Genomic DNA, 254773 nt, shown 5'->3' on the forward strand with positions numbered 1-254773 from the left:
CCCTGAGCACTGTTCTTAGGTCCTCCTCCCACAGGGACTGGCCAACTTTATGGCCTTCAGTGTTTGGCACTTTCCCCGCCTTTCTCTGGCTCCTCCCTCCCACACCCAGCTGAACCACTCGCCAGTTAGAATCACTCATTGTTTCTCCAGGATGGCTGTTCTGTTTCTACACATGAGGGCATACCCTTTTCTTCCAGGAACACTTTCCCTGCCCACCTACCTGTCTTTCAAGGTCCCACTCAGTCAAAGGCCACCGGCTTCAGGAAGCCAGGGGGTGGGGGGAGTGATGGTTTGTGTCCAGGAGGGCACAGCACCATGATTTCCTCTTTGCAGTCCCTACGTTTCCTAGCCCAATGCCTGGCACACCGGAGTGGCTGTTCATACAGAGTCTGCTTGTTGAACAGAAGGTGACTCTCAGGCCTCTTTCCTGTCTGAGACCCTTCCAGGACCCTCCCATCTCTGTGCATCCCTCCACATCCATCTTGCCCCACCTCCTTTGTGGCAGCTTCATCTGGTTGGGGTACCTGATACTCCCTCTGATTTTATGCTCTGAGGCTCCTGGCTTCCCCTCCCTTTGTCCTCTTGCCTTTCAGGAAATTGTCAGATTCCCTGTGTCACAGAGTGACCAGGGAAAGCAGTTATTGGGATGGACCAGGGAAACCGATACTCACCTGCCATGACAGCCGTGTGCTTATGGGTGGGGTCGAAGGGGCTTTGGCCTTTCCCCTCCACAACCCTGTCCTCCGAGATGGGCAACAGTCTGGAATCTTGGAGTTCCTAGAGGGGGGGAAGTGGCTGGGGGGGCCAGAACGCCAGAGTCTCACGTCTGGGAAAGGAGGGACACGAGGGAGGAAGGGGTAGGGGGTGCAGAGGAAAATTGACCTGGAGCTCGGAAGCTCACAAGGACCCTGGGCCGCAACATCAGAGTTTTTCAGAGCTGCAGAGGATGAGCTGGGGTGGAGGTGAGGCGGGGCCTGAGAGCCGGCGCCAGATAACTCACAATGAAGGTACAAGCAGGGCTGAAGGCAAACGTGCCGCAGGCGTAGAGGTGGGTGGAGTTGAAGGATACCAGGACACGAATAAAGTTGAAACACTGTGTCTGGGGGAGAGAGACAGTTCAGGCCTCCAGAACACTTGCCCCAGACTCCCGGCCCCTGGAGGACTGCTCCCTCACTTGCCAGGAGGGAGAAGGGCTGGACAGTGCTGAGGCAGTCCCCATAGGTCTTTATAGAACAGCAGGCCACGTGATCATGATCCTCTAGAACACGATCACTCAAACAAGCATCCTCTGCTGCCTGCCTCACCTAAGGTCATCCAGTGATGGCCTGGGGACACCAGGGCTCTCTTGCAGAGCCCCAGTATCGCCACCCCTACTTACCTCATTGCTCTTCCTCTTAAAGGCACATTCACTCTTTTTTCTGTCACTGGCTGGCCAGGGTATCTGAAGTAGGGCATTGGGAAAGGGGAGATGAAGGGAATGAGATCTTGAGCTCTCTGACCTACTACCCGCTCCTTGGCTCTGGTGTGAAATCACCAGCAGGCATAATGGTTAGTTACATGCTGGTAGGCTGTAAGAACCTCGCTTTGTGACCCTGGCTATTACTCTAATGATACTCATATTCATGAGGACACAGCTCCATGTGAGAACATGGTCAATGGAATCAGACCTGAGCTTGAACCTAGACTCAACCACTTACTGGTTGAGTGATCTTGGTCAATGGCACAGATTTCTGTATGTAAAGCACCTAATGCCATGCATGGTATACAAAGCAGCAGCTGGAAACAAAACAAAACACATTTCCTGGGGAAATTGTTAAAAATTTTCGGTTCCTCACACCTCAGAGAAACTGTATTTTTAATCCGCATCCCATATGTGCAGGTGGCCCACAGACCACATGCTGAGCAACACAGACTGTGTTGAGATGCTCAGTAATTGCTCCCTCCCTCCCTTTTTTCCTTCCCTCTCCCTTTCTCCCTTACATTATTCCTGTGAGTAGGGTGACTATAACACAGAAGCCTCAGTGATTTCTTCCAGTGGGTGGATATCACATTATTGATAAATTTGAGTCAATGTTTCTCTCATAGGTCAATTTCCATATCAGTCATTTTAGCAACTAGTATTGGGGCTTTCCTGGTAGCTCAGCTGGTAAAGAATCCGCCTGCTAATGCAGGAGATCCTGGTTCAATTCCTAGGTTGGGAAGGAGGCCCTTGAAAAGGGATAGGCTACCCACTCCAGTATTCTTGGGCTTCCCTGGTGGCTCAGCTGGTAAAGAATCTGCCTGCAATGCAAGAGACTTGGGTTCAATCCCTGGGTTGGGAAGATCCCCTGGAGAAGGGAATGGCTACCCACTCCAGTATTCTTGCCTGGAGAATTCCAGGGACTATCCACGGGGTTGCAAAGAGTCGGACACGACTGAGCAACTTTCACTTTCACTTTGTCAATTTCCGTATCAGCCATTTTATCAATTAGTATTATTCAACCAGTATTCATCGTGCCCATGAAGTGTAAGGCCACTGCTGTGTTTCTTTCTTTCTTTTTTTTTATTTTTTTATTTTTTTTGTGTTTCTTGTCTGTCATAAAAATCATACGTGTATATGTCCACACCAAGACCTGCCAATCGTTGCTGATTATAGGCAACAGCAAATTGGGTAGTTATTCATGCATAGGCAGTCCAGGCACAGGGCAGCTGCCAGCCCCCTCCTCACTTCCAGCCCGCACCCTTTCCCTGGCCTCTCACCATATTCTTCAGCCTTGGCACCCCAGGATCCTCGATATTCAAGGCCAGAATGGCCTCTCGAGCCCCCACATAGAGAGTGCCTCCGTCATCACTCAGGAGTAGAGTGTCAAAGTCCTGGAGGCCCTTTTGGTGGAAGAAGCTAAGAGCTCTGCGTCCATCCCCTGTTGAGAGGTGGTGAGAAGGGGTGAGTGATGAGAAGGCAGTGGGTAAGCAGCTGATTTATGAGAGAAAAGCAGGAGAAGGAAAGGGTTGGCAGAGTGTGCTCCCCCCAGCCTTCGCAGCCGGACCCACTCTTCAGCAGCAGATCCCTGCTTTGCCCCATCCTGCTGACAGCCTAGGAGCATTGGGTGCTGAGCTCATAGTGGAGAGGAAAGACAACCAGATTCAGGGTAATAACAGACTGGGACAGACAGAGGGTGCCCCACACTCAAGAGACAGACAAAGGGACAGGAAATAAAGTGAGGCATAAGGGATGTTCTTTCAGGCCTAGGGGGCTGCGGCTGGGCAGGACACATCAGTCCTCACAGGCAGGGAGGGCAGAGAGCAGATAGACAGACAGGAAGGTGTTGGCACCCACAGACAAGAAGGCTAGAGGTAGATAGGACTATGTGTCAGAGTAACTGTGGGTTTCAGGGGTCCCACTCACCAACCCCACTTTCCTTCCCTCCTCTACAGGAAATTTCTACCATGAGAACCACTGCCATAGGTGGAACAGAAAGAAAATGTTTTTCTCCTGAGTTTCCTGCAGGCGCCTGTATATCACCCAGACTGGGGATTTCGGCTGGCTGTGGGAGATTCCCTGAGGTCTCCCCATCACTGTGATGTGGCGGAGGTGGGCGTGTGTGCCCGTTCCCCTGGCACATAGGGCCCCTGGCACATCAGCGAGGAGAGATGAGCTTCTCAAACTCTCTCTCTCATGAGCACGTTTGCACTTTCGCATTAGAGGACTGATGAGCTAACTGTTAGCTCTGGAGGCTCAGAGAATCTTAGTACCAACCACGAAGAGGAGTTGGGGAAACATGTGGCAAGGTGCCAGAGAGGCTGGCCTCCCCAGAGCTGTATAAACCCCTCTGTCACTGAACTGATCACCCTCAAGTATGGTTGTGTGACAGCCCACCTGCCTGCCCCTGGGGACCATCAGCACCTTGGGGGCAGGGTTTATGCTTGTAATCCCAGCACCTAACACAAGGGAGGCCCTTCCATCAATGGGCAACATGCATTTCCTTTACCATGTTGCCCCAGAAAGATGCAAAAGACTCAGCCATGCCCAGGAGACCCTGCCCCTGCAACTCCGACAGGGCCCATGTCCTTTCCTGAGTCTTTTCCCTGCAGGTGGAAGGCCAGCAGCCCCCACAGCCTCAGTAAGAAACCAGTCAAGCTGTGCCTACAGGGTCCCAGGGCCCAGATACCAGCCAGGCTACTCTGGGTTCTTGTATTCCTGGTGTCCACAGTATTGGACACAGCGTGGTCCAGCATCATCTGTGCACTTGCGTGTCCTGGGTCACCAGGTCCACGGATTCCCTTAAGCCTCAAATGTCCTAGGGGCATGAAAGCAGTTATGGGTTTGAAGTGCCCAGTTTGATAACAGTGACACTGAAGGAGGGAAAGAGAAATCACCAGCTCTGGAGAACCAGAAGGCACAACGCCCCTGGCCCCCTGCTCTCCTCACCTCCCTTTCCTCAGTCTCTCCCCCAAGTGAGTTTCATCATTCACTCCTTTCTCAGCCTGAATTTCTATTTCTGGCTGTCTCTCTCTCCCTGACGCCCTCTGCCTCTCCATGACTTATCTAGTGTGGTTTCTCCAAGTCCAATTTCCTACCCCTTTCCTTCCATTCTCTCTTTCCTTCCTCCACCCCCTCCAGCCCGGGGCTGCCATCCCCTACTTCCTGACTGTCAGATCCTTACCTGCATGGTATTTGACCCTGGGTGTGGGTCCCTGCCCTTCACGCCCTGCAGTTGTCGCCGGTGGCAGGAACAGCAGGAGCAGCTGGAAGAGGAAAAGGCCCAGGAAGCTCCAGGAGTCCAGGCCCAGGGCTGGAAGGGCCATGCTCAGCCAGGGGCTGTCACTGGACGTCTCTGGGGAAACAGGCACCGGGTACTCTCTGGGTGAGCAGTCCTTACCACATCCCCCCTGGGAACCAATCAGAGAGCCCCAGGCAGCAGAAGTGTGTATGGCAGGGGGCGGGGGGGGGGATGCAGGGGAACGGGCCAGTTTCCTCTCCAGTGTGCCCTCAGAGAGTCTCACTTCCATCATTCTCACAGGCCTCACTCTGCCCCACTCTCCCCTCCGAATTGAAGTCCAGTTGTTCCCCATCCCTTATGATCTCTTTGCACCAATAGCCTGGCTCTGCCTTCCCTCACCTTACGCTCAAGGAAGTCCTTCTTGTTATCTACTCTGCCTTTCCTCCTCCCATAGCCCAGATCCCAAACCACTGCCTGGTCCTGGCTCCAGGACTTTCTGGGGAGCAGATTCCTGCACTCGCAGTATAGATTCTTCAGACTTGATTCTCCTGGCTCTTTCAGATCTCTTGATACCCAGGGCCTTGTACTCAGCCCTACCCTCTGATGACCCAAACAAGAAGACCAGGTCTGAACCGGCCTGCTCTGTTCTCTGACTCTGAGGCCTACAGGCCTCTTCTTGCAGAGAGGAGATGGGAGACCAGCCCTCCAGGCTGACTAGTAGCATCACACGGAAAGTGGCCCAGGGCAGGGAGAGGCTGGTCGTCTCCCAGCCTCTGCAGCTGCCCCCTGTCTCTCTGGTCTTAGTGCTGCTGCTATCTGTCCCCCTGGTCTCTGCATAATCCTCCCCTTGGTCTGCCACCCCTCCAGTCAGCCATCACATCTCACGTACCGTTGAGCCAGTCACAGCATAGAACCCAGGTATCCAGACTCTTGGGCGGGGGGTGCCATCCAAGAGAAAGAAGGGAGGGCTCCCAGGCCCCAGAGGTGGGGGACAGGAGACTCAGCCCGGCTGGGCCAGGAGTGCGGCCCTCCAGGTACCCATAGTGGCAAAGCCCGCACTGGGAGCTCTGGGCAAGGGAAACCAGAATTTCCACCTCTCGAGTTGTGACAGATCCCTGGCTTGGGCGGAAGTTGGTTGACTGGGAGGGGAATAAAAGGAGACACACCTCTCTCTTTGGCCCTCCTCTCACCTGTCTATCAAGAAAGTTTAAAAGGCCAGAAAGTTTCTAGGTCATTTCAGCCATCCCCCTGTCCCTCTATCGTCACAGCCAGTCTAACAAGCCTAGTCGGGATTTTACCTCTTGCTCAAGATTTCCCAGATAGGAGACATGACACCGTCTTTCATATTCCTCTTTTCACTTACCTCTCCACTCCTACCAACAGGGAAGTCCCTGAAGTGGAATAACCTTTCAGACCTCCCACGGCCAACCGAGCCATAGTCTTTAAAAAACAATACGATCCTGAACAACAAGGACCTAGAGCACAGTACGTGCTGCTGCTGCTGCTAAGTCGCTTCAGTCGTGTCCGACTCTGTGCGACCCCATAGACGGCAGCCCACCAGGCTCCCCCGTCCCTGGGACTCTCCAGGCAAGAACACTGGAATGGGTTGCCATTTCCTTCTCCAATGTGTGAAAGTGAAAAGTGAAAGTGAAGTCGCTCAGTTGTGTCCAACTCTTAGCGACCTCATGGACTGCAGCCCACGAGGCTCCTCCGTCCATGGGATTTTCCAGGCAAGAGTACTGGAGTGGGCTGCCACTGCCTTCTCCAGTATGGTACAGGGACCTATATTTAATATTTGTAATAACCTATAATGGAAAACAATCTGAAAAAGAATATGTTTATATATAATCTGCCTGCAATGCAGATTGACCTGGGCTCAATCTCTGGGTCGGAAAGATCCCTTGGAGAAGGAAATAGCAACCCACTCCAATATTCTTGCCTGGGAAATACCATGGATAGAGGAGTCTGGTGGGCTGCAAGTCCATGGGGTCGCAAAGAGTCGGACACAACTTAGCAATTAAACAACAGCAACCCACTCCAGTATTCTTGCCTGGAGAATTCCATGGACAGAAGAGCATGGTGGGCTGCAGTCCATGGAGTCACAAAGAGTCAGACACCACTGAGCGACTAACACTTTGACTTTTCTTATCTATATATACATATGTGTATGTAAAACTGAATTACTTTGTTGCACAATCTTCTCTTCTTTCTCTCTCTTTTTTTTTTGGTCACACTACCCAGCAATGTGGGACCTTCCCCAGCCAGGAATCAAACCCCCACATCCTGCATTGGAAGCATGGAGTCTTAACCACTAGACCACCACGGAAGTCCACATTTTGCTGTACTTTTGAAACTAACACAACATTGTCAATTAAATATACTTCCATTTTAAAAAATGATTTAGGGGCTTGCCCCTTGGTCTAGTATCTAAGAATCCACCTCGCAATGCAAGGGACACAGTTTCGACCCCCTGGTCAGGGAATTTAGGTCTCACATGCCTTGGGGTAACTGAGCCTGCATGACAGCTAAGACCCAAATAAATAAATATTTTTTAAATGGTTTAAAAAATTTTTTGTAATAAATAAAACAATTGCATTAGGCTCTCATCCATGGCGGAGAAGGCAATGGCACCTCACTCCAGTACTCTTGCCTGGAAAATCCCATGGACGGAGGAGCCTGGTAAGCTGCAGTCCATGGGGTCGATAGAGTCGGACACGACTGAGCGACTTCGCTTTCACTTTCATGCATTGGAGAAGGAAATGGCAACCCACTCCAGTGTTCTTGCCTGGAGAATCCCAGGGACGGGGGAGCCTGGTGGACTGCCGTCTATGGGGTCGCACAGAGTCGGACATGACTGAAGTGACTTAGCAGCTCATCCATGGCTTTGCTGAGAAAATTCCTTCTGTAGTCTTATCTCCAGCACTCTTAGGGCAGCATCAGGCCAGTGGGAGACCCAGAAAATTTCCCATCTGCTCTCATACTTCTGAGGCACCCAAAGGCCGGATGGTGGCTGCTCACCCCTCCCTTAGGGCTCCAGGGATCTCATAATGCAGGGTTAATGAGGCATCTAGCACCAAAGACTTCATGACCTAGAAAGTGGGTAGTTTCCTGCTCACTCAGCCCCAGCTGACTGCTGGTAACAGAGCACAGACGTCCCAGGGCTAATCGACTCTAATAAATAGACCACCTCCTTAAATGCATATTCCTCACGGTCAGGAAGCCTTTCCTGCTGTGTAACATCCACCCACCCCACGTCCCTGCCACAGCAAAGCGGACAGCCTAGGCTCCTTCTTAGAAGAATTCCTTGTCAGAGTCGGCTCAGCCTTCTTCCCTTTCCCGCTGCCCTCATTTTCCCTCAATTTCTCTGAGGGCTGGTCTCAGCCAAGCCGCTCCTGACAGCTGTTTCTGGCAAGACTAGATCCTGCTGATCTAGTGGCAAGCTCACTCTGCAGTCTCAACTTGGGGACCCAGATTTGATGCCTAGTTAGGGAACTAGATCCCACATGCTGCAACTAAGACCCAGCACAGCCAAATAAATTAAAAAACAACAACAACACTTAGTTTAGACTCCCCCAGACTCTCATGGAGTCTCATTGCCAGGTCCCTGGGAGAAGCCATGGGCCCAGTCACCCGGAGAAAATTTTCTAGACTCTCAGAATCAAGGATAACTCCCACCTGGACCCCACATTTCATGCCCCCTAACCCTCAGTTTAGAGTGGGAACCTACCCCGCTGCAGGCCTCTCTGCTTGAATGGACTGGCTTGTCTGGGAAGAGTTCTGATGGTGGGGAGCCGGGAGGAGGGAGGAGATTCCAGCCCCAGGCTCCGGCCTCTGCCTTGTTCCTCTCTCTCCGGAAGTCTTAGATTCAATGCCCTGAGCCTAGTTCTTCCTTCTGACAAGTCTTCTTTACCTCAACCACAAGTATGAAGTTTGCCTTATCGATAAAGGCTTTGATCTACCCAACAATTTTAGCTTCTAGGTACTACAGTAATCTTTTTTTTTTTTTGGTCTTGCCATGTGGCATGTGGGATCTTAGTTCCCTGACCAAGGATAGAACCCTCACCACCTGCATTGGAAGCATGGAGTCTTAACCACCGAATCACCCAGGGAAGTCCCCACATTTTAAAGATAAGGGAAGTGAGGCAGAGTAGCCAGAAGGAAAGGTAAACTCAGGTCTGCCTCGTTCCAGAGTGAATCCCTTAGCTACAGTGTCTCTTAGGCATCCTCCTCCTGCCCGGGTCCGGCAAACTCAACTCTGAGCAACTTGGATGGAGAAAGCAAGTTCTAGTTCCCCTGGGCTAAGAAACAGTATCTCTGGGGTGAATCTTGACTCAAGAGGAAACAGAAGCCTACAATTCCTGCCTCCACTGCCTCCGCAAGGGCCTCCCAGGCTAGTTCCCTGAGGAGCCTGGTGGGGAGGAGGATCACCTTGCCCCCATCACTGCCCATCTGTACCAGAGTCTCAGAAGTCAGACTTCAGGCCACACTGCCCTCTCTCTTGCTGCCCACACAGGGGCCCACGCTCAGTCTAACGCCCAAGTCCTGCCATCTTGTAAGTCTTGGTTGTTTTTTTTTTTTTTTACTAAAAAAATGTTTACTAATGTCTATTCCCACTTAAACATAGCACTGTCATAAAAAAAACTTTAAGCATTTGCAATTTTTTAATAATTTCACATATGTGTTCATGAAATCATAGTGACGTTGATCTGGTAATCCATAAGATTTTCAGGTTGTAAACTGCAGAAGCTATATATGAGATAGGTGATTTCAGAAATGCAAGGAAGGAGTTTGGGAGGAGGGAAGAAAAGGAGAAAGGAGATAAGGTCTTTGGAAACAGAGTTTTCTGTGGAATCTCCTGAAAACTTTTCTGGCATTCCACCTTGGAAAGATATTTTGGTAAATAGAATGTTTGAAAGTCTAGATTTTGAATGAGGGGCCCCACACTTTCATTTTGCACGGGGCCCGGCAAATAATGTAACAGGACCTCTCACAACATTGGGGATGCTCAGAGCTGACAGGGTCCCACCCTCTCTCTGTACAAATGAGGAAACCAAGGCCAGGGAGAGGAAGTGTCTTGGCTGAGGTTGAAGCAGGGCAGCAGTTCAGGTAGGGTGGCGGTAGGAAGGGGTCAGTGGTTCAGGACCAGGTTGTAGGGGCTATGCCATTTCACAGCTGCACTGTGGGGGCTCCCCAACTCTTTTCTCTCCAAGCCCTGGGGCCCAACCTGGGGACCCCCATGACAGCACTGCTGAGTTCAACCCTGACCTCCCAGTGGGGACTCCTTCCCCATGGCCCCTGCTGCTGCTGCTGCTAAGTCGCTTCAATCGTGTCCAACTCTGTGCGACCCCATAGACGGCAGCCCACCAGGCTCCCCCGTCCCTGGGATTCTCCAGGCAAGAGTACTGGAGTGGGTTGCCATTTCCTTCTCCAATGCATGAAAGTGAAAAGTGAAAGTGAAGTCACTCAGTCGTGTCCGACTCTTAGCAACCCCATGGACCGCAGCCTACCAGGCTCCTCTGCCCATGGGATTTTCCAGGCAAGAGTACTGGAGTGGGCTGCCACTGCCCCTAGACCACATCAAATAATAACCCCTTTCTGGCCAGCTTTCACCCCAGGATGGAAATCTAGATGTGGGGATAGAGGTGGGAGAACTTGCTTCCCATACCCACCCCATGCTCACCCCAGGGTCTCTGTCTCTTCTGCACTCTGATGGAGCCTGGATACCTCACCAAGGGAGAGATCCTGGAGCCAGGAGAGAAGCCCCTCCTGGCTGTGCCAACGACCCAGCTGGTCTAATTCTTCCCACCACCTCTCCCCTCAGCTTCAGGGAAGCCCCAGAAGAGAACAGTCCTAGGGAACATCAGCTTCCCGGGTCCCCTTCTTAGCCCTATCTACCCAGTCCCTCATTATCCTCTTTTTTACAATCACAAGAAGTCAAATCAACTTATAATTAAAGTGCCTAATGTGTGTAAGGCACTAAGGATATATCCCCAAGCCTCTGCTTCCCCAGCACCCCCCCACCTCTTCTCACCCTCACAGTCTCCAGCCTTCTTTCTGTCCACCCAGCCCAATCCCCTTTAACCCCTTACCCAGTGCCTCCTGGGTTTCCTCCTCCTGTCCGACTAGTGCTGGAAGACTGAGCTGAGTATTGAACACAATGGCCTGACCCCCTCTGTCCGCCCCTCCTCGGGGCAGAGCAAGCGCCAGACAATGGACCGCCCCCTCCATTCTGAACTGTCAGCGCTTCGGCTCCCTTACCTGGAGCTTGGATGTGCTGCTGCGTCTCCCTCCCTCTGGAATGCCAGGCTTCCTGTCTCCCAGTGCCTTCGTCCCTGCCACACCCCCGCCCCCCACCCCCAACCCCATCCCGCCTCACTGGTCCTCAGTCACCATGGCAACTGCATCTCTAAGTGGGAGGGACTAGAATCTCCCCATATTCTTCCTCCTCCTACTCGTGTCCCCCTGCGCCCCACCTTCTGCGGCTCCTGAATCCACATGTTTGGAGGACGCAGGGCTCTGGATGTGGGGGGAGGTAGGAGGGGGAGCACACTAGCCTCTGGGGGTCCTTGCTCATCTCCCTTGCCCACTGTCAGGCAGACATCACGATGCAGATGTCCCCCAGCTTGGTTCAGGGGATTAGTTGAGGCCAATTCTCCTTTATGGTCAGTTCCTCTGGGTTTTCCCCCTTCTCTCAGGAACTGTGTATATGTAAGGGGGTCACACCTGGATGCTGGCCAGCCTGACCCCAGGCAAACTGAGTTTGCCAGTGAGGATGCAAATGAACACACAAATACCCATGCAAATAAGCCAAGAGGCAAGGTCTCTGTCAAGAAGCCTAAGAAGCTGTCTCCTGTTACTATTATCCTGGCTTGCATGGCAAGGGCACCACTGCCAGGTTCAAGTTCTGCTGTTTATTCCTAAGCCACTTTACCAAGATGCCAGAAGCCTTTGGCTAACCCCCTGAGACCTATTAGAAGGAGAAAGTTTGTGCTGTAAGAGGAGGGACAGAGGGTAGACTTCAGAAAGGACTTTCCAGAGGATCAGACCAGATAGGAATAAAAAGAGAGAAGCCTAAGCTGGATTCTTTCCTATTGAGAGGCAAGCAGGGGTCTGGGCAGAAGCTTTGGAAGCTGGCTGGGCCTGGGGTCCTCTGCTAGCCCTGATCCTGAGCCACTATGTACCAGAGCTCCCTCCTGTCCCCGCTGGGGCTTACCTTCTTCATTGGTAAAATGAGGAGTTGAAAAAGCCCCTTCTAGGGGACTTCCCTGGCGGCCCAGTGGTTAAGACTCTGCACTTCCACTGCAGGGGACATGGGTGTGACTCCTGGCTGGGGAACTCAGATCCTAGATGTCATACAGCCAAAAAAAGAAAAACAAAAAGCCCCTTCTAGATTGGTTTCTCCTGGTCTGTGGGAAGATTGTGAAAAAAGGTACCATGGGGCTGGAAAGCAGAAGCCCCAGGGATCCTAGGCCTGGATCCCTATAACTTGCTGTGTGATCTTAGGCAGGGCACCTGCCCTCTCTGATTCACATAAGTAAATGATGGCTTTTCAGCTTACCTGGGAGCAGCTTGGCTCATCTCTAGACTTAGTATTTTTTACAAAGAAGGAAGTGAGTGTTCTGGTGCCGGTCCAGGGCAGAGAGTTTCACAGGCCAGATGTGGTTCCCCTTAAGGTCTGGTTTGGGGTAGCGGGTGAGCATTTCCGTCTGGGGCAGGGCAAGAAGGGCATGTGTTGAAAGCAGAAGTGGACTAGGCAGAGATGCTGTCACATCCCCCACCACTTCCTGACACGCCATCCACTGTACCCTCAGCCCTGAGGCCCTGGGGATTCGAAGAAAGCCAAAAGATTCTTCCTGAGGCAGGAGGCAGATGGGCCCCTCAGGGTTAAGTGATAGGAAATCCACTCCATGTGGACTGAAATTCCAAGAAGAAAGTAACAGGACAATTAAGAGAGGAGGCTGGGCCCTGCCCAGACCACATATCACTCATCTTTAGGGGACCTGTCTGACCACACATGCACAGAAAGGCTCCTTGGAGATCATGGGGAGTAATGCTAAGGGATGGCCTACCCATAGGCCTTTGCGGTAGAGTCCGTCTTGACCAAGAGATGCATGCGCAAACATGGAAGGATCCTGAGATATATGAAATATGGACTGTAAACCAGGCAAATCAAAATGATTGGCCAAAGGAAAACCAGAAGAAACACCCCATAAAAATAATTCAAACTACCATGAGGGCGCGACTCAGGGACTCTCCCTCTGAGTCTGCCCATGTGTCTATCCACACATACTGTACTCTTTTCCTCCAACTAAACACTTTACTAGCTTCACTGCTTTCCAGACTTGTGGGAATTCTTTTCTGCAAAGCTGAAGGGCCAAGGCCCTTGTCACTGACCACTGGTCTAGTGGCTAGGATTTGGTGCTCTCACCTCTGTGATCTGACCTCAATCTTTGGCCGGGGAACTGAAGCCCAAATTCAAGCCACTGCAGGCCAAGGCCACTCAAAATCATTCTCCCCCAGGATTGGGACACACAGCAGGAGAGGAAAAAATGATTTGGAATCAAGGTGGCCAGGGCTAAAATAAACTGAAATTGAGCTAGGGCTGTAAGACAAAAACTGGACTGCAGAAAGACTTTACACCTGGGGGTGTCCTTGGGCCCCTGCCCCTAGTGCTTTCCCTTTTAGGGGGATTGTTCCCAGTCCCTGTAGCAGAATTGGAAGAGACTACATTTCCATTTCTGAAGAGGGAGGAAAGTCTACAGTCCTCCTCCGCTTCATTCCAGGTTACCCAGCTGGGCTTCAGGGAACCGTCTCCTGGTTGTGACATGGAACTCAAAACTTCCAGGAAGGAGCTAAGTTGTCCCATGAGGGAACAGAGATGTAGTCTCTGGAGGTAGCTGTGGCTGCAGTTAGAAATTTACCAGGGTGAGCGGGACACCCGAGTCCCCTATGTCTAGCTCCTGGGAGTCGAGAAGGAAGGAGACGCTTTCTGCAGCCTCACTTCCACTTCTCCAGCTGGGGCACAAGATTCCACTTACTCTGGTTTGCTTGGTCTCAGTTTCCCCATCTACGGGAAGACAGGGTGTCAGGGCCCTATGTCCTTAATGGAAGGAGGAGCAGGAAGTGATTGGACAGAGGTTAGCAAATGACAGTCCCAGGAAAATGAGATGAGGAGTGAAGCGTGAGGAAACCCAGGCATCCTGTCCCCTTAGGCTCTGTCCCTCAAGATCCCTGGGGTTACCCTTCCCCCACTTTGAGGCCGGAGGACCACCCAGAGGGCCCCTTAAGTTATCTACTGAAGTTGGCACACCGATATTCCATGTCCACAGGGCTAGGAAACTGACATCCCGCACCCCCCATCCCACCCCAGGGGCCGAGGTCCTCCTTCCCCACCACCTTCAAGCCTTACCCCCAGCCCAGCAGTGGAGACCCTAACCCAGGCGTCCAAGACTTCCAGCAGAGTCTGTACCGGGCAGGGGGCGGAGCAGAGGCAGGCGGGCAGGGGGAGGGGGTGGGGACCCTGCCAGCCCCCTCCGATGTCCCAGTTCCCAGGCAGCTCTTAAAGGGACCAAGGAGAATTAACTAGGGGCAGCTTAAGGGGGTAGGTGTAGAGGAAAGTGGGTAGTGGGGAGAGGATTAGGTCTGCCAGGGACAGGAGGACCAAAGTAGGGGGCCTGACGCATCCCCTCTTCCTCCGGAAACCCCCAGACTCCTCAGTCGAGCCTTTTCCTCATCCCATGTGACCCCCATTTTGGCCACCCAGCTTATGACTAACACTTCCTCAAATCCTGGCCCTATTTTCCCTTGGGTCCTTGCCCACTTCCTCCCCCCTTCCCCATATTCATGCCACCCCAGTCTCCGGTGGGAGCTGCCAGCTGGCACTGACTGGTACTAAGCACGGAGACTCAGCCCAAGGATTGTAAGGGCCCGAGGCCTGGCCCAGAGGGGGCGGGGAGGCCAGCGCCTCAGAGTCCATCCAGGTTGGCGGGGGTGGGTGGAGAGCAAGAGGCACCCTCCCCTCTCAGCTGCCTTCTAAGTCTTGTTTCCTCCACCCCTCTGGCTGGGCAGGGGGCACCGAGGCCCTGGAGAGACTGAGACAAAGGGTCCTGTCCCAGCCCCTCCCTCTCCTGCTCCCTGATAGGCTGTCAGGGTGCTGACACAGAAAAGGAAAATGGCTTAGCCAGTTACTTCTGGGCCTGGAGGGGCAGGGGGCAGCTGAGAGACACACACACATAAGGAGAGGGAAAAAGAAGTGGAAACTGAAAGACAGCAGTGAGCCAGCAGGAAACCTCAGCTCTCATATCCCTGCTCTGCTCAAAAATACCCCCTGGCTCCCCAGTGTCCTTGGCATTAATTTCCGGCTCCCTGATGGTGTTCTCGGCCGCCTCTCATCCCTTCAGCCTGGGAAGGCTCTGCCCAGTCCACCCGGACTCTGCCTTTCCTCAAATATCAGTTTATTATTTTTTCTGTATCCTTTTTTCTTAGTCTTTTGTTTTTCTTCTTTTTTTAAAGAAGAAAAAAAAATAAAAAAATATTTTTTAAAATGAACAAAAATTCATTTTCAGTCTTTGTCAAATTTTAGTTTAAACTGCATCCCCTACCTGGGATGGTGTTTCTTCTCCTTTCTACCTGGTAGAAAACTTCCCACCTTTCCATGCCCTTTTCCCAAAAGATCCCTTCCTCTGTGAAGTCCTCCTTGGTCCTCCCACAGTATTCTGAGTTGCCGCACTGTTTTCTGGGAATCAGGAGTCCTGGGCTCCTCCAGCAGTGAACTGGGTGACTTCAGGGAAACCTCTCGTTTCTCTGGGTCTCTGCTGCCTCGCTTAAAACGGGACTACTAATAGCCTGCCCCCTAGTGGTGAATGTGCAAATTGGTTCTATCGTTTTGGAAGCAATTTGGCTAGAGGTCTCAGGTTCTCCAAAAGTGCTCACACTGAGTCTATTTCTGAGTCTATGAATTTACAAATACTTATAAAGCACCTACTATGTTGTCAGACACTTCACTAGGTACTGGAGATTCAGACAGACAAAAACACCTGCCCTCAGATGTATGTATTCCGGTACGGAAGACAGATGATGAACAAATACATACATGAAATCTGTGCAGTGAAAGTGAAGTTGCTCAGTCATGTCTGACTCTTTGCGACCCCATGGACTATAGCCTACCAGGCTTCTCCGTCCATGGGATTTTCCAGGCAAGTGTACTGGAGTGGGTTGCCATTTCCTTCTCCAGGGGATCTTCCCGTCCCAGGGATCGAACCCAGGTCTCCCGCACTGTAGGCAGACACTTTACCCTCTGAGCCAGCAGGGAGGCCCTGAAATATGTGCAGTGATGTTAAATGCACTAGAGAAAAAGTAAACCAGGGAGGGTGGCTCAGAAATTGTCAGGCTGAGAATGAGAAGGAGTGTGTGCGTGCTCAGTTGCTTCAGTCACGTCCAACTCTTTGTGACCCCACGGGCCCCGCCAGCCTCCCTTGTCCAAGGGATTTTCCTGGCAAGAACACTGGAGTGGGTTACCGTTTCCTCCTCCAGGGAATCTTCCCAACCCAGGGATTGAACCCATGTCTCCTGAATCTCCTGAGCTGCAAGCAGACTCTTTCCCACTGAGCCACCGGGGATATCCACGAGCAGGAGGATGCTATTTCATTAAATTTGGTCAAGGGAGGTTTTACTGGGGGGGTGGTGACATTTGAATAGAGACCTGAAGAAAGTGAGGGAACAAGCAAGCAGATATTTGATCGGGAAAGTGGTCCAGGCAGAGGGAACCACTTGTGCAAATATCCTGAGGCAGGCGTGCGCTTGGTGTGTCCTAGGGAGTGTCTGGGTAGTCACTGAAGTTGAGTGGGGTAACCATGAGGGAGAGCAGGGAGAGATGAGCTGCAGGAGCTATCACGCCTGGCTTTGCATGCCATTTTGGGAACTTTGGCTTCTACACTCAGTGCTTTGGAAAGGCTCTGGAGGGTTTTGAGCAGAGGGGTGACCCAACTATTAAAGGACCACTCTACTACTGTGTGTGGAGAATAAAGTGTATGGAGCACAGGCAGGAGACCGATTAGGAAACTAATCCCATAACCCAGACGGGAGATGGTGGTGGTGGTGGTGGTGGTGAGAATGAACGGGATTCCAGATATATCTTAAAAATGGAGTTGGCAACATTCACTAATGGATTGAACTTGAGGTATGAGAGGACAAGAGGAGTTAAGGACGAGCTCCAGGGTATTTGACCTGAGCTCCTGGAAAGAAGGGTGGTCATTGGCTGAGATGGAGGAAATTATAGGCAGAGCAGGTAAGAGTGGAGCAGAGGGGTAGAAACCAGCATATCAGTTTGGGACATACTAACTTTCAGATGCCATTTGACTTCAAGTGAGTATTCAGGCCCTGGGTCAGAGCACAGGAATGAGCTCAAGATTTAAGAAAGAGAGTCACCAATATACGGAGGGCGTTTAAAGTTGTGAACCTGGAGGAAGACTCCCAGGGCCTAAGCGCAGACAGAGGAGAAAAGGATTGAATGCTCGGTCAGTCCCTGAGTCAGGGATCAGGGAGAAGAGGATGATTCAGCAACACTGGCTGAGCAGTGACAAACAGGGTCAAAGAAACTGAAGACCGAGAAGTGGCGGCTGGGTTAGCAGCACGCAGGTCACAGGGACCTTGACAAAGCAGTCTTTTTGGAATGAAGGAGGAAGCAGGTCAGCAGCTGAGAGTTAGGAGAGGAAGTTTGAAGAGAGAGAAGAGGTGTGAAATAGTCATCTGGAGAAAGGGATGACTGGGTTCAAAACAGCAATAGCAGGGGAGGAAGTCCCTGGGTTGTGGTCATGAATTTAAAGTAAGATTCCGTGCTAAGAAACTACCTGAAATATTTACAGAAAAGGGATTCACAGCTGCATTATTTACAATCATAAAATTGAGAATTAATATAAATGTCCAGAGGGGGTGGTTAAATGAAGTGTTGTATATTCATTCAGCCACTAAAAATGGCTGCAAAATATCTGCAAAGCATATGACTTGATAGCTGTAGATAGATAAAATTGAGAGAAAAATCTTTCTCCCTTATCTTAAGAACTGATATGAGAAAGATAATCCTGCCAATAGAAAGATGGGCAAAAGGGATAGAAATATGTTATTCACACCAGAAGAAAAGTAACCAATGTATGTGGATGGAAAAAAATTTTCAACTTCTCTTCAAAGAAATGCAATCTGAAACATTAATGAACTGCAATTGTTTTCCTAACAGGATGGCAAAGATTAAAACCGACAAAAATCCTGGTGTTGGGAAGAGTTTGGGGGCAAAGTGGGCTCTGCTGCAGGTGAGAATGGTAAAGACCCATTTCTCTGGGTAACACATAGCCTTTATAACATATATACCTTTGATTCAGCTAGTTCCCTTCTTGGAATTTATTTCATCGAAATGCCCAGAGATGTGTGCAAAGATACCTGTTCCAGGACACATTATTTATTAGAACCAGGAGAAAACTGTAAATATATGTATATAAGTTGAAAAAAAAATGCTTGAAGGCCTCCCCCATGGTATTCATAGAGGTTATCTCTGAGTAGTGGCAGTATAGATGGTTATTATTTTTTTTCTTGTTCTACCTTCTCTGTAATGATCAAGTATTACTTTAGTTAATGTCTGTTAATGAAAGTTGCTCAGTCGTGTCCGACTCTTTGTGACCCCATGGACTGTAGCCACTAGGCTCCTCTGTCCATGGAATTCTCCAGGCAAGAATACTGGAGTGGGTAGCCACTCCCTTCTCCAGGGGATCTTCCCAACCCAAGGATCGAGCCAGGTCTCCCATATTGCAGGCAGCTTCTTTACCATCTGAGCCACCAGGGAAGCCCCAAGTATTGCTTACACGATAGGAAAAGAGTCAATGCTGTTTAAAAATAACCCATACGGGGGATTTTGCTGGTGGTCTAGTGGCTAAGACTCTGTGCTCTCAGTGACAGGGGACCCAGGTTCAATCCCTGGTCAGGGAACTAGATTCCACACGCGGCAGCTAAGACCTGGCACAGCTAAATAAGTTAATTAAAATAATGTATAAATTAACTTAGAAAATGAAAATAATCCTTATAAACTTTGAAATAACATTGGAAAGTGCTGATGCATGTCAACTGAGTAAAGGAGAATTAAAGTTTAAACCTCGGTGAGGTCTTAACTATGTAAAGTGTATGTTCAGGAGGAAAAAATAATCTGAAGGAAAATCCATCAGGGGGTTGCCTCTGGGTGACTGAAAAGGGATGATTTCTTTTTTCTTCTTTACATAATTACTTGTGTTTTCCGTTTTACTACAGAGTATGTGTTACATGTTAACTGCTGCTGCTGCTGCTAAGTCGCTTCAGTTGACTCTGTGCAACCCCATGGACGGCAGCCCACCAGGCTCCCCCTTCCCTGGGATTCTCCAGGCAAGAACACTGGAGTGGCTTGCCATTTCCTTCTCCAATGCATGAAAGTGAAAAATGAAAGTGAAGTCGCTCAGTCGTGTCCGACTCTTAGCAACCCCATGGACTGCAGCCCACCAGGTTCCTCCGTCCATGGGATTTTCCAGGCGAGAGTACTGGAGTGGGGTGCCATTGCCTTCTCCGTACATGTTAACGACAAGAACCAAATCGTTAATAGTCATGTGCGGTCCGCTGAGAGTCACATGAGGTAACCACGTGTGACGCACCCGCTGGGCGGAGTTGGAGCTACCGATTCGCCTGCGCGGTCAGCTTGCCCCAGGTTTCGTGGACCTGCCTTACCCTCTGCCTCGCTCAAGAGCAGGGACGCTGCCTGCTAGCCCGGCTCTCAGTGCTTCCTGCGGAGCCCCTCAGTGTTCAACTGCCGGGGAGCCCACGCCGTGAGCGGGGCTCTGGCGCCCCCAGGTGTCACGTCTGGGAAGCCCATTTGGACGGTCCCATTTAGAAAAGACGGGAACTCCATTGATGCCCAAGTCCCATATTCCTTGGGACCCCCAAGTCCTTGCCTGGGACTGAGAGAGAAAGGATTTCCTTCTTCAGAACCACCCTCCCCAGAAAAGGACCGCTTCCTCAAGTCCATGCACTATCCTCTCTGCATCCCTTTCCTGGAGGCACCTGGCTTGAGCCCCTAGGGAAGCAGGACTTTCCAGGTTTTTCTCATCTCATTCATTTTGCTTTCTCCAATTCTTTTTCCCACAGTCCCAGGCATGCTCTTTTTCTCACTAACTTTTGACTGCGGGCTCAACTCATCTGCCCCAGGAAATGTAAACTTACATTTTATCATCACTTTTTTTTTTTTTTTCCAGAAGGGGAGCATAATGTCACAGAAGCAGGGGTCTGCAGCCGGGACCCTGGGTTCTCTCTGCCATCTAGTAGCTGTGTGGTCGTGTCGAGTTAACTCTGAGCCCGCGTTTCCAGGGACAAGACGGCATGAGGGTCAAATGAAATAGCGCAGAGATGCTTTGGAACCTATAAAAGGCCAGAGGAGGGTTGGTCCCTGTAGCTCATTTTCCCTGCTTGGGGTCTTTTCCCTCCATCTGGTTTCCTCATTCCCCTACATTAGAGGCCTCCCCCTGAGGCTCCTACTCCACCTGACCTGTCCCTTTGTCCCCAGCAGTCCACTGGAGTGTAAGATCCCTGAGAACCCTGAGTACACGGTCTTGTCCGTTTCCCTGTCTCTGAGCTGAGCACAGTCTGGCGCAGACGGACATTAACTGCCTGCTTGCAAAGTCAGACCAGCCCCTTTCTGGCCAACTCCCTCCTCCCCATCTGTCCTTGCCCCGGGTCCTGAGACGTCACCCCCCTCAGACTGGGTCTATATCATCATGTGTCTCAGTATTCATGCTGAGCTCAGGGTCCAGCACGAAGAAGGTTCTCGCTAAGTGCTGGCTGGTTGAAGGAAGTCAGGAAGGAAATGCTTGCCCTCAGGCTCTGCCTCTCTGCGACTCGTGGAGAGAGCCCCACCCTGGGTGGGCAATGCTCATGTCAGAGCGTCTCCCCAGCAGCCACCGCTGGGTGCCCAGCTGTGCACCTGAAGCTCTCCAGTCTTTGTCTCCCCAGGGGAGGCTGGGCGGCGTGAGGATGCAGGTGACCGAGTGACATGTGTCAGACCCTCAGAAAACACACAAGGACACCCACCAACAAAGACACCACGGCAGCCAGGGATAGAAACAACTAGTGTATTGATTCAGGGAGGAGAGAAGGGGTGCAGATGGGAAACGGGAGGCAAGGGGCTCCTTAGTGTTTGCTGAAACCCGCTGCCGCAAGCCCTCCACACTTCCTCGCCTTCCTCCCCTTCGGTGGGGCCCCAGCAGGCTCTCCCCTTTCCTAGTAGGCCTCCCTCTCCCTCATCCCCTACACCCACGTGACCTTGACCGACCTCCAGTAGTGACTGGGCAGAACCCACCCCTGGCTCTAAAGCTAGGTGAAGGCAGGCTCAGACTAACCTTTCTTCCCCCTCCTCTACCTCCCGCCTCATTCCCATCTCTTGTCTAAATAACATACAGAAGAAGCAAACGCAGCTGGGACCTGGGAGAATCGAGTCACCCCGGGGTTGGGGAGAGGAGGGGACGGGGCAGGCAGGCGGAGGAGCCTCTGCCAGGGGTCGTGGAACGATGGGGGCCGGCCCAGGGATGAGGCTCAGCCCTCCTCCCTTGGAGGCTGGCGGAGCAGACTCCACACCTGCCTCTCAGGCACCATGTCACGGGGTCCCCGGGATGGGGGTGGCGGGCAGGGCAGAAAAGCAGAAACGAGGCTTTGTAAAAGCAGCCCCTCTCCTCGGCTCCCTCTTTGGTTTTAAGGCAGATACGGAGTTTCTCGGAAGCAGGGAGAAAAGGGGGGGAATTGAGATAGATGCGCGCGTTTTTTTTTGGTTTATGTTTTTCCTTCGGTATAAAACCACTGTAGAAAATAACTTCTCTTAGAAAAACAAAAAACAAAACATAGAAGAAAAAACAAAGGGCTATTTTTCTTTGGCTTCGAACCCCTTCCCGTGAGGTGCAGGGCAGGGGTGGGCATGAGGTGAGGAAGAAGCATGGGCTTCCGCCCCCACTCCTGCCTGGCAGGTCCCAGGTTACATGATGCTGCAGTTCTGGGGGCTCTAAGAGAGAAGAGAGACGGGGAGAGGTGTGAGTGGCAGTGCTGGGCCGAACCCTCCCTTCCCCTCTTAACCCAGCCCCGCCCCTGCCCTCCAATCTGGGGTTCAGACAGGAGGGGCAGGACGCAGGAGCGGCAACCCTCTAGGATCATGGGCTGCGGGGAGGAGGCTCCCACTCCCCCGGGCTGCGGAAGAGAAGGCTCTCCCTCCCACGGGGCAGCCTGGCCCTAACCCTGGAGGACTAGGGTCCTCTGCCCGCCGGGGGTTGGAGACAGAGGGCTGACTCACCTGGGTTCGGGGTCTGGAGTTGCCCAGGAGGTAGGAGCGGGTGACCAGGCTGTCCCCGAAGCTGCCACCCCCACTGCCCCCCACACTTCGGTAGCTGCGAGTGACTGTGACACTGGAGGCGGAGGAGCCAGAGGAGATGGATCCGCCCACCTGGGCTCCCGAGCTGGCAGACGCCTTGTCTGCGGGCTGCCCGCAAGTCCCGCACAGCACGGTGCGCGAGCGCAGGTTGTACTCGGCGGGGTCCCCCGAGCTGCTGCCTGCGTGGGAGCCCTGAGGAGGGAGACAAGGCTCAGGCCGGACGGCGAGTCTGGGACTGACCGCTCAGGCCCAACACCCAGGCTCCGCGCTCCGGCAGGGTCCAGGCAGAAAGGTGGGCTTCTGTGCTTAAGTAACCTAACTGGTGGGTGGTATAGGGCTTGTTGGGTCGGGGCTGGGCTGGGAAGAGGGGAAGGGAAGGACATGACAGGGGGAAGGGTCAAGAAGACTTGGGGACAGGCAGGAAACAGGAGCTGGGTCTTTGACTCTTGTCTTAGCTACTCTAAGCTTCAGAGGGAAAGGACAGTGAGCAAGCTTGTAGAGCGGCAGGCATAAAAAATTAACTGGGGAGGAGGGTAGGTGAGAGAGACCCTTCTCCCAGGAAAAGTGGGGAAAATGAGAGGCCATGCATGTGACTAGGAGGGGGAGGAGACAAGAAAGGAGATGCATGCAACAGAAGTGGCGGGGAGAGAGGCAGGGCTGTGGGCCCCACGTCTGTCCTCCCTTCTCTGCCCTGGGGGATAAATCCAGACTCTTGTCCACCGCTCCCATGGGAAGACTCATTGGCATCAGAAGTTCCCACTCCCTTCCTTACCAGAGTAGGGCACCCAGACACCTGGGTTCCCTGTTCAAGGTATAGGGAGGAGAGAGAAGAAAAGCCAGGGCAGCGAGTGAAGTTCCAAAATGTTCTTTAATGAAAAGACTTTCTGGCAGGGGGAGGCCAGGGCGAGGGTGTCCCCAGGCCTGGCTGCGTGCCCTGGCGTGGGCTGGGCCTCAGCGGCGGCTGCCACTCACGTGGTGGTGATGGAGCAGATCGTCTCCATCCTCATCGTTGTCGTCCTCGACCACGATCACTGAGCGCACCAGCTTGCGCATGGCCACCTCCTGCCGCAGACACAGGACAAGGCCGAGGGTTAGGGGCTGCGGGTCGGAGAAGGGGTGTGCAGCATGCCCACCCCAGCAGCCTCCAGGAGCCTGCTCGCGTTCTGCCCCCTGTCCCGGCTGCCACTAGCTCTGTCCTCCAAGGCGCTGGAGGTAAGAAACTTGTTTCTACTCCAGGGGCATGCGCAAGGTCTCTGGATAGGAGCGTGATCTGCCCTTAACCATGCTCACTGTCTAACCCCCACCCCTCCTGCTGCTAGGGGAGCTATCTCTGGGTGGAGAGTTTGGGGCCTGGGAGAAAGCGGCCCTGAACTGGGGTGGGGGCAGCTGCCTCCAACTCTGGCCACGGGGGAGGCCTTGTCCAGTCAGAGGCCAGCCCGCAGCATACTCACTTCCCCAGTGGAGTTGATGAGAGCTGTACGCAGGCTGTTTCCGCAGCCCCAGGTGTTCTGAGCCTTCCACACCAAGTCAGTAGGGGGGCTGTGGGTGGCCCCAGCTCCTGCAGCCCAGATCTGGGGGAGGGAGAATTCAGTAGAGAAGGGCGCTCACGCGCCAGCACCCCCAGCCTCAGGCCAGCCCATCCCCACCCGAGGCCACCCCAAACACCTGGCCACTCACCGTCACCACCTGCCCGGCCTTCAGAGTGAACTTTGGTGGGAAGCGGTAGGTCAGCAGGGGGTCATCTCCATTCTGGCGCTTGATCTGCCAGTTGCCCATGGACTGGTCCTGCCCAGGAGGTAAGGGGCAGGTGAGAGAGGCTCCTTCAGGCTCTTAGAGGGTTTATCACCTTCTATTCCTCCCCTCACGGCTCTCCCGGCTCAAGGATCAATAACAGCTACGTCTACAGGCACTTAGGCTGTACCAGACCTACTCAGTCCTTTCATCTTCCCAAGAACTCAAAAGTTAGGGACTATTGTTCATGCCTGTTCTGCAGATGACGATGCTAGGAGAGGTTAAATACATTGCCCAAGAAGGTCTCACTGCACTGATGAGTCCTGGGGCCAGGACTGGAGGAGATACCCACACTTGCCCTGGTCTGATGTGAGGAACAGCCCTCCCCGCAAACTCCATCCCTTCACCTTCCAGGTCTTCTCCCTAACCCGACCTGGGAGGCCTACCTCGTTGGACTTGTTGCGCAGGCGCACGAACTTGCCTTCCTCGTCCACCTCCTCCACGGCCACGCGCCCGCTGGTGCGAGCATGCTGGGAGAAGCTGCTCCGGCTCTCGGTGGACTCCAGCTTGCGCTTTTTGGTGACGCTGCTCCCACTCTGTGTCTGGGACGAGTGGGAGGAGGCCCGGCCTCGGCTGCGCTGCGAGGTGGGACTAGGGGACAGGCGGAGCCTGTGGAGGGGGAGCAGGGTGAGGGGGCCTCGTCAAGGCGGGTGGCAGGCAGGCAGGAGGCAGCAGCCGCTCCCTGCCTCCCCCGGAGCCCACCTCTCCTCCTCGCCCTCCAGGAGCTTGCGGTAGGCGTGGATCTCCATGTCCAGGGCCAGCTTGATGTCCAGAAGCTCCTGGTACTCGTCCAGCTGCTGTTGCATCCTTGCCCGCATTTCCGCCATCTCCCGCTCCTTGTCTGCCAGCAGCCGCCGGCTGGTGTCGCGTTCACGGGCCAGCGAGTCCTCCAGGTCCCGCAGCTTCGCTTCCTTAGCTGCCAGCTGGGTGAGGGGGAATGGGGGTCTGGTGAGCTCTGAAGGTCCCCGAGTATGGAGAGGTAAGGGATAGGGGTAGGGGCACCCCCCCGGGCACACACCACCCCCACCACCCCTGTCTTCAGGTTCCCATCAGAGCCTTTCATGGGCTCTAATGTGGCTGTGGCTGGCTGGCAACTGGGGAGTCCTTCTCAACATTCGACTGAAATCTCTTAATCTGAGGCTAGAACCTATCTCCTCTGCCACAAATGGCACAGCCAGCTACAATATTGATGCTGTTAACACCTCACTATGCCTGCAATGCAGGAGACCCCGGTTCAGTCCTTGGGTCGGGAAGATCCCCTGGAGAAGGGAATGGCTACCCATTCTCCAGTATTCTTGCCTGGGAAACCCCATGGACAGAGGAGCCTGGCAGGCTACAATCTGTGGGGTCGCAGAGAGTCAAACATGACTGAGTGACTAACACTTTCACTCTTTTCCTTTCCACTTTTAACACCTCACGCTGAGTCTTGTGGCAGATCTAAGAGTTAGGGAGGACAGGAATGGTCTCTATATTCAAACGGGAAAAACCTAGGCTCTGAGAAGTGAAGGTCAAGCAGGTAGATATCAAGAGATAAGAGGTAGTCCTGGACCAGCAAACAGGTCATGTGACTCCAAATCCCGGGCTTCTTACTCAGTCTACGCTCCGGGGGCATATTCTGCGCCCTCCCCTGTGGGGAGGGGAGGGGCAGTGGGGGAGGGGACAAGGGGGAGGCAGTGGGCAGTGGCAGTGGGGGGGCGGGGCGGGGAGGCAGCACCTGCTTCTGGAGCTGGCTGAGCTGGGCCGAGAGGCTGTCGATGCGGATGCGGGACTGCTGCAGCTCCTCGTGGGCGGCCCCCGCCAGGTTGCTGTTCCTCTCCGCGGACTGCCTGGCGTTATCCAGCTGGCAGAGAGGACACAGGGTTAGAGCTGCAGGGACCGACCAGGAAGGAGGCAGGGACCCAAGAAGGACATCGCTGCTGCAGCCCGAGGTCCAGGGCAATCTGGGCCCCCATCCGCCTGATCTCCCACAGGACATCTCGGGGAGGGCAGCGGGGAGGGCTGCTGGCGACAGAGGCAGCACGGGAACCCGGGAGAAGGAGCACCTTGGCCGAATAGGTCTTCTCCAGATCCTTCTTGTACTGCTCCACCTGGTCCTCGTGCTGGGCCCGCAGCTCCTGCAGGGCATCCGCCAGCCGGCTCTCAAACTCTCGCTGCTTCCCATTGTCAATCTCCACCAGGCGCGTCTCGTGGCGGCGTTTGGTCTCACGGAGCTCCTGGAAGGGGTGGACCCAGAGACCAAAGTCAGAACTAGTCCTTTGAGGATGAGGCCCAAGAGGCTGAGCTCCCAACCCAATCCCAACGTGGAACAAAGTCACTGTGAGCTCCACTTTAACCTGGGGGCTGGCCACCACTCCCCCCAGCCCTCACCCCGACTCCCCATCACTAGTACAAGCCAGCCTGGCAGGGGAGCTCTGCACACAGCTGATACCCCAGCCCAGCTCTGACATCTTTCAGCACCCAGCCCCAGTCCTCCGGTCTGCAGGACACAGTTCCCACCTCGCTGTAGATGTTCTTCTGGAAGTCCAGCTCCTCCTTCAGGGTCTGCAGCCGGTTCTCAGCATCCACTCGTCGCAGCATCTCATCCTGAAGTTGCTTCTTGGCCTCGCCCAGGGCTGCCTCGAGCTGAGAGGAAGGGGACAGAGGTCAGGGAGAGGGGTCATAGGACACCAGAGCTGGAAGGAAGCGGAGAAGGGGGTCATGTCCAGCACCTCCCTTTATATGTGGAGAAATAGGCCTAAGGGAGCAAGAGCCTTGGATGCCCACAGAGGTGATAACGCATCTACTCCTTTGCAGTAATGACCTTGTATCGTTGCTGTGCTAATGAAAATATAGATAGTGCCTCCTCTCTCTATAGCTGTTATTTTGCTATAGCCACGGAAATATGCCCAGAGTACAGAAGGAACACGAGGGAAGGGACCAAAGTGTGCCTGGGGTGGTAGCGGGGGGCTTTAGGAAGCCCTCAGGAGTCTGAGATCTGAAGGACAGGTGAGTGGGCAGACAGGAGCAAGTGCAAGGGCGCAGAGGTACGAAAGCACACACATGCACTTCAGGCTCTTCGGAAGGCTCAGTACTGCTGAAGCCGAAGGATGGAGCCCTGGGGGCAGAGTGATGGCAGAGGTGGCTGGGCTGGAAGGCAGGGGCTGGGCCATGGATCCATGGATCGCACCCTCACTGCCACGAAAAGATCCTCTGAAGCTTGAGTAGGGGTGCACCTTTCTTAGATCTTCATCTTAGAAAGCACAAGCTGGGCAGTGCAGCTGGGAAGGGCTGGGGGCAGGGCCTGGGAGAAGAATGGCCCAGCCTTGATTTTCTGGCCAAACTGCTGGCTTCTGGTCTCTCCAGGGTGTACTATGGTGGCAAGGCCTAGCAGGGAAGAGAGCCCTGGACAGAGGCTTGGTGGCTGACTCTAGTCCTGACCTTGCTCTGAGTAGATGTGGCGGTGAGACTGGGAACAAGTCTGCTTCTTTGATTCTGCTCTCTAGCTTTTAACATGAGACTAGAAGCTGGAATGGAGAGCAAAATGTTTGAAAGTAAAGACCATCGTATACATTAAAAACATATGTCCATATATGATCAACCATCAGCTCCCAACTAGGGCTCTGTGGACAGTCTACACTCTTCTCTGATCTTCCAGAGAGGTCACGGCTGTCTTATAGCAAGGCCACACGGGAGGGATCCAGGGCCAGGCACAATTCATCTCAAAGTGAGATGGAAATGGCTTGTGGATTCTTTTAAATTCATGGTGCTAGACACCGTGGGCAGCAAAGGAGGAAGCACTGTACTCTGGATGGATGCAGCAACGCTAGGGTACAGGAATGGCTCTGATGCTGTGGGACAGGACAGACCAGGCGACTCCTGAGAATGCCTGGAGGGAGCAGTGAGTGTGCGTTTGCCGCAGGGACGAGTGTCAGCTGGGTCTCGGGTGGGCCTCACCTTGGCCACTTGCCCCCGCAGGTCATGCAGCTCGCCCTCCAGCGTGCGCTTCTCGCTGAGAGCAGTGCTCAGCGCGGCCTCCTTGGAGTTGAGCAGAGCCTCCAGGTCCTTGAGCCGGGCCTGGGCGGCCATCAGGTCTCCCTCCTTCTTGGAATTGCTAAAGAAGCCAGAGAAGAGTGGCTTTAAGAGAAGTCTGTATCCCTAGACAGAGTCAGGTCCCTCAGGGAGAGTGAGAAGTCCTGGGAGGTCAGCCACAGTACCTGGTTCTGCTATCCCCCAAGCTGCCAGGAGAGGGCAGCCTTGGGTCTGGTTTGCGGCTGCCCGCCTCTGGGGCTGGATTCCCACTTCTCCCAAGGCCCCCAAAACCCCTTTCCTGCTTCTCCACCCTTCCCATGACTCAGTGCTCAGGAACGTGCCTGGGGCCAAGGGCAAAGCTCGATCCCGTGAGATGAATGCTTTTCCCTCTCTCCCCTCCCATTCCTTCCCAAAGAGACAGAACCACCTTTGTCTCCTGCCCCTTCCCACATAGGGCCTTAACCTTCTCCCCCTGACTCCACCCACCTTCCATTCAGCCCAGCCTCCTCCTCTGCAGGGATCCAGACAGCCAGACTCCTAGCCCTGGGGTCTGAGTGTCCCTGACGCTTATCAGTTTGAGTGCTAGAAGTGTCAGTCACTTCCCCTAGTCCCTTTACACACCAGGGACTGCTGGGAGGGAAAGTTTGGTTAAAGCTCAGGGAGACCTGGAATGAAGACTAGCAGGCATTGTATTGACCATTCCCTTTCTCAGACCCAGTCTGGGTCCCCTGATGGGGCAGAGCACAAGGGTTCCAGCCTTCCCTCTCTCTGGGCCTCATCAGAACCTATCAACCACAAGCCCAGCATCTGGCCCCAGATGTGACCCCAGGCCTCCAGGTCCATTTGGGCTCCAGCCTTGAACCTCCACACTCCTCAAACTGGGTAAAGCTTTAACTAGAACCAGTTCAAACAGGAGGTGGCCTCTGCCACCTTCCTTCCCTTTCCGGGCCCCTGATTATTTCTGCTGGATAGTGACCTGGAGAGATAGAGGGATCCTATTTTCTTAAAGACCTCTGGGGAATGCAAGAACTTCCCAGTTGTAAGGATCCCTTCACCGATGTGTGGGGAGAGAAAGCACTAGACCCAGGGAGTGGAAGGAAAGAGCCCAGGGGCCTAGTCCCAGCTGCCATCTGCGACTCATCAGACTTCAAGCATGAACCCACTTGGGCAGATGGAAAAAAAGAAAAGCAAATGTGGGCAGGGGGAGAAAGAAATCTATCCTGGCAAGGAGAGAAGTGGCCCTGCCAACATTTTTCTCCTGCCACCAAGCCCTCGGCTCCAGGAGCCCCAGCAATTCAGTGTGAAGAAGGATGAAGAAGGCCCAGCAGGAGAAGCTCTGGACCTGGACGGAGGGCCCAAGACTGAGGCAGTGTGTTCCTGCCACTAGCTCATAAGTCTTCAATCAGAAGTCACCTCCCCTCCAACTGGGCTCCACTGTGAGAAGGAGAATGCCACCCAGACAGGCAGGGGAAGGACGTGAAGATCTCGGGGGAGCACCCCCAGCTTTGCTCTGCCCAGGCCTCTGGCCACATTTCAGAACAAGCTGTTTAGAGCAAGTGTGTCTGTCTCCTGTGAAAAGAGGCCCTTCCAGACCTGAAGGAGCTCTCCCCTCCTCCGTCTTAGCCAGAAAAGCTAAAAATAAAGTCAAAACCCAGCTCAGGTTTTGGCTGCCATCCGGCCCAGCCCCTGGCTGGGAGCACAGCCCCAACTTTCCATGACTTCAGAACTTTTCCGAAGCAGAGGCAGCTGCAGGGGGAGGAAAGAAGAAGAAGAAAAACCGCTGGTAAAGTGAAGCGACACGGCAGACAAAGATTCCGAGCTCCTTGGGCCGACTCCAAGGCTGGCAGGGACTTCCCAGAACAGGCCTCCCTGCCCGGCAGGCTAACGGCTGGGAGGCTCTCAGAACTTAGAGAACTGGGAGGAGCTTCGCATAGGTTTGCCTTAACCCCCTCCTTTTACAGATGAGGAAACTGAGGCACAGAGGAGGAAGGTGAGTGACCCCATGTCAAACAAAGCATGCAGCTCCGGGGACCCAGGCAGAGTCACAGTTGATTCTGGCTGCTGATCAGGACTCCTCCCCCTGCTCTTCCTCCTACTTAGCCACAGGTCTAGAGAGAACCGAGCCAGCAGGAGACAGGACTCCTGATCCAGCCAGCCCGAGCTGGGAGCAGCAGGACGGAGCACCATGACGCTTTCAGAAGACATCTCAAGGGTGTCTCTTCCCTAGTCCCGCCTCCACGGCCTCCTCAGACCCAGAGGAGAAACTTCAGAAGTTCTCCTTGGAAATACCTTTGCTGTGAGAGTGCCAGGCAGACGCTGACACAGGAAAATGCAGCTGCGTGGTCCCTGGCCTCGGGGGCTCATAGCCTGACAACTGCAGGATTTTGTCCTTCAATCTAGCCTCTTCAGTTAGGGCTGCTCCCAGAGGTGGGGTGGTACTAATACTAATACTATTAAACTAATATTAATACTAATAGACTAATACTAGTAATCATCTAAGGACAGCAAACAGAACTGACTGTGTACCCGTTATGGTTGTTGTTCAGCCACCAAGCGGTGTCCGATTCTTTGCTCTTAAAGACTGTGTTAACTGAATCGCCACAGCTTCCCCACTGAGACAGGTGCTAGTCCTAGGTGATGGAGGAAACAGGCTCAGAGAACTCTGCCCAGGGTGCCTCCGGGATCCTGCAGCAAGTGGGGAGCAGAGGTGTGAATGGGTGCTGGATGGCTTTCCCCCCACCACCCCCGCCCGCCCTGCAAAGAAATTAAGGGGGCGATTTTCCTTCCCCTCCTGGAGACTCTGATTAGCACTTAAAAGAGCTGCAATGAAAGGACCCAGACACACCCCGCAGATGAGGGAAGCCACTTGAGCAGAGAGGGAAGCAAGGAAGAGCCTTTGTGGTTTTTTCAGTCAGGCTCCGGGAGCTCCCCTTTGTGGGGAAGCAGCCGCTATCACCCATGGGCTTATGACTCAGACCTCAGGAGCCCTGTGGCCAGGGAGCCACACGCACCCCGCAAGAGACGGCTGCAGCGGGGGGAAGGCACAGAAGCCAGCGCCTCCCCAGCCTCCTCCTCGGTCTTGCCTGTCCACTAACTCCAAATGACATTGCTTCCTTAGTCGGGGTCCCCGGCCCTAACAGGGACTCCAAGCAGACACCGGCCAGGCGTCCAACCCAAGGGGCTGTGCTGCCTGTGCCCCAGTCCACTGGGGGCCAGCAATGGGAAAGTGGGGCACATGCTGCCCCACAGTGGGCTGGCAGGAAGAACAGGGTAGGGCAGGCAAGGGGAGCTGGGAAGGGTGGGACCCAGGGGCTCCACAGGTGACTCATCCTCCAGCAGACAATACCCGGGCAGGTGTCAGGAAATCCTCTAGCGCTCACAGGGGAGACCCTGGCTGTACCCACGTCCTGCCCAGGCCTCCGTGCCACGCCACAGGGAGCCCACTCTTTCCCTCCCATCCGCCAGGCTCCTCCAGCACTGGAGTGGGTTCATCCCAGTGGGCTCCTGAGACAAGAAGGGCTGGGCATCCTGTTTCTAAACTCTTCCCAGGTTGGCAAATCCGATCGCACAAGGCGGGAAAAGTTGGGTGGGGCAGGGCAGGAGAGCAGAGAGGAAAAGGCTAAAGCCTACGCACGAGAGCTGGGAGCGGGCTTGCGTGCTCCCAGGCTGGGGCGCTATTAGGCTGGAGTGATAGGGGAGCCGGGCTTCAGGGCCACTGCAGGGCAGGACTCTAGGGGCTTCTTGGACGGGGGTGGGGGTGGGGGGAAGCAAGGCGCCTGGCGCAGTAAAGGGGCTGCGTGGGCACTGTGCCAGGCGCTGACCTGCCGGCTGAGTCAGCCTCCTCAGCCCAGCTCGGATGCCAGATATGGAAGCCAGGGCGGCCACAGGCCTGTTTGGGCCCGGTTGCTGGGAGCAACTTGCTAGGCCCGGAGGGAAAGGCCCCCATTTCCTCCGCTGGGCTGAGGAACACGAGGCGAGCAGAGACAGCAGGCTGGGGCTAAAAATAACCAGTGGGCGGGGCAGATGGCCACAGGGGCAGTGGAAGAGCCGGGCCAGTCCGCCCGGGCTCCCTCAGACCCGCCCCAGTCCCCTCGCTGACCACGCCCCAGGCTCACCAGCCCTCGGAGTTCCCCATCGACGGGCGGAGAAGAGGGGGGAGGGGAGGCAGGAGCACGGAGATCCCGAGCCCCTGGCATTTCCTGCCTCACTAAAAACGGAGCCCCCTGTGGCCGGGCAGGGCAAAGCAGGGCTGGGTGTGCAGCATTGAGTTCCAGCCCTCCCCTCTCCTCCCAGACGTCTAGACCTCTTCCCAGGCTGACTCCCTGCCAGGTGATGGGGTCTCTCCTGTGGCCACCCCACGCCGGGCCCCCTCGTTCCTACCACTCTTTATTTTGTTCCAGCAACTCCTCCCACTGCAACGTATTCTTCCCTCCCTCCACCTGTCCAAATCCACACCTACCTCCTTCGTTTGAGCCCTGCCTCAGCCCTGTGCCTCCAGACCCAGCCACACCTCTCTCTCCTCTTCCAAGTCCGCTCAGCTGTTGTTTTACCTGCTGGTTTATTCTCTTTCCAGTTATAAGTGTGTCTCGGGGCTTTTTCTGTTTGTCCCCAAATGCCCTAAGGCCAGAAGATTCATATGCTCAAGGTTTCTAAGGGGGAACCTCCTTCTAGAACAATTCCTGCCCTTTTACAGGTGGGGAAACTGAGGCCTGCAGAAGAGTAGGCTCAGACCCTAAAACCCTGCCCACCCGGTCACCTGAGGACACTCGGAGCAGATGGAGACCGGCTCAGAAAATTGCATGACGCATGCAGGGCGTGCAGAAAGTAGGCAGAAACACCCAGGAAGAGAGCCCGCGAGACACTTGGGCTTCTGCTCAATGGCCAGGAGTCGCCCTAGGACCCAAGTGATGACACAGAGACCTAGCGAAAGAGCCCTCACAGCTGTGTGTGGGGCCACGAGGTTCCGCAGTTCCCTCTCCCAAAAGGAACCACTGTTGGGTTTCTCGGCTGGTCTGTGGGCCTGCCATTGCTCTCAGGTATGGGCAGGATGTGGAAGGGCTGGGACATTCGGTTCCGCACTCTGGCTTTCAAGGCACCAGCCCTCTCTGGAAAGGAGACCTTAAGGAGAGAAACTGAGAGGGGCTGGTGTTCTAGGGACTGAGAAGCCCCTTGAACCTTCCCCAGATGCCACCCTGTGCAAGGTCTGAATGTCTTACACCTGGAAAGTACATGGGAGGATCCCAGTACGGACCCCCGGACCCCTGACCCTCTCACCCAGGCACATCACCCACAGCAGGCATGGCTCTGCTTCCCCACGCCTCCCTTGGGCGTGACACCCACCACATATGCTCAGGGTCCAAGGGCCCTTGGATCCCCTTCCAGAGCCGCTAGGCTCCCAGCTGTCCTCACCCCAGACAAAGCCAGCTCTTAATTCCAAGCAAAGGGAGGGTTGGGATGGGGGAACTGGCTGGCGCTGAGAAGGGGGACAGGAGGCCTGTTGACATGTTCAGACGCAACTCCAGCAGAGTTGTTGGGCCTGGCACAGGGCCAGCCCTGAGTCACAGCTGCTGGGTGTATCAACGTGGCATTGTGCAGCAGCGGGAGAGGCCTGCAGTCCGAGGTCGGTGCGCTGGGGTCCTGGACAACAGGCGGCAGGCTTCCTGACTAACCGCTCCCTCCTGCCAAACTCCACTTTCCTTCTTCCTGGCCTGTCTCTCCAGAAATCATTCCTGTGTTGTCATAAAAATGCAGGCCAAGGCCTGGAACAGACCAAAAGAAGTCGGGGCCTGGAGGGGAGAAGGATGGCCTAGGAAGAGGTAGGAGGTCCTGGGTGTGGGAGGGAGGGAGGCCACTGGCCAACAGGCGGGACATGCAGGGGATCCCTACAAGAAAGCGATTCAGTTGTCCCTTCTTAGGATGTATTAACCTTCCATCTGGTGGCTCACGGTTATTAACCCTGACAACAGCAGGGAGAAAGTGGGAGCCGCACCCCAAGATGGAGAAAGGAAGTTGGGGAGGACCTAGCAGTTCTGGTCGCGCTGCATTCCAGCTCCAGCCTTGGAAGATGCAACGCTGTCTCCCAGCCAGCAGAGGGTGGCAGTGTCATCAGAGCTTCGGGAGGAGGAAGGGGGGGTGCCTTGGCAATCCCAAACATCCCCCTTTGAACTGCCAGGGACTGTGCTCCTGGAAATCAAGGGTCTCTTACTTCCCTGAGCCAGTCCCGAAAGGGATTCCTGTATTGTTCCCCTCCATCTGTCCCCGATCTGATTCAGATCCTCCTCCTCCTTCCTGCCACTCAGAAAAGTAGTTTTCAAAAAAGGCCGTCCCTCAGTCTTTCTTTCTCTGACTGGACAATTCAGGGTCTCCCGTCCACTCTCTACTCTGCCCTCTACCGTGACTCAGCTCCTCTGCTGGGCCTGGGATTTCGGCCAGAATTATTCCTGGTTTCGACAGGCAGGATTCAGGCTTCCTCACAAAAGGACAGGGGAGCGTGGCCCCCTACTCTGCCCCACCTCCTTCCCAAACTATCCCCTTCCTTGAGTGTTAAGGGACAAGACCTCCTCACAGCCCAGCCTCAGGCTGGGGGAGCCAGAATGGGGCAGGAAGAGTAGAAGGTGGGCAGTTCAAGGTCACCCTGCACCTCCCTCTGATTCCGGGCCATGCTGTCTAATCCCAGCCAGCACTAAGGTAAGAGTCCTGCCTGCCCCAGAGCCTCCACTTCTTCTCCAGCACAGGTCCATGGGACTCTCCTGCATGGTACAGCCTCAAGGGAGGTATGCTCAAAATATAGTGTCCTTTCCTACTAGTAATAAAAACAAAGTCTAAGCCAAGAGTGTAATGTCATAATAATAACCTGTTTTTCACAAACTTTCTTGGAAAAAGAGAGGAGGGTGTTAGTACTTTTAATTCCACAGCTTGTGGGAAATATTTCTATTGAGAATAGCATTGGCTATTAACTATTTTCACATTAATTATACCTGATTTTTATATGCATAGCTTGGTATTTTAGAGAACTGTTTTCGCACTTTGTGGGTCATGGTACTACTTCGGAACTGGAGGCATCTCTGGAGATCTTCCGCCCTAACCCCTTTCTTTTACAGCTAGGGAAATCCAGAGGTGGAGGGTGAATTCTTCAAGGTCACACAGCAGTTCAGAGGCAGGGCTAAGCCTGGAACTAAGGACACCGAAGGCCAGGGCTATTTTCACTGCCTCACACTACCTGTCAGTTTGTTGGTAGATCACCTTGCCTTTTGTTAAATGACAGGAGACCCTGCACCATCCCCCACAGAACCTCTTTCCCCGGCATCTCCAAGAATATTAGAGCTTAGCCTGTGTCATCTTCAGTTCAGGAGCCGGGGTTCGAGGGGCCAGGGAGGTAAGAATGGAATGAACTGCCCTGGACCTCTGGGCCAGACCTGGTCCTGGCTGTTGGAGCTGCTAAAGGTGGTCAGGGGCTGGGGAGGAGGGAGACTGGGGGGTGGGGGGAGGAGGGCACAGGGGAGCAGGGGGCACAGTGGGTAGGTAAAGCCATCTCCTCCCAGTTGTCCCCCCAGCTGTCCCTGCCTTCAGCCCTGACACTGAGCTACTGAATCACTGGGGATGGGCCTGGGAGTGCAGACAATGGGCACATTCCATGCAAGAGTAAGCCTCAGATCCCTGGAGGCCAGGGGATGTGCCAGGGACAGGGCATCAATCTTGGGAAGGCCATCAGCACCTTAGCAGGAATTACAGTCTTTCTTGTTTCTCTTGGTCTCCTCAAGCACTTACAGCTCAGCCCCTGGGGTTAACTGTACTTTCTTCTTTCCATTTGAATAAGAATGTGGACTTCAGGGTGAGGGGTAGCGTGGAGAAATGACAACAGCAGCACACGCAGCATCCTCAAAGGCCAGCATCCCCGCTATCCTTATATATCTGCCAAAGGGCACACTTTCTTACACATCCAGGGAGGCAATTCCCATGACAAGTCCCAAGACAGTCTCAAGACAGGAGTTACCAGCCTCTCACAGCTCATGATTCAGGGCCTGGAAGGGTCCTGGGTCTTTCCAGGTATGGGCTGTGGCAAAGGCTGTTGATCAAGTGATAACAGGCCCTGCAGGACGGCAGAACATTAAGGCAACCCTGGCCTCAGAGCAGAATCTCCAGAGTGCAGGGGTGCACTTCAGTCACCCCAACCCTACTTCCACATCCTCCAACCTGTCCCCGAAGCTAGAGAAGTGAGGTGTAATGATGTGTGTGTGTGCATGCTAAGTCACTTCTGTCATGCAGCCTTATGGACTGTAGCCCCCAGGCTCCTCTGTCCATGGGGATTCTCCAGGCAAGAATACTGGAGTGGGTTGCCATGCCCTCCTCCAGGGGATCTTCCCAACCCAGGAATCGAACTCCCATCTCTTAGGTCTCCCACATTGGCAGGCGAATCCTTTACCACTAGCGCCACTTGGGAAGCCCAAGGTTTAACGGTAGGAGCACTCAAAATGAGAGTCAGAAGACGCGTGCTCAAGTCCGGGCCTGTCACTCATTGGCTGTGTGACACGGGACAAGCCTTCGCACCTCTCTGGTTTTCCCTGTTCTTATCCTGATGAGAGCTTGGAAGAACCTGGGGCTGCAGGTCCCCGCGTGTCCTGACTGAGGCCATCATGTAAGGCGGGCAATTCAGGAAGTTGTCGGGCACCCAAGGCCTTGTTCGGGGGGAAGGGATACTTCTGCTTTGTGGGTCTGGGATCTCCCCACTTCTGACTCAGCCTTCCTCTACCAGTTCCGTTTGGGAAGACACAGACCCTGCCACCAACCCGCAGCCCAAGCCCGTAACTCTGGACTCTGCTCTAGAACTACCTGTGTGCACGGTCTGTCAGGAGCCCTGGTTCCAGACCACCAACTAAGGAAGGAGGCAGAAAAGGCTCCCAGGATGCAGTGGGGAGCGGGGAGCAGGGATGCAGACACTCAGGCCCCCACCCCTCCCTGTAAGACATCTGCTGTCTCCACCCTGTCTCTTGCAAAGCCACTGGGGTGGGAGGGAGGGGGGCAGTATCTGAGTCATCCACCCAGCTGTCCTGACTGGGATGGGGCCTAGCTCCAAGCCTCGACCCCAGGCCGGCCTTCCCTGATGCTTTTAACCTCCTCTTTCTTCCCGCGAGTAGGTGTTCAAAACCCCTGGGCTCCAAAATAAAGGATGTGAGTCTGTGTTTGTGGGCAGGAGCAGTGTTTCTGCTTGGAGCCTGTAACCCAGCCTGATGAGAGGGGGCCCCAAAGCCCTGGGTGTGGTCAAGGTACCCAGGCTGGGCCAGGAGTCACCACAAGATCTTACAGATAGCTCTGCATCCCAACCCAAAGCCTGGCCCTGAACTCTGAGCTCTAATTAAACATTAAACCAGACAACACCTTCTCTCTAGGCTTTAGTGGGAGGAGTTAGGACAATGCCTTTCTTCCTCTCCCAAATTCTTCGTGCCATTCTTCACCTCACCCTGAGCAAAGCAGACACAAAAGGGAGCAAGAAATCCTTGTTCCTCCCACTGGGGACATAGAAGGGGACAGAAACCCCAATCTGAGTCCTCTTGGTCTCCACCCAGCCTCCTATCAGCCTAGGATCCAGGTGTGCAAAACCACCCCACCTCTTCCGGAAGCCCAGCACCCCCAGCCAGGATCAGTGGGGGAGAGGAGAGGCAGGCAGCTAAATATAACAAGTACACACACCACCCCCGGCCCTGTCCCACGTGTGCGCACACCCGCCTGGTGTCCCAGACCGGGACAGCTGCACCAGGGGGCAGAGACGGACTGGCGTGGCTGGGTTAGCGAGAGACCGTAGACTCCACTCTTTCTGTTCCCTGATCAACACCTTCCCCAGAAAAAGACCTGCTAAGAATGCCCTTGGCAGGGACGTGCAAGGTAGTAGTTTGGTAGCTGGGTAAACTAGTTTAGAACACTAATCCTCTGGGACTCCCCTAGCTTGCCTCTTATCTGCCCTGTTAACTAAGTTATTCATATCACCAGTGGACAACGACAGGAATGATCCCTTTCAACAGAAATAGTCACTCTGAGTTCCCTGGTGGCCTAATGGTTAGGATTCCTGGCTTTGGATCCCTGGTCTGATCGGGGAACTGACACCCACCAAGCCTGGGCTTGAGGGTGGCGGGGGCGGGGGAGAGTCACCTGCCTGCCCACACCATTTCCACCTACTCTTCACTAGGGGATGATATATCTGCCACACCCACCGTGCCAGGGCTGGGGGCTAGCGAAGGGGTATAAAGACTGGCCAATACACAGCGCTTCTGAGAAGAGCATGAGCCTGGAGAAGACAACGCAAAGGGGAAGAAGGGGACAAACCATTACAGCCTCAACCAGGGATCTCCAAGCACCTTCAGTGCTCTCTGGCTGAGGTCTTCACAGAAAACAAATCCGTGGGGAGCTGAAGAGGGCCTAAACTTCCCAGCTCCAAAGGCCTTTTTAGAAAAGAGGGAGGAGACTAGTAGGGTGCGGTAGGGTGGGGCAGGGATGGGTAAGGTAGGAGGGGCCTGAGCCTTCCAACGGCTGGATTTCAAAAATGTCACAGTATTCCAGTAGTTTAATAAGGCAAAGAACAATAACCAAAAAAAAAAAAAAGTCCCAGTGGCTGAGAGGACGACCAGGGCAAAAGCTGCTAGGCTTGGCTGGGAAAATGAAAGTGGCTCACCCCAAGAAGGGAGGCAGGGAGGGACAGAGTCCATATCCTCCTCCGAAGACTCCAGGGAGAGGGTGAGGGTGTGGAGGTGGGGAAGGGGAGGCACAGACCTGGGCATACATAACACAACTTCCTGAGCCGGGAGCCTCTGCCCTCGGTCTCCCTCCCTCCCTTGCATTCCTGGGCCAAGCAGGCCAAGGGCTGTGGGAGCTGCGGGGGAGCGGCTCTCCTGGAGCTGATCGGTGGGCCTGTCAGAGGCCAGGGGAAGTCCCAGACATGCAGGGAGTAAAGGAGCACTTCAAAACTCTTAACAGGAACCCGGGAAAGGGTTGGGCAGTGGGGACCATCGCCGTGCCCCTGCAGGGGGAAAAGGCGGGCACCCGGCTTTGGTGACCTCTCTCTGGCACCACTGGACACCTCCCTAAACAGCCTAGGAGCTCTGTTTTAGTGGGAGTCATGTCCTCAGAGCCAGGCTGGGCAAAGTTGGCACGGTGCCAAGGCTGCCAAGAAAGTTCCAACAGGACCCCTTCACCCACTCCTAAGTGTCTTGGGTGCCTAGATGTCTTAGACCTGGCAAGGCCAGTTCAGCTTTGCTCAAGGCCCTCTCCCAGGCCCCAAATAACTGGCAAATCCCACCCTGACAGAATGTGGGCCTGCCACCAGCTCCTACTTGGCCCTGATGAACCCCGCCATTCCTTATATACCCCACCCTCTCCCCGAGACCTCTCCCTTCTCAGTCCTGTCTTGACAATTTCCCTTGGCACTGCCAGGCACTCGCTGGGGGCAGTTCCGGGAGGGAGGAAACTATACGGGCAAAGTTATCAACCGCCTGGAGCCCGGGCAGGGGCGGCAGTCCGTCTGCCCTCGCTGCTCCTCCCGGCCCCACGCCGCCACCTGGGGCACTCACCGTGCCTTGAGCTCCTTGAACTCCTCTCGCACTTTGCTCAGCTCCAGCTGCAGGCGGGCGCGCTCCTTGGCCACCGAGTCAAGGGTCTTGCGGGCATCCCCCAGCTCGGCCTCGTAGGCGGCCTTTATGCCAGACACCTCGCGGCTGACCACCTCCTCAGACTCAGTGATGCGAAGGCGCAGACCTGCATTCTCCGTTTCCAGCGACCGCACACGGTCGATGTAGACAGCCAAGCGGTCATTGAGCTCCTGTAGGTCTTCCTTCTCCTGCAGCCGGGTGATGCGGGTGGGTGACAGCGGGGTGGAGCTGGCCTGCGCCCCGCTGCGGGTGGCGCGCCGCTGGGACGGGGTCTCCATGGCCGGCAGGGTGGCAGCACTGCCCGAGGGGCAGAGGTCCCGGGAAGGACGCGGGGCTCAGGCCGAAGGACAGAGACTGCTGGGGTAGGAGCGCGCCGGCCGGCTGGCTCTCGGCTGGCTCCTGGCAGGCTTGTGGATCTGGGCCGGGCGCTGTCAGACCTCGGGATCTGGGCTGGCCGGTGTGGATGCGGAGCTCCCGCGAACACTCTGAGTCACCGGCTCCTGGGCAAAGGCTCTAATAGGTCTAGGGAATGGGAGGAGGGGCCACTCTCTTAAAGGGGCCGTCGCTTAACCACAGGGGTGGGAGAGGGAGGGCTGAGCAGGGGAGACGACTGCCCTGGGTAGGGCCCCACCCTCCCTCAGGCACCCCCACGTGCCTGGGGCTTCCCTGAAGCTCGTCTCTAGGTCTCTACCTGCTCAGAGATCCAAGCTGAAAGCTTGCTCCCACTGCCTCTGGCCTTAGAAGGGGTAAAGGGCAGAGCCAAGGGGTCAGGCTGGGTGGGTATAGGGCAGAGCCAAGGCGTGATGCTGGCTGGGCAAAGGGCAGGGGGAAGAGGCGCAGTAGGCACAAAGCAAGGGAGGGCACCAGGCAGGCAGATCCAGGAAAGTGGGGGGAGGTTGAGGCTGGTGCCCATGAGGGTGACTCACTCTTCCACCACTGGCCCCCCTTTTCCTCCCCATAGTAATAGTGAGTCACCCCTACCGCCCCCCCTCCATGAGTGGGCAGTCCATTCAAAGCCGCATCTCAGTATGCCAGAGTGGGGTGGGGAAATATGCCTGGGTTCCCTGGGGTGGTTGGAGGGAGGGCTGCCACAAAGTTCTGGATCCTGAGTTCCTTATACACCCTCAAATTCAGGGTGGGGACCAGAGTTTGGGGTCATTCTTTTCCTATCTTCTGCCCCAGGTTAATCTCCTTTTGAAATCAACCATTGGATCTTAGACCCAAAGAACAACCCCCAGGCCCCAGAGGAGGTCAAGAATAGGACCCAAGTACTGCCCACCCCGTCCCCTTCCTTTGGACCCAAGCAGTCGGAAAAAGAGCCTGCCTGAGGTTCCTCCCAGCTTTGGTCCCTTTCTAGTCCTCAGCCCAGCCCAGCCCACCCCACCAACCCCAGGACTGTACTTATTTTTTTTTCCAGGACTGTACTTATTTTAATGGATAATTTAAAACAGATACCAGAACTGTGCATGCATTCATCACATTGCCAGGACACCAGGTCCCAAATTTTTGTGGTTCCCAAAGGGGCCTGAAAGGGGGAGCAGGGCTGGGGGCTGGACAGCCAATGTTGGGTCTCTATCCTGGTTTCAGCCAGAAAAGGGGGGTGATGGGGGTGGAGACAGCAAAGACACCCACAACCTTGCTGACTGCTGGGCCAGCACTGCACTTATCTCCACATTCCTCTCTGGCCAGGTCTGCTTTGCCACTGGCTCTGGGGAGGGGCCAGGCCTTCTCACAAAACAGGATCATCCAAGTCCCTGAGCTTCCCCACCCCAGGCTCTGGAGCTTCATCCTCAGGACTCACGGGAGACCCCTTTAATCAGCCTCCTACTCCCCTCTCCCATCCAGGTCCTGGCCCCACCAACCATCTCATCCTAAGAGGTGGCAGAGGCTGAGGCTCCAGAACCCACGTGCTTTCCTGCCCTGACCCTGGGCCTCCCATAGCTTATTCTCTGGTGAGGAACTGGGGAAATTAAATTATGTTGCTAACTCCTACAGCTCCAGGATATCAGGATACACAAGAGAAACAGGGCTGGACAGGTCTTCTGTTCTGGAGCTGGGGCAGGATTAAGGCAGGGACTCTGAGTGTTCAGGGAGAGAAACACTCCCTGAGGGATGGCAGGTTCCCATCTCCAGGGGTTGACTGGGCAGGGTGGTGAGCATCCAGGATACTCAGAGTTGGGGGACCCGGGATATGGTTCCCCTCCCTGCAGCCCCCTCCCTCAGGGTGGGGCACCCACCTTCAGCTTCCCAGACAAAACAAAGTCTTTCCTTGTTTCTCCCTCTTGTGTTCCCCAAGTCAGAACCAGAGGTGGGGGTGAATGAGCCAGTGAAACGTGAGGGACAGTGGCTGTTCCCACTGCCTCAGCCCCCCTCCACAGGGCTCCCCGGCCTCTGCCCCACCCAGTCCCTGCCTGGCCTGGCCTGACTTCCCCCTCCTGGCTGGGGAGGCAAAATCACACTTAACCCTTCCTCTCTCACACCTCCCCATCTTTGAGAAAAGAGACAGGATAAAGGAGAGGGGATTCTCACCCTAAGTTTCTCTCTTTCCAAAGGGTTCACCACCACCACAATGGCCTCAATCCTAAACCTGAACTTCAAAGTGGGCCTTTACCCTAAATATTCAAGCCTAACTCTGAATCCCAGATGTCATCATCTGCTCTCCCCCTGCCAGGGTGTAGATGGTCAGTCCCAGCAAAAGCAGAAGGCAGGGAAGGCCAGGTCCAGAGGAGCGGAGCCTGCTGGAGGTAAGGGTTGGCAAGAGTTGTGTCTGGGTGGAGACCAGTTTCCAAGCCTGTCTCTCACTTGGCCAGGTGATGACAGGTCTGCTGCTGAATTCTCGGGGCCTCAGCTTCCTCATCTATAACAGGGGCAGAGTGGCTATCAAAGAAATGAGGGTTGAGCTAACATGTTTGCTGTCTAGGGAGTTGTCCACCAGTAGGGAAAACAGGAAGAGGCGATACCAAGCATGAGCAGTTAAAGAGCAGCATAGAACCCTGAACTGGATAATGAATTCCAAATGGGTTCCAGAAGCCTGGAAGTTGGAACATTAGTAAGTGATATTAGAATATAGTTGTTGAGTGCCAAGGTCCAACTATCAGAATACAATTGTTGGGCAGTGGAAGAGACACTTGTCTTGAAGACCAATGACCTTGGGGAGGGGACCCTCCTCTTTCCCATGGCATCCTGGACATCTGTGTCCCTAACACTTGGCCCAGTGCCTGCATTCAGGAGGTGCTCAGTGTTCCTTAAATGAACAAATGCATCTGGCCCTGCCACTTCCCAGTTGACTGACTTTGGGCAAGTTGTATCTTTTCTTTCAGCCTGTTTCCTTGTCTATAACATGGGGATGCTGCCATGTTTAAGTAACATGCATTTAAAAGGAGGCTTCTTGGAGGAGGTAGATTTCAGGCTTTACAGAAGTGCCTTATGCCCACAGTGAATTCCTTCATCCAACAAAGATTTATTGAATATCCACTGTGTGCCAGGCACTGCTCTAGACACTAGGGAGACAGCGGTGAATAAAACAGATCAAAATCCCAACCCTCATGTAGCTGACATCCAAGTGGAAGGAGAGAAGGAGATGGCCCATAAATAAAAGACAAAATTATAGTTTGTTGGGGCTTCCCCAGTGGCTTAGTGTTAAAGAATCTGCCTGCCAATGCGAGAGTCACAAGAGATACAGGTTCAATCCTGGTGAAGATCCCCTAGAGGAGGGCATGGCAACCCACTCCAGTATTCTTGCCTGGAGAATCCTATGGACAGAGGAGCCTTTCTGGCTATAGTCTGGAGGGTCACAAAGAGTCGGACACGACTGAAGCGACCTAGCGTGCACGCATGCACGCACGTAGGATACTGCTCAACAAACTGGGTAACTGACACTTTGACACTCTTTAGTATATTTTCACAAACATTCTCAATCTGGTCCACAAAACCACCTTATGAGCTGGGGATCATTTCCCTGTTTTACTGCTGAGGCTGACTTTCCCCAAACTAGACATTACTAGGCCGAGGCCAGAACATGGAAGAGGTGGCCTGGACCAGGATTCCTTCACTATCTCATGCCACTTTGATGGGACGTGTGGGAGGAGTTGGGGTGGACTGGTGCTGGGAGGAATTCTGTACAGAGGTGCTGAAGTGGGAAAGAGCTGAGGAGGGTACACAGCTCAGCTGAGCAGGGAGACACTAGAGGTGAGGTGGGAAAGTGTGGGAGCAAAGGCAGGACTGGAGAAGAGGGAGATGGAGGCAGCCACCTGGCTCAGGGATGGAGACCTGCGGGAGGGAATCTGACTGCTTGAAAAGGCTGGGCTCAAGGAGAGAAGGGAGGCCTTGAGACCTGCAAGGAAGGAGTCAGAGGCAGCAAGTTAAACAGTGGGCTCAGCAGAAGGGTGAAATGAGGAGGGCTTTGAGGGGCATAGTAATAACGATTCATGTGGGGAGGACTGTGGAGTACCTACTATTATTAGGCACTAGGTATCCGAATTACTATGTTGAACCTATACAGTAGCTTTACATGGTGAGTACTGTTATTAGCCCTATTTTATAGATGAGCAAACTGAAGCCCAGGGAGATTAAATTATTCCTTTAAGGCAGGGATTCTCAAAGTTTGCACTACTGACATTTTGGGCCTGATAATTCTTTATTGGGTGGGGAAGGGTCTGGGCACTGTGGGATATTTTGCTGCCTCTCTGGCCCTCTATCTACCTCTGCCCCCAGTTATGACAATCAAAAATATCTTCAGACAGTGCCAGTGTCCCCTGTGGGGCAAAATCATGTCCAGTTGTGAACCACTTACCTAAGGTCATATGGTGAGTAGCAGGGCTGAGATTTTAATACAGGTGGACTTGACTTTGAACACCAAGCACTTACTACTACTACTACTAAGTCACTTCAGTGGTATCCGACTCTGTGCGACCCCATAGATGGCAGCCCACCAGGCTCCCCCGTCCCTAGGATTCTCCAAGCAAGAACACTGGAGTGGGTTGCCATTTCCTTCTCCAATGCATGAAAGTGAAAAGTGAAAGTGAAGTCACTTAGTCGTGTCTGACTCTTAGCGACCCCATGGACTTCAGCCTATCAGCCTCTTCCATCCATGGGATTTTCCAGGCAAAAGTACTGGAGTGGGGTGCCATTGCCTTCTCCGAAGCACTTACTATCAGGCTGTAATTCTAGACAGGTAGGAGTGGGAGAGACGCATTCAAATGGATCCTAGGCCACTGGGGAGACAACTCCCCCATAGGGATGGGAAGAGGGGAACTCCTGGAGAAGGGTCTAGGGAGTGGAAGCTGATTTGGAAAGTGGGAGCTGGCTCACAGCCATGGTTTGAGGATCCCTTTATAGTAGGTTCCAGAGGGAAGGTCCCTTTCTTATTCATTCTTTGATCACAGGGTCTGGCACAAAACACCTGTTGAACTGCTGAGTCACTCGTGCACAGGTGAATATTATAACCTTGAGAGTGGAAGGACTCTCCTGTTCTGTAAGTGGTTGTCACGTACAAGGCACCCGGCGAGGGGCTGTGTGGGGCTGATCCCACTTAATCTCCACCTAAGCCCTAGGAAGGAGGTATTATCATTGGCATTTTATGCACCAAAACCCCCAGACTCTGAAAGGTTGGCTAACTGACCTCAGGCCGCCCAGCTGATTAGACTGCCTTCTTCCCGCTCAGACTCAGCTAGATGGAATGATGCAGGCTGTGGGCAATTCACTTAGCTTAGTTTAGCCAGGAAGGCCCTTAGAAGGAATGTGTATTTGACAGCCCTTTGGAAAGACAAAGAACTCCTCATTTGAATGAAATCTCACCCCCAGAGCCTCTCTAGCAGGGAAATTTTGGGACCCCTTCTTGGTGATCCCTTGCCCAGAGGGCCCTCAGGCCTCTGGGGAATAAGCCCCTTTCTTTACAAATAGGCTTCTAAGGCCAGAGAAGAAAAATTTTGCCCAAGGTCACACAGGTGGGCCTGCCCAGAACTCCTGAAATAGTGCTCTGACCCCATCATATGCTACCACAGGAGACATAACACCCTGCACAGGGCCCCTCAAGGGAGGGTATTAACATCACCTTGATGTGGGGGTGCTGCCTGCTGAGCCAGAGACCATGTCTATTCCTTCAGGGAACCAGCCTGGTCAGAAAGGGCCGCTGGATAATGGGCAGAGAACCAGCCTTTAACATCTCACACCTGGCTGGGCAGGTCTCCCAGGCGTGACCCTTGGACAATTAAGATTACTACCATAACAGTCTCAAATCTCTTAGAGACGCACAAACACCATTACCCTCATCACACAGATGAGGAGATTGAGGCTTGGGCGGGTTAACTGATTTGCTCAAGGCCACGCAGCAGACAGTGACAAAAGAAGGCCTCAAAGTCCAGGTGTCCGCCTCCAGCCTAACATCCCACCCCGTCAGCTCAAACCCTGCAGGAAATCCAACTGCAAAATCCGAGGATCTGCCTGGGAGCTCCAGCCCAACATTTCAAACCCCCTTCCCCATCCAACTGGGCCAAGAGAGCCGCCCACCTGAGAGCCTCTAGTTTCCAGACCTGTCACAGGACACACCAGAATACACACCAGACTAGGGCCAGAGAGGAATTCCGCAGTGACAGCTCCCTCTCTTGCTCTCCATCCCCCAGATTTGGCCCCTCCCACCAGGTGAGGGTGGGGGAGGGTGGGCGTGGAAAGGGGCGGGGCATCGAAGATGTGGGTGGAGCCATGTGGACCGGCTGGCCCCGGGCTGATCGGCTGGGGCTGGTAGGTTGGCTCGGGCTGTGGCTGGGTGGTTCCTCCCTCCTTCCCGCCCGGAGGCGGGCAGTGCTGACGGCTCGTACTGACGCAGGCCCCTGCGTGTGGGCGGCTGCCTGTAAGTCTGTGTGTCTCTGTATGTGTGTGTGGTTGCTGGGGCCTCCGAGGTCTCCTAAATGGGGGTTTCCTCTCCCTGTTGTCAAGGAAACAAACAGAAGCTCCACAACTCCAGGGCTGGGGCTGGAAGGGCAGGGTCCCCGAGCCCTACACACCCATACATTTCCAGAAGGTGAGGCAGAAAAGGATTCCCTGTCCCCCTCCGCTCTCAGGGTACTGACCAAACGTGACCAAACAGTGGGGCCCTTAAACTGGAGTAGCCGCCTATCCTGTTTGCAGAGCACTGGGGAGTTTCCTAAGACAAGGGAGTAGTGGTGCTCAAACCAGGACAGGTCCTGGCAAACCCGACAGCTGGTCTCCCTACATGTTCATCCAAGTTTTGCGGGGAGTCTCTTTTTAAAATATAAGAATATCTTTTACAGATTTTACACAGATATATGACGATGTGGAAACACGGGCAGACTCCTCTGAGGGTCTTGGAAAGGCCTGTGCAGCTGAGGGTCCCTGAGCTTCCCCTTCATCACCTTCACTAGAAACCCACCTGAGGCCCCAGTCCCCATTGCCCTTGAGCTCCGTGGGTCGCTTTGAAGGCTACCCACCTCTCCCACCAGGCACTCACACTAGGGGGATCCACTGGGAAGGTGAACTCTTGCAAGGAGGATGGTGTTAATCTGCAGATTTCCTGGTGGGTGGACCGAGCAAAGGGTTCTTTCTGGAGAAGTGGTTGGGCTGCCAGGTGGGGCAGGTGGCTCGGCAGCGTCTCTGCCAAGATCAAGAGCTCCTGGAGAGAGGCGTCATGGGTCAGGGAGGGACTGTATTGGGCCAGTGCTTCATCATTCATTGCCTAGAAGCCAGAACTAAGGAGCTGGGAGGAGTTAGGGCACCACACAGACCAGCCCCCTCATTTCTAGACCCGCCTTGGTCAAACTCCCTAGATTGCCCCGTCCCACCATCCCTATGCTGCCCACAGGCCTGCCCCAGAGTAGCACCCCGTTTGCCCTCTTTGTCCAGTAAATCCAAAGCTTACAGGGCACCCTGAGAGCCCACCTCACTTTGGCCCTCGACCCTTGAGGGGGTCTTCATCAGAGTAACAGATAATGGGGAAACCACTGGAGCAGGGTGAGGCAGCAGGGGCTGGTCGGGAGAGACAGGATGCATGGGCTGAGGCTGTGCTCCCAGGCTGCCCAGGGAGGGGCTGAGGGGGCATCTGTTTCCTCTTGGCCAGGATTCCCTCAATCTCATCCCCAGAGGAGGTGAAAATGGTCCTGGCTTCCCAAAGCAGAGCTTTCCGGCCTGGGAATGGAGGATGGTTGAGGTGTCTATCAAAACATCCCGTATCCCCTCTCTTCCCTCTGCCTGGAGCTTCAAGGAGCTCAGCTAGGGTTTAGGGGTGGGGGCACACTTCCTGTTGCAGCAGAGAGTTGAGGTCCTGGGGCTCAGTGAGCACCAATGATGTACCTGAAGCTTTAGCCAGGCTGGACTCTCAGTGGATGTAGTGGGGTAAGGGAAGGGGACTTGTCTGGCTCGGGGTGTGGGGTGGAGGTGGGGGCCTCACCTTAGTGGATCATGGGTGGAGGATGGACCAGAGAGAGGTGAGCACAGAGGGTAAGTGGGGATGAGGGAGACATACGAGTGAGTAAAGGAAGGAGGTTAGGGAAGAAGTCTACCGTGAGAGACGAAGAACTGAGCTTTGAGGCAAGGGGCAGGGGGTCAGATCTGGAGCCCAGGCCAGGGGGGACCAGGAGGAGTGGCAAGCTGGGCAGAGGGGGAGCCCAGGAATTGAGGAGAGGGGCAGCTAGCTGCCCAAGCTGACGCCAGCACTCCAGCCCCAGATCCTGGTGGGGCAAATATTTACCAGGCAACAGTTGCTAAGTAAGGAGGAAGGAGGAGGAAAGCCAGTAGCTAGAGGGCTTTCCAGGCTCCTCCCATCCTCACAAAAGAAGAGGGTGAGCCATTCTGTTCTCCTCAGCCCTCCACCCCCACCACACAGGCGTGGCCACATCCCTTCACGCACACATATCCTGGAATCACCCCTACCAATGCCCCCCCCCCACCGCCCCACCAAACCCCAAGCTGGTAAGAGGACAGAGGGCTGGGCTAGGGGCAACTTCATCCCAGGGCTGCCAGGCCTTCCGCCTACCCTAACAGCTCTGCGGGCTCAAACCTTGTGAAATTCCCCTTCCCAATCTGTTGTTCAGTGGGGGCTGGAGAGGAGGGTGGTCCAAGCAGTCAGGATACAGTGAGGGAGAGGATGCTGAAGGATGGAGTCAAGATGTCCAGGGGGTGCAGGCTGCAAGAGAGGATGCGGAGGCGGAAAGGCGGGGAAGGAGTGACTCCATTAGAGGCTGTTCAAGGGCAGGCAACTGGGGGCTGCTGGACCCAGAGAAGAGGGATTCTCAGGAGTCCCTCCTGCCCTGGCCCCTGGGCAGAGGAGGGGGAGGGCAGAGGAGGGGGAGGGCAGAGGAGGGGAGGGTGTGCTCAAATGGAGCCAGATGTGGCCCATGTGATGTGGGCTGTCGTTGGCATGGGCACAGTAGGGGGCAGGGCATACAACTGCCGCCAGAAAGAATTAGTCAGAAGCTGGGAGGAGACAGGGGAGAAGGACCGCTAGCCCAGGACCCTCGGGGGAGCAGATGGAAGCTCTGGGGAAGGGTGGGAGGGCTCACAGCCTGCAAGAAGGGGTTGAGATGACCTCCCAACCATTGCCCTGGCTGAGCCCCGATTTCCTTATGCAGAAGAGACATCCTGACATCCCTTCCCAGGACAGAAGACGTGCCGAGGGCCCAGCTCTCGGCCTGACACGTGACAGGGGCTCTCTTCTTTTTACCCACCTTCTCAGGGTGAGGTCTCTGCTCTGCAGGGCTTCTCTTTGGGGGTCAGTGTGTTTAGACCCTCTGGAAATTGGGGCGCAGGAAGGGGAGGGAAGGGCACAAAGAGGGCGCTGCTGGGGCAGAGGCGGTTCCGAGCCCAGGCTCCCTGGCGCTGATGGAGGTTCTTGAGGGTCGAAGGGTCGGCCAGAGTGACTGCAGGCCCCATGGGTCCACCCTGAAATGGAGGTAGATGGAGGGCCTTCACTGTGGAATGGCACCAGAAAAGAGACCAAGGCACCTCCCCAGGGGGTACTTCCAGGAGCCCAGAGCTCACACAGCGTGAGCCAGCAAGAGGGAGAAGGGCTTGAGATCCCAGGAACCAAGGCAGACTTGAGGGGTGGGCCAGGGCACAGCCCTGTAGAAACAGAGGGACCCTTGGCTGGCCAGGTCCAAGCTGGCAATGGAAAGAGGGTTGCTTTCCAAACTCCCGTCGGAAAGTTTGAAAAATACACATGGAAACATGACTCACTGCCCCCTCCCCATGGCCCCTCTTTCCTGATTTCTGTGATTTTTTTTTTCTCCCAAGAGTTAATTCAAGTCACATTCTCATAGAAACCATACTTAATGAGGGAGGGCAAAGGGCAGGCTGAAGGAGGCAGAGAGGCACGGCAGGAGCTGTCTAGAGAAGGAGAGGCGTCCAGGGCTGGGCCAGACCAGTGAGCGGCAATCTAGCTGCAGGGGAACACCTCAGACAAGCTTCCAAACACTGAAATGCTCAAGGGAGGGAAGCAGAATCCATTCACACACAGCCAAAGCTGCTGCAGAGTGACTGCTGCGCCCTGTGGCCCCGTGTAGCTCAGGCCCAGAGAGCGGCCTTCTGGCCTCCTCCTCAGAATCCATTCCGGAGGCCACAGCTGAGGCCAGAGGCCCAAGGAGGTGGGAGTGGTGGCGGAGCTCCCTGCACTCATCGCCTCCGCGGCTCCCTCCCCAAAACGTGTCCTGGAGCTGGGCTCTCACCCTCTGGGCTGGGGAGGATCCCGAGGGCCGCCCCCCCCCCCACCCCCACCCCACCCCGTAGGGTATCCCTGGGCCAGGAAGTCTCAACCTATCCAGAAGAGGCCAGGGAAAGGGAAGCCCGGCCCTGGGCCAAAGGTGAGGGGCCCTTCCACTCTAGACAGCTCTCAGGAGAGGCCGTACAAGATTCCCAGGGCAGGGGTGACTGCTGAGCTCCCACACTTGCCATCCCTCCTTGGATGTCCCACATGGAGCTCCTCAGGCCTCCCCACCACCAGCCCAGCCCCACCCTGTGCCTCCTCCTCAGCCTCACCCTTTCTGTTTCCCTCGGGGAGCAACGCCTCCCCCCCTACCACCACCAAAGTCCTCTGGATCCAGAATCTCTCTCCGTTCTGCCCACTGCATCCAGCCCCTGTGGTTCTTTCTGTTTTGTTTTTTTGGCCATGACACGTGGCTTGTGGGATTTTCGTTCCCCCAAGCTGGGCCCTCAACAGTGAGAGCGGGGAGTCCTCACCACTGGACCGCCAGGGAGTTCCCCAGCTCCGACGTTCTGATATCACACCTTCAGCCCTCGCCTGAGGAACTGCAGGAGCCTCCGGCCAGTCTTCCTGCTTCCACCTTTGCCTCTGTTCTGATCCTTTCTCCTCCCTAAACCACAGCCATCTTTCCAAAATATAAACCTCGGCGTGTTTCCACAAGACTTCAGACTCCCTGACTGTATTCGGGATAAAGTCCAAATTCCTTGAGCTGCACTGTAAAGCCCTCCTTGACCCAGGCTCTGCTTGTTATCTTCAGCCTTGCCGCTTGCCTCACTCTCAGTTCAGTTCAGTTCAGTCGCTCAGTCGTGTCGGACTCTTTGCGACCCCAGCGACCCTATGAATCGCAGCACGCCAGACCTCTCTTCCAGCAATCCCGATCTCTCTCGTTTGTTCTGAGCTAACCTTCTGGGACGTGGCACACGCTTTGCCCTCTGACCAACTCCTCCTCATTCTCCAGGCTCAGCCAAGAGTGTCCCTAAGTCAGGGTTAGGTGTCCCACTAAGCCCCAACATCTCTTGTCATGGGAAATTGACCCAGTGTTCACCTCTGTCTTCCCACATCAGGGGAACTGCTTGAGGGTAGAGGGTGGGTGGATCTGGTGCTGGTGGTTTAGTCGCTAAGTCGTTTCCAACTCTAGAGACCCCACAGACAGTAGCCTGCCAGGCTCCTCTGTCCATGGGATTCTCCAGGCAAGAATACTGCAGTGGGTTGCTATTCCCTTCTCCGGGGGATCTTCCCAACCCAGGAATTGAACCCAGGTCTCCTGCATTGCAGGCAGATTCTTTACCAACTGAGCTGGTGGGTTTGTCTCTTCCCTTTATTCTGAGACACCCAGCATGGTACATAGGGACAGAGAAGTTTCTCTTCACATGTGAGCCAAACATCTCAACATATCTCCCTCCTGAATGGGTACTCCCAAAGCTCTATTTCTCCCTCTACTTTTTCCACTCATCCCACTCTTCACCACCTAATTCTAGCCCCGCCTGCCTCCCACGTGCCTCTTGCTGCCTCCCTGCATTGGAGCTCTTCCTGTGCCCTGCAGCCAGGCCTCTCTCCACACCCAGCCCACAGTTCAGTCAGTCGCTCAGTCGAGTCTGACTCTTTGTGACCCCATGAATGGCAGCACGCCAGGCCTCCCTGTCCATCACCAACTCCCAGAGTTCACTCACACTCACGTCCATCGAGTCAGTGATGCCATCCAGCCATCTCATCCTCTGTCGTCCCCTATCTCCTCTTGCCCCCGATCCCTCCCAGCATCAGAGTCTTTTCCAATGAGTCAACTCTTTGCATGAGGTAGCCAAAGTACTGGAGTTTCAGCTTCAGCATCATTCCCTCCAAAGAAATCCCAGGGCTGATCTCCTTCAGAATGGACTGGTTGGATCTCCTTGCAGTCCAAGGGACTCTCAAGAGTCTTCTCCAACACCACAGTTCAAAACCGTCAATTCTTTGGCGCTCAGCCTTCTTCACAGTCCAACTCTCACATCCATACATGACCACAGGAAAAACCATAGCCTTGACTAGATGAACCTTTGTTGGCAAAGTAATGTTTCTGCTTTTCAATATACTATCTAGGTTGGTCATAACTTTCCTTCCAAGGAGTAAGCGTCTTTTAATTTCATGGCTGCAGTCACCATCTGCAGTGATTTTGGAGCCCAAAAAAATAAAGCCTGACACTGTTTCCACTGTTTCCCCGTCTATTTCCCATGAAATGATGGGACCGGATGCCATGATCTTCGTTTTCTGAATGTTGAGCTTTAAGCCAACTTTTTCCCTCTCCTCTTTCACTTTCATCAAGAGGCTTTTGAGTTCCTCTTCACTTTCTGCCATAAGGGTGGTATCATCTGCATATCTGAGGTTATTGATATTTCTCCCGGCAATCTTGATTCCAGCTTGTGTTTCTTCCAGTCCAGCATTTTTCATGATGTAGTCTGCATATAAGTTAAATAAGCAGGGTGATAATATACAGCCTTGATATACTCCTTTTCCTATTTGGAACCAGTCTGTTGTTCCGTATCCAGTTCTAACTGTTGCTTCCTGACCTGCATACAGATTTCTCAAGAGGCAGGTCAGGTGGTCTGGTATTCCCATCTCTTTCAGAATTTTCCACAGTTTATTGTGATCCCCACAGTCAAAGGCTTTGGCATAGTCAATAAAGCAGAAATAGATGTTTTTCTGGAACTCTCTTGCTTTTTCCATGATCCAGCGGATGTTGGCAATTTGATCTCTGGTTCCTCTGCCTTTTCTAAAACCAGCTTGAACATCAGGCAGTTCACGGTTCACGTATTGCTGAAGCCTGGCTTGGAGAATTTTGAGCATTACTTTACTTGCAAGTGAGATGAGTGCAATTGTGCGGTAGTTTGAGCATTCTTTGGCATTCATTGCCTTTCTTTGGGATTGGAATGAAAATTGACCTTTTCCAGTCCTGTGGCCACTGCTGAGTTTTCCAAATTTGCTGGCATATTGAGTGCAGCACTTTCACAGCATCCTCTTTCAGGATTTGAAATAGCTCAGCTGGAATTCCATCACCTCCACTAGCTTTGTTCGTAGTGATGCTTTCTAAGGCCCACTTGACTTCACATTCCAGGATGTGTGGCTCTAGGTCAGTGATCACACCATCGTGATTATCTGGGTCGTGAAGATCTTTTTTGTACAGTTCTTCTGTGTATTCTTGCCACCTCTTCTTAATATTTTCTTAATGCTTCTGTTAGGTCCATACCATTTCTGTCCTTTATCGAGCCCATCTTTGCATGAAATGTTCCCTTGGTATCTCTAATTTTCTTGAAGAGATCTCTAGTCTTTCCTATTCTGTTGTTTTCCTCTATTTCTTTGCATTGATCACTGAGGAAGCCTTTCTTATCTCTTCTTGCTATTCTTTGGAACTCTGCATTCAGATGCTTATATCTTTCCTTTTCTCCTTTGCTTTTTGCTTCTCTTCTTTTCACAGCTGTTTGTAAGGCCTCCCCAGACAGCCATTTTGCTTTTTTGCATTTCTTTTCCATGCCCAGAGCCGAGTCTCAATACCAGTAGTAACAACAGCTACTGTTTACGGAGTGCTTGCTATGTGTCGGGGCCTGATCTAGGTTCTTTCCATTCATTGGCTCATTCGATACCAGGCAGAAGCTAAAAAAAGAGATTGGCCCAAGAACCTGACCTGTCCGATGGTTCAGTACCAGTCTCTCCAGGAGTTCATAATTCTGTCGTCACTGTGTGTAAAGGAGATGGGTTATATGCGAGGCCCTCAATAAATGTTTATTGAAGGAATGAACAATGTAATTGCCTACCTGTGAAGCAGGTCCCATCACTACTGAAACATTATCTCTGAGCAGCCCTGAAAGGTGAGCAGGGCAAGGGCATTATTCTCACTTTATAGAAGAGGACTTGGTCCAAGTGAGTGAGGAGAGACCTGCTTCTGGCCACACAGGTGGTAGTGGGCTCCCGTTCAGTGGCAGCACCTCCGGGCCTTGCAGAGGGTCCCATGTGGCACAGACAGGGAGCTCCTGTCCAGAACGGGGGTGAGGGTAGGGAAGAATTTACTTGAGAGTTTTCAGGAGTCATGGCTGGAGGAAACCCAGTGGTCTCAACCCTCACTGGGCAACAAAATCACTTGGCCGGGGTGGGGACACTTCCTCTGTGGTTCAGTGGTTAAGAACCCACCTTCCAACCCAGGGTACATAGTTTCAATCCCTGGTCAGGGAACTAAGATCCTACAACTAAGCCTGAGTGCCGCAACCACTGAGCCCAAGCATTCTAGAGCCCATGCTCCGAAACAAAAGAAGCCCCTTCTCGCCACAACTAGAGAAAGCCCACGTGCCACAACAAAGACCCAGCATAGCCAAAAAATGATAATAATAAATAGCTTGGGAGAGGGAGCTTTCAAAACTGCCAGCCCCCAAAGTCTTAGATATTTTGATTCAATAATTCGTCTAGGGTGGCTGCTGCTGCTGCTGCTAAGTCGCTTCAGTCGTGTCCGACTCTGCAGCCCCATAGGCGGCAGCCCACCAGGCTCCAGTGTCCATGGGGTTTTCCAGGCAAGAGTGCTGGAGTGGGGTGCTATCACCTTCTCCCATCTAGGGTGGAACTCTGGCATTTTTCGGCAAACACTGCTTTAGTCTTTCGTTTAACAGATGGAGAAGCTGAGGCTAGAGTAGGAATCACAATGACAGCTGATACCAAGTGCTGATGATGCCCGGCTCTGCTCTAAATAGAGCGGGTGGATTTTTCACCTGATCCTCACCGTAACCCTGCATGGGAAGGACTGTTGTTATCAGCTCCATTTTACAAGTGAGAAAACAAAGTCCAGTGGGTCCAGAGTCACACAACCAATCAGCGGTGGAGCTGGGATTCAGATCCCAGAGACCTGGCTTGGAAGCGCACACTTTCAACCCCAGAGTTGCAAAGGAGCCAGTGGTGGAGTCAGTGGCAGAGCCAGGCCCAGCCAGGTGCCACCTCTTCTAGACAGAAAAGTCAGAAAGCTGGTGAGGGTGGGTAAACTGAGAGCAGAGAAGCCACAGTACAGATGGGAGCCCCTCCCTCACAGAGGGGGAAGGGGATGGGTGATGCGCGGCTGGGCAGTGAGACAACTTCCCCATGGGACCACCCTTCCACCTGTCTGCCTCCCTGGCCTCCTGGAGAGGAGCCCTGACCAGCCCCAGCTGAGCCGGTACCTACCCTGTGCTAATTGATGGAGCCTCCTAATTGCTGATCACAAGCAGTCAATTAAGTCCAATTAGGGAGCAAGAGCTAATTAGTGCTCAGCTTCCTACAGCCTCTGGGCACCCCTGGGGTCTGCAGGAACCTGCTGCCCACCTCTCCCCACCCCCAGGGAAGAGAATTGCTGCTTGTAGTGAGCGTGTCAAAAGTTCATTTGGCTTCCTTGCTCTCCTAAGGATCCAGGGTCAAGCACCTCGGCTTATCCACCATCTCTGCACTCCAGGGCAGCTCTGTCTCCAGTCCCACCACGCAAGACTTGCCTTCCTTGACATCTGACAACATTCATGTCACCCCATAATTCATAAGGATCATCCCATTCATCATCCTAAAGCCTGGAGGTAGGGCACTCCATATCATCACTGAGGCTCAGAGAGGGTAAGTGATTTGCCTAAGATCACACAGTCCACTTTGACTAAAGATCCTATACCCCCTGACATATGTGATAAATCTTTCTGATGATCTCCCCTCTATCATTCCGGCTGTAACATGGCAGACAGGTGGGGCATGAGTTGTGTTCCTTCTTTTCACGTGCTATACTATGGGCTTCCCTTGTGGCTCAGTGGTAAAGAATCCACCTACCAGTGCAGGAGACACAGGTTCGATCCCTGGGTCAGGAAGATCCCCTGAAGAAGAGAATGGCAACCCATTCCAGTATTCTTGCCTGGGAAATCCCATAGACAAGAGGAGCCTGGCAGGCAAAGGCCATGGGGTCTCAGAAGAATTGGACACAACTTAGCGACTTAACAACAGCAAACCTATACTACATTAGGTTTCTCCACTTAATCTGCTGTCCTCCCACTGTTCCTCGGCCTGACTCCAGTTCCAAGAACCAGCGTCAAATTCAAAGAGGTTCTTTCTGAGATCACAGAACAGGGGATATAGTTCTCTCTTCTACTAATTCATTCTGTGACCTTGGAGAAATTGCTTCCCTTCTATGGGCCTCGGTTTTCTCATCTGCAAAACAGGTGGACTGGGCCGGAAGATTTCCAAGGCAGTTTCACCTCCATCCCTTCTGCTTCAAGGGAAGAGATAATGAAGAGCTAGAGCTCCTTCTTGCATGTCATCAGGGCCACGGGATGGGACAGGAATACTCCTTTTCATACTGAAATTCTGGGGGCCCCACAGCTAGACAAGAATGAAACTGTGCTGGGACTTCCCTGGTGGCCCAGTGGTTAAGATTCCATGCTGCCAATACGGGGGCATGGGTTCCATCCCTGGTTGAGGAACTAAGACCCCACATGCCATGCAGCACGGCCAAAAGATTGAAAAACAAAAAATAAATATAATAAAGGATACATTGGAAACATAAAAAAGAATGAACTGTCCTAATAGCCACCAGCGAATGCTGGGAATTGCCCCGCTCTAGCAGGGGCTGGGAGTGGGGAGTAAGGGGCAAACATGATGACCTTTCTCACTGTCACTGTCTCTCTCTCTCTCTCTCACACACACACACAACTACCCCAAGGACCAGGATACACGGAATGTTGTGGGGGATATTGGATGGCCAGAATTAGGGCCTGCTTCTTTGGACTTGGAAGATGGTGAGAGGCAGGCTAGATGCAGTTTCTGGCTCACATTAGGCTGTACATTTTGCCAAACTCCCTCTCAATCAGGGTCGGATTCACAGAGGGCAGGGCAGGCAGGGAGGCTGGGGGAGGTGGAGGGAGTCCCCTCCTGTCTCCTCCTGGGTCTTAGCCACACTGTAACTTCCATGCCCCCGATCTGCTTTCTGGATCTTCACAAGGATGGTTAGAGTCAGACTAGACTGGATCCCACTCTTCACTCAGTCACTCATGCCCTACTTCAGTCACCCTTGGGTCACTAGAGTCACCCTTGGCCAGCCTGAGAGTTTCCTCTAGTTTTTCCTCTTCTGTAAAATGGGGTAACACTAATTCCAGGGGCCGTTGTGAGAAACAAGCAAGATGTGCATGTCCAGTGAGGAGCAAGGGCCCTGCCCCTTGTCAGGGCTCGATTCCCCGCGAAGCATCTGAAAGAGCACAGGTCCAGGAGCTGTGGTTGGGGGAGCGTGTGCTGAATACCAAGAAGGAGCCACACGGCATCCGGTGCCTGGCACCCAGTCCCTCTAGCAGCTTTCCCTTTCCTGTGGTGAATCACTCCTCACCAACCCTGGGGACTCAGGAGTCCCCAGCTTACCACAAACACTACCATTGTCATAGAAACCGGGCCTCCCCTTCCTCTCTGACTGACTGATTTCACCACATTGTCCCCCACTCTGTCTCTGGTTCCTAGATCTCGGCTTTTGACTCACTGATTGAATCGCTTCTCATTCCTGTCCCCAAGATACTATCAACCTCATCCCCGCTTCATGGTTTGCGCCCGCAGCCCCTCAAGCAGGGCCCCTTTCCCCAGTGGCTTCCCCTCCCTTCTCTGCCAGGTTGGGCTGGGCACCCCCTAGAAAAATGTCTGCCCAGAATAGATGAGTGAGCGTCAGCCCGGGCTCTGGCTGCACCCCCACCTTCCACGTCAGGGGCCCAGTTCAAACTCCTTTAGCGCGGGATTGTGAAACCAGCAAGGGCAAGGGAGGTGGCCACGGGCAGAGACTGACGGGCACTGGCGCCACCTGCTGGCCCCGAGGGGACCAGCCTCATCTTCTCCCTATAGGTGGGCGTGCCCAGGCTAGTCCTGAGTGGCAGAAGGCCCTGGCTCTGTGTCCTGTCAGGGCAGTCATCCCCATCATCGTTCGTTCCTTCATTCACAGATATTCACAGATTTGTGTGCCCCAAAGAGCTCTTTTCCTCATGGAACAAGCAATTAAAATGGTACGACTACCCCCAAAGATGCAGCTCTGGAAGGCAGGGACAGAGAACCAGGCCCCTAAGCAGGGGTGACTAAGCTAAGTCCTGAGTAACAATCACCAACATTCATGAAGCACTTTCTGTCTACTAGACACTACGTCAGTACTTTACATGCCTCTTCCCACTAATCACACGACAAACCCATGAGGTAACTGCTATCATTATCTTCGCCTTATTGATGAGGAAAACAAGTTCAGAGACATTAAGTAATTTGCATAGGGCGCATGGGTAGTAGGCAGCAGTACCACCTGCCTGCTTGTAGCCCAGGTGTGGAGGACAGCCACTCCATGGGCTCCTGCTTGAATAGCTGGGCAGAAAGGCCGGACAAAGTGCATGTCAGGTGGAGGAAACTACAGGCCTGGGAGCCACTGGCCCTGGGGACAGAAGAGGAGAGATGAGCAAAGGAGACTGAAAAAGAGCACCAGGCAAGTAGGAGAAAAGTCAGGGAGAAAATAACGCATTTGGAGAAGGAAGCCGGGACCGGCAGGGTCAGAGGTCAGTGTTCGAGCAAGATTGAAAACGGGACTGGACTCAGCCCCTGCTCTGAGGGAGCCGGTTAGTGTGGGAAGGTGGGGCCGGGAACGCCTGGAGAGCAGGGCAGGCAATCCCTCTGCACAGGTCTGACGTCAGGGCTTGGGCCAACCAACAGGTCTGGAGCAGCCTGGGAAGGCTGTCTGGGAGGGGCATGCAGAGTTACCACCGGGCAGGTCAAGGAAGTACCTCAAGAAAACTGGCAATAAGGGTGATAATAAGGGTATAACTGGCTTCCCACACTGCGCTACTAGTAAAGAACCTACCTGCCAGTGCAGGAGATATGAGACACACGGGTTCGATCCCTGGGTCGGGAAGATCCCCTGGAGGAGGAAATGGCAGCCCACTCCTGTATTCTTGCATGGACAGAGGAGCCTGGTGGGCTTCAGTCCATGGGGTTGCAAAAGAGACCCAACTGAAGTGACTTAGCCAAAGATATAACTGGCAACCTGGGTACAACTAGCCAAGTCCCAAACTGGATACAACTGGGGAGCAGCCTGGCCTCCCTCAGGCTCTGGTGCGGGGCGGGGGGCGGGGGGGCGCTTATGCAAGGATGTTAAAACAAGAAAATGCCTGGAAGGCCTTTTAGCCCAAGCCACCCCACCTGTAGTCCTGAGTGGGAGGTGGCTTGTACCTGTTGGTAACAGACCTTGCTCACATTGAAATCAGCCATGGTGATTGACACCCTGGAAATTGACAACCACCACAAACCAGAGCTTCCCCTCACCCCACCCATTATTAAACATGTGCAACTACATCTCTGTTCTACCTCTCCTGCCCCTACTTTACAGAAGAGAAAACTGAGGCCCAAGGATGGTATGACTTTTTCAGTATCATACAGTAATTTTCTTCTGCTTGTTCATTTATCATTTGCTAGCACAAATTTTTATGGAGTGCCCCCTCTGCTAGACTTTGGGGAGACATGTCCCTTGTCCTGGGGGCACCTGAAGTCTGGACTGGCGTACAGAACATGTACACCGGCTGTGATGGCACTGAGGGCTGATAACCACAAAAGGGATGGGTGGCAGAGCCACGGCAGACTCGGGAGGAGCGCCAGCGTCCATCAGCACGGCCAGGAAGGCCTCTCACAGGACAGGACTCCTGAGTGAAGCTCTGAAGGATGAGTGGGAGACGGACGAGACGATGGGGGCAAGAGGGCTGGAGGCAGAGAGAACAACATCTGCAAAGGTATAGCCAGGGAGAGGGCCTGGCAGGGGCACATGACCTGTGGGCACCTCTTCGTACTCTCAAGGACCCTAGGTCCAAGACTCCTTTTACCAGCAGCAACCGAGAAGAAGGGTACACTGCTTAGACACCTTCGGAGCCATCAGTCAGAAGTCACACCAGTGAATTAGCACCAGTACTGAGTTCCTGCTGGATGTGAGTTCCAGACTAGGCACTGGGGAGAGGAGGAATCCAGTGAGGGTGTATCTGAAGCATGACCCCCTAGAGGATCAGAAAAGGAATGTCTGTGACGGCCGGGGTGGGGGCTGGGGAGAGCAGGGGAGAGATGCCATTGGGTGTGGAGGGTGGGAGGTATGATGGAAAAGCAGAGGGAGAAGATGAATATTTGGTGGGGTATGGAGGCCAGAGGCTGTTCAAGAGGAAAGGATGGATGAGTACGCACAGCTTCTAAGCAACAAACGTTAAGCACTTGCTGTGTGCCAGGCACAGGTGTGGGGAATACAAGAGTAGACTAGAGCCCATCACTGTCTTCAAGTGGCTCCCAGGTACTGGGAGACAGAACTGTAAATGGACAGTTACAATATAGTGTGATGAATGGTAAGACATCCCCAAAAATGACCAGGGGAGATTCCCGGGGAAAATAACATGTAACTTGAGTCCCACAAGATGAACCAGCATGAGCCAGGTGAAGTGTGAGGGAACAGTAGATGGGACAGCCCAGGCCAAAGCTGAATGACAGGCAGAACAAGATGTACTGAAAGCCCTGAAAGAGGGCCCATGTGGCTGGGGTGGAGGGCGGAAGGGCAGGAGCAGCTGGACTGCTGGGCAGAGGGAGGAGCGTGAAGGACACTCTAAAACACACTAAGGAGGGAGCTAGTGGCTAAACTAGTGGTCCAGAGGTTAAATCTCAAGTGTTTCCAATCCCTGGTAAGAAAACTACGATCCCACGTGCTGCATAGCCAAAAAAAAAAAGGTTTTTAAGTAAACTACCTGAGGGCTTCCCTGGTGGCTTAGTTCTAAGGTAAGTCTGCCTACCAATCCAGGAGACACGAGTCCAACCCCCAATTCGGTAAGATTCCACATGCCGTGGAACAAGAGATACTGGTTTGATCCCTGGGTTGGGAAGATCCCCTGTAGAAAGAAATGGCAGCCCACTCCAGTATTCCTGCCTGGAGAATCCCAAGGACAGAGAGGGACCTAGTGGGCTACAGTTGATGGGGATGCAAACAGTTGGACACGACTGAGCACAGCACAGCACAAACCACGCCAAGGAGTTTGGTCTTGGATCTAATGACAATAGGGAGCTAATAAAAGGTTTTAAGAAGAAGAGTTTCATGATCAGATTTTTTTTTTTTTTTTAAATGATCTCTCTGGCCACCTTGTGGAGAATGGATTGAAGGGGCAGGGGAGACAAGAGTGGAGAAGAGAGACCAGTGAGAGATTACTGCAGACAGGAAAGGATGATGGCTTGGATCAGGAGGGTAGCAGCAGCAGTGGATGGATTTGGGAAATGTTTTGAGGCACAGTTGACAGAACTTGTTGATGGGTTACATGGGAGGAATTAGGGAAAATACTGGAATCATAGATGGCTTGAGCCACCAGGTGGAGGGTAATGTCATTTACCAGAAGCAGGGGATGGGGGAGCAGCTTTGGACTGTTGTCACAGAGCCGGGACTAAAAACTTAGGACTCCTGATTCCAAGCCAGCACCTGTTTTCCCTGGGGGGACTGCTGGGAGAAGGCCGGGAGAATGTGGGACAGAGGAAGAGGAACATGGACATGGAGAGGAGAGGAAGCAAAGGGAACAAGATAACAGTAACCACTGTTAAGTCAGTACCGGGCACTGTGCTGGTATACATGCCCAGTTAAATTCTCACAACATGCCCATCCTTTCTAAATTAGCCACCTCACCTTTCTACCCCCATATCCTGCTTTGTTCTTCTTCACAGTGATTACCACTACCAGAAATTACATGATTTACTTGTTTATTCTCTATCTCCCCTCTCCCACAGAATGTCCACTCCATGAGAGTAAGGACCTTGTCTGTCTGGTTCAGTGATATCTCCAGGCACCTGGAACAGTGCCTGACATGACAAACGTTCAATATGTATTTACTGGATGAAAACTTACAACTCCTTATCAGTTTTATTATTATTCCCCTTCGGATCCAAGTCGGTGGTACTCAAATGTCTGGTTAGCCTGGCCCTGAACAGTGTCTTCCAGGGACTCAGAAGGTCAACTGGACATGAACCAGTCTTAAGCAGCTGGAGAGGGCTCAGGATGACCTGGGGAGCTGGTCAGACCATGTGGATGCCCAGGTCGTGGCCACCTGGCTTTTTCATCAGACTGGTAACCTTATCTCCCGTATGTTAGATGGCCTGCCAGAAAAGGGCAAAGTGGAAGCTGGAGATGACACCTGAGGAGGCAGGATGGGTGCGGACCCCTAGCTTGGGCAGGAAGAAACCTCTGGGCCCTGGTGTCCAAGCCCACCCTGGAGCCGCTCCGGGTAGCTGGTCTGCAGCGCCACCTCGTGGCCAAAGTTCAAAGACGCTTTTCCTCCCCCTGTCCCCTGCTGCTCAGAATGCAGGCAAGCGGGCCACTAGTCCAACTTGTAAGCTTCCTGAGTACCTCTGGGATCAGTCTTCATCCATCTCTCCAGTCCTTTCGCTTTGAATGAACCTCTCTCATCCTCAGGGACTCCAGATCCACTTCATGCAGGAAGCCTCTTCTGGTCAGTGATCACTCTCCTTGGCCTCCAGACTACTCACTGGGTATCACTGTTTACCTCTGGGTTCTTAGCCTCTGGGGTCAGACAAATCTGGCTTTAAACACTGGGGTGTCCATTTACCAGCTGTGTGACCTGAGCAAGTTACTTAATCTCTCCGAGCCTTAGGTCCCTGATGCTAAGCAGAGATGGCAATTCCAGTCTCACAGGGTTGTGAAGAGGATTAAGTGAGATCAAGTTTGTAAATGTAAAGAAGAGAGCCTAGCAATAGGCTCGGGAAATAGAAAGTCCCTTCCTACCCCTCTCTAACTTCCTCTTCCCTTTCCTGAAAAAGGAAGCATGATGAAATAGAAGGCGCAAGAGTCACAGGACCTGGGTTCTCTGGGCCTTGGTGTTCTCGCTGTCTGTAAAATAAGGCCATGAGACAACTGCTAAATCTATTTGTTCATTTGCTCATTCACTCACTCATTCATTCAGTTTCTAGTCCACCTACGACATTCTAAACAGTGAGTATGTCTTTTATATCCATTCATTCACCTGTGCCAGATGGTGTCTTATGCTTCAGTATCAACCTGTTAGTTTCCAGCCCAGTGCCTGACACAGAGAGGGCACTGGAAAAAATCCTTCCCCAACAATCTACCAAGAGCATGTTTCCTGCCTCCCCTTCCCTGCCCCAAGAGAACACCCAGCCCTGCCTGGCACCAGGTGCCCCTCCCCCTCCTCAGCCTGAGAAGCCAGAGCTGGCGCCACTGGGTGAGGAATCTGGGGACCAACTGTCACAGCTCCGGTATCACCCGCCCCTGGGACGCCTGGGTCCGGCCCTGAATCCCAGTGGGGCTCTATCAGCCAGCTGTCCTGGGGGACCCTAGCTCTGGCCCAGCCCCTCTGAGCTGCTCTCCCTGGGGAAATCAGAGAGGGCGGGTGACCTGCTGGGGGGAGTTCCGGAGTGGTACTGGAGGAGGAACAGAGAGGAGTTTGTCTGTCCAAGTCCAAAGCTCAGGCTGGGCGGCAAAGTCCTTGGAGGCTGGATGCACAGCGGAGGGCCCAGAGAGGCCTCCTCTCTCCCCCAAACTCTGCAGGCTGCCAAGTCCCAAAGACTGCTTTGCCCTCACGTTTGTTCCCGTTTGGCCCTGTTCCGTGGGTCAGATAGGCTAGTTTCTGTGTCTTTCTGTGGGCAGAGAGCAAGTCTGTCGTTTCCTTTGTGTGTCCTACAACAGAATTTTACCCAATACATTCTCGCTAATGGAAATTAATGAGTTGGGTGCATTTGAGCAATACACCCAAGAGGGAATACTGGCTGCACTCTCAGCAGCAAGGATGATGTTAGATCACAAGGCAGACTTCCCATAAGGGAAGAGTATTAAGAAAAGAAAACAAAAACCCCATAAAGTTTAGTAGAGGAGGTTCAGTAGGACTGATGGAGATGGCTTCTCAAGAGCAGCAGGGACACACAGGTGAGACAGCCTCTGTAAGGACCAGCCAGCTTAGAAGGGCAGCCTTGGTGGTAGCCTCCTGTGTCTGCCTCCCTCCCCAGGGGCTCTGAGAATAGGACAAGGGAGGGGCGGGCATCAGGTCTGTGCCCCATCCCTTGATACCTGATGCCTGGACAGCAGTAACAGGTGCCCAGTTTTGCTAGAAAAGGGACATAGATGCACAGAGATAGCACAGTCCCGATCACCCATCTCATTCCTGTCCTCCAGCCTCCACTGGAGTTCTGAGCCACCCCACTCTCAACTAGGTCACCTTTCCTGCCTTGCAGCCAGACCTGTGGGTACACATCCCCACCCACACATACACAACTTGCACACAGACACACTGCTCGTATGGCCAACTCAACAACTCCACAGGGGCCTCTGTTCCTCAGGCCTGAGACTGTGTGTGTGAGAGACATATAGAGTTCGCCTGCATTCCAGGGCTCAACAGGAATTATGTTTGGATCTCTCTGTTTGTTTGTTTGGGATGATCTTATTTCTGCAAGTCTAGATCCAGAACTGACTTCAGTTGACTCACAGTGGGTCAGGATCTCCTCCAGTGCCTGGCACGTCCTAAGAACTCAATAGGAAGTAGTTAGCTGAATGAATACATTAAAATTAATTAATGAAGACCACAGTCTAGCTAAAGTCAATTGCCAGCAGAGAACAACCAGGGGCCCAAAACTAGCATTGATTGAACATCTAAAATGAGCCAGACACTGTGCTAGGAACTTGGCTTATTATTTCCATTTGAAAGATGAGGAAATCGAAGCGCAGCAGTAATTGCCTGTTCAAGAAGCGTAAAAGGGACTTCCCTGGTGATGCAGTGGATAAGAATTCACCTGCCAATGCAGGGGACATGGGTTCGACCTCTGGTCTGTAAAGATTCCACATGCCATGGAGCAACAAGCCTGTGTGCTGCGACTACTGAGCCCGCGCTCTAAAGCCCTCGAGCCACAACTACGGAGCCTGAGTGCTGTGGTTCCTGAAGCCTGTGCACCTAGAGCCTGTGCTCCACAAGAGAAGCCACTGCAGTGAGAAGTAAGTAGAGTAGCCCCCGCTGACTGCAACTAGAGAAAGCCCGTGTGCAGCAACGAACACCCAGTGCAGCCAAAAACCAACAAATAAATAAGAAGCAGAACTAATAAGCAGCGCTCTTGGCTCCAGAGGTCACCTCCTTCCTCTTACACCACGATGCTTGGAATGTGCAATTTCACTCACCACACCCTTACAGAGTTTCTGCTCCGAGGAGGGTTGTGTGCTGGACACTGGGGGACCAGGGTGGGACACAATGACAAAGTGAGACACACAGTCCTGTCCTCCAAGGTCCTGAAGGGGAGATATGCCACCTACCCACCTTTCTGGTCATAGGCAGAGTGAAGCGTGGGGAGGGGTGGGCACAGCTATCTATTTCCAAGCAAAATTGTTTAAGTAAGGCCTTCGGTCCTTATGGTCATAATTCTAGATTGAGTAGGCAGGGACTTCCCTGGTGGCACAGTGGGTAAGAATCCACCTGCCAATGCAGGGGAAACGGGTTTGACCCCTGGTCTGGGAAGATTCCACATCCACCGAGCACCTATGGCTGTGTGCCACAACTTCTGAGCTCCTGCTCTAGGACTATAAATACCGAGCCTGTGTGCTGCAACTACCGAAACCCGCTGGCACTCCCCAACATGAGAAGTCACGGCAGTGAGAAGCTTGGGAACTGCAACGAAGAGGAGCCCCCGCTTATCGCAACCAGAGAGAGCCCATGAGCAGCAATGAAGATCCAGTGCAGCCCCCACCCGACCTAAAAATAATACTGATAATATGATAAATAGACTGGGTAGGCAGAGGGAGAGGAAAATGGGAGCTGCTGGACAGAAACTTAGCTTGGCCAACATGTCAGTGGATGAGGGGAGTCCCCTGAATAAAGGAGGCCACCCACTTCTGGAAGTGAGGAAAGAAAGTGGGTGTGTTAGTCGCTCAGTCGCGTCCAACTCTTTGCAACCCCATGGACTGTAGCGCCAGGCTTCTCTGTCCATGGACTTCTCCAGGCAAGAATACTGGAGTGGGTTGCCATTTCAAAGGACTCATCAAATAAGTTATTTAAAGACTTCAGAATAGGGAACCTCCTGGCAGTCCAGTGGTTAGGACTTGAGCTTTCACTGCCAAGGGCACAGGTTTGATCCCTGGTCAGGGAACTAAGATCTCACAAGCCCCTCAGCCAAACAATAACAATGACAAAGCCCTCCCCGCTCAAGGTGCACGCTCCACCCCCTCTGCTGCTGGGCACTCTGGCAGGTCCCCTGTAGGTGAATGTACCCCCACACAATTTGGAGGCACACACCTCTGTGTGTACACCCATGCCCCAGACCTAAGTGTGTTCACACACAGCCTGCCCTCCAGGTGCCAAATGCCTCTCTTGCTTTGGATATTTGGAGTCAACGGGACCCTGAGGATGGACCCATGGCACATGAATACACCCCGGGGGGCTGATTAGTCCTTGCCGGATCAGTGAGGGGGGTCCAGCAGGGACTGCCCCTTCCTCTACCCCCCTCTTTAGTCTACCTCTTTGCATTCAGCAGCTGTCCCCTCCCCACTCACTTACACTTGTTTCTGTTCTTTGTTTTCCTCCCTGGCCAAATCCCCAAGGCTTCTTTGGTCATTAACCTCCTGCTTTAATTAGCTTAGTGGGGAGGAAAGTGGAAGCAGGGAAAATTCAGGAGTGGGTGTCTAGGGGGAATCTCATTTTGGTGGGGACAGGAAGGCTTGGACCAGCTGGTGACAAAAATGCCTGGCACACGGTCAGACCTACAAAACTGTCTGCGATTTCTGATAATGTGAAAAACAGTCGCCTGGTCCACAGAGCAGGAGGCTTCCCCCATGGCTCCCAGGTCCCCCAACCTGGGTTCCTGGGGTAGGAGAGAAGACAAGAGCAGGGAACAGCCACTCTCAAAAGGTCTCATCTCTCCAATTCTTCCTCTCTCACTCTTGCTTAGAGGTGGGAGGACTCAATCCCACAAAAAGGTTTGTTGCTAACTTTGTTAACTCCTTGATCCAGAGGGCATCTCATTCCCAATTCTGGGGCCTTCCAGGGTCTCTCTCTGTCATGGCTTCCCTTCCCTGGATCTTCCGCTGGGCAAAGCAAGAGACCTACAATAAGCCAACTCCCACGCCCTCCTGAGATCCTCCACCTTGTCTCCCACCCTCCCCTTGGTGTGCAAATTTACTCTCTCCAAGAATCAATTTAGGGAACTGGGCTTCGCAGCTCAGCCCTCACAGCCTCACAGTGCCTGGTCTATGAGGTCATCTCCTTCGTTCCCCCATCCCCCTGCCTCCAAGCAGGACGTTACCTCACAAACTAGCTCAGATTTTTGGTTTCCAAGGCACTCCAAAAAAGAACACCCACCCATTCTTATCAAACTCTTTTGGGAAGTTCTTAAAAGTCCGTCCTCAAGCCCTCAGGTTGCGGTGCCATCCTTTCTCCTACTGGGAAAGACCCAGGCATAAAAAGGATGACAAAAATGCCGAAGCTCTGGGATAAGGGGAGAAGAAAAGATTGCATTACACTCCAACTTCCACAAACTCCCCTAAAAATACTCAGCTCTCCAATTCATGGCTTAAAAACTGATTTTTCACTTTCACCAAATTTCCAGAGTCAAAGGAGCTGAATTAGTGGGTTTTCAACGGGGGAGAGGTGGGTGAGGCAAAGTGGAATGATGGTGACGGCTAAAGAACAGTACACCCCCGAGCTAAACGGATGGCCCGGGCGGAGGAAGTCTGGGTCTCCATTCCACCCGGTGCCTTCTTTCCTCCTTCCGTCGCACCCAAAGCTCGTGTGGCTCTCACCCGAAACTGTTAACTCCTATCATGCCTTTAAGACTTGCCTTGCCTCTCCGCTCTCGGTCCCCTACTTCTCTCCACCCCTTCATCCTCCTCACCTCATTTCTCCACAGCCCTCCCAGCTCCCCTCCACTGATCAGAAGGATGTTAACTAACTCACCTCCCAGTCGGTGCTTCTCTGATCTCCGAGACTGGGGGGAGGGAAGGGAGGAAGGGGGATGGCTTGCCGCTTGGGGAAGAGGGGACCCCGTCTTTTGCCAGGGGGTCCCACCCTCCAACCCGGCACCCCATCCCGGCCCCCCACCCCCACCCCCCAGCGCGCAGAGCCGTGTTCTCCACGCATCGCCTCTGCGGGCTTTGTCTGCTCTGCGGAGAACCTCTGCCCGCCGCCCGGAGCCGGGATCGACTCTGGGAGAACGGGAGGGGGGAGCGGAGAGCGGAGAGGGAGCGCGGCAGGGAGGGGGAAGAGGGGAGAGAAAGCGAGAGAAAGCCGCAGTGACCCAGCCGGGACAGCTCCCCGCCCTCTTCCCCCCGCCTCATTACCATAAGAAAGAGGGACCTAAGACTGGCCGGGATCGCGAAGGAGCCCGTTTTGGGAGGGGGGCACACTCCATTAGCCTGTTTTCAACCCGTTCCGTTTCTGTACACTGACTCCTTTCCTCTTTAAAAATGAGGGACCTCGACTGCCTTCCCACCCCCAGCTTCGCCTCCCCGCAGCGGGTAAAGACCGAAGGCGCATCCCTATCTTCCTCGGGTCAAGGAATTCGTCCCCGCGCCCCCGAGGGCGGGAAACTACAACTCCCGGCATGCCCCGGGCGCCCCCGGCGCGCCCCCCTCCCGTCAGTTCCATGCTGCTCCATCCAGTTCATTTAAAACAAAAGAGTTTGAGCGCTGGAAGGGGCTGGGCTCTATTGGGGGCCACTGAGCGCCGCTCCTGGACTGGGGCTCGGTGCGGGAGCCTAAGGGGGGCGTCTGGACGGTGGGGTCTAGAGACTCCCGGGACCGAGGCGGGAGGGGTGGGGGCAGAGATCCCGCAGCCCCCCGCCCCCCCGTCACCCCCGGAGAGGAGAGGAGATCTGCTTTCTCGGTTTTGCTTCTCTATCCCCCCACCCCCACCCCGGGGGCTGGGGCGAGGGGAGTCGGGTTACAGGGTGTTTGGGGAGGGGGGCTTAGAGGGAGGGTCTATCTTTCTATCTCGCTTTCTTCCCCCCTCCCCAGTTCTTTGTTCCCCCCTCCCCACACACCCCCCTCCTCTCCTCTCCCCTCCCCTCCTCTCTCCCCTTTTCCCTTCCACCACCTCTCTCTCTCCCTCTCTCTCTCTCCCCCAGCTTTTGTTTCGCCATGCCTAGTCTAGTGGTATCTGGAATAATGGAAAGAAATGGGGGCTTTGGAGAACTAGGATGTTTCGGGGGAAGCGCTAAGGACCGAGGGCTGCTGGAAGACGAGCGCGCCCTTCAGCTGGCTCTCGATCAACTCTGCCTCCTGGGTTTGGGGGAGCCCCCCGCCCCCACGGCGGGCGAGGACGGGGGAGGTGGGGGGGGCGGCGCCCCCGCGCAGCCGGCCGCCCCCCCGCAGCCGGCCCCGCCGCCGCCGCCCGCGGCGCCCCCGGCCGCCCCGACGGCGGCCCCCGCGGCGCAGACGCCCCAGCCCCCCACCGCCCCCAAAGGGGCCAGCGACGCCAAGCTCTGCGCTCTCTACAAAGAGGCCGAGCTGCGCCTGAAGGGCAGCAGCAACACCACCGAGTGTGTACCAGTGCCCACCTCCGAGCACGTGGCAGAGATCGTGGGCAGGCAAGGTAAGCGGGCGCCGGGACCGCGGAGAGGGACTGGAGTTGGGGGGCACCCCATCCCTAGCACGGAAAGTTCACTTCCTCCCTCCTTGCCCGCCTCTGGCTCAGTCCCTTCCCCACAAAGGGGGACCCGCCCCCTACCCTGATTTCGAAGTGCCTCAAAGTTCCCTGCTACCCCCCTAGTTGGAACTGTCCTCCAGATCCTTCCTTCCCTAGGGCTCTGCCCTTAGACAAAGAAATATCCTCTCTCGGAGAGAGGGAAAAGGGAGGGGGATCGGTTTTCCAATCCGGGGAGGCTGTCCGGAGGGGGTGTCCACTCGTAGCCAGAAAAACTGGCCGAATGTGCAAAAGAGTTACTCAGGAGCCTCAACTACGGCATCTACTAGTGGTTTGGGGAGGGGGCACCCCTGGGACCCCCAGCCACCTGGAGTTACAGACTTTGGGGGAGACCTGGCCCAGGAAGGCAGACTGAGTATCTGTCTCTTTGTTGGGCTGAGTGTAGGAATGGAAGGGGGTGTGGCTCATGGGAGGGTCCCAGCCTGGGGGTGAGGTGGGAAAGGGGGGCTGCTGGGAGGAGGGAGTCCTGTGGTCACCCGCACACTAAAGTTGGATGGTCTATGGGATTTTGGAAGGGGTGCCTCCAACGAAGTGCCACGTCCCGGTGTGGACCTCTTCTCCTCCCTCTCAGGCTTTTGTTCTGGGCTGGCCACGGCAAGGGGCCAGAGGCCTGCAGAAGGGTCTCTGGTAGTGAGAGAGTAGGACAGGGTGGGAAGGGGCGTGCTGAGGGGTGAGGAACCATCACCTGGAGATTTGCTGGAGGGCATGGGTCTGGGTGTGTTGTTGGGGTGGGGGGTGGGTACAGAATTAATCCAATGTAGAGTGTCTGATACCACACCCTCCTCTGCTCCAGCATCCCTGGGCGGGTGGGGGTGGGAATGTTGGTAAGGGTCCAGATTGAGCAGACGGGATCCTGGGGACCCTTCCCTCTCCCAGTTTCCCAAAGGGGAGTGGGGGGGGCGGGATTTGGAAATTGCAAGGGGGCTGGACTGGGGAGGTGTGGGGTGGGGGAGGAGCAGGGGAGGAGCTGTCCCACAGTGGGGAACAATAGAGGAGCTGCATTCCGGCTGGGAGTGAAGGAGGAGGCCGGCTGCTGGCTGGGGAAGAGGGGAGGCAAGTCGGGGAGCCCCTACTCCACATCACACCTCGTCTACCCGAAGTGTGGGGGGTTGGGGGGATTTTGCTGGGAGATCCAGAATGGAGGAGGGAAAGATGCCACTCCCCGGCGTAGCCCTCATCCCCCTGGGGCACCCCATCTCTTGAGATTTCTGGTTTTAAAAGTTGGATTTCCTCTTGTTGTCAGAAACTAAGGACCCAGAGCCCTGGAATTGGGTGGGGACACTGTTATCTTTTCTTGGGTGCGGGGGTGGTCTTGGGAGGCCCCGGAATTTCATGGAGTCATTCTTTCCTCTTCTGCCTCCGCATCAGATGGGCCTGTCTCTCATAAAAGTAGGGGGATTTCTCCTATTCAGAGAAGACAAGCCTCCCCCTCACTCCTTAAGGGAATGGAAGTCCTTTCTCTTGTCTAACCTCCCTTCTCCTGCTGTGGCGTCAGTGGTGCTCTATTTGACCTCTAGGAAGGTGAAGCCAAGTGGGTCTTCCCTTCAAGAGATGTTTCTTCGGGGTTGGGAAACGCAGGACGAGATCCGCTACCAGTTCTGCATCTATAGGCCTCTAGCTTTTCTCCTTACTTTTATACCTGGCCTGTTCTCCTCACCCCAATTCCAGCCCCCAAAGACACCTATAACAGCTCTCATGTAAGTTTAGGGGCCCAAAACTTAGAGCCAGAACCCAGGTGCCTATCAGATGCCATACATTTAGAAGTTGTAGAAGGCTCTTCACTGTTCCTTCCCCCGCCCCCCATGCCTCCCAAACAGAACAATCATTTACTGACATTAAAGCAGCAAAGATGTGGGCTTGACAACAGGTAGGACTTCTCAACTGCCAAGAGGTCTGAAGACAAAAAGGGAGGAGCAAATTCTCCTTCCTAAGGTCTCTTGAAGGTGAGGAGAGCTGCCCCCAACCCACTCTCTCCTCCCACATGCCAATCTGGTAGGTTTGGAGAAGAAGCCATCTGGAGTGGAGGAAGGAGAGGGAAAAAAAGATGAGCTCACCTCAGGCCTATGGTTGGAGGGTTAGGCAGAGTCAGAAAACTAGGACCACTGACATTGGTTGGGGAGTGAGAAAGGGAACTGTAAGTGTGTATATGGAGATGGGTATGAATGTTTACATGTGAATGGGGGCAAAAGTTGTGGGCAGGGGTGTATAGGAATGTGCTGCATGTGTCCTGGGAATGATGGGGATAGAAGAGTGGGCTGGATGAAAGGATGAAACACTGGGAATCCATGTGTATGGGGGAGAGGGGTATGTGAAAGTGTGCTTTAGACTTGCACCAGAAATAACATTTAGATAAAGGCAAGCTGCATAGCGGCTTCTAGGTCCATGTCTGTGTCTATGCATGTACACACACACATGTAGCATGTGTGCTTTGAGAAAACATGTGAGTCTCAGAGGTTCTGTGTGAAGACAGGGGCAGGGATAGGGAATTGGAAAAGGAGGAGAGAGGTTTGTCCAGTCAGCCGTCAAGGTCTGCCACCTTTAGACTGCAGTCTGGCCATCCCAGCTTCCCTCACTTTTCTCTTTCCCCTTCTCCCTCTTTGTCTCTCTTTGTCTGGGCCATTCTCCTTTCTCTTCCTGCCTCTCTCCCCAGCCTCTCAGCTTTTACCCACTCCTTCTTCAAAGCAGGAGTATGGGTCGAGAACACCTTCTCCCCCCACCCTACTCAGCCCGCAGCCCATCTTGGCTCTCCTGCCCCAGGGGACAGGGTGGCAGGAGTGTCCATGAGGTCAGGCACTGCGTCCCTCACACGTCATTATCCTCCTTTCCTTCCTAAAACTGATTCTCAGACCCTTCCCGACCTCCCACACTCCATGAGTTGCTGAAAACTTGCTGTGAATTTGGGACCGGCTGAGAGACACTAATGGGTGGAAGGCATGGGAGCAGATGCGGGTCAGTCGTCCCAGTGTAGACTGGAAGACACTTTTAATGCATGGAGATCAAGTGAGGAGTAGACTGTAGGCTTCTGAGGCAAGATCAGGGTCAGTGACAGACTGGAGATCTCAGTTGCAGGGCAGGGTGGGTGATTGAGTGATTTGGAAGTTTGTGAGTAGCCAGAAATCAGTAGAGAAATTGGGGAAAACAGCTAATGGTTGTCGAGGAGTTAGTGAGTAGATTAGCAGCTTGTCTGGGAAGGTCAGTGATTATTTCAGGATTTCAAAGGGTGCATAAATTTGGAGGTCCTACATGGAATTCAAGGGAAAGTTGCAACATTTTGCAATCTGTGGCTGATAGATACACTGGATAGATTTAAGATACAGTAAGTGAATTGTTCTGGTTAGAGTAGGGGGGAGGGTTTCCTAAGGGTAGATAGAGGTTCCTGGTGGGCTGGGTATCGGAGTAGGAGCAGGAGCTTGTTGGTTCCAGCACAAACCTTCTTGCCTTGTGAGTTTATTTCTCTCTTCCCTTCCCTATCCCAGGCTGCAAGATTAAGGCTCTGAGGGCCAAGACCAACACCTACATCAAGACGCCCGTGCGAGGCGAGGAGCCAGTGTTCATGGTGACTGGGCGGCGGGAGGACGTGGCCACAGCCCGCCGGGAAATCATCTCAGCGGCCGAGCACTTCTCCATGATCCGCGCCTCGCGCAACAAGTCGGGCGCCGCCTTTGGAGTGGCGCCTGCTCTGCCCGGCCAAGTGACCATTCGTGTGCGGGTGCCCTATCGCGTGGTGGGACTGGTGGTGGGCCCCAAGGGGGCAACCATCAAACGCATCCAGCAGCAGACCAACACGTACATTATCACGCCAAGCCGGGACCGCGACCCGGTGTTCGAGATCACCGGTGCCCCGGGGAACGTGGAGCGTGCGCGCGAGGAGATCGAAACGCACATCGCGGTCCGCACAGGCAAGATCCTCGAGTACAACAATGAAAACGACTTCCTGGCGGGGAGCCCCGACGCCGCGCTGGATAGCCGCTACTCGGAGGCCTGGCGGGTGCACCCTTCCGGCTGCAAGCCCCTCTCCACCTTCCGGCAGAACAGCCTGGGCTGCATCGGCGAGTGCGGAGTGGACTCTGGCTTTGAGGCCCCGCGCCTCGGCGAGCAGGGAGGGGACTTTGGCTATGGCGGGTACCTGTTTCCTGGCTATGGCGTGGGCAAGCAGGACGTGTACTACGGAGTGGCGGAGACTAGCCCCCCGCTCTGGGCGGGCCAGGAGAACGCCACGCCCACCTCTGTGCTCTTCTCTTCCGCCTCTTCCTCCTCCTCCTCTTCCGCCAAGGCCCGCGCTGGGCCCCCGGGAGCGCATCGCTCTCCTGCTGCCTCCGCGGGTCCCGAGCTGGCTGGACTCCCGAGACGCCCGCCGGGAGAGCCGCTTCAGGGCTTCTCTAAACTTGGGGGGGGCGGCCTGCGGAGCCCCGGCGGCGGGCGGGATTGCATGGTGTGCTTCGAGAGTGAGGTGACTGCCGCACTGGTGCCCTGCGGACACAACCTGTTCTGCATGGAGTGTGCAGTACGCATCTGTGAGAGGACGGATCCGGAGTGTCCCGTCTGCCACATCACAGCCACGCAAGCCATCCGAATATTTTCCTAAGCTCCTGGCCCCTGGCCTCCTGGGGCCGCTCCCCAGGGGCCCTTCCTGGAGCTGTTTTCCACTGGGGCCTTTTGCAAATCAGTGGTTTGAGGGGCAAGGTGCTTAGATACTCGCTTGCTGGGGGGGCGGGGAGGGGAGGCGATGGTGGCTGGAGGGCGGGGCCACTTTCAGAGCCTCTGGTCCCCCTATCCTGGAAAGGTTGGGAGGGGGGCCAGGCCGGAAATTTTACTAGAGTTACAACTCTGATACCTCAACACACCCTTCAATCCGGAAGCAGCTAAAAAACTTTTGTTTTGCCAGAGGTGGCCGCTAAGGCATCCTGACTCCCTGCCCGCCCAACTCACACTACCCCTTCCTCTAGGGAGGGGATGGGGAACGGGAGAGGGAGAGTTACCATCTGTATCTAGAGGTGCTCCAACAATCCCCAAGCCTCTGGTCCTGACCTCTGACCTCCAACCACGACCCTTTAGACCCTCCACCACCTTGTATTCTGTTTGAGGATTTGTTCTGGGCTTCCAGCAGTATGAGGGGGTTGGGGCCCTTTCAGAAGTCTGAATGGATTTTCTGAGGGGGAAGGGGAGGAAGTATGTCAATCAATAAAAGGGCTCAGAACTCGTCCCTCCCCACAAAGCTGGGCTAGAGGAATCTGGAGAGGGGTGCTCCTCTGCTTTCCCTACACACTCTCCTCCCCGTCATCCTTCCCTTTGGGTTTTCCTCTCTCCTTAGCTCTGTCCTCCAGCTCTTCTCTCTGCTTCCCCTTGCCGGCTGTCACAACCAGCCCTGCCTGTCTTTTTTTTCTTTCCTTCTCGCCTCTCCTTCTGCTCCATCCAGCTCAGCTTTGGGGGACACTATCCCCTGGGGAGAGGCAGAGGGAAAAAACATTTTGATGGTCCCCTCAATTCCTCTTTGTCATTCGGAGGCCCACTTTTCTCCTCCTCCAAAGAAACACCTCAAATTCTTGATAGAATGTATTCCTGTTCTCAGTGAATATTTGAAGAGAGGACTAATACTGGGGTACATAAAGGGTCAAACCTCCACCCTTATCATCTTTGGGCATTACATGTAGGGAGCAGTTTGGGGGCTGGGTTTTCTGGTGGTGGGATGGGGAGAGCCAGGGTAGTGTGTCTGCTCTTGGGGAGCAGGAAAGAGGCAGTAGGAGATGCTGCTGGAGGGAGGCAGGGTTCCTCCTCCCTTGCAGTGCCCCATTCCCTGCGCCCCTCTCTGGACCTCACCTGAACCCCTGTTAACAAATTAATCATGAAGTCTCTGTCTCACTCATTGAGGAGAGACCTTGTCTTCAGAGAGGGGTCACTCCAGAGCCAAGCAGGACTGGGGTGCAGCCGGGCCTGTTCTAAGAATCATGTATTATTACAGGCCTTGCACCCCCTTTGCTGCTTCCCTACTGCTCACCTGGGGCAATCACCAGCCTCCCACCCTCCTGGTTCCGCTGGCCGGGCTAGGAGGGGATGGGGGATGGGAGTCCCCGGGGGTCCTAGGAGATTCTTGTATATAGTAGGGTGGGACTGTTCTAAGTGATCTCTGAGCCTTGAGGCTCGGGAGTCCCATTCTTCCTGGATGGAGAGGGGGTGCAGGGATGGGGGCACAGAGGGGATTTCCTCCTCTCCTTCCTCCTGTTGTGAATTAACTCACCTCTCCTCAGCCTGCCCCTCCAGACCACCAGCCAGGGAGGGGAGCGGAAGGAGGTCACAGCCAGGAAAACTGGCCTGTGACAACTTCCCTCCTTCCCGCCAATGTGAGCCATCCTGAGATGTCTGTACAATAGAAACCAAACCAAACCAATGGGCACCCCTCGGGCGCCGAGGGGGGGTGGGGAGGGGGGTGGGAAGATGGGATGTCTGTCTGTCGATCCCCTCCCCCTCTCCACTCTACCCACAAAGGCGGAAGACTGTTACACTAGGGGGCTCAGAAAATTCAATCCCACTCTTACTAATTGAGCCAAACCTAGAAACCAACACAAAACACATAGTGAGAGACAAAATAGAGGAGAGAAAGAGAGCATGAGAGGGAGCGAGATAGGCAACCAACACAGAGGAGAGAAAACAAAAATAGAAAAAAAAAAAAAGCAGTTCTTTATAATTTAATATTCTATTTTAATAAAGGCATTTATTACCGTATAAATGTAGCAAAGAACCTGGGCTAATATGAAAAAAAAAAAGACTTTTTATTAGGTAATTTATTATATGAAAAGGATATTTTATTTTATGATAAAGTGATCCTTAAAAAAATAAAAAAACTTTAGAAGGTTTAGAATATATGTAGGGAGAGAAGAAGAAAAAAAAATACATTTGTATTCAGAGTTAAATCTTAAAAAAGTGTTTTTAATATATGTTCTGGTTTACGTTCCTTTTTTCCCCCACATTTTTTTGGGGAGGAATGTCGTTTGCTTTTCCGGGGGAGCATCCTGGGATGGCTTGTGGAGACGGGCTAGGGGAACCTGGTCCCTCTGGGGCCCTGCAGGTAGATTGGATTTCACCCCCAAGGCTCCCCCTCCCTCTCCCCCTCCCCTTTGGGGGAGCCGGCAGAGCCAAACAAAGAAAGGGATTAAGGAGAAAGGAAGAAGCAGTAGGACTGAGGATCCTGGGGTGTCCCCCCCGCCCCTTCCCCTGTCCGGTCCCAGGGGCAAGTAAGGTGGGGAGGTCCAGAACTGAGGCCTAGCAGGCCTATGGGAACCCTCAGAGAGGTGTGAGATTTAAGAGAAATAGTTTCTTTTTTGTTTTTTTTTTTTAACCAAAAATGAGAGAGAGAAGAAAAACCGAGGGGTTTAAAAGAAAAGAATACTACAAAATAATAATAATTAATAATAATAATAATTCAAATTTATTTCATATAATCCTAGAGACAAAGAGAAAGAATTACTAGTTACTTAGTAGACGATATTCAGATAGCTTAAAGTTTAGTAGCATTGAGGGCCCCTGGGTCCAGTAGAATGTATAAAAGTCATAATGAAAAGGAAAATAGAGGAGGGAAGTGGCTGAGTCCACCCTGAGCCCCCCCCCCCCCCATCTTCAGATATCAGGGTGGAGCAGGTTGCTAGTTATGGTTGGGAGCTTCCTTCCAGTCTGCTGGGGTTGATTCTAAGAATCCTTGGATTTTTAAATTATAGGACAAATAGATGAGGGGCTCAGTTCCCAGGGTCTTTGAAAGCATGAACACTGATCATTTCAACCAGAGGTGGGCTGGGTTAGGGACAGCTGAGGTGGGAGAACATGGTTGGCTCCCTGTCTTGGGCAGCCCTTACTCCAAACATGTCCTCTTGGGGCTCTCTGAGAGGGGGAAGATTGCCCAGCTTCAACCCTCCAGAGACAACTTCTCCCAGGCCTAACTGAGGAAGTCCTTCCTGAAGTATAACTGCAATCCATTCTACCTCTGATTAATTCAAGAGCCTGGTAGGTCATTCCACCAACAGACACACATGCACACGCTTCTTTCTCTCCCAGAGCTTCAAGGGGACTGGAGGGTATCTGTCCCCCATTCTTTTCCCTACTGCTTAGCTTCTGACCTCCATGGCAGCAGGTGAAAGAATGATCTCAACAATCAGTCTCCTTTAAAGCTGCACTGTGCTTTACAAATTTGCAGAAGTGCTTTATTATCTCTTAGATACCAAGGACTTGCCACCCACTGGGGTGGAATGGAGACGCTGTCCTTGAAGGCCTGGGAGAACTGGCCCCCAAGGGTACAAAGTCAGGGGGTGCAGCAGGGACTTTAGGTGACCCTCAACCCTAACCATCTGTTCTAGTTCACTGCCATCTGTAAGAGTTCAGGTAGAGGTCATCTGCTGTACCCTGACCCTCCCCATAGAAAGTTGGGGAGCTTGGCTTTTGCTTGTGCACTTGCCTTCTACCAACCCCAGCTTGTAATCAGTTGGTCCCCCCACCCTCACTCCTGTCCAAGGGGGTGTAGAGGCCTCTTGACTCTTGGCAAGAAGTTCCATGACACTAATGACTCTGTCATGCCCCTCCCTGGCCCTAGACCCCAAACATATCTCCTCCCCAATTTACTCTTCTCACCCCACCCAGGGACAGACTTTTCCCCTGCTCTTTTTGTCCTAGGAACCCCGCTAGTTTGGGAAGGTAGCGTCTGGGGTGGGGAGGGCTTCCTCTTCCCTGCTCGAGGGTGCGGGTGGGGTAGGGTGGGTGGGGGGAGACAGCCCTGGGGCAGGGGAATGGTCTCTCCACTGTAGAAAGTAGAGTAGGATTGTGGTCAGACTTAATTTGAGGCATCTAGTGAAAGACACGTTACAAATCCACCAGGAAAACCATTTCAAAAGTAAAATAAAGGCGGGAAACAAAACGGACCCATGAATAATCAAGTCAAAGTGATGTTGCACAAAATGCAGAGAAACCAAGAAGGGGGAGGGTTAATGTATTAAATGTGCTATTAAGAACTTAATTTTATTAAAAGTATTATTACTTAAGGCTCAGGCTTCTTTCTTGGCTTGTTGGTCAGAACCACCTTAGGGTGAGTGGGGTTTTCTCTGGTGTCATTCTGGGTGACCTTGCTTACCTTGCATGAAGTGGGTGGCTCCTATCTGTTTGCTCTCCACAGCTCCCTACTTGGGTCTCTAAGTACTCAACCCCTCTTTTCTCTCCATTTACCTCCTTCTATTCCTTGGGGCACCAGGAGACCTCATTCAACCTTGCCTTGCAGAACAGGGGAAGGCGAGGCAGGGCCACCTAGACCTTGCCTGGAAAGCCAGCTTCCGGACTTGATGGAGAAAGGGCTGAGCTGAGAGCTCGACCCTCCCATCAATTTGCACCAGATTCAATCCATCCCTACACCCCACATCTTCTCTTCAGGGTCAAGCAGAAACCTGGATGGAAGACTTAGGCCTTCCACCTCCCAGGCTTAAAATCCCTTCCCCAGCACACACAGCCTGGGCTGGCCCTGACTCCCCTTTTCTTAAACATCCCCCCTGCCTCCTCCCCTCACCCCTGGCATTGGAGTGACCTCAGCTCTTGGCACCAGGGCCCAGGGCACCAGATGGTACCCGCTGATGGTTTCCTTTGTCTCTCCTTCCAGATACCCCCTCTCTGCCATGCTGTGCTCCCTCTTCCACCTGCCCTGGGGGTTGGCAGAGGGAAGGGCGGGCACCTCCCACCCCCTTGGCACTGTCCCCAGACCACAAGACTCCAGAGACAGCTGGCCCTGGGGGGCAGTGGATACGGTGGTGGGGATGAGGGGAGGGAAAGGGGAACAAGGACTCAGAGGAGGGCCCAGAGATGAAGAGGAGGCAGCAGGATGGTCAGGCTTGATATAAAACACAGCTTTATTGGAGGGCCGTAGTCTGTAAGAGGGGGACCGATAATAGAGATCTGGGGGCAGGGAGGGGCACATGAAGACCTTAGAGCTCTGCAGGGTTGTGGACAGGGACTGGCCCCTCTGACATCTGGACCAACAGGGCAGAGAAAGCTCCTGGAGCTGGGCAGGGCTGGGGGGCACCGGAACACAGTGGGGGCAGGTCAGAGGCTGATGCAACAGGCCCTCTTCTCCCCAGGACCCAGCTCCTGCCCAGCCGGGCCACTGCCCAGGGTGACGGCATTGGTCCGGGCGTTGTTCTGCCTCTGCTTGGACACCTTGGCGAAGATCTCTGTGAGGGCAGAGGGCAGTGATCAGGGCAGATGAAGATTAGAAGCCCACCCTCCCCATAAACACTCTGCGTGCCCCTTTCTGAACACTGGGGGTTTTGCTGGAAGGAAGAGGAGTTTGGGCACCTGGGTCCCGTCGACTTACGTGGGTGGAGCGGGACTAAGAATCAGGTCCCTGGGAGTGTGGCCTTCTGGTTCTTTCCCTAAGCTCCAGGGGTGGGGGTGTATGAGGGAGGCTCTGAGGAGGCTGGGGGGGCCCACAGAGGGGATGAGGAATCGGCTGGGGCGGGCGAGGGCTGGGTGTCTGCGTTCCTCCCGCTGCCCGCAGAAGCCTCAGGGGTGGGATGGCGGTGCCTGTCGAATGGAGGCAGGGGCTCTACCTTTGAGGACAGTCTCAAAGGCCAGCTCGACATTGGTGGAATCCAGGGCCGAGGTCTCCAAGAAGAGCAGCCCATTGTTTTCTGACAGAGAGGAAGCACACCGTTAGTTGTGAAGGGTCAAGACAATCATATTCACTTCACGTTTTACCATGTACGTTCATTACGCGCTAAACCCTTGGCATGTGTGGCTCATTTAAACCTACAGACAAACTGGAAGGTAGGTCTAAATACTATTCCTCTCTTTTAGAAGAGGAAACTGTAGCCCAGAAACAGAGAGAATGAAAAAAGAACTTGCTTTGTGTCCCACATCTAGTCACTCACCAAGAGACACGGGCTAGGCCACGGGACCCCACAGCCTACACCCTTAATCCCTGTATCCTGCTGCCTCTAAACCCCAGAAAGCTCCTGGGGAAAGTGTGACAGGAGACAGTCAAGGGAAGCCCATCTGCCACACTTAGGATCTCTGAGCACGGCAATGTGGGCTGCCTTAAAACCAGCTATGAATAATTGCCCATAAAGACAGGGCAAATGGGTGGGACATAACGAGGGACACAGGGTCACTGAGGGGAAGGTCTAGGAGATTCTGAGGCAGGCAGAATGGAAGTGGGGAGCCTGGGGAGGAAGTCCAGGCCAGAGCCCTACAGGGGGACCAAGGGCTGGGATTACATTGGCAGAGCAGCCGGAGGGGTCCGGCTGGGTTGTGGTGGGCTCTCACCAGCAAACATGCGGGCTTCCTCAGTGGGCACCTCCCGGGACTGGCTGAGGTCACTTTTGTTACCAACGAGCATGACGACGATTGTGGCCTCGGCGTGGTCGTAGAGCTCCTTCAGCCAGCGCTCCACCACAGCATAAGTCTGGTGCTTAGTTAGGTCAAACACCAGGAGGGCCCCCACAGCACCACGATAGTACCTGGGTAGGGGGTTAGTGGGGTGGACAGAGGCAAGGTCAGGGCCATCAAGTCTAACCTCAGAACAGAACTCTTAGGCCAAAAGCCAGAGATGAGCACCAGAGACAGGGAAATATGAAGATTACAGTCCAGAGACCCAAAGCGCACAGGGCAGTCCAGAGCTCCCGTGTCTGATGCTGAACGCCTTCCAAGGATACTGGTCTTGGAGTCTCTGAAGACTCACCTCCCTTCTCCAAAACCACAGGCTCCCTCCTCCCTCCTAACCCCTCTGCTGCCTCTGGTCTTTGTTCTGATGTTAGCCACAGCTATCCACGGATGTATCCAGGGCTCTGGTCAAACTAGCTTCTTGGATGCCCAACACCCCAAATCTCCCTCACATAGCTCCTTGACCCCCAGTGCTTTTCTCTCATGGCCATCTTTCTAGAACTAGCTGAATCTTCCTGACCATCTGAGGCACCCTTACTAAGTATCCAGTCTCACTCTTGGAAGTTTGATAGCACTTCTTCAGACTGAAAGAAAGAAAGTAAAAGTGAAGTCACTCAGTGTGTTCAACTCTTAGTGACCCCAGCAGGTTGGTCTTCCCCACTCCTGACTCGCCGATCAGCACCTCCTGCAGCCTCCTAAGGCTCCTCCATCCATGGGATTTTCCAGGCAAGAGTGGGTTGCCATTTCCTTCTCCAGGGGATCTTCCCGACTCAGGGGTTGAACCCGGGTCTCCCGCATTACAGGCAGACGCTTTACCCTCTAAGCCACCAAGGGAAGCCAGACTGTTGCTGCTGCTGCTAAGTCACTTCAGTTGTGTCCGACTCTGTGCGACCCCATAGACGGAGCCCACCAGGCTCCCCCGTCCCTGGGATTCTCCAGGCAAGAACACTGGAGTGGGTTGCCATTTCCTTCTCCAATGCAGGAAAGTGAAAAGTGAAAGTGAAGTTGCTCAGTCGTATCTGACTATTAGCGACCCCATGGACTGCAGCCTGCCAGGCTCCTCCGTCCATGGGATTTTCCAGGCAAGAGTACTGGAGTGGGGTGCTATTGCCTTCATATATAATTATTCTCTTTGTACTGAGGCTTGTAAGAGTCAAGTAACCAGTCCAAGAGTGATGAATATGCATAAACAAAGCCACAAAACCCCCAACTCCTGCTTCCTGCCCCCTTGCAGGTGCTACCCGCCCCCCCCCCCCCGACACACACACCATCTTTGGCCTGACACTGACTGGTAGACGCTCTGTGTCCAGTATCAAGAGGCTTATGTTCCTCTGTGTCCTCTGAGTTTTGTAAAGTGTGGTTATGGGGTCCAGCCTTTCACCTTGCAGTTAGATAGTGAAGGTTGCCAAGTGCAAAGCACTGCAGAAGTGAGGGGGAGGTGCTCTCGATCCTAGAATATGTCCCCATCACAGCTGCACCCCAATTTCACCTGCTTGAAACACAAACTTCTTATCTAAAGAGGGATTAATGATAGCACCTTACTCCTGTGGTATTTGGAGGATTACATAAAATGCCCAATGTAAAGTGTCCTGTACCTTCCCTGGCACATAGTAAAGACAAGTAAGTGGTGGTGATGACTCCTGTTTTTGGCTCCAGCAGTCAGTATCATTGCTTCCTGTCTCAGACTGTTCGTAGCTCAGAGTACTCCTGTCTTCTCCCCCAAGCCATGGTGGCCCCACGGTCCCATTCAGGGAACTCCCTGCTGAGTTTCCTTGCCTCCTCCTCCTCCACTCCTCCTCCAATGGTACCCCCTGACTTCCCCAGCACCCCAGCACCCCAGTACACCCCCAGCCCGGGGCTCACGCCGACGTGATGGCTCGGTACCGCTCCAGGCCAGCCGTGTCCCAGATCTGAGCCTTGATAGCGGCGGTGCCCAGCATGACAGTGCGGGTGGAGAACTCAACCCCGATGGTGGTGCGGCTGTCGTGGCTGAACTCATTGCGAGTGAATCGGGACAGCAGGTTGGTCTTCCCCACTCCTGACTCGCCGATCAGCACCACTGAAGGAGTGGAGAGATAAGGACTGAACTTAGAGGGTCTGCCCATCAGAAAAGACGAGTAGCTCAGAAAACTGAGGAGGGAGCCAGGTCTCCTGGCAGAGCCATGCACGCACGCTCAGTTGCGTCCCACTCTTTGCCACCCTATGGGCTGTAGACTGCCAGGCTCCTCTGTCCATGGGATTCTCCAGGCAAGAATATTGGAGTGGGTTGCTGCGTCCTCCTCCAGGGGATCTTCCCGATCCGGGGATCTAACCTGCGTCTCTTAAGTCTCCTGCATTGGCAGGCGGGTTCTTTACCACTAGCGCCACAGGAAGCCTGGCAGAGACAAGGGTCTCCAACTCTACATGATGCACCCACCCTGGGGCAGAAGGGATGAGAGTCTGAAACAGGCTGAGGGGCTTCAAGGGTTCTAGGCCTGGCCTGTTGCAACATAGCGGCACACATCAGCCCAAGAATTTGGTGAGGGAGTGATGTCTATGGGCTGTTTGTGGATAGTGGCGTCCAAGGGTTATGAGGTAACAGGGAGGGTAGGGGGTCTGTGTGTGGGGGGGTGCACATTTCTGGGCGAGAGGATCTGAGAACATGGGCGTGTTTCTATGTATACAAGCTGGAAGGAGAAGTGGGCAGTTTGTGTGTGTTTGCGAGGGGAGAATAGCAATATGGGTGAGGACAAAGTTGGCAGCTGACACTTCTGTGGGCGGGGGAAAGGTATGGGGGTATGTGTGCAGAAATTAGGATCCCGTTATCCCCAAGAAGGGGCAGTCTTGCATGCTTCAGACCATGGAACTGGATGTGGGGCCAGTTATGCATGGCTTCAGCAACTTATTATTCTCTTTCTGATGAAAAAAATGGGAATAACAATTTTATCTGTGAGTTGTTGCAAGAAGTAAACAAGATATTGCCCAGGATATAGTGAGTGTGCAAAACTGTTACTGTCATTATTGTTGGTGGTGAAAAGTGAAAGTGTTAGTCACTCAGTCGTGTTCGACTCTTTGTGACCCCAGAGACTGTACCTTGCCAGGCTCCTCTGTCCATGGGATTCTCCAGGCAAGAATACTAGAGTGGGTAGCCATGCCCTCCTCCAGGGGGTCTTCCTGACCCAGGGATCGAACCGAACCTGGGTCTCCTGCGTCTCCTACATTGCAGGTGGATTCTTTACCCACTGAGCCGCCTGGGAAACTCGTTGTTGGTAGGCTGGTGCTTTTACCTTTAGGTTTTCATGGACAAGGATACACCAGAGGGGCCATGAAGAGCCTTTGGGTTGAAGGGCAGGATCCAGGGCCCTGCCTTACCCACTGTGAGTGAGCTAGGGGCTGGCATTAAAATGTGGGGGCTGATGTTAAATATAACCCATAATCCACTGGCCCGGAGCTACCCAGGGTGGTTCTGGAAAGGCCAGCTGGTGCCCCAGGACTGGGCACTGCATAATCTGGGTGCTGGTCCCCACTCACCCTCTGACTAGCTATATGACCCTGAACAAGTGGCTCATCTTTTCTGGGTCCCAGTTTCCCTGTTCATTAAATCTACAAAGGCTCACTCCAACTTCAAAAATTCCTTATTTGTGTAGGATAGGGAAGAGCTGGGAGCTGTATGGATGTTTGTAGGTAAGAGGATTTATGAACATGAGTGTGTGTGTGTGTCTCTGCTATTGGGAACCTCATCCCCATCTCATCCCTCCCACGAGGTGGACTCTGAGCCAGGGCTTTGAGTACTGACTGTGCAACCTTTTGAAAACTATTTGTTCTGTGTCTTATCCTCTGAAAAATGGAGATACTAATGGTTAACGTTTTTTGAGCCCCCTCCAGTATGCCCGGTGCCCTCCTGAACGTCTGAACTCATTTAATCCTCACAACAATGCTACAAGGCAAGTACCTCTATTAGGATCACCCCATGTTTACAGGGGGTGGGTGTTCAATGACTTACACAAGATAACACAGCCAGTGTGGTAAACGTGAGCTGTGCTGCCCACATGAGCCTTCCAGGGAGGCCTTGCCCCCAGCCACAGGGAGTGCAGGCAGCACCCAGCCTTCAGCTGTTGCTCCTTCAGCATCTGCTTCTGAAATCGAGGCAGCCTCATCTGGGCTCATGCCTCTCCCTGGGCTGCCACACCCAGTGCGCAAAGAGAGGGGAAACCCAGAGCTGCTCGCCCATGGTCAAGGCTTTGTGTTCCTGCCTTGCAGTGTGACTTCTCCCTCTGCCCAATCCTGTGTCCTTCCTCTTCCTTTCACTGCTGTTGAGCCACAATAAACATCTCACACCCCAAACTTCTCCGGGTCTGCCTCTAGTGACCCTAAATTGCAATAACTCCTAAGTGGCGGGGCTGAGATCTGAACTCGGTATTGCCCCAGTCTACTGTGACCCCTTACCTTGTCTCCCTTCCTGGGAAAAATGCTGGGAGTACAGGTTTCCCAAGCCCTGGTCTCCTGAGAGTCCCAGCTCAAGGGAGGGTGGAGCTGAGGCTGGGAGGGTGGAGTGGCTGGACAGGGAATCGTAGCCAGTCCACCCTGCCCTGAAGGAGGTGCGGAGGTGGGGGTAGGGAACACACGACTGGCTAAACACAGGGGCGAGATAAAGGAGCAGGAAAGATACATGCAAACTTCCAGGGATAGCCTAGTTAAACCCAGTTCCTGGTATTTGAGCCCAGGGGGTCTGCCAAGGGACAGACCAACGAGCCTATGGTGCTGGGAGTTCTCCAGATTCTATTAGACCCTGGTCCCGATTCATATCTTCCCTGTGTCTTCCTCCAGCCCTGTATGGTAGAGATCTTCCTATCTCCTTTGCTGTACAGCTGCCCGGAAAGGTGACTTTCTTCCTCTTAAGTCTGCTTGTCCCTCCTTCTCAGGAGGGAATCCTCTCTGAAGTCTCACCTCCATCTCTTGTGCTGCAGTGGCTAACTCTTCCGAGGGACTGGGGCTTCCCTTAGGAGTGGGGCAGAAGAGCCTGACTTGCACCGTTAAGGAGTGATCAACATTATTTACTTCCGCAGAGCATTCTGGCAGCTCCAGGACTTTTGCTCCTGTAAACAGACCCCCCGCCCCCCCCACACTCCTTAAGCTTTCTTTCTGATCTGAAGGAATGATGAGCCCTGGGAGGGGGGCCCTGCTAATTGATTCAAAAACAGGAAGGGGCCCTCTGGCTCTGCTGTTCTCTTCCTGGGTCTCTCTCAGGTATTCTTTCTTTATGGACCCCCGACTCACCCTTGAAGACAAAGTTATAATCTTCCTCGGCTCTGTTTCCCATCTTGGCTCCGCATGGAGGGCACAAGTATCTTCGAGGGCAGAGGTGATGGGTCTACGCGTTGGCTCAATGCCCTCAACTCTCAGCTCTCAAGACACCTGGATCCGTCCTTCCTCTCATTGAGAGTAAAGAGACTTCTGCAGTGAGAGGGATCGAGGGCCGACTTTAGGCTAGCCAGGGCCTAGGGAGGCTCAGTTCTGGCAGGTGCAGAGCTGTAAGGAATCTGAGAGGAAGGAAGCTGAGAACAGGAAGAGTGAGCGGCTGGAGACCTAGAGCCCAGGTGGGTGGAGAGATGATGACGTCAGACAGGTTAGACAGGTTGGGTTTCTGCTCTCAGCCTGGGCTCTTGCAAGCAGGTGAGCAGGCTCAAGGGAATGACAATGGGGGCAGCTAGGACAGGGACAGGACCTTCGGAGAGCCAGCTGAGGACTAAATGTGCGTTGCTAGGCTCCTGGGACCTGTGGCTGGGGAGTCCCACCCACTAGTGAGAAATAGTCCTTCAGGGAGCAAGAAACTACACAGCCTTCTGCTATTCCTTGGAACCGAGTAGGAGTGGTAACTGGGGGCACCAGAGGAAGGGCTGTGGGGGGAGGGGCTGGGGTCACCCCACTGCAGGGCAGAGCTCGGGGAGGGGCATCTTGGATGCAGCAACTTCTACCCTTCCCTGACAGCCTAGGACCTGGGATGGGCAGTTTCTCAACCTGGGTGGAGCTGGGACTTGCAACCTACCAGCTTCCCTGGGATGAGTCCCTTCCTACAGCACTGGGAAAGGTCCAGCCTTGCTCTAAGGACTCTGGACTAGGGGGAGCTGGGGCAGAAACAGCCAGGTGCAGAGACGGGTCTCACTGTTGGGCCAGGACTTCTTAATTGTTTCTACTCTTTCCCCAGGACCTGAAGCTTCAGGGCAGATACTTCCTGTGTGCAAAGGACTTCCCGATCTGGAGAGGGGTCTGCGTAAGCTTGTGAATGCCCAGAGAAGAGGGAAGGGGTGACCCTCGTAGGCCACTAGGGGGCACACTCCCAATCCCAAGAGTAAAAAAGGGGCCCCCCAAAGTTGGGACTGAAGGACACTGAACTCCCACAGCCTGTTCTCTCTTCATCCAACACGACCCCCACCAGCCCCTTGTTCCTCTTGGCTCACTCCCAAGGTTTTGACAAGCAGGTGGGTAAGATTCTTCTCTGAGTGGCAGGGGCCTGGTGAAGTCACAGCACTGAACCAGCCAAGGGAGCCTAGGCACCTCTGCCAAAAACCGTGTGGTGGTTGGGGGTCTCAGTGGTGTGGGAAGCATCCTAGCTGAATGCGAAGAGCATGATGCACAATCCCTGCTCCTTCCTCTCCTCTGATTCCCCCCATCCAAGCAAACAGCCAAGACATGAGACAGCAGTTGAAGTTTATTCTTGGGAAGAACAAAGTCCCCCCACTCCAATCTCCTGCAACAGTCCAGGAAGGTTTCCCCAGGGAGCCGTGCCCCACCACATGGTCATCTCACTCTTCTGAATCCCAGGTTCCACCAACGCCCATTATGATGCTGCTACTTGGGTGAGAGGCTCCTCCAAATACTGCACCAAGGCCTGGGCCTGTGGGAAAGGGAGGAGAATCCAGTCCCACAAGGCCTGCCACCTGAGGGATCTTAAATTCAGGTCTACTCCTACCGCTGAGCCCCCAGCCCCTAGCTGCTGCCTGTGAGCCCACCCCAGATGTTGACTGGGTGACATGAGAAAGACTCTGGGAAGATGGTGGGGATGGGAGTGGATACAGTGATGGAGCATGAAGGCTGAGCCCAGGGGTATACAGGAATGGGCACATACACACCTTGGCCTTGAGCATTCCGAAGCCAACGGTCTCCTTGGCATACATGCACAGTAGCAGGTTGGCCACTCTCGTGATGGCTACACGGCCCTCCTGGTGGGGGTGGTATCAGGGGATGTGATATCTGCTTGCACCCTTTGCCCCTTCTTTCCCCAAGGGCTCCTCTTGAGAAGGCCTGTATCTTCCTTTCATGCCTCAGGCAGGGCAGGAGCTTCCGCTGGGGGACTTTAGCCACAGCCCTGAACCTGAAGTCCTGAGCCCATTCTAGCCTCAGCACAGTCACCTACTAACCAAGTTACCCGAGAAAACTCCATCTCCTAGAAGCTTTGTTTCTCTTTCTATAATCCCTACCTCACTCCAGTTGGTGAGGCTGCTAATACACAGGAAGGAGTCCGGTGTCTAAAAGAGCTGTTAGATGGTTGATGTTATTATGGTTTCACCCCCAATGACACTGTAAGGGGAGAACACAACCCAACCCAAACGAGTTCTCCTCGTTTCCCAACATAATATTTTTCAAACTGTAGGTTTGCCCCAGGGCTAACTAGCCCCAGATCAATTAAGAAGGTTGATCAGCATTAAAAGAGAAATAAAGTGTATTGCATACCGCAAAGGAAGTACTATTTCATGAAACTTTTGTTTTACTAGACTCTGACTGAAAATATATTTCTTATGGCTGGGTTGTGGTCAAGACATTTGAAAACTATTGCCCTTATGGCACCAGCTCTAGGCCAGGGACCCTACGACTCATCATTTGAACTGGCATCTGGTTCTGAACTCCCTCCTTAACTGAACTGATTAAGGAGGGAGTGAGGAAGAGGTAGGTGGCTGAGTTGCAGTGGAAATCCTTCCAGGAGAATTCACTCTTGGGGGGCCTTTCCAGTTTGGTTCAGCAAATTTTCACTAAGTATCCACCATGTGCTTGGAACCAGGAGTTGTGCCCTCTGCCTCTCTGGCATCATCCTACTAACCTCTCCCATTCTCATGCTACGCTAGCCACTTCAACCTTGTTATCCCTGACCAGGCATTATTCTGCCGCAGGGCATTTGCATTTACTATTCTATCAGAAATGTTCTTAACCCAGACAGCCACACGGCTTACCAGCTTCCTTTAGATGGATCTTTGATGAGGTATCACGTTTTCAGCGACGTTGTCCCAGATACACACATCCTCTCTATCTTACTTCCTTGCTTTTTCTCGATAGCATTTTCTTCTAATTTTTACATTATTTTATTTTTTTGGTAATGCCACATGGCTTGCAGGATCTTTGTTCCCTGACCAGGGGTCAAACCCGGGGGCCCCTGCAGTGAAAGCACCGAGTCCCAACCATGGGATCACCAGGGAAGTCCTCCCCTAGCATTTTCAATACCTATACACTACTTTTTAAACTTACATAGATGTGTTACAAAACATATTCATGAACTTATTTTACAATAAGTTCATACGTAAGACTGTAAGCTTCATTAGGGTGGCAGTTTTTGTCTGCCCTGTTTCCTACTTTTCCCCTAGCCCTGAGAACACTGCAGGGACATAAAAATATGTTGACTGGACAGATACAAAGATGTATGAGCCAGTTTCTGTTTCCAAGAAGTTCACAGTCTAATGGCCACTTCCCCTTTCTGGACTTCATGACCTTTCTCTGTAAAGTGAATGGACGGCAGGGTCTAGAGACTCTGCCACGCTTCTGGGTCTGTTAATCTCAGATGACAACACTTTGTGTCTGCATATCGCTCTACAGTTTATATTCACCCTCTCCTTTGATCACAAGAACCCTGTGTGCATGGTGTGGTGGAGGAGATTATTGTTTTCACCTTGGAGGTGTGGTCAGAAAACTCAAAGAGGTTAAATCACTTACCCAAAGTTTCACCAATGCTAAAACCAGAACCCCAGCCAGACCTCGGTTCCAGGACTTCTTTCTCATCAATACATAGGGTCCTGCCTATCATAAATGCTGCTGCAGACCAACTCTTAGTACTATCTTCCAGACATCCTGTCCCTGGCCCTCCAACCATCCAGGATGGGGTCCAGGTTGCCCTTTGGGATCCCCTTAGGGTCAGAGGAATGGATCCCTTCTTCATACCATGCAGTCCATGAGGATGAATTTGAGATTGTCTTCATTAAACGCTTGGTTTCCGTTCCGGTCGTAGGCCGCCCAGATGTTACTGGCGATGGCCGCGGTGACCCGGGCGTCTGTATCCCCATAGCCGGAGTAGGCCAACAGAGATCCTTCGTTATTCAGCAGCCTGGTGAAGAATCAGGAGGGATATCAACGTGCTCAAGAGGGAGTCAAACTCCTCGGTACCCATCCCAATTCCCGCCACTGGGACTGAGTGTGTCCTGGGACGTGCCCAGAGCACCCAGCACGTCGGTTTCCTTTTCAAGAGGGGCTCTCCGTCAGATTCACCTAGTTGCTGCCCCCTCTGCCACCTCCTCCCTTCCCAGAGAGCCTTCCCCAGCCCTCCCTCGGAGAGTCGCGCGCTGCCCCACGCCAGTGCTCGCCACCCGGCTTCTCGGTCCGCACTCACAGGGTGCTCTGAACACCTCCAGTGTTGGCCTGGCTTAGCACCTGGGTCAAAGCCTTGGGACGCAGCATGCCTGAGCCTCCTAACTCGGTTTTTGCACCCAGAACCCAGAGTTTCTAATTGCTGGCCTCCGCCAGTCGCTTTCCGTAGTCCAGCTGCCCTGCTCCGGAACGCCCTGGGAGTTGTAGTTTCCGGGCCTGATTTTGTGGTTCCGACTCAACCCTGCCCCACAGCGGTGAACGCTGGGAATTGTAGTTCTCCGCGGCTTCGCGAGGCACCCTGGGAACTATAGTTCGCCTTTCCAGTGCGACCACGCGGTGATGCGGGGAAAGAGCGGGAGTGAAAGGACAGTGGCAGTATTGGAAGGACATTTAATCCCCTCGGGCAGAGGAAAGTCATATCCGCATGACAAGTAACGATTCAGTAATTAAAAGAAAGTAAAATCCCTATATTTGTCAGGCACATCTTTGGTTACTTTTCAAAGCGGTTTTCTACATTATACAGTTTGGTGAGATGAGGCAAGAGATACTGTTGAGGAAAGCAAGGTTCAGAAAGGCCGCGCAGGCAAAATTCAGGTCTCTGGAACTGTACTTTGTAGACTTCGTGCAAGCCACTACTCGCAGGGGAATAAAGTCAGTCCTAGAAACGAGGTTTTGGGTGGACATCCAGGAGTAAGAAAAGTCAACCTCAAAGTCGGGATAGGTCTCAGGCCTGGAAAGGATTTGGGCTTCCGGAGAAAGGCCAGTTATCACAGGGAACGGAGATAAAGCGGCGACACAGAAAGTCCTTTGTCCCGAAGCTGGAGTTACCCGCGGAGGGGCGGGGGCAGCTTTGGGCCCAGGGGGCACCTCGGCTCGGCTCCGGCGGGCTGCGTCGGGCTGTGGTCTCTCGCGGGGAATTCGGCCCCCGCCCCGCAGTGACCGACACGCCCCGCCCCCGCCCCGAACCCTCGGGGGCTGCAGCCCTGCAAGGCCGGGTCCAAGCCGACGGACCCCGGGCTCAGTCCTGGGCGGACCCCACTGCAGTGGCCCCCCCAGTCCGCCCGGGGCGCTGTGGCCGTGGCGGGTCCGGAGGGGGCCGGTGAAGCCTTGGGGAGGGGAGGGGACAGGGGAGTGTTGGAGGCGCCGGAGCCAAGCCCGGCCGGCCGGGCGGGCGGGGAGTAGGAGGAGGAGCCGGGGCGGGCTGGCGGGCGGCCGGGTGGCGGCGGTGGCATGGCGGAGCCGAGCGGGGCCGAGACGAGGCCCCCCATTCGGGTCACCGTCAAGACCCCCAAGGACAAGGAGGAAATTGTGATCTGCGACCGAGCCTCGGTCAAAGAGGTAGTAAGGGTGGCGGGGGTGGGGGTGAGCGCGGAGGAGGGGTCTGCGAAGAGGCGGGTGGTTCTGAGACTGTCGGGCGTGCGGGAGGGCCGGGGAGTGGAGGGCGGGAGCCCAGCAGGCACTCGGAGGAGCAGGAGGGTAGGGCAGGCGGGTAGGGGGCATCCTGCGAGGGCGATTTAGGGGAGCGTGGCGCGTGCTGGGGAAGGGAGGCCGGGGTTTGCCTTGTGGCCTGGGCTGGGGGCGTGGTGGAGAGTGGGAAGAGGACACCTTGCACTGGGCAGGGGGGAGGACCCTAGGTTTGAGGGGAGTGTTCGCCCCGGTTACTGGTCGGGATTCGAGGCGCAGAGGCAGAGTGGGGGCCGGGCCAGGTGCTGAGCCCGGAGAGTGGGCGGCGGGGCGCAGGTTGGGGGGAACTCTGGGCGCCTACTGTGCGACTCAGAGAACGCCCAGAATTCTGACGCCTGGTTGGTGGGGGGAGGATTTCCCTCTGCCTGGATCTTTCCTACTCTTTCAAATTAGAGTGGATACATTTGATTCTCATCCCCTCTGGGATTTACACAGTGTGCAGTAGGTGCTTAGTAAAATATGTTGAATGAGTGAATGAGGGAATATTGCCTGTGTTCACCACCTCCCTGTGGCTGCTCCAGAATTTCACAGAGGCGGGGCTTAAGATAGGCGTCTGATTGGAAGGGAGGGGTCTGGAAGCTGCCTTTGCTTAGCAAGTGCACCCTCTACTTAAGAGTGTGTGTTTGATTTGCTTGGGTTGATGGGGGGCGGGGACGGTGTGTGTGATAGGTTTGGGGAGTCTAACTCTCCCCAGCCAGCCTTTGTTGCCATCATTGCCCCTCCCCCTGACCTTATAAAATGACCACATTCCGTAATTTAAATAATTTTTGCCTGCAAAGCTGAATTTGAAATCAGCTCTAATTGAGAGCTCCCGCCACCCCGCAGCATACATTTGGTAAAGAGGAGCCTGGGCTTTGATGTCAAGACCTGAGTTCCAGTTTGCCCAGGGCAAGTTATCTAACTGCTCTAATCCTCAATTTTCTGGTCTCTGAAATGGAGATAATAATTAACATGTGTAGTTAGTGCTGTTATAAATAACTGGGACTTATTTGTTGTAGTTGTTACAAGAAAACTGGGAATAAAGAGAGGAAAGAGACTTGAAGTCTGAAGAGAGAAGGCTGAGGGGAAACAGGGTTGGGCCAAGGAGTTTCCATGAGAGAACTGCCCAGGTAGTACCCTCAGGGGGAACTTGGGACTGAAGAGGGAGTGGACAGAAGCAGGGCTTGGGAGGGTGAGAGATCCTGGAGTATTGCTGAGAGGAGCCTCTCACTGGTCCAGCTCCCTTGGTTAAGAAAGGAGCAGCTTAATTTCAGCTGGAGGGATGGAGTCAAGACTGCTGAAAGGACTTCCCACGACTAGAGGTGGGAGCAAGGGAATGCAGAAGCTTTGAAGGAGAGGCAGGGTCCCTGGTTGGTGGAGCCCAGGCAGCCTCCACAGTGACCTTTGCCTCTTGATCACAGTTTAAAGAGGAAATCTCCCGGAGATTTAAGGCACAGCAGGATCAGCTGGTCCTGATCTTCGCAGGCAAGATCCTCAAGGATGGGGACACACTGAACCAGCATGGGATCAAGGATGGGCTCACTGTTCATCTGGTCATCAAGACCCCTCAGAAGTAAGTTCAGGAGAGGAGCAGGTCCAGCTTCAGATTGGGCTTTCTTTGTTTCTCCCCATCTGACACTTTCTCACCCATTGTTCAAGCATATGTCTGTGGAAGGTCTGTGGAATGCCAAGACCCAGGAAGGTGGCTCTTCGATGGGCTGCCAGAAGGCCTTGTGATCGGACCTGCAGGGCTAGGGAACTTGACTTACCTCGCCCTAAATGACCTGGAGATAGAGGATACTGGCTCCTTTCTCCCTCTGCCCAATTTCCTGACTGCCCCCGGCATCACCCTGCCCCAGCCTCAGGGTTACCTCAGAGGTGGCTTGGTCTAGGGCTGTGCTGCGCAGCACAGGTAGAAATCATGGTCTTCCCTTTTGTGTCCACTTCAATGAGGATTTTTCTTTCTTTCTCAGGGTTCAAGATCCAGCTACTGCCACTGCTTCTTCCCCTTCCACCCCAGACCCAGCCTCAGCCCCCTCCACCACCCCTGCTTCACCTGCCACGTCTGCCCAGCCCTCCACTTCTGGAAGTGCCACTTCAGATACAGGCAGTGGAAGCCGAAGGGGCAGTGGAGGGGGTACCTCCCCAGGGACTGGGGAGGGACCTCCCAGTGCCACTGCATCCATACTCTGTAAGCCTTTAGGGAGGAAGGCACCACACTGTTATAGTCTATAGAGTGGGAGAGAGGCCAAGAAGAGGGGAATGTTGATCCCTGCTCCTGATCTGATGGGGATTGGGGCCCCTGAACATAGGGTTCCAGACACTGGTGCTTGAGCCAAGTTGGGAGGAAACCAATCTACAAGGGCTTCCCAGAAGAGGGGAGCATGGTGAAATATTAAGGGTGAAGGGAGAAATGGGGCTGGGGATGTGGAAAACCGAGGGTATTGGAGTTTGGGAAAAAGGTGGGCCCAACAGTATCCAGTTGGAGAATATTTATTTGCTCATTCAGGATGCCGTCACTGATTGCCCTCTCTGGGTTCAGTACCGTGCCTGCCTGTCAGCCTTGGCCATCAAAGAGGTCTCAGTCTAGTAGGCTCCCATCTCTTTGCCAGCAACAGATCAGGGCTGGGTCTGTGGAAATGATTGAGAAAGGGAGATGTGAGAAGCAGAGGGGGCCCATCCTGGTTCCTTCAGGTGATTTCAGTGGCTCTGGCCAGGTAGAAGAGTCTTGGGACAAACTGACCCTGCTCCCCTCCCGCACAGCTGGCTTTGGGGGCATCCTGGGCTTGGGCAGCCTGGGCTTGGGCTCTGCCAACTTCATGGAGCTGCAGCAGCAGATGCAGAGGCAGCTGATGTCCAATCCTGAGATGCTGTCGCAGATCATGGAGAACCCCCTGGTCCAGGACATGATGTCTAACCCCGACCTGATGCGCCACATGATCATGGCCAACCCCCAGATGCAGCAGCTGATGGAGCGGAACCCTGAGATCAGTCACATGCTCAACAACCCTGAGCTTATGAGGCAGGTGGGTCTGAGAGAAGGTTGGGGGTGCGTGGAGGACCCCGGGCACCCAGCTGTACCCTGTCTTACCATTTCCTACCTTGTCCTACCTTGATATGTTCATTCATTCAACAGCCACGTTTTGAGCACTGGGGGTACAGTGATGAAAAGACATAGGCCTAGCTCTCTAGGAACTACTTCTTTTTTCTTTTATTTTTAGATTTGTTTTATTTATTTATTTGTTTTTGGCCGTGCTGGGTCTTTGTTGCCGCATGGGCTTTCTCTAGTTGCTGCCAGTGGGGGCTGCTCTTTGTTGTGGTCTTCTCATTGCGGTGGCTTCTCTTGTTGCAGAGCACAGGCTCTAGGGCACACGGGCTTCAGTAGTTGTAGCTTGTGGGCTTGGTAGTTGCTGCTCTTGGGCTCTAGAGCTCAGGCTCAGTAATAGTGGTGCACAGGCTTAGTTGCTCCATGGCATGTGGGATATTCCCAGACCAGGGATCAAACCTGTGTCCTCTCCGTTGGCAGGTGGATTCTTAACCACTGGACCACCAGGGAAGCCCCCCAGGAACTTCTGGTCTCAAAGGGAAGTGGGACAAGTAAGAAGGCATTTATAGTACAGCGTGGATAGTACTATCATAGAGATGGTCACAGGATCCCTTAGGAGCACACAGAAGGGCTCCTGACCCTACCCTGGGGCTCAGAGGGGGCCATAAAGGAAGTGTTGCCCAAGCAGAGACCCAAAAGAGGAAGAATGAACCAGAGGGAAAAAGAAGAGTATTCAGGGCTAAGGGACAGCAAGCACAAAGGCCTGGGAATGAAAAGTAGGATTGGAGACCTTTGTGGCTGGGCAGGGCCAGGTGGATAAGGGAGGGTTAGGTGAGTGAGGAAGACCCAGGCAAGGGGGTCTGGTGTTGGTCTTCGGGAGCTCTGTCTTGTGGCCACCCACTAGGGGATGAGGGTAGATGATCTTAGCAGAACCGTGGACGCTAGTGCTGGACTCACCAGAAGGTAAGTCCCAGAAGGGCAAGACTTTGCAAATGTTTTGTTCACTGCCTAGAACAGTGCATAGTGTATAGCTACCACTGGTGTATAGTTACCACTCAATAAGTACTTAGTAAGTGAATGACTTGTGGAATAAGAGATCAGAGGCTTATCATAGGCATAAAAGTGTCTTAGAAGAGGCATGTATGGAGCAGATTTAGGAAGAAGGACAGGGAAAGCTTTGCAATGGATGAGAACAAGAAGCTGCTGTACTCACTGTCCCCTCGTTATTGAGAGTGAGACATTGGCTCCCAAGAGAAAGCCCTCATCCTATTTCTCAAGATTCAGTGAGGCCAAAGACCTGTAGTGAGATCCAGAAGGTGTTGGAAGCATCGTCCCAGCTTGAATCCTTTCCCCCCACCAATTTGTGGTCATTTATCAGAAGCCGTAATCTAGTCTTGGTCAGACAGACCAACCTGGCCTTGAACCCTGTCTCCACCGCTAACTGACTGTGGGTACTAGGCAGTGAGTCTCTGAGCCTATTTTCTTATCTGCTAAATAGGGACAGAAAAACATACTTGGGATAGTTATCATGGGGATTAAATGACTTGAATTCTGTAAATTACTTAGCTCAGTGCCTGTATGTAGTAACTGTTCAATAGATGTTAATTTTCTCTCTTGCTTTCTCCCTTTTCTCATGTACTTTCTTTCTTTTTTTTAATATTTATTTAGTTTACTTACTTGGCTGTGCTGAGTCTTCATGCAGGATCTTTAGTTGTGGCATGTGGGATCTAGCTCCCTGACTAGAAATCAAACCCAGGGCCCCTTGAACTGGGAGCTCAGAGTCTTAGCCACTGGACCACAAGGGAAGTCCCTCTCATGTCCTTTCTTATTGAACTTCCTTGTGTTCCCTGATACTTCTGCAGATCCCCTGAACCTGAGAGAGGAAAGCTGCTGCCCTCACCCCATCTGGGATCATTATACCCCCAAAAGTCAACCAGAATACCCACAGAGAGGCAGGGTTGGAGCCAAGATGACAATAGAGAAAGGAAATCCAGTTCACCCTCCTCCCAGCCACTCTGGGTCAGTTCCTGGGCCCGGGACCCTAGTCCTGGTCCCCCTTTTCAAGGCCCAGTCTTTTTCAAGCTTGGTGACGCCCTGGTTCCAGAGTCATTCTCTCTTTTCCTTTTCCACCAGACAATGGAGCTTGCTCGAAATCCAGCCATGATGCAGGAGATGATGCGGAACCAGGACCGAGCTCTAAGCAACCTGGAGAGCATCCCTGGAGGGTACAATGCCCTCCGCCGCATGTACACAGACATCCAGGAGCCCATGTTCAGTGCTGCCAGGGAGCAGGTGGGGCCAGGGGCTGGGCTGTGGGAGGGCAGTCTGAACGCAGGAGCACCCAGCCCAGACCCAGGCAAGCCTGAGGTGCTATCTGCTCCTCTTTCCTTCCCTAGTGCCCTGAGGGTAGGCCTTGGCTTGAAGGTGGTTTTCACAGGGCACAGCCGGGGATGGTCCATCTCGGCATGGGACTGAAGCCCTGGGGCAGAAGACAGCAGGGGTCCCTAGGAAGTGGGGGCAGTGCAGTATCCAAGGGCTTTGACATTGTTCTGGCAGACTTCTTGCGCGGGCTCAAAGGTTGTGGGGCAGGCCTGAGGTCAAAGAGCCCACCCTTCCACAGTGTGTCTCAAGTGTGGTCCACAGATCACCTGCATCAGAAGCACCTGGGGTGCTTGTTAATCATGAGATTCCTGGTTCCCATCTTTGAGATACTTATTGAATCAATCTCTGGAATTAAGCGTTGGGAATATGTGCTTTCAAAAATGCTTTGTGAATTTTTTTCAAATATACAAAAAGTACAGCATTCTCTCATATTAAAGTTTAATTTACACTAAATACATTATGCATTTACCTGTTTCAAAACTCAGAAGTTACACAAAGTAAACAGAAGGATATTTAAAAAGAGTGGAAAGGTATCCAAGCTTAATAAAAGTATACAAAAGAGATCCTTCTATTTCCATCTCCCAGCCCTCTCTTTTCTATCCTGGAGTTAATGAATATTTTTAGTATTTTGTGTGTTTTCCTAGATATCTTTAACATTGGCAAATAAGATATTACACATGGAATTGCAGCCGTCACATGCCCCTCCCCCATCCTATGCCTCTCTTTCCCTCTCGGAGTCACTACCACCCTGAAGTCGGTGTTTGTCGTTTTGATTCTTTTATTATCTATGTATGTATCCATAAATAATCTGTGGCATCATTTTGCATATTTTTTCAACCTTATGGAAGTGATATGCTGTTTGTATAATTTTAGACTTGCTTTTTAAAAACATCTAGAAATGTTTCATTTGAAGAATAATATAGTTGCAGAAAGGTGCACATATCCTAAGTGTTTGGCTTAATGGATTTTCACAAACTGAACAGTCTGTCCCCACAACCAGCACCCAGGTAGGAGAGTGGGACCTCACAATACTTTTTCCTTGTGGAAAGGAAAAAGCACCATGTCCTGAGCAGTCCATGCCATCCCAGCAGATTTCTTGTTCATGGCATTGCTAGTGGTAGTGTTATTCGCTCAGTTGTGTCTGACTCTTTGTGACCCCATGGACTGTAACTTGCCAGGGTCCTCTGTCCATGGGATTCTCCAGGCAAGAATACTGGAGTGGGTTGCCATTCCCTTCTCCAGAGGATCTTCCAGACCCAGGGATCAAACCTAGGTCTCCTGTGCTGCAGGCAGATTAGTGTGCACCTTGCTGGCTCGGTTCCTATAATGATACCACTTTGTCTTAATTAAGCCTAGGCATCAGGTAGGGTGACTCTCCCCTCCCCACTGCAGCTTATTCTTCACCGTCATCTTGATGATTATTGCCATTGCTCTTTCAAACTTTAGAAAGTGCTTATAGAAATTGAAAGAAAGTGCTTATGAAGATTACCTGTGGGTTTTTAGTTTATTTAAGTTTTATTTTACTAAAGTATTTAAAATGTATATCAAAGTAATGCATGTACCTGGTTAAAAAAAAATTCAAGTAGTTGAGCAAGGCTTAGACCAAGCCCTCAGCTAATTCTGATACACTTTAAGTTGTGGGAACCACTGGCTCAGCTAAAAGAACAGCGTTTGGCAACAGCAAGCCTGCGTCCAAACACCTGCCCCACCATTCTTCAGTGGTGTGGTTTTAAGCGAGTTGCTTCAGCCTCCCTGAGTTTTCTGCTGCCTCATTTTCAAAATGGAGACAATGTATTATAGCATTGTCCTCAATCATTTTGGTCTCTGGATCCCTTTATTTATTTATTAAAAAAAAATTTTTTTTTTGCCTTACTGCACAGCATGTGGGAGGGATCTAGTTCCCTCACCAAGGATCAAACCCGCACCCCTTGCAGTGGAAGCCTGGAGACCAAACTAGATTACTAGGGAATTCCACTCTGGACCCCTTTATATAGTTAGGACCCCAAGGAGGTTTTGTTTTTGTGGGTTAGGTCTATTGATATTCACTGAATCTGAAATTAAAACTGAGAATTTAAATAAATATTTATGAACTCATTCAAAAATAACAATGAACCCATTGCACATTAATATAACCAGCATGCTCTTTTAAAAAATAACTTTATCTCCCAAAACAAAACTTTAGAGGAAAGAATGGCCTTGTTTGACATTTTTGCAGATCTCAGATCAGATCTGCTTCTGTATTCAGTCCATTGCATTGTCACATGTTATGTAGCCTTTGGAAAACACCCCTGAATACTTATGAGAGAATGAGAGTGAAAAAGGCAAATAATGTCTTAGGGTTATAAAAATTGTTTTTAAACCTTGCAGAGGTCCTAGGACCACACTTTGAGAACTGGTGTATTAGAGGGATATTATAAGCATTAGAATGAATGGGTCAGGCACATAGTAGGTGCTCAATAAATGGCCGTTGTTATCAGTTTTGGGAGTTCTGGCAAAGAGATTTAGGCCTTAGGGTGTACTGGGAAGAGCAAAGCAGGACCCAGAACTAGCTGGGGTTGGGTGCTAGGCAAGTTAGCAGAACAGGAAATCTGCAATGATGACAAAGACTGAAACTGTGGTACACGTTCCCTGGCCTGCAAACGCTATTATCTGAACAGGCATCTGGTAGGGCAAAGGAACCACAGCTCAGAGCAGGAGCTGGCCCCCTGTTTGAATAAACAGGAAAAGTAACTGGATATGAAACTCCCTGGTGTGGTGGGGCTGAGGCTGCTCAGGTACCTCCTGCATGGGTAAGGCCTGCCTGGGGACAGGAGAGGGAGGCTGAGCAAGGGGAAGAGGCCTGGGCTCCCTCAGCCATCACATGCCTCAGACAGAGCTCTTTCCTGGCTATCAGCGGGTCCAGAGGGAGGAGATTCAGATGCAGGCTCGGGTGTCCCCTTGGGCAGCCCATCATGTAGTGGGGTGCAGACCCTGAGACAATCCTGGGTAACATCCTAGGGGGCCTGATGCTAGGGGGTACTGTTTAGCTGAAGCAGGCAGTCTAAGAAGATGGGGGTGGGGAGGAGAAAGAAGAGATTACATGGAGGAAGCAACAGAGGACAAGACCTAGGGAAGGGTGCTCAGCCAGAAGCGTGCCCCTCTGAGGGGCTCCACGTGATGTTCCTGGATGGGCAGAATGCCACATGGGGGATCTGGAGGTGAGGAAGAAGGTTCAGCGGAGTTAGACTTGGACTGAGGTGGCTGGAAAAGGGAGAGCTGAAGGCAAATAGGGGTTGGAGTAGTCAGCTCCCATCAAGCCAATAGTTACGTATTGAGCACCTACTAGTGTCAGGGGCCAGGTGTGCAAAGGTCAATCTGACATTGTCTCTCCCTTAAGAGCTAAGGAAAACCAGTATCTCGCGGCACAGTAGGAAAGGTGTGTGTCAAGTACTATAGAGCACAGAGAAGACTAGAAACCAAATATTTAGAGCCACCAGGGGAGATGGGGATGTTTCCGGTGATCTGAGGGGTTCATTTATCCAGTCATTAGCATCAGCCAACTCCCACCTTGCAGGGTGAGGGTGAAGTCGGCCGTTGTGAGGCCAGAAATTGACATGAGGACCTCCACAGTTTTAGATCTCTCTCCCTTTCCTGGGGACCGGGAGGCTATTAGGTGAGAAGAAAGAAAGGGCCTAGCCCTTCTCCCTGATCTGTTTCAGTCCTTAACCCAAAACCTTTCCCTCCTCCCAGTTTGGCAACAACCCCTTCTCTTCCCTGGCCGGGAACTCCGACAGCTCATCCTCCCAGCCTCTGCGGACTGAGAATCGAGAGCCCCTCCCTAACCCCTGGAGCCCCTCGCCCCCCGCCTCCCAGGCCCCCGGGTCCGGTGGGGAGGGCGCCGGAGGATCAGGGGCCAGCCGGGTGCACCCAACGGTCTCCAATCCCTTTGGGATCAATGCGGCTAGCCTGGGGTCAGGTATGTCCTGGGGTGGGCGGAGCTGAGTGGGGTCACCAGGGCAGTCCCCTGCCCCAGGCCTGAAGGGGGTTCACACTGCTCCAGAGTACTGAAGACAGAGGTGAGACTGTATCAGAGCCGCAAACAGAGCTCTGTGGGCTGGAGTAGTGGCTTCAGCCCTCAGAGGGTGAGGCTTGGTTCTAGCCCTTTCCCAGTGTCCCCAAGAGCAACCTAAGTAAAGGCTCGTGAATAAACCAGGCCCCACTTTCTAAGCTCTTTCAACTCTGCTGGTATTATCCAGTGTCAATGGGTTAGACTGGGGATGAGGGTGTGTGAGAGGAATGAGGGACGGGTAGATGTGAGGCTGGGCGAGAGGGATATACAGAGCTGCCTTGTACAGAGTGTAGGTTATACGCTGTGCAACCCTGGGAGATGCCCCATTTATCAAGACTATGACTGTAATGGCCCTAGGGATGTCTGGTAGATGCCATGATTTCTCTGTACTCTGTGGAATATCTTGGTTGGGATAGTCCCTTCCCCTCTATATGCTTATTTCATAAATAAGGGACTTGAACCTGACCCATGGTTTCAGAATTATACTTCTGAGTCTTGAGGGGTCTGGACCATTGCCAGGACGGGGGAAGACCACATGGGAAAGGCTCCAGGCCTTCTGCCCCAGCTCCAACCAGACCGTTGACATACTTGGTTTCCTAGTGAGATTTGGTTTGAGGAAAGGGTCTCTGCTGCTAGGACAAGTTTGAAAACCATTGATCTGGGTCATCTTTAGTCAAATCCTTTCCAACTCTAACATTATCTGACCTGTGGCAGGAACAGAGGGATAGGAATCAGACCCAGTTTGTAACCGGCTTGATCATAGCAGAGCAGATGGTGAGGGAGCCAGGCCAAAGCAGGGCAAGATGACCTCAGGGTCAAGAGAGACTTGGACCCACTCCCCGGGATGTGGGTGCCCACTTTACTGTTGCCTTTCTGAGTTTGGCAACCCCTCAGTGCCTGAAGTAAGGTAGATTGAAATCAGGCATCTGGTTTCCATTTGGACCCCTTTTCTGTTGTTTTGTTTTTTTTCCCTTCCTATCCTAGGGATGTTCAACAGCCCAGAAATGCAGGCCCTCCTCCAGCAGATCTCTGAGAACCCCCAGCTGATGCAGAACGTTATCTCAGCCCCCTACATGCGCAGCATGATGCAAACGCTTGCCCAGAACCCCGACTTTGCTGCTCAGGTATGGGACTGGCATGAGGGGGAGTGTGCTGGGGGCTGTGACTTGTGATGATCCAAATGCTCAAGAGCCAGACTGCCTGGGTTTCTGTATTGAGCTCTGCCACTTCCTAGCTGCATGAGCCAGGCAAGTTATTTATCCCCAGTTTCCTCATTGGTAAAATGGTAATAACAATAGTACCTGCCTTGGAGTTGTGAGGGTTAAGTGAGTTAATAACATAAAGTGCTTAGCACATGGCCTGGCACAGAGTAAGCCCTGTGTACTCAGAAATGTTCGCTATTATCATCCTCATCAGACTGGCTTCTGACTCTAGTCCTTGTCCAGAGTATAGTTCCAGTTCCTCTCACTGTCCCACCTAGGACTTCAGGATACTCTGAGATCCTTGGAAAAGCTGGCCCGGTTTCCTACAGTGGTGGGGTGCTGAGGGAGATGAGGCGGTGGGGGCATTGTGAGGGTGGGTAGGCCCAGGCCTCCCCCTGCTACCTTCACCCTGGCAGATGATGGTGAACGTGCCGCTCTTTGCGGGGAACCCCCAGCTGCAGGAGCAGCTCCGCCTGCAGCTCCCAGTCTTCCTGCAGCAGGTAAGTGAGGAGCCTAGATGGGTGGAGGTTGAGGGCCACCTGGGTAGACCCAGAGGCCAGTGGGTGAAGCTTAAGGGAGGGGCCGCGCCTAGCTCTGGACTCAGGGTCTAGGCCGCCTCCCGTCTCCTGCCACCTCCTTTCCGTGTTGTTTCCCACCAGATGCAGAACCCAGAGTCACTCTCCATTCTCACCAATCCCCGAGCCATGCAGGCGCTGCTGCAGATCCAGCAGGGACTGCAGACCTTGCAGACCGAAGCCCCAGGGCTGGTACCCAGGTGAGGGCCGGGGCAAGTGGGCAACAGGGATCTGGCTCCTCCTCCCCCTCAAGCCCTTTTCCTGCTGCTCTCAGCAGCCCTTGTGTCCCTGAGGATCTGTTTTCCTGTTCCTTCCAACTGCTTTTCCTGCTGGATCTCACGTTCCCACCCTTTTCTCAGAGGCCGTCTCCCCCTTCTCGGTCTCTCCTGCCTGCAGCCTTGGCTCTTTTGGGATGGCCCGGCCCCCAGCATCCTCTGCAGGCAGCAACGCCGGGTCTGCGCCCGAGGCGCCCACCTCCTCGCCAGCCCTCCCAGTCACGTCATCTCCAGCAGGGGCCTCCAGCGCTCAGCAGCAGCTCATGCAACAGATGATCCAGCTTCTGGCTGGAAGCGGAAGTTCACAGGTACGCAGGGCAGCGGACTGGTGCTAGGACCCTGCGGTGCTAAGGGTGGCAGTCAAATGGAAACAGCAGGCTTTGGAGTCAGCCAGACCTGGCTTTAGTTCCTGGTCTGCTACTTTCTAGCCTTAGGTAAGTAACTGATCTTCCATAAGTTTAGTTTCCACAGCTGTGACTTGGAGATAGTAATAGCACTTACTGGGTCAGCTGAGTACTGGTCTATGTGCCTTGTATATATGAGCTCACTTCCTTTACTCTTCACAGCAGCCTTCTTCTTACTCTTTCTGTGTTACAAAGGGGGGAAGCTAAATCCCAGAGAGGTTAAGTGGCTTTCTCAGAGTCACAGAGTGAGTAAGTAATGAAGCTGAAATTCAAACCGAGGCATACTGGCTCCGGAATTTACACTTTAACCACTGTTTTACTACTTCTACTGTATCAGAGGACTCTTGATAATTAAAGCAGCCTCTGGGACGTCCCTGGCAGTCCAGTGGTTTAAGACTCCACATTTCCACTGCAGGGGGCACGGGTTCTATCCCTGGTCAGGGAACTAAGATCCCACATGCTATGTGGTGCGGCCAAAACAAAAATAAAAATGAATAAAGCAGCCTCTGTCTGTGAGACTGGAGAGGAGGATTCTGGGAGGAGAGGTGACCAGAGCCCTGGGCTACAAAGTCTTAGGCCTGGGGCTTGGGGGCAAAGCAGGGGATTACCTCAGGGAAGCCCCTTAACCTTTTTCCGACCTCTGTGACCTCTGGGGAAAGCCTTTCAACAGAAATGGAAGTGTGCCCAGCTCTGTGCGAGGCACTGAGAGGGCTGGGTGAAGCGTTCTCCAAGGCCCAGTCTAGCTGCGTCTGGAGCCCAGTGTGGGTGGATCATGCTGAAAACATCACAGAGTGGCAAAGGGCTCCTGTACTGCGGGTTGGGCGCTCTCATTGCTGGGCTCCTTCCAACCCTGAGTCTTCTGTTCGTGATCTAGGCTATGGCTTCCTGAACATCCCTGGGGGAAAACGTTTCCAGGAGATGTGTTTTGAAGTGTCAAAAATGAAAAGCCTCCTCTTTTGTAAATAACTGTGTTTGTTGATGGGTTAAACACAATTAAACAGGTTCGTGTTTTCCGGGGGCCCTTCTCTGACCTTTAATGTGATCGTGTGTGTGACAGTTGCCAGGAGCAGGTTTGGAGACGGTATTTACTGACCACAGAACATTTGGCTTTTGGACTGCCTGTTAACACCTCCAGAGTGCTGATGGAAAGCAGTTAGGAATATCGGCTGATCTAGACCTATTTGTTACTTTGAAATTTCAAGAAAGATGCACCCCCCTCCTTATGATGGCACAGCTGTTTAGTGATCTGGGACGCCGGCTCCCCTGGCCTCTGTTTGCTGGTCATCGACCCCTGCCCCATTGGTTGATTCTGAGGAGGACTTCGTCTCTCCATCATAAACCCTCGGAATCAGCTAGGCCTTCTGGGGTTGGTCCTGAGCCCACTTCACAAGGCTTGTCCCCTCCAGGTGCAGACGCCAGAAGTGAGATTTCAGCAGCAGCTGGAGCAGCTCAACTCCATGGGCTTCATCAATCATGAGGCCAACCTGCAGGCTCTCATCGCCACGGGAGGGGACATCAACGCAGCTATCGAGAGGCTCCTGGGCTCTCAGCTCTCCTAACCCCTCAGCCCGGGCCTCTTGCGTCTCCCCTCCCTTGATGCCCATGTTTGGCTCCTCTGTCAGCCTGGCCCTCTGCAGCTTGTCATCCCTTCTGCTCTTCTCCCTTGTTCTCTCCAGACAGCAGGGTGACTTTAGAGGGGTGGGCCCAGCCCTGCGGCTCTGAGAATTCCACTTTTACTTCACCTCTTGTAGAACCTTCTCTCCTGGTCCTGCCTGCTTGAGCAGAGCTATTTAAACAGTTTTCAGTTTTTGCTGATCGGCCCCACCTCCTTACTCCACAACCATCTTTTGCAGCCTTCACACTTCTCAGTGGCAGTGCAGAGTTGAAGGAGGAACCCACTGTCTGCTTTATTAGAACAGGGTCTTCTGTCTCTACCACTAGGATTTTTCTTGTCTTATGATTACTTTTGGTAACTCTTCCTCCTCTCTTTCCCCTCATCCCCTCCCACCTCCAGCCTACCCAGCGCTAGACTTCCATCCTCTGAAGGAGGGGCAGGTGAAGCAGGCTGTGATTTTCCTCCTCACCCCATGTTCTGATCACTTTCAGGGGGTCTGTTGGGATTCCCAGTGGAAGGAAGATGCTTGTTCCCCCTGTCTGAAGGGAGACATGAGACGCGGCCCCCCTGGAGCAGGAGTTAACAAGCCCCGAAGTGAAGTTCCTCAGTCGTGTCCGACTCTTTGCGACCCCATGGACTGTAGCCTGCCAGGCTCCTCTGTCCATGGGATTCTCCAGGCAAGAATACTGGAGTGGGTTACCATTTCCTTCTCCAGGGGATCTTCCCGACCCAGGGATCAAACCCGGGTCTCCCGCATTGCAGGCAGACGCTTTAACCTAAGCCCTGGACCAGCCCAATAAGGGGATGAGGGAATGAGACTTTCTGGAGGAAGGGAATGGGGGAAACAGCGTGAGCAGAGGACTTGGAAGTTGGAATTGACAGGGAATGGAAACACTAATAGTTCTTTTAGTCCACAGAGTCTAGGCTTTGGCCTGGCAAAGGAGATTTAGAGATGGTAATGAAATTTGAGTTGAAGAAAAGGGTTCAGAGAAGCTAAACAGTATGGCTCACAAGGGATTATATTGGCTCCATTTCCTCAAACACACATGCTTCTGTACATTCACACACATTTCCATGAACCCAGGACCTGCCCGCATCTCCAGGTACCAGTGATTTAAGCCCCGCTCAGAAGACATGAAGAGGACTGGGGTCTGTCTCAGCAGTGAGGGTGTGTGTGGGTGGGTGGGTGCATGCACGCACGCGCACATGTGCATGTGAGTTGAGTGGGAGGGTGGATACCTTATTGATTTCTGGTTTAGAGTTTTATCCCACCAGACAGAAGTAGGCGGAAGGGCCTGTCTAGGTCAGGAATATATACACCCTGGAGAGCTAGGTCCCCTAGGCCTCTGGATGCCTGGGTAGTGTGGGGACCCCTTCTGAAGCTGTCAGGGCTGTGACTGGCACCCTTGATTACCCCTTCTCTTATTGCTTTTGGGGAATAGTGGGGGAGGAGTCTTTCTAGAACCCCTGGCCGCTCCTGCCCTTGAGTTTTCACTGTTTCCCTCCAGGCCAGAAAGTTCTATTTGAGGAAGGGAAGGAGAGGGCAGCAATGATGCCTTTGATCTGGAATTGGACTTTACTCTAGTGGAGCATAGGGGAGGCTCAGATCACCTCCTCTCTCTGCTACTTAGCCCAGCTGCTTGGAGGACCCGTTACGGAGGCAAGAGGAACTGAATTTTCTCCCAAGTGGGAAAGGGTCCCAAGCAATCCAGAGAGGATGTCTGTGTGGCTTTCCCTCCCTACCTCCCCCAACTCCTACACTGGCCTTTGTAAATAAATGATATGGTCTTTGTTGTGAGGGTGTCTTGGTGTTTGTTTCCTGGGGTAGAGGAGGCTGGCTGAAGACACTTCTTGGTTTTAGAGGGCTTTTGTAAAGCCGTATCCAGACCAGTGGTTAAGAATCTGCCTTACAATGCAGAGGAAGCGGGTTCCATTCCTGGTTGGGGAACTAAGATCCCACATGCTGCAGGCAACTAAGCCCACATGCTCCACAACTCCTGAAGCCTGCTCGTTCTAGAGCCAAAGCGCCACAGCGAAAGATCCCTGCATGACGCAAGGAAAGTCCCGTATGCTGCAACCAAGACCTAACACAACCAAATAAAATATTTAAAAGAAAGTGTTCAGAATCATTGAAGGTAAAGGGATAACTGATCATGCAGCTATCTGTAATCTGTGGTTTAGGAATGGAAAGGATTGTTCTCTTCCATTCCTCATTGCCAGACCATAAGTTATCAGGTCCCACCCCACCCACCACTCCCATAAGTCAGGGCTGGGAGAGGAATGTATGAAAAGTGCTAGGAATATGGCTAAGTCCTTGCTTCCATCCCCTGATCTCTTGGCAAGACTATCCTCTCCTTACCCCGGGTAAAAAGGTCAAAACAAACCCTTACATCCAGATTTTATGTAAGTGGAGTTTAGCAGTTATTAGTCTTAAGCTCTGAGGCTAAAATCTAGCTCTACAACGGCTGCTGCTGCTAAGTCTCTTCAGTTGTGTCTTACTCTGTGACCCTGTGGATGGTAGCCCACCAGGCTCCGCTGTCCATGGGCATTCTCCAGGCAAGGATACCGGAATGAGTTGCCATGCCCTCCTCCAGGGGATCTTCTCGACCCAGGGATCAAACCCACATCTCCATGTCTCCTGCCTTGGGAGGTGGATTCTTTACTGCTAGTACCAGCTGGAAATCCCTGCCCTACAACTAATCAGTGTGAGTCTAAGGAAGTCTTCATATGTCTACAGTTTTATCTTTTGTATAGTGAGGTTATGGGCTAGAGTTCTGTGATATCTGCAATAAAGCGAGTGGGAAGTTCCACTTCTAATAATGGTAGGCTGGATGTTTCAGACCAACCCTCAGAAATTTTAAATACGAAAAGTATCAAAAATCAAAGGACTAACGAAGATTGACTGGGAATCCAGAGAGAAAAGAAGACTCCAGGGCTGCCTTTGCTCAGGGGGCTTTTCCAATTGGGAAAAGGCTTCTGAGAGGCTGTGCTATGCTTTTGAGGGCCTTGAAGGATGAGAGCTAGAGGAAGAAAAAAATCAGAATCTGGGATAGCTAAATATAGGGATGCTGGTAAAGATCCACCTAGACTAGGAACCCCTAAGGATGAATCAGAAGGAAACCAGTTGTATTCTGCCTCCTGGTGTGCCACCATTCTGGGTGGTCCAGAAACTCTCAAGTCTTGAACTTGGAGTAAGCTGATCCATATGTGTAGCATCTCCAGAGGCTTGGGAGAAGCAAGCAGAAATCTCAAGGAACTTAACACCAATCTAGACCTCAAAATTATTATAATTAATAATTTTTCAAATATGACATCAACCACAATGAGAATTAGTCAAGAGACTGAAGAAAGCAAACCTGAAATGACACCCTTAAAAGGAAATGAGAGGCAACAAATAGACAACTCCATGTAGCAGAGTTATGCAGAAATAAGTGTATGACAAGATAAAAGCAAGGCTTGCAAATTTCAGCAGAGACCTGACGCTTACACAGACATAGCACAATCGGAAAAGGACCAAATAGAAATTTTAGCTAGAAAAAAAAGAAAAAAAAAATTTTTAGCTAGAAAAATAAAATAAGTGAAATTAAGATCTCAAGAGATGGGTTTAATAGCAGGCTAGACATAGCTGAGGAGAGAATTGGTAGATTATAGAAACAGAATGAAACTTGAAAAGTAAGGATGGAAAATACAGAAGAGACACGAAGTTGGGCTAAATTATGTTTACCTGGAGTCCAAGGAGAGGAGAGAAACGGAAAAAAGCAACCCGAAGAAGTAATGTCAGAATTATGTACAATTGATGAAAGCCATCAGTTCACAGATTTAGGAAACCCAGTGACTTAAACTCTGCAAAAAGAAAACATCCTAAAGAAACTAGGGAATAAAGATGGTTTATCCTCAGAGGAACAACAGACAACCGCTTATATCTCAACTGCAAAACTGGAAGGCAGAAGAGTGAAATGCCATCTTCCCTATGTTTAAAGAAGGTGGGAGCCCAGAGAAAACATCATTCAAAAAATGAAAACAAAACAAAGATATTTTCAGACAAACGAAAACAGCCCACAACCAGCAGTCTCATACTAAGGGAAATTCCAAAGGGTAATAGTCTTTAGTCATAATAAAAAGGAAAAAAAAAAAGGAAAAAATATCATATAATGATGGGTGCATGCCAAAGGGATACAAGAGTCAACTGAAAGAGCTCCCGATGGCCAAAGCTAGAACAATTTAAGCAGCAAAACAAGTAAGTATAAAATAAATGCTCTTGCATCTGTACTGATACAAATAAATAATTGAATAAATAAACGAGTGAGAAGACACAAATCTGTGTAGAAAAATTACAAACAACGTATGTAAATATTCTGCCCTCAAGGAGAGGAACAGAATACCCATTCCTCACTTGTAGGCTGCACACGCCTACCTAACAGAGTATAGTGTGGAAAGGGCTGGAGTGGGGGGCATTAGAGTGGGGGACACTACCTCAGTCAGGTGACCAGGGTCAGTGATAAAGCATGTTGAGAGTATGTACTCGTGAGATGATGTGAGGAAAGCTACATTTTACCTCTGTTCTCTTCCTCCTCCAAACTTATAACCTCAGTCCAATCATGAGAAAAACAAACATGTTCCAACTGGGGACATTCTACGAAATATCTATCCAGTACTCCTGGAAACTGTCAAGGTCATCAAAAACAAGGAAAGGCTGGAAAATTGTTACAACCAAGAGGAGCCTTAGGAGAAAGGAGTAAATGTAATGCCCTAATGTTCCAGGACAGGACCCTGGAACAGTAAAAGGATATTAAGTAAAACAAATAAATCTGAATAAAGTATAGACTAAGTTAATGATAATGTATCAGTAGTGGTTCATTAATTGTAAAAATGTACCATAGTAATGTAAGATGATAATAATAGGGAAAACCAGGTGTGGGTATACAGGAACTCTTTTACTGTCTTTACAATCATTCTGTAAATCTAAAATTAGTCAAATTGAAAAGTTTAAATAAGACAAAGCCAGAGAGAATATACAAAATAGAACTTCCACATAATATGGCAGATTTAAACTTTAATATATAAGTAATTTTATTAAATGTAGATGTATTAAATGCTTCAATTAAAAGTCAAAGTTTGGGACTGGTGGTCCAGTGGTTGGGAATCTACTTTGCAATGCACAGGACTCAGGTTTATCCCTGGTTCAGGAACTAATATCCTGAATGCTAGTTGCTGTCTAGTCATTAAGTTGTGTCCAACTGTTGTGCCACCCCATGGACTGTAGACTGCCAGGCTCCTCTGTCCATGGGATTTTCCTGGCAAGAATACTAGAGTAGGTTGCCATTTCCTTCTCCAGGGGATCTTCCCAACCCAGAGATCAAACCCATGTCTCCTGCTTAGCAGGCAAATTTTTTACCACCGAGCCAACAGGGAAGACCATCCTGAATGCTATGTAGCAACTAAGTTTGCACAGCTGAAAAAAAAAGAACTCAAAGACTGTGAGGTTGGATCAATAAAATAAAAATGTAACTACAAGGCCCTGAAGATCTTGTGAATGGATGCTCTGATGTGAGCCTGCAGGACAGCCCAAGCTACATCCTATCCTACATCTACTGGGGACACGGAGGCCAAGTCCAGAAGGCCCCAGGCTCACTGGTGGTCTCCTCTGCAGGGAGGGGAGGCACTGAGCCTGCCCTGACGCTGAGCAGGGGTCAAGACACCCCAAGGGCACTCACAGAGCCCATGGTGGGTAGCTCCCAAACCAGCTGCTTTGTGGGGAGGAGCAACCTTTCATCCCAGAGGCCTTTCCACCACCTGAGTCATAGCCTTCTTTGCAGAGTGATGGGGGAGGAGAGACAAGGCCCAGCCTCAAAGAGAGGCTGGTGTCCAAGAGAAGACACGTAAAGGTCTGGTTTTAATCACTCACCTTTATTTTTCCTTCTTTTTTAAATAATTTTATTTATTTATTGGCTGTGCTGGGTCTTCGCTGCTGTGCAGGCATTTTTCTGGTTCTGCTGAGTGGGGGCTACTCTTTGTTGTGATGTGCAGGCTTCTCAGTGCGGTGACTTCTCCTGTGGAACACAGGCTTCAGTATTGCAGCATGTGGGTTCACGCTTGGGCTTAGTTGCTCTGCGGTATGTGGAATCCTCCAGGACCAGGGATCGAACAAGTGTCTCCTGCATTGGTAGGCAGGTTCTTTACCACTGAGCCACCAGGGAAGCCCAATCACTCACCTTTAAATGAAACATTCTGAATTCCTCAGTGGGTGGAGCTGGGGGTAAGGGAAACAATCTAAGTGTATCCTGACCATAAGACATTTATTGAACATAAGAAAATAGAAAAATTCAAAATAACAGTTTGGAAAAAGATAAACTGTATCAACACAAACCAGAAGAAAATTAGGATAGCTATATTGATAATAAACTAGCTAGAATTTCAGGCAGAAAGTAACACTTAAGAGTTAACTCATAAAGATGAAAGGTAACATTCACCAGAAAAATATATAACCATCTTAAATATTAATATTTATGCATCCAATAACATGGCCTTAATATATAAAAAGAAAAAAATTGAGAGCACTACAAAGAGAATTAGAAAAACTCCCAATCATAGATTTCAATATACCTATCTCTATAATTGATACAACAGGCAGGGAAAAAGTATCAGTGTTAATTAACTCTAAAAGTGAAAGTGAAAGTGAAGTCGCTCAGTCGTGTCCGACTCTTTGTGACCCCGTGGACTGTAGCCAATCAGGCTTCTCCGTCCATAGGATTCTCCAGGCAAGAATACTGGAGTGGGTTACCATTTTTTTCTCCAGGGTATCTTCCCGACCCAGGGATCGAACCCGGGTCTATTGCATTGGAGGCAGACGCTTTAACCTCTGAGCCACTGATAGGGTTTTTTGGTTTATTGTTTGTTTGTTTTAATCCGTCGGTATCCCGGTATTGAGTTATAGTTTAATTGGTAGCATTTTTTTAAACTGATAACATTTTAAAGCTTTTTGATAGTAAGTAAAGTAACAGTGTGTTATATGTTGGACTGTGTCTCTCAAAAAGTCATATGTTAAAGTCGTAACCCTCAGTACCTCAGAATGTGACCGTACTTGGAAAGGGGGCTTGGGTCATTGCAGGTGAAATTGATTAAGATGAGGTCATACCAGGAGTAGGGCTTCCCCAGTGGCTCAGCAGTAAAGAATCGTCTGCAATGCAGGAGATGCAGGAGACTCGGGTTCAGTCCCTGGGTCAGGAAGATCCCCTGGAGGAGGAGCCAGAGTCGGACACAACTGAGCGACTAAGCACAGCACATACTGATACTAAAAATTACCAGCAAACCATCAGATGCTAGGGGAGAGGTATGGAACATATTCTTCCTCCAGCCTTCCAAAGAACAAATACTGCCAGCACCTTAGTCTCATACTTCTATCCTCCAGAACTGTGAGACAATAAATTTCTATTGTTAGAGCTCTCTGTTTTGTGGTACTTTTTTTAAGGCAACCCTAGCAAAAAAAAATACTGGGTGCATCTTATTTTCAATGAAAAGCAATCCGTATAATACTACATCCAATAAACGAGAATATACATGTATATACATATTTTCAAGCATACATGGAACATCTGCAAACACTGAACATATGCTGGGAATATAGCAATTTTCAATGAATTTTAAAGGATAGAAATAATACAAAATATCAAGACTTCCCTGGTGGTCCAGGGAAGTGACTGGTGTGTGGGTTCGATCCCTGGTCTGAGAACTAAGATCCCAACTGCTGCTCTGCCGAAAAATTATAAAATGATAATACAAAGTACAATCTCTAATCTTAATACAGTTTTCTAGAACTCAAGATTTTTGGAAATAATGAAATATACTACTAATTAAACCATCGGTCAAAAAGACATAACAATGTGAATTATTATACGATATTTAAATAATGACAAAAAATTACCTGTAAAAACTGATGGGATGGGCTTTCCTGGTGGCTCTGTGGTAATAAAAATTCTGCCTGCCAATGCAGGAGACATCAGTTTGATCCCTGATCTGGGAAAATCCCACATGCCTCAGAGCAATTAAACCCATGAGCTGCAAATAATGAGCCTGCGTTTTAGAGCTTGCAAGTTGCAGCTACTGAGCCCACACCCCAAAAGTACTAAAGCCTGCACACTCTAGGACCTTCAAGCCGCAACTAATGAGCCCCCATGCAGTAACCACCGCAGCCCACATGCCTAGAGCCCCTGCTCCACAGCAAGAGAAGTTATCGCAGCGAGACTGAGCATCGTAACCAGAGAGTAGCGTGTGTGCAGCAAGGAAGACTCGGTGCAAACAAAAATAAACAAGTATTGCAGTGTGCATATGTCATTTTTTAAAATTAAAAATAGAATTATATTATGGTCCAGCAATTCCACTTCTGTGTATATACCCCAAAGAACTGAAAGCAGGGTCTTAAAGAGGTATTTGTACACCTATGTTGGTAGCAGCATTATTCACAATAGCTAAGATGTGGAAGCAACCCAAGTGTCCACTGGTAGAGGAATGGATATACAAAATGTATATAAATGTATACAATGGGGAGCAGGGGCCCGGGGCTGCGGGCTCATAGACCATGAGCTCTGTGTCACACCACCGGTTTGCAGGTGGCTGCACCAAGGCGCCAGAGGAGGCGCCCAAGGAGCCACAGGTACTCCACAGTGCTGGCTTCTATGAATGCTTCAGTGTGTGCTTGGCATTTGGCGTCCTGTCCATGACCCACCCGGGTAGGGGTCGCGATCAGCCCTGCAGTGGATGTCTCTGTGCACCAGAGCAAGCTGCACCTGGAGGGCTTCTGGCGCTTGAAGGAGGGCGAGGCTGTGGAGTTCACCTTTAAGAAGTCAGCCGAGGGCCTGGCCTCTATCCGAGTCACGGGCCCTGGTGTGCTGTTCTGTGTTGGGAGCGAAAGGCGACCCAAAGGAAAGAATATGCAGAAACACAGGTCAAAGGGAGAGATGTGCTACAATTGTGGAGGTCTAGACCATCATGCCGGAGAAGGCAATGGCACCCCACTCCAGTACTCTTGCCTGGAGAATCCCATGAACAGAGGAGCCTGGTAGGCTGCAGTCCATGGGGTCACTAGGAGTTGGACACGGCTGAGCGACTTCCCTTTCACTTTTCACTTTCATGCATTGGAGAAGGAAACGGCAACCCACTCCAGTGTTCTTGCCTGGAGAATCCCAGGGATGGGGGAGCCTGGTTGGCTGCCATCTATGGGGTCACACAGAGTCGGAAACGACTGAATCAACTTAGCAGCAGCAGCAGCAGCAGACCATCATGCCAAGAAATGCAACCTGTCACCCCAGTCCAACAAATGCCACTTCTGCTACAGCACCAATCATATGGTAGCCTCATGTCTGTTGAAGGCCCAGCAAGCTCCCAGCTCCCAGGGAAAGAAAGCCTACTTTCGGGAGGAGGAAGAGAACCGTAGCCCTGCCATGTTCCCAGAGGCCCAGAATTGAGCCACAGTAGGTAGCAGCTATCCTTTCGTGATCAGAAAGTTTTGAGAAGCAGGCATCAATCGGCAGAGTGGAGTAAGTGGGGACAGGGTGGGTAGGGGGCAGCTGCACTGCCATGTATCTCAGGCCAGGGTGCAGAGCATCACCCCCTCTTCTCTCTTGGTGGGAGGAAGTCATGAAACGAAGGAACTCCAGTCACGCTCTCTCCAAACGCATGTGAGGGCTTTGGGGGTTAACCCTCCCTGCATGCTTTATCTGAGTCTGCACCCCCAGAATCTCCAGCTTTTGAAAGTGGTCTGGATAGAGAATTTGTTTTACTCTTAAAGGAGATGGAATAATATTTCCCATGCCAGAGTGAAAAGATCAAGCATGAGACCAGATTGATGAACCCAACCCACAAGTCACTGCATTCTGTGGGAGGAAATTTGTCAGCAGGGAGGCAGGGTTTTCCACATCTTGTCTTCTCATAACCCCCTCTTGGAATGGAGTGCTGAGAACTGTCCTAAGCAGTGGGTTGTGATGACAGGTGAAAGGGATGGTCTGAAGAAACAGCTGCAGTCCTGGTGCTTCTAAGCTCACTCCCACCCCATTCAGGACCAATACAATTTTATTTATTTGCTGCCCTTGGTGACTATGCCTTGGGTCCTTCTTTCTCCAGGATTCCAACCACACTAGTTCTTGGGGAATGACGTATCTTGTGTATTTTAACTATTTTTTCATGATATATAAATATTCTGGTTTTGTATTCTTGTATATTTTAATCTAAGACCCCATACCTGCACTGTGTTCTCAGGTATGTGAGCAATCTCAGGGGTGAGTTGGCAGGAGCTCTGGGTCTGCACGATAGGAATGCTTTTTGTTGCTCTATCACCAGAGAGAACAACTATTTGAAGTGTATAGCCTATTGAACTACCTCATTTTTGCCAGTTAGAGCTGGCTTTTATGCCAGATTCCCTGGTAGCTCAGCTGGTAAAGAATTCGCCTGCAGTGAGGGAGACCTGGGTTCGATTCCTGGGTGGGCAAGATCCCCTGGAAAAGGGAATGGCTACCCACTCCAGTATTCTGGCCTAGATAATTCCATGGACTGTATGGTCCATGGGGTCGAAAAGAGTCAGACACAACTGAGTGACTTTCATTTTCACTTTCTGCTGTGGTGTCCTCTTGAAACCCCTCCATCTTCAATGTTTCATAAGAGACTAGGTTTTTACTGGGTTGCTGCATGACTTAGTCTTCTACTGAAAGATTGGAAATTGGTTTGAATAGGGAGAGGTGGTGCAGAGAGGTTAGGAAAGGCTGGGCCAGGTAAAAGCAGAGAGGGGAAGCTAAGATTAGGCAAAGGTCCTCTGTAGGTGTGATAAAGGATCCCATTCTAGACCTCTAATCCCAGGGCACAGGACTCACTTTACATATCAGATCCATCCTTCACTGGATTGGGTTAAACCTACCAGGCACAGCGGGCTTCTCTGGTGGCTCAGACAGTAAAGTGTCTGTCTACAGTGTGGGAGACCCGGGTTCAAGCCCTGGGTTGGGAAGATCCCCTGGAGAAGGAAATGGCAATCCACTCCAGGACTATTGCCTGGAGAATCCCATGGGCAGAGGAGCCTGGGAGGCTGCAGTCCATGGGGTTGCAAAGAGTCAGATATGACTGAGCAACTTCACTTCACTTTACCAAGCACAGCAGGGTATATTGTATGTGTGTTTTTTTTTTTAATAAAAAACGTGAGTTGGTAAAGATAGGTTTTAAGAGCAATGTCTCTGTACCCATTTTGAGCTGCCCAGGGTTGGATACATGAAGCAAGGACAAGATCCTTAACTTTATACAATTCTGGGCATTTCCTGCTTGTCTTCCAGGGAGACCATCAGCTATGGCTTCTTCGTGGTTCCCAGAGCCACGGTCCTGCCCTGCTGCAGAAGTGACTAGTATCATGGTGGCTAAAGGGAAAAAGGGAGTTTCATTTACATGCTGTGAGATCCCTGCAAATCTACCTCATAGTGTTGTAAAGGAGCAAATGCAATAGCACGCATTGGGTGATGTGGGTCTGAGCCTGGGTTCTTGTCTCCCCCAACTGCTACTCCCCCTCTAGTTATAACATTTGTCTGGGCTTTGTAGGACCTCACAAGTAGCTGATTTGGCGATTGCTGGGTGGTATAGTTTGTGTAAATATAATGTGTTGGTCTTCTCCATGTTCTTTTAGAGTTTTATTGTTTACAAACTTCTTTCCATTTTGAGAAAAATAGCCAGAGCATCTTTGACAAAAGGTTTTGCACCAGGCAAAAAGATCTGAAACATAAGCCTGGGGGCCCCTCTTCTTGAAGTAGGGTGTCTTGACCCACACTTTCTTTTGTCTTCCCCTTCCCCTATTTCCTATTTTGAACAAGAATGTCTGTCCTAAAAACTAGATTCCTACTCGAGCCTCTTATGTCCACCTTTGTGTCCCCTAAAATAGCCCATACACCTGTATATTTAATTTGTGGGGTGCCTGCGTTTAAATGATCTGTGCAAAAATCCTGAAGAAGCTAGGAACTCTTCATCCCTTGTTCCCAGTCTCCTGAGTCATGACCATTCCTTGATGTGATTCACGCTAAGCAGACTGCTGTCTTTGGATGGATTAAAACCTATTTTAATCTCAAGTCTGACGGTAGACAGGAGCAATGGGGGAGTTTTCCATGTAGAAAGTGGGGTTAGAAGACCACAAAAGGAAAGATGAATGTATATCCAAGTCACGTAGGAACTTTTATGCAGGTGCGAGAAATTGATATCCAATAGGTGACAAGATTGTTTAATAGAAGATGGATGAATATAACTCCATGTTTACTGCTAGAAGCCATAGGTGTGAAATCTTAAATTTATGATGAGGAAAGGGGGTAGAAAAGCATGTACCCATCTGTTCTTTCCTTCATCCTTTCCTCTCATTCCCGAACTACAGGAAACATAGCCCTCTTGGGCTTTGGCAACCCCATCTGGGCAGTGTTTATTTGATGGTTGATTTTGTTGTGCCGGGTACTTCCTTTCCCACTTGCTATCATTTTGTAACACACATTCTGTTTTCCCTTCCCCTTTTTTTCCTTGGGAATATACAATGAATAAAGACTCATTCAGTTCAGTTCAGTCACTCAGTCGTGTCCGACTCTTTGCAACGCCATGAACCACAGCACGCCAGGCCTCCCTGTGCATCACCAACTCCCAGAGCTTACCCAAACTCATGTCCATTGAGTCGGTGATGCCATCCAAACATCTCATCCTCTGTTGTCCCCTTCTCCTCCTGCCCTCAATCTTTACCAGCATCAGGGTCTTTGCAAATGAGTCAGCTCTTCGCATCAGGTGGCCAAAGTACTGGAGTTTCAGCCTCAACATCAGTCCTTCCAGTAAACACCAAGACTGATCTCCCTTAGGATGGACTGGTTGGATCTCCTTGCAGTCCAAGGGATTCTCAAGAGTCTTCTCCAATACCACAGTTCAAAAGCATCAATTCTTCGGCGCTCAGCTTTTTTTTATTGTCCAACTCTTACATCCATACATGACTACTGGAAAAACCATAGCCTTGACATAGCCTTTGTTGACAAACTAATGTCTCTGCTTTTGAATATGCTGTCTATGTTAGTCATAACTTTCCTTCCAAGGAGTAAAAGTCTTTTAATTTCATGGCTGCAATCATCATCTGCAGTGATTTTGGAGCCCCCAAAAATAAAGTCAATCACTGTTTCCCCATCGATTTGTCATGAAGTGATGGGACGGATACCATGATCTTCGTTTTCTGAATGTTGAGCTTTAAGCCAACTTTTCCTCTCTCCTCTTTCACTTTCATCAAGAGGTTCTTCAATTACTCTTTGCTTTCTCCCATAAGGGTGGTGTCATCTGCATATCTGAAGTTATTGATATTTCTTCCTGAAATCTTGATACCAGCTTGTGCTTCCTCCAGCCCAGCGTTTCTCATGATGTACTCTGCATAGAAGTTAAATAAGCAGGGTGACAATAGACAGCCTTGATGTACTCCTTTTCCTATTTGGAACCAGTCTGTTGTTCCATGCCCAGTTCTAACTGTTGCTTCCTGACCTGCATACAGGTTTCTCAAGAGGCAGGTAAGGTGGTCTGGTATTCCCATCTCTTTCAGAATTTTCCACAGTTTATTGTGATCCACATAGTCAAAGACTTTGGCATAGTCAATTAAGCAGAAAATAGATGTTTTTCTGGAACTCTCTTGCTTTTTCGATGATTCAGCGGATGTTGGCAATTTGATTTCTGGTTCCTCTGCCTTTTCTAAAACCAGCTTGAATATCTGGAAGTTCACAGTTCAGGTATTGCTGAAGCCTGGCTTGGAGAATTTTGAGCATTACTTTACTAGCATGTGAGATGAGTGCAATTGTGTGGTAGTTTGAGCATTCTTTGGCATTTCCTTTCTTTGGGATTGGGATGAAAACTGACCTTTTCCAGTCCCGTGGCCACTGATGAGTTTTCCAAATTTGCTGACATACTGAGTGCAGCACTTTCACAGCATCATCTTTCAGGATTTGAAATAGCTCAACTGGAATTCCATCACCTCCACCAGCTTTGTTCATAGTGATGCTTCCTAAGGCCCACTTGACTTCACATTCCAGGATGTCTGGCTCTAGGTAAGTGATCACACCATCGTGATTAACTGGGTCATGAAGATCTTTTTTGTATAGTTCTTCTGAGTATTCTTGCCACCTCTTCTTAGTATCTTCTGCTTCTGTTAGGTCCATACCATTTCTGTCCATTATCGAGCTCATCTTTGCATGAAATGTTCCCTTGGTATCTCTAATTTTCTTGAAGAGATCTCTAGTCTTTCCTATTCTATTGTTTTCCTCTAATTCTTTGCACTGATCACTGAGGAAGGCTTTCTTATCTCTCTTTGCTGTTCTTTGGAACTCTGCATTCAGATGCTTATATCTTTCCTTTTCTCCTTTGCTTTTCACTTTTCTTCTTTTCACAGCTATTTGTAAAGCCTCCTCAGATAGCCATTTTGCTTTTTTTCATTTCTTTTTCTTGGGGATGGTCTTGATCCCTGTCTCCTGAACAATGTCACGAACCTCCATCCATAGTTCATCAGGCACTCTGTCTATCAGATCTAGTCCCTTAAATCTATTTCTCACTTCCACTGTATAATCATAAGGGATTTGATTTAGGTCATACCTGAATGGTTTAGTGATTTTCCCCACTTTCTTCAATTTAAGTCTGAATTTTGCAATAAGTAGTTCATGATTTGAGCCACAGTCCGTTCCCAGTCTTGTATTTGCTGACTGTATAGAGCTTCTCCATCTTTGGCTGCAAAGAATATAATCAACCTGATTTCGGTGTTGGCCATCTGGTGATGTCCATGTGTAGAGTTTTCTCTTGTGTTGTTGGAAGAGAATGTTTGCTATGACCAGTGCATTCTCTTGGCAAAACTCTGTTAGCCTTTGCCCTGCTTCATGCTGTACTCCAAGGCCGAATTTGCCTGTTACTCCAGGTGTTTCTTGACTTCCTGTTTTTGCATTCCAGTCCCCTGATAATGAAAAGGACATCTTTTTTGGGTGTTAGTTCTAAAAGGTCTTGTAGGTCTTCATAGAACCGTTCAACTTCAGCTTCTTCAGCATTACTGGTTGGGGCAGAGATTTGGATTACTGTTTGCCTTGGAAACGAACAGAGATCGTTCTGTTGTTTTTGAGATTGCATTTCGGACTCTTTTGTTGACCATAATGGCTACTCCATTTCTTCTAAGGGATTCCTGCCCACAGTAGTAGATATAATGGTCATCTGAGTTAAATTCACCCATTCCAGTCCATTTTAGTTCGCTGATTCCTAAAATGTCAATGTTCACTCTTGCCATCTCCTGTTTGACCACTTCCAGTTTGCCTTGATTCATGGACGTAACATTCCAGGTTCCTATGCAACATTGCTCTTTACAGCATTGGACCTTGAAGTAATTACCATAAAATTCACCACAGTGGTGACCTCCGTGGGAAATAAGAATCTGTGATTAACAAGGAGGCTGCTAAGTTGCTTCAGTCGTGTCCGACTCTAGGGTACCGATAATGTCCTATTCCTTGAACTGAGGATTGATTGCTATGATTTCTTAGAATGAGCATTTATGTTTTGTTTTGAAATAATTTTGTCCTTATTTCTCCTTGCTTTTCCAGTGGTCATGTATAGATGTGAGAGTTGGACTATAAAGAAAGCTGAGTGCCAAAGAATTGATGCTTTTGAACATCAATTCAAATGGATGGTCCAACCAGTCCATTCTAAAGGAGATCAGTCCTGGTGTTCATTGGAAGGACTGATGTTGAGGCTGAAACTCCAATACTGATGCAAAGAGCTGACTCATTTGAAAAGACCATGATGCTGCGGAGGATTGAGGGCAGGAGGGGAAGGAGATGACAGAGGATGAGATGGTTGGATGGCATCACTGACTCAATGGACATGGATTTGGGTGGACTCTGGAATTTGGTGTTGGACAGGGAGGCCTGGCGTGCTGCGGTTCATGGGGTTGCAAAGAGTCAGACACGACTGAGTGACTGAACTGAACTGAACTATTTCTCCTTACAGTTCTTCTGTAAGGAGAAAGACTTACAGAAAAATTACAAAAATAGTACAAATATTCTTCACCCAGCTTCTCTTATTGTTAGTATCTTGCATGCATGTGTGCATGCTAAGTCACTTCAGTCGTGTCTGACTCTTTGTGATTTCCGTGTGTGTGTCTGTGTGTGTGTTAGTCGCTCAATTGTGTTTGAGTCTTTGTGACTCTATGGACTGTAGCCTGCCAGGCTCCTCTGTCTGTGGGATTCTCCAAGCAAGAATACTAGAGTGGGCAGTCATTTCCTTCTCCAGGGGCCCTTCCCAAGCCAGGAGTCCAACACACATCTCCAGCATTGGCAGGCAGGTTCTTTGAGAGTGTGCCACCTGGAAAGCCCAATATCTTGCACAATCACAGTAAAATTACCAAAGTGAATTAACGCTGATATGATAACATGAGCTAAACTACAGACTTTATTTGACCTTTACCACTTTGTCCTTTCTGTTCCAGGATCCAATCCAGAATCCCACATTGTATTTATTAATAATTGTCCACTTTCCTTAGTCTCCTTTACTATGTGAAAGTCTTTCAGAGCCTTGGCACTCTTTTTTCGGGATTGTGGTGAACATTTTTTAAAATTCATTAATTAGGAACTATACTAGCTGTCTAGTGGTTAAGACTCCCCCCTTCCAAAAAAAAAAACAACAAAAGCTCCGCCTGCCCATTGCAGGTTGGCACAGTTTCAATCTCTGGTTGGGACTAAGATCCCACATGCAATGTGGCATGCTAAAAATATTTTTTAAATCATTTTTTAAGTTTACTTTTTGAAGTATAGTTGATTTACAATGTTTTGTTAGTTTCTGGTGTACAGCAAAGTGGTCAGTTTCATACATATATATTTAATATTATTTTCCATTATGGTTTAATACAGGATATTGAATATAGCTCCCTGTGCTATACAGTAGGATTACAGTAGGACCTTGTTGTTTATCCATTCTGTATATAATTGTTTGCATCTGCTAATCCCAAACTCCCAATCTATTCCTCCCTCATCCTGCCTCCCCCTTGACAACTATATATCTATTTGAGCCTTGGCACTTTTGAGGAGTATCGGTCAATCATTTTGTACAACGTCTCTCAGTTTGGTGGTTTGTCTGATATTTCTCATGCTTAGACAGAGGTTATGCATTTTGACACGCGAGCCTTCTCAGCACACCATATCAGGGGTACACAATGTCAACATGTCTTATCATTGGCAATGTTAACCTTGATAACTTAGTTAAAAGGAGGTGGGATCTACTGTGTTTCTGCTTGTAAAGTTATTATTTTGATCTATGTAATTAATAAATACCTTGAAGGAGGTACTTCAAGACTGTGCAAGTACCCTGTTTCTCCTCAATTTTTAACCCATTAATTTCACCTTCCATGGTTGGGTGTTGCTCCAACAATTATGACTCTTGATGTTTTAGTAGTGGTTTTCTATCTCTCAATGTGTTCATTGCAGTTCTTCTGTAAGGACAGCTGCTCTTTCTCCATTTTTATGTTAACTTTTACGCACTTTACTGTAATACATATTTTAAGCACACCTGGGACATTTACAAAAATTAAGCATATCCTGGGAAACACAAGAATTTCAATGAATTACAGAATTGCCCTGCCCAGATTCCCTTTATGGGGCCACACACCCATTTCCAGCTACTATGGAGTTGATGACTAACAGCTCACAGTCCTTCACCAAAGAACTGCCTTCAGTCAGCAGGGAGGCTACCTCACTGGAGAACCTCGAGCAGCCCACAGTGACTGACATGGGCTTACAAAAGGCCAACCCCCTGCCTCAAAAGTGCAACCAGTTTTGAGATGTAACCCACAGGTCAGAGCTCTCAGGGATCAGGTGGACACAGACTTAACTGTTAACTCTTAACCTGCCTAGCTTTCTGCCCTGCCCTAATCTGCTTCCCTCGTCCACCTTCCCTCTTGTGAGAACATCTCTCAATAAAACCCTTGATAAGAACCTCCATCTCAGGCTCAGCTTCTAGGGAATCTGCCCTGAGATATTTTCCTGATTTCTAAGATTCCTTCTGAATGATTAGTGAATATGTGGGGAAGGGAGAAGATAGAACCTGGAGGGAAATTGTCTCTTTTTTTTTCTCCTTTACTCAAGCTAAGGAAGGAAAAGTGAGATGGCAATATAAATTTGGAAGCTAGTCTTAAACTTTGTCGCCGTGATGGCAATCTTGAAAATGGCCTCGAGAATCCCTTCGGGCAGTTTTTTTGCTGATCTTCTTATTTGCTACAATCAGAAGCTCAAAAGTTTTGCTATATAGAGCGGAGAGTTATGAGGGAGAAATTGAGACAAGTCTGGGGTTGAAACCCGGAAAGCTAGGCCTTGAAGCCTCCCTCATTAATTACCCCAAGACTCTTCTCTTCAGGCTGTTTTTCACCTTCCTGGAGTTGCAGGCCTCAAGGGTTTCAGAAGCCTCCTGACTCCTCTCCAGGTCTCACCCACCCATACACTAGCCCCACGTTTCAGAGATGGAAATTCACATAGTATTAGAAAGGATGAGAAGATGTTCAGAGAGATGAAAGGGGAGGATGAGGAGGAAGAAAGTGGATACATCTACAAAAATAATTAAGATCATCAATTGGGTTCGTACATACCATCCATAAAAATAAAATTTGCTTTATTTACAAGTTGACGGATTACACTCTCTGTTCTCCTGGCTTTTGCCTGGAACTTCCCCTGGAGTTCCTTCGGGAGCCTGTTGCCTCGCTTGCTCGTTAATAGAACCTGTGACTCCATTCTCCTTTTCATCTGGGTTTCTCCTTTCTTTGGAATCTGATGCTTTGTTCTCCTCCACTAACTTCTGCTTAGTTCGGCAGCACATACACAAGTATTGCCGGAACTCCATCATACTCCAGGGAGATGACTTGGTATTGGAGACAGTCGTGTTCAAGTTACTTTCCGAGATGCCTGAATTCTCCTTTTGCTTTGGTTGGCGGGTCTTTGAGTATGCGTGTTGCTTCCGTCTCACCCTAGGAGAGCGCCCTGCCTTGTCCTCCTCATCCTCCTTGTCATTCTCATCTTCCTCCCTCACCTTATTTCTCCTCATCCGGAAAATGGCAATCTTATTCCGCTTCTGTCTCTTGCCTGGAACAAGGCTGGGATCTTCTTCCTTGAAGAATCCGAGAGCAAGGAATGAAGTGTGCTCTCCACTGACCCATCCCATTACATATGGGACTTCGAGTCTAAGGGGGGGGAAGTGAGGCAGAGAAGGATTGAGATCAGAGGGAAAGATTAAGCCAAGCACCCACCTGCTGGTGAGTACAGAGCGGGAAGCACAGCTTTAGACTGCCCTGCCCAGGGAAGACATGCGCTTAAAATGACCCAAGAGAAGTTACCAAGCAGTATCAGCCAAGGACACACAGGCATATTCTAAGCGTATCCAATGATAGCTCATTATTTTAAAAAGGATTCAAATGCTTTGGTTAAAGAATCCCTTTAGAAGTTAGGTAATAACCCTCTAATTTATCTGTTCTAGAAATCCAGGCGGTTCCTATTTGAAGGTGATGGATCTGTTTATTATCTTGATTGTGGTGATGGTTTTGCAAGCACATACATTGTCAAAACATAAAGTTGTACACTTTAAATACGTATAGTTGTATTGTGTGTCAATTATAGCTCAATAACAAAATTACAGCTAGCATTTAAACCCTCCCCCAAATAAACAAGCAAGTAAGTTCATATATCAAGTGTGTTCAACAGCGTATACATGTTGAGAAGGTACAATGGAGCACACTCATAAAAATGGAGTAGCTAGCCAGAGGCAGTTTTGTGTGTGAGATTCTGAGTCACACAAACTGAGCTCAGACTCTAGCATCTTTTAGGCAATCTTGGGAGAGTTACTTAATTTACCTTTGTCTCCATTTCCTCATCTGAAAAATGGGGATAATAATAGTATTGACCGTACAGGGTTCTTATGAAGTTTAAATGAGAGATAAATTTTCATAAAATGGCATGTTGTAAGTATTCAGTGGATATAAGCTGTGACTACTATTACTGTTGGTATTTTTTCCTGGAAGGAGTCAATTTGAGCCATGTTTAGTAAAAATGTGAATTGGAAGGACATAGACAAGATATGGAAGGTTGCCACAGAACATCAAAGGGGAGGTCAGTGACCTAAGATGCCCATACGGTGGTAGAGCAAGGGGTGGGAGACCCCAGAGGAGGGGTACTCACGCTGGTCAGGTCCTGGCTCCCTTGATAGCCTAGGTCATCAGTGAAGCTGTGGATGGGTGTCAAGGATATATCAGTGGTGTTAAAGGAGGGGTTTTCTACCCCTGGGGATCCCCAAGCTTCTTTAACCTCCTAAAGGGAAGAAGAAGGAGAGGTTAGTTAGAAGTGGAACTGCTCACACACAGGCAGAACTTCAGGAGTCACCCTGCTTTGCACCTGCTGTGTCCCATCCTGCCCTCCTACTTCGAGATTCGAAGACAGAGACATATTATCTCTCTTCTTCATTATCATAAAGTTCTATGATCACTAACGCATTGAGACTCTGGTGCGTTCCCTCTCTAACCCCGCACTCACAATTCTTTACTCCCTACGTCCTCATAGAAGCAGTTGTCATAGCAATAGAAGGGTGGGGTCCCAGGCTCATAGGTTCAAGGAGGGCTCCTCTGAGGGATGTTGAGAGGGTGCACACGCACACATGCACACATACACACCCTTCCTTCTCCTTCACTCTCAGCAAGAAGAGGCTGCATTTGCTCATCCCCCTTCCCCCCGCCCCCACCAGGGCTCCGAGTAAGAAGACTGAGCTTAAGAAGAAACGCTGTGGACTTCCCTGGTAGTCTGGGGGGAAGAATCCGCCTGCCAATGCAGGGGACACAGGTTCCATCCCTTGTCTGGGAAGATTCCACATGCCGTGGGTCAACTAAGCCTGTCCACCACAACCACCAAGGCCGCGCTTCAGAGGCCAGGAGCTGAAGCTACGGAAGCCGATTCACCCACAGCCCACAAGGAGAAGCCCGTTTCCCTCACCTAGAGAGTAGCCCCTGCTCCCTGCAACTAAAGAAAACCCAGGCACAGCAACGAAGACCCAAAGAAAATAAAGAAAGAAATAAGAAAAAACACTGACCAAATCCTAAAAAGTGGGACCAAACCCCAAAGGGCACCAAGACATGGAAGATAAAGATCCCAGAATCCACCCTGGAATCTGCATCTGCTAGAGAGAAATTTGGCATGGAGCAGAAAATAGTCCATGACCCACTTTGGGTGGCCAGGCCTGTCTGAGATCTTCAAGGATCCAAGGACTTAGTAGGAGACCCTTCAGTGTCTGTTTCAAGAGCCTGAGCTCTGACTGAGCCTTCTCCCCCTTTTCTCCTGCCATCCTCTCAGTCTCTGAAGGTAGTAACAAAGGCTCTATCTTTCATGCATTTCTCTTCTCTGTCCACAACTCTCCCTGGGAGAAACTCATTTCATTGAATTGGCACACATTTATTGATTAAAGCAATGCTGCAAAGTCGGTTTGTTGATAGGATCCTAGATTTTTTTTTGTCTTAAATAGCATTTTGGCAAAAACTGAATATGGATTCTAAACCTGAAAACAGTGTGTTATCAGTGTCAAACCTTCTGTTTGGGTTCATTGGGTTTATGGAAAATAATATTCCTGCTCTTGGGAGATACAAGCTAACGTACACTGGGATGGAGTGTCATGATATGCAACTGACTCTTGAATGGTTCAAAAAATGTATATGTGAATGTATAACATGTGTGTATGCAAACATATGTTACTTTATATGTAGAGAGAAAATATAAATGGAGAAAATGTTAGCAGCTGGTAAATCAAGTGAAAGGTACATTGTTGATTAGCCGCCAAGTCACGTCTGACTCTTTTGTGACCCCATGGACTGTAGCCCACCAGGCTCCTCTGTCCATGGGATTCTTCAGGCAAGAATACTGCGGTAGGTTGCCATGCCCTCCTCCAGGGCATGGGACTGGATGCCATGATCTTAGTTTTTTGAATGTTGAGTTTCAAGCCAGCTTTTTCACTCTCCTCTTTCACTTTCATCAAGAGGCTCTTCAGTTCCTCTTTGCTTTCTCCCATAAGGGTGGTGTCATCTGCATATCTGAGGTTATTGATATTTCTCCTGGCAATCTTGATTCCAGTTTGTGCTTCATCCAGCCTGGCATTTTGCATGATGTACTCTGCATATAAGTTAAATAAGCAGGGTGACAATATACAGCCTTGACGTACTCCTGTCCCAATTTGGAACCAGTCCATTGTTCCATGTCTATTTCTAACTGTTGCTTCTTGACCTGCACACAGATTTCTCAGGAGGCAGGTAAGGTAGTCTGGTATTCCCATCTCTTTAAGAATTTTCCATAGTGAGTCAAGCTGTGTCTTTTTCAGAATGTGACATCTGTAAACCAACCAACCAACACGCTGCTCTCTTGCTAATAGAGACCATCTCTCAGAGCACAAGAGTGATCTGCTTTTATGCTAAAATAGCTCCTCATTCCTAGAGATGAGGGTAGCGGGGAATAAAAGGGTGAAGGGACTATTTCTGAAGTTGGTTTTTTTTTTCAATAAAGCATGCCACATGTCTTTATATTGAAAACAAACAAACAAAAAAGGGTGAAGGGGCTAAGGGTGGTCCAGTGGTTAGGACTTGGTGTTTTCACTGCTGGGGCCTGGCCTCAGTCCCTGGTCAGAGAACTAGGATCCTGCATGGTGAGTGGTGTGGCCAAAAAGAAAAGGCAAAAAGCAGAGGGAGGAAAAGGAAGAGGGAGAGAGAGGAGAACTGTGCCTGTGGAGGTCTGGGATAAGCCTGAGGGGGATGACCTGTGCTCTGTGTGAACTCACACCTGGGGACAGGCTCGGGAAGTCTCAGTGGATGCCAAAGAGGACAAGTATTGATGACCAAACACCAGAAGTATTTGATCCCCTCTCTCCATGCCTGTAGCACATCGGCAGCCCTCTAGAAAATTAGAGGCACCTCTGGAGAGAATGGCTGGGGAGTCCCTGCAGAAATAAAGATTTAAGTCCTTGCTACCTAATGGAACAGGGGCTGGAAGACGAAATTGGGTTTGATTGTAGAAAACTAAGGAAGTTAACATGTCTTAAACATCTGAGTTTGCATCCTGATATTTATATCCACTATTTTTATACCCACTATTTCATTATTGTTTGATTTTTTAAAATAAGACTATAAACCTATAATATTTGTGTAAATTAAAAACGATTTTTTTAAATGTTTCCATTTACATGGGGTACCTAGACTAGTCAAATTCATAGAGACAGAAAGCAGAATAGTAATTGCCAGGGGCTGGGGACAGGAGAAAGGGAGTTAGCATTGAGTTATTTATTTTTGCCTACGTTGGATCTTCACTGCTATGTGCAGGCTTTTCTCCAGTTGCGGTGAGCAGGGTCTACCCTAGAGTTGTGGTGTGGGCTTCTTGTTGCCGTGGGCTTATCTTGTTGCAGAGCATGTGTTCTAGACACTTGGGCTTCAGTAGTCGTGGCACGGGTCTTAGCTGCTGTGTGATATGTGGGATTTTAGCTACCCAACCGGGGATCGAACCCGTGTCCCCTGCATTGCAATGTGCAGTCTTAACCACTGGACCACCAGGAAAGCCCCGGGAGTTAGTATTTAACGGGTATGGAGTTTCACTTTGGGAAGATGAACATTTCTGGTGATGGATGGTAGTGATGGCTGTACAATAATGTGAATGTAAATGTACATTTCAAATGGTTAAAATGGTAAACTTCATATTATGTGTATTTATCACAATCAAAAAATGAATGTAAAAAAAAAAAGATTGCTGCAAATTTACTGTAATAACTTTGATTCTGGATATTTCATGAAAAGTGGCGTGGTTCATATTCACTCCATTACCACTTACAGAGTGTCCTTCTGGCTAACTTTATGTCCATTGCAGGCCCCTAGGTTTGACAGCATGGCTCTATTTCTGAGTGCTTGCTTAGCCACCAGCTGGAAAGCGGTTTGCCACTTCCTTCTCAGCTTGGTCACACATTCTCTTGGTGGCCCTCTTGTTGCAGATCCCAAAAGAGAAGTCAGTGGGCAGCTTGGGCTCTGTCTTAAACACCAAGAAACAGGACATAAAGCCAGTGACACCATCCTGGGGGCACAGTAAGCACCCTAGGTAGCCTGAGGCTGGCTCTGCCCTCCTCTGTTCCTAGCACACAGTGCCCTGAACATCTAACAAAGTTCTACTCAAGCTCTTGGTTTGGGGTCCCCATGAGGATGGAAAGAAAAACTTGTATTCTTTTGGAAGTCTTTCAACAGAAACATCTCCCTTAGCAACTGACTCGCTCTCTCTTTTGGCCATACTGTGTGGATTGAATCTGCAGTGGAAGCGTGGAGTCCTAACCACTGTGCTGCCAGGGAATTCCCAGCAATCGACTCTCAAAACCACCCCTCTAGTCAGAATAGATTTCAATAGGGAGACTGTAAACAGAAATGATGAGGATTCCTCCAATCAGCAGATATTTCTTGAGCACCTCCGTGTGTTCAGCATCACTGTAGGATCTTTGGATAAATGTATATTAGACAAATTGCACCTAATCATGAAGGTGAACTTTCCAGATCAGAAGCAACCAGAAAACAAACAAAAACCTACAACATGTCACTGTGGTGCTGCTGTAAAAGAGCAATGCAGTCTGGCAAAGCCAAGGATGGCTTCCCAGAGGGGATGAGACTAGGGCGGGGATGAGACTAGGGCGAGGCCCTGAAAAAGGGCTTGGATTTGAATAGGAAAGAGAGGCAACAGAGAATTTTTTGAGGGAAGCCACACACAAAGGAAGTAGGAGATTGTATGTAGAGGATTTGTTGTGAGTCATTCCTGGAGTACATCCTGTGTGCTGAGGCATGACACTAAGCAATGGGAAACAGACCACCTGTCCTCAAGGAGCTCTGGGAAACGGTGAATGAAGGGGCTACTAAAGCAAATACAGGTGATGTGTATTAGTCTACAAGAATGTTAAGCCCCCAGAAAGTAGAAACCTTACCTGTTCTGTTCATCTCTATATCCTAAGTACCTAGAACAGTGCCAGGCACAACTATGTGCCCAGTAATTGCATACTGAATGAATTCATGCTGCAATGGAGATGTATAACAGCAATATTGATAGTTACCATTTATGGAGCACACACATGTGCCAGACAATATGCTAAGAGTTTTACATACATCATCCTATTTTATTCTCCAGCATTTTGAGAGTACTATAATTATCTCATTTCACAGACTTGGAAACCAAGGCTTATAGAAGTTAACACTTGCCTTAAGGTTACCTAAACTCTTAAGTGACAGAACAGAGATTTGAATACAGAATTCAAAATTGCCTAACTTCACTATCCATCCTCTGAACATAGAGTCAAAATGCTGTTTGGGGAAGTTTGTCTACTAGCTGACTGAAATGTGCAGAGAAAGACTCAAGAAAGTGAGACTACTGCAATGAAAAATAGCAACAGCAACACGTATAAACTAAAGCAGTTACAGGAGAAAAGAAGAAAGGATATACTTTCAGGGGACTTCAGTTCAGTTCAGTCGCTCAGCTGTGTCTAACACTTTGCGACCTCATGGACTGCAGCATGCCAGGCTTCCCTGTCCATTACCAACTCCTAGAGCTCTTTTTCTTGGGGATGATTTTGATCACTGCCTCCTGTACAATGTTAGAAACCTCAGCCTATAGTTCTTCAGGCACTCTGTCAATCAGATCTAATCCTTTGAATCTATTTGTCATTTCCACTGTATAATCATAAGGGATTTGATTTAGGTCATACTTGAATGGTCTAGTAGTTTTCCCTACTTTCTTCAATTTGAATATGGATTTGGCAATAAAGAGTTCATGATCTGAGCCACAGTCCACTCCTGGTCTTGTTTTTGCTGACTGTATAGAGCTTCTCCATCTTCGGCTGCAAAGAATATAATCAATCTGATTTCTGTATTGACCATCTGGTGACGTCCATGTGTAGAGTTGTCTTTTGTGTTGTGGGAAGAGGGTGATTGTTATGACCAGTGCGTTCTCTTGGCAAAATTCTGTTAACCTTTGCCCTGCTTCATTTTGTACTCCAAGGCCAAACTTGCCTGTTACTCCAGGTATCTACTGATTTCCTACTTTTGCATTTTAGTACTCTATGATGAAAAGGACATCATTCTGGTGTTAATTCTAGAAGGTCTTGTAGGTCATCATAGAACCATTCAGCTTCAGCTTCTTCAGCATTAGTGGTTGGGGCATAGACTTGGATTACTGATATTGAGTGATTTGCCTTGGAAATGAACAGAAATCATTCTGTTGTTTTTGAGATTGCACTCAAGTACTGCACTTCAGACTGTTTTGTTGGCTATGATGGGTACTTCATTTCTTCTAAGGGATTCTTGTCCACAGTAGTAGATATAATGGTCATCTGAATTAAATTCTCCTATTCCCATCCATTTTAGTTAGTTGATTCCTAAAATGTCTATGTTCACTCTTGCAGTCTCCTGTTTGACCACTTCCAATTTGTCTTGATTCATGGACCTAACATTCCAGGTTCCTACGCAGCCCTTTGAAATCCCCTTCAAAGGGCTTCTAAAGAAAGTTCAGGGCTTGGTGACTTATTTGATACATGGGATGACCAAATTTCTCGGCTGGAAATACAAAGAACGGTGGTAGCCCCAAGAGAAATAGCTTTTCTCTAATTCCAGTTTGACAGTACACTGGATAGATAGATTTTAGACAGACGACTCTAATCTCTAGATTTGTCAGTTCCACAAAACAGTCAGGAGCTGGGTGTCCACAGTAACGGCAAGTCAGATTGAAAAGTCATTCTGGAGGGCAGAATGATAAAAGCGAGAAAGAAAGAAAGGAAAGAAGGGGGAAAAAAGAGAGCGAGGGTGCACAGATAAGTCTTTCCTAGGAGCGGTCGCATCCCGGAGACCAGCGGGCACTACAAAGGGAAAGGTGGGGCTTATCTAAGAACTACAACTCCCAGTAGGCATCGAGAAGAGCAACCAAGCTTCCGGCCAGAGCTTATTTCCGGTCTTTCGGGTGCTGACGCTCTCTTCCGGTTTTGAAGGCCCCTGAAAGGGTTTGGGGGATGTGCACGGTGAGTCCCGACAAGTGGGAGCAGGGGAATCTTGTGTCCTCACTACACTCAGCGGCTAAAAGTTAGCTCCAGGAGGTCAGGGAGGAGAGGGCATGCTGGCGGGAGGACGTGTAATCTTGGCAAGAATGGGGGAGGGGACTGGGGCCACGAAGGGCCCCAGAAAGGGATGTGGAGGGCGAGGACGAATGGGATCCCTGGGAAAGGATGGAGGGTGGGATGCAAGAGCGTGGGGGAGGACCCCGCGAGCGCGCCGTGGGATCCCAGGGGAGCTGGTGGAGGAGGACCAGAGGGAAGGTAGCAGCCGTGGGGTGCTTCTGCGTAAAGGAAAGCTAGAGGCTGCTGTGGGTCCGAGATCGGCCGAATCCGGCAGCCCAAGGAGCGTGGGCTCATAGAGTCCTCTCAGAAGATCCTGCCAGTTAGGGAGCATCCAGGGCCCAGGTGGCTTAGAGACTGCTATGTTGGGAGGGGCTGCCGCTTTGACAGACTCAAAAGAGCTTTGACAAAGGTTGAAAGAGCTGTCAGGGAGCTTTTGGTGGTTTTACGTGCTTGGACTGACTGCTCGCTTTGCTTTTTTCTCCAAAGATGAGGCTGCTGGCATTCGCGGTGTTGGCTCTATTTGCTGTCACTCAAGCAGAGGAAGGAGCCAGGCTTTTGGCTTCCAAATCACTGCTGAACAGATATGCTGTGGAGGGGCGAGACCTGACCTTACAGTACAACATTTACAATGTTGGCTCAAGGTAAGGAGGCACTGGAGCTATAGGTTGGGTCCTTTTCAGGTTTCCTAAATTTCCTAGCTGGGAACAGGGACCAGCAGTGATTTATTTTTGGGAGATTTTCAGCAGCAGACATCATGAGTGAATGAATGAATATACTGCTGGATCTGCTTTTGGAAGAGGAGGACATATTCTTATCTAAGTTACAAGAAACCGTCTTCCACTTTTTTGACGTGAAAGAGTTTCAGAGTGGGGAAGAAGCAAGAATTGTGGTGACATAGGGAGAAGAAAATGAGAAGGCAGGAAATGTATAATCCTTTGTTACCTTAGGGATTTAGTTTCAGCTTCCTTTCTTAGATTGGCTTTTTTGTTGTCTTTCACTGTTTTAAAAAAGTAGACCTTTTATTTTGTTTGGTTGGGTTTTGGGTTGTGTGTTGTTTTTTTTTTGCCACGCTGTGGGGCATGTGGAATCTTAGTTCCTTGAGCAGGGCTCAAACCTGAGTGTCCCACGTTGGAAGCACAGAGTCATAACCACTGGACTGCCAGAGAAGTTCCTTTTTATTTATTTATTTGGCTTCGTGTCGGGTCTTAGTTATGGCCTGCAGGATACTCATTACTGCGTCCCCTGGACCACCAGGAAAGTCCTCTCTTTTACTTTATTTCCTTGAATTTTCTTTTCCATATGCATTTTGCTCCTCTTCCCCTCCTTACACACACACACACACACACATACACACACACACGTGAGAAAAAACTAGGGCAAAAATGGATTCGGGCCCATTCTTTCCTAGATACTTTGAGTATTTTATTTTGGCGCCCAGAATCCAGGCCTTGAGTGCGATTCTTCAGTGTAACTACGTAACTCATATCTGTCTTTTGTAGTTCTGATTTTTTAGGACAGGCAGACAGATTTGATTGCTAACTGCTTTAATTTTATAGCCATTACTTACTAACCTTTCTTTGTTTCCTCCATTCTTTAGTGCTGCATTAGATGTGGAATTATCTGATGATTCCTTCCCTCCAGAAGACTTTGGCATTGTCTCTGGAATGCTCAACGTCAAATGGGACCGGATTGCTCCGTATCCTCTTGACACTGGCTGATGAAGGCTAATGGGATGTTGGAAGGGATGTTGCCAGCAAAGCAGTAGGGTCACATCAGTCTAAGTGTATATGGCCATTCTTGCCACCTCTCTGGATAAGATGTGGCAAGAGAGACTAGTGAGAATTGTGTGTGCATGATTTCGGGTGGGCCTGAGGAAGGAGGTTCCTGAAGTTTAGGTTATAAAGCCCTAAAACATTCCATATTGGGAGAATGTAGACAGATGTTTGTGGCTGGTTGATGATCTTTAAGGTGCTTTTAAAAGAAATTCTGTGGGATGCTAGTGTGATCTGGGTGACCTTTTTAAAGGCTCTTCTTATTCAGTGAACCCCTTATTTGGATCAACTGGTAATTTCTTGAGTGTTTTTAAAATGCATTCTTTATTCATTTATTTTTGGCTACACTGGGTCTTCGTTGCTGTCTGCAGGCTTTCCCTAGTTGCGGCACGCGGGGTTTCCTCTTGAGGTGGCACGTGGGCTTGTCGTTGCAGTGGCTTCTCTTGTGGAGCGCGAGCTGTAGGGAAATCGGCTTCAGTAGCTGTGGTGCACAGGCTTAGTTGTCTTCCCGGACCAGGGATCAAACCCCTGTCCCCTGCATTGGCAGGCAGATTCTTTACCACTGGGCCATCAGGGAAGGTTCCTTCCTGAGTGTTTTGATTTAGATTATTTTTTTCCCTTGTGAGTTATAGTATATTTAGATTTTCTGACAAGGTTAAGTGTTCTCTTTGTATTGTTTTTGTTTTGTATTTTCAAGAATTTCCTTCTGTTACAGGCAGCAAAAGGTTTTCTGTGACCGTAAGTGACTAATTTTTCATCTATAACCTGTATTGTTTTATAACATTTCAATATTGAATATGTCATAGACCTCTTAAAACTTGATTAAAAAGATATCATATAATACCACCCACTTCAGGCTTAGGTACAAAGCCTGTGTTTATTATTTTTGCAGAGTATTTTAGATATGAAATATTACATGTGTTAGCAACTCTTTTTGTGAACGTGCATTTAGTCCCTAAGTTGAAAGTTTGTTACGACTGTAGCTTCATCCTTTTCCCTCCTTAACTCTGAGTCAGTGCTAGCAACGTCTCCCACACCGTGGTCCTGCGCCCTCTCAAGGCTGGTTATTTCAACTTCACCTCAGCAACTGTGACATACCTGGCCCAGGAGGATGGGCCTGTTGTGGTGAGTCACCCACACCCTTAGCTGGCTGGGGCTCAGCTCTGCCTTCCTTTGCAGTCTCTTGCAGAGAATCTCCAGAGCAGGCGCTAAATTCTGAGGAAGTTAAGAAGGACCCAAAACTTGAGGTATTGTGGTAGGAAGGAGCATATTTCAAAGTATGTTATAAAGTCTCAAAATCAAGCAGTGAAATGAACAGGAAGGAGTACTGCCTGGTTGCCTGCCTTCTCCTTCACCTTCGTTCTGTGCAGTGTCAGGTGCCCTCTGCTTTGGTACCATGCTTGCCTTTCCAGTCCACCTTCTATGCTGCCGTCAGATCACTCCCTGTCTCCGCTGTGTCTGTGTCTCTCCGTTGCTTAGAATGCGCCTGCTTCTCCCATCAGGGCCACGCTTTTCCTTGCATACCCTTCAGTAGTCTTGCTGGGTTCTGCCTCTCCCTCCAGTTCTCTACCCGCCAGGATCCTCGGTCCAATGAGGCCAAGCGCCTCCTCTCTCTCAGTGCTCCTCGTTTCCACTCTGCCTTTGTTCTCTGTCTGAAGTACTCTCTCTCCTCCACTTCGTTATCTGGCACCTTCTCAAGACCCAGTTCTGAACTGCATCTCCTTGATTCTGTCTCCTGCTTTTACAATTCATATGGCTCTTTCCTACTCATTCTTTCACTAAACATTCATTGACTGCATCAAAACGTCTGTAGCTCTTAAAATCCATGCCACTTGAACATTTAATTATTGACTGTCTTCAGTAGTTCTCTCTTATATCTAGGTCTTTTCCCTCACCCCCACCTCTCAGTTTAATTATAAATGCCTCGAGGTGAGGGACTGTGTCTTAGATTTCCTTCTGTTTCCCATATAGGATAGAAGTCCAATGTAAACAGTCTTTTGATTGATTGATGTAAAGGTCAGCAGACATTTACTGAGCCCCCGCAATGTGCTAGATGATAGGAAATACAAAGAAGATTAATAAAATACTGTCGTAGGCCTCAAAAAGCTTAGGTCATGAATTTATAAATACACATGGGCTTTAGGCTCCTTAGTGAGTGCACAGTGGGGAAGGGACTTAACATAGTCAACCATAGAACTATAAGAAATTCAAGAGACTCAAACCTTCATTGCAGTCTCCGAATTATGAACCTGTGGAAATATATTCTTGTAATTCTGGTTATATTATTTTCACATCTTCCATCCTGTGTGCTTTAAGAACCTCGTTTGGGATTCTCTGGTTCCACCTGGTCCTTGATGGGTTAAAAGACACAGACGTCAAGGCTCAGCTGCCACTTTAGAACAAAGTTGTTTGCCATGTGCTCCAAAGTCTTGGCCTGCTCTCCAAGACGAAGGAATGTGGGGCAGACTCAGCCCCTCCTCTGGTAATGTACATTTGGGTAGGGCTTGAGACTTTACGGAATCCTTCTCATTATTTCATTGGAGCCTCATGTCAGCTCGTGAGTTACAGAAGAGTGTTTCCACTTAAGGAATGGGGAAATGATTGCCAAGGGCAGAAGGGCCAGTGGTGGTGAGCAGCTCTCTCCAGAGTCTGAGGCTGAGGTAGAACGATCTGGCTTTAATTACCACAGCATACCTGGCCTACCTTTTTTTTTTTTCTTTCTTTTTTTAAGTAAATGCTCATCAAGTGTCTCCTGGCTCCTAATTTACTCATCTTTACAACACACGAAAGAACCATCCATCTTCTCTAGTTCAAAAAGTTTTCCTCATCTGGATGTTTCTTGGGCCTTTGGGAACTAAGACTCTATTGCTTAGAACTGGGTTCGTTGAAAAACTGCCTTTTTCCCAAATGAGAAAGAGCTGAAGACTTGCCTTCTTTTCTTCTTTTCAGATCGGCTTTACCAGTGCACCTGGACAGGGAGGAATCCTGGCTCAGCGGGAGTTTGATCGAAGATTCTCCCCCCATTTTGTAAGCTTTGCAGGCCTCATCACTCCCCTGGCAGGAGAACACCCTTTTTGTTGTGAGACCTCTTGGCCTCCTTAGAAGATACGGATAGTTGGTTGGTTCTTGTCATATCTGTTTTTTGGTGTCTGGTACACACAGCCATCAAACATCATGATTTAACCATGGCTAGAGATTTTTGGCAATGAGATCACAGTTGCAAGAACCAAAAAAAAACTGCCGTTTTTCTCTGCTCAGCCTTGAATAAAGCCCCACCTTGGAGTCCTGGGTCTAATTCAAGGATGAAAAGAGTATCTGCTTCGATTCAAAGAGTCGCCAAGCATTGGGAGGTTAAATGGGAACTTTGTTGTAGTCTAGTCTAGGAGAGAATTTTTTGAAGATTTGCCTAAAGGACTGAATGAGGAGATTCATGTATTCATTCCTTCAGGGAATAATTATGAGGTTCCAAATTACGTGCTCGCTTCTGTGCTTTGCTTGGAGAAACCAGCGCAAGACACAGTCCCTCCCATTGAAGATCTTATGGGCTTATGGAGGCCTCAGTGGAGGGAACTGCTGTGATAGCAGTCATACACAGGGCTCAGGAGGAGATGCAGCGGGAACACCTAACCTGATGTTGAGAGTCAGGGAGGATTTTCCGGGGGAGAGAGGTTTCACTAATTAAAGAGGAGGTAAGGAAGGGGACGCACCCCAGGAAGAGGGAGTAGCTCTGAAGTGAGAAAAAGCGTGGAGTCCAGGAATAGCAGGTAGTTTCGGAAGGCTGGAGGGCGGCATGTGACGCAGAGGAATGGAAGAGAGAGGCTGGCAGTGTGGGCCAGAGTTAGTTTGCAGGAGGCTTGACTGTCAGGGCAACACCTGGACGTCTCCCTCCTCAAAGATTGTCTGGAAGAGAGAAGCTTCTCTTCCAGAGTGGATTGGGTCAGGTGAGGCCTTTGGTTTCATAGCTCGAAAGGGTGGTCTTTAGTGAGCCATTCTGTGTCTGCAGTGGCCAGAGAGGAGCCTTCCTGCTGACGCTCTGCTTATTTGGGCTGGCTGCTCCCTTTTCTCATTGGACCCTTCCATCCTAGTCCCGTCCTGTGCCCTAATCCAGGCTTCTAAGCAAGGCCTTTGTTGTCTTCCACAGCTGGACTGGGCAGCCTTCGGGGTCATGACCCTCCCTTCTATTGGCGTCCCCCTGCTGTTGTGGTACTCCAGCAAGAGGAAATATGACACCCCCAAAACCAAGAAGAACTGAGTGGGGCTTCCACAGCCCTCCCTGCCCAAGAAATCCAGGTGCTTTCCAGACTCCAAAGGGAATCTCAAATGCAGTGTCTTCTCCTTTAGCCCCTGGCCATCTTCTCCTGGATCCTGTCCTGCTCTAACTAGAGCGAAGGACTAGGCCTGGGAGTCTGTGAGCGCCTCTTTGGTTCCATCATGAAGCCGGACAAACAGGAATGCCTTCGGCAGCCGTCGTGACCTCGGGGCCCTGTGTTGCAGCACTGAGGTGCCGGGGGTGTGTTGCTGGCTATGTGAACTCTCAGAGGTCCAGGAAAGGGCATTTCGGAGGCTGCCTGACACCACCCCATCCCCCACAACCCCTCTCAAAAGAGGGTGGAAGATAAGATGAAAGCTGTGGGACTCTTGGAGGCTACCCAGTCTCTGTACTGGCTTAGAAAGTTCTTACCACATGGGGTTTTCTAATAAAAACAAATGCCACCCTGACTTGTCTGTTTTCCCATCACCTGGATGAACTCAGGTTACTGTTGGTGCACAGGCCCTGACTACTCAGGCTCCTGGACAAGTGAGCTGAACTCCTGCCTCCTTGCTCCGGGGAGTGTGGGTCCTGTCCCCCAGAGGCATTCTGTCCATCCACCTTCATGACCGTCTTTGCTTCTGTCTCTTGTTTCCCTGTTTTCACCAGTCACCACACGCTCAGTCATGTCCAGTTCTTTGCAACCTCATGGACTATAACCTGCCAGGCTCCTCAGGCCATGGAAGTTTCCAGGCAAGAATACTGAAGCAGATTGCTATTTTCTCCTCCAGGGGATCTTCCTGACCCAGGGACCAAACCCTTGTCTCCTGCTTTGGCAGGCAGATTCTCTGTGCCAGTCACCATATAGTCCCCTAAACCTTCCTTGCTTGTGAGCTCCTCTCCACAGTAGAGGAGGGAAAATGGGGAAAGATGGTCTGCATTGTTCTATCCCCAGATCTTCAGAGAGCAATTTAGTTCATTATTTTTAAAAAACTATTCATTTGGCTGTGTCAGGTCTTGGTTGTGGAATGTGGGCTTAGTTACTTTGCCTCGTGGGATCTTAGTTCCCCGACCAGGGATTGAACTTGTGTCCCTTGCACTGCAAGCTGTATTCTTAACCACTGGACCAAGGAAGTCCCTTCACTGACTGTTTTTGAAAAGCTATCGATTACACCTGATTCTAGCCCTTCCTGTGTTGAAGACTTAGCTTTTCTCAAGTTTAAGCTTATTTTAATGTCTCTGCTTTGAGCTCAGGCCAGGCCGAAGCGCCTGAACCCCCCGAGTTGTTACCTAAGCACAGCCTGTGGAAAGGCAGTGGGTTTTGGCTGTAGCAGCAGTGGGGAGAAGCCACTCTGAGCTGACTCTGTCCAACCCAGGAATGCCGTGGTCCGAGAACAGCCTCCCCGGCAGGAGAGAAACCCAACAAACACCCGCTTTGTTCCTGCCACCGTTTCTCAGCTTAGATTCTGGTGGGGTATGGGAGCAGTCAGTGCTGCCCAACTGGTTTAACCTTTCCTTCGCCCAGCAGTTGGAGCCTCTGGGCTGAAGGATGAAAAGGACATGGAGACAACGGGAGGCTCTGAATGGAGTAGCCCTCCACCAGCTCACATCCCTCCTTCAGGGCCTGCGGCTCGGACACCCCAGGACTGGCCAGGTCAGAAGGCAAGGAGGATGTGTTTGCTTTTGTTCACTGTGTTGCTGGTGGAGACTTGGGATCTGCTCAGGAGAATGGGGGAAAGGACAGTGAATCAGAAGCTTGGGGTTGAGAACAAGTATAGGGAAGGAAAAGGGAGCTAGTTTGATACGTATTGTCTTCCTCTTTAGCACTATAAGATGTTAGTCTTTGGAGGCGAGAACTCACTGCCACCTGTGTGGTGTCTGCTGGAAACAGTGAGGAGTTAACCTGTAGGAGGAGTTCTGGTTTAGAGGCTAGGATAACCTTCATAACTTGGGAAGGCAATATGAGATTTCTTCCTCAGTCTGAGTGCTGGGAGGTACTCCTTTTCTGAAAGCTGGGGCAGTCTTTACCTTTCCTTGCAGAACTCCCACTTTGCATCCTGGCTCTTGTTACAGAGAAGACTAAAGGGGAGCCCAGGTCTGACCCAGATGACAAGCAAGTGAAGGCAGGGTCACAGGCACCTTGGAAAAAGGCCAAAACCAGATACTTCATCTCTTGAGAGACCAAATTCCTTGGAGTCAGGGTGGAATTTGAGCCTCCCTTAAGCAGTGGCGTTGGAGAATAGAAGAGCCTCTAAAATCTATAGATGGCGAGACTTAGCTGGAATAGTTACTTTAGGATTAAGCCCTCTTCGTGAGATAATTTAATGGAGGATGAGTAGCAGATAGTGCTTCACTCTAGTGAAAACCACCCTAGGAAGATGGGAACCCTGACCTCCAGATTTCGTGCAGGTCTGCAAAGGAGAGAGAAAGTAAGCACCCACCCCACATCCTTTCTGGAGATTGGGTACCCAACCTGAGAACTTCCTCCCTTAAAGGTAAAACATATAGTAACCCATCTGTCAATGTGTTCCAGATCCCCTCCACCCCCGGAAACCAGCCCTCTATCCCTCCTATGTCATGCAGGCTTTTAGCTGGCACTTGCTCACCCACACCCAGCCCCACTACCAGGAGGAGCCAGGGCCAAGATTATCACCTTTTTTACATCCTAGGCTTTGGGATTTCACCTGAAGAAAGTCAATGGGAAATGGGGATAAGGGTTCCCAAAAAGCTGGGGATAATGAAGCAGCCTGGTGACAGCATGGGAGTTTTCAAGGCTTGATAGCTGGAGAGAGCAGCTCAGGATGGTGGAAGGAATGCTGACCACAGACGCAGCAGCGCTGGGTCCCCGCCCACCTCCACCACCCACTCGCTGGCCGACTTCAGGTGAATCACGCCTCCTTCCGGGGCCTGTGTCCTCATCTGTATCATCACAGGATTGTTTAATCAGGATTTCTGAGGATCCTCCACCACAAAACAGGTAGCTGTTTCCCCTGTATTCTTGAAAAGAAAGAAACAACTCGTATGGTCATATGGTTTGGAGCCCAGCCAGGTAGGAAAAGGGCTTCCCTGGCGGCTCAGACAGTAAAGAATCTGCCTACAATGTGGGAAACCTGGGTTTGATCCCTAGCTCGGGAAGACTCCCTGGAGAAGGGAATGACTATCCACTCCAGTATTCTTGTCTGGAGAATCCCATGGACAGAGGAGTCTGGCAGGCTACTGCCTGTGGGATCGCAAAGAGTCATGACTGAGCGACTAACAGTTTCACACAGATAGGAAAGAGCACACAGCTTCCACATCTGGCAACAGCTGCCCTCTTCCTCTCACCCAGAGTGAGGGTTTGAGAGCAAGGATGGACCATGGATCACATAATCTCATCTAATAGATGAGGGAAGGCAGAAAGTGGAGGGGCTTATCCAAGGTCACAGCAAGTGGCAGTTTTATTGAAGAGCATATTTATTGAGTAACTATTATTTATATAATAACTATTATGGACCCAGCGTTTAAGTGCCACTATTTGTACATCTGTCATTCACTATCCCCATTGTACAGAGGCGGCGATGAGGCTAACAGAATAGGTAACTTCTCCAAGGCCCCTTATCTAGGGAGTTGGCAGAGGCAGCCAAACTCTTCCAATTGCAGCATGTCCTTTCCACTAGACCATGGGCCTGGCAGGGAGGAGGCTCCCTGGTACCTCAGGAAGTCCAGTGTCTGCCCACGCCATCCTCTGCCCCAGGGAAGCAGGGAAGGTGAGTCAGCACCCCCAGAAGCGGTTATCAGGGAAGGGGGTGGAGAGCCCGTCAGATATCCTGTGCCTGGTATCCACAACACTCTGGGAGTGGAGCTGTGTGTGCCGAGCTGCCAGCTCACCCTGTTCCTGTTGGCCGAAGGAGGGCCGTCTTCAGATGCAGCTGCCCTTGTCAGCGCTCCTCCCTGCACTTTCATCACAGAAAATACAGCCTGTCCTCCTCCCCCTACTGTAACCTGCCTCTTAAAGGGAACCACCAGCACTTGGAAACCAGATTAGAGAGAGAGCAAAGGACCTCCCCGACCCCTCTAGGACCTTGCTGTGAAGTAGGGTGCCAACCATCGGCCTTTCCCTGAGATGTCCTCTTTTTCCTCTCAGCTCCACCCTGTCTCCACTCGCAGGTGGGTGAGGGTTCCCTGGGATGTCATTCCCAAATACTCTCCGCTCAGAGTGACCCCAGCTTGGCTTCCTGGATCTGTTTCCACCTGTGACTGAATCTGATGGCTGCCCTTTGGGGAATGTTAAAGACAGGAGAACCCAGGAATCCTCTGGACCAGCGTTGGCACCAAAGGGGTTAAAGACCGGAGCCCAGCACTGTCAAGGGTGTTTGAAGTAGGGCGGGGAAGGGAAGGGCTAGAGTTGTTGGAGAGGCAGCTGGTCTGGACTGGAATGAGTCCCCCCTGTCTCCTAAGCAAACTTCTGGACCATGAGCAATTCCCTTAAAAGGATCAAGAGAGAGGTACCCCCATTAAGGTGCTGGACTGGATTCTTAGAGGGGCTACCTGAAGCGGGACTTCCTCCCATATTGAAGTCACCAACCGAGGGCAAGAACGGGTCTCCCATCTTTGGGATATCTCCTGAGTCTGGTGAGTTTCCCTTTTCCCTTTCCCTGAGTCCTTCCTTCATGAGTGGGCATTCCCCAGAAGTAGAGATCTTCAGGAACCCCTCAGCACACCCAGGAAGTGGCAGAACAATTCTCCACCAGTCTCCTGTATTAGTTCCCGTTTTTAACTAAGGTGTATTCTGTTTGTGTCTGTGTGAGTCTGCACAGGTGTACAAACAGAAAATCACCAAAATGGCCAACAGTTAATTAGCACTACTTGTGCAACCAGTGATGCCAAAGCTTGTTTATGCACTCTTAATCCTCACAATCCTGATGAGGTTGGCATATCACAATCCCTGTATTAAACGTGAGGTTTATCCTTCTGTCCATGGGATTTTCCAGGCAAGAATACTGGGGTGGGTTGCCATTTCCTTCCCCAGGGGATCTTCCCAATGCAGGGATCAAAGCTGGGTCTCTTGCATTGGCAGGAGGCTTCTTTACCACTGAGCCACCAGGGAAGCCCAGTTAAACAGCTAACCCTTGTCAATTAAGAGGGATTCAAACTCAAGTTCACCTGGCAGCAAAGTCCATTATGATGTCTTCTAGTCTCTTTTTCTTACTCAAGAGGTATGGACAAAAAGGATGGCTAGAGTTTTAAAATCTCAAGTCCTAATTCACCCAGGGTCCCCTTCCTCTAAGGCCTGGCAGTACTCCCTTCATCCGTCTGAGTTAATTGTAAGATTTAAAGGGCCACCAACTCATGTCTGAGGCTCAGAGGCTTCCAGATTCCATATTACTCCATCCATTCAGATTAGGGGCTTCCTACTTCACCCACTACCTTTAGGTGTTCCCTGGGATCTAATGGGTTAATTCCTTGGGACTCTATGGTCAAAGTCTTCTCAGGTGTGTCCCTCTGAACCTCAGCCCTTCTCTTGCCCCACCCTTCTAGCATGGCACCCAGGATGCAGGCCAAGGAACTGACAGGAGGTGGAAAGGGACTGATTGGTTTTGCCCCTCTTATTCCCTAGCACCCACACATCATGGGCTAGCCTGGGTCCCAGCAAACCTCCGGTAAAAAAAGCACACAAGCCTAGCAGAAAGAAAGGACAGGATCCCTAGGTTCAGTTTGCAAATCTATTTAAAGAAAGAAAGAAGATGGTCACACTTGGAAGCCCAAGGCAGCAAAAGTCCTGATTGCTTTGTGAGCCTAACATATCAAAGAGGCGGGGGTGATTTGGGGTGGGTGTTTCAGATGCGTGATGGCTGCCCTTTATGGAGATGTGGTGGGACTTCCTTGATGGTCCAGTGCTTAAGACTTTGGGCTTCCACTGCACGGGTTCAATCCCTAGTCAGGGAATTAAGATTCTGCATTTTGAACTGTGGTGTTGGAAGACTCTTGAGGATCCCTTGGACTGCAAGGAGATCAAAACCAGTCAATCCTAAAGGAAATCAGCCCTGAATATTCATCGGAAGGACTGATGCTGAAGCTGAAGCTCCAATACTTTGGCCACCCGATGCGGAGAACTGACTCACTGGAAAAGACCCTGATGCTTGGAAAGATTGAAGGCAGGAGGAGAAGGGGATGACAGAGGACGAGATGGTTGGATGGCATCACCGACTCAATGGACATGAGTTTGAGCAAGCTCCAGGAGACAGTGAAGGACAAGGAAGCCTGGAATGCTGCAGTCCATGGGGTCACAGAGAGTTGGACACGACTTAGTGACTTAACATATTTAGCATATATTTCTTTAGCACCTATCAGTGTCCGACAGGGCCCAGAAAGGTCTATATGCAAACACAATGGTGGGGCACTGTGGTCATACATGACTGCTAGAAAAAGCATAGCTTTGACTGTACAGACCTTTGTTTGCAAAGTAGTATCTTTGCTTTTTAGTATGCTAAGTTTGTCATAGCTTTCCTTCCAAGGAGCAAGCATCTTAATTACAAAATTATAAAATTTAATTATGAAATGAACAGTGCCATAAGGCACTGCTGTCATTTAGTCACTAAGTCGTGTTCACCTCTTTTGCGGCCCCATGCAGTGTAACCCACCAGGCTCCTCTGTCCACGGGATTTTCTAGGCAAGAATGCCAGAGTAGGTTGCCATTTCCTTCTCCAGGGGATCTTCCCAACCCAAGGATCTAACCCGAATCTCTTGTACTGGCAGGTGGATTCTTAACCGCTGAGCCACCTGAAAAGCCCTCGCTTACACAATGTCAAGCACATACCAAAATCTTGCATGTCTCGCACTGAGAAACAGAGCAGTGGTGAAGCCAAGTCAGGGTGAGGTGAGGCGGTATTAGAAACTTGGGTACTGTATGACCCGCTGTAGAATGGGGTGCTCGGGGAGCAGGGAGAGGTGGGAAGGAACTGTGGTTACTGAAGCCTTCTTTTTTTTTTTTTTTAAACTGAAACCTTCTTTACTTGAAGCACTGCTGTGGTCTTTTATGTGGGATACTGTTGGATTAATGATTTACTTTCTATGCAAGAAGAAGCAGGTATATTAAATTTTGAACTATCAAAGGGTTTTCTATGACCCTGTCCCCCAGGGCTAGGAGACCCCGAGGAGAAGCCCACAGATCATGCCATCTGGCCTCTCCCTTCCTCCCCATTCTTTACTTTCTAGTTTTTTCAGGTCTTCCCCGTTATTGCCCCCTTGGGGAGATTTAGGACCCCAGAGCCAGACCCAGGAAGCCACCCAGACTGTGAAGGGGCCCGGCAGCATTGCCCACCATCCCACATGCCCAACTGTGTGGTTGCTCTCAGCAGTTCCTACCCTCAGTGTTTGCTGGCAGCAAACAGAAGCAGGCCCTCCCTGCCCACCACCCATCACCTCATTCAGATATCTAAGATCCAGAGGGAGTAGAAAGGACAAATTTAACTTACCCCCCATCTAATTTCTTCTGGAAGCTGCGTTCTCTCTTTGGCTTGTGTGGAGAGGGCAGAAATGATGATGAGAATGGGAGTGAATAACAACAGTGCTGGATTTCTTTTTTGTTTTTTTTCTTTTGGCCGAGCAGTTTGTGGGATGGACTCTTAGTTCCCTGACCAGGGATTGAACCTGTGGCCTCGGCAGTGAAAGCATGGAGTGCTAACCACTGGACTGCCAGAGAATTCCCCAGACTTCTTTCAAAGCTAGCCACTTGTGGTCACTGGGAGCTTGCCTTCTGGTTTCAGAGGAGAACTCAGGTTCTGCAGTGCGTTGGATCTGCTGTGAAAACTCAACTCTACCTCCTACAGCCCTGTGACCTTGAGCAAGTTACTTTCCCTCTCTGTGCTGCCTGTTTCTTCTGATGTAAAATAGGAATACTAATATCTATTTCAAGAAATGGTTGTGAGGGTCCCACAAGATGATGTAGGCACTGATTGTGGATTAAGCCTCTACCCCTGTAGGCTCAGATGCTACTTAGGAAATGGATGAGCTGGGGTCTTTGATGTCCCTCTTTCCTAAGCTGGTTGGAGATGCCTGGCTGGTGAGCAGTAAGCCTTACTGTCTCTCTGTAATCTCTTTTTCTCTCCTTCCTGAGATTCTGAGGCCCAGCTTCTCTAAATCAAGAGCCTGCAAACTTTTTCTGTAGAGACCCAGATAATAAATATTTTCGGCTTTACAGGCCATATGGTCTCTGTTGCAACTACCAACTTTGCTATCGTAATGCAAAAACAGCCATATACCGTATGTAAATGAATGAACATGGCTGTGTTCCAAGAAAACCCTTTATTTATGAGCACTGAAGTTTAAATTTCATATAATTTTTATGTGTCACAAAGTAGTGTTCTTCTTTTGATTTTTTTCCCCCAAGCATATAAAAAAGAAAACAGTACAGATTTGACCACAGGCCATAGTTTGCCAACCTCTGCTGCAAATCACCAGAGGCTATCTCCCCTCCCTTCTCTTTGAAGAGTGCAGGTTCATCAAGGTCCTTCTTGCTCTGGTTGTTTGCGTTCTTTTATATCAGAAGGACTTTATGATAATTAGTCCCCATCACAGTTGTTTTAGTGTCAGCCTGTGGGTTATTTATTCACTCTCTTTTTAAGAGATAACAGTGAGGTAACCATCATATAGCGCTTCTCTCTTGGGCCTTCCTCTCTCCAGAACCCCATTTCTCAATGCTCTGCCTTCTCTCTGCCTCTAAATAACAGCAACCACAACAATAGTAGCATTTACTAAGTACCTAATATGTGCCAAGCACAGTATTAGTTGTATTTACCGACATTATCATTAAGTCTTTCAATATCCTTGCAAGGTAGTATTATCATTCCCATTTTACAGATGATTCCAGAGCTCAAACACATGAAATAAGCAATGTCATGTGGTTATTTATTGAGATGCCCAAGGTCACTTGGTTTATGAAGGTGGCAGAGCTAGCAAATCTGCCGAACTTCAAAGCCACTGTAGCATCCTGAAGAAATTACGGTCTCGGAGTTCTGAATAAGAGAACTATTAAATAATAATTAAATAATACATGCCTCCATCTCAGCACACACTGGAATGTGTAACAAATCAATGGCGACTAGGGAAATGATGGAGATTACACACAGAGGAGAGATCAGGAGATGCTGATGGTCTATGTTGGTGGGGAAAGCATCTGATCCAGAGGCAGGAAGAAGAGTAAAGTGACTGAGAGCCCCTTCTGGCTTTCCTCCCCTGCCCCCATCCCCAGCATCTGATCCCAGACCTATTTCAGAATCTCCTATCTCTGCTCAGCGGAAGCAGTGATGTGACACGATGTGATCTCATTCAGGAGCTAAATAAAGCCATTGTGTGAGCCCCAGCCCTGGCCGCTCCCTTGTACCATTTCCTGAGCTCAGGAACCCAGGGAAAGATGGGAGGGGGCTGGGAGAGAACTGATGTGAAGAGCAGCAAGGAAGGGAACGTAGAGCCACAGAAAGCGGAGGGCGGAATATCTCTGGGAGGGGGATGAGGAAGCCTTGCTAAACCTCATCACTTTGAAGGAGAGAATGAAAGTTATTGACATTATACCATGAAGGAGTGGAATTTAGAAAACAGAAAAACTTTCCGAAGAATGGAATGAAGATATGAGGGAGAAGGAGTCCAGTGAATTCCATTTTCACAGAGGGCGGAGACCATGAATGACATGACAGAAGAGGTTAGAAAGAGGGCAGATCTTTGAGCAGAGGTCAGATTCAAGGTGGTCTCTGTTGGAGGAAGGAGGGTGAGATCCCAGGACATGAAGATCTCAGGATTAAAAATGTCTGTCCACCAGGCTAAGGCAGCAAGGTACCACCTCCAGCAGGAAGCATCTCCAGGGATGGAGGGAAAAGAAAGGGCTTCCATTCACTGCTTTTCATTCATCCAGTCAAATCCACCCCACGAGCAAAATCCAGCCAGGAAGAGCAGGTAGAAGCTGGGTACAGGTGTGTAGGTCTAACAGCTTTTTCTCTTTTGTGAGGTCATTGAATGCCAGATCCAAGGTCCGCATGGTGCCCCTCAGTGCCCATTTCTGTCCTATTCCCAGCCTCTGTTGCTCTTTTTCTAGTGAGCACCCCGAGTTCCTACTCTTTCCTCCCTCCCAGCTTCCCTCAATACTTTTTTGTCAGTACCTCCCGCCCCTTGCCCCAAATCTCAGCTTTGAGACCCCTGGTTGGCAGGGATCATGCTGTGGCCCTCAGGTTCTGTCCTGCTCCCTGCAGAACTGCCCATCCCGTTTATTTTATTTTTTAAAGATATCTGTATTTGGCCGTGTCGAGTCTTAGGGTCTTTGTTCTAAGATGGGATGTGGGATGTTTCGTTGCAGCGCATGGACTCTCTAGTTGAGGCACGTGGGCTTAGTTGCCCTGTAGCACATGGGATCCCAGTTCCCTGACCAGGGATCGAACCCACGTCCCCAGCTTTGCAAGGTGGATTCTTAACCACTGGACCACTAGGGAAGTCACCGGGCCATCCTGTTTACAGATGGCACATCAGATGACACGAGGCCCAAGTCTGTGGACACAGAGGATGGGTCCCAGTGGCTGGACGAGAGGCCCCCTCTATGTGGCTTCCCAATGTGCTGAGACAGCAGGCCTGGGCTGGTCTCCTAGGCCTCTCCTTTCCTATTCTTAGACCCACCCGGCAGGGCAGCAGAATCCACCTGCAGAGGCCTGAGTACTTGTGTCCTCCCTTCCCCATGGTAGACAGGCGTGCAGTGGGGCACAGGCACCATCTCAGTGGTCCTGTCTGCAGCGGCAGCAGGTTGCAGTGAGAGAGGGAGCAGTAGCTGGAAGGGACGACTTTCCAACAACCTGGACTTTAGGGGTGTGTGTGTTAGTGTGTGTCGGGGGCAGGGAATAAAATAACCTGTGGAAGGCTTGACGCCCTCACAGGAAGCCTGGAGGAGGGCGAGTTCTGGCTCATTGCTTCCTGGTCCTCCTGGGTCCTCCCAGCATCTCAGTTGCTTCTCTCCTGGGGGAAGAGGAGCCTGGGAAACTCATTCTAGCAGAAGTTCTGCAGAGACGGGGCCTGGGAGGGAGTGCAGAGGTAGATGCCGCTGATGTGAGCTGCCCTCCCGCCCCTCCGCCACCTTGAAACTCTGGTATTTGGTACTTGTTTCTGGAGCGGGGCTTATCATTTTCAACTTTAAGAGCTCCTGAGGGTTCTTAACTCTGAGACACACTGAGGCAAGCCCTGACAGCCTCCAGGAGTGTTGGGCTATGAGAACAATGCCTACCTGGAAGAGAGAGTGAAGGAATTTCAACACGGCTAATTTGGGGGCCCTTTGCTCTGCTCCGTGGGGAGAGGTCAGAATAGCTGTCTTACTACCCAAAGGACGGGAGTCTTAGAAGGAAGAAGTCATAATACTGTCACTCACGCACCTTTTCTCCCTGCTGTTTTATTTGCCTAGACTCCTCCCTCTCCAACGTGGCCAAATCCTAACCACTCCACCCTTCCAGGCCCATCTCAAAGGCTATTTACTTCCTTCTGTTTCCCTTTTCCGAGTCCTCCAACTGGTTATATGTACTCAGCACAAAGCCTTCTTTTTTGAAACTTTTCTTGTGACATTTGACAAATCCTGGCCAGTTGTTTGTGATCTGTGCTTTTGTCTGCGTGCACACATGCACGCACTCACTCACCAGAATGAATTCCTTGAGGGTAGGAACAATATCTATTTCTCTTTGCTTGGCATGGCTTCCTGTCAGATAGGTGCTCATCAGATGGAATGATAATGAGTGAACGAGGGTGTCATTATGTACTGGACAGAACACTAGACTGGGAGTCAGAAAACCCACGTTCCTGGTTTGACTCCTCAGCTAATTCTTTGTGTAATCTTGAGCCAACCAACCTCCAGTTCTGTGCCTTGGGGAAGGGAGGAGTGGGTAACAGGATACTCTAGGCCTGGCTGACTATGACACTTTCCTTGTTCCAAGGTTCCAGAGTTCTAGAACTCTGCTCAGCATTCTCTGTCTTCTTGATTCAGACTGGCCTGTGTGCGGCTTCCATGAACAGAGAAGTCCCAGAGGTGTTCCTCGCAGGTGGAGATCTGGTGCCCCGAGGCCACACTCGCCGCTGCCTCTCTGCGGTGGAGTCCAGAGCGCAGCTGGAGGAAGAGGAAGAGGAGGAGAATCAGAGGGAGGGGAGAAAAAAGGAGGGCGAAGCCTTCCATGCTGTGCCCCTCCGAAGGTCGGGCGCTTTTCGTGCCCACAGCCACAACTACGACCCCTTCAAAAGGCATAGCTGGGGGCCGGGCAGGGAGCTCCAGGATCCACTGAACAGGTAAAACACCGGAGACCTCCTGTCTCTCCTCTCAAGTCCTAGACCCTGGAGAAAGTGGTTGGGAAGGAATGACAGGAGTTGAAGAGGCCTGGGCCCCTAGCCTCTTGCCTGGAGAGTCTGAACCCAGGCCTGTGGCAGGCCTCTGAGGAGAATGGACCCTGCCTTTCAGTATGTGGCTCTCTCTAGTGTCCTAGCCCCTTCCTTCTACTAGTCTCCAGGGCAGTGGGTGAGACTGGAGAAGGGGAGGTGTGGAGGGGAGGTGAGAAGCAGGACACTCGGGTCTTACTGCCTCCTCCTCCCACTTGCGTTTAGCACATACAGCAGAGTTAGAGCTGGAAGGGACTCAGGGATCATATGGCCCAGTTGCCTCATTTTACACATGAGGAAACAGGCCCAGACAGCTTCGGAAGTTTTCTTGAGCCGTGCTCCCAGGGTTGGGACATGGGACCTAGCCCCCTTTCCCAAATTGCTGCCCGCCTGATGGTGCAGGCTGAGGCAGGCCCATGGTGTTTTGACATCGTAGTCCAGCCCTACAATGGGGGAAGACCTCCTCTTGCTCAGGGTTCTATATATGCATGACAAACCGGAAGTGAGGGACCCAGCTCTTCCCCTCTCCTGGAAAAACCCTGACCACTTCCCCAAAGACAGAGAGGAAGCCAGAAAGAGAAGGCCTGGGGGTCAGCGTGAAGGGTTCAGTGTGAGTGGTGCCTGTGAGTGCCTGCCAGCCTTGGAAGGGCCTGTCTCTCTGCTTTGGCAATGGTCCCCTTGGACAAATTATCTTAGCCTGGTGAGTAGACCAAACTTCTCGAGCTCCTGGATAGGGCTGGCTGGGTGTGTGAGAGGAGAGGACCCTTGCCCCTGAACTGGCTTGGGAGGGAACTTGGGTGAGAAGCCTGGTCTTCAGGACTCACGGCACCTTCCTAAGAGCAGCTTGTCCAAGGCAGAGATGCCTTTTGTGATGCCAGCTGTATCTCAGGATCTTCGAGGTTCACCTTCACGATCAGGCACTAATTCTGTCCCTTGGGTTGAGAAGGAAGGGCGCCCTAGGCACACCATTTATCTGAGTAGGGGCTAAGGTTCTCATCAGAACCCCCATCCCCTTTCCCTCCGCGCTGACCGCCGGCCGTCTTCTGGAGGGCAGTACTGCCCTTTGACCAGCAGGGGTCATCCTTGCCCACAGCCAGTGCCACAGCCTTGCCCAAGCACAGCCCGAAAGGGAGGCCAGTTTGGGTCTGGCCTGCGCCTATGCCAACAGGAAGGGCTGGGCTGGGGGCAAGCAACAGGGACTGGGCTGAGGCGGTGTTTCTCCCTGGTGCCCGTCACTGGCCACTGGGTACGGAGGGCAGCGGTGGCAATGTGTGTTTCAGGAATAAACTGCAGGCATCGGGATGCACAAGCCCCAAGGAGCCCTCCTTACTGCGGAGCCAAGAGGAACTGGACTCCTTTCTGGACCTGCAACACCAAGGTGGCCAACCCTCCTGCGTGGTATGGACAAACAAATCCCCATGGAAGCGCCCACCTTCCCCCCGCTCTCCTGCCCTTTTGCCTGTCCAACCACCAGTCTGTGCCTCTTCTGTTCTGCCAGCTGCTGAGGCTCTCTGTGCCCAGGGATCACTTTGACTGCATCTGACCAAATCTGAATCTGGCGTCTATACCCCTCTGTCTACTTCCCTGGGTCTGTGGGCTCTGTTCCCCGGCCTTGGTATCCTGCCTCTGCCTCTTTCTCTGAGACCCTCTGTTCCCTGCTTTCTGTGTCTCTGTGCTGATGTGGGCATCTCTGCCTCTCTCTCAGTAAAAGGCCCCTGTTCCCCTAGTTATAACTACTTCTTTCTGTGGACCCCACATTTCTCAGATTTGGAGATGAACTTACTATTTGTAGGATGAAACTAGGCATCTGGTAACCCTGAAAACAAGATAATTACAGGACTATCAAGTAAGAAAGGATATAGAGATTGCTCAGGCTTCTGGCTTAGGGGACCATCACAGGGAAGATCTCAAACCAGGACCTAGGGACCACTGAGGATACACAGAGGTTTTAGAGACACCTCTGGGTCTGCTAGCTAAAAGTCCCTGAGTATAGTCAGCCCTTGGTATGCACAGGTTCAGCATCCATGGATTCAACCAAGCATGGGTCAAAAATACTTGAAAAAAAAAAAAATTCCAGAAAGTTCCAACGAAACTTGAATTTACCTTATGCTGGCAAATATTTACATAGCATTTACATTATGTTTGCAACTAATTTATGCGGCGTTTACATTGCATGAGGTATTATAATTAATCTAGAGCTGATTTAAAGTATATGGGAGGATGCGCATAGGTTATATGCAAATATTATGCCATTTTGCGTAAAGGACTTGAGCGTCCTTGGATTTTGGTATCCATGGGATCCTGGAATCAGTCCCCTGTGGATAATGAGGGACAGCTGTACACAGAAATGCCTCAAGCCCAGTGACTTAAGGTTACCTCCTGTCCAGCACATACTGGCCAGTGTACCCACCCGGCCTCAAGATCCAAGTGCCTGTGGCTCAGGCGAGAGGCTGAGAAGAAGGGGCTGTTACAGTCTCAGGGAAGCAGCAAAACCCATCTTATCCCAGGTCACACTTTTCTCCATCACCATTTCTGCATTTCTTCCCTCCAGCCCAGTTCGATGTGGTATAGTAGAAAGAACAGCGTTTGCGAGTCACACTAGTTGAACAATGCACTTCATCTTTCTGAAAATCAGGCTACTAAAACCTGTCTTTTCAAGTTGTGATTGTTAGACTGGGGAAAAAAGTGTTGAAGTGCCCAATACTGCGACTAATACATGGGAGACAGTGGTTTTTTTTCCCTCTTCTTCCCTCCAGGCCCTTCTTACTTATTTCCCCCCTCTTCACCTCTCTCTTTGTCCGGCTGCGCGCTTCCTGGTATTATATGTCTCCTTCTTTTCTCCCCTCTCTAGTGTTTGTGTTTTTTTTTTTTTTTTTTATGCCTTCCTTCTCTCATTCCTCTCCTGTCTTTATCTAAGTACTTCCCTTAAATTTCTCCTTGTCTGTCTGTTTTTTGCTTGTTTATTTGTCTGTTTCTTCCTGCAGCAGCAAGTTGGTGTAAGTCCTCTGCAGTGTCCATAGACTGAAAGTCTGAAATTCATTAAACTAGACTGGGGCTTGCAGACTGACCATGAGCCAAGTCTAGCTCAAAATTTATTTTGTTTGGCCAGCACGGTGTTTACAATTTCTAAAATTCAGATGTCCTTAGATGAGAGCTTTATCCTCCAGTTTGCCAGAGTTGCTAATATTCTGTATTGTATTTTTCCATTGTCTTAAATGTAATATTGAAAAATGAATGCCTAATCAACCAACCACCCATCTCAAGAACAAGAACATTACTAACACATTTATCTTTGCTTATGTCTGCCTCTCTTCTCTTATTCCCTTGCCTCCCCTCCAGAGGTAATCACTGTCTTCAATTTTCTTAATAACTCATTTACTTTTTAAGAGTAGTTTAAAAAATTGTTTTAGCACAAAGTATTACCTAGTAATACATTATTTCTTTTTTGTTTCTAACTTTAAAATCAATGATGTTAAAAAAAATCAATGATGTTATATTCCACAAAATTTTCTATAACTTGCATTTTCACTCAGCATCCTGTTTCTAATTTTTATCCGTGTGTTGCAAATGTAGTCCATTATTTTCATTCCAGTCTTCTGTTGATGGACATTTGTATAATTTCCATTCTTTGCTATCATGAAGAGTGTCATTATGAACATCCTTTTACCCATCTTCTGGTGCTCATTTGCAAGAATTTCTCTGCAGTATATCTTGGAGTAGGATTATTGGGTCACAGAGTATACAATTATCATTTTTTTGAGATAACGAGAAACTTTTTATTTCTATCAGCAATATATAAGTGCTCCTGTTGATTCACATGCTTTCCAACATTTGGAATCATCAGATTTCTTAATTTTGTCAGTCTAGTGGTTATAAATCTCATTGTGGTTTTAATTTGAATTATCCTTATTACAAATGGGATTGGCATTTTTTTCCCTTTGCCTTGGTCATTTGTGTTTCCTCTTCTGTGAAGTTCCTTTTCCTATCTTTTGCCCACTTTTCTATTGGATTCTTTGAAGGTTTTTTCTTTATTGTTTTGAATGTGTTCTTTACATATCCTGAAACTAATCCTTTGTTGTTATATGTGTTGCAATGATCTTTTCTCAAGATTGAGAAAAGTGGTTTGACTTTTTCCTCTCTATAATGTCTTTAAAGAGACAGTTTCTTAATTTAGAAAGAACATATTTATTGAAGTATAACTTATGTATAAAACATGCATTAAAAACTTTTGAGATTTTGATTGGCGTTGCATTAAATCTAAAAATTATTTTAGGAAAAGTGGGCATCTTTACCATATTGCTTCTTCCTACCCATGAAAACAGGATACTTCTCCATTCAATGTATTTCAATAAAGTTTTATCATATTTTTTCCATACTGTTTGTAGATATATATTAGATGTTTTCTTAGGTATATTATACTTTTTTTTTAATCAAGATTTTATGGTGGCTCAGAGGTTAAAGTGTCTGCCTGCAATGCGGGAGACCTGGGTTTGATCCCTGGGTCGGGAAGATCCCCTGGAGAAGAAAATGGCAACCCACTCCAGTATTCTTGCCTGGAGAATCCCATGGATGGAGGAGCCTGGTGGGCTACAGTCCACGGGGTCACAGAGTCGGACACGACTGAACGACTTCACTTTCACTTTATTGAAGTACAGTTGATTTACAATGTTTCAAGTGTATAGCAAAATGATTCAGTTGTACATGTATAGATAGGTAGGTATTCTTTTTCAGATCTATTTACATTATAAGTTATGGTCAAGTTTTTTTTTTTTTTAAGATTTTAATTTTAGCCATTCTGGTGGGTGTTTTTGAATTGTCTCATTCTGGTTTTACGTTTCATGTCCCTGTTGAAAAATTTTACTGGGCACCTTTTCATATTCTCATTGGCCATCCAAATACATTGTTTTGTGAAATGTCTGTTCGAGTCTTTTGCTCAACATTTAAAACAGTTTGTCTTTTTCTTATTGATTTGTAAAAGCTCTTTATGTATTCTGGATTTGAGTCCTTTGCCAGATATGTGTATTGTGAATATCTTCTCACAGTCTTTGACTTGCATTTTTATTTTAATACTGTGTTTTAATAAACATGAGTTTTTAATTTAGATGAAGTCCAATTTATCAGTTTTTTAATGCTTAGTGCTTTTCGTCATGTTTAAGAAATCTTGCCTACCCCAAGAATGTGAAGATTTTTCTCTAATGTTTTCTTCTAGAAGCTTTATAGTTTTAGCTTTTCATGTTTAGGTCTGTGACTTATCTAGGTTCTAGTATATAGAAGAAATAAAAAAGTTTTGGTTTTTTTCCCCCATAAAAATATATATTTTCTTCATTAAAAAAACTTACTTTCTTACCTGAATTGCTGTGGCATCTTTGTTGAAAATCAAGTGGGTGCATTTGTGTGAGTCTGTTTCCGGAGTCTATTCTCTGTTGCATTGATCTATTTGTCTATTTTTATGCCAGTATCACATTATCTTAGTTAATGTAGCTTTATTATGAAAGTGAAAGTGTTAGTCGCTTAGTCATATCCAACTCTTTGTGACCCCACACCCACAGACTGTAGCCCGCCAGACCCCTCCGTCCATGAAGTTTCCCAGGCAAGAATACTGAAGTGGGTAGCCATTCCTTTCTCCATAGATGAGTTTTTTTTCTTACAAGTTTTATTTATTTATCTATTTTTTTGGCTAATGTAGCTTTTACTGTAAATCTTAAAAATGTAGTGATTTAAGTTCTCCAACTTTCTTACTTTTCTTTAAAATTATCTTGGCTATTCTAGGTCCTTTATATCTCTATATGAATTTTATTTTATTTTTTTCTTTTTTTATTATTATCTTATGAATTTTAGAACCAGCTAAAATTCTTGCTGAATTTTTATTGAGATTATGTTGAATTTAAAGATTAATTTAAGAAAAACAGACTTCTTTCTAATATTGAATCTTCTTATCCATGAAAAATGATATCTCTAGTTAGTTAGGCTTTCTAAACAATATGTCTTTTAACAAAGTATTAGTTTTCTTCATACAGGTCGTCAATCTTTATTAGATTTATTTCTATGTGCCGTATAGATTCTGTTGCTATTATAAATGCTTTCTTATATAAAGAAATTGTGTTAATTGTATTTTATAATTATTTTTGGTTTATAGAAATGTAGTTGAATTAATTATAGTTATTCATCTTGTTAAACTCTCTTTTTTTCAGTTATAACAATTTGTGGATTTTCTTTTTGGCTTTTCTAAGTAGACAATTATGTCATCTTTAATTGAACTTTGTTTTCTTCTTTTCCAATAATTTCTTTCATTTCTTTTTCTTGCCCTACTGTGCTTGGCTAGGGGTCTATTGCAATGCTAAACAGTAATGGGGATAATGGCTATCCTTGTCTTTTAGAGGGAGTACATTTCATGTTTTACCATTAAAATTGATTTTTGGCTGTAAGGTTTTAAAAGATACTCTATCAAGTTAAAGGGCTTCCCTGGTGGCTCAGCTGGTAAAGAATCTGCCCACAACGCGGGAGACATGGGTTTGATCCCTGGATTGGGAAGATCCCCTGGAGAAGGGAACACCCACACACTCCAGTATTCTGGCCTGTAGAATTCCATGGACTGTTGCAAAAGAGTCGGACACAACTGAGCTGAGCAACTTTCACTTCACTTCCTGAAGTTAAGGAAGATTCCTTCTATTGGTAACACTCAGGCCTTTGGTTTTACAATGAGTGAATGTTGGATTTTATCCTGTGATTTTTTTTTTTTGCTTTTACTGAGTTGGTAATGTTTTTTTCTCCTCTAATATTGTCATTGAGGTAAATTACATTTAAAGATTTTCCTCATCTTAAACCACCTTCATTTTTTAGGATAATTCCAACTCTTTCATGATGGATTCTCTTTCTTATGCGCTGCTGGAATTCATTTGTGGCATCAGTTATCTATTCCTGCATAATAGATCAACCCCAAACTTAATGACTTAAAACAACCACCTTTTTTTCCCCCTCAGAGTGTTATGGATGGTTAATTTTGACTGAGCTTAGCTGGGTATTCTTCTGCCAGTTCTACCTGGCCTCACTTATGTGGTCACAGTTATCTGGTGGCTGAAAAGGACTGATGGTCAAGGATGGTGATATTCATGCCTGTGGGTTGTTAGGTTGCCTTGTTGTGATACTTTGGTTCTCATCCATATGGCTTCTCCATCACATGGAAATATCATTCTAAGTGGGCAAGAGAGGAAGCTTTGAGTTTCTTGAGGTATAGTCTCAAAAATCACATCATGCTACTTCTGTCACATTCTAGTCATCTTAGTAAGTCACAGGCCTGCCCAGATACAAAGAGTGAAGAAATAGATTCCTTCTTAATGGTAGGAGCTGTAAATAATTTGTGGCTATTAAGGCCATTTAAAATCTATTACAGTTTGCTAATATTTTGTTTGGAATGTTTGTACTTTGCATAAGAGAGATTGGCCCATAATTTTCCTTTGTCATATTGTCTACGTGTAGCTTAAGAATCAAGGAAAGGGTTTGAAAGTTTTTGTTTTCTATTCTTTAAAAGAGTTTGGATCAGTGTTCTATTGCTTGAAAGATCTATTCCTTGACTATAAAACTGTTTTGGCCTTGTGTGTTTTGTTTATAGAAAGATTAACTACTGATTCCATTTCTTTAATAGGACCATTCAGACTTTCTATTTCTTCTAGATTCAGTTTTGGTAAGTCATATATATATATTTTTTAAATAATTTATCTATTTTGTTTCCATTTTCAAAATTACTGGCATTAAGTTATAGATAGCATTATCTTTCTAGTCACCTTTTGCTCTTTCTATAGTTAGATCCACTTTTTCATTATACTTTTATTTGCACATCACTTTTATCAAAGTTTTGTCTATTTTATTGGCCTGTCTCTTGGCATTATTGATCCTATTTTATGCTGTTACAACTTCATTGATTTCTGCTTTTATCTTTATGATACCCTTTACCCTTTTTTCTATTTTCTTTGGGTTTGTTTTGTTGTTCTTTTATCTAACCTTTTAAGTTGGCATAGCTCATTAATTTTCAATTTTAAAAATTTCAATATAAGCATTTTAAAGTTATAAATTATCCTTGAGGTACATTTTGACCGTCTCCTACAAGTTTTGTTGAGTAGTATTTTCATTATTGTTGTTATAAAATATCTTTAAATTTCCATAATGATTTCTTCTTTGATCACCAAGTTTATTTGGAAGGGTATTTTTAAATTTCTAAATATATGGATATTTTTTAAAAAATTTGAAATATACATACAGAAAAGTATATAAAACATATCTGTACAATGTAATGAATAATTAGGAGGCAAACACTCATGTAACTACTCTAGGTTAAAAAAAAATAGAGTACCACCAAACCCAGAACCCCCATGGGGTCCCTCCCCACTCACAGCCCTCTCCTGATAGAGAGGACTACTTTCTTGACTTTCAAGGTCAGTTTTCCTTATAGATTTACCACATTTATGTGCATCTCTAAACAATATCAATAAGTTTTACCTGTTTTAAATTTTATATGAATGTGGCACCCCACTCCAGTACTCTTGCCTGGAAAATCCCATGGGCAGAGGAGCCTGGTAGGCTGCAGTCCATGGGGTCGCTAAGAGTCAGATACGACTGAGCGACTTCACTTTCACTTTTCACTTTCATGCATTGGAGGAGGAAATGGCAACCCACTCCAGTGTTCTTGCCTGGAGAATCCCAGGGACAGAGGAGCCTGGTAGGAGGCCGTCTATGGGGTCGCACAGAGTTGGACACTACTGAAGTGACTTAGCAGCAGCAGCAGCATCCATTATGTATATAAATTTTTTGTATCTTCATTCTTCCACTTGGCATTCTTTGTGAGGTTCATCTGTATTGTTGGGTGAACTATAGTCTGTTTATTTTTATTGTTGTATATATAAATATACCATAGATTCGTTATTCAGTCTGTTGTGAAAAGGGACTTCTGGATTGTTTCCTATGATCTCTCTGATAAAGATTATCTGAAGTATGTTAAATTTTGCCTTATGGACTGATATATAGCCAGTTTTTGTAATGTTCCAAGTAGGGTTGAGAAACAAAAAGGGTTTGAAAGATTGGGTGTGTAGTTTATGAATATTTCTATTCCCTATTGTTTTAAAACCAGACTGCCCCGTTTTTTTTTTCTTTTTTTTCCACTATCTGCCTGACCTCTGTAGATTGAGTTTGTCACTTTGGAAACCATTCAGGGTAAATCTTTTCTAGGATATATTCTATATTAAGGCAGCCTCGATTTGAGTTGCAACAGAGTGATGACTGCTAAATAGCAGGAATAACTTCCTAACTATTTCAAGTGGAATGTTCCAGATATGGGTAGTAGGGAGGGGTAGAAGGCCTGAAGGGCCTTTTGCTGTGGGAAAGTGAAGAGCCTGGGGGGAAGATGGTTGAAGCTTGGTCTTTGCATGAAGATTCTTGATTCTAGGATCAAGGTTCCTGTCACCCACCAGCTGGCCCTTTGGACCACTCAGCCACTGGTATGCTTTCCAAGTCTGTATCCATGAGTGGCATCAATTGCTTCTTGGGCTGCTCAGACCCAGCTGGTGAGTAAAAGTGGGGAGCAAAGCAGTGGTGGCCCCTTCTTCTGGCAGTCTCACCCCAGTCCTCAGAGCCAGCTGTAAATTTTGGGTTCAGAGGTCCTGCGTTGTGTTCAACCACACACCTTTGGAAACTCCAAAATGCCTTTATGCAAATGAGAGACCTGAATTCAAGACTTTGGTACTCTGAAACGCCTTTATGCAAATGAGAGATCTGAATTCAAGACTTTGGTACTCTCCTTCCAAGGAAGGAGAACACAGGACAGGAAGAGGCTCTCCAGGTTCCCCCTTCACCAGAGAGGGGGACAGTTACCTTCAACATGCCTTGTCATCAAGATGAGGCTTTGGGAGCTCAGAGTGAATCCTCTGTCCTTTCCACTCACCGGAAACAGAACTGTGACACTGGCCTCCAGCCTTTCTCCACACAACCCCCCAGGGCTCTGTTACCCTGGCTGCTAAGTCCTTCAGCTCTGCTCTGCTCAGACCCGCCCTCCTTCCCTGCTCCCCAGTGCCCGCCCTCAGGAATGGCGTCAGAGGCACCTGCAGCTTGGGAACCTGACCCAGGTGGAGCGGGTGGGGGAGGCAGCTCTGAGCGCCTTTGTCTGGCTTTAGCTGGACACCTCACGTCTCCTTTTGTGTTGGCAGGGAATTTGTCCCAGTCTTCTGGCACTGACCTGAGCCAAAGGTAAGTTTGGGGGATTCAGAGCCTCTCAAAGGCCTGGATGGGGGAGAGGCAATGGGACTGGGCCAGGAATTTTGTAGCCTCAAGGGTCTCTGCAACATTGCACCCCTTAACGTTTTTTGATCAAAGATCTCCAAATATCCTTCTCCTTGAACTGCAAAGAGTTGCCCTTCTTCTCATTGGGCAGGGAAGGCAAAGAAGGTTCCCGGTAGCTCCATGGGATGAGGAAGAAATTAGGGAAAGAAAAGGAGTATCTGGACCCCCAGGGTGTTTGTTGAGTAAGAGAGTGGAGGTTGATGGCTGCTGTCAGGGTCAGAAGGTTGGCTGCTGTACAATCTTAGGGAGAGACTGTGACCAAGGACCAATGGGGAGTGGCCCTAAGAAGAGGTGGGCATGGGCAGTTGAGCCCCTAGGGGAGAGGGCAGGGGCTGAAGGCATGTAGTTCAAGGACAGAGGTGGAGGCTGGGAGCTTTCAGTGTCTGTGTAAATAAGCATGCCGAATCAGCACCTGTTTGTTTGACTCCTGCAGCCAAAGTCTGATTAGAGTGGGTCAGCCCTCTGAGACAGTGTGGGTGTGTGAGCTGGGAATGGGCCCTTTAAGATATCAAGCTCTGATTTGTGGTCCTGAAAATCTCTAGCTGACACATCCTCCTGGCTCTGGGTTTGGGATTAGCTCATGGGATGGGGCTGATGAAATCCCAGGAAATTCAGTCCTTATTGGCGGTAGGCCCAGAGGCCCTTTCCACACAGCAGAGAGGGTCGTACACAGGGCTCTTGTTTTGTGGGGGAAAAACGTCCTCTTGGAGAGCCCACCACACCCCATATCATTTCCGTTGGGAAGCAGTATGAAAGAGGTTGGTCCTGGATTAGGGAGGAGGGGAGCGTCTGTATTTATCTGGGAGGAGCCTGGAGTTTCCCTCATATATAGAGGGGCCTGGGAAACTGTAGTGACCATAGCCAGAAAATCCCAGGAGGTAGGGGGTGGGAGCCTCTTCTTTTTAAGTCCTCCTTCCCTTGTCCCCATCCTTCTCTCAGTCTTCCCCCTGTATCTCCATTTTCTCTCCCCTGGTTATGGCACCTTCATCCACCATATCTCTGGGAGTATCTTGTTCTTTTCCAGCTCTAGCTCCATCCCTTCACCTGTTCTTTTTCTCTCTGCAGCTGTAGCCAACTGGAACGGAGCTCAGGTACCTGGGCAGGCTCCTCCCTGCGACGGACACTCAGCTTGATCTTGGGCATGACCGGAAAGGCCAAGGTAGGAGTCAGGGGAGCGGGAAGCCTGGGCCCCCTGCCCTCCCCAGTTCCCTTCCTCTCCACCTCACCACCTGCCCCCCTCCCCAGCTTCCCCCAGTAGGCAGAGACACAGGGCAATGGTTCAAGTTTTAAGGGAACACATTATGTCTCTCAGGCTCCCTCCCTATGTCCCAGTAAATCTCCTTTCCTCTGCTTTCCCCATGCCTCTAGCTTAGTAGCCAGCTGTAGACAGCTGGAAGAAGAGAAGGGCCAGGGCCTCGGAAGCTAAGGAGTGCCCTAGCCTTCCCTCTCTTTAGGCCCCACATAGCTAAGAGGTGGGCAGCAGAAATCTTAGCCATTGGACATAATGATGATAATAATTACAGCAACACTTTTTACTTCTTCAGAGAGTATTAGGGTTTGCAAAGTGCTTTTACACTCATAATTTTATGGGCGGATATAGCAGCTGAAGGACTTGAAATTAGACCATAGGGAGAGTGGAAGCCAGGAGTGTATGATTATGGAAGCGCACACACAGCGCCCACGTGGGGCTGTGTGCAATTCTGACCCCAGGAAGATGAAGGCACATTGCTCTCTTCCTTATTACCAACCCTCAGGCTCTGGTGAAACCGGGAGCTCTGCCTACTGCTTGAATTCATTTCTACTTTCTTCATTTACTGGCAGAATGAGCCATCCCCCTTTTCCTCTCCTGGCTTACCCAAGTATGCATGTATTTTCCCACCGGGGTAGCTTCTGAACATTGACAGAAACCCCAGACGAGACATCATCAGGTTCACCTGGAAACATCACAGGTTTCTACCCAGTAAGGTTCTCACCTGCCCACAGTGCCCACAGGGCCCTCTCTCTGTCAGTCTTTTAGCCAGGATTCTCCTTCCTCTGGGTAGGCAGGGAGGGCAGAAATGAAACCAGGTTCTTAGCACCTTCTCACCGCAGGCTGTAGTGAGAAGCTGAAGCATGAGATCAGGCAGTCTGAGACCAGAGCAAGCTGGGCACACTGAGGCTCCTTCTTGCCTCTTGGTGGGGAACAGAGCTCTCTAGGGAACAAAGCCAACACTGAGACCTTGGTTCTGGGGCCCCTCACCCCGCAGGCTCTCAGCGCAGAGTAGGAGTCTGATGGCAGAATCACCCTCTTTTCCTGCAATGTGAATGAGAGGGGAAGTCGATGCTGCCCAGGGGCCATCTGGATCCCAGTTGGTTTTCATTTGCTCACCCTTGGCCTGGCAGTTTGGTGAGGGGATGAAAGGGAAAGTGGGCAGAGACGAGCCCAGGCCAGCAGCAGGAAGGACTAGCATCATCAGGACATTGTCCGCGTCACCTTTCCTCACCAGGGCTCTGGTCCTGTCTACCTGTTTCCCTCTTTGTCATCTCTTGGTTCATCTTGCTCCCACCCCCATGAATGTGTGTTCTTGAGTCACTAAATCTCTTCCTTTCCCCTCTTCCTAGCTCAGGATAGGGGCCATAAGCAGGTAAACACCAGAGGTGTGGCTGGAGAGCAGCTCAGTCAAGCATTGAAAGAAGGAAGTAGCTTATTTCTTCTTACTTGAGGAGCAATGTAAAGTTGACAACACTTTTACAGAGCTCAACTCATCTCATTTTTTAAAAAAATTCATTTTTGACTGCGCTGAGTCTTCACTGCTGCATGTGGGCTTTTTCTAGTTGCGAAGAGCAGGGGCTACTCTCTAGTCGTGGTGCCCGGGCTTGGCACTCGGCGCCTTCTCTCGCGGAGCACAGGCTCTGGGCGCACAGGCTTCAGTGGAGCACCCAGGCTCAGTAGTTGTGACTTGCTGGTTCTAGGGTGCTCGGGCTTCAGTAGTTGTGGCACAGGGGCATGGGCTTAGTTGCTCAGAGGCATATGGGATAGTCCTGGACCAGGGATGGAACCCATGTCCCCTACACTGGCAGGCGGATTCTTATCCACTGCTCCACCAGGGAAGTCCTCATCTAATTCTTATAACACTCTGGCAAAGATAAGTATTTGAATTTCCATTTTATGGCAAGATATCTTAGAGGCTAAGCCACTTGCCCAAGACCCCACAGTTAGTAAGAGGTGTTGCTGTATTATGAACCTAGAGCTTTGACTATATACTGTCGCCTCTGCCTCTGTCAGTAAACCTACGGAACAGTTGATTTCCTCTCTTTACTTCTTCCACCATTTCTTCTTTTTTAAATATTTATGTACTAGGCTGTGCTAGGTCTTAGTTGCGGCATGCAGGATCTTTTAATTGTGGCCTTCGAACTGTGGGATCTAGTTCCCCAACCAGGGATTGAACCTGGGCCCCCTGCACTGGGAGCAAGGAATCTTAGCCATTGGACCACCAGGGAAGTCCCCTTCTTCCACCATTTCTGATGGATTAATCATCCCCTCCACAATACACAAGGGAACAAAGTAATAAGAAGTAAAACAAACCTCTTGGCCACCATAGGACTTGGGCCCAGGTATCTCTGTGGCTTTCTCTGCTCATCTACTGGACAAGACGCTGACAACCAGGTTCTTCTCTGGGATGGCCTCCCTACCCCTGAAATGTGGGGGACTTATCTGTCAAGTTAGGGCATCCCAAGTGGCACTAGTGGTAAAGAACCTGCCTGCCAGTGCAGGAGACATAAGAGACACAAGAGACATGGGTTCAATCCCTGGGTTGGGAAGATCCCCTGGAGAAGGAAATTGCAACCCACTCCAGTATTCTTGCCTGGGTACTCCCATGGGCAGAAGAGCCTGTCAGGCTACAATTGATGAGGTCACAGTCGGACACGACTGAGCACGCAGGCACTTCTCTGTCAAATTAAATAAGCTAAAGAAGGGGTGGTTACTTTTAGATTCTGGCAGAAATTAATATTGGCTTTTGTTTTTGTGTATCTAAGAAAATAATTTCAGAAAATCTGGGAGGCATCACTGGTAGAAGGAACAGGGACTGGGATGAAAACGGTTTGGAAGAAAGGTCAGGGGATGCCAAAGCAAAAGGAAAAGGGTTCACTATTCCAGAGGATACAGAAAGTAGAAATTAAGTCAAGCTGCAGGCCTAGCCCGCTAAAAGCACAGGTGTTCTTAAAGGTAGACTGAGTCCCTTTACCCACTCCCTAAGTCCCCTTCTTACTATTCACCTCTTAAGAGGAAGAAGAGGAAGGGTAAGAGGGAAGGTAACAAAGAGCAAATGGGTGGAAAGTTTATTGAAGATTGGGGTGGGAAACAGAAGAGGGCTATGAGATTAGGTCCTCTTCTTTCATATAGAGACCTTCTAAATTGAGTTTAGGGACTGAGATCCCTCACAGAACTCTGGGATTCAGGTCCTGGGTTTACTGCATATCCAGACTGGAGTTTGGCCCTTTAAGATTCCATCCTTAGCTTGCAACACCCTCCTACCCCAGGCCTGGGAGAAAAGCCGAGGTCTCAGCCTACCCCTTGTCTCTGGGCCCCCAGTGGGCGGAGCCTTGCGGCTAGGATTCTGGCTTCTGGCTGTCTGTTTTTAAATTTAGTACATTCCTCAGCCCTGGCTGCCCACTGGGGGGAGGTAAGTCTGGGGTAATGGGTCTAGGAGCTTCAAGACCGCTGCTTTTGGGAGAGTTCCTAGGACCTTCCTGTAGGTCTCCCCTGCAGGTGCAACCCTGGAGAAGTCAGCCTCCCTGATGGCCCTGGGAAGTCCCTTCTGCTTTCTAGTTTCCATTCAGCCTAGAACTGGGCATGGTTGTTTTCTCTCCTTTTTTTCTGGTCTTTGCTATATAAGGATCCTAAACAGGGGAATGGGTGAAGAAAGAGGTGAAGGAGTTGCTAGGCAGGAGGGGAAGTCAGAGGAGCAGTGTGGGGGTGAAGAGCCCAAGGAGCTCAGCCAGTGGTGAGGCAGTGGAGCCCAAAATAGTGGCAGAGGCTAAAATTGGCACCTACAAGAGTGCTGAGCTGGGCTTAAAACCTGCAGCCAGGCCCTGCTGCTGAAGCCCTGCAGGGAGCCGCTGGGTCTGGGTTGGGCCTCCTCTCCTCCCCTCCTTCCTCCACACCTTTGAGGACCAGAGTCAGGCAGCACCCTACAAACTTAAGATGCTCTGTTCCAGGACTCTCTGTGCTTTTGGTTGCTCCAGAGACACGGAGGTTCTGAGAGGTAGAAATGAAGGGCAATGTGAATGATTATAATTCTAGGGGAGGAGGTGTTTCCCCCAAAAGGTGGAGGTTGCCTCAGGCTGGGGCAGAGTTTCCAGAAAGTGTGTCCCACTCCACCGCTCCTCCTCGTGGAGACATGGGCCATTCTCCAGTGGGGCAGGTTGGCTGCTGGGCTTTCTGGTTCTGGTCTAACTGGCAACAGAGAGAACTGGGGTTAGACACAAGGAAGGACTTCCTCAGCGTCTTGGTCCCACAACCCCTGGCCCCAAGCCGTCGGTGGAGGCAGAAGCAGGAGGGAAGGGGGTGGGCAGAGTGCCGGCCTGGAAGGCCCCAGAGAGGCTTGGGGCTTGGGGAAGGACTCTCTCCTCTCGGATTCTTCCTCCAGGCCCTGTAAAGAACTAAAACCCAGCCTTTAGTTCCCCTTTGATTTCTCCGCCCTCTCCCCACCCCTGCCCCGATCGTAAAAGTGGGGGTCGGTTGGCTCTGGCCTGCTTTGATGGGCCCCCAAAGGCCAGGAAGGAACTGGTCCGGATTCCCTGGAGAGCTGGGAACGGCTGGAATCCTCCGGCCCGCGGGTCTTTCTAGACTGATGGACTGCTTTGGGGAAGGAAAAGGGGAAGGGGAAGATGAACGTGGGGTGAGGGCTACGGGGCCGGCCAGGGAGGGTTTTAGGAAAACTGCAGCCGAGGCGGCTGGGGTTAGAGACACCCCCGCCTCACCCCGCACCCCAACACACACACATACACACACACACAGGCACACACCGGCGCTGGACTGCCAGTCCACGACCCCGTGTACTCGTGCGAGCCGCCCCTCCACTGACCGAGGCGTCCCGTCCGGCGCGCGGCACTCCGCCCTCCCTCCGCCCCGCCTCCCCCCTTCCTGAGCTCGGGCGGGGGTGGAGACTCGGGTTTGAGGAACTGGCGCTGGGTGCTGGGCGAGGGGAGTCAGACTTCCTGTCCCCCAGACTGACGCGTGCGGGGCAGACCCCTCCCCGCCCTCCCCCCACAATAGCCGGACGCCTGGGTCCGCGCCGCATCCTCCCGGGCGCCCCTCCATTGGATTATGTCTCGGATCGAATCCCTCACACGGGCGCGGATCGACCGGAGCAGAGAGCTGGCCAGCAAGGTGGGCTCTGAAACCCCTGTCCCTCCCGCCCGCGGTCCTTGGGGTGCCCTTCGATCCCCGGCACCCGCGCGGCGCTCCCGGGTCTCCCCGCCTGCTTTCTGGGCGCCAAAATCGGGCGGAGCGATGGCCGGGAAAGCGGCGGGACGCGGTGGGTGGGGACTGTGAGTGAGTGGGGAGGGGGCTGGGGGAGCCGTCGACGCGACCCGCGCCTCCGTCTCTGAGCTGATTCTCCGCTGGGATCCCGGGAGAGAGCGGGCCAGGGGTTGGGCTGCTTCCGATCCGGCGGGACTCGGTGTTTTGGGCCGCGTGAAAGAAAGTTGCTCCGGTAAGGGACGGAGCGGGAACAGGGAGGTGTGTGTGTCGCGGGGGTGGGCGCGGTGAAGGTTCTCGGAGACCCCCTCTCCCAGGGTCCCACCAGGGTGCTCTCTGTGTACCCCCTCCCCGCCCCCCTGCAGTCGCTGGCGCGGTCGTTCCCTCTTTGTCCCCGCCATCCGGCCGAGGGGTGGGAGGGGGTGGTTTCCCAGCTTCCTCCCACCACCAACACCACCCGCATCACCACCCGTGCAAGACAAAAGTCAGCTCCTCCTCTCCTCGCAGATGGACTTTCCAGCTGTGATTCAGTTCTCCCCAGCGGTGGGCGGGTGACTGGGGTCAGGACAGCGTAGGGACAGCTTACTTCCCCCCAAGCCATCACCCTCAGGTGAAGGCAGCAGAGGTCTTTGTGTAGCTAGGATCCTTTCTTCCATCCTTAGGAAGGTTCCTGGGCACCCCAGTTCCTGAAACATCAGGGTCCCCCACCCCTTTTTGCCCCACCAGCTTCCCGAAATAACCTGAAACCTTTAGGCTGACCCACTTGGCACTGTGCCCTCCTCCCTCCTCCCCACCTCTGCTCTTAGCTCTTCATCTTGGGACGGTTCTGTCATTTCTAGAGTTTGGATATATAATTAGCCTAGTCCCCCAACCCTATCTGGAGCTCTTGGCCACTCCTTTCCAAGTATCTTTTTTTTCTGCTTTTGTACCCAGGCCCACTGCCAAAGACTGTGACCTCTCCACACCTCAGCCCCCAGGAAATGATGAAGCTGACTTGTATGTGAATAAGTGAGAGCTGGGAGGAAGGTGGTGCATGCAGGCAGCACCTCCCAGCTGCCTTAGGCAGCCACACTATACCCATTATTGGAAAGGCCAAGACCCAGTCCATAGCTGGTTTAATCTCTGGCCTCTTTCCAATCCCAGTGTTCTGCCCTGGCAGGCAGCCTATGCTGATCACCATCACTGTCTTCAGACATGGGGGCAGCACTCCTTTGGAGCCCTCAAAGATGATGGAACCCTTTTCCTCCACTTCCCTCCTAGCTCCTAGCCTGGCCACCTATCTAGAGACCAAGTTGGGAGAGAGTCTGTCCTGGAACTTTTCCTTAGGGGGGCTGGGTTAAGGTTCTGCTGACAGGAAAGCAACTGGGGGTTTGGGTAGGGCCTAAGACAAACAGAAGTCCAGAAGAGTGGCGGCTGAAGTGCCGTGAAACAGCGGGGTGGCAGGCAGGCTCTTCCCAGCCCTGCGCCAGGCCAGGCCCCAGCTATGAAAGTCTGTTTATTTTTCAACCGTTTGAGCTGAGACTCTGGAGTAGAGCCAAGGGGGGAGGAGAGGTTTTTTGAAACCACGGAAATTTGGTTCCACCCTAAAAAGGAAAGCCGTGGGGGCACTGGTGGGGGGCTATAGACAGGGATTCTGGGAAGGTAGATACTGGGGTCCCTTTTCCGTTATTGAGAGGAGTTGGGGAGCCAGATAACTGGGTCCTAATGTCTTGTGGGGGGTTTGCATTTGTTTGTTTTGTTTTTGGTCATTGGAAGGACTGGGAATCTAGAAGCTTGACTTTTTCCATCCTGGGGTCCTGGGGCTGATCTTGGTTTGGGGGGTGCTGGGAATCTGATTGGGGGTGGGGATGTGGGGGGCTGAGTGGGTAGATCTGAGAGGGCATGGAGGCCACTGGAGGAGGGTGCTTGTCAGTTTGGGCTGGTCGGAAGGGGAGGGCCACCTCCGGAAAACTGTGGTTACAGAAGAGGGGAGTTGGTTCTTAGCCAACAAACCCTGGATCCCCTCTTCCCCCTCCCCCAAGCACACCAGCTGTCTCCTTTCTTTTTATACTGTGGTGGGAAGGAGAGGGGGCCTGCTGGAAATGAGATAATTTGAGGAAGATGGTCTCCCCTGCTGCCTATTTGGGGGGATGCTTCACAGCAGGTCCTGACAGCCCCCGCCCCCCACCATTCCTTGCCTTCCTCCTTGGGACTTCCTTGAAGAAGAAGGAATTTAAGTGGAACCTGCCGCTTTCTCCTTCCCACTCTCCTGGAGTCTATGCAGCTCCCGCATCACCACCCATAACTCCTTTCTCTTTTCACTCCATTTCTATTCTTCCAGGCTGTCTTCAGTCCTCCACCTCCTCATTCTCTGCGCTCTACTTCTTACCTTCATAGGCCCCAAACCCCAGAGGTCCCTTTTCTGTCTTTCCTCCTCTGTTCCCACCTTCCTCCTCCCCCAAACCTTAACTGTCTCCTCTCTCAGAACAAAGAGTCCTTTCCTCCCTAGAAGGAAGCAGGGACCAGAGGATCAGGGATGGCTCTGGAGGCTAGGGGGTCCCCCTGGAATCTAAAGGACCCCAGCTTTGGAGCGTGGTGGTGGGGGAGAGGAGAGAGACTATTTCTTTGTTCTGACTGTTGGAGAGGTGGCTGGCTTTGTGTGCGGGACTGGGAGTGGAACCGGAGAGGAGGGCTGGGGGAGCCCTGGAGGGAACTGGCGGTGCTGGCAGTCTGGGAGGGAAGTTGAAGAACTAGGGGGTCTCCGGAGAGGCTGAGGCCTTGCGGGGCATAGGAAAAGATTCTTGGGGCCTTAGAGGTTAGGAAAAGAGCTGAGGGGGAGGGGAGAAGCAAGGATGGGGGAAGGGAGTGTAATGCTTAAGGTAGTGGCTGAGTGACTCCAGGGGGTCGGATGGCGCCTAGAGAGGGACGTGCCTGGGCTGCCCGAGGGATTTCAAGAGGGGTTCAGTCTCAGTCCCTCTGGCTTTCCTGGAACCCCTGACCTTGGAGTCAGGGACGGCAGATCTGAAAGAGTGAGTCCCGTGTGTGCACATGTCCTGTCCTGTGTGTTGGTGTGGGTGTCTGTGTCTGTCTGTCTGTCCCCAGATGCTCTGGGTCACTGTTTGAATGATGGTCACCAAAGTAGGGGGCTCATTGCACTCTGGACGTGAGGAAGTAGTTCCATTCTTAGCTCAGTCTCTCCTTTGAAGTATCATCTAGGAACGAGAGGGAGCAGATTGGTCATGGTTCCTGGAGCTGATCGGAAAAATGGCTGAGAGGTGCTGGCTGGACCCTTCTGGGTTTGTTTATGTCTCCTTGGGGGAGGGTGGGGGAGGGGCTGCAGGCAGCAGCTGCCCCCCTCCCAACTCAGCCGGCCTGCCCTGTGCCAGGAGGGCAGGGAGTCCTGGCACAGCTATTGTTCGCCTGCACAAATGCCCGTCTGTTTGCATCACTGCCCCCCTCCATCTCTGCTTGTCTTTCTCTCCTGACCCGACAGGTGTGGCCTGGTGGGGGGGCAAGCTGGGTTTCAGGATGCCTGAGTCTTATGCTTTCCAGCCCAACTTTATTCCCTATGGCCCTCAGCACCCCTCTTCTGCTCCACTCGTGTGCCCACCCCCACCGTCTGCTATCTCATCTTCATTCATCAAGCAAGCGTTTATTAAGTGCCTTTGTGTGTTCAGCGATGTCTTTTTGTGTTATGTTGCTGGCTTTGGTGTTAACGTTTCGATTTGGCCGCCGTCTCCTCAGCCTCCTGCCTTCATCTTATCCATGGAAGCTCATAAAGGAAGCAAAGCCTGGCTGAGATCACCCCACACCCTCTTCTCAGTCCCATGGCCAGGAACCCCCTCTCGCATTTCCCAGCCCTAGAACCCATCCCTCAGGACTCATGGCCCTTTGCAGCCTATGACTCTGAACCCCTGCTGTCCAGGGTCTAAGCCACAGTTGACTTGAAACCTGGTAGAACCTTCCAGGGACCTTCTGGGCATCAAGCACGGCCTGGACAGAGACTGTACCACCTTGGGGAAGAGGCTGCTACCCCTTGCCCAGAGGTCATTCTCAGCATCATGTGACCTCCAGAGGTCTTGGTTTGGACATACCTGATGGAGGAACAAGGACACTGAGAGTTTAGGCTCTGTTTGGAGAGGCTCTCACTCCTCTGGGTCAGCTCCGCCACCCTCTGCTGCCCGCTAGGGAACACAGGAAGCCAAAGTCCTGGCTCTGGCATCTGTGGCCTTTGCATATGTCACTGCCTTACTCATCTCTCGCCTGGGAGCCTAAGCCAGAGGAAGGGGAGACTGCCTGTGTGTTTGAGCCAGCAGCCTCAATGCCCTCTGCCATTTGCCTAGTCTTTCTCCAAAATGACCAAGGTCTGGGATGACAGTGGAAAGGAAAGTCTTCTTCTGACTTTCAGAGGATACCATCTGAGCCTAAATTCAAAGGAATTAGGAGTGAAGTTCTGGGAGGAGGGAGGAAAGAGTAACAAGAGAGGAGGAGACCAGAATTCCCTGGTGGTCCAGTGGTTAAGACTCCACGCTTCCAGGGCACAGGGCACAGGTTCAATCCCTGGTCAGGGAACTAGGATCTCACAAGTGCATGGCTCAGCCAAAGAGAGAAAGAGAGGAGGCGGAAGGGGAGACTGAAAGCTCTGAAGCTGTGGTAAAGAATGAGGGGATCCCTAGAGCAGGGGCAAGGGTGCTGCTAGGACCCCTTGTCTTGGTGTCTTGGCCATCCATCCGTCCTTCTTTACTTCCTCTCTTCCCAAGCATACGTTGAGTGCCTGTTATGTTCCAGCCCTTGTGCTTGGTGCTTACCCGTGCTTTATTCACTCCATCCTTGATGCAGCAGTGGCGGAGATGCAGGCTGTGTAGCAAGACCTTCTGTGAGGGTTTGTAAGAAAGCAGGACTCTGGACGCTGGACGTAGAGGACTGAACCAAGCAGGAAGGGCCTCTGAGTGTGCGAGTGGTTGTTGTGGATTGGGGAGTAATGGGCTCTTTTCTTGGTGGACAGATGGGGTCGTGAGGTGAAGGGCTGTCCTGCTGGCTGGTGGCAGGCAGGTAACAGGGGTGATCTTAAGAATACTTGGAAAGAGGGCAGAGAAGCACACAGGGCCATTGACAGGGAGCAGGCCGCCTTGGGGTGCAGGCCCTGTGTCCTTCTTGCCTCACCAGCCTGAGCCCTTGGGGAGGGTGCAGACTGCCTCCAGGACAATAGCACTAGGCAGTGCCAGGGCCGCTCGCTGCCGGGCAGTGTCTGTGTTGGGATGTGCTGCTGCTGTGGCTGCTGCCCGCTGCTGGCCCACCTAGACAGGGGGTCCCTTGGAGAGAGGGTGAGTGTTGGGAGGCGGAGGAGGCTGGGCCCTTGGAGCCAGAGAGGGAAGGTCCACAAGAGTCCCTGTCCCCTGGCGGCCCCGGTCCTCTCGCCCTCTTTCCCCGCCTCTTCCCCAGGTGAGTGCTCCTGGAGGCCTGAGGGCAGAAGGCAGAGGGCAGAGGTCGGGGGAGAAAGGGAGTTGTAGCAGCTCTGTAGCGGATCTGCAGGACTGCATCTGCAGGACTGCCCATTTTGGAGCTGACCCTGCTTCAGATATGTCACTTTTTTTTTTTTTTAATGTAGTTGATTTGCCTTATTATATTAGTTTTAGTATTTTTACAGATTATGTATGCTCCATTAAAGTTATTACAAGATAATGGCTATAACTTCCTGTGTTATACAATACATCCTTGCTTCTTTTCTGTTTCGGTTTTTTTTTTTTGGTCATGCTGTATGGATTTTAGTTCCCCAACCAGGGACTGAACCCTCAGCAATGAAATTGCAGAGTCCCAACTACTGGACCACTAGGGAATTCCCTGCTCATCTATTTTATACACAGGAGTTTGTATCTCTTAATCCCCTACCCCTAATTTTCCCCTCCCCATGTTGCTCTTTTTAATATGGTCACGGTTTTTTGTTTGCTTACTTTTAATTCAAACATAACAATTCCTCAAACTTTTCTCTTTGTGGGAGGGCAGGTGAGGAGAAGAGAAGGCAGAGTGTAGGGCAGTGAGCTGTTTGGACCTGGACTTTGAGGTTCTATGGTGCTGGTGGTTTAGTTGCTAAGTCCTGTCTTAGCGACCCCATGGACTGTGGCCTGGCAGGCTCCTCTCCATGGGATTCTCCAGGCAAGAATACTGGAGTGGGTTGCCATTTCCTTCTCCAGGGGGTCTTCCCGACCCAGGAATCGAACCTGGGTTTCCTGCACTGCAGGCAGACTCTTTACCGACTGAGCTATGAGGGAAGTCTCCCAGGTTCTATAAGGCCATTTTATTCAGAGGAGGATTGGATTTCCTAAAGAGCTATAATTTGGAGCTGGGCACATGGCGGTTAGACCAAAGAGAGAATTTTCTAGTGGTCCAGATAGGTAGGTATCAGAAAAGAAAGAGGGAGGTTACAGTGAGAGGTTGGTGAGCTTCCCTGACAAGGCCTAGGAGGAGGGGAGGGAGAGGCCAAGAGCAGCAAGGGTGGGAAGGAGGTGGGAGGCCAGGGATGGGAAGGAGAGGGTGTTGTAGGAAGAGCAGGAGGCTGGGAGGGGAGGAGAAAGGGAAAATGGGTGATTGGTGGGGCATGACCTCGAGACCTCCAGGCTCTGCTCACCATCAGACACACCTGGACTTCTGAGGGTCGGCGGGAGAGAGAGGGATCTTGGGGCACCAGGAAGCCCTGAGACCCTCGGGCACCACAGTCCAGTGCCCTCTGGCCCCTGTGCTGTTGACTCATACTGTCCCTCCGCACTTCCCTTTTCCACCCTCGCCCCAAGCCAGTGCCTCTCTTCCCCTCCCCCACCTCCTAACTGCTAGAGTGACCTCAGCTGAGAGTCAGGACTGGGTTCCCCACCCCCAAGTCCAGACTGCGGATTCTCCTCTGAGTTTTGATTGGCTGTCCCAGGGCCCCACACAGCATCATCTGACTTGGGGCTCATTACCCTCGGCCATCAGTATCTGGCCATCAGGATCTCGCTCTTCGGTTTCTGAGAGAGGCAGGGAGGCCTTGCAAGGAGTGGTCTTGTCATCTCTGCTTCCTGCTCTCAGTTCTCTAAGAGTGGAGGGAAAATCCAGGGATCTGAGGTGACCACTGAGGAGGGTCCTGGAATGGGTGTAAAGCACGATGTCCCATCTTCTCATCTCCTCAGGTTCAGGGAAAGCTCAGGGGCCTTGAGGAAGGACAGAAAAGAGGTTAGGGAGAAGGACTTGACCTGAAGAGGTGGGGGTCGGGGGGTGAAGCAGGAGATGAGAAAGCTGATGGGAAATGCCTGCTTCTGAGGTTGTGCAGACAAGCCCAGAGAGTGCCCCATCCAGACAGAGCAGGGCAGGAGGAACTGGCGCTGCAGCTGGGATGGAGGGCAGATGCCAGAAAGGACTTCCTAGACGAACTGGGTGAGGAGGAAGAAGGGAGCGATCCTAGGATTTGGAGGGGAGCGTGAGAAGGATAAAAGTTAAAACTGCAGAAGAGACTTCCTGCCAGGAATGAGACCTTGATGGCCAAGTTTCCTTTCTTAAAGATCCCAGAGAGAACAAGTGAAGAGACTGAAACCAGGCTCCTCCTCCCTGAGGTTAGCGGGGGACATGCTGCCTCCTGCAGAGGGGCCCTTCGTCCCTGGGCTGAGCAGACGTGGAGGCCTCTAAGGTTTGGGACCTCCTGTTGAGGGTGGCAGTGGAGGCATCCTGCGCCCTTCAGCCAATCTGATAAGGGGATCTCCTGCCCCCCCACTGTGACTGCCACTGCCACGGAGACAGCGGCTCCACCACCGGTTGTCATGGTTATAAGAGGAGCTAACTCCCATAGATTTGAAAGCGCTGGTGAGCTGGCACCTTCTGCTTTGCCTGCTCTCCCCTCCTCTCTGCGCATCTTCTCCCGGCACAGAGAAGAGAGTACAGCAGCTTGGGGGCGAGCAGAGCTAGAGCTGGGAGGTGGAGTGAGGACGCGGAGGTCTAGAGCTGTGGAGATGAGCGGCAACAGGAGGCAACCCAGCCGCAGGGGCCAGGTAGGTCAGGGGCCAGCTCGGCCCTTGGGCATGGCCAGTCACTCCTGGACAGCTACCTCTGACACGCTGCGGCAGGCTCTGCTTCAGGAAGTGGTGTGTTTCTGGCAACCCCAGGAAGGCGTTGCTCTCTCACCTCTGCCCTCGCCTGCCTCTCTGGACTTCTCAGGCACCCTGGCATCCTCCAACCTCACTTCCTGTCTCTCTCGCCCCTTCTGCAGACCCGGGAAAAGGAGAAGATGAAGGAAGCCAAGGACGCACGCTACACCAATGGGCACCTCTTCACCACCATCTCCGTTTCGGGCATGACCATGTGCTATGCCTGTAACAAGAGCATCACAGCCAAGGAAGCCCTCATCTGCCCAAGTAAGTTCTTTGGACCCTGAATGTCACTCTGCCTCAGTGCGCCCTGACGCTAGTCCTTCCATCTGTCCTTTCTGCTCTGAGCCCCAAATGCCAGGGCTGGATGCTTGATCCCTTTCTCCCTTTCCTTACGTCTAGGACTAGTGGCGGTCAGAATATGACATAAGCGGGACTGGGGGTGGGGAATTGGGGAGGGGAGGCCAGGGTGGCTCTCCTTGCAGCTGTCGTCCGCTGGGTATCCCCCAGCTCCCCGAACAGCTGCTGAGGGTCAGAGAACTGATTGGAGAAGGAGCAGGAATGTTGTGTGTCTGGGGAGGTGGGGTGGATAGGGGAGCTGGATGGGAGGCTGCCAGCCTTGCAGCTGCTCTGCCGATCTTCCTGGGCCGAACTGGGTGTTCAGGACTTCAGGGTCCCCTTGCCCCCTCCCTTTCTGTTGACTGGGTGGAGGCTGAAATCTCTAAATCTCTGAAGGATTAGGGATAAGGACACCCATCTCAAATTTCTAGTCCGACTGATACATAGTGAGAAAGAAAGGATATGGCAGCAATGTGTATGTTGAGGGAATAGCGGTTAGAACTCCTGACCTTCAGCCACATCTCAGGATAGCCCTGTATTAAGTACAAGCCAAGATTTGTTCCTTCCCCAAGATGCCTATACAGAGGGCTCCCACCCTATCCACCCATCCACCCCCAGACTTATGGCAAAGAGCTGCTTCTGGTTTGAGCAGGACGGCCCACTGTGGAACAGAGGAGTGATAGCTTTAGCTTCTAAATCTCTATGGAACCTGGCAGGGAACCCCAGACAGAACCAGTGAGGCCTCCCTCCCTCCTCACTGTTCAACTTGAGTTTATGAGGGTGAGGGGGAACCCCAATCTAGATCCCTCTAGAGACCTGACAAAATTCCCAATCTGGAAGCTCGTTGCCAGGGGAACTGGGGAGGCGGGCAGCAAGCGCTATTTTGAGAGCAGGTGGAAAGCGGAGGTTCGATCCAGAGACACTGCGTGCTGGAGTAGAGGAGAGCTCCAGCGGGGTGGGCGCAGCCCCAGCCCCCACTTCTGTCTGCCCCTCTGCCCCACCCTGCTGGCCTTGTATTTGTGGAAGTAAGCCTGATGCTGGGTATTGTCTGAAGGAGTTAGCAGAGTTTCCGGTGTTGTTGGATGGGGGAGGGGAAGCTGGAGCCAGCCAAGGGCTGAGGGCACATCAGGGAGAGGGACAGGACAGCCGGTAGTCCCGGCGCCCAGGCATGGCTATCCCTCCTCGCCTCTTCTCTCCTACCCCACGGCAAGGTGGGGTGGGTGATGAGGGAGAAGCAGATGGAGTGTGGGAGCTGTGGGTTTGCCTTACTTGGAGAACAAGACTCCCCGGGCCCGGAAGGGAGACTGGAGTCATAGCAAGCATGAGCAGTACAGAAGGCAGGCAGGCATGGCCGGCAGGGGCAAGGCATGGCCAGTCCCCACTCTGCTGGTGGATCCATCAGCCTCTGCATTGCTTAGGCCTAGCCAGGGTTCACCGGCAGACACGTGGCTCCAGGTAGAACCCAGACACCCCTGAGTTAAACCCCAGCTCTGCCACTAAGACCTCTGGCAAATGATTTAAGCTCTCCAGGAGACAGGTTCCTCATCTGTACGATGAGGATCGTTGCATCTGCTAGGATCCACTTGATGTGGCACATTTCCTCGCTGCCCAGGGGATGTTCATTCCCCCCCTGCCCCTAGCCCCCATCCCAGCTGCTCCTGTGCCACCTTCTGTTCCGTGGGCGTCCTTTCTGCCATCTGTCATTCTCAACCACCTTTGTGCCTCTTGAGCTCATCTCTGGCAGCCAGTAACCCCTTCTTCCCTCTAGTCCACCTCACAGGTCATCTTTGAGTCAGGATTATCCCCCTCCTATGGCTTAATTGTGGTCCATACCTATCCCCCCTCACTTCATCTCCTGCTTGAAGTAAGGGGGAGGCGGGAGGAGAGGGACTGGGATGTGGCAATGGCCAAGGAGTCTGGGGAGGGGGTGAGTCTCCGACGGTGTGGCCAGGGGGACATGGGGGTCTGCATGTGGGTGTGTCCTGTCCTGTACCACCCGGCCCTCCCGTCACCCTCTCTACCCCACCCTCCCAGCCTGCAATGTGACTATCCACAACCGCTGTAAAGACACCCTCGCCAACTGTACCAAGGTCAAGCAGAAGGTGAGATGGCAGGGAGGGCAGAGGGCTGGGGGAGAGGGTAGCGAGTATGCGGTACCCTCGTGCCTATTCCGTTCATTCCTCACCCTGTGTTCCTGCACCCCTCTCCTCACCACGGGGCTGCCCAGACCCTCCACCCTAGACCTCAGGCCCCACCGGAGGGGGCCAGCCTGTTGCTCTGGACACATCCCCTGGGCACTGGGGTCAGCCACCCTGGTGCCCTTAGCCATCGAGCCAGCTTTCTCCCGAGGGGGTCCTGGGCCTATGGAGGTGACCCTTGGGTGACAGCTGTTCTTGGTATCTCTCTTGCTCTCTGTCTCACAGCAACAGAAAGCTGCCCTGCTGAAGAACAACACTGCCTTGCAGTCCGTTTCCCTTCGCAGTAAGAGTGAGTAGTGAGGGTGCAGGAGCTGCCATAGGACCCTGGACCCCCAGGCCTCTCGGCCCATGGGCTCTGCTGCCCCCCTGAGGTTGTTCCCTGGCACAGCACCTTCCTCCCTTCAGTTGGAAGCTGATGGCGGCCCCACAAGGGAGATCTAGACCAATGGGCCTGGGGGCAGGACAGCAGAATTCAAACGAGGTTGAAGGCCTGGGATTGACTGGTCATCTGAGCCTGCTCTCACTTTATATTATTATGATCAGTTATTTACATGGCACTTGGGGATGTTGGCAGAAGTTGTTAAGGGCCAATTCAGAAAGATCTGGTGTGACAGCAAGAGTGGGATGCTTAGTCAGGAAGACTAGAGTCTGAGTCTGTGCTCAGCCACCAGCTGAGTCACCCCAGACAAGTCCCTTCACCATCCTGAGCTGCAGTTTGCTTATAGGCTTGTGGCGGGGAAGAGATAAGAAAAGCTCTTTGTAACCATTAAAAGTATTGCACAAGTTTATGGGTAGTGTTATAATCATCTTTCTCTGACTAGAACTGGGCTAAAGGTGGGGTTGGAGAGGAGGCTTCCTTTCTAGTCAAGGAGCCTGGGAGGCTTGAGTCCTGGGAAGGCACCAGGTTTGAGGCTTGCTTGCTTGGTATCCCCTCCGACAGCTACCACTCGGGAGCGGCCCAGCTCAGCCATCTACCCCTCCGACATCCGGCAGTCCCTGCTCGGCTCCCGCCGTGGCCGCTCCTCCTTGTCTTTAGCCAAAAGTGTCTCCACCACCAACATTGCTGGGTGAGCCTCTACTTGGGGACGGGAGAACCAGTCAGGCAGAGTGAGGCGGTGGAGACAGGTAGGGGGGAGGGGCTGAGAGATCCTTCCCATCCCTGAGTTCAGAAGGATAGGTAAGGAGAACTTAGGGTGACTGCCTCTGGGATCCCGCCTTGGTTCCCCAACCTGGGAAGGGATCTCTCGCCCGAGTGAGTCGGGTGATGCAGCCAGGCTCCACTCCCCTCAGACACTTCAATGATGAGTCTCCCCTGGGGCTTCGCCGGATCCTCTCACAGTCCACGGACTCCCTCAACATGCGGAACCGGACACTGTCGGTGGAGTCCCTCATCGACGAAGGTGACCGTGCCCGGACCTGGGGGAGACCCAGGCGTGAGGGGCGGGCGGGAGCTGGCCTGGGAAAGGCAGGGTGGAAAGGGATCTGGAGAAGGGCCCAGGACCCAGGGAAGAGGTTTGGGGTCCGAGTCGTTTCCCCCACTTGCGTCCAGGTGCCGAGGTGATCTACAACGAGCTGATGAGTGACTTTGAGATGGATGAGAAGGACTTTACAGCCGATTCCTGGAGCCTTGCAGTGGATAGCAGCTTCTTGCAGCAGCATAAAAAGGAGGTGATGAAGCAGCAGGATGTCATCTATGGTGAGCCAGGAAGACCACCCCAGACTTCTTGTTTATCACCAGCCCTGTTTCTCTGTGTCCTTCCTCTGCCAGCCCCTACCTCTCAAGACACTTTCCTCTTATCCCATTGGCCTTCAAGACCCTGCCAGGGATCCCATAAGTAGCTACGAGGTCCCCACCTTTTGAGGCTGTTGACCTCCAAGGCCCTTCTTTATCCCTTCTTTCCATTCAACTCTTAGTCTTTCCTCTCTGCCCATCCCATGCCCAACTCTGTGCTGGGGACTGTGGGAAGCCTAGACATGTAGGGAACACATAGTTTTTGCCTTTATGCCTTGGGATGGCAAGGCATAAAGATAAATGATTAGAAAAATGATCTAAGATCATAATAATGCAGAATATTAGCCTGGAAGGGAAACTGAAAACCTCTGATGAGCCTGAGGTCTCCAGCCTGGGCCCCACCAGTTGTGGCCAAGCCGGATGTTCCACCGTCCCCACAGAGCTGATCCAGACAGAGCTACACCACGTGCGGACGCTGAAGATCATGACCCGCCTCTTCCGCACGGGCATGCTGGAAGAGCTGCAGCTGGAGCCGGGAGTGGTCCAGGGCCTGTTCCCCTGTGTGGATGAGCTCACTGACATCCACACGCGCTTCCTCAGCCAGCTGCTGGATCGCCGGCGCCAGGCCCTGTGCCCTGGCAGCACCCGGAACTTCGTCATCCATCGTTTGGGGGACCTGCTCATCAGCCAGGTGAGAAAAGCCAGGACCCCTGAGCAGCAGTCCTGGGTGGGGCTGTGCCTAGAGTGGGCATTTCTCATCTCCAGACTCTGGGGGGTGGGGCAGAGACAGTTGGAGAGGCAGGAAGCCAGTCTGTTTGGCAGGAGGCGAGAGGGCATTGGGGATGAGATGTGACTTTGGGGGACATGCTGACCCAGCCTTGCTCTCCCAACTTCTAGTTCTCAGGTCCTAGCGCAGAGCAGATGCGGAAGACCTACTCAGAGTTCTGTAGCCGCCACACCAAGGCCTTAAAACTCTATAAGGAGCTGTATGCCCGAGACAAACGCTTCCAGCAGTTCATCCGGGTGAGCAAACCTCTCCAAGACCCACCCTCTGCCTCCTCTAGTGCCCTGGCCCTAGTGGACACAGCTGCTTGCGTTTCCATCTGTAGCCCCTCAGAGTGCTGGAGCGAGAGCTTTCGCTCCTTGGGTCCTCACAGTAAACCTGTGACCTTGTCAGCCCATTTTCCAGAGTCATTAACTTCTGCCAGCCGGCATGTGGTCAATGACCAAGTTGCAGGTCAATGACCAGGGCTTAGGCTCCAAGTCCAGCGTCCTTTCGGTCGCCCTCCCCGCGGGTCCCCCTCTGGCCCTGAGCCCTGACCCTTGCTTTGTAGAAAGTGACCCGCTCGGCGGTGCTGAAGCGGCATGGGGTACAAGAGTGCATTCTGCTAGTGACTCAGCGCATCACCAAGTACCCGGTGCTCATCAACCGCATCCTGCAGCATTCCCACGGTGAGAGGGCGAGTCCAGGAGGGAGGGGGACTCGAGAGGGCTGTCGGGAGCGGCGTGGCCCTGAACAACCACCGGGAGGAGGAGGGTCAAATATGGAGCCCTGGGCAGCCTCTGAAGGCAGGATTGAGATCAGTGGGATGGGGACTTCTGTGAAGTTGGCTGGGCCACCCCTTCCTCACGCCGACCTCTGTGTCAGGGATGGAGGAGGAGCGCCAGGACCTGACCAAGGCCCTGGGGCTGGTGAAGGAGCTGCTGTCCAACGTGGACCAGGATGTGCACGAGCTGGAGAAAGGGGCCCGCCTGCAGGAGATCTACAACCGCATGGACCCTCGGGCCCAGGCCCCGGTTCCTGGCAAGGGCCCCTTTGGCCGAGAGGAGCTCCTGCGGCGCAAGCTCATCCACGATGGTTGCCTGCTCTGGAAGACGGCGACTGGGCGCTTCAAAGGTCAGTGGACAGCTTGGCAGACTGGGCAAGAGTCCATGGCCAGATATAAAGAGGGAGAAGCCTCCAAGCCCATAGGCCCTCTTTTAATGTAGCCCTGGTGAGACCCAGTGGGAGGAAAACATGTGAGCTCTGTTGTAACAAAAGTCAGAATTCTGGATTTAATTTCATGGGCGATACAAGGACTTTGTTGTCAGGATTTGTTCATTCCTTTGGTCCTTGTGTGCCCAGAAAGCTACCAATTTTGATGAGAAAAACAGAGAAATTTCAGGATTGGAGGACTAGACCCGGGTAGTTGGTTCTACCAGCTGGAGTCCCAGCCACTAGGACTGGGGAATGGGCAGGCACTTTGGGAACACAGCTGAGGAAGGCCCTTGGAGAGGGCGGAGCCCAGGGAAGGGCGGGCCAAGTGGAGAAGGGAAAAGACAGCAGGGAAGGTGTGTTCGGGGCGGGGCGCACTGTCCCAGCCTCTCTTCCCAGACTGCACTGGCCAAGGCTTGCCTACCTAAATCAAAGCAGAAGAGTCACAGACCTCAGCTTTAGATGTGAGGAATGCTACCTGAGGCCAGAGCTTGCCTGCACCTCTGTCCCGTGTCACGAAGTCCCCACTCCATAGGCTTGAGTATTGCAGGCTTTGCCAGCCACTTTCCTCCATCCTTTTCTCCTTCCCATCCCTCCCACGCAGCAGCTAAGAATATAAACCATGGGGGGGTTAAAAATAGCAAGGCTGAAGAGCTTTATTTCTGAAGCCTTTAGCAAAAGCCCTCCCCTTCTGTGTGCCCACAACTTAGAAAGATCTCCAAGGGCAGGGGATGCATGTGTATTTTCTTGACTGTGACATCGGACTTTCATGGGTTGACCTTTGTTTCCCCCAAGTCTTAAAGCACAGGACCCCGTAGAATGTGAGAGCCTTGAAGGTGGGGCAGAAAAGGAAAATGAAACCAGGGCCTACTGTTGTTGAAGGAGATTGGGATTGTTCAATGGTGGGAGAAATGAATAAGGAACCCAACTGTTCCCCTCCCCACGGAGCACAAAATAAGAAGTGGGGAATATGCTGGGGTGGGGGGAATCTTAGACCAAATATCCAAAAAGATCTTATATTAGTTGTTCAACATGGAACTGAAAGGCTCCACAAGTCGTTTTACCCTCACAAGAATTCTGGACCCTTTCACACAGAAAAACACACGTGATAGATTAATATGTAAAAATTACTTATGGAACTTTAGAGGATCTACAGAGCCTCTGAAGCCTGATAGTAGACACCCCTAGGTGTCTGCAGACCGCAGGTTAAGGAACCTGCATTCATTGGATAAAGAGGCTTTTATTCAAGGCCGCTGAGTGATTGCTTATAGGCATCTCTAGCCCAAGAAACTGTTTTATCTCATGACACATGCGTTCCCCCCCGCCCCCACCATTTCTGAGCTGTAGGAATGGGGAGAGGCGGGAGGTCTGCAAAGGTGGAGGAAACAACCAGAGGGAGAGAGCTCGGGGAAAGGGAAACAGCTGCTCGTAGCCTCTAACGCTGACTCTCCTCCTGCCTTCATCCCCTGCCAGATGTGCTCATGCTGCTGATGACAGATGTGCTGGTGTTTCTCCAAGAGAAGGACCAGAAGTACATCTTTCCTGCCCTGGTGAGACCTTCCACCGTCTTCTTTCTCAGCATAGACCAGTGTTTCAGACCCTTCTTACTTTCCTACCCCGGCCAGGAAATCCTCCAACATCAAATAGCTATTATTGTAACCACTACCATAATATAATCAGGAAAAATAAGAAGAGCCAACGTGTATAAATATGATCAGAAGGAATAAGAAGAACCAACGCATATTGTTACTATATGCAGCCACTTTTTTTACACATGTCAGGAAGGCACATGATTATCCTCTTTTTGTAGATGAGGAAAGTAAAGCTTAAAGTTAATTAAATTGTCAAGGGTCACAAACGTTTCTAAGTCCACTCTGGCTGGCACCAGAGCCTGAGCTCTTAACTTGTATTCTCGGCTGACTCTTCAATCCTTTGGGTACTCCAGGAGGACTGAAGATTCAAATATCCAGGGATCAGGATTCCCAGCTTTAATCCTTCCTGTGCCCCAATTGGCAGGACAAGCCCTCGGTGGTGTCACTGCAGAATCTCATCGTGCGGGACATCGCTAACCAGGAGAAAGGGATGTTTCTGATCAGTGCGGCACCCCCTGAGATGTACGAGGTCCACACGGCATCCCGGGATGACCGGAGCACCTGGATCCGCGTCATTCAGCAGAGTGTGCGAGTGTGAGTGTGTGCATGGACTTGTGGTTCCTGCAGTTTGGGGCCCCGGGCCACAGCACTCCCAGGGAACAGGGTTCAGAAGTGGAAGCAGAGGCCAGGAGAGAGACAAGATGGCTCAAGGCAGGCAAGGTCATCTACATTCTCTTGCCCGGTAAAGTTGCATTTTATACAATGACAACCCAACCGCCTTCTGAATGCACCTTGAGCTGACAGGCCAAAGGAATACTTTAAGTTGGGACGTGCCGGCATCCCTGCCAGTCAGCAGTGCAGTTTCACCTCCATTAACGTCTTAGTCCGTAGGCAGTGGGCCATTATTTGGATTGTATTGTCTTTTACCTTCATTTTCTAAAAATGAATGAAAAAGAGAATAATGAAAAAAAAAGAAAAAGGATAATGAAAGCATTGATACTAGTGATCAGAGGAGCAAGACTCAAACAAACTCCATACGATAGAGGCTACAAAGAAATCATTTTGTGTGCTAAAGCAGCAAATCTTTGGCTTCTGTTGGACACACATCAGATCTGAGTATGTGTCTGTTGTGATAAAAAAAAAAAGTAAAGGGGCTTCCTTGGTGGCTCAGACCAAGAGCTGCCTTCAATGCAGAAAAAAAGTAAAGTGCATGTAAAATGTTGAAAATGGATTCTCAGGCTTCCCTGGTAGCTCAGTGGTAAAGAATCGTCCTGCCAATGCAGGAGACACAGGTTCAATCCCTGATCCGGGAAGATCCCACATGCCTTGGAGAAGCTGACCCCGTGCACCACAAATATTGAGCCTGTGCTCTAGAGCCCGGGAACTGCAGCTACTGAGCCCACGTGCTGCAGCTACTGAAGCCTGAGCGCCCTAGAGCCCATCCTCCACAACAGCAAAAGCCACCACGGTGAGGAGCCTGTACACCGTGACTAGCAAATAGCTGCCACGTGCCACACCTAGAGAAAAAGCCTGTGCAGCTCTGAAGACCCAACACAGCCAAAAATAAATAAATAAAACTTTAAAAAAGAAAGTGCATTCTCAAGGATAATGCCTGAAAAATAAACTCAGTTAGGATGTTTATGATTTTTTTTTTCTTTTACTTTTCAGGGAATGGATTCTTCTCTACTTTATAATATATAAACCTATATATTTTTTTTCACTTCTGCAATTTAGACTTTTGAACAAATTTTTCAGAAATTTGTGCAAAAATATGAAATTACCTGTTGTGGGAAAACAAGACCAAAGTTCCTATCCCATTGACAGTAGATCTATAGTTGCCTCTTTATTAATAATGTTAATATTTGTAGTTGTGAAAACATTATTCATGATAATTGTTTTATTGAGCTTATGCCACGTTCAAAGCATTAGTACATTATTTCATTTAATCCTCATACGAAAAAAACAAACTGTGAGGAAGAGATCATCCCTGTTTCTCACATGAAGAAATAGAGAGGTTACCACCTGGTAAATTGTTGAGCCAGAATCTGAGCCCAGTGTGCTTGATACCAAAACCTGTAGCTGTCCTTCTGCACTACGCTGCCGCTCTGGGTGACTCGGAGAGGTACTGGCAAGCAGATGCAGAGCATCAGTGCCAGGAAAAGGAGAGGGTCAAGAGCAGATGAAGCCAGGGCGTGGAGCTGATGAGTCTTGTTGGGGAAGTATAGAGCGCATTTGGGAAGGAGGGAAGGCAGACTCCTGGTGTGTAACCTAGCTTCCTTCCCTGAACCCCACCCAACCTGTGATCCCTCCAGATGCCCATCCAGGGAGGACTTCCCCCTGATTGAGACAGAGGATGAGGCTTACCTCCGGCGTATCAAGAGTAAGTCCAGGGGAGTCTGGGGGAGAATGGATGCATGTATACGTATGGCTGAGTCCCTTAGCTGTCTATCTGAAACTATCAGAGCACTGTTAATCGGCTAAATTCCAATACCAAATAAAACGTTTAATAAAAAAAAATTACATGATGTTTTCAAAAAACAAAAAACAGTACGTCTACCCACAGAGCTTGTTTAAATAATTTATCAGTATGATATATCCACACAGGGGAATACTATCTTAAAATGAGGTGGCTGTATGAGGGCTGATGTAGATCCACAACCAGAACATTTAGTTAAGTGAGAAGAGCAAGATTTGAAACACTGTGAAGTATATGCTGTCACTAGTGTGAAAATATTGGGCATAGATATGTGCCATGCATTTTGTGTATATGTGTGGAGTGTCTCTAGGAGGATATTATTACTGTGGTTTCTCTGGGAAGGGAAACTAGGAATAACAGGATTAAGATACTGACTTTTTTACCATAGATCCGTATGTTAACTGGGGGTATGATCTAACTGCTATACAAAAAAATGAACAAAAACCAGTTGGTCACATGAGGTAGATTATTTCTCTCCACATAACAGTCCGGAAGCGAGAAGAGCAGGGCGGTAGCGCAGCTGCGCCCTCCTTGTCATGAAGATTCCCCATCTCTATGTCCGCATCCCTCCTCCAGCTTCCTCTCTCACATCTGCATCCCAGCTAGCAAGGAGGGGTCGAGGACAAGGAGAGTTTACACTCATTTCTTTTAAGGCCGGATCAGGAAGACATTCCCATCCACTGGTCAGAATTTAGTCCTGTGGCAATGCCTAATTGCAAGGCAGATTGGGAAATGGCATGTAGCTGGGCAGCCGCATGCCCAGAGGAAATTTGCGCCCCTTCTCTAATTAAAACGTGGGGAGATGAAAGCTGGCGGACAGCCTGCAGGCCCTGGCACACAAGGTTTCACTTTTGTTTTGAAGACAACACTGCATGTGTTACTCCCTCCCCTCCAAAAGTTCTCTTCTTTTGCGTAAATGCCAAACCCCCCCAAAATGCAGTCCTGCCGCCCCACCCATACCTGGCTCATCCCTGGGGCTGCTGCTCTATGGCTAGTGGCTCTTCCGGGTGCTCACCTGTTTCTCATCCACAGTGGAGCTGCAGCAGAAAGACCGGGCACTGGTGGAGCTGCTGCAGGAGAAGGTTGGGCTATTTGCCGAGATGACCCACTTCCAGGTGGAAGAGGATGGCAGCAGCGGGGTGCCCCTGCCCACCCTGCCCAGGGGCCTCTTCCGCTCTGAGTCCCTTGAGTCCCCTCGTGGCGAGCGGCTGCTGCAGGATGCCATCCGTGAGGGTGAGGGAGCTTCTGGGGAAGAATCTGGACTCACCTCTTCACCATCACACAATAGGGGACATGTGGCTAGACAAGGGGGATGTCCATCCCGTAGTCCGGAACTCCCCCGGGCGCCTGTTGGGTGCCGGATGCCAGGAATGACGGGGGAAGATGGCCCTTGCTACTGTTTGCCACCTCTCATCCTGCACAGCCCTGGGCACTTTAATGACCTTTTCCTCGTATGTGGTTGTGGCACTGAGACCCCATTACCTGTGTGGGAGCATTTCCCTAGACATCTGCATGTCCTGTGAATCGAGTGAACGGCAGCCCCTCCCACCCCCTGCAGAGTTCCGACCCTCTGTCCTCACGTCTTCTTTCCGCACAGTGGAGGGCCTGAAAGACCTGCTGGTAGGGCCTGGAGTGGAGCTGCTCTTGACACCCCGGGAACCACCCTTGCCCATGGAGCCAGACAGCGGTGGTAACACGAGTCCTGGAGTCACTGCCAGTGAGTGCCAGGGAAGGGGACCACGGCAGCAGATGGGAGGAGTTAAAGATAATGGGGTGGTACCAAGGTCTGAGTGGTGTCATGGTGCTGGGGGAGCTAGCCCGGTGCATCATTTTCCCCTTCTCAATAGACGGTGAGGCCAGAACCTTCAATGGATCCATTGAGCTCTGCAGAGCCGACTCAGACTCCAGCCAGAAGGTAGGTTTCGGGAGGTGTCAGGACTTAGCTAGAGGGTGGGAAATGGACTGCTGGCCTATAGACCCTTGACACAGAGCTATCAGGGACAGGCACCAGGGACTCGTGTGTCTGCTGATGCCCTATCCTTGCCCGTTTCTGCAGGATCGAAATGGAAATCAGCTGAGATCTCCCCAGGAGGTGAGATGGGCTTGCGATGGTATGGGAGACTGAAAGAGGGGTTACTCTCAGCTGAGAAACTGGAGCCCAGTTTGGAGTGGGGGGTTGCTGTATACACCTCTAAATACCTGCAGTCTTATTGTCCCCACACCCACACTTATTCAACTTCTGGTCAGTTCTCCCATCCTGAAGCTTGGACTCTGTTCCTCCCCTCTCCTCTGTCCTCAGGAAGCGTTGCAGCGATTGGTCAATCTCTATGGACTTCTGCATGGCCTACAGGTCAGTGAGGGCAGGGGCTCCAATGGGAATGGGAGGGGCCAGGCCAGAGCTGCCCACTTAGCTAGAGCAGAACCATCGTAACAGGCCTGTCTAAGCCTTGCTCTGATTCGAGCTCTATGGGACTCACAACCTGGGCCCTGGGGAGTGAGGGACAGAAGAAATGGGATTCTGATATATCCCTTCATCTCCATTCCACCCCCAGGCAGCTGTGGCCCAGCAGGACACTCTGATGGAAGCCCGGTTCCCTGAGGGCCCCGAGCGGCGGGAGAAGCTGACCAGAGCCAATTCCCGGGATGGGGAGGCTGGCAGAGCCGGGGGTGTCCCTGCGGTTCCTGAAAAGCAGGCTACGGAACTGGCGTTGCTGCAGCGGCAACACGCACTATTGCAGGAGGAGCTGCGACGCTGCCGACGGCTCGGCGAGGAGCGTGCGACTGAGGCCGGCAGCTTGGAAGCCCGGCTCCGGGAGAGCGAGCAGGCCCGTGCCCTGCTGGAGCGGGAGGCCGAGGAGGCTCGCAGGCAGCTGGCCGCCTTGGGCCACACGGAACCCCCACTCGTGGCTGAGGCCCCCTGGGCCCGCCGGCCTCTGGATCCGCGGCGTCGGAGCCTCCCTGCTGGCGATGCCCTGTACTTGAGTTTCACACCCCCACAGGTGAGGACGCTTGAAATAGTGAACTAACCTGGGGTGGACGTCAGGGTCCAGGAGAGAATCTGAGAGGAATTGGAGGCCAAATGAAATCAGCCATTAGACTTGAAGGATATTAGGATACTGATGGGAGGGCTGAACAATTTCGATGGGTGCAGAAAGAAATCAGTCAGTGGTAGATGTACTGAGAGTCAAGTCTTCACACTGCTCATTCCCGGACCTCCTGCTTTTCCCGCCTGCTGTCCATAGCCCAGCCGAGGCCACGACCGCCTGGATTTGCCTGTAACTATTCGCTCTGTCCATCGACCCTTTGAAGACCGAGAGAGGCAGGAGCTGGGCAGCCCCGACGAGCGGCTGCAAGATAGCAGTGACCCTGACACCGGCAGCGAGGAGGAGGGTAGCAGCCGTCTGTCTCCACCTCATAGTCCACGAGGTGAGGTCCTGGCAGAGACATGGCTTAGAAATGGGGTGCAACGTGGGTACAGACCTTTGGGCTGTAGTTTCCAAATGGAGCCTGCATCGGAAAGCACAGGAACGTTTAGGATGGTCCCTAACCAACCACTGAGGTCCACAGGTCGACTCTTGGGACGGGCCCAGAGTGCTTCCTGGTTTGCCTCCTGGTAAACAGGTAGTGGATCTCTCAGAAGCAGAAAACGTAGGGGCCTCTGCTCCAGTAGGTCCATGATTCCCAACCTTTTCAAGCAGAAATACACTTTCAGAGTGAAAAAATGTCAAAGACCTCCAAGTTCTTATAGTTGGCTCAGGAAATACAAAATAACCCGAAGCAACTGTGACTTCATACAATACTCATCTCAAAATACTTTGTATCTTATTAACCATATTGTATCTCCACGTATTTAACAAGGTACCTAGGTATGGATCCATTATTTTGTGGACAGTTTTCCCATCACCCAGGGATTACAGACCTCTGCCATCCCTCCCAGCTCTCTGAGCTGCTCAGCCCACAGACAGGGAGACATCCGTGTAGGGGTTCAGCTGATCATAGGAGCCTCTGTTCACTCACTGACTTTGCCCCTTCCTCCTTCAGATTTCACCCGAATGCAGGACATCCCGGAAGAGACTGAGAGCCGAGATGGGGAGCCTGTAGCTTCTGAGAGCTAAGGGGGCCCCTCCCCCCACCCGGTGTCCCCTGAAGAACATTACTGAGGGAGGCAAACCTTGGGGACTCCAATCTGCCAATGACAAGGGAACATTTGAAAGAACTGCTTACTGTCCTTGCCAGCTCTTGGTATCCTTGGATACCTGGGGGCCATTTAGGAAGCTGGGGGAATTAGGCCACAGTGCCCTCTGGTGGCATCCAGAAGCTACACTGCAGATGCCAATTTTTCATGCCTTCTTCCCTCTACTTTAGTAAAATTTATTTATTTATTGTTTATTAGTTACGGAGGGAGAGGGGAGATTTAGAGGACCAGGGACATGGGAACCAAGCCATAGGGATCAGGGGGCCTTGTCCTTTAACACTACTGGGGTTTATTCAGGCTTAACCATGCAGCTGCTGGGTTCTAGCCCTGACACCCCTCCTGAGCAACACCCATCTTTGAGGAGAGGCTGCAGCCGTAAGACCCTACTGCCCCTTCAGGAAGGGCTGTGGTCAGGGCCATGTCCCTCTCCCCTTCCCCTCAACCTCTTACTGCTGTTCTCCCTTCTCTCTGTCTTCTATGGAAACCCCAGGGACTTAACCTGGCTTCCTAGAGTTGATGGAATAGAGGTTGAGGTGGCCATAATGGTTTGTTGGGGCGTGAGGGGAAAAACTCACAGGGACCAGAATGGTTTTTTTTGTTGTTGTTGTTTTCTTTTTTTTGTACCAAAGCCAACTGCACGTGTTTTATATTTTTAAGAGAAGATTGTAGGCAATTAGAAATTGCAGCCTTCTATCTCTAAATCTCTGAAGAACTTGAGGGATGGGGGGAGCACTGACTTCTCCACTCATCCATAGTAATGGGGGGCCCCATTCTGACCTCTTCCCCAGTCATTTGGAAAAACAGTTCTAGGGTGAGTTGGGAAATCTCTCCAAACCCTGACCTCACCCCCAACCTCAGCAACCATGACCTGAAACCTCAGTGTGAATTTGGGGGATTTTTCAGTGGATCCCCCCTTCCTTGCCCAGTGGCCACCAGCCCCGGCCAGTTTTCTGCCAATTTGATTATTTTAAAAAAAGGAAAAAAATAGAAAGTCGGGGGTGGGGGGGATAAAGCAGGGAAAATTAAAGTCCTGGAACCCCAGGAAGTGCTGTCTGTTAATATCTGCGAGTTCTGAGGATGCTGGTGATGAGGACAGCCAGGGAGGGCCCTGTGTTCCTCTGAAAGGAGCCTCTTCCTCTCCCAGGAAGGGCGACTGCCTCCCTGAAGACACAGGGCACTAACAGAAGAAACTGGTGCCAACCTGTTTTTGTTGTTGTCTGTGATACTCACAAGGATAAAAATGAAGGGACACTTAGGTTCCAGCAGCTGTTGGGGGGTTCCAATATTAAAAAACCTGTTTTCATCTCATTTGCATGCTGTGCTCAGAATTACATCAGCCTCTTGCCCCCTTCTCTCCCTCTCTGCACAGTTGCAGTTCCCCTTAGCATCTCCGCTCAGATTCAGCCCTCACTCTGCTCTTGTTCTTCAGTGTCAGAATCCTGGGGTAACCTCTTAACACAGTTCCCCTCTCCCCTCATAGGAGCTGCTCATTTGCCCTTAGCATTTTGAGAGGCAGTGAGAGACTAGGTAGGTTTCGGTTCTTATTTTTGGTTAATTTTTTGCTTCCTGTTTCTGGTTAATAGCCTGCTCTGGGGCCGTGGGGGAGGGAGGCCAAGAGTGACTAGCGTTGTATAAATGCTGGCAGAGTGCATAGTCTTCTGTTGGAGCCCATGGAGTAAGATGAGAAGAATGGGGCTCAACCTCAGCTGGAAAGAGGAATTGAAATCACATGGGGTGTGGGCAGGCTTGGGGGAGCAGCCAGTACCCTCCACTCCTGTAATTCTCATCTGTTGGCATCTGGCCTTGACAAGGTGCTTTCTCATCCATCACAGAATCTGTGAGGTAACAATTTTCTCATTTTATAGAGAAACCTGGCTCCAGAGGGTTGCCAGGCCAGGAGAGCAGCCAGGGAAGGGCCAGTCCTAGCTGCAGTCCCCCATTCCCCTTCTCAGTTGCTCTGCCGAAACACCAGAGTGCCAGGTTTCCAACACACTGGCCCATGGCTCAGCAGCTGGGACCCAACGCCATAAAGGCAGAGCAGGGGGACGTTAGCATCCAAAGACCACCAGATGGGAACGTAGGCTCCCCCAGTGTTCTCACAGGTCCAGTGAAGGGTGCTGGTCGGCAGGAAACAGGAGCCTGGAGACAGAGCCTAGAGCTTGAGTTGGGAGAAGCCCACAGCTCACAGGACAGCTTTGCTGTCCCTCCTGCTATCCCTGGGCTGAAACCCCCTCATCCTCGATCCCAGAACATGACACAAATTTCTCTGACGTGGCAGTCACATCTCTCAGCATTCTGTCTGTTGTCCCCTCTCTGTTCCCGTTTTTGGAAACAGTCTTGCTCTCTGTCGGTCCTATTGGCAGTTTTGAAGCTGTTGGGCTTGTGCTCCAGAGCCCAGTCTCTTGCCGCAGTTGTGCCCCCTCTCCACTGCGCCGTTCCCTCCATCTCCCGTCCCTGGGGGTGGGTCTGCATGCGTTCATTCACCTCTGACTTGGACCTGTTTAAATTTTGTCAATATTTACCTCTGGGTCCCATAAAACCCATAAAGCACCGATGCCCCCAGAGGAGTCAATATCCGGAGCCCCAACAGCTCCGGAGCCATTGGAGGAGCTGCAGGGGGTGGGAAGAAGGGCACTTGAGTGGGGGAGGATTTTCCATCCTGAATTGGCTGGGAACAGATCTGGAGTTTTGATACCAGTTTAAACATTATCAGAGAGAGGAAATTAAACATCAAGAGGCTAATTAAATCTCTTTAGCATGGCTTAATATGTTGTGAATTAGGTGACTCTTTAGAGCCTCTTCTGTTCAGCAACTGGATGGAGCTGGTGCAGGGGGGTGCCCCTTCCAGAAGTAGCTCCATGCACTTGGGAGGTGCTGTGCCCAGCTATTGCCCTGGGATCTTGAGTGGCCAGAGTCCTCCTGGGTCAGAAGACCTGTTAGAGCATGGGGTGGGGCAATGGCAGTGGAAATTCCACTCCATTTTCCCTCTGTCACCTCCGTCCTTTCCAAGGGCTGCCCCCAACCTTGAACATCCCTTCTGGTGGCTGACTGTTGTCGTTGCTGCAAATCCATGGATATATGGATACAGAAACCAAAGGGGAAAAAAAAAAAGAAACCAAAGGGGAACCCCTCCCTTTAGTGCACACCTTTATTAGGGGCCACCCCCTCACTCATTTCCTTTTGTGACTTTAATTTCACTCCAGAACTTGTAAAAATTCCAGAAAAGATCTTTATGGTTTCCAGTCACTGTCTCCCAGTTACCCACCTTATTTCCTCCTTTTCCTTATCTCTGTTTCCATTTTAAACAGGGTGTGCGTGGGTGCCAAGTCGCTTTAGTCGTGTCCGATTCTTTGTGACCCTGTGGACTGTAGCCTGCCAGGCTCCTCTGTCCATGGGATTCTCCAGGCAAGAAAACTGGAGTGGGTGGCCATGCCCTCCTCCAGGGGACCTTCCCGACCCAGGGATTGAACTCGCATCTCTTAAGTCTCCTGCTTTGGCAGGCGGGTTCTTTACCACTAGTACCACCTGGGAAGCCCATGTGGAGTGTAAGAATCTATTCCAGGCACCATTAAATCCTTAACAGCCCAACTTAAGTTGAGAAAACAGGTACAGAGAACTATTTAACTTACTGAGGTCCCTCAGCTGGTTAGTGTCAGGCCTAGGAGGTGAATCCAGGTGTTCTGACACCTGAGTTGATGCTCTGAGCTAAGAACGTGGGCAGGAGGAAGACTAGCACCTCTTTCTGCACTTTCATCCTGGTACCCAAGTGGTGCAGTGGTGGAGAATCGCGGCTTTGATCCCTGGATTGGGGAGATCCCCTGGAGAAGAAAGTGGCTACCCACTCCAGGATTGCTGCTGGGAAAACCCCATAGACAGAGGAGCCTGGTGGGCTGTAGTCCATGGAGTCTCAGAGTTGGACACAACTGAGCACGCACACATCTGCACCTTCAGCCACCTCTTCTCCCAGCTCCTTTCTGAATCTCACCTCTCTATGCCCCACCCATGTCCTTGGCTTGTCCTTATCTTCACTTCTTCCTCCAAATCCTGATTTAAGGAGAGACGGGGTACTCCCAGCCAGAAGCAGGGGTTTGCACTCCAGGCTTGGCTGGAGATAGGGATCCGGCAAGGTCCTGCAGACAGCAGGGGGAACTGCAGCTTTTGCCTCGGAGGTGTCTGTGGGCACCAAGTTTCTACGGGTGCTACTGAGATGGTAAGAAGGTAGAGATGGCCAAGGGAGGAGGGCATATTTGGCCTCAGCACCAGAGAAGGACAAGGGTACACCCCATTTGAGGTGAGGGAGGGAAGATGGAGAGGACGGAGGGAGATAGTTACTGACCTATGACTCAATTAGTCTAGAACCCATAGGGAAATTTTCCTGGGAATTCTCACAGAAGGCAGAAAAGGGGCAAAGAATCCTTTTGGCCACACTGACCTAGAAGGGGAACTGAGATGAAAGGTGCAGACACTGTGGATAATCCAGAGGTTTATTCTTCGATTCCCATTGCCACGTGGAGATTGAGCTTGGTCGTACCCAGCCCTGACCTGGGCCCTGGGCGCCTGCCTTTCCCCATAGCCAGAGCTGGGGATCAAAGATCAGACTTTCCCTGAGGGTGTTGCATCAAGGCAGAGAGGCCAACCTCTCTTTCCCTAGGACGCGTGGATCCTGTACTTGGCAGATAACCAGAAAGAGGAGGGGGTTTAACTTGCCGCCTTCACCCAGGGTTCCCTTTGTCCAGGTTGGTGAGCATGGTAGAAAGGCCACCCTCCTGAGGGGTGCTCTCCGTCCACCGCCTGCCCATTTCCTTTAGGGCCACCTGTTCCACCCAGCCCCGACCCTGGGGCCACAGCCTTGCTCACAGGTCCCTGAAGGTGTCTGCCAGGGCCCGCCGGGGCTCCTGCCTGAGAAGGCAGTACAGCACGGGGTTGAGGCAGCTGTTGGTGTGCGCCAGGCAGGTGGTGACGGGAAAGACATAGGTGTGGACGGTGTAGAAAGTGCTGTCCCAGGGCACCAGGTCAAACTTCACCAGGACACCCCAGAGCGTGACCACATGGTTGGGGAACCAGCAGAGGAAGAAGGAGGCCAGAAGGATGTGGATGGAGTGGGCCACGCCCCTGCTGTCCCGCCATCGCCGCCGCCGCCGCCTTAGGAAGGCCAGCAGCAGCAGGTAGCTGGTGGTGATGATGCTCAGTGGCACCATAAAGGCCAGGACCACCCTCTGCAGCTGGTAGGCCCCCAGCCAATACCTGCTGGGGAAACGCAGCAGGCACAGGCGCACGCCACTCACCTCGCCCTCGGCCCCAAAGACAGCTGTGGGCACCGTCACCAGAGAAGCTGCCACCCACATGGCCAGGGTGGCTACACGGGCCCAGAAGAGCGAGAGGTGGGTGCCTGGCCCTGCAGCCATGGCCACCACCCAGTACCGGGCGACACTCAACGCTGTGATGAGGAAGATGCTGGCGTAGATGTTGAGGACGGTGGCCGTTAGGACCATCTTGCAGAGGGCACCTCCGAAGGGCCAGTGGAAGTCCAGTGCCGACTCGGCTGCCCAGAAGGGGAGGGTGAGTGCCAGCCCCAGGTCTGCCAGAGCCAGGTTGAAGACGAAAGTGTCAGAAGGTGGGCAAGGGGCTCGCTGAGCACAGTTACCCAGCACCCACAGCACGGCCGAATTTCCCAGCAAGCCGACAGCCCCCACAAGCCCATAGGCCAGGGCAACCGAGACCCTCAGGGCTAGGAATCCAACAGGCATCGTGGCATCAGCAGCACTCAGCACGCTGCCTCCAGAAGCGTTGACCCAGAAAGCGGGCAGGGGGGCAGAGGTGTTGGGCGTGGGCATCGCAGGGCATCCGACGTCAGTGGTGCTGGGCAGAAGGGCCAGTGAGTGCCTTACCAGCCTGGCAGGGGGCACCTAAGGCGTTCAGCAGGACACTGGATCAGAGCGCTTGACTGCTGCTCTCAGGGCCTCTGGCTGCCTGGAGACCCAGCCCACGCCCACACCTAAGGGGGCGGGCTGTGGACAACAGGACAGCCTTCTTCTCTGTTGGTCTTGGTGGTGGGTGGGGCAGGTGAGGGAGAGGTGAACATTGGCACAAACGTGTGTGTGCATGTGTGCCTGTGTGTGCATGCATGTGTGCGTCTCTGTGTGTAGAGCCCCATGTGAAAGAGTGGGAAGGGGGGAGGGAGAATGATCCTGCTACGGAGGGCAGCCCCACACCTCCGCTTCGGGGAGAGGCCACAAATACCCCACCTCAGGGGTGACAGGAACTGAATTGGAGCCCCCCTCTACTCCGTCTGGTGTTCAGGGGCCCCCTTCTCTGCAGCAAATGTTCCCTTGGGGCCTGGAGGAAGGGGCCTGGGAGTGTGCACAGAGGCAGAGAATCAGAATAGGATCTGAGAGAAAGAGGAGAGGTTCTGGAGTCCCAGGGCTGCTCCCTGCTGGCTGTGTGACTGTGGGTGAATTACTTTACTCTCCTGAGCCTCAGTTTCCTCGCTTAAAATTTACAGAATGGGTGTGACAAAATGAGAGAACACCTGTGAAAAAGCCCCTTGTTCATGGCTATTTGCGTGAATGTGAATGATTACTATTTCAAAGGAAAAGTTGGGGGCATCTGTGGCAGGAGGGAGCAAGTGACTCCCTTCTTATAATGAGCAGCTCTGATCATCGTGCCTGGGGAACAATGCCAACTAAAACAGGTTGGAATTCACTGCAGCAGCCAGTGACCTTGAGGTTGAGGGCAGGGAGGAAAAGGGGAGAGGAAGTCACAGCTTCCTGTTCCCTCCCCACTGGAGCCGATGAGGACCTGAGCAGGCCTGGGGCATGCCCTCAGGCCTCTCCCTGCTAAGCAGTCCTGCTGACCTCTCACTCCCACGGCCATTTCACCCTTCCCTGGTCTAATCTGTGGAGGCAGAGGTCAGCGGTAACCCCCATTGTCTCCTCCAACCCCCAAACCCCATTTCAGAGCTGTGGATGCTGAGAAACACCCTTACCATGCCTCATCCTGTCTCCCCACGATCTCAGTGCTAAATGGGGTGTGTGCTTCAGTGGCTCCTCGCCTTTTGTGCCTGTATCCTTACCCGTTGCAGAATTTGCTGTGATGGGGGTGAGGGGTAGGAAGAATGAGGCTTTTGCAAAAATATTCAACCACCTTCTTGCCCTCTGCCTGCGAATTAAGATGTTTGACGTTCAGTTTCCTTGAGTGCTGGGGGAGGAAAGGGACCCTTTCAGGATAATCAGCAGCGGGTTTGATGAACCCTGTAGGAGAGACCCAGGGGTGAAAGAGATTCAGAATGGGTACCCAGATGTTTGGGTTCGCTGGCAAGGGGTGGATGTGAAGGGAGTGCCCAGCCCAAGTTCAGGTGAGCCCCAAGGGCCGCCTCCCAGCCTCACGACTGGCCCTGTGTGACTTGTTAATCACTGCCTCCTTCACAACTGCTTTTCAGCATCCAGCATCACCATGCTGATCTGGCAGCCACCATATCTTTCAATGCGTGGGACCTATTGTCCCTTGACTTGGAAAACAGAAGCTGGGTCAATTTCAGGGCTCTGCTTTCCATTTGAAATATCCGGTCCTCTGGTCATTTCTTTTTTTTTTTTTTTTTACCTTTATGTGTTTCTAATCTAAATCCTTTCCCTTGGTCTGAGACTAGCAACACTCCCTTGTGGTTATATAGAGAGGTGGTGCCACCAGCTGACTGAGTTTAAGAACTTCCCTTCGGGCCCTTTCATTTTAGTGTCTTGTTAGTTCCCTCCTTGATCCATCCACTCGAATGAGAATCACAGCATCTCTTGAACACTTATTATGTGTCAGGCATTGTGCTAGACGTTGGGGAGACAAAAACATTACATGATCCCTCTCCTCAGGAAATACAGTAAGCTCTTTGAGGTGGGTGGAATCCTTTACATCATTTTGTTCAACTCCTCATTTTATGAGAGTGAAAGTGACTTGCCCAAGGGCACCAGGAAGTAGTGTCAGAGTCAGGATTTGAGATAAAATCTTCTGACTGCTAGACTCTAGCTCTTTCCAATACATCACAAAACCCTTTGGGCATTTCTTTCCACCTCTAATCTCTTCTCTTTCTAGAGTGCCAGACCCTGCCCCTGGGAAGCCCCACGGAAAACAGCAGCAGGATATGCACAGAGGGATAGTGACAATTCCGCTTTCAGTGGTCTTCACCCACAACTCCTGAGAGAGGAGGAGGAACTGGATTCAATAAAAATTATTTTTCCGTCTCTCATGTTCATATTACCCTCCAGAGCCATTCTTTTCCAGCCCCCTTTTCAATCTCAGAATCCAGGGATTCTGCAGTGGTAGATCACACAGTCTCCCTTCCATAAAAGGGACTTGTAACATCTGGGCCTTCCCCTTAGTCACCTGAACACCCTCCCCTTGTGCAGTCCACGTGTCTTTTCAACCCCACATCCCTGTCCTGCACTCCAAAGCCTAGGAAAGAAGAACTGGGGGAGAAGGAGGATAGGACTGAGCTATCCCTCCACAGAGCATAAAAAGAATGGATCTTTGCCCAAAAACATAAAGAGAAGGAATCTTTGCATCTGTATTTACAGTGGAGGCAGAGACTTAGCAACTGAACTAAAGCGAACAGAGACTGCTTGGAGGACTGCCGAGTGGCCGAAGTAGGAGCGTGCGTTCTAAGTCACTTCTGTCACGTCCGACTCTGCAACCCTGTGGACTCTAGCCCGCCAGGCTCCTCTGTCCATGGGATTTTCTGGGCAAGGATACTGAAGTGGGTTGCCATGCCCTCCTCCAGGGCATCTTTCCAACCCAGGGATTGGACCCACGTCTCTTATGTCTCCTGCATTGGCAGGTGGGTTCTTCACCAAACTTCTGAACCAACCTCTGTCGCTCTCTCTCAACTTTATTTTTTTTCCCCAAGGCAAGGGATTATTTTTTCCTCTCAACTTTGTATTTTGGCATAGCTTTATATTTACAGAAAAATTACAAAAGCAGAGATGGTGATCCACCGCTTATTTTCCATATTAAGATGAAGCTGCTAGAGCATCAAAAATAAAAAATAAAAATCTTAGAGATAAATCTGACAAGAGGTGTACAGTACTGATATATTGAAAACTATAAATGACTGCTGAGAGAAATTTAGATTTTAATAAATGGATAGAGAGGCATACTGTGCTCATGAGTTTGAAGACTCAATAATAAGATGTCAATTCTCCTCATAATGGGTCTGTAGATTCAATGCAATTCTAGTCAAAATTCTAGCAGCTTTTTCAAAGAGAAACTGACAAGTTGATTCTAAAATTCATGTGGAGAAGCAAATAGCCAAATGATTTTGTAAAAGAGCCAAAACAATTTAGTATAAAGATAATAAAATTGGAGTAGTCATGTACCCAATTCCAAGACTTACTATAAAGCTGCAGTAGTCAAGACAACGTGGTATCAGCAAAAGGTTAGACATACAGATCCACGGAGTTGAGAGTCTTGAAATAGGCCCACATGTTTACAGTCAACTGATTTTTGCCAAAAGTGCAAAGGCAACTCACTGAAGAACAATAGTCTTTTCAACAACTGGTTCTATAACAACTGAATACTCACATTAAAAAGAGTGTGCGTGAGAGAACTTTGATCCCTACCTCGCACCATGCACAAAGATTAACTCAAAAATGGATCATAGATCTTTAAGATCATAGATTTTTAAATATAAAGCCTAAAATGCCAAAACTTCTAAAAGAAAACAAAGGAGACATTTTTATGACCTTGGGTTAGGCAAAAAGTTCTTAGATACAACATCAAAAGCACAGTCTAACTGCAAAAAGTGAATAATTGGGCTTCATTGAAATGAAGAACTCTGCTCTTGGTTTTGTTTTTTTTTTCAGTTTATTTTTTATTGAAGTATACTTTATTTAAAATCAGAGTGTTTTTTTTTTCTTTTGTCTCTTTTGAATTTGTTACAATGTTGCTTTTGTCTTAGCTCCCTGACCAGAGATTGAATTTGCACTCCCTGCTTTGGAAGGCAAAGTCTTAACCACTGGACAGCCAGGGAAGTGCCCTCTTGAAGTATACTTTATTTGCAATGTTGTGTTAGTTTCTGGTGTACAGCAAAGTGATTCAGTTATATATAAAATATATATCCCTTTTTATATTCTCTCCCATTATGGTTTATTATTACAGGATATTGAATATAGTTCCCTGTGCTATACAGTAGAACCTTGTTTATCCATTCTATATATAATAGTTTGTATCTGCTAATCCCAAACTTCCAATCTATCCCTCCCCAACCCCTCTCCCTTGGCAACCACAAGCCTGGAACTTCTGGTCTTTGAAAAATACTGTTAAGAGAATGAACAGGTAAACCACAGACTAAGAAAACATTTGCAGATCACAGAACTTATAAAGAAACATGTCTAGAATATCTAAAGAATTCTCAAATTTTGATAATAAGAAAACCACCTTATTTTTTAAACAGGGTAAAGGATTTGAACAGATAGTTCATCAAAGAAGATATAGGGATAGCAAATAAACACATGAGAAGACACTCAACATCATTAGCCCCCAGGGAAATGCAAAGACTAACCACAGTGAGACAGTACTATTTTCTGATTAGAATGTCTCAAATGAAAAACAAAAACAAAAACAAAAATACTGATCATACCAACTGCTGGTGAAGAAGTAGGGTACCAAAACTTTCATACATTCCTGATAGGAATGTAAAATTGTATAATCACTTTGTAAAGCAATTTGGTATTTTCTAAAAAGTTAAACATGCACCTCATATGTCCTAGTCACTCTAATCCTAAGCATTTAACTCAAGAAGAATGAAAGTACATACTCACATGAAGTACACCAGTGTTCACAGCAGCTTTATTTGAAGTAGCTTAAAATAGGAAAGAACTCAAGTGGATAATCTAATTTTCCATGAGGTAAACGAGTAAATAGACGGTGGTGTTTTCGCACAATGGAATGCTGCTCAACAATGAAAAGGAAGGGATCACCGCTGTGGAATGGTAGAGCAGCAACCGTGGGGGGAAGAGCCCTGCTGACTGCCAGGCCAAGGCCGTCCCTTCCCCTTTGCCTCACAGAAGCACCTGTTCTTCCCCGCACATGTTCAGCATTCCAGGTCCATCTGCACTGCAGCCGAGTCCTGCCTGCCTAGCCTGCAGTCCTAGCAGTGCTCCTCTGAAACAGGACAGCCTCATTGCTAACTCCATTTGCTCGGGACCAAGTTCACTCTAGAGCACCTCACACTGGGGGTCCCAGGCTGTGGCTCTGAGAATCCTAGACTTTCTGTCTTCTGAGGCCCCCCCACCTGAAAGATAGGTTTCCATGGCAGATGACAGGTGTTCATCTTCCTGAGAAAGGAATGGGGCAGATACTTCCACACGCATGTAGATGACCAGAGGCTCTTCTGGGGGTTACTGTTCTAAAACCCCCAAAAGTTTAAGTTTTCAGTAATGGACATATGTGTTAAGTCACTTCAGTCTTGTCCTACCCTTTGCGACCTTATGGACTGTAGCCTTCCAGTTTCCTCTGTCCGTGGGATTCTCCAGGCAAGAATACTGGAGTGGGTTGCCATGCCCTCCTCCAGGAGATCTTCCCGACCCAGGGATTGGACTTACCTCTCTTACGCCTCCTGCACGGGCAGGTGGGTTCTTTACTACTAATGTCACCTGGGAAGCCCCAGAAGTAGGAGACCCTAATCCAGATCCCTAACCTCACATCAGCCCAATCAGCCACCATCTCTACTCTTTCATGTGCCAGAATGAGAAGCCACTAAAAGTTTTTAATCTAAGCAATGACAGAATCACATCTATTTTTTGTCTATTGACAATGTGAAAGATCGTTTCAAAGAGGCCAAGAATGGCAGGAGAAGAAATATCAGTTAGAAGGCTTTTGTAAACAGGTGCTGAGATAGTTAGGAAGTAGAGGAGGGAAGGAATATGGATTATATTTAAGAAATAGAATTAATTGACTGGGGATGTAATAAGAAGAGGGAAGAAGGACTTCCCTGGTCATCCTTCCACTGCAGGAGACACAGGTTTGATTATGCTCAAAATCCTTCAAGCTAGGCTTCACCAGTCTGTGAACTGAGAACTTCCAGATGTACAAGATGGGTTTAGAAAAGGAAGAGAAACCAGAGATCAAACTGCGAACATTCGTTGGATCATAGAGAAAGCAAGGGATTACCAGAAAAACCTCTACTTCTGCTTCACTGACTACTATAAAGCCTTTAACTGTGTAGATCACAACAAACTGTGGAAAATTCTTAAAGAGCCAGGAATACCTGACTACCTTACCTGTCTCCTGAGAAACTTGTATGTGGTTCAAGAAGCAACAGTTAGAACTGGACATGGAACAACTGACTGGTTCAAAACTGGGAAAGGAGTATGACAAGGCTGTATATTGTCACCCTGTTTATTTAACATATATGCAGAGTACATCAGGCAAAGTGCCGGGCTGGATGAAGCACAAGCTGGAATCAAGATTGCCAGGAGAAATATCAACAACCTCAGATATGCAGATGATACCACTCTAATGGCAGAAAGTGAAGAGGAACTAAAGAGCCTCCTGATGAAGGTGAAAGAGGAGAGTGAAAAGCTGGCTTAAAATTCAACATTCCAAAAACTAAGATCATGGCATCTGGCCGTATCACTTCATGGAAAATAGATGGGGAAACAATGAAAACAGTGACAGACTTTATTTCTTCGGCTCCTAAATCACTACAGATGGTGACTGCAGCCATGAAATTAAAAGATGCTTGCTTGCTCCTTGGAAGAAAAGCTATGACCAACCTGGGCAGCATATTAAAAAGCAGAGACATTAGTTTGCTAACATAGGTCTGTATAGTCAAAACTATCATTTTTCCAGTAGTCATGTATGGATGTGAGAGTTGGACTCTAAAGAAAGCTGAGTGCCAAAGAATTGATGCTTTTGAATGTGGTGCTCGAGAAAACTCTTGAGAGTCCCTTGGACAGCAAGAAGATCAAACCAGTCAATCCTAAAGGAAATAAACCCGGAATATTCATTGGAAGGACTGATCCTGAAGCTGAAGATCCAATACTTTGGCCACCTGATGTGAAGAACCAACTCATTGGAAAAGATCCTGATGCTGGGAAAGATTAAAGGCAAAAGGAGAAGAGGGTGGCAGAGGATGAGATGGCTAGATAGCATCATCGATTCAATTGACATGAATTTGAGCAAACTCCAGGAGCTAGTGAAGGACAGGGAAGACTGGCACGCTGCAGTCCATTAGCTCACAAATAATAGCAACTGAACAATGAACGATTGGAAACTAAGATTCCACATACCTCATGGCGAGGCCAATAAAAAAAAGGAAGAAGAAAAGGGAGGAATTAGGTTGACTACTCGGCAATCTTGAGGAATTAAGTGAATGAAGGGTACATGATTGGATGGCTGGATACATGTATCACATTGGCATCAGAAAATACAGGAGGAGAACAAGGTTGAAAAATTTGTGAACCACTTGGGTACAGCAACCCTATATGCAGTTGGAAGAGTCTGGAAAGAGACCTGGTCTTGAAGATCTGAAATTAGATGTCTTCAGTAGAAGGTGGTCATGGGTAAGCCATAGAAGAAAAGGTCCAGTAGTTTTGTGACCGTGTTTGGTTGTTTTCATAGTATCCATGTCCCCTTCTTCCTTTTTTTTTTAAATAATTTTTAAAATGTATTTATTTTTGGCTGTGCTGCGTCTTCATTGCTACGAGGGCTTTTCTCTAGTTTTGGTAAGAGGTACTCTGTACTTGGGGTGCAGGTGCTTCTCATTGTGGTGGCTTCTCTTGTTGCAGAGCAAGGGCTCTAGAGTGCAGGGCCTTCAGTAGTTACAGCTCCAGGGCTCTAGAGCACAGGCTCAACAGCTGTGGAGCATCAGCTTAGTTGTTCCATGGCATGTGGAATCTTCCCGGGCCAGGGATCAAACCAGCGTCTCCTGCATTGGCAGGTAGACTCTTTACCACTGAGCCACCACAGAAGCACCCCCTTCCTTTCTAAAGAACTCAATTTTGTTCGTGTCCATTTCTTCTCAACAGAGCTCTCATGACTTGGAGGAAGCTAACTCCATCTTCAGCTCTAGGAGTGGATTCTGATAAGTTTGAGTCAATCACTATGTCACCATTCTCTTGAAGGTAACTGTTTCGAGTCAAGGATTGGACTTCCCTGATGGTGCAGTGGATAAGAATCTGCCTGCCAATACAGGAGACACAGGTTTGATCCCTAGTCCAGGAAGCTTCCTCAGGCTGAGGATCAACTAAGCCCATGGGCCGCAACTATTGAGCCAGAGCTCTGGTGCCTGCGAGCCTCAACCACTGAGCCCGAGTTCTGCAGCTACTGAAGCCGGCGTGCCTAGAGCCTGTGCTTCCCCAGAGGAGCCCATGTGCCGCAAGCAAGAGTAGCCCCTGCTCCCTGCAACTAGAGAAAGCCTGTGCAAAGCACAAAGACCCAGTGCAGCCAAATAAATACATAAAATTAAAAAAAACATTGAGTTATAAAAGTCAAGGATTAAGCCTATCAACCTCTGACATCCTGATGAGAGTTTCTAGTCCACAGGTTGGTCCAATCAGAATGAAGGTGGTGGGGGGGGAGGATTTTTCATTCTGATTGGCAGAGGGAATTTATTTCTCCTGTTGGATCTAAACATAGAAACATATGCCTCAGTTGGTGTTGGCTGTCATCCTGTTAGAATGAAGGAAGCCAGTTTAAGGACAAAGCCTTCCCACGGAGGCAGGCAGAGCAGAGAAGCTGGGCATACACCATCTTTGGGCTTGTAGCTATAAGACAGAATACACTTATTATTGCTTGAGACATTTGAGCTAGTTTTTCTGTTACTTGTTATGAGAAGCATAACAAGTTGGTTTAAGCAGAAAGGAATGCAGGTATGTCAGTAAATATTATTTTTTATGACAGAAGGAACCAGAAATGTTCACTAAATGTATTGCTTACAGAAAGAGAGGGACCTCCCTGGTGGCTCAATGGTAATGAATCTACCTGCCGACGGAGAAGACTTGGGTTTGACCCCTAGGTCAGGAAGACACCCTGGAGAAGGAGATCTTCAATATTCTTGTCTGGGAAATCCCATGGACAGAGGAGCCTGGTAGGCTACTGTCCATGGGGTTGCAAAAGAGTCGGATACAACTTAGTGACTAAATAACACAATAAGAGAGAGACATCTTGGTCAGATATTATCTCTATGGGCAAAGCAGACTGTAAATCTTCTAGCTACAGGGTTTGGGGAAACTAGTGTATTTTCAGAGGCATACATAGATGGACATCATCCTTGGAAGATGATTACTCTTAGGAGACTGCTGTTGATTGAAGACTCTCTGACTTTGAGAAATGAGGGGTTGACACTGGACGATGTTCACTAAGGCAAGCTGTTCATTGATTCAACAGGTTAAAACAGGTTTTGATGGCTACATGTTACCTTGGCTTTTGTGGTGGTTGTGGTTTAGTCAGAGTCGTGTCCAACTCTTGTGACCCCATGGACAGTAGCCCGCTCTGCTCCTCAGTCCATGGGATTTTCCAGGCAAGAACACTGGAGTGTGTAGCCATTTCCTTCTCCAGGGTGTCTTCCTAACCCAGGGATCAAACCCAGGTCTCCTGAACTGCAGGTGGGTTTTTAACCAACTGGGCCACTGATGTGGTTGCAGAATAAAAAAATCAGTTTGGGTTTTTTTTTTTTTTTTAATGTGTGTGTGTGTGTGAATTTCTTTTTCTAATTAGCAGGATGAAGTATTCCTCTTCCTGTTTAAGACCGATCTCTCCATCTGTGTTCTTAAGTCCTTCCCTTTCCAGATCCTGCTCCATCAGTCATTCTCTTCCTCTTAGTTTTTTTTGTTTTTGTTTTTTACAGTTCCTCTTTTATTGCAAGGAACCCCCATGAGTTGCTTCTAGTACTGAAACTTGTATCTAAGGACAGGTTGATGTTTATCATGCCAGAGTCCTGGGAAAATCCTCACTGTTTTGACTGCCTATTCCCACTTCTCTTTCCTTTCTCCGCTGCAGCTGGTGGGCACGTTGGCGTTAAAGAGTAGAGCCAAGAATGCATTTTTAGAGTTTCAGTAGATCTGAATGGATTCAGGTGGGATAATAGGAAGACAAAACAATACAGCCCTCAAGAGACCGAGTTTTATTCCTTTTGCTTTTCTTTTGGTTCCTGTTTCTGATTCTCTCAGCACATCTGCTCCATTCTCTTGCTTCTCTTTGCAGATCAGCTGCATCTTACACCTTTTAGAAAATAAGTACCCAGACATCTGATGTAATCACTAGAGGAAAAACACAATTACAAAAAACTTCTTAATTAAAAGGGAGAAAATAGAAGGTATCCTCCAGTATATCAACACCGTACATTGGTCAAGTCCTCAGAGTTGTTTCACATCCCTCAGCTCAGTAAGCCGGTGTTGTAGGGTAAGCCCTGGATTGATACTACAGGGGTACCCACGGCTGGGTGACTGTGTGTTTGAACACGATTGAATTTCCAGCACCAGTTTGCTGACACATCCTTACAAGTAGAGAGCGTGCCTTAGTCAAAACATTTGATTACATCGTTTTTGCTTGTTGGGAAGTTTTCCTTTTAACACTGATCTTCGGATTACCCCTGAGATAGACACTGATGAAAACTTTCTCCATAGAATTGAACTAAAATATTTCTTTTCTGCCATTACCCTCTTTACTTGGGATTAAGCATTGCTGGAGAGGTCAAGATGCCTTGCTATGTTGATATGAGTCAAATTCAGGACCCAACAGTTCAGATCTGCTGTCTTTCTGGCAATTCAGTTCTTAAAGTACTTTAGTGGGTTGCCTCTCCTTTTTAAACACTTCTAAGTTTGTTTTAATGTTTTGATAGTTTTTTTCTTCTTCCTTTTGGTATTTTTTTCTTTTGACATAATTACTGATTTAGAGAAAGCTACAAGACTAGTACAAATAATTTCTGTATCCCCTTTACTCAGATTCCCCAAATGTTAACATTTTTTCACATTTGCTTTTAAATGTAACTAAATTACATCTAATTTTTTTTTCTGAACAATTTGAAAGTAAATTGCAGACCTGATGCTCCTTTACCTCTAAATTTTTCAGTGTGTTTCCTGAAAACAAGTATATGCTCTTATGTGACCACAGTACAATGATTAAAATCAGCAAATTAACAATGCTACAATAATCTTGAAACCTTGTTCAGTTGTTTCCAATTCTCCCCTTAATGTCTTTTTAGCAAAAGATATCTGAGATCATGCCTTACACCCAAGTGGCATGTCTCTTTAGTTTCCTTTAATCCAGAATAGTTCCACAGGCTTTGTCTTTCATGACATTTTTTGCTATGTATTTTAAAAGAGTAAAAGCTATTTTGTATAACAATTTTCCACTTGGGTTTGTCTGCTATTTCCTTATAATTACACTCAGGTTGTGAAATTTTTGGCAGGAACTATGTGATGTGTTCATTTAACAGCATTGTATTAAGAGGTGCATGACATCTATCACTTGGATCATTTAGTTAAAGTGGTGTTTGCTAGATTCCTCCGCTGCTGTAAACATACATAAATGTAAACATATTATTTCCCTTTTGTGCCTAATAAGTATCTTGTGAGGAAATACCTTGAGACTATGTAAACATGCTGCTACTCCTCTCTTTGATACACTAGTTTTAGCATTCATTGATGATTCTTGTCTAACTCCATTGTTACTATCATAGTTGCCAAATGGTGATTTTGATGGTGGTTTTAAAGCCATGACCTTTTTCTGACAGTGGTTATTTCTCTAGGAAAATTAGTCCTGCAGGAATTTGTCGCCTGGTGGGAACCCAAGCTGGGAGAAGGCAATGGCACCCCACTCCAGTACTCTTGCCTGGAAAATCCCATGGACGGAGGAGCCTGGTAGGCTGCAGTCCGTGGGGTCGCTAAGAGTCCAACACAGCTGAGCGACTTCACTTTCACTTTTCACTTTCATGCACTGGTGGAGGAAATAGCAACCCACTCCAGTGTTCTCACCTAGAGAATCCCATGGACGGCCAGGCCTGGTGGGCTGCCGTCTATGGGGTTGCACAGAGTCGGGCATGACTGAAGCGACTTAGCAGCAGCAGGGAACCCAAGCCTGAATTTTGCCCGTCCCCGCTGCTGCTATTCTAATGGCTTTGTCCTTGGGCCCTTGATGAGGAACCACATTTGAGACAACACAATGTTTTACCTGCAAGTCCATTCATTATTATCCTATGAAAAGTCATGTTTTGGTGGGGGAAGTGTTGCATTGACAAGTGTTTTTAAGCAAACCAGATGCTAGGGGTTTCCCCACCTCTTCTGGCTCTCCCAGGAATCCACATTCCAATTGTCAAGAGCCTAATCATGGCCACTCAGTGCATTAACTTTAGTCACAATAACCTAGTATGGCAAATAATTTGGTACGACCTAAAATATGACAAGAAAAGGTTAATCTTCCTCTACCTGGCCTTAAGTAGTTTCAGCCTACAGAGTGAAAGAGTTTTGTCTAACAGGATTACAAAAATGCAGTTTTTGGTTTTTCTTTTTCCTATGCCTTTCATCAGAGAAACCTGGAACAAAATGTTGATCTCTTTTGGGACTGTGCTTCTCCTAAGGCTCTAAAGAATAATAAGCGTGGAGTATAATCCTCCCATTCTGCTAACAGGGCCTCTGGGCTTTGCTGTCTCCTGGTTTGGCTTTGTCACGGCTGAATTCTCCGTCGGGAATGGGTTAACTGATACTAGCCAGTCACAGTTTCACCGAGGGTCTATGATTTGCAAACCCACTCTTTAAAAAATTTTTGTTTTGTTGAAGTATAGTTGATTTACAGTGTTGTGTTAATTTCTGCTATACTGCAAAGTGATGTATAACATCAGTTATACATATATATATATATATATACACATTCTTTTTCATATTCTTTTCCGTATGGCCTATTGGATATTGAATCCACAGGATATTGAATATAAATTCCTGTGCTATACAGCAGGGCCTTGTTTATCCATCCTATATATAACAGTTTATATCTGTTACTCTCAAACTCTTAATGAATCCCTCCCCCATCCCTCTTTGGCAATCACAAGTCTGTTGTCTGTGAGTCTGTTTCTGTGTAAACCCACTCTTAGTCATCGACTTATTTCTCAATTATACAAATAGCCAAGGCTCACTGAAGCTAGCTCAAGTGAGGCGGAGGGAGGGGGAATCATAGTTTACTTATTTTTAAAAAGATTTTTATTCTTTTATTTTTGTGCCTGGCCGCACCAGGTCTTAGTTGTGGCACTCAGGCTCTTCTGTCTTCATGGCACCATCTTAGATCTTTTAGTTGTGGGAACTAGTTCCTTGACCAGGGATTGAACCTGGGCCCCCTGCATGGGGAGTGAGAAATCTAGCTGCTGAACCAGCAGGGAAGTCCCAGGAATCATATTTTAAAACTACACTGGGAAACGTCCTGGCTATAAAGGACTTAGCAAAAGTATAGCCAAGACTCAACAGAGGCTGAGCTGGGTCTAGACACTCTATTTCTTGAACAATTGCTCCATTCTTCTCTTTTTGACAGACTTCTCATTGTAAGAAGGCTTTTAGAGGTGATAGCAGATTGTGTTATCTGCTACCTAAACTGTTTTTATAAGTGATAGCAGATTTCTTCATAGGAAATCTGTTTGGAAAGATTATTCAGAAGCACTTGAGGGAGGTTACACCCCAAAGGGTGCTGGTGAATATACTGGAGACCGTGTGAAAGCTCACTCTCCATCTTTTCTTCTTCCCCATCATTACTCCCACTGCTGTGGGTGAGGACATCAGGCCAGAATGGCAAGATCCAGTGTCCTCATTTTCCAATTTGGGGCTGATAAATGGAATCAGGGAGATACTCAGAAGGCAGGTATGGATGTGTACCACCACTATTTGGATTGTAGACAGAAAGTGCCACTGAAACGATGAGGGAGTGGCAAGTTTCAAGGGTCAGGACAGGATATGAACTCCAAGCTGTCACTGCCTTAGAGTTGGTAGATTACCTAATACTACCCAAATGAGCACCAGGAAATGCACAGTCATTCAGATTCATGTCAGTTTTTTTTTTTTTTGACCATGCAGCAAACAAGAAGGAAAAATGACCTCAGCCTAACCTCTCTCACTTTAGAGAGATTTTTTTTCAATTAGCAATATCACAAAGTGCGATTGAATGAAGTGTAGAAAATCAGACTTGGTTGTACCAACAAAGAAATTTTCTTGGGGAAATTCTAAAAGAATTTTAAATAAGTAAACTGAGCATTTGACTTAAGGAACTAGGAAAAACATTAAATATTACCAAAAGGAGAATATAATGAATAAAAACAAAATTTTAGGGATTTCCCTAGTGCATTTCCAATGCAGGGGGTGTGGGTTTGATCCCTGATCCCACATGCCTCACGGCCAAGAAACAGAACATAAAACAGAAGCAATGTTGTAACAAATTCAATAAAGACTTAAAAAAACCCTTTAATTTGCTATCAATGAATTGATGAACATATTGATGATTAAAACTAAATTATGGATTTTTCAAAAAGTTGAACAAATAGACAAGACCCTGGCAAGGATAGGGAAAATAAAAAGAAAAGAAAAAAGATAGAACAGAAAGAAATAGTCATACAAATGAGATTAAAAGAATAAGAGACCTTTAATCAAATTTTATGCAAAACATTTTAAATTCTAGGTAAAATGGATGATTTTTAAATCAGTAAAACTAACTCAAGAAAAGTGAAAAGGCAACCTATAGAATGGGGGAAAATGTTTGCAAGTCATATATCTGAAGGGACTTGGATTCATAATAAATAATGAACACTTACAACTTAATAATAAAAAGATAACCCAATTTTAAAATGGGAAAAGGATTTCAGTAGGATTTTCTCCAAAGGGGTACAGAAATGATGAATATCTATAAACAGATGAGTGGATAAACAATGGTGGTATATCCATACAATGGAACAGTATTCGACCATAAAAAGGAATGAAGTACTGACACATACTACAACATGGATGAATTGTGAGAACATTATACTAAGTGAAAAAAGCCAGACACAAATGGTCACAAATTCTGTGATTCCATTTATATAAAGTGCCAGAATAGGCAAATCCACAGAGACAGGATGTAGATTAGTGGTTCCCAGTAGCTGGCCAGAAGGGAAAATTGGAAGTGACTGCTTATGGAAGCAGAGTTGCTTTGTAGGTGATGAAAATGATCTGAAATTAGATAATGGTGATACTTGAAGAACTTTGTGAATATACTAAAAAACAATGAATTTTACCTGTAAGATACTCTTTCGAGAAGAGTAAATTTTTACAGTATGTAAATTATAGCTCAATTTTTAAAAAAAAGGAAAAAATAAACACAGTGTAATTTCAGTCATAATCCTACCAACATTGTGTTTTGGGGAGACAACACAAGGGGAAAACAACGTTTTTAAATCTGAAATTCATTTGTAAAAACACACCTGACAATGTAAGCAAAGGAATGTAGGAATATGGGCTTGCCCTAACAGATATTAATGTAGACATAAAATTGTTATAACATTATAGTAAAAGAAAAAATTGATTCATGCAATAGAAAAGTGCAGAAATATGACACATATAATTTCATATATAATAAAGGTGGCATTTGTATGGAAAGGACATTTATTAAATGCTGAAGGAAAAACACTATTTATTTGACTTTCAAATGAATTTGTATTCTATTAATCCTATGAGATGGCTTCCCTGGTGGCTCAGTGGTAAAGAACCCGCCTGCTAACGCAGGAAAGGTGGGTTCTATTCCTCGGTGGGGAAGATCCCCTGCAGAAGGAAATGGCAACCCATTCCAGTATTCTTGCCTGGGAAATCCCAGAGACAGAGGAGCCTGGTGGGTTATAGTCCATGGGGTCACAAAGGGTTGGACACGACTTCGCGACTAAATAGCAATCCTACCACAATGTAAACGTATTTGAAAAATACCATTATACTTCATTTACTCAATCTAGAGACTCCTTGCTGCTCTAAGATACCCTACATGCTGGTAATCTCTGGCTTTCAGAATCAACTCAGCCGGTATCCAAGGGCTTTCCGGATCCCGCCCGGCACTCGGCCAGTCCAGCCGTAAGTAGGCAGATCCAGAACACGGTGTTTCATAACAAACGCTGGATCACTCCTCCAACCATCACCTGGAAGTTTAGTTTCCGTTTCTTTCAAATACCTGCGTGTAAGCTCCACCAAGTTCAGCATTCTGTCTTCTTCATCTTTGCTTATCACACAGTCCTATTCTATGTAATTGCCCGCGTGCCTACCCCGCCACATTATAACTAACAGAAAGGGAGGACCCGCGGCTGGTTTGTCATAATTTATATGCCTCGCTCTTAAAATGGGGCTAGGCGCACAGAAAAGAAGAAAAAAAAAATTCTTCGAATAACCTTTGAGAGGAGGAATCGTTTCCATTTTCCTAAACATGTAACTGAAACGTGAAGTTCGTAAAAGTCGTGGGAAAGCACACTTCCAAGCCACAGGCTGGGACTCCACAGGAATGTTAGTGAATTTGGGGTAAAACCTGTTTAATTCCCTGACTCATGCGTATTGTCTTCTAGGCTACCAACTTGCCCACAGCAAAGATGAATTCTCCTTGCCCCAATTCTTCCTTAATATGAGGTTTAACAGCCATCTTTTTGAAGGGCAAGGCGCAAGCAGGAAGGTCAAACCCTAGAGGCTCCCACAACTCCAGATGCCTTGAAATCAGAGTCCAATAGGAATAGACGTTTACACCGGAACCGCTTTGACTCACGACCGGAAGAGGCTCTGCGTAAGGGCGTTGGGGGCGGAAGTGACGGGAAGGTGGTAGTGGAGTAGTTGGCGGGTGGTTGATCAGACCCGGTCGCCATGTCCGCGGGGAGCGCGACACATCCTGGAGCCGGCGGGTAAAGCTTCGCGGGAGAGGGCATCTCAGGGAGCGTGGGGAGCAGGAGAGGCAGAGGGATCATGGGAAGCAGCGTATGGGTGGAAGGGCCCTGAGGTGGGAAGTGGACATATTGGAGGGCCGGACCTTTGGGGCGAAGGGTGGTGAGCAGGCCTGGAGTCCCTGGGAAAGGCTGGCGGGGATCAAAAAGAGGAGAAAAGCAGGGACTTCGGGAAGGCCGAACTAAGGGGGAGGCGGAAACGAGGACGTATGGGACAGAGTGGAATCTTAATAGGGATGACGGAGGAGAAAGGAAGTAGATTCTGGAACGAGGTTGGAAGAAGTATTTGGGGAAATGTTGCAGTAGTTCTAAGGAGAGACGGTAATTCCATTTTTGATAGGAGAGTCGAAATTGTAAATGCGTGTTAAGGTGTCGTAAGGGGAGAAAAATATAACTGAAAGCTTTGATGGGGCCTAATATTTTTTCTTTTACTTCCGTAGGCGCCGCAGCAAATGGGACCAACCAGCTCCAGCCCCTCTTCTGTTTTTGCCACCGGCGACCCCAGGGGGGGAGGTTACCAGCAGTGGGGGAAGCCCGGGGGGCTCCACAGCTGCACCCTCTGGAGCCTTGGATGCTGCTGCTGCTGTGGCGGCCAAGATCAATGCCATGCTCATGGCCAAAGGAAAGCTGAAACCAACTCAGAATGCTGCTGAGAAGGTATTTGAAGTTGAGGGGACTCTGCTAATTGCAGTATTAATGGGGGTTATTTTGTAATCTCCCAATAATTTGGATGAATGAAAGAGAAAACAGAGATACAGTAATTAAAGATACTTATATTTGAAATGTATTTGATAATATCTTGTGATTTGTTTTTAGGAGGTAGTGTGATTGAATTTATTTCACTTAGTTCAGCTTAAGTTCTATGTATATGACAAGAATACTGGAGTGGGTTGCCATTGCCTTCTCCAGGAGATCTTCCTGACCCAGGGATTGAACCCTGGTCTCCCGCATTGTAGGCAGATCCTTTACTGTCTGAGCCACCAGGGAAGTCATAATTATCTAAAGCAGTGGTGTAGTATGTCTTTTGATAACATGTTCGTTTTCCCTGAAGTCAGAAGAGAAATTCAGATAAATCGCGTGGTTTAAATTGTCGTGTCCAGTTAAAAAGCTGTAGATTCAGATATCTAATGACTGCCTAACTGAAGTGCAGTTAAACATCAACTAAAATGATTAATTGATATGTGAGTTGTTTTGCTGTTTTCATACAAATTAGGAAATTATTTGGTCGTTTTATAAAATCCCTGTTAAAATTAGAAGCTTACAGCTGAAATGGGTCTGAACTTTGAAGCCTTTATCTTGCTGCAGAATGCAAGAATTTTCCTACAGAACAAGGAGCACAGTTCTGTTTATATTGCTAGAATACAAGCTTTGCGGTCAGGGGGAGAAACAACCTTGCGACAAGTATGCAGTGGATTATTGTCACCAGTTTATAGATACGGGAACATTAGGTTCATGAATGGAAAGTTAACTTGTCTTAGACCTGTAAATGGTAGACGCAGATGTCTGACTTCAGTGTCACCTCAGACTCGGGGTGTTTAGCTTTTGTTTGGAGTTGGAGAATTCAGTTTGTTCCAAGACAGCCCATTCCGTTGTAGTTTTCATGTGAAAAACAATTATTTTGGTTTAATTAAAATTGCCTTCCTTGGTACCTGTGAAGAGTTCTGCTTAAAAACGCAATGTATGTGGTGATGGATATGTTAATTAGTGTGTTTGGTGGTAATTATTTCACACTGTGTGTGTATATATTTGTATCAAAATGTAAAATTGTACACCTTAAATGTTTACAGTTTTGTCAGTTGGTACTTCAATAAAGCTGGGTGGGCTGGGGGGAGAAAGGAAACACAATTCCTCAGCCTTCCAGTTTGTCAATAGATAATATCTATCAGTAGGCCAGAAGCTGTGTGGATGTTTTAATGCTTGAGTTCTGTGGATTTGTTGAAAACTTGTAGTGAATTGGAAGTTTGTTATTCATTGTATTTTTTTGGTTTGAAGAGATCATGTGAATCAATTGTTTCTTTGTAAAATCTAGAAGGAAATACTAAAAGCACATTGATGGAGATGGATGCTTGAATGTTAAAATTATTAATATTGATGTTACTCATTTAGACTTATTTTTTTCTTTTAAAAAAGTAATCTCTAAAATGGTAATTGAACCCAGCAGAAGGCAGCATGGTGCACAAATACTGGATTTAGAATCAGAATACCTACATATGAAACCTAGAATCCCCAGTTACTGGTTGTAAATTTCAAGATTTAGTTCCTTGGTTATGTTAGCCACATTAGTCGACGTGTGGATGGTGACACCCATATTGGACTGGCAAGTGGAAAACAGAGTTCTGTTGGACAGCACTGATACGCACCTTTAAAGGCATAAGGATTCAGTGAGATAAGGTGTGTAAATGCATTCTGAAAGTCAGTAAAGGAAAAGAGAGATTGTGGAGTTTAGTGTGCTTCCACATTTTTAAAATCTCTAATGTGCAAATAAATAATCTGTATTTTACTTTCTTTGTGCTGTCCATGGCAACTAAGGGTTGGGGAAGGCTATCTTGAGGTTAAAGTTTTTGAGATAACACTCAAATTCAGCTATCTGGAGTTGCCTGTAGTTTATTTTAATTATTTTAGGGGGCCATGTCACGTAGCTTGTGGGATCTTAATTCCCCAACCTGGGATTAAACCCAGACCCTCAGCAGAGAAAGCTTGGCATCCTAACCATTAGACCACCAGGGAATTCCCTGTAGTTTATTTTTAAAATTTTTAAATTTTATTAACTTTAAAAAATTATAGTTGATTTACAAAGTTATGCTAATTTCTGCCGTACAGCATTTTTTTGTTTTACTTTTTATTAAAGTATAGTTGATTTTACATTGTTGTGGATTTGCCCATAGTTTAAATTGAGAGAAAACAGTCAGGTTTTAGAATCTTACTTGTCTTTTCATTCATTCTCTTTGTTCTTCCTTAAGAGAGTAATGGGATGTGAACTGGATACAATTGAAGGATTTCTGAGGTTTCTGTAGGAATAGAATTTTTTGTGTTGTGACCTAGTATTGGCACACAGGCAGCTTTCTACTACACGGATGGGGTGTGCGCGTAGTTGGGCTCAGGTAGGTTGTGCATGGACTCTGCCCTATATTTTACTACACCTGTAGCTATCTAATTGAGCAGTAAAGCATCATAACTTGGCCTTTAATTTTCCTTTTGGAGATTGCAGCTTTTAGTCCATAGCGTTTCTGTAATCATATGGTCATAAAAATGCACACAGGGCCAAGGTTACAAAGATATCTAATGATGGCCTTCAAGTAAATTGACTGTGTGTGGTGTCATTTTATGGAGGTTTTGTTTGCTTTCTTATTTTGTTGATGACGAATGACCAAGGAATATTTCCAGGTGTGTTTGCTAGGTGGAGGGGATCGGTAAGGAGTTAGTGGCACTTGGGAAAGTGTAGTTTTAAAGTGAACAGCAAAGAGATTATTTCGTCATATGAACTTTTTAATGTAATTTCTCCTGTTGCAGCTTCAGGCCCCTGGCAAAGGCCTAACTAGCAATAAAAGCAAGGATGACCTGGTTGTGGCTGAAGTAGAGATCAACGATGTGCCTCTCACGTGTAGAAACTTGCTGACCCGAGGACAGACTCAAGATGAGGTATGGAGATGTTGGGCCTCTGTGGGGAAGGTGGTGGGTGGATGTAGTGTCAGAAAAACAAGGCCTTTAAACACAAACAGGAGTCAGATTTTTATTAGTGGTTTTGGGTCTGCAAAGTCAGGATCAGGTTTAACTGTGGAAGAACTTACTCATGACAGTAAAGAAACGGGTGAATTCCTTGAGTTAGCTTCAGTTAAAATTTCAGATACTAGGAGGGAACTCACTCCTACGTATTGATGGAGTGAATGAATGGGGGAAATCTATATCCTGCTGCCTGTCATTGAACTCAGTGAATTGCCCAATCATCTAATGCATTGTTTGCTTTTTAGATCAGCCGACTTAGTGGGGCTGCAGTGTCAACTCGAGGGAGGTTCATGACAACTGAGGAGAAGGCCAAAGTAGGACCAGGGTAAGTATGCATATCCTATACTTTGGGGAAGAGTTGGATATAGGACTCACAGTAGCTTCATATTCGTTATTTGTAGGGAATATGTGTACATGCTTGCTTGGTTAGTAGCTATACACACACGCATGTGCGCACACTCATTTTATAGCAGAATTTGAGACATCTCGAAACAGATGTAAGAAGTATTGGCAGCTGTTTCTTTCCTCTTGCTGTTTGGTTTTTTACTTGACAATGCTTTTACTGGAGGAAATAAATTAGACTAAACTGTGAGAGAAGACAGTAGCTGTTAATATTTACTGTATATCTAAGTTTTTTTCTATGGAAATATTTCCCCCAACAAGTGGGTTCCTACTTTGTTATACTCTCCGTTTTAGAAAAATCCTTTTATCAGATTCCTTATTACCACTGTGATAATTACAGGTTGTAAGTGGTCCATATAAAGGTTTCATCTCAGTTTAGTTTCATTAGTTCCATTATCCAGTTTTTGAGGGCAGGTATTCAGGCAGTGCAACATTTTTCATATTGGCTTAAACTTAATATAATTAGGAGGCAAAATTTGCTCTCTACCTCAAGCTAAGACTGTATTTTAACCTTGCATATGTGCTGGTTATTGTTTTAAACATTTTTTTCTTTAAACACAGTTATATTTTGCCGACAGCTTTTTATTAGTATGGTTGTTGATCACTTTATTGTTATAATCACAATTTAAGTGAGTTTCTGGTTTTGATTTGTTATTTTTGGCTGTATTGGGTCTTCGTTGGACTTCAGTTGCAGCAAGCAGGAGCTACTCTTTGTTGTGGTGCGTGGGCCTCTCATTGTGGTGGCTTCTCATGCTGCGGAACGTGGGCTCTACGTGCGTGGGCTTCAGTAGTTGCTGCCCACCAGCTTCGTTGCTCTGCAGTGTGTAGCATCTTCCCAGACCAGGGATCGAACCCATGTCCTCTGTATTGGCAGGCATATTCTTAACCACTGAACCACCAAGTAACCCCGTGTTATGTTTAGAGGCTAAAGAGGCTTCTCAGTTGGGTGTGGACCTTTAAAGAAATACACGTGTATGTGTGTATATATATATGCCACCACTCTTGGCACATTAGGTTGGATAGCCAAGAGCCCTTTTGTCCATAACTTAATAGACAGCCAACAGAAAGAAATTCTGTTCTCAAACATTGGGTTATCCAGAAGACAAGAGATTAATGTTCATGAGCCTATAGAGCATATTTGATCCCTGTGTGGCCCCATTTACTTTAAGCAGCCAGCAAAATATTCATTTGCCAGCTATAAAACCATGTTCTTAGAAATTTAACTAGCAACAGGCATTTTCATGTATATGGTCTCCTTTACTTAATTAGAAACATTCGAGTGATATCAGATTAGGTTTGGTGACCCATTTGACGCCTTTGGTTGTGACCAGCTTGCTATCATCATTTTAATATTTCTCTTTATAGGGATCGTCCATTGTATCTTCATGTTCAGGGCCAGACACGGGAATTAGTGGACAGTAAGTAATTGTTTTGACTCACATACTGCTTTTTGTGAGGAGCAAAGTATTACATGTAATAAGTTGGCAAACTCTTTGTTCCTGGTGGCTGTTTTAACTCTTCTTTATGAACTGCTCATGAATATATTTGGGTAGTCCATAAAATGGATTAAAAACACAAGTAACTGAGGATTGGCCTGTGTTTATCATTGTTGTTTATCTGTTTGTTCATTTCTTTAATGTAGTACTCTACTGTCTGTGTTTTTCCCTAGGAGCTGTAAACCGAATCAAAGAAATTATTACCAATGGGGTAGTCAAAGCTGCAACAGGGACAAGTCCAACTTTTAATGGTGCAACAGTCACTGTCTATCACCAGCCAGCACCCATTGCACAACTGTCTCCAGCTGTTAGCCAGAAGCCTCCCTTCCAGTCAGGGGTATGTTTTATGGAGAGATCATTAACAGTGTTATCATTTCTGTAAAAATGATATATGCCAAATACTATAGGGAGTATGAAGAAAAAAATAAAACCCTGAAGTTCCAACCTAAAAGTTTACCCTGTTGATAATCCTATTAATGGACCATTCAGGTTAGTGAACATCTGAACACACGTCTCTTTATACTGATACATTCTAGATGTCAACTTAAAAAAAAAAATGCATAACATGAGAGTTGAGAGTTAAGTTTTATTTGGGCCAGTATGAAAACTGTAGCCTGGGAGATAGTGGCTCAAATCGTTCTTAGAGACTGTTCCAGAGAGATAGAGGGGGAGGACAGTATATATGTGATTTTGGTAAAGTGGGAGTACATGTAATTAAGCATGTTTATTTTTTAGGAAGTTCTTCTGGTCTCATAAAGCTTCTGCCAGTCACGAGAAATAGTCATCACCATGAAGGATTTTAGTGCTTTTCTAGGTACAAGGAGATGTAAAAATTAGACTCATAGAATCAGCTCTTGAGAATAGCTAGCTATTTGAAGACCTGTCCTGCCAGTTTTCTGGGAGCGCAAGAGTGCCTCATTTCTGTTTTCCACCCTGAACGCCTTTCAGAGGGTACTGAAGGTCAGCAGTGGCCGCAGCACATGATTTAATCCTTGCAGAGGGAGATGGCAAGCATACATGGCAAGTGCCGGTTTGTGGTTGACACAGAAAAGGGACTGATAGATCAAAGAGTACACATACTGTGCATTTTGAAGTTAGTTGTTTGGTTTAAATTAGTAAACTTAACTGGAGGACTAAGAAGGCTGAGTCTGATGAAGCAAGACTCTGCTGATACAATCCTCCTAGAAAAAAAGGGTTGGAGAGAGCAGCCCTCCGTGTGTTATAGAATATCACAGGGTTGACTGTATGACCCGACATTCTACTCCATTTTTACAGGAGACTGTCTTTGCTATTTCTTATACAGTAAGTGGATATACTTACTCAGTATTGAATCTTGGGTTTTCACTTCTTAAGTAGATTTCACTGAACAGAGTTAGATGTTAATGTTGTAGGTATGTACGTGGAATATGTGGTTTGTGTTTAAATTAAGCAACTTGATAGGGTTTATTTTTTAGGTTCATGGTAGTAATTACAGGGCGGGTGGGGCGTCTTTATTCTGGAAGTGATTGAAAGTATCTGGAGGATTAAAGTATTTTGCCTAATTTTCATTTTTAGGATTTATTTATGTATTCTGTTTTAATTAGAGATATTCTGTTCTTCTGCAGATGCATTATGTTCAAGATAAATTATTCGTGGGTCTTGAACATGCTGTGCCCACTTTTAATGTCAAGGAGAAAGTGGAAGGTCCAGGCTGCACCTATTTGCAGCACATTCAGATTGAAACAGGTGCCAAAGTCTTCCTACGAGGGAAAGGCTCAGGCTGCATTGAGCCAGCATCTGGCCGAGAAGCTTTTGAACCTATGTACATTTACATCAGGTATGGATGGATAGAGCCAAGGATATTTGGATACTTGTCAGCTGATCAGTACAGGCAGAAGTGACTCAAGAGGAGCAAGAGAATATGAGCTTAATAAGTAGTAGCATTAGGAACTTAAGTAAATAATAGCAGTAATTGCTTTGTAATTAATAAAAACTGAAGTAGAGGTGTGATTGGATTTTTTAGTATTTACATCTTTGGGTTTTATAAGAGTCTGTGATCATTAAATGAGCTGCGGTAAGCTTGAAATAACTTTCATTTAAACCTATGACACTATTAATACATTTTAAAATAATTTTAGCAATCTTTAAATAGGTTTTGTTTATATCAAGAAATACCATTACTCAAAGGAGAACATAACATTTACGGTAATGATATTAGTTACATCTTGAAGGGCTTAAGGACTCTTTTTGTGTTTCTGTTTTGTGATATTCAGAAACTTAGATTTGTGCTACATTGACTATACTGCATTTATAAAACAGCATACAAAGTGGAAGCAGAATTCTGTGTCTTTTTCTTTCTTTCAAATTTATTGGTTCTTACGTCTTTACAGTCATCCCAAACCAGAAGGCCTAGCTGCTGCCAAGAAGCTCTGTGAGAATCTCTTGCAAACAGTAAGTTATATTTATCTGTCTGAAACTCATTTAGAAGATCTACTGCCATCTTGGACTGTGTCTTAGCTATTTTTCTACCTGTATGAGTTTCCTAGGCCTCCCATATCAAATTCCCACAAACCAGATGACTTAAAACAACAGACCTTTATTCTCTCATAGTTCAGGAAGCCAGAAGTCCAAATTCAAGGTGTGGGCAAGCTTGGTTCCTTCTGAAGGCTCCGAGGGAGAATCCATTCCATTCCTCTCAACTAGCTTGTTAATAATTAACCTGCAGTCCTTGGTATTCTTTGCCTTGTGTCAGCCTGACTCTGCCTCCATCTTCACCTGGCTTTTCCTGTGTCTCTCTTATCTCCTCTCATAAGAAGGAGGAGATTGGATTTTACGGTCCACTCTAATCCAGCATGACTGCAACTTAACGATCTCCATCTGTAAAGACCTTGTTTCCAAATGAGGTCATATTCCAGTGTTCTTTGGCAGACATAAATTTGGTAGGGGGTTGAAACAACACTTCAAACTACTGCATTATTCCAGCAACTGATACTCTTCTGTAAGGATGTCAGACTCCCCTAGCCAGGGTCACTGTTGACTTGCATTTCTTCTTCAGGAGCTATTTCAGTATGACATTTCCACTATATAGTATCATACAGTCTGAGTGTTGTCAGTTATTTAAATACCACTATTAATCCTGGTCAGGTTGTTTATGATCTGAATTCCAAATTTAGTATTAGCTTTAGATGAGGTGGGTTGAGTTATCACAGTTGGAAGCCAGTCATCCTTTGCAGTATCCTTTGGGCTTCTTTGTCCATTCTGTTTATTCTATAATCAAATAACCAGAAGTTAAAATAAACTGTAGGTTTTTTTATAGCACCTAAAGGAAATCAGGTTCGAGGGGTTGAATATGTTCAGTCTTGCATTATTTGGTAATTTAAGGAATTTGGTATCAGGCGTCTCAGGATGAAGCTGTTATTTCCTTTGCTTTTGTAAGGTAACGTGATTTACCAACCCTTGTCTCATATAACTTCCTTGACCAGTTCCTCATCTTTTTCTTTGTTGTTACTTACTAAGTAGCAACAAAGTTGGACTTAGTAAGATCCTTACAATGAAGAACTGGATGGAAGAGGTAATAAACCTTCATTAAACCATGAGCTCCTTGAGAGCGAATTACCCTTATTGGTAATTCTTTTATTTATTATAAAAGAATGAATGGTTTCTCTACAGTTAAACAGAAAACTTAGAAATATCTTAACTGCTTAATTTCTGTGGCTCTGTGAATGATTTTCTACCCTAGAATTGGGTCAGTTGGGGTGGGGGCTTAGGATGCTCCCCTCAAATTGCTTCCCTAATGCTGCAGACCCCAGTTCGATCCCTGGGTTGGGGAAGATCCCCTGGAGAAGGGAAAGGCTACCCACTCCAGTATCCCGGCCTGGAGAATTCCCATAGTCCATGGGGTTGCAAAGAGTCAGACATGACTGAGCGACTTTCACTTCACTTAGGGTGCTCCTGATGTCTATGTCTCTTGTTCCCCAAACCTGGGTTAGTAATTTATTGGTGTGCCTTATTAGAATTAAGAGTGTGTGTGTGCTCAGTTGTGTCTGACCCTTGGTGATCCCATGGACTGCAGCCCACCAGACTCCTCTGTCCGTGGGATTCTGCCAGCAAGAATACTGGAGTAGGTTGCCATTTCTTCCTTCAGGGAATCTTTCTGACCCAGGGAATCTAACCCATGTCTTCTGCATTGGCAGGTGAATTCTTTACCACTGAATTACCTGGGAGGCCCCCAAATTTAGATTAAACAAGTCTAATAAATTTGATTGAAACATTGATAGAAATGTTTTGGCTTCTAATTTGCTTTGATCCTAGAATTATATATCCTTATATATACACTAAGTGAATAGAGTGTTCCATATTGATTTGTCTTCCCTTCACTTTTCAGGTTCATGCTGAATACTCTAGATTTGTGAATCAGATTAATACTGCTGTACCTTTACCAGGTGTGTATGTCTTGAAGTGGTAAAAAAATATTTTGGTAGTGATATTAATGAATAAAGTAAGATACTTGAAGTTAAAGTAACTGTGCCAGGGCACTAATAATATTCACTTTAACTTAGGGTAATTTGGAAAGCCATTTGTGCCTCAGTAGTTTTCTTCCCTAGAGATTAAGTTTAATATTCAGCTAAAATGTCTCATTCTGCTGCAGCTGATTAAACACTTTTTTTCTTCCCCCTCAGGCTATACACAACCCTCTGCTATAAGTAGTGTCCCTCCTCAGCCACCATATTATCCATCCAATGGCTATCAGTCTGGTTACCCTGTTGTTCCCCCTCCTCAGCAGCCAGTTCAACCTCCTTACGGAGTACCAAGTATAGTGCCACCAGCTGTTTCTTTGGCACCTGGAGTCTTGCCAGCATTACCCACTGGAGTTCCACCTGTGCCAACACAATACCCGATAACACAAGTGCAGCCTCCAGCTAGCACTGGACAGGTAGGATGCCTGGATATGAAATATGAGACCGTTGAATTAGGAGAAATTGGGGCAGGGACGGGGGGAAAGGTGGTGGTATTATTCAGAAGCAACTGGAATTCGAGGTGTTTCTTCCTGTGTTCTCACCATCGAACTACCTGAATACTTTGGAAAAAGTGTGTACATGTGTATATTTATCCTAAAGTTTACAATTTTATAACTTTTGCCACCAAATACTACTTTAGAGCACAAGTTGTTGAGCTTTTCACGAAGGGCTGGAAGATAAATATTTTAGGCTTCGTGGGCCATACAGTTTCTGCCATAAGTACTGCATTCTTGCTGTAGCGGAAAAGCCATCGCTACACGAGGAAATGGATGAGCATGACCATGTTCTAATAACTTGATTTACAAAAACAGATAGCAGGCCAGAATCATAGTTTACGTGTCCTGGGCTTTGCAGTGTTAAAGTTCTCATGGATTAGGGCTGGCATACCACACTCGTCTAAATGATTGGAACTGATTTGCTAATCTTAGAAGAAATATATCATATACAGGTGTTCTAGGCCAAGAGGTATGTGAGCTTTCTAAATGAAAGGATTATAAATGCTGGTATGTATTTCTCAAGCTAGGAAAGTAGAATTTTAGAAAAAGAATAAATAGCCACCTCATTTAGATTATGTACCCTTCTTATAGGCAGGGGAAGGAATGATGAAAGCATGGTAATGGATTTATGGCAGGTCCTCCTCTGTGGGCCTCTCATAGTGTACCCATGCCAGAGAAAACAGCCTCGAACCATTGCCCAGTCTCTTTACCTGTGGGCTGTGAGCACTGAAAGCGGTTGTACAGGGTGAAACCAAGAATGGGCTTATGAACTCATTTCTGTTTGTGGTCCCCTATCATAATTATTTTACCTTACATTTAGGCAGAGCTATAGTTCTGCAGCTTTGAGCCACATTCTCTCGTAATTGGGAAGCAATATAGCAGAATGGTTAAGAGTATGGGTTTAGAGAGAGACTGGCAGGGTCCATGATGCTTCCCCATTTTTGAGCTGTGTGATCTTGGCAGAGAACTTAATCTATCCAGGCTCTAGTTTTCCTTGTATATAAAATGGCATAATCATTATATCCCAGAGTTGCAAGGATTAAGTAAGCAGTCAGTAAATATTAGCTGTTATTAATGAAAGTTTTGCTTTTAGAAGTGCTTGTTTTCTCTAATATATCTATCTTTTCCTTTTTGGAACAACCTCTTAAAACTATTATACTTGTTCTTGACATAGTTTATCCATGGAAATGATAGATGAAGTTGTACTTGCCACACAAGCCTTAGCAGCATTTTTGATCCAGAAAGAGCTAATTACATTGATGAAAGGGCCTTAAATAAGAGAATGTTCTTGCTTGAGAACTTCTGAACTAAGTAAGTGACTGGAGTGTCTGTTGTTTGTTCATGATCATGTTTGCTCCTGATGGCAAAAATGTGCAGCAGGTTTTTCCTGAGAGTTCAAAACATTTTAGTTTTTCAATTTCATGTTAGCTGCTGTGAAGGTAGGAAGACTAGGTGGTACTGTTACCAAATTTATACTTGAAGGAAACTTAGGACCAGAAGATGAAATATTTATATGTATCATATTGATCACAAGTATATTGTAAACATCCTTTAGTTAATTTGTTAGTTGGGCATTCTCACACTTTCCTCCTTGGTTTGTTTTGGTCCCAGAGTCCGATGAGTGGGCCTTTTATTCCTGCTGCTCCTGTCAAAACTGCCTTGCCTGCCGGACCCCAGCCCCCACCCCAGCCCCAGCCCCCACTCCCAAGTCAACCCCAGGCACAGAAGAGGCGATTCACAGAGGAGCTACCAGATGAACGAGAATCTGGACTTCTTGGATACCAGGTTAAATAAAATATCCTATCTTACTTTTTTCACCTTACCTTACTGTATTCTCCCTTTAAAGAAAGATAAGTTCACATCTGTGTCAACTGTCCTCCCAATACTAGGATTTCTGCATTCTGGAATCCATTTAAGTAAGATATTTATCCTTAGGGATTAAGTTAAACCAAGATGATTCCTTTTGGGTGGGTTTTGTCTTTGGGTCAGTGTGATAAGAGAATACAAAGCTCTCCACCTGAGAGAAGTCTCCTATGACTAGCATCTGGAAGTTCTGTAGAATTCTGCACTTCCTCTTTATACAGCAGACTCTTGAAAGCCTCTTACAGCTTGTAGTGAAATGAGTAGGGAAGAACTGTTACTCTACCAATATATGGTTTGTATTTAAAACCTTGGCACTGTTCTTTTTCTCCCTGCTAAACAAGAGGGTGGTGTCATTCTCCAATTCCTACACCCCTGAAAAAGCGATAGCCAGAAATGCAGTGATTCTGTGCATGGATGTGATTATAAACTCATTCACTGATGAGTCTTTTTAGATTATTAAAATACGTAATTTTGGTACAGTCTTGTTTTATCCAGAGAAGTACTTTACCAGAATTCTCTGAAGCATTCTTTGAACCAAACATTCTTTGGAGCATTTTTGTAGTTTATAACTAGATTTATACAAACCAGTTAAGTCATAGATAATTGAAAACATAAAGACATAGCATAATGAAGCACAAAATCTCTGGCCAAGTCCCACAGAGAAAAGTGATAGTCTGTGCTCTGAGTATAGTTAACTCCAAATCCCAGAGAGCTATGTAGTACGGCTTACTGCAGTTGATCAGAAAGATGAGGCACTTGACAGTTACGTTAAGGAGCTAAAGTCAATACAGCAGTTGTAGATTTGCTAATGCCACTGTATTTTTCTGCTCATAGCATGGACCCATTCATATGACTAATTTAGGTACAGGCTTCTCCAGTCAGAATGAGATTGAAGGTGCAGGATCGAAGCCGGCAAGTTCCTCAGGCAAAGAGCGAGAGAGGGACAGGTAAGTTAGTTGGAACATAATTACATGGATATGTTCAGATGCTATTTTTTTTTGCAACACTAATGTGAATAATGATTGTTGCTACGAGCACCGATGTTAAACTGAAATGAAATCATTTGGATCAAATAATCTCCTGTTCATTGTAATGGATGCGGTAATGGAAAATACGATGATATCCTTTACACAGTCTTAGAATCACTTATGGAGAAGGCAATGGCACCCCACTCCAGTACTCTTGCCTAGAAACTCCCATGGATGGAGGAGCCTGGTAGGTAGGCTGCAGTCCACGGGGTCGCTAAGAATCGGACATGACTGAGCGACTTCACTTTCACTTTTCACTTTCATGCATTGGAGAAGGAAATGGCAGCCCACTCCAGTGTTTTGCCTGGAGAATCCCAGGGACGGGGGAGCTTGGTGGACTGCCGTCTATGGGGTCGCACAGAGTCGGACATGACTGAAGCGACTTAGCAGCAGCAGCAGAATCACTTACACTCAGCCTTGAATAGTTCAGTACTTGATTATTCAGGTATCTGCCTTTATTTTTTTTGTCTGTGTCTTAGCCGTTTTCCTAAGGATAGACAGTAAAAGAAGTATTACACAATCAAACCATTTTTGCTACTTAGAATCATAGAATATCATGGATGGAGGTACTTGAATGAGAGTCCAGCCTGCCACCCAGTGCTTGGATTCTCCTCTCCTATGTTATGTTAGCCTTCACAAGATGGAGCTGGTTTTTATCACAACAGTTCATTCTTTCTGTTTTTTTTTTCCATAAGAATATCATACTTTCTTTTTTTTTTTTCATACTTTAATTCTTGATGCATCGTTTTATAAACTGCCTAGAAATATGTACTGTGATTGGCAAATCCCATTAGTGGATATACTATGTTTTACAGTAGTTAAAAGTATACAAAGGCATATTCAAACAGAACAGTTGGGACAATTACTTTCAGGTCATGACAAAGATAATTTGCATTGGAAAGACCTTTTTTTTTTTCTTTTATTTTGAAGTATAGTTTATTTTTAATGTTGCATTAGTTTTAAGTGTACAACAAAGTGATTCACTTGTACATACATATCTTTTTTTTTTTTTTTCAGATTCTTTCCCCTTTGAGATTATTCCATAATGTTATATATAGTTCCCTATTACAACTTTAATTTATGTTTATTTACTCATTCTGTTATAATCTTACAACTTTTGTTTTTGGCCACACTGCATGGCTTGTGAGATCTTAGTTCCCTGAGCAGGGGTTGAACCCAGGGCACTGGTAGTGAAAGTGTTGGGTCCTAGCCACTGGACTGCCAGGAAATTTCCTAATCTTACAACTTGATAATCGCTTGAAGAATATGGTGTCAGGTAGAAAGGGTTGAAATTAATGGTTAAAATGAACTTTTATTTGTAGATTATATTGTTATTCAACTTCTTATCTATTGGAAAGGTTGAATGTGTCTGAAAAATTATTTTTAACTTTTAACAGGCAGTTGATGCCTCCACCAGCCTTTCCAGTGACTGGAATAAAAACAGAGTCTGACGAAAGGAATGGGTCTGGGACTTTAACAGGGAGTCATGGTGAGTAAGGTGTAGCTGGGGGAGCAAGGAAATGGCAAAGACTGGTCTTAAGCTATTAGTTTTCTAATCTGATATTCATTCAGGTTGACTTATTCAGGTGTTTAATCCAACCTCTATAATCTGTTGGCTAATGAGAATACTTTTTTTTTTGTTTGTTTATAAGGACATCATATAGTTACACAGCCTTTTATTTTCAACCGACGTGTGTCTAGAAAAAAGTCAGTCGACTTACATTTTATACATAGCATCAGTGACATTTAGGAAAAAGTAATGATTGGTAGGTCATTTCAAAATTTTGTTGCCTTTGTTGTTTGAATACCTGGAGGTAACCTGATGCAGACTTAAAAGATTTTCGTGTTGGGAGCTGAGCTACCTCTCACCTTATATCTCTTACTTATTGGTTGGGAATGGTCAACCAGTTTCTTTTTTAAAATGTTGCTTCTTAGTATCTCAGAACTCTAAATTTGGAGAGGTCCGTAAATGGGATTATTTTTTTGTTCTTTGCTTGTAGTCTTAAAAATGAACAGAAGAAAATACATTTTTTTCTTTTCTTCTTTTCTTTTAACTTTTTAAAGGTGAAATATTAGACTCCAGAGACTGACTTGCTAACTTTCCTTTCTTTTTTTTTCTTTTTTTTTTTTGTGTGTGTGTGTTTCTTTTTTCTTTCTCTGTTTTCTTACATGGTTCTGGTGGATTCCCATTTGCTGATGCTGGTGCTGTTTTTCATGTGATCTTCAACGTTTTTGGGTGACCATTGACCCTGTGACCTCAAAATGGTGTCCAACTAACCACAATTAACATCTTTTTTTTAATTAACGAATTTATGGTATTATCTTTTTTTTTTTTTTCCTTCTTGGTGGGGAATGGGGTTGGGGTTACTTTTCTCTCTTCTAGATTATCCCGTCAAGAAAATGAAGACTACAGAGAAGGGGTTTGGCTTGGTGGCTTATGCTGCAGATTCATCTGACGAAGAGGAGGAACATGGAGGTCATAAAAATGCAAGTAGTTTTCCACAGGGCTGGAGTTTGGGATATCAGTATCCTTCATCACAGCCACGAGCTAAACAACAGATGCCATTCTGGATGGCTCCATAGGCAACGGTGGAGCAGAGATTTGAGCCTTGGTGACTCTCTAGCAATAATGCATGCATTTGATTTAATAAGACTCTGGGGCCTGTACGAGGAACCATCTTGGACTTTTGCAGAAGTCAGTGATGGGGGGAATAAAAAAACAGTGATGAGTGTTCCCTTTTTTAAAGGGTTTCCATTCTTTAAAAAAAAAAATCCTTATTTCTGCAGTAGCATAGCATCTGTTAAAATTTACTTAGAATCACAAATTTGTCTCAAACTTTTTAACAGTTGGTGAAATGTGCTTGTTCAACAGGGTCATTCCAATATACCCTTGACCTGGTCCAGCCTTTTCCAAATGAATAGCCCCTATTCTGACATAAAGCAAGTTTTATTTGTATTTTACTACTGTGGTCAATTTTGATAATAACTGGTTCCAAACAAAGCCTTACTATTTATTAGTGGGTAAATGATTTTAAGACCATCCTTTCCTTTCAGTATTTAAATCTAAAAACTTCCTCATCTCTATTTCATTTTTTGGATTCTTTGTTTTGGAAAATGCAAATGCATTACTAATGCAGAACTGTTGGATATAGCTGAATCCTGGGATATTGAAGGTTTTTTTCCATTGGGATGAGTCAAAGCTGGTACCTTTCAGGCACTCTTGTCTCAGATAACCATTGCTGTTTTTACTGCCCGTCTAAGCTCCTTGTCTTCAACTGGGTCTGAGAAAATTACTTGATCAAAAGCTGGTCAGCACTCATCACAGAAGTGACATCCAGTGGTCTGTCTCTCTGAGAACTGATTGCAGCTGAAACTAGAGAGATTTGACTGCTTGGAGTAAATGGTGGACTTAGTGACTGAAATTGCAACTTGTCCTTTTTCTTGGCATTATAGGTTTTGCCAAAAGAACTTTTTTGTATCAAATATTGATGTGTGAAAGTGAAGGAGCTAGTCTGCTGAACCAGGAGTAGTTTGAGATACTGAACTGTCGTTTTTGCACATTTGAATACTTTGCAGACTGGCTTTGTATAAATGTATCCTCTGGTTTCCTATATGTTGTAAATATTTAGATCATAATTTCCTTATAAATAAATGTATAAATATTCTGCTTGTGGTTTCTTTGTTCTTTATTCCACAACCCATCCATATGTGAAAATTCATAACCTTTTTTACTCATGTGTTTTAGCCGCTCAGTGGTGTCTGACTTTTTGCAACCCTGTGGGCTGTAGCCTGCCAGGTTCCTATATCCATGGAATTCTCCAGGCAAGAATACTGGAGTGGGTAGCCATTCCCCTCTCCAGGGGATCTTCTTAACCCAGGGATTGAACCTGGGTCTCCCTCATTGCAGGCAGATTGTTTACCGTCTGAGCCACCAGGGAAGTCCCAACATAATGCTATTATAGCTCCATCAGAAAAATACATACTTAGACCCAAAAATTTGCATGTAGTTCCAAAAGTTTTATGACTGTACAAAGTAAACCCTTAAAAATTCAAATGAAAACAGGATTTTTATGATGGATATTTTTCACTTTCATATTGTTGTCCTCCTTTATTGAACATGGTTAAAGGTACTGAGTGAAGGAAGCATTTTTAAAGGAAATACAAATTATTCTTGGAAAAATCTGCTTCAAAAAGAAGGAAGGGTGCAAAAGTTGCAATAGAAAAATTCCCCAGTGTAGTTATTTGTGCTACCTACAGGTGAATATAGTTGATAACTCCTTCATCTGTGCTGTATTTAAGGCCACCTGAAAACTCTTGGATTATCATTTCCTGTGGGAAGGCATTATATTCCTTAAAAATTTTTTTTAAATTATAAATATTTCACTTAACATTTGCTTAAAATATGTGCAGAAATCTGATTAGTCTAACTAGTTGTCTTTGAGACCTGATTGTCTCAAGTCATTTAAGAGCCCAATTCATTGCTCTTGTCCATTTGGGGAAAGTTTTCTTTTTCTGCTGTTAAGCCTTAAACTTGATCTTGGTCCTCTTTTGGGGAGGATTGGTGGGTGCTCGTTTCCTTTGTTTACCCATTATATTTGGCTAAATTTTTTTATATACAGTACTGGGTAAGTTAATTGTGTTAACGCCTTTGTGGGCTTGGGCCCTCAGCAGTGAGGCGCGGAACTGGGTTTGAGGACCTGGAGGGACGATGGCCCTCCCCGGAGGGGGTGTGGCCAGCTGCGGGCGTCACGGGGCCCGCCCCGCCCCTCCAGTCGGGACGCGGGCGCTGGTGGCGCCATCTTTCCCGGCTGCGGGAGGGGTCACAGGTCAGTGTCGGATCCTCGGCGCGGGTGAGGAGGACGAAGTAGGTGATCAGACCGGCCGAGACCTTCAAGTTCCGACCGGTAAGAGCAGCAGGAGAAGGCTGGCTCCTGAAACGGAAGGGTGGAGGGCCTGAAGGAGGGCCGGAGATGCAGCCGGGGGAGGGGGCCGCAGAGAGGAATGGGGAGGGGGCGGAACCTCCGGGTACCGCTGTCTGGAGAGGACCCTTGCGGCCTAAGGGGAGGTGTTCCTTTGGTCCTCAAACCTCCGCCTTCTCACTGGGCTCCTTCCTGCTGTGTCCCGGTTTGAAGATTTCTTTGTCTCTAGACTTTCTGGAAAATGTAATAATTCGGGAAACCTGTGATAAGTCATAAGACTGAACTGTCGGGGAGGGAAGGTGATGGTGAGGATTTCTTCTACGGCCGCCAGAAAGGGAGCAGGAGTCATAGGCCAGCGTATGGGAAAGCAGGGCGCTGACTAGGACTGTCGTCACGGGTGCCTCCATCCTGGATTAAATATTTTCTTTTATTCTAGGTGCCTTTTCCTCGGGGTAGCCCGGGATTCTCCAAGAGGACAATGGATTCTGGGACTCGCCCAATTGGTAGCTGTAGCAGCCCTGCAGGGCTGTCTCGGGAATATAAACTAGTGATGCTGGGTGCTGGTGGTGTAGGGAAAAGTGGTAGGTGACGTTTTTCTTCCATCTTAACAAGAAATAAGAATGAAAAATGCTTACAACAAATGCCTTCCACCCAAATCAACTGGGAGACTGGCTAGCATGCAGTATTGATACTTAACAGTTCTTTCCATGGGTCATCTTTGTGTGGATTTTACCTTTCATTTCTTGTTTTAAAGCCATGACCATGCAGTTCATCAGCCACCGATTTCCAGAAGATCATGATCCTACCATTGGTAAGTCAGAGTATCACTTATGTTTTACAAATAAACCTCATAAAAGTTTCTTTTTTTTTTTTTTTCATAAAAGTTTCTTTGTGTCAGTTTTTGAAACAGTTTTAAACCATTTATATTTTGATCCTTTGTTGGTGCCTAAACAGACTTATTTAATAAGCCTATCATAGTGATTGCTAAGCAAAAGCTTAAGCTTTTTTCCTAGCTTAAGTCTTTATGTACATCAGCCATCTTAGTCTGTCTTTTATTGAACATTAATGGGACACTTTGTTATATTTTTATGGGTGGTATACCATGTTGCCAGGTTAAAGGAAAAACTTAAGGGCCACTTAACAGAAGCCTTTTGCTATCATTTTTCTAAGGGTCTGATTTGAGACTGACTCTGTAACTATGAGTCAGCTGGTTTGAACTTCCACAAAAGGAAGCAGAAAAACAAGTAGAGCCAGCCTGCTGAACTCTTTACAACCCAGACATCCAGAGCCTGGACTTACTTGTTCCACGAGAAGCGCGTCATTTACTTCCTTATACCTCAAGTTCATTACATAGCAAGGTCTTTCTTGTCTTTCACAGTCCTTAATGCTCAGTTGTTAGTAAAACAGAGAGTAAAAAGTAATTTTTTTAAAATTGCTATTCTCTGTAAACACTAAGTACATTACTGTTATTCCTGAACCATAAGGAGACAGGTTTGATTTTTAGGAATTATATCCCAGGATTATAGAAAACTTGTGATGGGAATGGGGAGGCACAGAAGGCCGGCTGTATTAGTTATGTTTTCAGGAGGTGACACTGTGTCGGGTCTCGGGAGAATTTCCATTGGGTCAAGCTAATGAGTGTTCTGTGCTAACCCATCTTTGGATGTGGTCATTTTATATAGTAGGTGCTTTTGTGGCTTGGGGAAAATAGAAACAGTTCTTATTTTTTTCATGTACTATATTAAATTTAGAACATTGTTCACAAATTCACACTGTGGTGGGAATTTTAGAAACAAAATTAATTTAGGGCTTAGTATAATTTACTTAGAATTATCTTTTCCTGGGACTTTCCTGACGGTGCAGTCCAGTGGTTAAGACTGTTTCCATTCGAGGGGGCACAAGTTCCAACTCTGGTCAGGGAGCTAAGATCCTGCAAGCAGCATGGTGGACCCCCCCCCCCCAAAAAAAAAAAAACTAAACTAAAAACTTGTCCCCTGAAAAAGTTCCCCTCCCCCCCACTCAGCTGCTCTTCTGACAATATCATCTGATTCAACAACAGATACTTTTACCTATTGAGTTATGTGCCAAGCACTGTGTTAGGCCCTGGGGTTACAGTAGTGAGCAAAAAGATATGGGTGTCTGCTCTCATTTGTGCTTCCCTGGTGGCTCAGAGGGTAAAGCGTATGCTTGCGATGCAGGAGACCTGGGTTCGATCCCTGGGTCAGGAAGATCCCCTGGGGAAGGAAATGGCAACCCACTCTAGTACTCTTGCCTGGAAAATCCCATGGGAGAAGCCTCTCATTTAGTTTCGAATTTAGTGCAAGTTTGTCACAAACTTTGGCTGCTAAATCTAAGAAGAAAATCTTTATATTGTAACATGCACATATAAGTATACATTTGTATATATGTATATGTAATTAAAATACCATGAAACTCTATTTACCTCACTACTTATGTTGCACTTTTGTATTTCCTCTTTCATTTTAGATATCTCCTTGTTTATTTGAATGCTGGTCCTAACCCATTAAATTCATCCACAACTCACAAATACTGATGGGTGCATGACCTGTAGTTTGAAAATCATTGGTTTAGTAGGCCCTTCATCTTTGAGGAAGAGTCAGAAGCAGGGTTTCAAGAAAAACTGTTTGAAGGAAATACATCAGGGTGTAAGGAGCAAATGTTTGAATGGTGGAAATAGTGAGGCTTTTTTTCCAAAATTACCATAATAATATACATAAAGAAATAGCTCTCATAAAGGAGACATTTTGACTATATGGATTCTCTAGGAGACTCTGATATTTCTTTTTCCTGTATTAAAAATGAGGAGGAACTATAAATAAAGCTTTAATGAACTTTGTACCATTTAGGTTTTTTTTTTAATCTGTAAAATGGAGTTAATACCACCTCACTGAATTATTGTCACTATTGAATGAGTTAATATATATAAATCACTTAATATAATGCTTAGTGTTTAATAACTGTTTATTAAATGGTGAAGTTTTATGGCCTAACACTTTTCAAAAAGATAAATCTCTGAGCTCTTTTTTAGTTTAGAATTGTAGGTGAAGTCTGAGAAGTTTAAGATATGAATAAACTTAGGTCATGGCTTATGTGGAAGAAAAAAATTAGTTGAAGACCCAATTTACATATCTGAATGGATTTAGGGGCTTCTTTGAACATCTGGGCACTTAAAGAAACTTATGTGTAATCATCTTCTCCGTAAGATGAATTTCAGAATAAGTTTGCATATTCCTGCATTTATGAGTTGATAGTACTGCCTCTCTTCCCTCCTGTAGAAGATGCTTATAAAATCCGGATCCGTATTGATGATGAGCCTGCCAATCTGGACATTTTGGATACAGCTGGACAGGTATTAAATCTCAAAATGCTATGAGTAAAGGCCTTTTCATGCTAGTAAAGGGGAGGGAAAGACTTAAGCAGAGAAGATCACTGGTTCATTTCTTTTAATTTTTCATGCACTCTGACTCAGGACAGCAGGTAACAAGCATCTCTCTTTGTACTAAATAGCTAAAGTATGTATGGTTTTAGCTTGTATCAGTACACTAATGACCCTTGTTTCCCTCTAGGCAGAGTTTACAGCCATGCGGGATCAGTATATGAGGGCAGGAGAAGGGTTTATCATCTGTTACTCCATTACCGATCGTCGAAGTTTCCATGAAGTTCGGGAGTTTAAACAGCTTATTTATCGAGTTCGACGTACTGATGATACTCCTGTGGTTCTTGTGGGAAACAAGTCTGACCTAAAGCAGCTAAGACAGGTGAGGATAGACTAGAAAATGCTATATGTAATTGTGTGAGATTAGTCATTTGTGTTTCTTGGTTTATACATTTCTGTGCCTTAAAATGAAAATTTAAAATTAGCTTCTCCCCAGCCTGGAAAATGTCCCTATATCTTGCTATTATTTTGGGTAAAGTCTGGATTGTAGGAATCAGTTTACAGGACAAAATCCGCAGGTCACAAATCAGATGACAAATAGGATACACTTTAAGTGAGGCATCATGGACTACCCTGATGGCTCAGCCAGTAAAGAACCCACCTGCAATGCAGGAGACACAGGAAACGTGAGTTCGATCCGTGGGTTGGGGAGATCTCCTGGAGGAGGACATGGCTACCCACTTGAGTGTTCTTGCCTGGAAAATTCCATGGACAGAGGAGCCTAGCAGGCTATAGTCCAAAGGGTTGAAAAGAGACACAAGTGAGCATAAGCACAGATGGAGGTATCATGGGATTTTCATTTCCTAAAACCTCAGAAATAAGTCTCTTTATGTTGCAAAGAGAGAAACTTCGGCTTCAAAGTATACTTCCTGATGGTGAGGATTATGATCCCAGTAAAGGAAGAATAAGAGAAATTGTGGAGGATTTTAGAATGAGTGATACCCTTCAAATTAGCAGCAGTGTTTAAAATTTTGCTTTTTGGTATAGAGATGAAGGTGTAGTGAAAGGGGCATATTTATCAGCACTAGTGAAGGCAATGAATGGTACAAAATTTTTAGAAGTAATTGGATAGTTAAGTTCGTGATGTTTCTTGGTTGCTTCCTCTTCAGAATAATCTATTCAGGGATTTATATATAAAATATTTGTTGCTAGGCTATTAATGGCAGCAAAAAATTGGAAAAAGGCTAAATGTCCAAAAGTAGGAGAAATTATGTTATATTCATAATTTGATATGTTGATTTCAGGTTCTTATGGTTTTCAGTATTGTAGCTTAAGTATAACTTCTCATTGCCTTGTGATTTACTTTCTTGAAATGTATGAGGAAATTAAGATTGTATATTTGACATCTATAAATATTCCCTGTTCCAAAAAGTTACCTTTAAAATAGACTAGAAATAGAATCACATAATTTGAAGATGGAAGGAGTCTTAGAAGTGAAATAATCCAGCCTCTCAACAATACAAATATCACTGTGCTCTGCTTGTTCATCTCCGGAGTTGGAGAGGTCTCTTCCTGTTACCTTCACTTTGGGGCGGCAGTTGTAATTATTTTCTACTGTTGTTGTTCAGTCGCTGAGTTTTGTCTGACACTGCGGTCCCGTGAACTGCAGCACACCAGGCTTCCCTGTCCTTCACTATCTCCCAGTTTGCTCAAACTCATCGAACCACCGAGTTTCAGTGATGCCATCCAACCATCTCATCCTCTGTCATCCCTTTTCCTCCTGCCCTCAATCTTTCCCAGCATCAGGGTCTTTTCCAGTGAATATACAGGGTTGATTTCCTTTAGGATTGACTGGTTTGATCTCCTTGCTATCCAAGGAACTCTCAAGAGTCTTCTCCAGCACCACAGCTAGAAAGCATCAATTCTTCAGCACCCAGCCTTCTTTATGGTCCAGCTCTCACATCCATACATGACTGCTAGAAAAACCATAGCTTTGACTATATAGACTTTTGTTGGCAAAGTAATGTCTGTGCTTTTTAATATGCTGGCTAGCCTTGTCGTAACTTTCCTTCTGAGGAGCAAGCATCTTTTAATTTCATGACTAAAGTCACTGTCTGCTGTGAATTTGGAACCCAAAAAATAAAATCTGTCACTGTTTCCACTTTTTCCCCATCTATTTCCCATGAAGTGATAGAACCAAATGCCATGATCTTAGTTTTTTGAATGTTAAGTTTTAAGCCAGCTTTTTCTCTCTCCTCTTTGACTTTCCTCAAGAGGCTCTTTAGTTCCTCTTCACTTTCTGCCATTAGAGTGGTATCATTTGCATATCTGAGGTTGTTGATATTTTTCCGGCAGTCTTGATTCCAGCTTGTGCTTCATCCAGTTTGGCATTTCGCTGATGTGCTCCACATATAAGTTAAATAAATAGTGTGACAGTATACAGCCTTGTCATACTTCTTTCCCAATTTTGAACCAGTCCGTTGTTCCATGTAAGGTCCTAACTGTTGCTTCTTGATCTGCGTACAGGTTTCTCAGGCGATAGGTAAGGTGGTCTGCTTTCCTGTCTCTTTAAGAATTTTCCACAGTTTGTTGTGATCCACAGAGTCAAAAAGGCTTTAGCGTGGTCAATGAAGCAGTTTTTCTGGAACTCACTTGCTTTTTTTATGGTCTAACAGATGTTGGCAATTTGATCTCTGGTTCCTCTACCTTTTCTAAATCCAGCTTGTACATCTGGAAGTTCTTGATTCACGTACTGCTGAAGCCTAGCTTGAAGGATTTTAAGCATTACCTTGCTAGCATGTGACATGTGCACAATTGTACAGTAGTTTGAACATTCTTTGTCACTTCCTTTCTTTGGGATTGGAATGAAAACTGACCTTTTCCAGTCCAGTGGCCACTGCTGAGTTTTCCAGATTTGTTGACATATGAGTGCAGCACTTTAACAATATTGTCTTTTAGGATTTAAAATAGCTCAGCTAAAATTCCACTATGCTATTACCACTATAAGTTTTCTCTTGTTTACATTTTTAAAGGTCACCAAGGAAGAAGGATTGGCTTTGGCCCGAGAATTCAGCTGCCCCTTTTTTGAGACATCTGCTGCATACCGCTACTACATCGATGATGTATTCCATGCCCTTGTCCGGGAGATTCGTAGGAAAGAAAAGGAGGCAGTACTGGCCATGGAGAAAAAATCTAAGCCCAAAAACAGTGTATGGAAGAGGCTAAAATCACCATTCCGGAAGAAGAAAGATTCAGTAACTTGAAGGAAAGATGTAAAATGTTTATCTGTGAACTGCAGTGCTTAATCAGAGCAGTCCAGTAATCTGCATTAGTGAGCGTGGTGCTTGTTCTTTCTCCTGTTATGACTGTTATTTTAAAAGTAACTGATGAAGGGGACATGCCCACTAGGAGATTTCAATGATGTGGTATTTAAAGGATTGTCTCTTAGCTAATTCTGATTTTATTAACCCAGTGGAGCACTGTCTACTTTTTAATTTGCCACATTAGAATTTGATCTACCAATGTTTTGGATTCTGTTGCTGACATTAATTAATGTAAGTTTTTTATGCCCAGGGGAATATGCATACCATATGTGTTTGACTAAGCTCACAAGAGGAATTTTTTGCCATGCACTATTCTGCACTCTCTTGCAGTCCCAACTGCAATTTCCTGGGAAGGACTTCTGTCTTTTCTATTCATGCTGTGCTTCCTGGAGACAGAACAAAAATCATATCGGGAAATCAGTTCTACAGAGATCAGTGCTAAAGTTCAGCCGATAGCTATGGAACTGACTCCTCTTGCAGATAGTGATGAGAATGGGGAAATCAGGCTGTATGTTTTTGCAGGAACTTGCTAGAAAAAGGTAGGATCAGAACAGTGCTCCCCAGAGGAGCCTGTCTTTTCTAAGTACACATTTGACCCAAATTCACTGGGATGAATGAGAACAAACAAGTAAAATGTAATGAAGCTTTCTTTATCCTACAGTGTTATCTTACTGTTTCTTTCAGGGTTATACCTTTCTTTACCTTCAAAGGTAAACACTTTGGAAACCATTACTAGATTACTAAACTCTTGTTTAATCTAAATCCTTGGTTGGGATAGCCATTGCCTTGTACAGGTTTATTTTTTTCCCCAGAGATGCACTCACCAGTACACTTACATTAGTTGCTTCCTAGTGCTTTCCCCTCACTTCTCCATGCTCTCTAGAAGAGCTAAGCCTGGCAGAATGTTTTATAGGCCCTTCGTCAGACTGACTGCATTTTCCATACAGAAGAGACTAATCAGGAGTTAGTAAAATTGTGTATGTGCCTCCTTGACATAGACAATCACTAGACTCAGTGTTCTAAGAAAGCCTGTGGCATTTCTGTTTAATGAGCCAATCTTGAAGCTTTAAAATTCCCATGTGTTGAGTTTCTCATTGAAGGTTTCTTTATAAGACCTTGCTAAGTACCCCTCAGGGTTTTGTCTGAGCCTTGACAAAGCTTAGCCTAAGAGAATACCACTTTGATAACTGCATAGTGGAAAAACTATCCTATCTTCTTGGGAAGAATCAGCTTTAAATATTGGTGGTGAGCTCTTTCTTTTAGAACCAGGATTATTTTGATACCTGAACTTGTTATGTGTGGAGATTAAGTCCAAAAGTGCTAAGAGTAATGTAGCAGATGTTGAACGTTAAATGTCACTGAAGCAGTGTTTGTGACCACTTTCAGAACATGACTTTGTGTAGCACCTTTTAAAAAGTACACAGCTCAACTTACTGTTTTCCACTTTTATTACCAACAGAAGGATGGGGTTTTTCCTTCCAATCAGTGGTATATGTTCTGGGTTTAAAGAAAAGTGATGATTGTAACTTTTTTAGCTGAGCAGTGATCCTTTTGAAACTCCTGGAGATGTTTTTGCGACCAAATAAATCATGTTTTATGGTACTCAAGCCATCCAAAAGTGAAAGACACAGAATTTGAATCTATGCAGGACAAATATCTTAATGGAATCATAGCACTTTGGAGAACCACGGCAGAAGATAAGTACAGTGCAATTCTATGAGTAGTGTTTCACCACGTTTAAACTGGCTTAGAGCCTGTTGGGTTTACTGCCTTAGCTTCTCATTACTAATGACTTAGGGAATTGTTATTAGCATCAAGCAAGAAGTTCAGGACAGTCAAGGCAGCAGAGAATATTGCCAGAAAAAACATCTTTAAGACAGGAAGGAATTTCTATTGTAGATAAGAAAAATAACAAATGAGTGTTTTTAAGACTATCAGTGTCATATATTTGATCATTGGAATAATTAGCCCATCAATTAGTATTGAGAATTCTGTTCATGGTGCTAAGTAGTTAGAGGGGTGTAATGAGTAGGTCATAGTTCTATTGTTAGTGATTATATAGTGTAAATAATTTATAAGCTCTAAATAGTCAGCTTTATCTAATTTGAGGGCATTAAAATCAATTACTGCCTGGAACTTTGAAGAGAGAAAAATTCAGGGATAGATAAGTTGAAAAGCACTGGAACTGTTTATGTCCATACCAGATTGGTAAATTACAAAATTTGGAAGCTGGTGTCTAGAATTAACTGTTTAGAATTCAAAAGGGGACATAATGTTTACCTTTGTGATCTATTAGCAAGAATTGGTCTACTGTAATGTTTGGGGAGCAAAGGGAAGAAAAAATTTTTCACTTATGCACTTGTTTTTGAAGACAGTTTGTATGACACAATACAAAACTTTTAAACAACTTATTGGGCCTTTCCTTTATTTACCTATGTGTGGGTAGAAATGTTTGGAATTGGTATACAGAGGTCATTTTGAGATTTTATATTCTGGAAAATATTGATTGAAAAAAGTTTTGAGTGTCTACCATGTACAGAACAGCTGTGTCAAGTACTCAGGAGCATGCCATGGAATGCCCCTTCATGCAAAGAGATTACCTCGGTGCTCACAAAGCTTGAGGGGCAAGGAGGGAGGTGGAGGTGCTGCGTCTAACGGCCTTGTCTCAGTGAGCTGAGGTCCCGGTTCCAGGCACCTCCTGGCTCTGATTCCTGACCTCAAACACTGTCCCCATCCTGGAGCAGGTAGACCAATGACACTTGGTATTTGGGCATGCCATTGGAGAAAGTGGGGTGCAGAGTGAACTGCTGCCTCCAGGTGCCTGAGGGACCCTCTTGAGACCCCAGCATCTCTGGGAAGAGGCAGAGGGATGAGGCAAAATTTTGTTTAAAAAAGAGCTTACCTCTTCAGTGAGAAGACAGAAAAAAGCATGTTTAAAGTAGTACTGCATTTGCCACTTGATCAAGGGTTAATTCAAGTTGTTTCAAGTATATAAGCTAAATGTGAGACAATGAGGAATAATCTTTTATGTGAAGGTCATTGCTTTTATCTCCACTACTCTAAATAGGCATCAGTGTTGGTAGAGAGGACTTAATTTAGACATTGAAAAAGTGAAAGTGTTAGTTGCTCAGTCTTGTTCGACTTTGTGACCCCATGGACTGTAGCCCACCAGGCTCCTCTGTCCTTGGATTTTTCCAGGGAAGAATACTGGAGTAGGTAGCCATTCCCTTCTCCAGGGGATCTTCCTGACCCAGGGATCAAACCTGAGTCTCCTGCATTGCAGGAAGATTCTTTACTGTCTGAGCCACCAGGGAAGCCCAGTTTAGACATTAGAGAAATATATTTTGTGTCCTCATTTAACACTTATTGAGTAGGTCAGTAACTATCAGAGTGTCCACTATTAAACGGGTGATGGAAGAGGAGCATTCCATATTCTAATGTAACCGCTTAGGATAGGCAGTGGAAGTACAGTTGAAATATTTATGGACAGTTATATGCACTAAGCCCTGTTTGCTTAGAGGTGTGAGGGTTTCTGATACAGTCAGAGGACTAAAAAGCTCCCGGCTCTGCAGCCTTGATAAAATTTGCATATACAAAACAACTAGAGATCAATCTTTAATAGATTACATGCTTCAAAGTGGGAGTGTTAACAAGGATTCAAAGGAAGGATTTACAATGGCCTGGCAGATCAGTGGAGTTGACTCTTTAAGGTGGAGGGGTCTTCCCTGGTGATCAAGTGGTTCAGGATCTGCCCCTGATGCAGGGTAACCGGGTTTGATCCCTGCTCAGGGAACTAAGATCCCACATTGCCATGGGGCAACTAAGACTGTGCCACAATTTAAGAAGCCCACGTGCCACAACAGAGACGCAAGACTGGGATTTCCCTGGTGGTCCAGTGGTTAGGAATCTGCCTGCCAAGGTAGGGGGCATGGGTTCCATCCTTGCTCTGGGAAGGTTCAACACGCTGTGGGCAACTAAGCCCGTGTGCTACAACTATTGAGCTGGTGGGCCCTAGAGCCCGTGCTGCACAATAAGAAGCCACTGCAATGAGTAGCCCCTGCTCACTGCAACTGGAGAAAACCTGTGAGCTGCAAAAAAAACCCAGCATGGCCGAATTTTTAAAAAAATAAATGAGGAGGACTTCCCTGGTGCTCCAGTGGCTAAAATACACGAGACTACTGTTCAGGGAACTAGATCTCACACGCTGCAACTAAAGATCCTGCATGCCTCAGCTAAGACCCCGTGCTGCCAAGTTAAAAAAGTGAATGGAAGAGGAGACAGATTGAGGAGAGATTGCATTTGACCAGAATAGAATAATGAGATAACATCAGGTATAATTTCTGAAATTCCTTATTCCTGGTATTTATTACTTATTTAAGAAGAAATTGCTTATACAAGTTTAGTATGCCATTGAAAAATGATTGGCCACGTTGCACTTTTTCCAAACTTAATCTTGAGAAAGATGAGATAAATTTGAAGTCTTATTTTTAAAAGTCCTTATTAACACTGACAGGACACTTGGCTTTAAAAGATGGCTTAATACTGAAAACATTGGAGTTGATTTGTTCAGCTTCAAATTAAAATTTATTTTCAAATCTTTATTCTCACATTTCATTAGCTCAGCTGGAACTGAAACTCAGACGATAATGTCATACAGGGAAGTAGTTGGAAATCCTAGATTTATGACTGAAGATATCACTCACCCTATCTTCAAAGTATCTCTAAATGTTCTCATTGCACAAATTAATTTTGTCTTTCTTTCTCCCCACTAAGTATTGGCCATCAATAATTAGGTATAGCATGAATTAGAATAATTAGCAACTATATATTTTACTCAGAAGTTTTCAGTTTTTTTTCAGTGAAAGTTGGAAAATGAGTCTTGCTATTCCTTGCTGTTTTATTGGTTAACTGTTTCAATGGTGTGCTCTTCTCATGTTTGACTAGCCTACACCCATACCCATGAAGAAAGCTTATTGTTGTTTAGTTGCTAAGTCCTGCCTAACTCTTTGTGACACCATGAACTGTAGCCCGCCAGGCTCCTCTGTCCATGGGATTTCTCAGGCAAGAATACTGGAGTGGCTTGTCATTTCCTTCTCCGGGGGATCTTCCCAACTCAGGGATCAAACCCACATCTCCCGCATCTCCTGCACTGGCAGGTGGTGGATTCTTTACCACTGAGCCACCAGGGAAGCCCCTGGAGAAAGCTGCTGCTGCTGCTAAATCGCTTCAGTCGTGTCCGACTCTGTGCGACCCCCTAGACGGCAGCCCACCAGGCTCCCCCGCCCCTGGGATTCTCCAGGCAAGAACACTGGAGTGGGTTGCCATTTCCTTCTCCAATGCATGAAAGTGAAAAGTGAAAGTGAAGTCGCTCAGTCGTGTCTGACTCCTAGCTACCCCATGGACTGCAGCCTGCCAGGCTCCTCCGTCCATGGGATTTTCCAGGCAAGAGTACTGGAGTAGGTTATGGAGAAAGCTAGAGCTGCCTTAACACTTGTCTACAGAAAGCACATTCTCCTTTAATGAGGAGTTGAATTGACTTGCCATCTGTTTGGCACCACTGTTTAGAAGTGAAGGACCTAGTAAGGCCTGCAGGAACCAGGATGGATTTTAATCTTTAGGAAAATGTGATCAGAAAGCATAAGGGAATCAACCCATCTATAGAGGCTTGCAGACCTATTTCTAGTCAGACCTGAGTGTGGCCATCTTCCTTAGGCTAAAGTAAGTTAGTTAACCTAACTAAAGACTCCTAACACAAAGTTTCTATTCCCAGCAGTTTACATTTGGTAGGGAAGACAAAGCAATCCGTAGGAAACATAAAAACAGAATTCCCTGGCAATCCAGTGATTGTGCTGTCACTGCCGAGGCCTCGGATTCATTCCCTGATTTGGGAACTAAGATCCCACAAGCCATGCAGCACAGCTCCAAAAAAAGAACAGAACAGTAAACTAATTTTTAAAAATTGCAAGATCTAGGATTAAATTGGTAGGTGGAATTAGGCCATGAAGATTACTCCAAAGGAGGAAAAGTGTGACTTGGGACAAAAAGTTGAGTTGTGTCTGTAGGACAACTTCGATGCAGGATTCGAAACTAGAAAAGTCAAGACCACAGTGTCGTACATGGAATGAGCATAACAAAGCAAGCTTGGGGTTAAACAGTAAGAGGTGGGGTATAGCAAGAGCCCATAGGGCAGGGTGGAAAAATGTGGAGCCTAGTCTCAAGGGTGCATGATTTTCAAATATCTGTTTATTCAGGGTCAGAAACAATGGAGGGCTTCCCTGGTGGCTCCGTGGTAAAGAACCCGTCTGCCAATGCAGGAGATTCGCGTTCAATCTCTGACCTGGGAAGATCCTGCGTGCCGGAGAGAAACTAAGCCCATATGCCACAACTATTGAGCCTGTACTCTAGAGCCCGGGAACTGCAACTACTGAGCCCACGTGCTGCAACTGCTGAAGCCCATGCAGCCTAGAGCCTGTGCTCAGCAAAAAGAGATGCCAACACAATGAGAAGGCCGAGCTCCAAAACTAGAGAGTAGCCCCTACTCCTTGCAACTAGAGAAAAGCCTGCACAGCAGTGAAGACTCAGCACAGCCAAAAAATAAATAAAAGTATTTTAAAAAGAAAAGAAACAACTGGAGAGCTGTTTTATTTATTGTTTCTCATTTTCTCACTTTAGCCTCTGGAGATTTCAACTTCATAGCTTTCTGATAGGACCTGATAGGGTTAAAACAAAACCCTCCCAGGTGATTCTGATTGCAATTACCTAGCCATTCAGCCGTTCCTAGGTTAGGGATCACTGAACTGGATGATGTCCAAGTGTCTTGGGAGATCACTTGGGAGATCATAGGTTGTAGTTAACAGGTGTGGAAAATTGTGGCTCTATATGTAACAACAGAACGGTGTGGGGATGGGGAGCAGCTGGGAGTAAGCAACAAGAAGGCTGCTGTAATAGTTAATGAGTAAGCAAACAAGGGCTTTGGCTGTGGGGACAAGCAAGAAAAATAAACTCATACCTTGTTATGAAGGAGACCACTGGAGAGCACAAAGGACTGTTAGGTCCTAATGTTCAGGTTATTTTGAAATCTCTGACCAACTTTCAAATATGAGTTGACCTGGGAAAAAAATTACTGAAATATTTTAGCTTTGTCTAATAGTCCTTGCTTTAAAAAGAGAAAATACGATGAGCAGCTTTTGGTTCAGTGTGTACATTCTGCAGCACACATGATTATATCATTAAGTCACCCAGTTTTTTGAACAAAAGCTGCTGGGGTGGGGACATGTGTCATTTCCTGCCCTTCCCAGAGCTGGTTATTGCTAGGTTTATTACAGTTTGCTCTGAGCCAGGAGAAAGTCTTCAGCTCCCAGAAATATCCCCACCAGATGCGTCTCTAATTTTCCTTGCAGAGGAGTGTGTAGGTAAAGTCCTGGAGGCAGAGAAACTTACAGTATATATGAAGGTGAACCCAAATATGTGCTCAAATACAATGTAATCCAACATAAAAATTTCTGCTGGCCTCTGTGGAAGACACACATGCACATACAATTTAGTCAGAAATATCTTGCACAGTCCCACCCAGAACACTGAGGCTGCTCTTATTTTCATATCCTTAGACTCCTCAAGAGAGTATGTGGTTCTGGTTGCAGCTAAAATACATTTACCACCACAACCATCACAAAAAAAAAAAAAAAAACTGTCACAAAAACAACTCTAGACCAAACTTCTCTTGAAACTCTAACTCAGTAAATAGGAGGAAGAAGCAAGGGCTTTGTGTCTGCCTCCTAGACAATATTTTGTTCACTGCCTGTCTACCTTTATTGGACAAATCTTTACTGCATACAGCTCTTGGAGTCTCAGTTCTGTTCTTTGGGCACCTCCAGTTCTAAAATGTGGAATCTCCTCTGAGATTTGATCAAAGAGTGGGAGAGTGTAGGGAAAGAGCAAATTAGCCAAGACGGCGGTGGTCAGGCTCTCTCGCCCCACGCCCTCTCGCTCTTGCCCCACGTTTTGTAAATAATGATTATGTAACAGCTGAGATCACTTACAGCACTGCGCACGCACATCACAAGGTGCTGGCTTGGCCACAGGCTACGCTTGTTCTGTAAGCATATATAAGCTTCACCTGACTCGCCCTCAGGGCTGCATTATAGCTGCATTATGGCGGAGAGGCTGCCCTTCAGCTGTGTCTGCTGGGTCAGCCACGGGAGGAGAGAATACAGGGTGTCTGCTGCTATGGCTGCTGTGCCAGTCAGGACAGAATAAACATGTTCGCAGGTCTTACAGCTCCTTGCACTTTCTTCCATCTTCTCTGCTCTAGCTTACCTACCCTGGGTTCAATGAACACTGTGCACAGTGAAATACAGTGAGACAATCGGCGTAGTTGGCAGGATAAGTGAGACAGAGAGTGAAAAGAGGTGAAGAACAAGCAGTATTTCAACCCCTTGGTGAACAATAATGTTTAAATATTAACTTGGAAAATGCCTAAAAATAGACTGATTTGATGTGACTGAATGTAAATCATAAAAATGTCCAGTTTCATACAATAACAGATAAGCAACCCTCTAAACGGAGAAGGCAATGGCACCCCACTCCAGTACTCTTGCCTGGAAAATCCCATGGATGGAGGAGCCTGGTAGGCTGCAGTCCATGGGGTCGCTAAGAGTCGGACACAACTGAGCGACTTCACTTTCACTTTTCACTTTCCTGCATTGGAGAAGGAAATGGTAACCCACTCCAGTGTTCTTGCCTGGAGAATCCCAGGGACGGGGGAGCCTGGTGGGCTGCCGTCTATGGGGTCGCACAGAGTTGGACACAACTGAAGTGACTTAGCAGCAGCAACTCTCCAAAACACTTAAAAAAACTACAGTGTTTTTATTTTTTGGCTGTGCTGCACAGCATGTGGGATCTTAGTTCCTCTAGCACAGATTGAACCCACACTCTTTGCAGTGAAAGCTGGGAATCTTAATCACTGGACTACCAGAGAAATCCTAAAACATTCTTGAGGACATTGGCATCAAGAGCATGAATGAGCACAGCGACTTCCCTGGTGGGCCAGTGGCTGAGGCTCCATGCTGTGAATTCAGGGGACTCGGGTTCGATCCCTGGTCAGTGTCCTAGATCCCACATACTGCAACTAAAACCTGGCACAAATATGTTTTTTAAAAAAGTATGAGCACATTCTAATTTGTATCAGTTCCCGTAGCCTCTGTTTGCATCTTTCTTTGAAGTCTCTACCAGTACTGATAGTGGAAGAAAGAGATTCTGGGGTCAGAGGTCCACAGGGCGAATCCAGGATGCATGGCTTATGAATGGCGTAAGCCACTGGTAAAGTTGTTAAATGGGGACGATAGTAGCACATATCCAACAGGGTTGTTGGAAGGATTGAGTTTTAAATGTGTAAAGTGCTTAAAACGGTGCCCAGCATTGATAAGCATTTGATCATGTTAGCTTTTTTTGCTATTAAAAGAAAATGAGACCCTTCTTATGGCCTTGTCAGAGCTTTCCAATTAGATTGAGGTTTACCAGAACACTTGAGGTGAATTACCAGCTCAGCTCCCCAGAACTGAACACAAAAGCAGCTAATGAATTACCGGGCTCTTATCGATTTATCTGTTAATACATCTATTCCTGGGCCTGCTGAGCCTTAAGACCCCCTCCAAGAGTTTGTTCTTGAATACCAAGCAGAGTTTTGAGCAATTCTTCCAGGTGTTCAGAAGGTGTGTTTGACCTAATATGGTATTTGGCAAATGAGATACTCTCCAGTTCACTATCTTGTAAAAGTTACACTGAATAAGAATAGATATGTTTTCAGTTTTCCGAAAAATTATGCCCCATGGCTAAAACTTATGTTACTCTTGAATTACTTAAAGAGGACTTCCAGCACTAGGCTGTTCGTCTTTTCAAACCACTTGCTATAGGGAATGAATGAGATTAGAAGGTGAGGCACATGGTAGGTTAGGAACTCTTATCCAAGAGTTTGTTATAAGATCATAGGATAAAATACCTTGGAATGAAAGGTACTATAGGAACCTATGTAGGAACTCCTTGGTGGTCCAGTGGTTAGGATTCTGTTCTTTCACTGCGGAGCCTGCATTCAATCCCTGGATCAGGGAACTAAGATCCCACAAGCTGCACAGTGTGGCCAAAACCAAACTATGCGATGTTCTTTATTCATTGCCCACCCAGTAGCAATTCCTTCTTCCAAAGGAAATGACATTTTACTCAAGAATCTACCCATCTTCCATACTCAGTTCCAGGGAAGTACTAAATGGTCTGAAGATAATCCCATTGTCTTTGCTTGTGATTGGTTCAGAAATGACCAGGTGATACACTTTGGACCACCAAGATAAGAGGAAAGAATAGCTACAGGCTTCTGTGAATGATTGACCTTATTTTTCTAGGAGAGGTCCCAAGGCGATCTCCTGAAAGTGCTTCTATAAACATTATAAAAGCCTTACTAATGATTTTATGCCTTAAGCTAGCACTGAATATCAGAATGGCCCTCAGAAAGAACCTGGGCCCCTCAGAGTATTGGTGACTTTATTGTGTCAACTCTGAAGCTTGACTTGCCTTTGGACTTCCAGTTAGGTGAACTGACCCATTTCCTTAATGTTTAAGCCAGTTTGAATTGGGTTTCCTGTTAATTAAAGCCAAAAATATCTTGAGTGCCAAGATAATCTTACTATCATTGTTATTACATCATCACGTTAGAAAAAAGTAATATACAAAATTACATAGCATGATTTGAATTATAAGGTTGTTAAATGGGAAGGACATGTGCCAAAATTAGTACTGTTTGCCTGTGGGTGAATTTTTTTCTGGTTCCTATGAACATATACTTTATGTATTTTCTAATACGATCCTGAATAATGTACACAGGGAAGAAAATGCACAAGAAATAAGATTAAATGACAAAATGATTGTTAAGGTTTTGGAATCTTGACTTTTTCCCCTCTTCTCTATTTTCCAATGTTTTTATAATATGCTTATGATGTTAGTTTTATCATTTAAAAATGTTTTATAGTTTCACTGAAACTTGTTTTAAACTTTTTCTCTTGCTTCCCTCTTTCTTGCATGCACACACAGTGTTCCTTTTCTCAGTTTATAATTAAATATTTATTAGTGTGATTGATTGATTAATGCTTATCCTCTGCTAAGCTCAAATGCAGTACACTTGCTTATCAATGTCTTGTATTCCCAGTACCTGTCATATGATAGAAACTCAATTTAAAAAACTGTTTTGGGGGAGGGAGGCTCACAAGGGAGAGGATATATATGTATATAATTATGACTGATTCACATCGATGTGCGGAAGAGACCACCGTAACATCATAAAGCAATTATCCTCCAATAAAAATAATAGAGTCTTGACTAATGAATAAATCAGTCAGTCTAAGCATTGCTTTTGATATATTTTCAGTTAAAGAGTCAGACTTATTCTCTGCACTAAAAACCATCAACCCTCACTCTGGTGGTTATTGTCTTAAATACTACATTTTAAGAAGAAAATAGGACAAAAAGGAAAGACTCTCAGTCTAGGACCACATCTTGGAAAACATGGTGTGTGTGTGTGCGTGCGTGTGTGCACACGCATGTGCTCAGTCGTGTTCAACCCTTTGACCCCGTGGACTGAAGCCCACCAGACTCCTCTGTCCATGGAATTTTCGAAGCAAATATATTGCAGTGGGTTGCCATTTCCTGCTCCAGGGGGATCTTCCAGACTCAGGGATCAAACCCAACTCTCTTGCTTCTCCGGCACTGGCAGGCGGATTCTTTTCCACTGCACCACCTATTGGAGTCTGAGTGTTCACACCATTCATAGTCATCCAGCTTCAAGAAAACCATGCTGAAGTCATCGGGCCTATTTAATGTGAATCAGTCTTTATTCCGCACTTGTGTGGTGCATTAACAAATTCAACATACAAGGTAGCATTACATATTGTAGGTTAGCATTACAGCATTATGCAGTTTCACACAATTCATGTTAGCTTTTTCGATTTTTTTCTTTTTTTAAAATTTGACACGTTTATTTTATTTTTTGAGTTTCATTTTTACAAGAGAAGACACAAGGTAAAGAAAGACGACCACATCGGAGAAGGATCACGGTGAGGGCAATGTCACTATTGTGGCCATAATAAAAGCTTCCCAAGAAAAAGGACTTGCATCGTTCCCTCTCCTGAGCAAGCCGCCCCTGTCCCATGAACCAGTCTGTTCTCATATCCCGAGCACCGCTCCTAAACGTGTACCTCTTGGCTGTGCTCCACTGAGATGAACTGAAGGAAGGACTAACTCATAAAGGGACTTTTTGTTATTAAGAAAAGCTCTTGCCTTCCCAAGGAATCAAGATATCAGCAGAGAAGGACTGACTCTTGGAAAACCAGAAGTGACCATTCCCTAACCTATTCCTGATCATGAGTGCCTTGTGTGAAAGCTAGAATGTAACTCTCTTGTCTTTCCACCGACTCTTAGGAGTAGGCATTCCTCCTCCACCCTTATCAGTTAGCTCTGGGAGGAACAAATGTGAAAGCCAAAGTCAGCTAAGAAACTTTGGGATGGCTGAGTCAAGGGCACGACGGATCAGGCCTGAGGTAGGAGGGAGGAACCTGGGACTGTCTGCCTCTTTGCCTTTTTCTGAGAAAGACACCGAGGCAGTTCCTAGGCTACAGAACTATGGGTCCCTCTCCTGCCACCTCCACCCACCGCTCAGTAGATGCAAAGAATAAAGCTACACGGAGATGGGTAAGAGAGGAGTTGGGTGAGGCTGTTTTCCCAGACTTATGTCAGGAGGAGCTTCAGAGGCACACACAGCAGGGCAAAGACCACACTTTCTCCACCTGTTGCTTTGCATTGTTTCTGGGAAGGAAACAAAAGCGGGTTGCTCAGCAGTTTCTGATCTTTAGACATTAAGGCGATGGAGAGGAACCATTTAAAATTTTTCCTAATGGGGCTTCAGAATGCTCCTGTCAGATTTACATTAAACTATCTCAAAATGCATTTTTAGAAAACAAAAATTATTTTTGTCTACGTATGATACAGTATTTACATTCCATGGAGTATTGGATAGAAACCAGTGATGTGAACCCAGCTGATGGTGAGATTGTGAGTCAGATTCTGGGGGTTGGGGGATGACAGGGACAAGAACAGAGAGTGGGCTCTGTGCCTGCTCAGAACTGCTCTGCACTGTCAAGAATCCAGGTTAAAGAGAAAAAAAGAAGAATGGGGTTGGGGGGGTCAGGGAACAGGTTGGTTTTAAATCCACAAGAGTTATGGAATGGCAGAGGCAACATCACCACTCTCTCCATAGAGACTCAGCTTTTCAACTCTTCTCAGAAGCAAGTCAGATAGTGATGTTCTTGTATGAATGTGAAATTTCTGTCTCTACTAATCTTTCAGGCCTTGGTTCAAGCTGCTGCTTATCTGAGTTCCTCTTCAGGCTGGCAAAAATATCTACTGCCTATCCGGGCTTACTTATCATCCATGGAGTCTCTGCCATCTGAAAAGTCTCAACTCTAGAGGCATGGCTGGACTAGGGATAAGGAGACGTGAATTCTAAAACGGAGGCTGAATCTCTCTCAAGCTCTGCTGTCCACTGGCAGGTGGAGGACTGAGCTCTGTGGTTTCCCCACGCCTTCACTGTACCTTGAGATTCAGGAGTCCTAAGAACTAAGCACTTTGTTTACAGGGAAAGGATGCTCTGAAAAATCCAAGTCATCTTTATTACTAATTTAGTCATGTGCTCGTTTTACTCATTTAGTTATTTTTAAGGGCCATTATTGAAAAATTTGAGGAGAAAGAATAATTTCTCAAGGTCCTTTTCCTTATGAAGTAAAACTAACCTCACGTAAACTACTTGAGAAGACTCTAAAGCTTCTCAGCGGTCAGCATTTCTGGAAAAACAAAGGCCAGTCTAACCCTTCAAACCACAGATGATTCCTAACACATCACCAAAAAATGGCTATCCTTCCAAACACAGCTACAAAGGGCGAGGCACTCATCTCATTTTCCTTGTCTTCATAACTACATTTGGGATCAGCGAGATATAGTCAATGGTACTATCCTGTAGCTGAACTTGAAGTCCCAAAGCTCTTTCTAGAGAAGTCATCTAGTTTTGTAAACCCAGATTCTACCGAAAAGTCTGATGCCTTCGTGTAATTGATGACGTATTAATCAAAGAGAGTCTTTTACCCCTTTGCAGCAGGAGCGCTGATAGCAAACACGCCTCATTTCTCAAATACTCTTTCTCCTGCAAACCCTGCCTTATCCATTCCACCTTTGTATATTCGCCTACTGCAGACCTCTGGTTCTTAAGCTCAAAGAGCAGAAATGTAAGCGGTAATAGGGTGAAAAGATGGGGATGATGAAAACATGAGGTTTTACAAGAGCAAAAAGATTCTTCCACAGAGGTGGGGGATGAGAATAACTCTCCAGAGAAGCCCAATAAAAAGAGACCAATTTCAGGTAATCAGCAAATACAATTCGGCACAAAACACGATTTTCATGGATTAAAATCTGTACCTTGATATTGGCAGTTAGGCTAATTTCTTCAGTTTGTATTAGACATGCAAATATAAGGTTACATTGTTATATATAGACTTGTAGAGGTCTTTCCCTCTCTTTTTTTCCCCATTTGAAAAAAAAAAAAAAGGATTTCCTAGTGCCTTGCAAAGGAGAAAAATCATCATTGCTAAGAACTGAACTGCAGCTGTGGTCATGTGGGGTGTTCTCTGTGGTGTTTGTCGTGTAAGAAATTTTCTTCTACAACTAAGATGAGGTTTTGAGTCCGCTCCTCTCGGTCCTCTCCCCGCCACGTCCCTGCCCGGCCTGGCCCCAGGGTTAGAGGCAAGGAGAAGAGGATTAGTACTCGCTCAGACTGTGCCACTTGGCCACGGGCTTGCGGGGGCTCTCGCACACCTCTCTCCAGTGTTCGGCACCGCTGGCTGTGACACTGTGCGCCCCCAGGATCAGCCTCCCCACCACCTCGTTCTTGGTGGTGCGATCGAAATCGATGACCAGGAACTCGATGCTGATGTCAGGCAGGAGGTCGGTGGGGATGTCGTAGATGAAAGACTCGTTGAAGACTGGGTTCAAAGTGCACTTCTTCACGTGGGTTTTCTTCTTGGCAATGCGCTTTCTGCCGTAGTAGACGTTCACCTTGACATAAGGATCTGGGGCCCCCAAAGAAAAAAGGGAGACAGGCCAATGACACAGTCCTCTCCTATACAATGTCAGGGAGGAGGGGCTTCTGCTGTCCATCTCCTTGATGTCCCCTCTCTCACCCCGTGGGGTCTTTGGTGGTTGCACACTAAGTGTACACTGACTCTGTACACATCTGCCTGCCTGGACAAGGGGTCAAGGAAACCAGGCAGACAAGGAACAGAAAAACTGCCTCGAGTCAGGGCCGAAGAAACTCCATGACACCAAGAAGCATTTTCAAGGGGGCACAGGGACTACCAAAGGCTGCAGGCTTTCTGAGAAGTCTCACCTGGAGCAAGGGCACAGAGGCTAGCATGTATACCACTGTGAATACCTCGCCAAAGGTAGAGACCATTTGCTTACCCAAAGGAAGAGAATGTAGACAGAGAGGAACGGGTGGAGGGTGAGAGGTGCAGGGGTCCTGAAAGGTGGGCGGGGGGAGGTGCTTGGATCACAGGCGAGGGGCAGCGGGGCAGGGAGGGCAGACAGACAGAGATAGGTTGAAGTAAATAGCTGCTACCTGAGAGACCGGTGATGTCCATCTTCGGCAGGTGTCTGGCTTTGAGGACCACCACTGTCATTCTCTGCGCCACAGGCTGGTATGACAGAGACACCTGGAGCTCGCCTCTGCTAATGCACTTCTGTGGGGAAGAAACAGCAGGTGAGAA

The 254773-nt window shown here is 48.9% G+C and overlaps 13 protein-coding genes, 2 non-coding genes and 1 pseudogene across 35 annotated transcripts in view; 9 read left to right on the forward strand and 7 right to left on the reverse strand.

Moving 5' to 3' along the window:
• SEMA4A (semaphorin 4A) overlaps positions 1–5806 on the reverse strand; it is a 19868-nt gene extending 14062 nt beyond the window's left edge. The window contains exons 1-6 of one of the 2 annotated variants that reach the window (XM_005203690.5): positions 5590–5806; positions 4644–4814; positions 2740–2900; positions 1379–1441; positions 1001–1099; positions 672–777 (exon numbers count right to left, since the gene is read on the reverse strand). In XM_005203690.5, the coding sequence (XP_005203747.1) occupies positions 672–777; positions 1001–1099; positions 1379–1441; positions 2740–2900; positions 4644–4785 (571 nt within the window). In that variant the 5' untranslated portion in view covers positions 4786–4814; positions 5590–5806. 2 annotated transcript variants of the gene reach the window in all.
• A 15013-nt stretch (positions 5807–20819) lies between these two features.
• LMNA (lamin A/C) lies at positions 20820–40038 on the reverse strand. 2 transcript variants are annotated; one of them, XM_005203621.2, is made up of 12 exons: positions 39474–40038; positions 27841–27997; positions 26404–26529; positions 25950–26120; positions 25622–25747; positions 24610–24830; positions 24294–24516; positions 23794–23901; positions 23568–23687; positions 23089–23178; positions 22039–22308; positions 20820–21753 (listed from the first exon to the last, which is right to left on the reverse strand). In XM_005203621.2, the coding sequence occupies exons 1-12, from the start codon at positions 39827–39829 to the stop codon at positions 21727–21729; spliced, it is 1995 nt and encodes a 664-aa protein (XP_005203678.1). In that variant the 5' UTR covers positions 39830–40038; the 3' UTR covers positions 20820–21726. The 2 variants fall into 2 exon arrangements, with proteins under 2 accessions (XP_005203678.1, NP_001029225.1); NM_001034053.1 differs by lacking the exons at positions 20820–21753; positions 22039–22308 and having other exon boundaries at positions 22968–23178.
• A 29326-nt stretch (positions 40039–69364) lies between these two features.
• MEX3A (mex-3 RNA binding family member A) lies at positions 69365–74676 on the forward strand. The gene is made up of 2 exons (NM_001206290.2): positions 69365–69818; positions 73406–74676. The coding sequence occupies exons 1-2, from the start codon at positions 69365–69367 to the stop codon at positions 74512–74514; spliced, it is 1563 nt and encodes a 520-aa protein (NP_001193219.2). The 3' UTR covers positions 74515–74676.
• Positions 74677–79785: 5109 nt separating this feature from the next.
• On the reverse strand, positions 79786–86857 carry RAB25 (RAB25, member RAS oncogene family). Its single transcript, NM_001017936.1, has 5 exons — positions 86589–86857; positions 83196–83391; positions 81216–81409; positions 80501–80581; positions 79786–80122 (listed from the first exon to the last, which is right to left on the reverse strand). The coding sequence occupies exons 1-5, from the start codon at positions 86629–86631 to the stop codon at positions 79995–79997; spliced, it is 642 nt and encodes a 213-aa protein (NP_001017936.1). The 5' UTR covers positions 86632–86857; the 3' UTR covers positions 79786–79994.
• A 1145-nt stretch (positions 86858–88002) lies between these two features.
• LAMTOR2 (late endosomal/lysosomal adaptor, MAPK and MTOR activator 2) lies at positions 88003–91079 on the reverse strand. Its single transcript, NM_001034791.1, is given in 4 exon segments — positions 88003–88206; positions 88442–88531; positions 90516–90678; positions 90961–91079. Coding segments are annotated over 4 exon segments (378 nt in total). The 5' UTR covers positions 91029–91079; the 3' UTR covers positions 88003–88149.
• A 1062-nt stretch (positions 91080–92141) lies between these two features.
• Positions 92142–107726, forward strand: UBQLN4 (ubiquilin 4). Of its 5 annotated transcripts, NM_001435004.1 has the most exons (12): positions 92142–92276; positions 93401–93511; positions 93803–93954; positions 94355–94572; positions 95145–95407; positions 97561–97719; positions 101539–101764; positions 102842–102981; positions 103476–103559; positions 103719–103834; positions 104031–104217; positions 105720–107726. In NM_001435004.1, the coding sequence occupies exons 5-12, from the start codon at positions 95201–95203 to the stop codon at positions 105870–105872; spliced, it is 1272 nt and encodes a 423-aa protein (NP_001421933.1). In that variant the 5' UTR covers positions 92142–92276; positions 93401–93511; positions 93803–93954; positions 94355–94572; positions 95145–95200; the 3' UTR covers positions 105873–107726. The 5 variants fall into 5 exon arrangements, 4 of the variants coding, with proteins under 4 accessions (NP_001421933.1, NP_001421930.1, NP_001421931.1 ...); NM_001435001.1 differs by lacking the exon at positions 93401–93511; NR_198883.1 differs by lacking the exons at positions 93401–93511; positions 101539–101764.
• Positions 107727–107812: 86 nt separating this feature from the next.
• LOC784466 (protein lin-28 homolog A-like) lies at positions 107813–115389 on the forward strand (annotated as a pseudogene).
• Positions 115390–124553: 9164 nt separating this feature from the next.
• LOC112445859 (uncharacterized) lies at positions 124554–126501 on the reverse strand. The gene is made up of 3 exons (XM_024989826.2): positions 126349–126501; positions 126136–126264; positions 124554–125071 (listed from the first exon to the last, which is right to left on the reverse strand). Exons 1-3 carry the CDS (start codon positions 126421–126423, stop codon positions 124580–124582), a joined length of 696 nt encoding a protein of 231 aa, XP_024845594.1. The 5' UTR covers positions 126424–126501; the 3' UTR covers positions 124554–124579.
• A 6463-nt stretch (positions 126502–132964) lies between these two features.
• SSR2 (signal sequence receptor subunit 2) lies at positions 132965–139596 on the forward strand. Of its 2 annotated transcripts, none has more exons than XM_005203668.5 (6): positions 132965–133009; positions 133592–133746; positions 134703–134801; positions 135894–136002; positions 137827–137904; positions 139019–139596. In XM_005203668.5, the coding sequence occupies exons 1-6, from the start codon at positions 133001–133003 to the stop codon at positions 139127–139129; spliced, it is 561 nt and encodes a 186-aa protein (XP_005203725.2). In that variant the 5' UTR covers positions 132965–133000; the 3' UTR covers positions 139130–139596. The 2 variants fall into 2 exon arrangements, with proteins under 2 accessions (XP_005203725.2, NP_001015533.1); NM_001015533.1 differs by lacking the exon at positions 132965–133009 and adding an exon at positions 133020–133084 and having other exon boundaries at positions 139019–139595.
• Positions 139597–143511: 3915 nt separating this feature from the next.
• ARHGEF2 (Rho/Rac guanine nucleotide exchange factor 2) lies at positions 143512–192183 on the forward strand. 10 transcript variants are annotated; one of them, XM_010802880.4, is made up of 28 exons: positions 143512–143737; positions 151110–151405; positions 152773–152890; positions 159135–159173; positions 160929–161046; positions 161686–161725; positions 162884–162977; positions 176491–176635; positions 178742–178809; positions 179131–179194; positions 179846–179972; positions 180196–180305; positions 180455–180601; positions 181078–181328; positions 181535–181660; positions 181972–182089; positions 182286–182534; positions 184086–184162; positions 184629–184798; positions 186517–186584; positions 187713–187913; positions 188278–188397; positions 188528–188595; positions 188737–188772; positions 188980–189030; positions 189233–189679; positions 189923–190106; positions 190722–192183. In XM_010802880.4, exons 2-28 carry the CDS (start codon positions 151131–151133, stop codon positions 190793–190795), a joined length of 3585 nt encoding a protein of 1194 aa, XP_010801182.1. In that variant the 5' UTR covers positions 143512–143737; positions 151110–151130; the 3' UTR covers positions 190796–192183. The 10 variants fall into 10 exon arrangements, with proteins under 10 accessions (XP_010801182.1, XP_059738599.1, XP_024842011.2 ...); XM_059882616.1 differs by lacking the exon at positions 143512–143737 and having other exon boundaries at positions 149028–151405; XM_059882630.1 differs by lacking the exons at positions 143512–143737; positions 151110–151405 and adding an exon at positions 152088–152192.
• A 3404-nt stretch (positions 192184–195587) lies between these two features.
• Positions 195588–196709, reverse strand: RXFP4 (relaxin family peptide/INSL5 receptor 4). Its single transcript, NM_001007076.1, is given in 1 exon segment — positions 195588–196709. A coding segment is annotated over 1 exon segment (1122 nt).
• Positions 196710–213658: 16949 nt separating this feature from the next.
• KHDC4 (KH domain containing 4, pre-mRNA splicing factor) lies at positions 213659–230945 on the forward strand. 3 transcript variants are annotated; one of them, NR_197958.1, is made up of 14 exons: positions 213659–213736; positions 214216–214432; positions 217286–217414; positions 217744–217823; positions 219266–219318; positions 219570–219733; positions 221001–221212; positions 221766–221826; positions 223760–223817; positions 224055–224308; positions 226001–226174; positions 227115–227199; positions 228678–228769; positions 229664–230945. NR_197958.1 is itself a non-coding variant. In NM_001434749.1 (14 exons), the coding sequence occupies exons 1-14, from the start codon at positions 213699–213701 to the stop codon at positions 229861–229863; spliced, it is 1845 nt and encodes a 614-aa protein (NP_001421678.1). In that variant the 5' UTR covers positions 213659–213698; the 3' UTR covers positions 229864–230945. The 3 variants fall into 3 exon arrangements, 2 of the variants coding, with proteins under 2 accessions (NP_001421678.1, NP_001421679.1); NM_001434749.1 differs by having other exon boundaries at positions 227087–227199; NM_001434750.1 differs by having other exon boundaries at positions 228678–230945.
• On the forward strand, positions 220521–220655 carry LOC112446113 (small Cajal body-specific RNA 4). The gene has a single exon (XR_003034185.1). It is a non-coding gene; the product is annotated as a small Cajal body-specific RNA 4 (non-coding RNA).
• On the forward strand, positions 225002–225135 carry LOC112446111 (small nucleolar RNA SNORA42/SNORA80 family). Its single transcript, XR_003034183.1, has one exon. It is a non-coding gene; the product is annotated as a small nucleolar RNA SNORA42/SNORA80 family (small nucleolar RNA).
• A 1185-nt stretch (positions 230946–232130) lies between the features above and the next one.
• Positions 232131–241330, forward strand: RIT1 (Ras like without CAAX 1). Of its 2 annotated transcripts, none has more exons than NM_001098078.1 (6): positions 232131–232184; positions 232636–232780; positions 232954–233010; positions 235496–235569; positions 235787–235978; positions 238629–241330. In NM_001098078.1, the coding sequence occupies exons 2-6, from the start codon at positions 232678–232680 to the stop codon at positions 238857–238859; spliced, it is 657 nt and encodes a 218-aa protein (NP_001091547.1). In that variant the 5' UTR covers positions 232131–232184; positions 232636–232677; the 3' UTR covers positions 238860–241330. The 2 variants fall into 2 exon arrangements, with proteins under 2 accessions (NP_001091547.1, XP_010801219.1); XM_010802917.3 differs by lacking the exon at positions 232131–232184 and adding an exon at positions 232281–232442.
• Positions 241331–250771: 9441 nt separating this feature from the next.
• The window catches only part of SYT11 (synaptotagmin 11), a 19273-nt gene continuing 15271 nt past the window's right edge, over positions 250772–254773 (reverse strand). Inside the window, 2 exon segments of one of the 2 annotated variants that reach the window (NM_001099171.2) lie at positions 250772–254077; positions 254623–254746. In NM_001099171.2, the coding sequence (NP_001092641.1) occupies positions 253767–254077; positions 254623–254746 (435 nt within the window). In that variant the 3' untranslated portion in view covers positions 250772–253766. 2 annotated transcript variants of the gene reach the window in all.

This window comes from Bos taurus, chromosome 3 (assembly GCF_002263795.3).
Source record: "Bos taurus isolate L1 Dominette 01449 registration number 42190680 breed Hereford chromosome 3, ARS-UCD2.0, whole genome shotgun sequence".
Lineage (NCBI taxonomy): Eukaryota > Metazoa > Chordata > Mammalia > Artiodactyla > Bovidae > Bos > Bos taurus.

Excerpts from the sequence above, each read along its gene's own strand:
- LMNA (XM_005203621.2), bottom strand. The coding sequence starts at position 39,829 with ATGGAGACCCCGTCCCAGCGGCGCGCCACCCGCAGCGGGGCGCAGGCC. Across the intron at positions 27,998-39,473 it reads TTCAAGGAGCTCAAGGCACG|CAATTCCAAGAAGGAGGGAG; the intron begins GTGAGTGCCCCA and ends TGGCTTCTTTAG. Across the intron at positions 23,179-23,567 it reads TCATCAACTCCACTGGGGAA|GAGGTGGCCATGCGCAAGCT; the intron begins GTGAGTATGCTG and ends TGTCTGCGGCAG.
- MEX3A (NM_001206290.2), top strand. The coding sequence starts at position 69,365 with ATGCCTAGTCTAGTGGTATCTGGAATAATGGAAAGAAATGGGGGCTTT. Across the intron at positions 69,819-73,405 it reads AGAGATCGTGGGCAGGCAAG|GCTGCAAGATTAAGGCTCTG; the intron begins GTAAGCGGGCGC and ends TCCCTATCCCAG.
- RAB25 (NM_001017936.1), bottom strand. The coding sequence starts at position 86,631 with ATGGGAAACAGAGCCGAGGAAGATTATAACTTTGTCTTCAAGG. Across the intron at positions 83,392-86,588 it reads TTATAACTTTGTCTTCAAGG|TGGTGCTGATCGGCGAGTCA; the intron begins GTGAGTCGGGGG and ends CCACTCCTTCAG. Across the intron at positions 81,410-83,195 it reads TACCGAGCCATCACGTCGGC|GTACTATCGTGGTGCTGTGG; the intron begins GTGAGCCCCGGG and ends CCCCCTACCCAG.
- UBQLN4 (NM_001435001.1), top strand. The coding sequence starts at position 92,169 with ATGGCGGAGCCGAGCGGGGCCGAGACGAGGCCCCCCATTCGGGTCACC. Across the intron at positions 92,277-93,802 it reads ACCGAGCCTCGGTCAAAGAG|TTTAAAGAGGAAATCTCCCG; the intron begins GTAGTAAGGGTG and ends TCTTGATCACAG. Across the intron at positions 102,982-103,475 it reads ACCCCGACTTTGCTGCTCAG|ATGATGGTGAACGTGCCGCT; the intron begins GTATGGGACTGG and ends TCACCCTGGCAG.
- LOC112445859 (XM_024989826.2), bottom strand. The coding sequence starts at position 126,423 with ATGATAATGAAGAAGAGAGATAATATGTCTCTGTCTTCGAATCTCGAA. Across the intron at positions 126,265-126,348 it reads GGCAGGATGGGACACAGCAG|GAGGTTAAAGAAGCTTGGGG; the intron begins GTGCAAAGCAGG and ends TCTTCCCTTTAG. Across the intron at positions 125,072-126,135 it reads GGAGCCAGGACCTGACCAGC|GAAGAAGATCCCAGCCTTGT; the intron begins GTGAGTACCCCT and ends GGATTCTTCAAG.
- SSR2 (XM_005203668.5), top strand. Across the intron at positions 133,747-134,702 it reads ATTTACAATGTTGGCTCAAG|TGCTGCATTAGATGTGGAAT; the intron begins GTAAGGAGGCAC and ends TCCATTCTTTAG. Across the intron at positions 136,003-137,826 it reads AGGAGGATGGGCCTGTTGTG|ATCGGCTTTACCAGTGCACC; the intron begins GTGAGTCACCCA and ends TCTTCTTTTCAG.
- ARHGEF2 (XM_059882616.1), top strand. The coding sequence starts at position 151,038 with ATGACACTTTCCTTGTTCCAAGGTTCCAGAGTTCTAGAACTCTGCTCA. Across the intron at positions 188,773-188,979 it reads AGCTGAGATCTCCCCAGGAG|GAAGCGTTGCAGCGATTGGT; the intron begins GTGAGATGGGCT and ends CTCTGTCCTCAG. Across the intron at positions 189,031-189,232 it reads GACTTCTGCATGGCCTACAG|GCAGCTGTGGCCCAGCAGGA; the intron begins GTCAGTGAGGGC and ends TTCCACCCCCAG.
- KHDC4 (NM_001434749.1), top strand. The coding sequence starts at position 213,699 with ATGTCCGCGGGGAGCGCGACACATCCTGGAGCCGGCGG. Across the intron at positions 224,309-226,000 it reads CTCCAGCTAGCACTGGACAG|AGTCCGATGAGTGGGCCTTT; the intron begins GTAGGATGCCTG and ends TTTTGGTCCCAG. Across the intron at positions 227,200-228,677 it reads AAAGAGCGAGAGAGGGACAG|GCAGTTGATGCCTCCACCAG; the intron begins GTAAGTTAGTTG and ends AACTTTTAACAG.
- RIT1 (NM_001098078.1), top strand. The coding sequence starts at position 232,678 with ATGGATTCTGGGACTCGCCCAATTGGTAGCTGTAGCAGCCCTGCAGGG. Across the intron at positions 232,781-232,953 it reads TGGTGGTGTAGGGAAAAGTG|CCATGACCATGCAGTTCATC; the intron begins GTAGGTGACGTT and ends CTTGTTTTAAAG. Across the intron at positions 235,979-238,628 it reads ACCTAAAGCAGCTAAGACAG|GTCACCAAGGAAGAAGGATT; the intron begins GTGAGGATAGAC and ends ACATTTTTAAAG.